At 51.6% G+C, this 283,052-nt stretch overlaps 5 protein-coding genes, 1 long non-coding RNA gene and 2 other non-coding genes across 24 annotated transcripts; 5 read left to right on the top strand and 3 right to left on the bottom strand.

Annotated features, from left to right (window-relative positions):
- The first annotated feature begins 19,424 nt into the window (after positions 1-19,424).
- Positions 19,425-23,719, top strand: TPBGL (trophoblast glycoprotein like). The gene has a single exon (XM_059132423.1). The coding sequence runs from the start codon at positions 19,725-19,727 to the stop codon at positions 20,892-20,894; it is 1,170 nt and encodes a 389-aa protein (XP_058988406.1). The 5' UTR covers positions 19,425-19,724; the 3' UTR covers positions 20,895-23,719.
- Positions 23,720-31,134: 7,415 nt separating this feature from the next.
- Positions 31,135-105,737, bottom strand: ARRB1 (arrestin beta 1). Of its 9 annotated transcripts, XM_059132383.1 has the most exons (18): positions 86,005-86,132; positions 82,362-82,545; positions 81,698-81,877; positions 57,336-57,366; positions 55,472-55,532; positions 52,322-52,366; positions 51,275-51,471; positions 49,988-50,047; positions 49,073-49,140; positions 46,630-46,765; positions 45,730-45,814; positions 45,218-45,290; positions 44,266-44,403; positions 43,041-43,124; positions 41,773-41,796; positions 39,460-39,530; positions 38,539-38,590; positions 31,135-37,155 (listed from the first exon to the last, which is right to left on the bottom strand). In XM_059132383.1, the coding sequence occupies exons 3-18, from the start codon at positions 81,766-81,768 to the stop codon at positions 37,044-37,046; spliced, it is 1,308 nt and encodes a 435-aa protein (XP_058988366.1). In that variant the 5' UTR covers positions 81,769-81,877; positions 82,362-82,545; positions 86,005-86,132; the 3' UTR covers positions 31,135-37,043. The 9 variants fall into 9 exon arrangements, with proteins under 9 accessions (XP_058988366.1, XP_058988358.1, XP_058988399.1 ...); XM_059132375.1 differs by lacking the exons at positions 81,698-81,877; positions 82,362-82,545 and adding an exon at positions 105,449-105,606; XM_059132416.1 differs by lacking the exons at positions 81,698-81,877; positions 82,362-82,545; positions 86,005-86,132 and adding an exon at positions 105,449-105,737.
- A 16,475-nt stretch (positions 105,738-122,212) lies between these two features.
- LOC131840627 (uncharacterized) lies at positions 122,213-136,710 on the top strand. The gene is made up of 3 exons (XR_009357424.1): positions 122,213-122,570; positions 134,152-134,207; positions 135,518-136,710. It is a non-coding gene; the product is annotated as an uncharacterized LOC131840627 (long non-coding RNA).
- A 4,899-nt stretch (positions 136,711-141,609) lies between these two features.
- Positions 141,610-147,068, top strand: RPS3 (ribosomal protein S3). The gene is made up of 7 exons (XM_059188787.1): positions 141,610-141,711; positions 142,901-143,031; positions 143,432-143,525; positions 143,919-144,013; positions 145,692-145,879; positions 146,338-146,534; positions 146,994-147,068. The coding sequence occupies exons 1-6, from the start codon at positions 141,682-141,684 to the stop codon at positions 146,529-146,531; spliced, it is 732 nt and encodes a 243-aa protein (XP_059044770.1). The 5' UTR covers positions 141,610-141,681; the 3' UTR covers positions 146,532-146,534; positions 146,994-147,068.
- LOC131822988 (small nucleolar RNA SNORD15) lies at positions 142,599-142,746 on the top strand. The gene has a single exon (XR_009350440.1). It is a non-coding gene; the product is annotated as a small nucleolar RNA SNORD15 (small nucleolar RNA).
- Positions 146,088-146,232, top strand: LOC131822987 (small nucleolar RNA SNORD15). The gene has a single exon (XR_009350439.1). It is a non-coding gene; the product is annotated as a small nucleolar RNA SNORD15 (small nucleolar RNA).
- Positions 147,069-157,913: 10,845 nt separating the features above from the next.
- On the bottom strand, positions 157,914-168,512 carry KLHL35 (kelch like family member 35). 3 transcript variants are annotated; one of them, XM_059188709.1, is made up of 8 exons: positions 168,337-168,512; positions 164,766-165,650; positions 163,436-163,620; positions 161,717-161,835; positions 160,932-161,120; positions 159,208-159,396; positions 158,985-159,048; positions 158,081-158,241 (listed from the first exon to the last, which is right to left on the bottom strand). In XM_059188709.1, exons 1-8 carry the CDS (start codon positions 168,342-168,344, stop codon positions 158,216-158,218), a joined length of 1,665 nt encoding a protein of 554 aa, XP_059044692.1. In that variant the 5' UTR covers positions 168,345-168,512; the 3' UTR covers positions 158,081-158,215. The 3 variants fall into 3 exon arrangements, with proteins under 3 accessions (XP_059044688.1, XP_059044692.1, XP_059044698.1); XM_059188715.1 differs by having other exon boundaries at positions 158,985-159,033; positions 168,337-168,510; XM_059188705.1 differs by lacking the exon at positions 158,985-159,048 and having other exon boundaries at positions 157,914-158,241; positions 168,337-168,507.
- Positions 168,513-170,889: 2,377 nt separating this feature from the next.
- Positions 170,890-253,981, bottom strand: GDPD5 (glycerophosphodiester phosphodiesterase domain containing 5). 7 transcript variants are annotated; one of them, XM_059188747.1, is made up of 19 exons: positions 253,480-253,981; positions 224,172-224,255; positions 214,632-214,753; positions 213,094-213,270; positions 198,120-198,223; positions 194,276-194,369; positions 193,590-193,649; positions 187,360-187,458; positions 186,937-187,030; positions 186,454-186,599; positions 181,964-182,046; positions 180,558-180,708; positions 179,824-180,042; positions 179,206-179,363; positions 178,825-178,972; positions 177,539-177,621; positions 176,983-176,997; positions 174,691-174,803; positions 170,890-171,891 (listed from the first exon to the last, which is right to left on the bottom strand). In XM_059188747.1, the coding sequence occupies exons 4-19, from the start codon at positions 213,208-213,210 to the stop codon at positions 171,743-171,745; spliced, it is 1,833 nt and encodes a 610-aa protein (XP_059044730.1). In that variant the 5' UTR covers positions 213,211-213,270; positions 214,632-214,753; positions 224,172-224,255; positions 253,480-253,981; the 3' UTR covers positions 170,890-171,742. The 7 variants fall into 7 exon arrangements, with proteins under 7 accessions (XP_059044730.1, XP_059044724.1, XP_059044717.1 ...); XM_059188741.1 differs by having other exon boundaries at positions 253,502-253,981; XM_059188734.1 differs by lacking the exon at positions 214,632-214,753.
- Between the last annotated feature and the right edge of the window lie 29,071 nt (positions 253,982-283,052).

Raw genomic sequence — 283,052 nt, 5'->3', positions numbered from 1 at the left:
CCTACAGCAGGAGGTAGGAATGGGGGAGATGAGGCAGGAGACATAGCCAGGTCCAGGTCTCACTTCTGATGGCATGCCAAGAAAGGACTGAAGCAATAATCCCAGAGTCTCTGACCAATCCACACTTCCCAAGCACTGACATTATGCCAGGCCCTGTTCTAGAACTGGGAGCAGGTGGGGGTGGGGGAAACAGAGATGAATGAGACTTGGGCACTGCCCTTCAGAAGTTCTAGAAGGACACACAGATATCCCCCCTTATATAGTACCAGCTTGGCTCCAGACGGGATTCAGGCCTGAATGGTCTCCCTGGAGTTCCACTTGCTGGCTGATCCTACCTTCAGTCCCCTGCCTGAGACACCCAGGCAAGCAGTCTTACTGGCCAAAATTGAGCTGGCCACTGGGGATCCATTCCTGGACGCCTAACTAGCCTCCTGAAGATCAGTCCTATGATGAGCAAAGTCCCCTAAGCAAATTCAGAAAAAGAGAACCAGTGATGGTCTAAGATGATATTCTGGGGATGGAGGCAAGGTATAGATGAAGAAATGTTTAGGAGGTGGACTGGAGAGACATACCAGGGTTTTTCTCTTGGGCCATGCCATCTTATGGGAAATGCAGATCGGGAGAGGAAGAAAATGAGCTGCCAAGGTCTCAGGCTGCTTAAGTCACAGGATTCACCTGGTGGAGGTCCAAGGAGCCTGAGGAATTCCAGTGAACAACACACAAGTTGCCTAAAGGAAGCAAACATAGAAATCCATCCCTTACACACTATCTCCTTTAATTCTTTCTTTCAGCAGCTCTGAGTAAGTCCTCTCTCCAGGCTGGCTCTGTCTGGGCTGAGCCGGGAGGCAACGATCTAGGATCATCCTGTTCTTTGTCCAAAAGGCCAGCAGTCAGCACAACACATCTAGCACATTCAGGAACTTCTGCATTAAAACTTTGGCTGGTAATTAAAGCGAGAGCCTAAAATTTATTTCACTGTTGAAATATTTAGGATCTAACCTTTGTGGTTGCAAGCAACAGAAACTGACTCAGACTAAGCAAAACAGAAAAGAAATTACTAGCAGTTCCACTGGGCAGCTCAGAATGGAGGATAAAGCTAGAGAATCAGATAAGTGGGCACCTGAATTCACAGCCAAGGTCATACCATAGGGGCTGGTCCTGATGCCTCTAACAGTATGGCCTGTGCATTTCTTCACAGCACTACACACCCAGATACGGCACTGTTGCATGACATAAGTGCAAATAAATTATCTCTTTTAGAGTTTATTTATTTATTTGAGAGACAGAGATTGAGAGAACAGTGGGAGGAGGGGCTGAAGGAGAAGCAAACTCCCTGCAGAGAAGGAGCAGAGAGCCTGACCCGGGACTCCACCCCGATGCTGGGATCATGACCTGAGCCAAAGGCAGATGCATAACCAGCCGAGCCACCCAGGAGCCCCAAGCACAAATACATTCTAATGAATCTTCCTGCAGCTTCACTAACTGTCACATCAAAATCCTGAGCCAGAAACGGCTGGCCAAATTGCTACGGGGTGGCAGTGGGAGAGCATCTGGCCCCCTTTGGGGGCAGAAATAGAAGGTGGGGTCCCACCTTCCATAAGGACTCACCTCCTGGGAGATTCATTCAAAATATAAAAATTTATTTGTTTTAGGCAGCAAAAAAAATGTGACAACAGTCTACTACATGTTCACAGAGGACTAAGTGCTAGATGCATTACTAGATGTTTCATTTACACACATCTGTGAAGCAATTCTCTGAGTGATGGTTGATCTCATTATCTAGTTAAGGAAATTGAGGTTCTAGAGGTGAAAGGAACCTTCCCAAAGTCACTCAGCTACTAAGAGATAGAGCCAGGATTTGAAAACAGGTAGGTCTGTTTGTGTAAGTAGGTTCCACGCCCAGTGTGGAGTCCAAAACTGGGCTTGAACTCATGACCCTGAGATCAAGACCTGAGCTGAGGTCAAGAGTCAGAAGCTTAACTGACTGAGCCACCAGTGCATCCTCAGTGCATCCTTTTGTTGTTACAAATACCTTATGCAGTCTCCCACACTGTAAACAGAGCACTTGTACTTAGGGTTACTAACGTGTTTTAAAAAAAAAAAAAAAGTGGGGCAGAGAAAAATAACTAGATGCAAATATTTCAATGTCTTCACACAACAATGGGAAATTGGGATTATGAGTAATTTTTTCCAGCTTTTTAATGTTCTCCTATACTTTCTTTAAAAAAAAAAAAAAAGGCAAAATAAAACTTAGAGCATGCTTTACCTAAAAAATCCTAAGGGGGAAAGAAAGTAATAAAACAGTTTTAAAGAGGAGAGTGGTGTTAACACAGTGATGGAGAAACTATGCATAGGAAAAAGACTAGAAGGAAATCTGTCCAAAAGTTCTCTCCATAGTGTGATTATGGGGGTGTTTATGTTTCTTTCAACTTCCATTTTCCAAAATTTCTCCAGTGAGCACACTCTAAAAAAAAAGCAAAATGACTTTTTAAAAACAAGCATGAACTGATATTAAGGAGACAGTGCTGCCATGTTTGGGTCCTTTTAAGTTCCCGTAGTCATGTGTAGAGTGGTTTGGAAGTCAAGGCAGTTCCAGGTTTCCCGGGGCAGCTTGGCGGTCCCTGTAGCATCTGGCCCTGTCAACCTGGACTGCGGCCACTGCAGGTTATCTCAGGGGGATGCTCTGAGCCAGGGTGGGAATAACCCAACATTCCCACCTCTTGTAACAATGTGTAAGTGATCAGGCCCTGCTACACTGTGAGGATTTGGCCCCTGAAGCTGGAGTCCTCCTCTCTGTTGGTTTTCTCTCTCACCTCACAGGCTCCAAGGTTCACCTTCCCCTCTGGGAATGAGGCAGGGCTGGTCAGTCATGTCAAAGTTTAGGCCCCTCTGAATGGCAAGTCCCCAGTCCCTTCTCTTCCTTAGCCCCCAAGGCCGTGGATGGACAGAGAATGGAGGTTCAGTCCTGGCCTGGCCTCAGTCTGGTGGGGGAGTCAGTCTTCTAATTTCAGGGAGATTCTAGACTATTCCCTGACTTAGGAACATCTCAATCAGATGGAAGAAGCAGTCCTTATTTTCCAGGAGTTCCAGTGTGATGCAGAGAAGAGATGAGAGAGTGGGGCTGATTCAGTCTCAGCCAACCTTGACTCCAGAACCTTCTGTCCCAGGACTCCCACACCTCTCCAACCCCTCTTCCAGGTGGGATAGTCAACTGCCATGGCCTTCCCTGGCCTCCATGGCCCTCTGGTCCCCCCACCTTCCCCACCTCCCCAATCACATGGAGGTTTCTTATGTCCTGTATATCCTCTGGCAAGTCACACTCCAATCCCCACCCTGGAAGAGTCCCCCCCACCCCACCCTGGCTCCTCAGTTTCTCCCCAGCCAAAGCGAGGGAGCTGGATACTCTCAAAGATCCTCCATCCCAGTGGAGACATTGTTAGCCCCTTCCCAGACCTTCTCTCTCCCTTCTCAGCTTCTTATCTAATCTGCTCCCACTCTTCCTCCTTCCAGGTACGTCCCCTACCGGCAAAGCCCCCAGAACCTCCAGGCTAAGACCCTCTTTGGCTCTTGCAGTGGCCAAGCTGCTGCAGTAAATTTTGCAGTGGGTAGAGCAGAAGTGGCCAGGGAGGGAGTAGGGCTCAGGCCAAGGCCGAGGTCGAGGCGGCTGGGCAGGGCAGGCGGCCAACCCCAACAGCCCCAGCCAAAGCTACCTCAGCAGCTTCTGCAAACCCTAGCAAGGCATCTCCGCTTCGGTGGAGCTCCAGAGTGGAGAGGCTTGAGGGGGAGGGGAGCGCTTGCTGAGGTCAGCACAGCCTCCAGAAATCTCTCCAGAGGAGGAAGAAACCACAGAGAGTCCCAGCCCAAACTGGACTCCCTAGGGGAAATGACTCAGGTCCTGGAAAGCTAGAATCCAGGGTTGAGAGGGTCCCCAGAGGACACCTGCTAGGAACAGGAATCTTCCCTACTCCCCCATGGGCCCACAGAACCCCTGCTCTTGTGCCTTCTGGAATAGGAGGCTCATTCCCTTCTATGGCAGTCCCTTCCTCTGAGAGTCCATTCACGCACCAATTATCAAATTGCACCCCACCCCCAACGCCTCCTCTGTGCCAGGATCCGTGCTGGCCTCTGGGGATGCAGAGATACATGTGGTCCCTGACCTCATGGAGCCTACCATTAAAGGGGGAGGCAGACGCCAACCACCCTCTGCAGTGAAAAAGCTCTAGAAGCCCAGAAGGGGCTTTTGGGGGGTCAGGTACTGCCTCTCAGAGCAGGCAATGGACCCAAGGGGGCCTCGGTAAGCAGGCAGCTTCAACTGTCCCCTAAATACTGTCAACTCCAGTTCTGCATCTCCAGCCCTGACATGGCTGCGAAGTCCAACCTTAAATATCTACCTGCCCATTCAACTTGGATGCCTCTGTGTCTCTAATGCAGCAGCACCAAGGCTGAGTTCACCCTCTCTGCCCAACTTGTTCCTGCCACCATGCACAAACCAGACATCCCAGAGCCATCCCTCCCTTGGCCCCAGCAACAAGCCCCCCACCCCTCCCATCTCCACACCACCACCGGCCCCAGCTCCACTGTCTCCCACCTATACCACAAGCACTTCCTTTGTCTTCTCATACTTGGGCCCACTTCAATCACATAGTGATGCAATCTCTCAGAAAAGCAAAGAAAATTGTCACCTCTCTGCTTAAAAGCCTTCGGTGGCTTCTTCTTGCCTTTGGGATAAAGATTAAAATCTTGAACAAGACCTGCACGGCCTGGCCTTTACAGACCTTTCCAACTGTATCCCAGCAACCCACCCCCCATCTCCAGACCTCTTGTCTCTGGCCCACCAAGCCCGTGCTCTGGGCTCAGACTTCTGCAAGTGATATTCGCACTGATGGCCCATGGCTTCAAAAATTTGGGTTGCCCTCCTTCCCTCTTCCAAATGACTCCCAGGACATCTCTTCTTTGCATGTACCCTGGCCCTGAGCATCAATCTCAGGCCCCTAAAGGAAGAGCTGTGGCCGCAGCCAGTGGTTACAAAGTAACTGGCAGGTTTGGAGCCCAAGGTTCCAGAACCTTCCAGTGTTCCCAAAGGAAAACCCCTGACTCCAGTTCCCAGATGCCTTCCAGATCTCCCACTCCTCTGCTGCTCTCTTCTTCCATTCCTCAGCTGTGAGCTGGGGTGGGTGGGGTGGTGGAGAATGGACAACCTCCCCGTCACCGCGGCCTGGTTTCTCTATGGGCCTTCCAGTGGGGCCCAGAGCTGAAGGGTAAAAGAAACCAAGTGTCCAGGCTGCTGCACCCCACCTGGACTCATGAGCCATGTGCTCTCTGAGCTCCCCAACAAGCCAGCCAGGCTCAGGCCTCAGGCCAGGCACTGGCTCCTCCGTGCAGTGTGCCAGGACTCCCTGAAGAAGGAGGCCCAGTTTTCCCCGGGGCTCCCATGGCATTTGTGTGCCCAGCACTATCAAATTTGCCTGTTGTGTGTGTTTTTCTCCCCAAACAACTCAGCTTGCTTCGGGGCCACATGATTTCATCTCTGTACCCCAAGCCTGGCTCCAGGGTGGTCCCAAAAGAGAGGTTCAAAATACACTTGGCATTATAATTTGGGATTAGCATCACATAAATATATGTTTTCTTGTTTTTTCCCATAACTGCCATTAAACTCTGTCTCCTTTGTCTTGAACATTATGCAAGAAGGTGGACCTACGAGTCTGATCAGCCTCAATTTTGAGCTAAGCTCCCCCTTTACTAGCTGTGACTTCAAACCAATGCTCAGCTTCTCAGGGCCTTGGTGTCTTTCCCTTATAAAATGAGAACAATGTCCTCCTCTGAGGGTTTTCATAACTAAGTGAGTCCTCTTATGCAAAAGTTATAACATACAGTATGTGCTCAATAATCCCTTTCCTTCTCTCCACCCCGGCCTTTGAGCCCCAAAAAGGAAGTTGGCATTTACTTCCATGAACTTGAACCTACGATCGTCACTGATACATCAAGTCAATACAGATCATTTTGAATCCCAGTCCTGCCCCTGACACAGTCTACAGATTCGATATCCATCTTTTATTTGGCTTCATCCAAGCCCTTCAAAAAGACATCAGACCAAGCATATCAGCACGGAAGACTGAGTCCTGAGCAGGGCTGTAGTTTGCTCTCCAGACTGCCATTGATCCACCAATCAATTTTCCTCCACCAGCTGTCCAGGCAGCTAGGGATTCCCCTAGAGTATCACTATTTGATCCTGCCCCTCATCTTGCCATAAAAATACTTTGGGAGGTGTTCCAAATGCCTTTTTGGAATCAAGGTTCTCAGGACTCTGACAGACCCCTAATCCACCACTCAGGTTCTCCCCAAAGAAGAGAGGGGAAATTAGCCTGACTTCCTTTAAGCAAACCAACCTCTGCTGGGTCCTGGGAAGCCCTACATTTTCTTCTACTTTCAAGGACACAGATCATTCTCTTTCTACCATCTTTGCTAGTGCTGTTAAATCTGCAGAATTTTTAGTCTTCAGTGTAAAGTCTCACTTAGAGGTGATCGAATTAACACAGGCGACTTGCCTACAACAAACAGTTCAAAACACTTAAATGAGAACCTCCCGCTCCCACAGGAAATCTGCTTTCCAAATGAATGAAGGTTTTCTATAAGAAGGTAATTGTCCATCCTGTTCTTCTGACTCATTATAAAGGTGGAATGGTTAAATTCAAATAATGGCTGTCTTCTTGTACTATTGAGCTAAACATTCACTTGTTAAAAATATAACAACATTGTATCTTAATAAAAGCTTAGCTGTGTATTTTAAGACCAAGAAAACAAGCTTGGCCAACTGTGATTTTCAAAGTTTTGTAAGATTGAGAACACAAAAAGCCAGACAAGAGGGAGCATAATGAAATCCAACAGGAATAATTTGTAATTAGAAAACCCCATGCAATTCTTCAGCCAAGGATAATGGTGATCCCTCTTAAAAACACATGTGTCCCATGCTGGGCACTGATGAGCCTAATCAGACACACTCCACTGACATTCTTCACAATGCCGAGGGGCCCCTAATTGCTGGTGGGTGCAGACAGGCAAGCTTCTGCTGCTGCTCTCAGGAGATGATGATGACGAAGGGCAGGCCTGGAGCCAAAGAGCCAAGGGTGGGATCCCAGCCCTCCTCCTACGCCTTAAACAAGTTACTTAGCCAATCTGTGCTTCAGTTTCCTCATCTTTAAAATCAGGACTAATGGGCACCGGGGTGGCTCCATCAGTTAAGTGTCTGCCTTTGGCTCAGGTCATGATCTTGGGGTCCTGGGATTGAGTTCCACATCAGGGAGCCCGTTTCTCCCTCTCCCTCTGCTGCTACCCCTCGTGCTTTCTCTCGCTGTCAAGTGAATCAATAAAATCTTTTAAAAGTTCTTAAAAATAAAATAAAATCACGACTGAGAATCACTACCTTTGAGGCTGGCGGTTATAAAGACAGTGGCTACGTGAAGTCTATCTGACCAAAATGTTTTCTCTCCTATTTCCCAGTTGCTACTGGGCTGATCATACGCAGGGCCGGTGGTGGGGGGGGGTCTCCTTCCCTCTCCCATCCTGCTGCCTCTCTCCTCTGTTAGGGATGCTCAGCCTCTTGGCCTGTGTGGGGGAGCGCTGTGCCCACAGCAGCCCTGCCCTGAGGCCCAGTGTATCCTCTCCTCCTCGATGCCCCCCGCCCCGCTCTGGACCACAGCCTGGCCCTGGCCCAGCTGGCCTGCTGGGGATCGGCCCAGGCTAAGCAGAGGTGGCTTGACTCCAGCAAAGGCTAAAGGTTCTTCATTTTGTTTTCTGCTTTGGCTTAACCATCTGGGGTGGGTAGGAGGATAGGAGGAGTGGCAAAAAGGAGAGAAGAAATGCACTGTTCCTGCACGTCTTCCTCCCCTGCCTCCCCCACAGCCGGGCACAAACTGTGTTTTGGCCTGCACTGTCCTCAGAGCCAGCAAAGCTGCCCCAGGGGTCCCCTGCACGACGTCCCAGAGGATAGAAGTGATCTATCTCTGTTGTGCCTCCATCTTCCCTCTGTCCCCCTCTTTCTATGTCCTTCCTTGGATCAGCCTGTCCTGCCTCTTGAGTGGAACAGCTCTTCCCTGCACTAGCTGTACGCCTGCCCCTCCCTGGGCTGTGCACTGGGACACAGGCGATGATGCAGGCCAGGGCTCTGCCCTCTGAGCGCTCATTTTTGAGCACCAAGAGCCCAGGCTGCCAAGCACACAGCCTAAGCTGGACTTTCCACTCAGCCCCTTTTAAGCTGTGTGATCTTGGGTCAACTACTTAACCTGAGTGTCCACTTCTTAATTTAAAAACTGGGGCCAAAGTACCTCCATTTCAGGACCACTGTGAAAATTAAATACAATCATGTATGTAAACCTCTCGACTTAGCACACTGTGTACGGTCGATGCTCACTTGAGTCTGTCTGCCTTCCCTCCCTCCCCCCTACCCTTTCCTCTTTCTCCAGAGCCAGCCGCCTCTTCTGGAGGAGAGAGCCATGACAGGTCTATGGGAAGCTGCAGAGCCCACCCTGAGCTGCGGATCAGATGGGCCATCTGATCCGCAGCTCAGGGTGGGCTCGTGTGGGGCTAAGCCCCATGCTGTGTCATGTGGGGGTGCAGCCATGGCTCTGCCTGCCATGCTGTGTCGTAGGGGGGTGCAGCCATGGCTCTGCCTGCCAGGTGCTTTCTTTCAGAAGTAGACTCAGGCCTCTGACCTCCTTTTCTCTCTCTCAGTGGCTAATTAGGGCCAATTGTGGGCTCCTTTTTAGCCTTTCCTTTTCTGAACCTCCAATTGGCTTCTTTTTTCCTTCCCCAGGGCAGGGCTGGGACACACTGGCAGGCCAAGTTGAAGCCCCTGCCACAGCAGGCAGTGCACTGAGGAGGGGTGAGGGCAGTGTATGCCGGCTGTGCCATGGGAGCTACTGAGGCACAGACTCTGGTTGGCCCAACACAGCACTGCTTAGGCAGCTGTCCACACATCTGTCTTGAGGTTCCTATCCTAAGTCTTGGAATATGTGGGACATCCAATAATCAGTGTTCTGGCTAGCCTTCCAGATCTTCCTACCCACCCAGGGTCTTCCAGAAAGTGATGGACCCCTAGAGATTCCCAGGGAACTCTGCCCTTAGAGTTGGGGGGAGCTACCCCAATGCACCTGAAGCTGAATGTTTTCTGGGACACAGCTGGGGAAATCTAGGAATTCAGAATCTGACCTGCTGGGGGAAGCCAGCACTTGATCATCCTGGCCAGTGTAAGGTGAGAAAGGCAAGAAGTAGCTCCTGGGTAGCAAGAACCTCTAGTTCTTGAGGTCTAGTCTGGTGGCAAAAGATGATCTAAGTACAAAGAGCAGGGCTCTCTGCATGTTCCTTCATAGGATGGGAGCTCCTGCACTCCAGAGATGGGAAATGAGTCAGGTGTGAGTCCCAGGGCCAAGGATTAGCAGCCAAGGGGGCTGAGACCCAAGGTGGGACCCAAACATCTTCAATCACTAAGACCAGACTGAAACCACAGTGAAATAAAGATGCTCTAGGTGCACAGAGAGGAGGACCTCAGTGGCTGAAGCCAGGCAGGGCTGCCCCTTACAAAGAAGCACAGATTCATGGAAAGGGTAGGCATGTCAGGGCGATGTTATATAATATAGGAGCTTTGAGAAGAAGCAGAGAATAAAGCAGAGAGCAAAGGAGTCATCAGGAAGGCTTCCTGGAAGAAAAGTATCACTGTGAAGGTCAAGAAACCTGGCCTCAAAAGTTCAGGAGATGAACTGAAGGTCAACCGTCTTGAGCGCCAAGGTCTGGGTTAACTTTGCATACCAGGTGGGGGCCAGGGCAGTGATGCTGGAAATTACTCAGGCCAAGGTGTCCTCCACCCTCCAGCTCCAGTGGGCGGGAGGCTGCCACATGTTCTCATCACGCCTTCTCACCTGGAGCCAGAGCCTGCTGCCTGATGGCTCCTCTGCTAATGGCTTCCAGGTGTGTCCTTGGGCCCCTGGGGGGAGACATCCTGGAGGACACACCCTGTCCAACCTAAGTCCCACCCTTCTGGTCACCTTCAGCAGCAGAACCTGGGCTGGCCTAGGGCGGGCCACGAAGCACTAGTGCAACCTCACTCCATTGGGGAGGAGTATCAGAGGTCACACTGAGCTCTAAGCCCCCTCAGCAGTGGCATTTCTGGTCCTTGGCACCTTCAGGCCATGGGAGCCAGGACAATATGAAAGTTGTCCTGTGGAATAAGATGGCTGGAAGTCCTGTGTTTCTGGGGAGAAGGGTTGGCCTGGTACCTCCCTATGAGACAAAGTATGTCTATGGGTCTCCATGACTATGGGGCTGTTTCTTTCTTTCTTTTTTTTCTTTTTTTTTTAAAGATTTATTTATTTATTTATTTGACAGAGAGATCACAAGTAGACAGAGAGGCAGGTAGAGACAGAGAGAGAGAGAGAGAGAAGCAGACTCCCTGTGAGCAGAGAGCCTGACGCGGGACTCGATCCCAGGACCCCGAGATCATAACCTGAGCCGAAGGCAGCGGCTTAACCCACTGAGCCACCCAGGTGCCCCGGGCTGTTTCTTTCTTAATATCTCTAACTCTCTCTGTATGTCTGTCTTTGAATCTATTTATCTTTATTTATGAGACTACATGTCCATGTGTTTCTCTGTGTATTTCATAGCAAAGCCCTCCTTGACTGCAACAACAAATTCCCTCACTGTTTACGGCCTAATAAATGGAAGTTCAAGACTTCCCTTGCTGCTTCACCACCCTCAGGCCTTAAGTTTTCATTCCAGAGTGATTTCCAGCCTAAATGGGAGGAATCTGATTCATGCTCTGCTGGGGGTGACTTGGACCCAAGACAGGAAGAGGCTCAAGGCTGATGAACTGCAAAGCATCAGTGCCCCTGTGGCTTGGGGAAGGCCCCAAACTCCAAACACCTTGTGTCACTGAGTCCATCTTCTGGTATTTTGGTCCAGGCTGATGCTGGAGTGAATCTGTGTTCCTGGACAAGCGCTTACATGGACCACCAGTTTTATCATCACCATTCTCACCACCGTCTTCTTGATCACCATCACAGCTACCATCGCCACCACTACTGTTATTATCCCCTCTAATACCACCAACACCACCATTACCATTACTGTTCCATCAACGCCACAGTTAGTACACCACAGTTACCCTCTCCATCAGTGCCATTGTTCTATTACTAATATCAGAGATTTCTAGTTACTTTTCAGTAGCTATTTCTCCTTCTTTCTTAATAATAAGGACTACAACTTTTTGCTGGGCACATCACCTCCCAGTTCAAAGACTATTATTTGCCATGTTCTTTGAAGTTAGTTAGGTGAAAGTACTGAATAAAATTATGGAAAGTAGAACCCTTATTTATCTTTTGTCTCCATCTGCAATCTGATGTGATGGGTGGTGCTCTAGCAGCCATTCTGTATCAAAGAATGAGGACCACACTCCAGAGGCAAGTTTCTAGGGAAGGCAGAGTAGGAGGTGGGAAGGAGTATTGGTTTCTCATGACTGTGGAGAAACCATTCAGATTCTAAACTGCTACATTTCTATTTTTTAATGAAAAAATGAAGTTCTATTTTTTATCATTTAAGAGACTGTTGTTCAAGACATTCTGATGCATACCCCTGAACCTAATCCTAATTAGTGTATATCGCCACATATTAGCTTTCTTTAAATGTACCAGGCTAAAGATCTGTATAAGTGATTAGGGGGGCTGCAGGAAGGTAGAAATGGGAGATGCAGAGAGAGGAAGGAAGGAGAGGAAGACAGAATGAGGAAGAGGAAGGGAAAAGGGAAGGAGAAGTTGAGGCATTGATTGAGAGGTTTAATTCTAGGACATAGAAATGATTCCTACCTTTTGGAAGTAGCCATTCTGAGGCAGACCGTGGCAAGAAGGAAAAAGACATTCAGAACCATGGACAGTTCCAGGAGCCCTGTGGTACCTGCAGGAAAAAATTAGTTGTTTGATGGTGGTGGTAGTTTTCTTCAGTTTATGTTCATTAACCCACACTCTGTGCCAGGTATCGTGCCAGGTATCGTGCCAGGAACTGGGATTAATACCAAGACAAGTTATCCCCACATCAACATTTAGCTCCCAAGACCAAAACAAGCAGATCACCATGGGAAGCCTTCCTAAAGTGGAAGGAAGGGAATGAAAAGCCAGCTGAGGAATGGGGCAAGATGACCTTGTGACAGAATGGACAAAATGCCAAAGAATAAAGGATGCTGTGGGTGGGGGAGGGCTCCAGGTTGGAAGAAGGTGAGTGAATCAATTGGTCTAGCAATCAGTCTGTAAAAGAGCTTGTAGCACTGAGTGGGAGTTTAAAAAGTAAGGGCCCTCTATTCCTCAGGTACTAACTACATCAATGATTCCAGTCTCTGGTCCCAAGAACCAAGATTCATGCTCATAAGGGTATATGGAAACTATGACTAATTAGAACAATTCTAACTCTAAGCCTCTGAGTCTACTGCTGTCTAACAAATCACATCCCCTCCAAACTTAATGACTTAAAACACCAACCATTTTATTCACAATTCTGTGAGTCAGCAATTTTAAGCTTGGGTCAGCTGAATAGTTCTCCTGATCTTTTCTGGGGTCACTCAGGCAGCTGACATCACCTAGAAGTTCCCCTAAGAGTTGGTTGATCTAGAGGGTTTCAGCTGGGATGGCTCACTTCTGGTTTCTTCCTCTAAGAAGCTTGTTTGGGTTTCTACACATGGAGATCTCAGGGGAACAAAAAGAGGGAACCCCCAGTGCACAAGCACTTTTAAATCCTTTGCTTGCATGACATTTGCAGATGTTTCATGAGTCAAAGGAATTCATTTGGCCAAACCAGTCAGTCAGTATGGGAAGGAACAACCCAAAAGTATACATGCAAATACACAGGATTCATTGGGGGAGCTAATATAACAACCTTCCACAAATTCTAAGTGGTTCATTTACCACTCTAAGAGTCTTACGTTCTTATTCAAATAGACCATGGTTTTATGGCCTTCCAACTCTGTGGTTCTTATAATTCAATGTTTAGATTCCAAGATTCTGTAATTCTAGGAGTAGAAGGCTGAGGAGGATCATGAAGACTCAACAAGAGTATACTAAGGAAGTCAAGCAAACTAAGGTTACTCCCAGATCTGGGGCACTTGAGTGGCTCAGTGGGTTAAAGCCTCTGCCTTCAGCTCAGGTCATGATCTCAGGGTCCTGGGATTGAGCCCTGCATCGGGCTCTCTGCTCAGTGTAGAGCCTGCTTCCTCCTCTCTCTCTCTGCCTGCCTCTCTGCCTACTTGTGATCTCTGTCAAATTAAAAAAAAAAAATCTTAAGGTTTCTCCCAGACCTAAGCAAGAACCCACCTGCCTCTCCTGTTCCCATCCCTCAGCCCCCAAATTCCTGCGTGCAGCAGGATGGTGGGATGAGCACCAAATTGGGAATCAGAAAACCTAAAATATAGGCCCTGTTCCATCATGAATTTGGGGTAGCCCCAAGCATCACTCTTAACCTCCCAATGTTCTCTTACAACCAACAGAGATGTCAATTCCTATTTTCTGAAAGACAAGAACAGTGGTAAAGCCAGGAGAATGGGGCCCACCAACGTCCATTATCAGGACCCTGAACCTGGTGCAGCTTAGAGTTTTAATCCCACCTCCTCAAACTGCATCTACAGCTGCAAAGACCCTTTCAAGGAAACCAAAATTTAAATAGGTTATTGCCCTTGATCTGTCCTGACCTCTAATTCTCTACTTGCAGAAGAAAGGACGAAGGAAGGGAAGGAGACTGGAAGGGAGGGAAGGGGAGGAGAGGAAAATTCCCCAATGCTGCTCCTTCCCTTTTCCCCCATCAACTCTTGCCCCAGACTCAACTGAGTTTACACTGGAACCCTGGAGCCAAACCCTGCCTGGCCTTGAGCCTCAGTCTCCTCTACCTTCAGCTTCCCCAAGAAGAGGAATGTGGAGTTGAAAAGTAGCTGCATGAGAGAGGACCTAGATCAGGGCAGCAACCCATGAAAACTTTATAGCTAGAGGAACTAGCCACAACCCGCCAGCTGAACCATCTTGTAGCACAGTTAAGGAATTAGAAGCCCAGACTAGGACATGAACCTGCTCACAGTCACAGAGCCAGCAACTAGTAGACCAAGACCAAAAATGAGATGGGGTCACTTCCCTTCTCTAAACTTCAGGTTTCAATCCTAACCGGGAGATGAGAGACCCAGACTGGGACACCACTTAGAAACCGTAAGGCACAGTGCAAAACTAATAAGCAATCAGGTTTTTCCCAATGGCCTGGGAGTCTGGGTGGGGGAGGGTGGGTTGAAGTGGAGGCAGGAGCACTTACGACTTTCAGAGGACTCATCCAGCTCATTTATTCTAGCCTTTCCCCCAGAGGCCCAGGCTGCAGAGTGGAGGAGGGTATTAAATATCAGAGAGTTATTTAAAAGCCAGTTGCTGGCCCCTCAGAAGCAGAGTGTGGCCTCTGCTGACTCAATGGAGAAAATGAATCTTGGGTCTATGGATTTTCCTGAGTCTCATGTTCGGTGCAGCAGGGGGGAAGGGGAAGTGAGAAATGGGAGCGGCAACACCTGTGGTGGAGTCTTCCCCTCGCTGCCAGTGCAGAAGCTACACTAGAGGAGAGAACCTGGGGCCTCCCCCACTACCTAATGACTGAGCTTCATCATGTCAGCCCTGTCTAGCTGCTCCTCCACTTGCCTCATTGGAAGAGGGGGTCAGAGGGAAAGGGAGTCTGCCAAGATAAAGGGACCCTGGATATCACAGGCTGCTATTGACAGAAGGACCCTCCTCCCCCACCAGACTATGCTACCAACACTTTAGTCGGGGTGGGGGGGGGCAAGTTCAAGGTAATAGTATATTGAGGTGGGGGCACCAATTGGAACAAATCACAGTATTACCTTCCCCTCCATGATTCCCATCCCTAAAACGCCAAGGGGCACAGGACCAAAAGCCTTCCAAGATCACCCTGTCTACACAGTTTAACGTCTTTGCAGACAGGAAACAGATCTGGGAGAGCAGATTTGCTTAAGGACTTGAGGAACACTGAGGCACCTCTGATGGACAAGTTGGAGCTGGAGGCAGATAGGGAAGGGGATCCCTGGTGGGGGGCCCCAGGGAACTTGTCAGACCTCTGCAGGCTCCCTATCAATGCTCAGTGGACCTTATGGAAAGCAGGGCCTTTGTGGAGAGAAAAGGACCCCAATAAAGGAGCTGGAGTTAGGGGAGGGGCAGTACCTTGGAAAGCTCAGAGAGGGGCTCTAGATCCTAGGAAGGGTAATAAATTCAAGAATTGGGCTTCAGGGGCATCTGGGTGTTTCAATCAGTTAAGCTGATTTCAGCTCAGGTCACAATCTAAGGGTCATGACAGAGCCCTGTGTCCACACTGAGGATGAAGCCTGCTTAGGATTCTCTCTCTCTCTCTGCCCTCCCCCACCCAGCTTGTAAGCATGTGCTCTCTCTGAAAAACAAAACAAACCAAACAAACAAATGAAAAACAAGGTCTAGTGTAGTTGACATGGGGGTGATTCTCAACCCAGCAAAGGACAATCACTCTGCTAAGGTGGGCTGGGGTGACTAGTTTGCTGAGTACTAAGGCAGCCCTGAGGCCCTGAGCTCTTTGCGCACAGGGTTCCCTGGGGCCTGACCCAGCCACACTCTCCAGAGAGAGAGAACCTAGAATGGGGAGGGCTCCAGCATAGAAGATGAGCAGGAAACCCGAGCTACTGTCAGGATTGAGTCTCACTCAGTTGTGCAACCTTGAGGAAAGCACTTCACCTTTCTGGGAGCCTGCCTCCTGGTATAAAGTATAGACAGGAGCTCCTCACCTAGTCTGCCTCATAGAGATGAGAGGAGCAAGCCAGAGATTTTTAAAACGTTATCTCATCCAATAAATGTTCCCTGATACCCTCTCCATGCTGAGCTCTGGGCTAACGACACAGGAGAGCAGCCAGCCCTGAGTCCCAGGTGCTGACAGTTAGAGGGGTCAGAGGAGTTCCAGCCCTCTGGTTGCTAAGTGAAATTCAAAGGAGAAAGAAGGAGCCATGAAAGCTTCCTGAAAGGGACAGCCATGAAAGCTTCCTCAAGCCAAGCCCTGAGGATCAGTGGGCTGGGCTGAAGAAATAGTCAAGGGGAGAAAGAACCCCAAGCGGGGCAAACAAACTGAGCAAAGATACTTCCACTGGATGCATCAGAGAATGAACACAGCCCCAGACAGAATTAGATGTACATTTATTGAACATCTACTGCATACAGAATACTGACAAGATTGAGGGAAGTTTCTCCAGAGAACAGAAACCCCTAAATGGCTTGCAGACTTCGTTCCAGGAGAACCTGAACAGATTAGGGGAACAGCTCCATGAAGAGGGGAGGGCAGGGAGGCTGGGAAGAGGCATTCACAGGGAGAGCAAGTAGAGACTCATTCCTTGTACCATCTACCATGAACTTGCTATGCTGGGGGAGGAAGACGGAACAGGGCAAAATGACATGGGAGCTAATTTGTCCCAGAAAAGCTTAATGCCTCATCCAGTCATATGGTAAAGGCCCCCAGACCCTAGATGATATGGCCTTTCTTGTTTCAAAGCACTTTCCATTTACTTTGTCACGATGGCCTTGAGAAGATTAGGAAGGATAGGATTTCAGAAGCCCATCTACTTTCCAGAAGTAGAAGTCGACTTCCCAGAGGTGGAGAGAGGTCCAATGTCACATCACATTCACCCTGGCATCTGTTGCTGGGTTCAGCTTCCTGGGGTCAGGATGAGATTTCCTGGTGCATTGGCCCTTCTCAGATGCAACTACTATCTTGGAAAACGCCTTGGGCAAGGAGCCTGGGGCTAGGCTAAGCCCTGATAGCCGCTGGCTTTGAGGCAATTCCCTGGCCCTCTGGCTTCAGACTCCCCACTTATAAAACACAGTCCCTGCCTTATTCTCTGGTACCTGATGGTTCTAGGTTCTCTCTGCACCTCCTTTCTCCAATTGAGATGTCTAGTACCCCCCAGTCAGTTTATGGCCATACCACCCTGAACATGCCTGATCTCATTTAGTACCCACCAATCAAGGCTGCCTGCTGCCCTGAGGCACTTTCCCAAGGAGGCCATTAGCCCACCAGGAACCAGCCAACAAGTCCCAAGGAGGCCATTAGCCCACCAGGAACCAGCCAACAAGGGGCCCTGGAGAGGGGACTCTGGCCTTGGCAGCTGGTCTGTTGATTCTCCGGAGGCTGAAAGCAGAAGGGGCTCTACGCGGTGGCAGAGGAAAGCAGAGACCTTTCCATTCATTCGTCCGTCCATCCATCCATCCATCTTTCTACAAGAACTTACTGCACACTCGCTCGTGCTAGTCCCTTTGCTGGAACAACAGGGAAAAGGAGCCGTTGCCTCTCACCAGGGAGATGTCAGAGCTGGGGCTTGGAGCTGACTTGGGCCAGGGCTCAGGAGAGCACAATAGCTGAGGGCACAGCCCGAGGGGCTGTCTGAGCACCTGCGTCCATATGAGCAAAGGTAGCTCAGCCTGTTACTTATACAGACCAAGGGCATAGTGGAGGTCAGGAATGGGCTCAGAGTATGTCGTTTAGTCCCTGGATGCACGTGCTTGCATGCATGCATCTGTAAGCTTGCCGCTCTGGGAATGTCCCCAGGAACCTACATGGTCCCAGAAATACAAATGTTCAAGTATTTACATGCTTAAGAGTGTATAGACACATACCAGGATGGACTCGAATCTGTGTTAACATGTGCACCTGTATGAACGAGCCTGCATATACCTGTATGAAGCATATCTGAGCCTGCCTACAACCCTGTGTGGGCCTGTACCCACCGGCCCATGCACGTGTATGCACATCCAAGGAAGCGGGAGTCTGTGTTTCCTCATATATGGATGCATCTTGAACTGTTTATGTGTCACACATGCCTCCACATATACAGGCACGTGTGTGCGTGTACAACCTACATGTACACCTTTGTAGACACATCCAATCCTGCAGAAGCAAATACAGTTTTCATCTGCCAATACCCGGGAGTGATGACAGGGATGGGGAGAGAGAAGGAAGGGGGAGAGGAGCCCCTACCCCTCACCCAGCATCAACAGATCTGGCCTGTGAGGTTGGTCTTTGCCTGGGGCCCAGGCCACCACAGGGTCTGCCTCTTCTCCTTAAGTGGTATTGATCTCTTGGTCAATCTGTTAAATATAACCTCAGGGAAGAAGTCAACCCAACAATTGTCCCTAATTCAGGAGAAAGACTGACTGATGGTTATGGGGGGGGGGCGGTGAGAGGGGGGAGCCTCTATCCCTACCAGCTCTGCTGATAGCAGAATGGCCTGTGGATCAAGTGTCAGCCTCTCCAGCCTGAATAATTCATGCCAAGACCAGGAGTGCTCCCTTCTCAGGAGCATATCTCTTTAAATCAAGTCTGGAGCTTCCCAGTTCTGGAAAAAAAAAAAAATCCAGAACAAAACAAACCTATAAACAGCTCAGGCCCTGGCCCCCTCTGGGAACCCCCCCCCCAACTCAATGCTGCAAAATCTGTTAGCTTCTCCAAATCTCTAGAGCTCCAAACCCTCCCACCCTTTTAGCATTTACAGGTGGGATACCCTGGAGGGGAGGAGGAGCAGTCCAACAACCCCAGGGGCCTGATACCGGGTGGAACAAGCTAATGGGGTGCCCAGGTGCTGGAGTAGGGAGAGGACGGCAAAGAGCTGAATCACCACACCCACCAGGTCCTAGGGCCTAGGAGAGTGCCTGGGGGAGGAGTCCAGCCTGGTGGAGGAAACCAGATGGAAGAACTCCCAGCAGAGCAGCCCGTGAGTTGGAGGGGAGTGGAGGGCGTGGGGAGGGGTTGTTGCTTTCTTCCCTGAGTGGTGGACGGATGGGGTCGAGAAAACGCTGGTCCCACAGGACTTGCAAGAGTGGTGACCCAGCCAGGCCTAATGTAACTGGGGTTGCTGAGGGGGGGACCAGAGCTGGGGATTTTCCAGTCTCTGCTAGCACAGCCCTCTCCTTGGTCACACAGATCAGGAAGAGGCTGAAAGATGAATAACTTTCTTAGCCCACCCCTCATCCTTGCCTGTGCTTGTAGGGGGAACCCTTAGGTCCTCCCCCCAGTTCTTGCTCTGTGGTGCTGACCCACCTGCCAGCTCTCCCCCGCTCGGCCCCGCCCCACACGTGCCGTAGAGGGAGGAGGAAGGAACCAGCTTAAACGATTGGGGGGGGGGGGGCGGAATGGGGGAGATGAGGGTAAAAGCAAGTCAGAGCCTGGGAGCGCCAAACTTCTCAGCAGCCCCGGAGCGGGAGAGGGGGGAAGAGAAAGCGCAGCGGCCGATAGCCCTGATTCTCGGGAGCCTCCCACCCCGCCTCTCGGCGAGGAGGGCTCGGAGACTCCTTTGAGGGGAGGAGGAGGAGGCCGGGAGGCTGGGAGGTTGGGAGGGCGGGGGGGTGGGGGGGAGACAAACCCTGCCCATTCGGCTTGGAGCCCGGAACGGCCGCGGAAGTCGGAGGCCAGCGCGCAGGGCGAGGAGGGCACCGGGGGCGGGGGGCTCCGCTCCCCGACTGACCCCTCTCGCCCCAGCCAGGAAAGTGAAGGCTCCTCGGACTTTAGAGCCAGCGGACGGACCGACCGCGACCGCCAGCCGCTCCGGGTCAAGGACTTGCCCCGCCCGCCCCCCTCCCCGCCCCCAAGGCGCTCCGAACTCACTGGTGAGCGCGGCGGCCCGGGCGCTGGATGCGGGGGCAGCTGCGATGGCCCCGCGCGCGGGACAGCCGGAGCAAAGGGGGCCGCTCCTGCCGGGGCTGCTGCTGGTGGCGGCGGCGCTGAGCCGGCCCGCCGCACCCTGTCCCTTTCAGTGCTACTGCTTCGGCGGCCCCAAGCTGCTGTTGCGCTGCGCGTCGGGCGCGGAGCTCCGGCAGCCGCCGCGGGACGTGCCTCCCGACGCGCGCAACCTCACCATCGTAGGGGCCAACCTGACGGTGCTGCGCGCGGCCGCCTTCGCCGGCGGGGACGCTGACGGGGAGGAGGCGGCGGCGGGCGGTGTGCGCCTGCCGCTCCTGAGCGCGCTGCGCCTCACGCACAACAACATCGAGGTGGTGGAGGACGGCGCCTTCGACGGGCTGCCCAGCCTGACGGCTCTCGATCTGAGCCACAACCCGTTGCGCGCCCTGGGCGGCGGCGCCTTCCGCGGGCTGCCCGCGCTGCGCTCCCTGCAGCTCAACCACGCGCTGTCGCGAGGCGGCCCCACGCTGCTAGCCGCGCTGGACGCCGCGCTCGCCCCACTGGACGAGCTGCGCCTCCTGGGCCTGGCGGGCAACGCGCTGGGCCGCCTGCCGGCCGCCGCGCTGCATCTGCCGCGCCTGGAGCAGCTGGACGCGCGCCTCAACGCCCTGGCGGGCCTGGGCCCCGACGAGCTGCGCGCGCTCGAGCGCGATGGCGGCCTCCCCGCGCCGCGCTTGCTGCTCGCGGACAACCCCTTGCGCTGCGGCTGTGCCGCGCGCCCCCTGCTGGCTTGGCTGCGCAACGCCACGGAGCGCGTACCCGACTCCCGGCGCCTCCGTTGCGCCGCCCCGCGGGCGCTGCAGGACCGGCCTTTCCTGGACCTGGATGAGGCGCGGCTGCGCTGCGCCGACGGCGACGCGGACAGTCGCGGGGAAGAAGTGGACCTCGCCGGCCCGGAGCTTGAAGCCTCCTACGTCTTCTTTGGGCTGGTGCTGGCGCTCATCGGCCTCATCTTCCTCATGGTGCTCTACCTGAACCGCCGCGGCATCCAGCGCTGGATGCGCAACTTGCGCGAGGCCTGCCGGGACCAGATGGAGGGCTACCACTACCGCTATGAGCAGGATGCCGACCCGCGCCGAGCGCCCGCCCCGGCCGCCCCCGCTGGGTCCCGCGCCACCTCGCCGGGCTCGGGCCTCTGAGGGTTGCCCCTCTGGGGTTGACGGCTGTCCCTGCCAGCTGATGACTTTACTGGGATTGCCTGGCCTGAATCATGGGTGAGACGCCCGCGAGTTGGGGGCATTCAGACTTGCTCCTGACCAGCCTGAGACCTTTGGATTATGGCATTCCCCCACCCCACCCCCATCCGGAGGCCCCAAGCTGTATCCCTCCTCCCCAACCTCTGAGAGCTCTCACCATCAAGGATCAAGAGACACCCTTGCTGATTCCAGAAACCCTATCTGCCCATCTCAGGCTCGGACACATCCTTCCCGAACCCTCAGAAGCACCCTCCCCCTCGAGAGACTTGGCCAGGAAACTTTGTCCTACCATCCGAAAGCCCCGGGACTGCCTCCTACCACCCTATGCTTTGAGGCCTGACCTCTCTGGGAAGCATCACCTTAGACATCACTGACACCCATCTCCAGCTTGGAGACCTCAATTCCCTTCCCAGGCCTTGGGGACCCTCTCATCCCATTCTGGTCTTGGAAGCACCCTTCTGAAGGCTTTTGTGGGCTTTGAGCCTTTTTTCTCATCCCGGAGCTCTGAGCCTTCCCATTGTCCAGACACCCACATCCCAGGGTTCTGAGGGTCGGGCACCCTCCCCCAGTCTGGGGTTATATTTCATACTATCCCCAGCACTGCAGCTCTGGCTCAGGCTCTTCCCTTTCTTGACCCAGGCTTGGGGCTCAGCTCCATCTGTCTCCCATCCCAGGGATAGTCACACCCTATTATAGCCTTAGTATGGAACAGATCCTCAGCCTTTCTCACTGGGGCTCTGATCCCCCAATACTCAGTGCTTGTCCCTAATCTCAAGACTCTCAGTTCTTCACCTTGATCAGAGTTTAATCCCCCTGCCCAAGTCTTAGACTCTCTAACCACCCCCCCCCACACACACACACCCATTGCTTGCATTCACTGGGGCAGGGTCCAGTGAGGAATCCATTCCTGGGGTGCCCACCTCCCCTTTCCTCCTGGGAGGAGCTCTCCAGGCCTGCAAGACAGGTCCCGAGGCCAAGCATCCCCCAACCATACTGGCAGATCCCCTTGGAGGAGTTGAGAGTCCTAGGGGTTCAAAGCAGTTGGTTGGGCCTCAGAACCAGGATCACCCATATATCGTGGCCTCAGAGAGGGGTAAGGGTGAAGGCTCTGAAGGGCTGGGTGCTGCTGCCTGCAAGCTCTTTCCCACCCCTGTAATTCTCCTCCTGTGGAGATCCCTTGCTGCCATGCCCCCCCCCCCATGCCTTTTAGAAGAGGTGAGGGGCCTCATCTCTTGTCTCAGGCACAAGCCCTCCTGTTTAAGGTCAGAGCCTCAGTGCCCTGCCTTCTGCATGATCCCAAAGCACAATTGGTGAGTGGGGAGGAGGCTGCCCCCTCCCGACTCCCATTCCCTAGGTCAGGCAGAATGGCTGGCCTGTGCTGCCTCTGCACACAGGAAGTTCCCCCTCCCCAATATACTGGCTTGAGGCCTGCCTTCCCATCCCCTCCCAAGACATCTGGATCTCCCTTGGGCAGTTTTCTATAAAGTCTACAATAATCTCGGATACTCTACCCTTGTAAGTGGTGCCATGTCATTCCTGCTGATCTTGGGGTGTTGAAGGAGGTGGGAGGGGACACTTGGTAGAGCATTTGGGACCTCCCTGAGGTGAGGCAGTCACCTTTTGGTATCTTCTCCTGGCGTATGGGAGAAGAAAAAGGCTCTGACTGCGTGTAGCAGGATTGAGGGGAGACTCACAGAGGGACTTCCCACTGGGATTCCATCGCTCTCCAAACCAGCCTGCCTTTTATCCTCTGAGAGGGGGCTTTCCATAGCCAGGGTGACATCCTGCACTTCCTCTACATCCTTCTACCCTGTCACTCCTCATCACTGCGGTGGGGGTGGAGGAGGTGAGGTTGGACTGGAGGCACGGGCGAGGTGCCATTGGACTGGAAACATTAATTAGTGTCAGATGAGGCCATCAGGGAGGAAATCCAGCTACAGAGAATCAGAGGCAGTTAATTCAGGCAGGAAAGGAGGGATCATTATTTAGTGCTTTGGTGTCATCCCCTCTGATGAATTATCTGACACTCCCTTATAACTTGTGTCATGCTATGCTGTCCTGGGGAGAGGACTACAGACTGCACCTCGGGTATGTGAGAGGCTGAGAGGGGGTGGGTATGGATAAAATGACCCCTTGAGATACGGGGATCGAGGAGACAGGTGAGTTCTGGGCCATCAGGGCCATGGTAAGAGGTTTATTTCCTGCCCCAGGGGCCCCAGACTGGATCATCTCACATTCAGTTTCTCAGACCCCTAGAACCTCATGGCAGAAGGCTAGTATTCTGGCACTTGTGCATCTTAGAGCCACATAATGCTAGAATTTGTGCCTTTTAGACACTGGAAAGGACCTCAGAGATAATGTGGGAAGCCTCCTAGACCCTCTCAACAAGGGGCACCCTCTCTTGATGAGAGGTACACTTCCTCCCCTCCTGGGAACATCCCTTTCATTGCCAGGGGCGTCTGCCTGGAATTCCCTGACAGCCCCAGCTATGCCTTGGGCCCAGAAGTATACCTCACCCAGCACTGCTCCTCACAGAGTTGGAGACTCCCAGTCATTCCTCGTGAGAAGGGCTCAAATTCCCTTGAAGCGATCCCACCTGTGAATGACCTTCGGAATGACCTTCTCCGGGTTCTCCAGGACAAAATGGAAGGCTATCTCTAACACAGGTTAGAGACCTGTGTGTCTAACAGGTTACCTCCCCAGTTCCAAAGACATGCCCTCGTAATGTAGCCTGAGACTACAGTAGGTCTTGGCAAATAAAACATGGTGTTCGCTATGGGTTCGTTGTCAGCAAAAATTTTTGAGGGTTTTATAGGAAAGCTGCTGCTAAGCTAAGTACCAAATCAATAGTTGTCAAAAATCAACTAATTGAGTGCCTAGGATATGCCAGTTGATATTTCACCTTAGTGCCATTCACCAATTCCCATTAAATGTCCTTTTTGGGGTGCCACCCTTTTTGTAAATCCATCAGTGACTTTAGTCTGATGGGACTCAGTAGGGCCCTTGGGCCCCCAGTCTTGCTTCCTTTGCAAATCCAGCCAGCCATTCCTCCTCTACTGACTACAACTTTGTCAGTTCTAGAGAAGCTGATGACCCAGGGAGAATCATATACTTTTATTTACTTTTTAAAAAATTTTCTTAACATATAATGTATTATTTGCCCCAGGGGTACAGGTGTGTGAATTATCAGTCTTACACAATTCACAGCACTCACCATAGCACCTATCCTCCCCAGTGTCCATCACCGAGCCATCCCATCCCTCCCCCCACCCCCCACAACCCTCAGTTTGTTTCCAGAGATTAAGAGTCTCTTATGATTTGTCTCCCTCCCCGGTCCCATCTTATGGGAGAGTCATATTTAATCACAGTCTAGAGAAAAGAAGTCCCGGGAAAAAGAGCTTAGAGTAAGGGCCTCTGACCCAGCCTAGAGAGACTTCTACTTAGAGGAAGCTCCTCGTGAGCAGAGTTTTGAAAGATGAGTAGGATTCTGAACAGAAGGATCAGCGGTATCCACTCTGTGCAAAGCCCTGGAGGCAGGAAGATCTTGGTAGTCTGAGAACAGGGAAGACCACCAGTGGCTGGGGTTCAGTAGGTGGAGGTGTGTGCCTGAGATGGATCTGTGCTCCCCACCTTCACTGGGAGGCTCTAGAGGGACCTCTGCCCTTGGAGGAGAACTCAGGGAAGTGGAGACTTGGAATATGAGAAGCAGGAGAGCTGCCCAGTGCCTCTTACTTTTGCTTCCTTCTGTCCATCCTTTTTATGCCAGACCTCATGCTGGGCACTGAAGACAGAGGAGTCAGACAAAGCCATGCCCATGGGAGCCCAGAAGGGAGGGGGACAAGTGCAGTGGCTATTTTAGGAGCCCAAAAGAGAAAGGAAAGTGTGATATGGAGGGGTCTGGCTGGCCCTGCCCTGATATTCTGATGTCACCCACCACTCCAGCCACTCTCAGCAACACCCAAGCCTCACCGAATGACCAGCCTCCCCATCTACCCCAATGCTGCTAGTGCTGCTGGAAGTCTGATCTCCTCCATCTCCACCCCTCTGTCATTGCCTCCTGCAGCCAGGCCCACACCTGTGGTGGCCAGGAGACAGGGGGCTGTGGGAGGAGGAAGCCAGCTAACAGAGGGCTGTGGAGGACTCTCAGCCTCCATCAGTGGCTCCCAGCAGGCCTAGGAAACCTCCCTCAACCTCTTATGGGCAAAACCCCTGATGGGCATCCTTCCCCAGGGGAGGGGCATCTCTATCCCTCCTTGAGAGGAGAGAGGGCTTTGCTCTGGTACCCCAAGCTCCATGGTCCCCAGATATAAAACTCCTTCTTCCCGAGCCTCTACTTTCTGCTGAGCACCCGATGAGATGGGCCAGATCCTGCAGCTGTCCCCAGTAAAGACGAGGTCACTATAATAATGGAAGCACATGTGGCCCCTAAATAAGGGGACCAAACAGTCCAGGAAACTTCAGAGAGTGAAAGCGGCCACTATTAAGAGTTAAATTGGGACAAGAACAATTCAGGACTGTACGAGGCTGGTGGGCCTGGGACTCCAGTGACTTTTGACAAGACTGGAGGGGAAAAGAGAAAGTGCTAGACTGCTAGACTTGCTAGTCTACCAACACTAATAATAATACACTCCGAATCCTTGATCTTATCCTCCAGCCATGCTGAACACCTTCTTGAATGCCGTTCTCCAGCTACAGCAAATGACTCCGATTTAAGTACCCAAGCCCAGTGATTCCAGGCCCTGTGTGCCTTTGCTCACATAGCACTCTCTGCCTACTATGCCTTCCTTATGCAGAGAGCTTCAGGACAACTTGAGTCCCCTCTGCTGTCCTAACCTCACCTTTCTTCCAATCACTGCCCCCCCCCCAGACCTTTATTTGTATAGATCAGTTTTCTGTCCCATTGTCCACACCAGATGAGAAGTTCCCCTTGGGGGCTGGGCTCCCTTTTGGTGACCCCCAGTCCTGGGGCACAGAAGATTTACCAGCACTGTCCCTGCCCCACAGAGATCCACATCACACAGGGCTTGTGGCCTCCCTCTGCTGCACTCAGATCTGAGCTCACTCCCTTTGACTCTCATAAACTCCCACCTCATCCAACTGAGGTTGTGGTTATATAAGATGCCTGCGTGGTCAGCTCCTTGTCACTATTTGATAAAAGTGAGAAAACAGAAAGAAAATGCAGCTATAGAATATGTTACCGTGTACAACATAATTCAGCCTTAGCTTCTCAACCTTGGCTTTTCAGTGTGGTTACAACTTTGGGGCCCTCCATTTGAAATACTTGTCTGGTATCCTATCCGGGTAACGTATCTCTCAGCCTGTCACAGGTCTTGGTTCCTTTACCCAGAGAGCCGCAGCGACATCTGTTGGCCAATTTGTGTCAGGGCAGAACCAGTTTTAATTTTTCTTGCATACATGCATCATTTGCTGGTGGACGTGGGAAAGTTCCTTCTTTCATTTAGCCACAATCTGTCCAACAAGTATTTTATAAAGTGCCTACTATGTGCTAAGCACTGTACTGGGAAGAAGCTGGGAGTTGTTCTAGGCACTTTAGATATATTAACCCATTTTAGCCTGATGACAATTCTGCGAAGTAGTTATTATTCCTACTTAGAAATGGAGAAGTCAAGGCACATAAATGCGAATGATTTGCACAAGGTCATATTGGATTTAGAACCCAGAGCCCACGTGCTCAGCAAGGGCTTAAGCAAGCAAGACACTTCTTATGAGGGAAATAAACAGAGTGATAGAAGAGCGATGGGGAAGGATAATCAAGGACTACCCTGATACCAGGGTAGTCAGGCAGACCCTTCTGAGAAAGTGGCTTTCCCTGTAAGCTGGGAAGCTCCATAGGAGCTATCAGGCTGTGCAGAAGAAACAGTGGGTACAAAAGTGCTGAGACTGAATATCCAAATATTGGATGGGAGGTCAGTTCTGGCCAATGTCCATAGCCTTCCTTCACCTGCCTAACTCCTTCTCAGCCTTCAAAACTCAGTTGAAGCAATTCCTCCCCTAAGAAGGCTGCCTGATTCCCCATCTCACTCACCCCAGCTAAACATGATGACCCCTCCTTAGTGTTCTCATGGCATGCCGTGAATACATGTCAACCCTATCTCCAGTAACCCTCAGCAGCAATTCCAAACCTTTGTTGTCATGTCTTATCCTCCTGTGAATCCGTGAGCTCCTGAAAGAGATTATCTTATTTATCTTTATGTTTTCAGGGTCCAGCATAAACTGCAGCAAAGGGCACGTGCCTAGTAAATATTGTTTGCATTCTGTGATATAAGCTGTTTACTTTGGGGATGCCTGGGTGGCTCAGTCGGTTAAGCGGCTGACTTTGACTCAGATCATGATCCAGGTGTCCTGGGATCGAGTCCCACATCAGGCTTCTTGTTCAGCGGGGAGCCTGCTTCTTTCTCCCTCTGCCTGCTGTTCCCCCTACTCATGCTATCTCTCTCTATCTCTGCCAAATAACATTTAAAAAATAATAATGATAATAATAAATTGTTTACTTTTTTGTCCTCTCCTCCTTTTTCTTTTTCTTTTTTCTTTTTTCTTTTATTTTATTATTATTTTTTTTTTTTTGCTTTTTGCTTTTTTATTGAGACACATATTTGCATAAAGTAAAATCCACTCTTTTGGGCTTGCAGATGATTTTGACAGTCAAGATACAGAACAGTTCCATTGCCCTCTCCCCCAAAATCCCTCTCATTAGTCCCTTTATAGCTGACCCTCCCTCAAACCCAGCCACTGGCAGCTAGTGGTCTGTTTTCTGTCCTTATCCTTTTGCCTTTTCCAGATGTCATATAAGTAGAATCACACATATGTGTCCTTTCAAGTCTGTCTTTCTTCACTTAGCGCCATGTATTTATGATTCAGATCATTGCAAGCATTGCTAGTTTGCTCACTTTTACTACAGAGCAGGATTCCCTGGTACAGCGGTACAATAGCTCATCCCTCCACTCCAGCTGAAGAACGCTTGGGTTGTTTCCAGTTGTTGACAATAAAGCCATTTTTAAGGTTCACATACAGGTTTTTGTGAGAACATACCTTTTCATTTCTTTGGGGAATAGAACTGCTAAGTCTTATGTAAGTATGTTTAAATCTGCAAGGAACTGGCAGACTGTTCTTCCAAGTGTCCACACACTTCCCATTCCCACCGGTAGTGTGGATTGTTCACTCTCTACGTCCTCCCAGCACTGTTCACTGAAAAGGCAATTGGATTGCCTTTGCACTTTTTTGGAAAAATGATTGGTGGTGTATATACAGGTCTATTTCTTGATTTTGTCCCATCTGATGTCGATCTCTATTCTTTTTTATACTACCACACTATCTTGGCTATTATGGCCTTGTGATAATTCCTGAGATCAGGTAGCAGAGAATCCCACTTTTATTTTTCCTTTTAAAGATTGCTTGGCTAGGGATGCCTGGGTGGCTGTCGGTTAGGTGTCTGTCTCCGGCTCAGGTCATGATCCCTAGGGTCCTGGGATTGAGCCCCGCCTTGGGCTCCCTGCTCAGAGGGGAATCTGCTTCTCCTTCTCTCTCTGCTCCTCCCCCTGCTCATGCTCGCTCGCTCGCTCTCGCTTTCGCTCTCTCTCAAAGTAATTAAAATCTTAAAAAAAAAATTGCTTGGCTATTCTAGTTCCTTTACCTCTCCATATGAATTTTAGAATCAGCTTGTCTCTATCTGAAAAAAAAAAAAATCCTGACGCAATCTTGATTCACATTGCATTGATTCTAAAGTCAGTTCAGAGAGAACCGATATCTTAACGTATTCAATCTTCCGATCCATGAACATGGTAAATGTCTCAATTTGGTGATTTCTTTCACCAGCATTTTGTGCTTTAAAGATGTGTGTAGAGATTATGTGTATATTCTGTCACATTTGTACCTCAGTATTTCCATGTTGGTGCTGTTGTAAATGGTGTTATCTTTTGATTTGGTGTTGTCTTTTTAATTTCAATTTCCAAAGCTTAGATGTTACTATCCAGGAGTACAATTGATTTTTGTGTATTGATCATGTATCCTGTAACCTATGTAGCCTCATTCATTAGTACTAGAACATTTTTGGGGTAGAATTCTTGGGCTTTTCTACATAAATAATCATGTTGTCTGTGAATAGAGAACATTTTGTTTTTTTCTTTATAGTCAGTAGGCCTTTTATATCTTTTTCTTGCCTCCCTGTATTGGCTAGGACCTTTAATAGGATGTTAAATAAGAGGGCTAGGAAAAACCATCTTTGCTTTGTTCCCAGTCTTCAAAGAAAATCATTTGCCACCATCACGACACCGTTTCACCACTAAGTATGGTTATTAGATTGTTATTAGATTAAGGAAGTTCAGTAAGGCTTCAGGTTGTTGTTGCTTTTTTTAATCAAGAGTGGATATTGAATTTTGTCAAAAGCCATTTCTGCATCTATCGAAATAATTTAGCAGCACCTCCCAGATTTGTTTATTTTTGTTTTCATTTTTATTTAATTCAGAATATTTTCTAATTTTCCATGTGATTTTTTTCTTTATTAATGAGATTGCTTAATTTCCAAGTATTTGTAAAATTTCCAGATACTTTTCTATTATTAATTTCTAATTCAATTCTGTTACAGTCTGAAAACCTATTTTCTATTATTTAAATTATTTTAAATTGGTTAAGGTATTTTTAGGCCCACAAAATTATCTTTCTTGGTGAATGTTCCATGTGCACTTGAAAATGATACACATTTTATTATTTTAAGGTGAAATATTTTATTAAGATAAAGTAAGCCATGTTAGTTGATAATGTTCAGGTCTTCTCTATCTTTATTCATTTTCTGTCTTCTTACTCTACTGATCACTGAGAGGGGAGTGTTGTGGATTCGTGTATTTCTCCATTTAGTTCTATCAGGTTTTGGTTCAAAAACAAATACTTCTTCCATATTAATGGTCCTGTGTGGATGTCAGGATACTCCTTCTCAATTGTGGTATCCAGGCCAATATGACTATTTCTACTTTGGGGGTGCGAAGATTGAGGAAGAGCTGGTGATTTGCCTATTAGGTCTCAGATCTAATCTCCTGACTTTTCTGTTCTGTATTGCGAGGCACCCAGATCTGCCAAAAGTAGGCATGGGCCCAAAATCAAGGGGGCAGAAAGAGAGGAGTGATTCTCTCTCTCTCTCTGCTTTGGGTAGCATCCCCAGCGACAGACGTGTTTCTCCTGTGGTCTGAATTCCTCAGATACCTTCCTCAATGATCCTATTTCCTCAGGGCTGTCACTCCTCACCCTGTCCTTCCACTTCACGGGTAGTAGTGGTTTCCGGTTTACACCTAATCTCTGGGTCGCCTCACGTCCCTTGCCTCACTTGCATTTTAACCTTGCAACATTATAGCCAGTGTCATCAGTAAAATCCCTGCTACTGAAATATGGGCGGAGGCTATTTCTCTGGACCTAGACTGATACAGACCATATGGGAAGGCTGAATGAGAGCCCGGAGCTGAAGCCTCCTGATTCAAATATCAGCATCTTCCCACCACCCTCTCTGGTCCAAAGGGAGCATCAGAGGAGAGACTACCTTCTCAACCAGGAGGGCAATCTTTGATCTAAGTCACATATTTTAGAGGAATGTAAAAACAAATTCTTTTTCATACATAATCAGTTTTCCAGGAAAGCCATCTCACATTCATTGGCATCCCCCTTTTGTGTTAACGCAACACATTATCATTTAGAACTTCTAATCTTCCTCACATATATCCCCATACTTCCCATGTGTTCTTTTGGAACAGGCATTGGGTAAGTCATAGGAAAGTAAAGTGACTTTGGGGAGACCTACGGAACAGGAGATAAGTACTGAATAAGACCCAGGGTTGAGACTGGGGCAGGATTCCAGCTGGAGTGGTTGGTGGTGCCAAAGAGAAGATGGGATGGCTTTAACCTGAGCAGCAAATCAGGGGTCATGGGATCCAGTGATGTCTGAGAGTTTTGGCAACATCCCCAGGGCCAGAAGACTGGTAACTGATGGGGAGGGGAGGATCTCTTTGTTAGTTTCCAGAGAGGGTGCAGAGACTAGATTGGAGTTGGGGCCACAGAGAAGGGAAGACAACACCTGACCCAGTCACGGGTGCTGTCCAACATTCCGAGGCAGTAGGGACAGGATTTGCTGATCTAGGTCTTGCCATAAGCTGATGAGACAGAAATGAATGCACGTGGAGCATCTATCACAATAGACCTTTAATGGTCTCCTATTTATGGTTCTCTTGTTCATTTGTCCTGTTAGAGTTGAATAAACTGTAATAACTTATCTGACATAATAAGGAATGCCACAGGTACAACAGATAAACCTGGCAGGTGGCCCAGGAAAGAGGGTGTCACAAAATAATCACTTAACAGAAGGGCTACAGACCTGGAGACCTGTCCCAGCCACCTGTCACTCCCTGCGTCCAGGATCCACATTCAGCCAGGCTGAATGCTGGCTCCCATCCGGTAGGAAGAGGAGGTATCTCCCATAGCATCTGTGGCTGGACCTTAGCGCTGAGCAGAGATGGGAAGCAGAGTAGAGTCTGGGAAGCACAAGAGTATGGGAAGATGGCATTATCCCATACTCATTCCCTCAAGTGCTCTGCTGCTCTGCGGTGCAGGCCATGACCACACCCCGAGTTTGTGCGGCTCCCACCTCTCATAGGACATCACCTATCATACCCCCCATGACCTTCCTTTTCAGTAATCTGCGAGGTGGTCAGAGCCCGGCACAAGCCCCATCTTACATACTGGGGAAACTGAGGTCAGTGGGATACCTAAGAGCATACTCAGACTGAACATAGAACTCTCTTTCTCCCATGCCACATGATCTGCTGGGCCCTGAGACCCGCATTTTCACCTAGAATGCTCTCAGTGAGAGCCCCAGGCAGGATTCTGTGTCAAGGGCTAGTCCGGGTCTCACCAATGTGCCACCCCTCAGCTAGCCCTGGTAGGGGGGCCTGGACAGACGGACAGGTTGGCAGAGACTGTGGGTGGAGGACCAACATCTCTTCCAGAACCTTCCTGTTGCCCACATATTTGCTTGTCCACAGATGTGGAAGTGGAAGCCTAGTAGAATTTCTCAAGGGAAACTGGCTGCTTTAAAGGTCTCTGGAGGGACCCTGTCATGTCCTCATGGAGGGACTTCTGTATAATGTCCTCCCTCAGTTTTCTTATGTGAGAACCCAGACATCCATCCATCTGGATGTATGTAAAGAGGAACCTGAGACTAGTTTCTCCTTCTCCCATCATGTGTCCCATAGGCCAGGCCTGGGCCAGGGAAGTGGGGTGCAGACAGAAGTCGTGAGGTGGGGGCTGGGCCTATTTCCTTGCTCTGTTGTCCCCAACTCTGCATGGCTGATACCAAGGTAAGACCAAACCAAACGCGGGCCAGGGAAGCTTCCATGATGGGTGAGCTACAAAACCATCAAACGAGTACGTGTATTTGTGTAAGCAAATGCTTGGACTTGGGTCTGCAACCCAAGTTCCAGTACAAGCCACTTGTACTGGAATGCTAAAGCCATTCCAACATGAAAAGCAGGAAGAGAACCTGTGCTTGCTGGTTGAAGATCAAACCTCAGAATGGTGGTTTGAAGAAGCTTTTTTTCAAAAGTTTGAAGGTGGAACCTCAAGAGGCAAGACAGATAAAAGCAGAGTTGTCCTGGTAGAAGTGGGGATTGGGGAGAGCTAGAGACTGAGCCTTTGCCTCCACCCCCACTGTCCCACTGTTAGCAGCCCCTGGCGAAGCTCTGTGGAACTCCAGGGGTTCCACAGCACCTGGTTTGAAAAACCACTGCATCAGAGTGTCTATAGGTCATGGGTCCTGGGGACCTGTGCTTTGATTTCCCTTTTGGAGAGAGTGCCGGGGTGGGAGGGTGCTCCCCCTTTGTTGGCCTCTCGTTGAAGCCACTATGTAGAGGAGTGGAAGAGGTGGGGATCCTGCCCCACAGGTAGGCCATTTCAGCCTTGGATGGGGGACAGAAGTGATGGACCTCCCTGGACCAGGATGGCAAAATGCCATCAGACTGCTCGACACAGCCTTATGCATGAGGGTCGGAGGGTCTATTTTGGTCCTTTTTTACTTTAAAAAGAAAAAAAAAAAATTAGAACATAAGCCTGTGCCCATGAGACCCTATAATACAAGATTGGGGCCAATGCCTTCCTCTGGGATGGATGGAGAATGTCCAGTCCCCAGTCACTGGCAGGAAAGGCTGCATTTGTGAGAGGCTGTAACCATGGGGAGTGAATGGGTCCACAGGGACTCAGCTCTCAGGGGAATGGGCCTGGGTTTCCCCTGGACCCGAATCCCTTCCAGGTATCACGAAGGAGCCTCAGCAGCTGTGCTCGATCCTGGATTGCGGGGGGAGGGGTGGGGGAGGGCTTCTACTTTGAAGGGCAATTTCTGTTCCACCTCAGCCTTGGGGTTCTTTGATGGAATGATAGTTCAGCCCTCCCTGGGCCTGGAAGTGGGTGGCTCTCCCTCATCTGGGATCAGAGCCAAGGCTTCCTGTCCTCTGTGGGATCTGAAAGACGGGAGATGGGGGTCCACCAGGCCTGGAAGGGTCCAGGATGCCCCCTGCCCAAGCCCAATCACTTGCAATATCCATGGCTTGTCTCTCTGTCATGATTGCTGGGACCACTATATGTGGGCAAGGCATTCCTGAGCAGTGTCCACATTTCTCTCTCAGCTAGGTCACCAAAGCCAAGCTAACTGCATCTCCTCCGGGTTGATGTCTGCCTAAGGGAGAAGGGGGCAAGAGATGAAGACCGGTGGGAGGAGGACACAGCCCGCAGCGATCTTCCTGTGTGACTCGGAGCTACAGAGCTGACGCTTGTCTCTTCTGGGCTTCAGATCCCTTGCATCAGCTGGGGAAGGGATTACAGTCTCATTTTCTAGTTAGGGAAACTGAGCCCAGGAGGGTGAGAGACTTGCTCAAGGCTACTCAGCTGGTTGGTGACAACTGAGCTGGAGACACCGTGGGCTTCCAGGCCAGCATGCTTTTCACGGCACCATGTGGGAACCAGCTTGTCAGGGACAAGCCAAGCGGCTGAAGCAACCCCACCCCCCACCTGGTATGCCTATGGAGGCTGACCAAATAATTCAGCCCTTCTCTTCACAGGACTTCACCCTTCTCGTGGTCGGAAAGCTGAGGGAGCCCAGCTTGCCTCCGCCTGTAGATTTTCCCCCAGCGCCAGGCCTCTCCTTCCTGCCCAGACTGCTCTCTCTATGCCACCCACAAGGGGCACTGGGAGGTACCAGTGCGGAGCCCTGGGGTCAGCACAGAGCCAACACTGTGGGGTCTGGAGCCAACCAGAAGCTTTGAAAGATGATATGGGTCTTTCTCTCAGGAAGTGACCCAAGGAAACACTCCAGCCTGTGTTGCACCCAGCTGGGGCGAGTGGGGCTGAACTCCAGCCTATGCGCCATTCTCAAAGCTGAGCATTCAAATGGACGGAACCCACCTCGAAGGGGACTGTTTCTACTTCACATCAAGGCACTATATGGACTAGCAGCAGCCAAGGACCCCTGACTCCAATGGCCCCCATTGCTTCCCCCTAGAACTTTCACCTGACCATGAGCTTCCTGAGGACAGGGGCCGCCCTTCTGCAGCCTTGGGCCCAAAGAGTAAAGGTCTAGATGGGAGTATGGTACTTCCTGCAGCTGGGGGAATCAGTCATACATGGACAAATCCGAAAGGGGGAGTGTGGATGTTGAGGTGAAGAAGCTCCAGAAACCAGAGTGACAAATCTGTGAGCACAGCTGAGGGATGGAGGAAGAGGCCAGTCGGTAGGGGAGTGATCCCCTCAAATCCTCGTACCAGCCTCAAAGTTCCCAGAGGAAGACACAGGGGAGCATATGTTTGGCATGGATTCCAGCCCTTCATCAACTCTTCAACTGTCCAAGGAGGTGCGAACTGCCAGCAAGTTCTGGTAGGGGCTGGATGCCTGGGGTACCCACAGCTAGGACCCCAGAACTGGCCAGAAGATTGTGGCCGCTGCAAGCTGACTTGGCCTGCCGTGGGGTAGGGCTCCCTAGAATTGCAACTTCATGAGATTCAGAAGGGTAAGGGCCAGGGTGCTGAGCTGGGCTTGTGAACTGGGCACTCTTGCCGTGGAGAATGGTTACCCAGCCCACCCCACGAGGGGCTGCCCTGAAAAGGGTGGAGTACCCATAATAACATTTTTGTTGTCTCCTTTTCCAGGCAAGCATGGGAACAGATAAAAGGGAGCAGGGATGGAGGAGACATTCCCCTCACCCTGCTAAGAAATATATTTGCTTGTGTATACGGTGAGCCTTAGGGGGTCTGCAGCCACAGGGAGCTGTGAGGTACCCAAGGCCCTATCATAAACAAATCTAAGCTTTGTCTTCTTTAATACTGGGCCTTAGGGCCAAGCAGCTCATGCTAGCTATGGCCACAGCTTAACATCAGACGACCCTCCAGTGGCCCAAGAGGGGCATGGGAATGGATGGGCTAGGAGATCTCCAGGGCCCTGCCAATTCTGGGGCCCTGAATCATCTCTGGAGGCAGAGAGACCAGAGTCAGTGGTCTGGATGGTTCCACCCATCATACCAGAAGCTCTAAGGTTTACAAATTCTTCAAGGCCAGAGTTGGGAGTTCCCACTGACCAGAGTCAGTGGTCTGGATGGTTCCACCCATCATACCAGAAGCTCTGAAGTTTACAAATTCTTGGAGGCCAGAGTTGGGGTCTCCCTTGGAGACCAGAGTCTGGTCAAACCCTTCAGTCTTCTAGGTGAAGAACTGAGGCCCAGAGAGAGAAAGAAACTTGTCCAAGGTCACACAGTAAGTGGGCATCAAAGACCAGACAAGAACGAATACCTTTTATCACTTTCTGCCTCATCATCTGCCTTGCCCTGTCCCAAGTCCCAATCACATCAACCCCAGCCAGTGGGTACCAGGCATCCATGACACCAGGACCTACTGGGGGATCATTAAATCCCCAAGGAAATGAAGGGTTCCTTGCTACCCAGCAGCCCCCTTCCTTCTAGGGGAGGACATCTTGATGGACCACGCCACCTCCTGGGGCAGGAGGCCCTTTGACTGTGGGCGTGATGACCCCCAAGCACACTCTCCCATCCTGCAGGGCCAGCCCAGCTCAGCCCTGGAGGGCTGTGAAGGGAGGTAGTAGGGGACTGGACCAGTGTCCCCAGCCCCATCTGGACCTCCAGCCTTACTTCCTGTGGGATCACTAATTGCTCTTAAGTCTACAAAGGAGGGAATTGAGCAGATACTCATCTTCCTGCCCCTAACCCCCATCTCGCGGAGCCATCCTTCTGGAAAAGCCCCCAGGAGCTTGGCCTCACTATGAGGCCTGTTGGTGCTTTGCGAAGACTCCTCCCTTCTCCCTCTGTGCATGTGTATAGATATGACACACGCATAAGGTACAAGGTAGCTAGGATGTCACATCCTGAGAGGACTGAATTAGACTTGGGCTAGTTCACACAGCTTGCCTTAGACTAGGTAACTGCTGGTAAGAAGGTCAGTCCAGTGGCTTTTCTCTACTTCTGGGGTCTGTGAACCTTCACCAATGTCACTGTGAGACACAGGGGGACACAGGATGAGGACGGAGGGGTGGAAGGGGAGAGGTGTTTGGTGGGTCCGGACTGTAAAAAGTATTGAGAATCAATCCACAGGTGTGCCTCTCATGGCCAGAAGAGGGAGGCCCTCAGCGTGGTCATCTTTTAGCTGCCAGAGCTGCGCCAGCCACCTGGGGCCACAGGCATCCTCTCCCGTGTCTCGAGCTCTCTGCCCCACCCTCCCTGTTCTGCTCCTCATCCCAAGTAAAATCCCAAGGCCAGAGCCCGGATGGCCTTCCTGGGGGTCAGCAGGAAAAGAGAAGAGGCTGGAGGGGTGACCCATGAGTGGGGTGACGGGGGAAGGTGGTCCTCGTGATCCTGTTGGCGTGGGGCCAATCCTGAGGCCAGAGATTCACCACAGTGACCTGGAAGACCGCTGGGCACCCCCGTCCCCCGGAAGGAACTAGAAGGACAAGGGGGAGGGGTAACAAGGACAGGAAGAAGACGAATAAACATCCTAGTGCATGAACGCGGACCTGGAGCTGCCCGGAGGAAGGGCCGGCCCCAGTCTATCTGTCGTTGAGCTGTGGCGAGCCAGTACCATCCTCTTCCTCCTCCTTGTCATCCTTCATGCCTTTCAGTCTCTGGCGGGCAAAGTCCTCAAACACGATGTCGTCATCGCTGGTGGGAAAGACAAGGAAAATGGGGCCTGTTTGCCAGGCAGGGAAGCAGGCAACCCCAGAGGCTCAGAGGGGACTCAGAGGCCGGTCCCTGGGGCAGCCTGTGGACAGAAAGCCCTTCCAGGCTGGCATGTCTAGATGCCCTCTGGAGACAGTGGGACTGGTCGCATCCGGGCTCCAGCTAGTTGTGGAAATCCCAGAGGGATGCATGAGTTCAATTCTCATGCCTAAGGGCTGGAAAGTGACCAGCCTGGAAAGTGACCAGGACTGGACAGTGACCCGGTTCTGAAGGATCTGGGAGTGGGGGAGATATCAAAGAGGGATGAAGGTGCAGTGTAGCTAGGCTGGGGCCAGAGGGAAAACTTAGTCCTACCCGGAGAGACCCGGCCACCAGCATATTTCGAATCCCCCAGAACCGGCCCAAGAAACCATACCACCCACCAAAAGAACTACCCTCAGGAAGAATTCTTGTTTCTGCACAGCACCGTGTGGGCTTGGCTTGGTGGAAGAGAAAGCCACAAAACGCCCTTTCTCCAGGGAGCTGTCAGCCCACTCTACCCTGAGTGATCTTGGATAGGAGGGGGTCTGAGGGTAGCAAATCTAAATTGTGGGGTTAGAAGAAGGGTAGGTGGGGAAAGGGGGCACCTGAGTGGGCTTTGGGGACGAAGGCTGCTTCTAAGAACAGTGAGTTCTGTTCTATCACGTAACATGTAGAGTTAAGCCCACCAAGTCCCCCACCCCACAGAATTCAGCCAGCCCCGTGAGACATCCTCAAGGCATGACTTGAGACCCCACACCCCCAAATATCTCCTGGGAGACAATGAAAGGGTGGATTTGGAGCTGGAGAGAAAGCTGCTTGGCTCTGGAGGTGGTTCAGGAAGTCCGCCCAGGTCCTCCCCCTCTGGCCACTGTCCGGTGAGGCAATGGCCTTTGACAGCAGGAAAATCCACATCTGTCCTCAGGAGTCAGAAGCAACAAGAGCTCCCCAAACCTTCCCCACCCCACAGCCTGATTCCACTGGCTGGGTGCAGGCAAGGCTGGAGAGCCAGACCCAGGGCCCCCGAACCCAATCAGCCCTGTGAGAGCTGAGCAGGCGCTGCGTGCTGACGAACAGGATTGACGGACGGACGTGCAAGGATGAGGGAGGAAGACAGACCCCACCAAGGCAGGAGGAAGAGGAACAGGCACGGAGGGTCCTTCAAGTCACATGCAGGCAAGCGGGTTGCTGAAGAGGCGAGCAGAGGTAGCTCTCAGCACATGGGGTTAGACCGGCTGTTCTTCAGGGGTTAATAAGCATATATGCAAATGACCCCATTGCCCCGCCCCCACCCCAGGCACGCGCCCCCCCCCACCCTGCGACGTCTGCGGGCAGGGTTTGGCTTACTTTGTGTCAAGTTCTATGAGATTGGTATCTACTGGCGCCTCGTTCTCTGGAACTAAACACAGGGTGGGCAGAGGCCCTTGGGTTAGTGGGCAGGGCAGGGGGCACGGGGCAAACAGGCACAGGTCCCCACCCTAAGGCAACCAAGCTAAGGTGGGGAGGGCTCAGAAAGAAGGGAGGTGGGGAAGAAGTGTTGGTCCCTGGTCTGGAAAACACCCCCCAATCATCCTAATGGCAGGAAGGAGAGTCCAGGGAGGGTCCAAGGAGGCCCCAGAGGCCCCTAGCAGCTCCAGGACAGAAAAACCTCTGGACCCTGCACTTTGGCATGTGTTCTGCATGACTTAGATTATTTTCTTAAATACATGACTTGCATTTAGTGTTAAGGCAACCATTACTTTCCCCCCACACCTGCGCATCTGCACATCTCTGAACTCAGGGTGTATTTTACAACCAATGGCATTTCACAGTTTAATTGGGGGAACATTTTTCTTTCTTTGTGGTACAGACTATAGTGTTGCCTCTTTCAACTTAAATAGTCTTAGATTTACAGAAATATGACCAATCTGGTATCACTTCGAAAAATCACTAAGATATGTTCAGGGACCATCTTAATCTGCGCAGCCCCTTCCCAATGCCTGGATGCAAGATAAGAGCTCCAAAAACGGCCTGAAGAGCTCCAAGAAAGCTCCCAGCCTCCCTCCCCATGGAGAAAGGAGTCAGACCTCTGCTTCTTAGGGGAGTCAGATGCAAATAGAGGAGTGTAGGCCTCACAAAAAATCCCGGGGAGGGTGAGGAAAAAGGGTGACCCTGGCCTGCAGGCTAACCCACAGTTAGATGGGGGTGATGGGGAGAGACAGTAGCTGGTGGAGAATGGGTTGGGCAACCAGGAAACCCCCATTCCAGTAATCCGTAGATCCTGCTTACCTTCACGATGTGGGGGTTCCTCTTTGGGCTTGGGGTGCATTAGGGTGAAGGGCAGTTCTACGGCCACGTCACTGAAAGAAGACCCGGACCCAGTGAGCCTCAAGGTCAGTCTCAGGCTAGAAGACTCAATGCCCTACCAGTCTGAGGCCTGGGGAGGGGTTTATGGTTGGAGGAGGTAGCTCTCAGTTGAGGCAGGGAATCCAGACTCAGGCCCCAGTTCTGTCATTCTCTGAAGCTTACTTCCTCTAGAAGTTGAATTAGAAGACCTTTTCTGCTGCCTCCCAAAAGAAATGGAAACCTCCCTTTTCCTGATAAGGATCCCTGGGTTCTCATGAGCTGAGACGAGGCAAGGGGATAGGGAAAGGACTGCCCAGGGCCATGTACACATTGGTCCCTGGGTGACTCCAGAGGTGCCCTAGGACCCCGAAGGCCTCCGATTGCTGCGGCCAGCCCAGCCTTCCCTAACACTGCCCTCCTGCCCTTCCCTCTCCCCCCTACTCAGTCCCACCTCCCAACATCTCCAGGAGGCTCTAGTAAAAGTACTCCGGGGGCCCTAGCCCCCTGCCACCTGGATGACGTACTGCTGAGGTGAGTTTAGTCAAATTCAGGTTGTCTGGGCCCAGGGCTACTGATATCGTGCACTGAGCCTTCCTTGAAGCCCTGTAGGGATGAAGGGTCTGGGTGGGGGGTGGGGGTGGAAGAACGGGGGATGTGCTGACACAGGCCAGTGCTTCTGACCCAGACTTCCCTCTGCTGGGCCCTGACAAGCAAAATAATAACAAGAGCAAACACATGGTACTGACTTTGTGCCAAGGATGTTAAGTAGTTCATTTAATCTCCACAACAGTCCCATTATTGTACCATAGGTACAGAATAGGAAACTGAGGCACAAGGAGGAAAAATATATCACACAAGACCACACAGCTTTTAATGGGAAATGAGAGACAGGATTCCTCTTCTTTCTTTCTTTCTTTCTTTTTTTTTTTTTTTTTTTGGAAGTGAGAGAGAGGAATCTGACCGCATAATTCACATTCTTACCCAACCTCTGCTCTCTACTCCTAGAGAAGCAGCCACAAAAGTGCCTCCTCTCAGCTCAGGCAGGCTGGTGTCACTTGTCAACTGTGACCATGTTCAGGCACAACCTCATCTTACTGACCTTTCTGCCTGGGGCCCAGGTGGCAGGGAGGGAGAGGGGAACAGAGCAGGAAGGGACAGAGGCTGTACAACCAGAAAGGTCCATTCTCAGGCCCCAGCAGTGTCTCGGGGGACACTTTTATATCTTCAGGTCTCACTGAGCTCATCTGGAAAATGGGAATAACAACGCTTAACTTCTAGAACCACGAGAACTTCTAGGAGATGATGTAGGTAAAAGGTTTGATTGAACTGTGAAACTTACACCTGCCTGATTCAAGCTTTACTTCCCCTCCATGGGGCCATAAGGATTCACAGATTATTGAAACAATTTGGCTCCTTTTTTTTCTTTTTGCTTGCCAAGCGGATTGCTTTTCCAGGTTCACTTGGAAGAGTGAACTAACAGAAGGGAGGAATGCTTTTTGCCAACCTTTGTGAAAGCCATACAGTGATTGGATGGAAAAATCTGAACATTAACCTTCCAGCACACCATGAGTAATCAAGGGCGGGATATGTCTGATTCTTCCCTGGGGCCCCAGAATTGTAGCACAAGGCTGGACATAAATCTGGATTCCAGAAGTCTTTACTGAATTATATTGAACTGAACTCAAATGAATTAATTTCACCTCTCCAAAGAGCCTGATTTCTTGGGGGTGAGCACTACTGCCATCTGGTGACAAGATGAGGCAAAACCACTGCATGTGGGGCACATGCCTTTTTTGGAAGGTGTAAGGATCCAGGTGCTACAATGAACCTTGTGTACAAGATCAGGACCGCAGGACCTCTCCCTAGGTCTCCCTCTCCACATGGCCAGCAGTTAATTCTCATTAGGGTACAAGTCTGGAAGCCATAAATCCTGCATTTCTCCAAAACATCAGACTGTGTGATGGGGGCCGGGAGTCTATTGCCCCAGATCCAGGAAGCTGACTTTGCTATCTGCAAAGGTTCCTTTCACTTGGCAGGGATGGAAGAACAGGGCAAGGTTGTTTTAAAGCAGAAACTGAATCTCCCTAGTCCCTCTGGAGAGGATTCTAGTCCTAGCACTTTTGCTCGAGCCTGGCCATCGAAAGTGAGTGCTAAGACTCCTCCCAACCCAGTGCCCTACAGTTCCAGATGGTCAGCCCAGGGGTCTCTGGATCCTCCAGGAAGGTGCGTGGGTCAGGTTGAAGGGAGGGGCTTTACCTGGATGCAAGGTCTCCCAACAGGCTGGGTGGGTCAGAGGAGGCAGGAGAGGTGTTCAGGAGAGAGTTCAGAGAGGAAGAAAACAGAAAGCACGTTCATTCACCACCTTGCTGCCCTCCGGGGTAGGGTAGACCCTGAGATGCACTCCCTCCCACCCACCGCTCTGCAGGTGTGACCTCTCATTCAGAGATACACAGAAATGGCATTAGCCTTGTGGGGTGGGGGTGGGGGGCGGGTGGATGACGGGGGTGGGGGGGGGGCGGTACCGAAATCCCAGGACTCACTGAGTCCCCAGAATCCCCCTCGGCAAAGGAGACATGATAGCCAACCCCTGTGCAGCCTGCCCTACGGAGGCCTCTCTGACAGCAGGAAAAATCAATTTGGGATTCACCGAGGATTCCTCAAGGAAGTTGTGGAGAGTCAAAGAACCCAGGATTTGGGATTTGCAATTCTGAGATGTCCTAGAACATGCAGTCAGTATTAGATAAAGCCATCTACACCGGGCATGACTCTAACGTCTAATGCTATTAGCTTGTAAATCTTTTCATAGAAATTTATGAGTCAGACGAAAAGCCCAGATTCAGAATTCTAGGTTTAGGACAATGCAGGCCCCATCTGTGGGGAAAAGTTGTTCTATCTGAGCTCCCCCCTTTTGAGGTGGGGCACAGACCATGCTCCAGGGCAGGAATATGTCTGGCCCACTGCAGTGACCCCAGTGCCCAGCCTGTGACCTGAAGGTTGGGGAGGACATTTCAGGAAATGTCTGGAGAATGGTTTGGGCCTCTGCTTCCCCATCTGTAAAATGGGAGAGTCCGAACATCCCTAATCCAGCGCTGGGTTCTGAGCCCCTTTAACCATTTCCTTAGCAGATCAGCGTGGACATGAGCAGGGGTGGGTGCTGGGCCCCAAGACATAGTGAGGGAATAGAACCCTCTGGAGACCCCACAGCACAGACTCTGAGGAAGCTTCCCCCACAACAACCCTGTGTGTCCAGACAGGGACAGGGAGGAAGAGGAGGGGGAAGAGGGAGAGAGAGACATGGAAAGGGCAGGGGAAGGGTCAAAAGCCTCTGATGTGGGTGAGGGAAGTGGGGGAGAGGAGGAGGAAAAGGGAGGCATGAAGGAGGAAGAGAAGGAACAGGAAGTCTTCAAGCTTGGTTTACCCTCTCGGTGGATGCAGCTATCAGACAGATGGGGCAGTGAGCTGCGGGTGATCTGGGACACCCCGTTATACACTTAGGGAGTCTTGGGCTGGGCAAGAACACTCACCCGCCCCGTGATACCACGAGCTTCACTTTCACTTTGTAGGAAACAATGATGCCCAGGATTTCCCGGTTGGCTCCTTCCCTCAACCTGCAAGGTGACACAGGGAAACAGGTTCACCAATGATCGCTGGGTAGAAGAGACATGGCAAGAGTGGGGTGCAATGGGGGCAGTTGCCATCTGTCCCTCTCTTGGGTAACTTAGCCACCATGTGCAGAGCCCATTATATAAGAAAGGGAAGCTTTGCCCTGAGTTGGGGGGAACCTGGATCCCTGGGTCCCCTATCTGGCCGTGAAATTCACTCCTCGGGCACACTTGATAAGCCCCATTCCTCCCTCGGTCTGAGTCCCAGCAGCATGCGGAGGCGGGGGGCTCCTATTACCCTTGGGTGGATGGATGTTTCTCTCCCACTACTGAGCAACCCATGGGGCACAAAGGGCTAGACAGGGAGTTCAGAGAGAGGGAGGGAGGTTGGCAAGGCAGGGGAGGAGGTACTGGGGAAGACCCAGCAGGAGGTGGTCCCTCCACCAAGTCTTGATGATTGGTAGGATTTGGGCCAGGGTGGAAGAAGAGGGCAAAGGCTTGGAGGTAAGCGGCTAGCACGCCTGTGACCAGCTGTGTGGCTGGAGCACAGGGTCCACGTTGGGAGTCCAGGTCAGGGGTGCAGCAGAGGCAGGCCAGAGCCCGCAGAAGGGTCAGACCTCAGTGGATAGGGTGAGATGAGTTCCCTATACCCCAGGTCTCCATGAGAGCAGGGCAGCCTCCAAGTCAGTTATGCCCATGAGACAAGAGTGATCACGTGGCCCAGGGATCCCTTAGCCTAGCTCGCTGTCCACATCTCCCCAGACTCCCCACTCACCTCCTGATCCATCCTCTCCCACCGAAGCCACTCCTTTCCTTCCAGCCTTGCTCTGCCTCAGGGACATACCCCACCTGACTCAAGACACTAGGTCAGGAGCTGCTGCCTCCTGCAGGAAGCCTCTCTGGGTTGCCCTCCTTTGGGAAGCCAGCAGATCCCAGCACTGACAGAGGGGCCCATTTGGCTCTCTGGGGCAGCCCTGGATAGGGATGGGAGTAAGGGGACAGTTTCCCCTACAGCTCAAGCTCTTGAGGATGGGGCCAGGGACCATGCTTGGGGAAAGGATGACCACAGCATGGACAGGCACTGGTGGGAAAGAAGGCTGTGGACCCCCGGGGAGGGGGGCAGGGAAGAGGGAAGGTGGGTTCTCACAGAGTGCTGGAGGCCAAGTTCGTGTCTTCATGCTTGAGCTTCCCATCCAGAGCGAGGCCCCGCTTCTCTCGGTTGTTGGCCAGGAATGGGGTCAGTGTGTAGACCTTGCAAAAGGTTGAACTGGGAGCCACGGTGTCACTGGGAAGAAGGGAGGCAGGTATGGAAACACACCCCATCCGTTACCCCCATAGCCCAGTTATAACAACTCAGAGACCACAGAGTAGCATTAAAAACACGTTTGTAACTTTCCAAAATACTGAGGGCTAGATTTGTCCATAAACACACATGTACACGAAAAATTACACTTAATGCACTTGCCTCCCAAAGGGAGGCAGGGCCAGGAAAACCAAAAACCAGGTGTGTCTTCTAATGGGAGCATCTACTTCCTTCAGGTGAGAAAAGACGTTTCACTGGAGAGCTCTCCCCTTGCCTGAGTTGTTAACAAGCTTGAGACAAAACTCCACGCCCAACCATAGTAGCTGCCCCTCACACCTAAATTTTTTATATATAATTATTCTCAACCTTTCCACATACAACCATTTTACCCAATGAGCTGGATTAGTCTTTCATCAGACAAGAAAAGCTATGTACCTAGTGCCTTACCCTCTTTGCCCTGGCTGCCAGGAAGCTCAGAGCAAAGTCTGCCCTTTAATCTAGGTTTCCGGTACAGTGTAATTACAGCCCCGGTCCCCTTCAATTCAATAGCTCTCATTTTGTCATTCTAGTTTGAGCAGATCTTTCCCTTGACTGTAGTATGCATTTTCTTGTAGCTAAAATCAAGTAGGTGTTTTCTAAAAGGCTGTTTGGGATCATGTATCATGAGTGGCTGGGAAGTCCAAGGCCCAGCCCTCTGGCAGGTGGGAAAAAACCATGTGCCCCTGTCCCTGCAGCCAGGACTTCCCACTTCCCTGCCCAGCCCCACACATCCAAGGCTGGGCTTGTGCTCACTTACTCGGCCTCTTCCATGGCCACGGGGCACTTGTACTGGGCTGTGTTAAAAAGGCAGATGTCCGCGTACTGGCGCACTGGGAGGAAGAGGGAGACAAGGTGGTGTGAGCCAGGGCTGCCGCTCCCAGGCATCCCAGGCTCCCTCGACTTGGGGATGTTCATCCCTGGAGTGCACCAGGGGATCCTGCAAGAGACCACCCCGTCTACACCCGAAGCATAGCCCAAAGGCACCCTTCCCTCCCATCATCAAAACCCTCCCTCGGGGACAGCTCTGCTGAGAACCCAGGGAACCTAAGAGTAGGCAGCTTACACAGTAAACTTATTACCTGGCCAATGAGCAGCCTGCATTACTAGCCTCAAAAGCCTTCCCCTTTGGCTTAGAGGAGGCCCTGGGCTTCCCCTCAGGCTGGTAGTTCTCTACAAGGCTGTTAACAAGGGGAGAGCCTTCAGCTACCCCCAACCCTTGGGAGGAATCCCTTTTGCCTGCCCCTTGGGTTGGTCCTCTGCCCTGGATACCCGAGATCTTAATCTTCTTTACTGTCTTGTTGGTGTTGTTGGTGACGTGGACGTTAACGCTGATGGGTTCTCCATGGTAATAGATCTGGGAGGCAGAAGAAGGCAGGAGGGTTGGACCGGGGGGTACTAAAACTCTAGACAGAGGGAGGGAGAAGAGGCCCCACATACAACTCCTGACCACACAGACTCTGGCCACTCTGACATTGGCCTCAAGTTCCTGAGCCACGTCCCACTGATGCTAAGGCACTGGGCAGGTTAGACTAGTGCTTTCATGGGATTTTGAAAGATAACTGGATTAGAAGGTGATATTCCTGAGCTCCAGTCCTGATCTGGTCACCAGAAAGTGAGAACAATAGTAATAACAATGATGAAGAGAATGAGAGCAGCGGGACCTTGGGAAAGTTACCTAAGCCTCAGTTTCCCCCTCTGCTCAGTGGAGGATTTGGACTAGGTGGTGTGTCAAGTCCCTGCTGGCGCTGGAGGCCAGGAATTCTAGACTCAGGGCGGGTCTGGAAGAAGCGGGAGAAAGGCTGGCTCACTGAGGAAACCGGGTCGGAATTCTCACTGAAGGACCTCAGCTCAAATCTTGCCACCAGCACTTGCCCTCAACTGTCCCCACAGAGAGAGGCATGCCCACACTGTAAAAGGGGGCGAGAGGTGCAGGAAAATGGCCAGGATCCATATCCCTTCAGGAGGTACCCTGACTTCAAAGTCGGTCCCATCCTTCAGCTTCATGCTCCACTCTGCCCCTCCTTTCGGCCTCCAAGGCTTCCCTACATCCCCCAAGGGAGGTCTCCGATTCCCTGAACCCAGGAGCTCTAGTGACCAGGAGAGAGCTGAGCTGGAGGTCCCCACCACCACTGAACAGCCCCCACCCCTTGCCAAGTCCAAGCCTCCTACCTCCTTGTCCAGGGAAGCCTCAAGATGCAAGGGCTTGTCCGACATAAGGAACTGTCTGGTGGTCTCAGCTGTGGGCTGGGGGCCAGGCCTCTCGGGGGCATATTGAACCTTCCTGATAACCAGGCGCACAGAATTCCTAATGGACATGGGCAGAGCAGAAGATAGCCAGAGTCACGTGGCTCCATCCCCTTCCCTTGTAATCCTCCCTTCCCTGCTCAGGAGACTGCCATGGCTCCCGTGACCTTTGAATCCAGTCCAAACTGCAGAGGCAGACACAGGGGCCTTGTCACCACCTGGTCCCACTCCATCCTCCTGCCTTGTGTTTGCAGCCATCCCCACTTCCTCTCTGTCATCCTAGTCTATCTAGTCATCCTAGATAGACTAGGATGTAATACCTTCTTCCCACTTCTGCCCTCATTTAGGCAGTTAGCTGGGCCTTCCTTCTTCAAGGCCCAGCTAAATGCCTCCTCTTCTGGGAAGCCTTCCTGGATCAGCTCACTTGATCTTCTCCTGTCTGAACTCCCACCCCATCAGAGCTGAACCCCTGTGGCCAGTCTTCAGGAGGACAAGAAAGGGACTACGTTTCACTTCCAGCCTCTCTTAGGTTACTTAATAGTGGCAAGCTCCTGGAGGAGATAAATTTTTGTCTACATTGTTCACTGCTGGGTTTTCACCACCTCTGACAGTACCTCCCATATAATGAACACCTTCTAAATATCTGTTTGATCAAAATATGCAGAGGGGCCCTGTGAAGAAGTGGGGTATCAGAGAGGTGAAAGTGTTCGGTGAAGGGGTGTGGATTCAGTCAGGGGGATGCAGGTCAGTGAAGAGAACAGAGACCCAGTGAATAGACGGAGGTCGAGATGAGATGGGTCTCAAGGATGGTGACAGGGGCTTAAGGAGGAAATGAGAACACAAGGATTGGGAGGGGAGGGGACCTGGTGAGGGAGTGTCTGTGGTGTGCTAGGGGACCCGGCATCCCTGTTGCTCACCTTCACTCCCTGGAACTGGACAGCTAGGCTTATGGCCTTAGCTCTCCCCTTACTAACTATACCCCCTTGAGTCAATTCACCTCTGGGTCTCAGTTTCCTCATCTGTAAAATGGTAATAATAGCAACACCTCTTTCCCAGGTTTGCTGAAAGGATTAAATTAGTTCGTACATGTTTGTCACTCTGAATAGTGTCTGGTCCTTAATAGGCCCTTGATAAATGATAGTTGCTATATCATCATTAGTATTAACTCTGGTATGGACTTAAAATGTGCCATTACGGTGAGCGGAAGACAGTAGCCCTCAGTGTTGTTCCTCTTCCTTGCTCTAGTCAGGCCCCCTTCAAAAAAACCACACCCTCCCTTCTTTCCCCTGTTTCAGGTCTTAAGAGGAAAAGGAAGACAGAAAAGCAAGGGGGAAAAAGTGCCCCATCTCCCGACACCCCAGAGTTGCCCAGGCTGGAAAGGGAGATGCCTGCAATACACTCTCCAGCCGCCAGGTGGCAAGCTCAGCCCACTTCCTAGGAAGTTGCAGCGCCCACCCTCAGCCAGCCTCCTCCCATAGGGCCACTGACTGCCTGGTGAAGTGGGTTCACCAGAGCTGGGGGCTGAGGCCAGCCTCACCAGGAAGCAGGGCAGAGCCTGCCTTGAGGAGGAGCAGGCCTGAGAGCAGGGCTGGGCAGTCCATCTCAGAAGTCAGGGCCAGCTCTTTCCAGCTGCCAGCCTGGGCTCTCTGCCCAGGGCTGTGCCTCTCCAGGAAAATGCTACCTTCTCGGATATGTGGGCTGACTTTCCCCCCCTCACTCTCCCCAGAGGGGCTTCTCTGACTACAATTCCCTCCCTTACTTAGAAGTTTCCACTGACCCCATAACCAGTCCCCACCACCCCATCAGAGCTGAACCCCTGTGGCCAGTCTTCAGGAGGACAAGAAAGGGACTACGTTTCACTTCCAGCCTCTCTTAGGTTACTTAATAGTGGCAAGCTCCTGAAGGAGATAAATTTTTGTCTACATTGTTCACTGCTGGGTGAACCATCACCTGCTGCTAATGGCTCCCCAGGAGGAGAAGTGAGAAGTGGGGGTCTAGGATGGCTGGGAAAAGTCTTGCTCACTGTTAAAAACAATCTGAATTTTGTTTCTTTATGAAACAAAATAAAGAGCCATGCAGTCTGGTGGGGCAAACCGAGAGGCAGGGAGCTGGAGGAGGGGGTTTCAGCAGTGTAAAGGGAGAAACACTGAGGCCTGAGCCCAAGTCCTTGGATCACCTGCCCCAGGAAATGTTCCATGACTCGCCAGCCTTCCAGAGAACCCATCTTGAGGTTCCTGAGGCTGGAATGCGTGGCCCCTCCTCGCACACTTCCCGGTATTGTTACTTATCTCTTCAGGCTTTGCTGGCCCTGTCTCCTTCCCACTGCCAGCGGGCAGCCCACACCCCACAGAAGCTGCGCCCGTCTCACCGTTTGTGGATCTTCTCCTCCAGGTTCTCGGCACAGAAGGCTTTGACTTCATAGTCCACACCGCAGGCCTGAGGGGAAGCAGCTGTTGACCACAGGGTCTCGGACAGGGCAGGGTCCCCACATCACAGCCAGCTCCCTCTCATTTTACAAACCAGGGCACTGGATAGGAACACCCAACCCCACAGCCTGGTGCGCAGCCTGACTCAGGACCCGGCGTCAGCCCCAGCACTGTGCTTCCTCTGGGGGTGGCTGTCTCCCCCTCTTGACCTATCCACAGGGCTCTCCCAGAACGGCCCATCCCCACCCGCCCCGCCTCTGGACATCCCAAACTGTCCTAACTGGGCTCTACCTTCAGACACCTGACTGGTCTGGGTAGCTGTCCTCACGGAGGCAGCCACCCGGAAATCACAACGGATGCCTCCACAGCCCTCTTGGGGAGGCACATACTGTGTGCAGACCATCGGGCGCTTCAGGGCTTCACTCCACCCTCTCAACCACACAGGGTGGCACATCCTACTGTGCCCATTTTTCAGATGAGGAAACAGGGGCTTAGATCTAGGGCCTACAACACAAGGGGTGTCACCTCTTTTGGAACCTCAGTTTCCCCACTTGTGAAACCAAAATGAATGCACCCCCATGCAAGGTAGTGAGGCCAGGTGGTAGTTCAGAGAACATTTTGGTTTTGCTGCAGCCAAAAAGCAGCCCAGGAGAAACAACACGTAACTGAATGCGGGGGGCAGGGGAGTGACACCCTCTTTTTATGATAAGAGACTGCTTATTTGAGGTGGTACTGAAGTGGCCTAGACACAAAGAGGCTTCCACACAGAGGGGTCCGCGCCTCTCAGAGAGCAAGCCAGGGCCCTGGTGATACAAACGTCCTATGCCCAGAGAGACGCATCCAAAGACATGACCCACCTTCCCTGTGTCTTCAGGCCCTGGCTGCAATGTCACAGAGCACGGGAGGTTCGGAGGGATCTGTTAAGAGGATAGACAGAATGGGTCTCCTGTCATATTGACCCTAACCTCCCCATGTTGCCCACCCACCACCCCCATACATGTTCGTCACACCAGGGGGCCCCTAGCAACAGGCCATGTCTCATCCATCAGACTAGGGGCTCCAGAGGACAGACAATGTCTCCCCTGTCAGATCATCCCAAGGACACCCCACACTGGGCCAGAAGCCCCTTCGGCAAAGCCAAGGATGTCAATGCTTTTCTTTGTCTAACAGGTCACCCCTAGCTTGTGGTAAAGACAGAATAAGATCCACCCCCCTACATCCCCCTGCCCTCTCCAATGATGCCTACGTCTTAATCCCCAGAACCTCTGACTGGCAAAGGGGACTTTACAGGTGTTAAGGATTAAATTAAGGATCTGGGGTTATCCAGGTGTGCCCGATGTAACCACAAGGGACCTTAGCAGGGAAAGCCAGAAACAGAAGTGTCGGTGTCAGAGTGTAGGCTCAGAGATAGACTGGCCAGCCACTGCGGGCTTGGAAGACAGAGGCATAGGCAACGACCAGCCAAGGAACACAAGCAGCCTCTAGAAGTTGGAAAGGGCGGGACCTACAGCCTCCAGAAAGAATACAGCCCGGCTGACACCTGGATTTTAGCCCAGCACGACCTGTGTTTGACGTCTACCCTCTGAAACAGTAAGCTCATCCACGCGTGTTTTCACGGTCATGTTTCATTCCCCCCAGGTTGGCGGTGGCTCGTTACGGCAGCCACAGGAAACCAATACATGCACGCTGGATGGAATGACTGTATTCTCCCTCCCGCTCTAGCTTCCCAGAAAGCCGGCGGATTTCACTGAATCACAGAATCGGAGTCTGAGAAACAGGAAATTTTAAAACCCAGAGTCTGGGAGCCTTTCTATTCGGAAAAGGGGCAGAGCAGGGAACTCACTACGTGCCGTGCCTCGTTTATGAGCCAGGCTGGAGAAGCCAGGCGTGTGGCTGGTCTGAAGGAGGAGGCAGTCCCGTAATGACTCAGGGGCAAGACAGGGCTCCCTTCTGAGCTGTACTCTGGAGGCTCCAAGGAGGAGCTCAGAGGTAAGGTGACACACCCTGGCGGTGGCCAGAGAAGAGACACTTACCAGGCAGGATCAGTGACAGCGCCCCAGGTCCCAATGTACACTGAGAAACTGAGGGCTGCCCTCATGTGCCTGCCCACAGGGCTTCCTAGGGGGGGCGCGGCCGGCCCTAACCTCAAAGGTGAAAGGATAGGCATGTTCGCCCAGCTTCTTGATGAGGCGCTCCTGCAGCCGGGTCAGGGCCTTCTTGTCCTCAGGGGCTGGCGGGAAGGACTGCACGTTGGCCACAAACAGATCCTTGCGAAAGGTCAGGCCCAGGACATCCAGGTCCTCCCGGCCATAGCGAAAGGCGCAGGTCAGTGTCACATAGACTGTGGGAGTAGGGGATGCTGAGGATGGGCCCAGAGGGCAGCAAACAAGCCCCCCCCCCAACCCCCGCACTCCAGAGCACCAGCTGAGCCCTGGGACTGGCCCAGTGGGAGTTCCCAGGTCTGTCCCAGAGCTCCTGTAGGAAAGGCTGTGCTACCCTGGGGATGGGGGAACCAGGTACCCAGGGGAGCCACTCAAGCCTGGTCCCAGGGGTCGGGGAGGTAGGGTCTGACTACTGGATTGGTTCTGTCCTTCCCCACCCCCCACCCCCACCCACTCTGGCCAGTGGAGTGCGCAGGAGCACAGGAGATGGTCTGACAGGATTGGTTAGGGCTGGAGTACGCTGGCAAGATTGGGGTGGGGGTGGCTGGGGAAGAGTTGTGGCTGGAGAGAGCGGGTGGGGGGTAGGGGGAAACAAGTGCCGAGTGGTGTCTGGGAGGCATGGGGTTTTGTCCTAGCTCAACCTCCACCCTGTGTCTTCCTGCAGACCCTGGACAATCCCTTCACCTCCCTGGGATTCAATTTTCTCATCTATAATGAGACCCTTATTCTTGACCTATTGGGCATCCTGGCCTTGCAAAAATCACTATATATTGACGTTAGCATGCTTGGGGCACTGACCAGGTTCTTCTAAAATGGGCAAGGGTGGACTGCCCAGGCCAGAGGAGGCCAGGGCACCTGCTCTGATGTTTGTTGAAGCTGCCAAGGGAAAAGCCAGTGGGGCTGGGCAAGTCAAGGCCGCAGAATTAGTTAATGTCCTGCCTGGACAGGGTCTCAGGGAGGCCCTGGGCTAGAGGTCAGTGGGGAATAGGATGCCCCCTCACAGGCCGGAGGTGGGGCCTACCACCTCACCTCTCCTCTCCTTGAGATACTCAGGATCCACGAGGACCACGCCATCTAGAAGAAGGACAGAGAGTAAGCACACCCTCCCAGCTCGACCTCTCAAATTCCTGAGCCCCAAACACCAAGCCAAACCTGAACCTAACTATCCCTCTATCGGAAAGCCTCAGGAGAGACATGGGGAGGCCATCACCCAAGGGAGGGGTGCTGCCATGCCCCACCCCCTCCCTGCAGGCTGGACTTATAGGCCCAGCAGGTGACTTAGGGCAGGTGACTGCTCTGTTTCTTCCCTGTTCATAAGAACAATACAGGCCCAAAACTGCTATGATCAGGTGTACTTTAGAATTTTGAGGTTCTGAACTGTGGAAAGGCCACAACAGGGTACATCGTCCATATACTCCGTAACACCCTCTGCAGGATCTGGGCTCAAACCCATTAACACCACTGCAGGGAAACGGGAATATTTTCACCGAGAGTCTGAAGTATAAAGACCTTCCTGTTAGTTCAGGTCAGGTTTTGCCACTAAATGAATCCCATGTCAAACTTAGGAACGAGTGCAGACTTCTAGAGATTGTTGGATTTGGGATTTGCCATCAGAAGTTGCAATCCCGTAGAACCAACCTCCCAGGGCTGCTGTGAAGATGGAGTTAATACATCTAAGGCTGAGACGGTATCCCGTTCATGCGATCCCAGAAAATGTCCCCAGGCCTGACCGAGGCCATGTAGACACAAAAGACACAAAAGACATCTTCTCCCCGCAGGACCCCAGGAGACCAGAAACACAGGCTCAGGGGTTGCCTCCTTGCCTGACATCCCCAGTGACCTCTGGCCGAACCTCACCCAGCCATACCCATGCTTATTAAGCAAAATGTTCTCTCCCCAGCTCTCATCCACCGCTACCCTCCCCCTAGCCGCCCACACAGCAATCTCTCAGGGAATCTCAGGGTACCACATTTGGAAAAGAGTGCCGGAGGGCTCCTGGTCCTATCCAGCCCTGGGCGGGACCAAGGGATACCTGATCAGGGGACTGTCCACCCTGTCCCCAAACCTGCCCATCTTCTCTCCTTCTGCCTCTGTCCCCGAGCACCAGGGGCTCTGCACAAAATCTGGGGAGAGGGCACTCCCACCACCAGGGGTGTCAGGGAAGGCTTCCTGAAGGAGGGAAGCAGGAGCCAGGTCTTAAAGGGCAGTATGGGTCACCAGTTAGATGACCATGGGGCATAACAAAGCGGACAGGGGGAAGGGTGTGGCTCTGAGGCTTGGGAGAGAAGATCCTGGGGGTGCTGGAGGAAGCAGGGCCAGGCCTGACCAGCGGCATCCTGTCTATAAGACGGGGGCGGGGGGGGGGGGGCGCATGTGACGGGAGTCTCAGACTTGCGCCGGAGCCTAACAGGGAACTCTAGGGGATAGCTATGCATTGGGAATTCATAATCAGCCAAATGTCATGGCTGATATTTTCTCTCTGTGGATCATTTGATCAACTCTGGACAGTGCCCCCAGAGCTCTCTGGGATCCCCAGGGCCCAGCACAGGGCCTGGCTCAAAGTAGCTGCTCTGCTCTGAGAACACTGACCAAATAGTTCTCGGGGTGCCTGTGTGCACCGGAGAAGCTGGTTCCCTCCTGCTCCTTCCCTGCCCCCCAGCCTCAGTGCCACCCCGCTGCTGTCATTAATAGGTCAATGGGTAGGGACAGCCCTGGCCCCAGGTAGTTTGCCGGAAACTATGCTTTGTAGCAAGCCATAGATAAACACTGGGATGCTTGCTCACTCCCTCCAAGAGGCAGCTTACCGAGGAGATGAAAATGGCAGAGGGGACAGGGTCCCCACAGCACAGGGGAGGAAAAGTGGGGTCATCCTACTCCAGGCCAGGAAGGGAGGGCCTAACGGGGGCTGACCTCCCTGAGCCACAGCCCTGTACACACCCCCTCAGCAGAGAGACCCCAGGGACTCCCCAGTTCTCCTTCCCCCACTGTCACAAAGGGATTCCTCCCAGTGAACCGAAACCTGCCAGCTATGCTCTCTCTGCTCCCACCTCGGCTCTGGAACCGCATGCTCACTTCTGCCCTCTGGCCCCAGGACAACTCCAGGGATATGTAACAGAGGCCACATTCTCTGTGGATGTTCCCCACGTAACACATCTAGTTTCTTCACCTGGACTTGGCCTCAGGCAGTTTCCAGTGTCCATCCTCCCCAGTGGTCACCTCCTTTGGCCTTACTCTGGTTTGGTCTCGTCCCTTTGAAATCAGAGCCGCTTTGGACCTCACCATCCCCCTATGTGAAACAGGGATAATTCTGGGCCTCCCTCCCTCCCTCCTATAGCTGTGGAAAAAAGGCAGTGAGGTCAGGCTCTTCTAACAAGAGCTATGGTTCTTAGAATCCTAACCAGGGTTGACTGTACCTCCTAAGAGGAGATCTGGCCATGTCCAAAAACATTTTTGATTGTCCTCCTGGGATGGAGAGGGTAGTCCTAAGGTCTAATGGCTAGAGCCTCGGGATATTGCTAACCAACCTACAACGCACAGGACAAAGAATCACCCAGCCCAAACTGTCCAGAGTGCCGAGGCTGAGAAAACTTGAGCTAGAGTAATACTTTGAAAGGTAACTTTAGCCCCAATCCGGCGCATGCTGAGACCCCCATGAGTACAGCCCCCATTTCTTAGGCTCCCAGGTTTTCTTCCCACCTTTGCCATCAGGATGCAACAGAACAAAGGTTCTGTGGACCCAGGCTGCCCAGGTTTGAATCCAGGCTCCTCAAACCACTAGCTCTGTGACCTGGAGGAAGTCACTTGACCTCTCTGTGCCTCATTCTCCTCAGCAGCAAAGCAGGGATAATCATGGAGCTACCCCAGTGTCTGTGTGTAATGAGCCTCGCACTGGTGGCTGCTCACCGTCCTCACGATCATCTGGCCACGCTCCAGCCCCCCCCCCCCAATCCACCTGCACTTTCCACTCACATAATCCTCGCTGAGGGACAAGGAGCTGCTCAGTAAACATAGTATATGCTTGCCAATGGTCACAGGAAGACACTCACTTCCTGTTCTTGGTGCCAGGCCCATCTGGAGACCTGAGGGCCACTCCCAGGTGGCTTTAACACTCCCTTCCCTAGAAGGGACCAGGTCAGCTCCACCTTTCCCCACCTTCCTCCACAGCCTACAGACACTCACCCACAGGGTCCACGAGGTCGATGTGGTCCACAAAGTCCCGCTTTCCCAGATAGACAGTGAGCTGGGGAAGAGAGGCACAGGGGACATTAGCAGCTGTGGACCTGGAGGACACATCCCTGAAAAGCCCCCAGCCCTTGCTTGGGAGGAAACCCTGGGAGCTGCTTTCTGCAACCACAAAACCCAACCCAAGTCCACACTAAAGTCCACACTGGACTTAGACCTGAGCTCCAGCCCTAATACGAACCAAACCCTTGTACAATTTTGAAAGTGCCTATTTATCCTAAACCCCTTCGAAGCAGTTGTTACTGTTCCCATTTTACAGATGAGGACACTGAGGCCTGAGATCTTCACACCAAGATTGACTGCCGAGCGTCGAGCAGCAGCAGCAAAGAAGTCTGCGGCCCAGGAGGTGCTGGGCACATCTCCGAGACAGCAAGGGCAACTCAGCATGGGCTCAAAGGCTCACAACCCTGAGCTCTGTGCTCCTCACTGCTCCTTGCCCCTGTTCAGTCTGGCCAGGTTCCACTCATCCTAGGATTGGTTTTTCGAGGCAAATGAGGAACGAGGAGCCAGTGCCCTGCTGGGAAGACCCTCCAGAGCTAGGATCCAGAGTGTCATGCCAGACACTTCGTGTTCCTGCACAGTCCCTGCATCGTGCAGAGTTCCCCCTCACCCCCTCTGTCTCGGTCCAACCCTCCTCCTCCCCACAGCCTCCGTTGCCTGGACAACGCACCAGACACACCAGCCCCCTCCATGGCTCTGGACTGGAGGCCTTTCTCCCCTCCTTAGCCAAACTGGTTCTCCTAAAATGCAAATTCAGTGCTGTCACTCCTGTCTGAAAACCCTCTAATGGTTGCTGTGCCCAGAGGTGATGACAAAAGGGTTTCATTCCAAATGCCAGCTCTGATAGGTCAGGGGGGCTGCCTAGGGACTCTGGGCGGAGAAGGCATCTAAGATGGAATCCTGGCTCAGCAGGAAAGGGCAAACAGGGATGCGTGGTATCTCCTTGGGTGCAACGCAGTGCTATCTGCCAGCCCAGGCCATAAGTCCAAGCTCCTGTACCCGGCAACTGCCTCCCCTCAGCTCCCAATCCCCCAGCCTCCCTCTGGGCATTCCAACTCAACTGCTGTTGATGCCTCCACACTCCCAGTGAGTTATGTTCATGCCTAGAATGCCCTTCTTCACCCTGCCTCGCCTGGATACGCAGCCTCTTTGGAGAGAAGCCATCCCTGACTGCCCAGGCTGGGTCCTGCCATCCCCAGGCATCCCTTGATCTCACCCCTGCTGCCACACATTGAAGTAATGGGTGTCTGTGTCTGCCTCCCCCGTCTGGCTGGGAGTGGCCTGAGCCGTACCTCATTTGTCTCAGTATACCCTATCCCGGGCCCCGCTGGCCAGGCCTGTACCCGACAGGGAATGATGTCAGTAATATCTATTTGCTGAACTGAAAGGAAAGCAGGATGGAGCCTGGGGCCTGTGGAAAGAAAGAAAGCAGGGCAGGTCCTGGGAGCTGCTCCAGAAAACTAGGTGAAGCCATGGTTCAGAGGAGAGGCTCTAGTGGCCTCTCATACCAGGGGACCCAGTGCTTCTGAGGCCCTTGGCACTTAGTCTAATGACCACACTTGCACTGAAGTGTCTCTAAGAGAGGCTGTGCCTCAGCTTGGAATAGGGGCTCCCTGAAGTCCAGAGGAGTCGGACTAACCCCCTCAGACAGAAAGTTCCCTGAGAGTCCCTCCCCTGTGGCAGACAGCTCCTAGGGACTGACGGGGCTGTGCGGGGGTCCTGCATGGGCAATAGAAATGCCCAAGAGAAGACAAGAATGTGGGCCCAGGGAGGAGCTGGGGTGCGGTTGTTATGGACTCACCTTTCCATTCGGGCTTGCCTTCTTGAACACCCTGTGGACAAAAAGAGGAAGCTAGGATTAGTGCATCCTGCCGGGTGGGAGATCTCCACACGCCATCCCTCAGCAGGACAGAGAACAAGCACCTGGAGTGATCTCCAGTCACTGTCAAACCTTGAGAGCCAAAACAGCATCTGCAGTCATCAGATCTTACCATCTCCGGTGCTACCCCACCCAAGCCTCTGTTAACGGCCATTGTAGCTCTCGTGGGATCTGCCGTGGCCCCCTCAGCCTCCTCTTCACACAGCAGGCTGAGGGGCTCTCAAAAGACATGTCAGGCCTTGCCACTCATTTGCTCAAAGTCCTCCCAGCTCATGCAGAAGAAAAGCCCTGTGAGAGTGGTCTTCTCTGCCTCCTTCACCCGTCCGCATCAGCTCCCACTCTCTCGCACCCTGCCAGTCACAGTGCCTCCCTGCTGTTCTTCCAACTCACCAGGGTGAGTTGGCCCTGCCTCAGGGCCTTTGCTCGAGCAGTACCTGCCCCATCACAGATCTGCTGGCCCAGCCCCATGCCTTCTGTGATGGGGCTTCACCATGGCCACGCCCTGCACTCCCTCTCCTCCTCTGGCTCTATTTACTTTCCCACAGCACTCAGCACTTGCTAACCTACTCTCAAGTGACTTGCTAATTTATGCCTGTCTGGTCTGCTAACATGCCAGCTCCACGAGGCAGACAGCCTGAACTTTCTTCTCCACCGATGTGTCCTGAGTTCCTAGAATGGTGTCCCTAGTAGGCGTTTAATAGATCTGTGTTAATGCATGGCAGGTAGCAAGCACTTGACAAATACTAGTTGAGTGGGCGCCAAAGGAATCAGTGAAGGAATCAACTGAGAGACTGAGGCCCAGGAAAGACAGGGGATGTGACCCTGGCCACAGAGCAGGGCACTGGACACCGAGTCAGGCAGACACGCAGCCCCCAACTCCTGCGAAGTGCTCTCTGGGCCTTCTAGAGCACACTGCAGTCTCCACCAGGCCCTGTCCTCTCCCCCAGCTTGGTCTGGGAGCCTGAGACCCCCTCACCTAATCCCATCATCTAGCCCCAGACTTGCTCAAAGTAATGTTGGGAAGAGAGAAGAAAAAGCAAGGAGGCAGAGACCAGAGAATGTACTGGAGGAAGAGGGAAGGAGGGAGAGGAGGGGAGAGGGAAGCTGCCCTGCAGGTGTGAGCATAACAGATGGAATGAGAGATGAAACAAACCAGCCAAAAACCCGGAGCATGGAAGAGGCCCCCAGGAGCAGGAAGTGCAGCAGGCCACCAGGGCAAGGTGGGGTGAGCTCCACAGTGCCATGGGGACAGTCGCTCCTCCTTGAAGGGGTGGGGGGTGGCTCTGCTCTGCCTCCTTGGACCCCACCACCCCACTCCCACCCTAACATCTAGGGCGCAAGGGACCACTGAGAGGGCTGAGCTTGGCTTGCAAAGAAGGCACTGGCACTTCTCTCCCCTCCACCAACCCTAGTTCTGGGCTTTTCTCCTCCTCATAAATATTTATCAGTGTTTGGAGTGTGAAAATGCCACAGTCAGCTGGGGTGTAATAATCACTAACGTGAGAAAAAAAATACAGATCACACAGTTTGAACCAGCAGCTCCCAAGCTAGGGCTGGACCTGTGTCCAGGAGACCAGAGAAGTCACAGGGTTCCCAGCTGCTTCCAGAAACCTCAGCCCACCTCTCGGGAGCCTGGGGCCTGACGGAAAGGAGAGAACACAAATGCCTGAGATCTAAGGGAGTCAGGGAAAGCCACTGAGGTGATCCTGGAAAGGAGCGAGGGGCATCCTTACCACAGGTGGGGGCTGGGATCCAGGCCAGCATAAGCGATAGTCGAGAAGAGAGGGGGGGAAGGAGGAAGGGCAGTAAGACAGACAGAACTAGCATTTGTTGAGCGCCTAATTAGTTCTTTCTCCTAACACACTGTAAAATGTAACTCCCATTTTACACATAATGAACTCAAGTTTCAGAGAGATGGAGCAATTTGTCCAGGAACACAGAGCAAGCCAAGAGTCTAAGTCAGGATTCAGACCCAATTCTGTCTGCCTCCAGAGGCTGAGTACTTTTATATCCAATTCTGCTGCTTTCCTAAAGCAGGTGTTTTTAAAATTTATTTATTTATTTATTTTCTTTTATCAGCTTCGGGGAAACACAGAAAACAGGGGAAATGAGTCTGGGGAGGGGAGGGGAGGGCAAAGGGACGGAAAGGTGCATGTGGGGCGAGAAGGAGAGTGAGGGCGACGAGGGCAGGAAACATGGCCAGTGGTGGGGAACGTCCTGAGCTAACTCAATCAGCCCCCAGGGCCACCTCCTCAGGAAGCCTGGACTCTGACAGCTTCCTCAAACAACAACAGCAGCCTCCCATGCCCCAAGTCCATATTCTGCCCTAGTCCTGCCTCTCGGTAATTTTCCCCGGACACTGCTGATCCTTCAACAACCCCATTTCAGAGATGAGGCAACTGAGGCTCTGGAAGGTGAACTCTGGTTGTGTGTCTCCAGAGCCCATGTCCTATCCGCTTTGTTGCATAGCCAAGGCCTCCCTGAAACAACCCCACTGGCTTCCTGACCCCAACACTGTCAGGAAACCACCCCCCACGCCCCCCGCGGGGGGGGGGGGCGGGTGTTCCAGTTCCCTGGACCCTGAGATTGTGCAGCACCACGCAGATGGCTTCTGCCTGTCCACCGTGAAGGGCAAGGACACACGTGCAAGACTGTGGGCTAGCTGGGTTTGGTCCACCACCCCCTACCCCCTCAGACCCATCCATGCCCCACCAGCCTGATTCTAAGAGTCAAAGCTGAGTCCCGTGTAAGAGAAACACCAGGGGTTGGTTCTAGAAGACTAAAGCTCCCTGGAGACAAGGAACAGAAACCCAGCGAGGGTGGCTAGAGGAAAGGAGGCGGGAGGAGAATAAGGAGACAAAACTCTCACGGGAAGGACGCGCAGGCAGGACGCAGGAGTGCTGGAGCCACGAATGGGGAAGCCATCAGCCTCTTGGGTGGTAGCTCTCTCTCAGCCTCTCCCCCTGGGGCTGCATGTTCTCGGGGCTGTGCTGTTCTCTGATCGGCTGCTCCATTGTCTCTGGGGACCAACTCTCTCTGCTTACTCAGGCCTTTTCTGATCCTCCGTCATTCTGGCTCGCATGCGGCTCACTTCGACCCTGTTTCTACTCAGCCTCTCACTCAGCTTCGCACTGTTAACTGGCTGAATGGCCCAATTCCAAATTCCCAGGAGAGGAATTTGATTGATCGGCTTTGGTCAGGTGCCCCCCTGCCTGAACCAATCAGCTATATCGAGGGCGTGTCATGTGTTCCATGAGGGTTCTCGGAGGAGGGTCTATAGAGCAGTGTTTTACTAATCAGGGCGTCGCAGCCCATTAGTGAATCACAAAATCAACTTAAAAGAGTTGCCACCAGGGGCGCCTGGATGGCTCAGTGGGTTAAGGCCTCTGCCTTCAGCTCATGTCATGATCTCAGGGTCCTGGGATGGAGCCCCATGTCGGGCTCTCTGCTCAGCGGGGAGCCTGCTTCCCCCTCTCTCTCTGCCTACTTGTGATCTCTCTCTCTGTCAAATAAATAAATAAAATCTTTTAAAAAGGGGGGGGGGGTTTGCCACCAGCACTTTGTTGTTTTGTTTTGTTTCCACGGACTAGAATAGAAGACATCAGCAAGACACACAGAGAGCAGGGGTAGAGCAGATATGACTATATTCATCAATGTGCCATTTCCCTGTAAGGCTGGGCATGTTTCTCCAGTCCTATGAAGTTAGGGATGCCCACGTGGCTTGCTCTGGCCAAGAAGAAAGGAGTAGAAGTGTCACATATCACTTCAGGGGAGAAGCACATAAGGGCTACTACACGTTCTGTCTCCTACCAAGCTTGTGACAAATGACTGCAAACTTCGTAGCTTAAAACATTCTGATTTGATTCCCTCAGGGTGGTGCTCCCAAGGTGGACAGACAGGTCAGCTCTCCAGTAACCAGAACGTTGTCTTTTCCAGTGAGCCCCATTCCCCACCTGTAGCAGGGGATACCTTGAATATTCTGCTGGCTTTTTGTGAGCCACCTGGCCTCCCAGTGTCCCCTTGTGCCTGCATCATGAGGGGCCCATGACAGATTAGCCAAAAACCAAAAGTTTATGATTCTGTGTGGTACAGCTAAACAATGGAATATTACGTAGCACTAAAATTATTCTTACATCTTTTAAACACAAGGAAATGCCTATAACAGAATATTAAGCAATGTAAGCAACATATTTGGCATGAGCTCAACTTTATATCCAAAAATACCAAAAGAAAGAATGAGAAGACTTAATGTTAAGATGGCAATACTTCCCAAATTGATCTATAGATTTAGTGTAATCCCTATCAAAATCCCAGCTGGTTGTTGTTGTGGTGGTGGTGGTTGTGGTTGTTGTTTTCCAGAAATGAACAGGCTGGGGCACCTGGGTGGCTCAGTTGGTTAAGTGTCTGCCTTCAGCTCAGGTCATGGTTTTGGGGTCTGGGATAGAGCCGCACTCAGGCGGGTGGGTTCCCTGCTCAGCGGGGAGTCTGCTTCTCCTACTCCCTCTGTCCCTCCCCCTGCTTGTCCATGCTTACTCACTCTCTCTCCCTCAAATATATAAATAAAATAAAAGAAAGAAAGAAAGAAAAAGAAAGGTGGCCCTAAAATTCATATGGAAATGCAAAGGTCCAGAATAGCCAAAACAATCTTGAAAAAATATAAATTTGGAGGATTTATGCCCCCAAGTTCAAAACATACTACAAAGCTACAATAATTAAGACTGTGTGAGGCTGGCATAAAGATAGACACAAAGATCAATGGAACAAAATTGAAAGTCCAGAAATAAACCCATATATTTATGGTCAATTGATTTTTGACAAAGGAGCCAAAGCAAGTCAATGGGGGAACGAAACACAAAACAGTCTTTTCAACAAATGATGTTGGGACAACGGGATATCCACATGCCCCCACCCCCAAAAAAATTAGACTCCCTACTACCTCACACCATATATGAAAACTAACTCAAAATGGATCAAGGAACTTAATCTAAGAGTTATAACTATAAAACTCCTAGAAGAAAGCCTAAGTGTAAATCAACATGACCTTGGATCAGGCAATGGTAACCTTACATATAATACCAAAAGCATAGACAACTTTAAAAAGAGATAAATTGGAGTGCCTGGGTGGCTCAGTGGGTTGGGCCTCTGCCTTCAGCTCAAGTCATGGTCTGAGGGTCTTGGGATCAAGTCCTGAATCGGGCTCTCTGCTCAGGGGGAGCCTAGTTCCCTCTCTCTCTCTGCCAGCTGCTCTGCCTACTTATGATCTCTCTCACTTTCTGTCAAATAAATAAATAAAATCTTTTAAAAAAAGAGAGAGAGAGAAAAATTTGTCTTGTATTAAAATTAAAAACTTTTGAGCTTCAAAGGTCACTATCAAGAAAGTGAAAAGACAACCCACAGAATAGAGAAAATACTCTCAAATCATGTATCTGATAACGGTTTAGTATCCAGGATATATAAAAACCCTATTACAATTCAACAATAAACAGGCAATTAACCCAATTAAAAATGGGCGATGGATTCAAATAGACATTTCTCCAAGAAGATACACAAGTGGCCAATAAGCACATGAAAAGATGTTCAACATTATTAATCATCAGAGAAATTCAAACCAAAGGCATGATGAGATACTTCATGCTCACTAGGATACCTACAATCCAAAAAAAGACAATAACAAGTGTTCTCAAGGATGCATAGATATCAGAACTCACCTCATACATTGTTGGTGGGAATGCAATGCGGTGGGGTCACTTGGAAAAACAGTTTGGCTGTTCCTCTGAAAGTATGACCCAGAAATTCTATCCCTAGGTCCATACCTTAGAGAATGGAAAACAGATCCCCACCAAAAATGTGTACATAAATGTCCACAGCACACATTATTCATAAGTCATAAAGGGTGAAAAAGAAAAACAAATTCCCATCAACTGATGAATGTATTGTTTAAATGTGGTATCTAAAGAAATATTATTTAGTTATAAAAAGAGATGACATACTGATTCCTGTTACCACATGGACGAACCTTGAAAACATGTCATAGAAAAGAAGCCAGACACAAAAGACCACCTACTGTTTGATCCCACTTACATGAAATGTCCAGAATAGGTAAGCACATAGAGACAGAAAGCAGGTTAGTAGCTACCAGGGGCTGGCGTGAATGGGCAATGAGGAGTGACTGCTAACGGGTAGGGGGTTTCTCCTTGGGGAGATGAAAATGTCCTGGAATTAGACAGTGGTGATGGTTATTCAACCTTGAGAATATATTAAAAACCACTACATTTTACAGAAAAATTCTGACTATTACAGCATGTAAATTATATCAATTGAAAAAAAATAAAAGACTAAAAACAAACCCCCAAAAAGTACGTGACAGGAAAGGAAACACGCCCAAATATTACCAGGGCTTGAAGGAGACTCCCTCCACCCACCAACCCACTTCTTTATAGATCTTATTTTTCTGTGTTGTACAATAGGCATAAGTCACTTTGTAAAGATGCCAGGGCTTCCCTAACAAGATATGTCTCAGGTCTTGGTGAAAGAACAGCCTGGAAAAAAAAATATTGTTAGTAGAGAAATATGGAACCTATTACTCTGAATCCTTTGATGTTAGAGTCTCTGATTCTGTGATTTTTACACTGTGGAGTCTGTTTCTCTGTGATTGCTCAGATGCCTCCCGGGCCTGCTGTGCCAGCTATGAGAACTGCTGTCTTCTGCTCAGCTATTTCTTTCTCCAGGAAGCCCTCCCTGACTCTTCCAAGCCCCACACCCGGCAGGGAGTCACAGCATGTCCCACATTTGACAGTGGTTTGTTTACTTACTTTCTGCCTCACTTACATAAGTGAGAGCACAGATCTTACTTGTGTTATCAATCCCTGGGGCATAGCATGGTTCCTGGGGCACAGTAGGGGCTCAGTAAATAACAAGGGGGTGAATGTTGTTGAATGAATGAATGAACTCTTTAAGAGAGAATGGTCAAAAGTGAGGATGGATGAAGTTTAAAAAGATGGTGGGTTGATGATGATCTTCTCTGGCTAGCAGACTCCAGAGATTTCTTCTTGGAGCTATCCTTCTCTTTGGATGTTAGGATCTATGAAAATCAAGCTTAGAAAATGCTTCCTAGGGGCAGGGTCCCGGCCACTATCAGGCTAAGTCAAGAATACAACGGGTGTATCCCAAACAGGTCTCCTCTACTCAGCTTTGATAAAGTTTATCACTCACCTGCCCACCTTCACACAGCCCCTGTCACTGCCAGGCTCTGGGGGTACTAAGGCGAGCAGTTCGTGGTCCCTGCTGACCAATGACCATGGCATAGTCAAATTAGATGAACCAACCACATACGATGGCCACCATGCATTAAGCTCTCCCTAGGAGTCAGGTGCTATGGTGAACACTTTACACACATTAAGATACTATGTCATTCCAGGGCACCTGGGTAACTCAGTCGGTTAAGCGTCTGCCTTCGGCTCAGGTCACGATCCCAGTGTCCTGAGATCGAGCCCCGCATTGGGCTCCCTGCTTCTCCCTCTCCCTCTGCCTGCAGCTCCCCCTGCTTGTGCCCTCTCTGTGTATGTCAATTAAATAAATAAAATCTTTATTTAAAAAAAGATATTTTGTTATTCCATCTAAACATTCCTATTTTTTTCCAGAGGAGAAACCTAAGACTCCAATAAATAACATCCAAAGTCATGACGTCAGTATCAGAAAATTATACCAGAGAGAAACCCCACTTACAGGGAATCATTTAGACAGAACTTGTCTTACTCAATATCAGATAGAACTTGAGGTCCAGGAACCTCATCCTGGACTACCCACGAATGCGGGTTCACTACCAGTGAACTGGAAGAGTGCTGGTTACAATTCACTCCTTTATGAGCAACCGAAAATTCATGGTGGAGAAAAATGCAACAAATACAGTGAATGGGGGAAGACCTTCAAATATTACTCAGTCTTCAATCACCATCGGAAAACTCACCCTGGAGAGAAACCAGGTGCCAGGGACTTCTCTAAGTGCATCATAAATATCAGCTCTTGTGTTCCTCCAACAACATTATAAGGAGGTACGACTCCATCTCCATTTCAGAGATGCAGAAACTGAGACACAGACAGAGGATGTCTCATTTTCCCAAGTTCACACAGCTAGTAAGGGGTGTAGCTACATGCTGGAGCCCAGCATTTAACCATTCACACTCCCTTCTAAGTGGGATCGTGTGTTTCTGTCTAGCGAGTCAGGAAAGGCTTCCAGGGAGGATGGGGCAATGAGGAAGACCTTGAGGAACGATCAGAGATGAAGGCCAAGGTCTGGAGAGGGCGACTGAGTCCACGCCGTGCTCAGGAGGTGGTTGGCAGGCTGGTGTGGCTACTGTTTGTCCTGCAGGTCTGAGAGGAGCACCAGGGAGGAGGACAGACCAGAAAAAGGTCCACTCACAGCCCAGAGAGTCATGGAGCACCTCCATCCATCAGGTCCTGGGCTAGGTGTGAAGGGCCTTGAATGCCAAGCTAAAGAACGTGAACCCTAATCAGAAGGCAATAGGGAGCCTTGGGCCTTTGGGGGAGGGAGAATGATGGGCCAGGACTGTATTTTGGACACAGATGTGCCCCCAACCCCATAAATTTCCTCTATCCCTGGCCTGATAGGCAATCATGGACTCAATTGGGCAGGGTGGGGACAACACAAGGGGGCATTCCTTCTGCCCTACATTCTGACCCACTTTCTGGGTGTGAGAGCAGCCATCAGGGAGCAGGGAGGCATGAAGAGCAGGTGGCTATGGCAGCAAAGAGGTTTCTAGGGCCCTTATCACACGCTCCCTGGTAGCAGAGTTATTTATGTACAAGCTCGTCCGCTCTGGCAAAATTGAACACCCCGCCCTGTGTCAGAACATCGCCTGCCTGTTTACCTACCATTAGTGCACCTGCAGTTCAGGACAGTCCAGGAGGGGGAAAGGGCAGGAAGACAGGAAATGTCACCCTCATTTCACAGATCTGGGGAGCCTGAGGGAGCACACTACAGCCTGCTTCATTCCACAGATGGAGAAATCACAACCCAAGGGAGGGAAGGGTCCCTGCGGAGGCCAGGAAATAGGCTCAGAGAGATTTGTCCATGTGCACAGAGTCCCAGACAGGGAGGGGAGCCCCAGATTCCTGGTGCTCTTGTCCTATCGCAGCAGCTCGACACCTGGCAAGGCTCCTGTGTCCAGAGGGCAGCGTGTCTGGCAGGGCTGCGGGGCAAGGGTGGTAGATGGGGGCTCTGACCAAGTCACGCTCCCAGCCTCTGGACTTCCCATTGGCTTCTGAGCTGACAGCAACCCCTCCCCCTTCTGCTTGGATTCCCAGGTTCCCTTTTCTGGCCTTGAGCCAGATCTTCAGGGTGCAGAGTCAGGAAGGAGGGGGCCCACCAAGTGGCCCTGAAGAGAGAGGAGAGTTTCTTAAAGAAGCGTGGCGCATTTGCTGGTAACCTAAGAAACTGGAGATCTGAACATCAAAGGCTAATAAAAATTTCAACAAGCGGGCTGGCAGCTGGATCCCAAAGAGCCCACAGACCGCACCTGAATACTCTCCAGGCTTCTTTCAGCTTAGGGAAGACTGCTGGCAGAAAAGCAGGCAGACCCGGCCGGAATCCTGTGTGTCCTCGGGTGAGTTTAGCACCTCTCTGAGGCATACTTTCCCCCGTCAGGAATATGGGGCGCTATCTACCACACAGCATGAAGGCACATACGAGGACTTGGTACACAGCAGGGAACTGATAAAAGGAAGCCAACATGATTGGTAATATGATGATTGTTGTTATCATTGTTCCCCTCCCCCTCCAGCACCCAGGGGAGAGTTCTTGCCTAAATGTCCTTTGAGTGAGAAGGCCTTGGGGTGGGAAGAGATAGTTATGTTACCCTTGCTGGGCCAGGCAGGTTTTTTTAGTTGTCTGTCTTCCTCTTGGTCTCAGATGGAAAATAATAGTTTGTAATGTTCTCTTCCCAGTTTAGACCCTCACAGTTCAGAAATCTCTGGGGACATGCCCTATTTCTTCTTTCTGTACTAGCCTTTCCTTCTGTTCTCCCAACTGCAATCCTTTCTTCCCGATGTCACTTCATCCGAGAAGCCTTCCCTGACTGCTCTCATCTCCAGAGGGACTGTGCTGACTGCTCTCATCTCCAGAGGGACTGTGCTGGCTCCTCTCTCCTGCCTCTTTCCCATCTCCCCTCTTTCTATCCATCTTCCTTCCTTCCTTTATTTTCATCCTTTTATTTTCCAATCTCTGGGCCTGCCATGGTTCTTACCTCCAGGAGATCTAGGCCCCTGCGCCCTGTCCCCAGGGTACCTACACTCTGGAGCAGGAAGACAGATGCTCCACAAATAAACAAAGCTTCCCTCAAAAGCACAGTGGGAGGGCGGAATGAGAGGATGTATAATGTCCAGCTCGGTTCCAGGCACAAAAGAGCCACCCACACACATTAGCACCTGTCCCTCCCCTCCCCCATCCAGCACCCATGTCCCCTCGGCATCCGCACTGGCTTGTATCCCACCTCTCCTTGGAGACAGCCATGCAACACTGAGAAACTGCAGAGATCAGAAGCCTTTTCCCTCAATCATTTACTTTCCTCGGTACATGGCTGGTGCTAAATAAATATTCTGTATGAATGAATAAAGGAATTAAAGAGAGCCAACCCCCAAGCATGAAGCTGGGGAGAAACAGACCAGGGCCAAGTGGCAAATCAGAGGTGGGCAGCCTGGCCAGCAGGAGGAGACACGGCACGTGGGCCTCAGCGGGAGCCCAGGACACACAGGGCGGCCCCAGACACAAGGCAGTCAGATGTCCCCAGAGGAAGACTTTATTTGAAGTTTCATTTGTTTGGGTTTGGTTGTTTTGTTGTTTTGCCAATTCGCACATACAAAGTTTTAGGATCATAGAATAACATATCAAAATGAGACAGTAATTCAGAAGCAATACTTTTTTCCTTCTAGTGGGTCATAAAACAGCAGAGCCGATTGCTATAGAGCGCATCTCGGACTCTGTGTTGACCTCCCCAGGAGCGGGTCAGAGGCTGAACGTCTTCTGTGGTCAGGGGCTCTGTCCAGACTGAAAGCTATGGCCTCGGGTGGCAGCTCTTCTCTGAGAAAGAATTCTAAGGGAAAAAAGCCATGTCTCATATTTAGCCAGACAAGGTGCCTGTGACGGGCAGGAGGAGGCTCATATGGGAAGAACAGAGCCACTGCCATGGCTCGCCATGGCGGGGTGAATGCGCCACCCCCCTATCCCCCACCAGGGACATTTGGCAACGTCTGGAGACATTCTGGAGGATGGGTGCTAGCAGCATCCAGTGGATGGAGGTCAGGGATGCCGCCTGCACAAGACATAGGTCAACCCTGTTCCCACCGCCAAGCAAGATTCTGCAGCCCAAAGTACTGATAGTGAGAAATCCTGCTCTAAACTTAGAGTTAAATAAATTGTATTAAAAACAAAGGGAATACATACTCCAAATTTATCATTACTGTAATTTCACTAAATTTCCCTACGATGCTCTTGAGGCTACTTATGCCGCCGTGGGGATGCTGTCGGATGGTGTCCTACTGCGCATCTCTCCCCATCCCCACGTTCAATGACATCACTTTAGTAGTGCGAACTCCTTGGTGGGAGAACTTGGTGGCAAGTACCACCACATCACCTCCGCTGTCTTCTGGACAGCCAGTTGTTGTCAGTACACCACTGGGTGTAACCCTAAGTAAAGAAGGGAATTCACAAGCCTGGGAGATGCTGGTCAGTTTCCAGCCCAGGTAGATGGCTCAGCACCAGCCTGCTTTCTGCAGTGTGGAACCAGGATCCAAATGTGCACGAAGTCTACACCCCTCATACACACAAGTGCCACGCACACCATACACACACATGCTTAGACACACACACCCCACACATACCCACAGAGACCACACAAACACTGCACATCCCTCACCTACACCTACAGACACCACGCACACCACACATACAGAAAGCACCCACATATCACACACACCACAGCACACGCTCACTGTGCACACTTGCCACCTACACCACACACGTCATCATATGTGCGCCACACCTCAGACGCACACGGACTCCACAGACACACACACCACTCACGCCTGCAACACATACCTCACTCTAATATCCCCACACACAAGCCGTACACACACCACACATACACACACATAAGGAGACTTCTGGTCGGCAGAGACCAATAGTATCTGAAATCATGCAAACAGTGAAAGAATGCCAGTCTGACTGACCGCCTTCTTCAGTGTCTCAGTACCTTTACCTTTACTCCTTCTTCATCCTCTGTGGCCTACCCTTCCCCACCAGCCTCTTGGTCACTGGAGCCCTGGCTGCATGGTTCCCCATCCCTGCTCTGTGTCCAGCTCTCTGTACGCTGAGCCCTGAGGGCTGTGGCCTCCGGAGTCTGGCCCTCCACTCCTTCCCAGGGCGCATGACAAGCAGTTCCCTGGGTGACTCCACCCACCCAGCCACTTGGCTGCCACTCAAGGGTGGTGAGTCCAAACCCCATCTCCAGCCAGATCCTCTCTGACCCCACACCCACCAGCTTTGTGACATCTCCACTCAGATGTCCTCCAGCTCCCCAGACAAGTCCCACATGGACTTCCTGTCTGTCCACATCTGTTCCTTACTTCTGTTCCATGCCCCTGCCCAACCCAAAGCTCCTAGGTACTCAATGTCCATCTCAGGAATAAAGGAATAAGTTATGTAAATCCTACACAGAGAGGAAAAAAAACCAAACTTCCATGTGAGGCAGATAGGAAGTCTTACCCCATTTTACAGATGAGAGTCCTGAGTTTTGGTGAAGTGAGGGACCAGCCCAGAAGCAGCAGCCAAGGGGGCGGGTAAGGCTGTGTGTGTAGGACCCAGAGCTGGGGGCTGGAGGCAGCAACAGCCAGGCCAGGGCAGGCCCTTCAGCTCTCCCCAGCCCCGAGTGAGGGGGTTAGTTACAAAGAAAAGGAAAAGGCGTTCCTGATACGCGTCCTGTTTCCTCTCCTCCTCTGGGCTTCTCGGGCCTTGGAGGGCGGATGTCTCTGGGCTGACCGCACTCAGCTGTGTACAGACAGAAGGTGAGGGTCTCCCTGGGGCCCGTCCACTCCAGCAGTCGGGCCTGCATGAACAGGGGCTCCCTGGAGTGACCTCTCAAGTGTTTCTTCCCAGCCCAGGGGAGCCTCTACACATTATCCCCCAGGGGATACTCATCACAGCCAGGCACCTCTTGTGCATCAGACTGTCCCATAAAGACACCTCTACTGGGAAGCCTTCCATGTCACCCTCACTTGCTGTGAAGTCCCTCTGTACCCCAGGGGATACTCATCACAGCCAGGCACCTCTTGTGCATCAGACTGTCCCATAAAGACACCTCTACTGGGAAGCCTTCCATGTCACCCTCACTTGCTGTGAAGTCCCTCTGTACCCCAGGGGATACTCATCACAGCCAGGCACCTCTTGTGCATCAGACTGTCCCATAAAGACACCTCTACTGGGAAGCCTTCCATGTCACCCTCACTTGCTATGAAGTCCCTCTGTAGTCCCTCTTCTTCCCTTCCTCCCTGCCCTATCGCAGCCACCCCCCCTCAACATACATGGCACAGCCTTCTGTGGCTATTGCCTGTAGATCTATGCACCCCATAAATCATGCTGGGGGGGGGGGGCGGGTAAGCAGAGAGGAGGGAGACAAGGGCAGAGGCCATCAATGGGCCTTCCTGAGTGACAAGATGAGCCTCCTGCATCAGACAGGAGACCTTCTTGAGGGCAAAGGGCAGATCTCCTCTATCAAATAAAGATTTCCCCTGAGGGAAGTGGTTGTGACTTTCAATTATTAGAGGTTCTTGCAGGACAAAGATGATGTCTCCTTCCTTAAACAACGAGCTGCCGGTGGACAAGAGAGCTATGTCCCCTCCATTAAATGGGGAGCCCCAGGAAATAGAAGCCACATCCCCCCCACCATCAGACAGGAGTCTCTATCCTGGAAGATGGGGCCATGCCTCCTCCATTAGACTAGGAACTCCCAGAGGACACCCCCCCACCACCTGCTTGCCCCCACAACAGTCCTCGGAACAGACTTCATTCAGTCAAAGAGGAGAAGGGCTTCCCTCTGGGGGCAGAACCAGGGGGAGTTCTGCCCAATCGTCCCTTGTGCAGGGTCTCACGCCACCTCCCATTCATGCCCTCAACCGACCCAAAGCAACCTTGCCGTAATTAAGATAGCCATGTGTCTGGATGGAGGCCAGCGGCCGCCTGTCCTAATCCAGGAATGTTGACTTCTCAAGCGATTTTGAGGGGGTGACGAGGAAAGCCCTGACAGGAGGATGGCCAGGACAAGCTGGGCACCCAGCTCTGGCCTGGATGCCACCAGATGCGTGGGCTCCCTCGGTTTCTGGTCCTGCCTCTGCTGCCAGCGGGCAAACCTCTTCCCCCTGGGGCCACTAATGCCCCCCCCCCAGCCCCCAAATCAGCACCCACTGCCGGCTACAGTGACAGGTGGCACAGGAGAGGAAGGACAGATCCCGCTGTGAGGACATTAATGGCCTCCCCGAGGGCCAGGTGCCATCCCTGAGCCTGGTCCAAGCTGCCTTCACAGTCCTCTTCCCTATATGTGCCAGCTCGGGGAGCTGCTATTAGTTAGCATCGATCCACAAAGTGCTTTGCTGACACTTTTTATGAGCTTAGCCTCACCCGGGGCCCTGGGGGCTAGGAACAAGATGTGGAAATGGAGCCGGGGGGCCCAGGCCACTGCGCAGAGGGAGAGAGCAGTGGAGACCCAAGGCCAAGGCCCAAACAAGTCCAGGGCCGGCACCCAGCAAATGTCAGCTGAATACATATTCGCTGAAAAGCCAACTTAATCTGGTAACTTAACCTGGGTATATTTTGTTATTATTACTATAAGTTCTATTTATTGCATTTAATACAAGCCCACTGCTATTGTAAACACTATATTAACTCATTCAAACCTCACAAGAACCCTGTAAGGTAGATACTCATTATTCCCACTCTACACAGGATGAAAATTAGAGACAAATAGGTTAAGTAACTTGTCCAACATCACAGAGCAGAAGAGAAAAAACAAAAGCAGCTCAAATGATCTGCTTCATCAATTAAGAAGTGAAAATATAATTACAATGCTTCTGAATTTTAAAGGATTTATTTACTTTTGAAAGATATAATTTATCCTGTCTTCCAAACCAAATACATTCATTATTGAACATACTGTGGTATTCTCAAGATGTGAGAGAATATTACAGATTTGTAAAACACAAGCTTCTCAGTCCTCTCAAAATACAGTTCTCCTTTCTTTTTTTTTTAAAGATTTTATTCATTTTGAGAGAGCAAGCAAGAGTGAGCCCGTGTGCCAGGGGAGGGGCAGAAGGAGAGAGAGAGAGACCATTTCAAGCTGACACCGATGCGGGGATTGATCTCACCACAAGATCGTGACCTGAACTGAAATCAGGAGTCAGATGCTTAATGGACACAGCCACCCAGGCACACTTACACACTTCTCCTTCTTTTGAAACTTCTCACTGAGCAATTTTATTAAAATTTAGAAAATAAGAAAAATCCACAATAGCAATCGGTTTAAGATTTCTCATGTATTTGTTATATGCTAGGTACTTTGCGTATTTCTCATGTTTAATCTTGAAGGCAAATTGAGAAGCCATTATTCCCTTAGTCCCTTGAGGGCGCCTATCCCTTGGTGGGCGTGGTGGTGGGCGTGACGAATTAGAACTTTCTAACGAAAGTTCTAACGAATTAGAACTTTCTCATCTAACTACATCTTGAACTCTGCCCTCTGACCTGCTTCTGTTTCTGAGCTGTTTTTGCTCTTGACTTCTTACCTCATCTTTTATCTCCTTCAAGAAAATTTCCTTTTAGAAAAAAAATATTTTCCTTTTAGGAACTCAACAATGCACTAAGCACAGACTTTTGGGTAACATCTTAGCCTGGTCTAGCCTAGTTTCTAGATCCCTACCCTCATTGTGCCCCTTATAAAGATTATTCACACTGAGTTTGCTCTATCCTTGTTGAAGGGAACAGTTCATTCAAGCTGTGCACTCTTCATTCCAGAGGTACTTATATTGATAATAAGGCTGTGAAAATTCCGACAGACACTTTGCTATTACTCCGACCAATTTACCTGACCTTGAGGAACAAGAGTAGAAAATGGTGGTGGTCTTGCCATCTAATTGGCAGAAGACAGGGAGGACTTCATCACTTTATGCTCACAAATCCTGTTCTCAAAGTTCACTCTTCCTTGAAATGTTTTGGAAAATCCTGCCCTGCCCAGAGTGTTTAGACAATCTATCTATTATTTTATCATACCCATTTTTTGATGTCCGCCCCGCCCAGGCTGGGAGCTGCTCAGGGGAAGGGATTGCGCTTGGCCCAGAAAAGGTGCATCAAAGGGGTTAGCGGCTTGAGGTCAGGCAGAAGACGGGTGGCTTCATCAGCCCGGACTTCAGCTATCTGCAGGGTTAGATGAGGCCCTGGCACTCAGCTAGAGCCCTGCAAGTGGTGAAAATACTAACCACCACCACCACCACCATAAACAAACTCGCTGAGTGGCCTTGGGCAGGTTCCTGCCCACGTTGGCCTCAACTGGCTCACCAGCTCTCAATCCAGGTCACGTTACCTTGATGGGCCTCAGTAGCTGAGAGGAGGTAATGGGTATGAGGAGTTCCTAGGAGGCCAGAGACAGAGGCCTATTATGAGAACAAGGCTGAATTAGCAAGCATTTGTAAGAAATCCATTTTCATTACTTTCAAGAACACAGAGGCCTACAGATCAGGTGGGCACAGCAAGGCCAGCTGAGAGCAGCTGTTCTCAGTGAGGCCACAAGCAGGAAGGAGCCCTCAGGGCATCTCCAAACCTCTCCCAGAACCACACCCTGGGGCTTAGTAATCAACACCTCCATACCCAACCCAAACCCTCCACTTGCTCCTTAGGATTCCCTTCTTTGTCCTGGGAAGTGTGAGAAGCCTGCCAGGAGGAACAGTGTGGGGCTCCTTTAGAACCAGCTCTGGCTGCCTAACCCAGATGCTTGTAAATCTAATGGAGCTGGTTGTGGGGACCTGCTCCCTTCTGAGGATCGGACTGCCCCGTGGGGACCTTGCCCCAGCCAGACCCCAGGAAGCCAGCTTGCCCAGGCTTCACCATCCTGCCTCTATTCTACCGCAACTATGGGGACCCTGAGAAGCAGAGGGGGTCTGGGGTGAACACAAGGCCCACATGTGATAGGGGAAGTAGATGCCACAAACCAAAAACAACCCTGCAAAGGGACTGTGAGCGAGAGTTGTAAAGAAGGTGACAGTAATTCCAGGAAGTGGCTCGGAAGTCCCAGAGAACAGGCGACATGTGTGATCGGACTTGGAGAATGATTAAGAGTTTGCCGGGTCATCAAGGTGAAGAGAGAACACTGAAGTGATGTGCGTATGCGTGGAATTACATATCCTTCTAGAGCAGACTTTATGCTTCCAGATCATTCCAAAATCACGATCTCATTCAATTCTCTCAAATCCCATAGTGGTGTTCTTACCTGCCCTCTCTCACTGCCCCTCACGCACATGCAAATAAGGAAAATAAGGTCCCGGGAAGACAGATGATGAGCCCAACGGTAAATGGGGGCCAATTTCCGGGGGAGAGGGAAAGAGAAAAGGAGGGATGCTGGCCGAGATAGCCTCTCCCCATGAAGGGGGTGGTATTCTTATTCCTGTTGGGCAATAGTCCCTCATTCCCCAACCCTGCTGGTCTGTGATGCCCTCCTCCCAGCCCCTACATACGTGCATTCTCCTCCAGAGAGCCCAAGGCCCCTCAGCAGGGTGGCCGGCAGAGGGACAGAGCAGCCTTCAGAGGAGGCCAAGGGAGAGCTGAGCTTCTGGGAGCCCCAGTTTGGAGGCGCCACCCCCCACTCTCGAACGCTGATAACCTCGACCTCTCCTACTGCAAATATCCTATCCTCTCCTCAGCTCCCACAGCTGCCGCCAGCCGCTCCCTCTCCTCCCTCCAGCTCTTGCCCTCCCCAGGGAGCAGTGAGCTCAGCCTTTCCCATCAGCCATCCCTAGGAATGCTGGGAAATGCACAGAAGGCCAGGAACCGGCAGAGGCCTGCCCCAGAGAGGGAGGAGGAGGAGAAGATAGGCTTTGGGCTTTTCCGAGGGCCACTGGGGGCGTCCTGGAGGCAGGGCTCCATTCTGCTTCTGCTGAAGCCCAGGCTAGGCTAAGGGCACAGTCTGCCTGTCCTTACCACTTGCTCTAGATGAAGGTGGGATCTAACTGCTGGGGCTGGAATGGGCCTCTTTTTATGGATGGGGAGACAGAGGCCCAGAGAGAGGAGGTCAAAGAAGCATGTCTGGAGACTGACTGCCATGTCCCAGGCATTGTTGGAAGCTTTCACATTTCTGGTCTCCTTAATCCTCACAACCACCCTGCAAGGTATGTGTGGCAGGCTGACGAATGGCCCCCTGACATGCCCACATCCGAATGCCTGGAACTATGACTAGTGTAGCTTACATGGTAAAAGGGTCCTCGTAGGTGTGATTTAGTTAAGGATCTCAAGATGGGGCCACTCCCTTGCATTATCCAGGTGGCCCCAGTGTCATCAAAAAGCTCCTTATAAGAGGGAGGCAGCAGGGTCAGAGAGAGAAGAGGCAAATTTGTGCAGAGGGAAGCATCGAGAGAGAAATTGGAAGATGCTATGTTGCTGGCTTTACCGGGAGCCAAAGAATGCAGGCAGCTTTGCAAAAGCTAGATAAGGCAAAGGAACGGACTCTGCCCTCGAACCTCCAGAAGGATCGCAACCTTACCAACCTACTTGAGAACTTCTGACCTCCAGAACTGTAAGAGAAGAAATATGTGCTGTTTTAGGCCACTAAATCTCTGGTAATTTGTTATAGAAGCAACAGGAGACTAATCATCCAATTCCCATTTTGCAGATGGGGACACAGCCTCAGGGAAGGCACGTGACTTCCTTGGGTCCTGCATGCTCCCTCCCACAACACACTGGAGGACCCCCTGGGACTCTCCAGGGGCTATGAAGGCTGGGAGCCCCTTGGCCAGGGCTTCAAGGCTAGGGGAAAGTCTGAGAGGGAGGCAGGGGTCTACTACTGCAGGGTCAAGGTTGAGGATAGAGGAAGGATGGGATCTGGGGAGGGTAAAGCCGTGCCTACAAGGAACTGTATTATGGCTGGGGCCTCCTGGAGCCAGTGACTGAGTACTACCTGCCCCAAACCGTGAAGCGGGGGAGGGCTATGGCAGGGAGGAAGGGCCCTGGCTACGCAGCTGGACTGAGTGGGCCACAAATTTGCAGGATTAACCAAGATTAGATGAAATTTCCCCATTATCTCTCTTTGCTCCTGATAAAACCCCTGAGAGGAAGACTCCTTATCCTTCTTCCCACAGGACTGGTGGGGAAAATGAGGCCCTGGAGGTTAGTGGTGGCCTCAAGTTCTCATAGCTGGTAAGAAGAGGAATCTGCGTGTTTGTGACCATCAACGTAAGGAAACCATGACCAATGGCTACTGAACTCTGTGTCTCCTGTTGCTGACATTTTCTGTCAGGCTTGATGCGTACCTGTTGAGTCTCTCCTGGGCCTCAAACCCCTTCACTGCTTCCTGCAAGCCTTTCACAGTCTGAACCCACCCACTCCCGTCCCTCCACCATACACACGCCCTCCAGCCACACTGACCGTGGTTACTTCCCTGAAGACACCAAATTCTGTACAACTCTGTGGACTCTCCCACAGGAGAGAGGCTCCTGCCTCATCAGCCCAGTACACATGCACTCATGGTCCTGGCCACACCCGTTCCTCTTTGAGGGTAAGGGAGAGGGATCAAAGGCAGAGGTCAGCCCTCGGCAGCAGGAGGCCTGGCAGACTGGAGCTGAGAGGGCCCGAGTGAGCCAGTCATTTCCTACACAGTAAAGGAACAGCACCCTGGATGGGGCACAGAGTGTGGTGGGTTATCTTCACGGGGGAGCAGGCCCTCCCAGAAGTGCAGACCCCAGAGCAGTGGAGTTGATGGGGTCTCTAAGAACCTTAGGGCCCACCCCTCAGGACACACGTAGTGGCACAGAGGCCCAGAGAAGGACAGGACTCGCCCCTGGCTCCACACTGTGTCACTATGGGAGTTTGGGTCTGCCACTCACAAGCTGGGTGACCTTGGGCAAGGAACGAGTTATTCTGATCCTCATCGATAGAATGGAAATAACAGTGCCTTTCTTGATGAACGCATGGACAGGACCTGGTGCCGGGAGGCCTGTGTGAAGTGAAAGCCACTCTCGCCATTGAGAGAGCAGGGACTGGACTCAGGACACTGGCTGGGGGAGCTCATCCCTCTCTGTGATATAGCCGGTGGGTTTCATTTAACCCTGGGCTGGGCCCCGAGGTGGGGGACACCCAGACAGAAGGATACTCAGCTGTCTGCAAAGCCGCTACTTCTGGGCCCCCAAAGCTGGTTAGTTCTTAATCCCACCAGATTGTCTCTAGGAAAGGGATTACCAGCCTGATTTTCCTTCCCATTAAAGAAAGGACTACCCCAAGGGAGTCAGCCTGGCTACAGGGGCTCCTGATCCAAATCAGGGCACTGCACTGCCCTCCCAGAGGGAAGAATCCGCTTCCCACAGGCAGCACTGTGCTGGGCTTCTGGGCTGTCACTTTGCTCACACCTCATTCACTACAGCCACCTGACGGGACTAGGAGGTCCATTCTGATGAAGAGGAAGCTGAGGTTTGCGGAGGGTCAATAACATGCCAGCCACGGGAGCTGGCAAGGCCACATTCCTACTGCTCCAGGAGGCCTCTGGGCAAGAGCTGTTCCTATTCTAAAGCCTTGGGTCCAGGGGAGGAAGCCAGAGCCATGATCTGGCCCCAAGGCAGCCAGCCTCCTGACCAGCCTCCTGACCAGCCGCCTGCGGCCCCTGGGGCCCATCACCTCCCTCCAGGCCCTCTCCCCTTACCTCAGCCTCCCCAGAGATCCGCTGTTGGTAACTATGAACACAGCACATGGCGTTTTGTTGCCTCCATCCGGACAAGGCTGTCCACCCTCAACGCCAAGTTCACATCCACTCCATCTCAGATATTCGCTCATTGGGTACATCCTCAGAAAGCCTTTGGTGACCTCCCCCAAATAGGTCAGCACCCCCTCAAGTATTCTCAGGGCACCCCTCACAGTGGGAACTCTTGCCATCTCTCTGCTCCAGACTGAAAGCCCCATGAAGCCAAGGACAGGGATTGTGTGCTACCCTAGTTTCCCCAGGGGTGTGCCTAGAACTGGCACGTGGCCTCGGCAGGCCACTCTACACTGGCCTGGGCCCGGCACGGGGCTGACTGCTGAGCCCAAGCTTCATGCTGAATCCTGCGCTTACTAGGACGTGGGGGTTCTCATCCTCCTGTATAGATGAGCATGTAAGACCAAGAGAGATAGGGACTTCCCTGAGGACACCCAGTTAACCTGGCCCGTGGCTGGGACCAGCTCCTAGAACCAGCTAAGACATCTGTGCACCCAGTGCCAAATGGAAATGCAGGGCCCCTTGTTCAGATGTCAAGACAATAACAGAAAAGCATTTAACCAATCCTGAGCTTGGGGCTCTAGGTGACCGTACAGGTCACCCACCCGGAAGCACTCCCATGTTCTGACTCCTGACCCAAACCCAGGCTCCTCTGGCTGAGAGGCCCTTGGGCATCAGTCTCTTTTGGGAAAGGTTCTCACACCTGAGCATGGGTCAGAATCACGTGGGAGACTTGTTAAAACCCAGCTTGCTGGGCCCTACCTTCTGAGTTCACATTCGGTGGGGAGGGTGAGAGGTGGGCCTGGGAATATGCATTTCCAACTGTTGCCTTTTTAGAGGTACTGCAGACACAGTGGCCCCGAGATGCTGAGAACCGATACCCAGAGGAATGCACACATAGAGGCATGCGGAATCCAGGACGCTGTGGAAGGAGAGATGGGCTATCAGCGCTGAGAATATCCTGCGTCCTTGCCAGCGGACCCAGGCCCCCAGTGCAAAGGGCCAGCCCTGCCAAGAAGGAGTGTGGGAGTGGAAGGAGAGAAACGGAGGAAAAAGAAAAACTTTACACAGGTTACCTTAATTTTTATAACGGTCTCGAGAGGCAGCTTGTGTTATCTCTATTGAAGAGGAAATCTCTCATGCAGAAGTCGGTGATTTGCTCAGGGTCCCGGCCAGGAAATTATGGAGACCGCAGCTCAACCTGGTTCTAACGTAAGTGTTGTCACAAGCCTGCTTCATCCAGCTGGCCCTGACAGGTTCTAATCCCATGACCTGCTCGGCCCAGGGGAACAGAGCTAGTGGCCTTGGGTTCATGCAGTCCCATGCCCCAGCAAGGCCTCGAAAGCCCTGAGGGCCCTCCCCCTCCACCACCTGCCTGCCCCCCGCAAACCCAGGCCTACAGCACAGAGACCTGGGACCCTGCTGAGCGGGCTAAGTGCTGGCACCATTCCAACAGGCTGGGGCACCCATCCCCAGAACAGAGGCTCCACCCACATGCCAGTCCTTCTTTCCAGCCTCCCTTCTTTCCACTTACTCGCATCTACTCTCAGCCCCAGATCACACACCCTCTGTTCCTTCTGTCTGGAATGCCCTCCCTACCCTGCTCTCTGTCCAGCTCTGACCCATTCTGAAACATGTCACCTCTATTAGGAAGTGCCCCTTCAGCACCTTATCCATCCTCACCCCTCTAACATGCCACACTCTGGTTCACTGGCTGCTCCTCCAGAAGTCATTCTACAAATATTTACCAAGTTATCTGCCCTATTCCAGACACGGTGCGATGTGTTGAGGGTACACAGCCCAGGCTGAGCTCCATTGGGCCCGGGTATGGGTCTCCTTCACCCTGTGAACCTCCTCCGGGGGGGCAGATGGAGAAGGGGTCCTTGAGGGTCCTCAGGGAATGATGGGACCTCAGCTGGGAACATGAAAAGGTGGTTGGGGCTGGGGGGTGGGTAGTGCAAATTCTGTACTCCAAGCCACTGCCTAGCTGGAGGGAGCAGCTCCCCAGTGTCCCATGCCTGGAGCACAGATCCTTGCCAAAGCAGCACAAAACTACAATGAAATGAACGCAAGGCACGTTATGCGCCCTGACACCAAGGGGTTGCCTATGCCATGGGCTCCACAGGGAACCAAGGCCTGGAGGGGAAAAGGGACACCTGGAGCAGGAGGCAGCGCTAAAATGGGCCTGCAGCCTCCTCTCCCAGGAGACGTGGGTTTTAAACAGGAGGGGAAGGTGGAGGCAATGGGCCCCACCCTGAAGGATATGTCCTCTGGACCCCTCGTCTGGAGACAGAAGGCATTAAGGGAAAGCCACAGCCCGCAGAAGCCCCAGGCGGGAGAGGACGGCTACTGAGGAGCAGGGAGCTTGGAGTGCGGCCAGACTGGCAGAGGAAACATCTTGAGAGGCAAGAGGGAGGAAGGGAGGAGGAATGAGAAAGGAGGAAAGAGCCAGACACGCAAACACCTCCGCCTCCTCTTTCCAACCAAAACAGAATCTCCAGAAGACAGACCTGTGAGGAAGGAGACAGGGAAAGAAGCCGGGGCCTCAGAGGGGCAGTGTCTGGGCAGGCGCCCAGGGCTGGAGTCTCTGGAATCTTCAGGGACTGGGCAGCCCTGCTAGAGACTGGAGCTGGCATGGGGGGTGGGGGTTGGGCATCAATCACCAGTGCCTGCCCAGCTCTGTACTCACAGGGGCTGGGGCTCAGGGAGGAAGGTGACAAGGACTCTGGTCACTCCTACTGCTCCTTCAAGATCCACTCAGGTACCAACTTTTCCCAAAGCCCCTGAACCAACCTTTGGGCTGGGCTGGGCTCCACACAGGATTGAACACAAACTCAGAAAATACTGGGCAGCAAAACTGACCTGATGGTATAGTCAAGGCTTAGCCCTCAGAAAGCCCACAGGCCGGTGGGAAAGCCAAGGAATTCAACGGATGGAGAGCAGGCACTGAGGCAACTCCGAACTCCCAGACAAACAGGACTGGCAAGCACTGTAGGACAGTCCATAGAGCCTTAATGGGTGCCTTTTCCGCTGGTGGGACAGGCTGCTGGGATAAGGAGTCAGGAGGAACCAGGGGAGAGGAAGGGGGAGTCCTCATCTTTGTCCCCCAGCCCTACTCCACACTCATACTCTCATACACACACACACTCCCACACACTCTCTCTCTTGCAACACAGAGAGAGTCCTGGGGCTGAGGGGCTTCCAGGGATCTGGGTTCTCATCCTGGCTCTAGGACTCAGATCATTCCCTTGACTTTTCTGGGTTATTCCATTCCCTCACCTGTATAATGGAAATTCTCCTATCTGTTTTCCTCTCAGGAGAATCACCAGGTTAAGGACAGGTCTCCACATAAGTAAGAGCTGAGGCCTCTGGTATGACTTGGGCACATAGGAGAGTCCCACCCCATCCCTGTCCTGGCTGGTATCTTCTTTCCTCAGGCCTTCATGTTGGGATAGCGAGCTGGGGAGACAGAGGCTGTGGTCAGGAGAATGTGGCCAGGTCTGGCATCCAAATGGGAGAGTGGCCCCAAAGCAAATTCACTTCCTGTCCAGGGGCCCTTTCTCTCCTTCCTCTCTCCCTACTGGAGGAAAACAACCCTCCCCGCACATACGTCCTCACCACTGTGTGGGAAGCTTTATTGCATTGGGGTGTGTGTGGGCTCTCCCTCATCTGACCAGCTCTAAGCTGCTAGAATTGAGGGATCCTTCTCTTGTTTGTTTATCATAGTGAACCAGTCTGCCTCGAGTGAACCTTCCACTCACTAGAGGACGTAAGTCAAGTGACTCCCCTTCCTCAGCCTGTTTCCTCATCTAATGACAAGGCGAGGCGATGACAAGAGGGCCTACCCTATAAGGTTGTTCTGAGGATTGACCAAATATAATGCCTAATGCTTGGTAACACATATACCTCTTATTATTATGAATAATATTCCACAAATATTTACTTCCATGTCAGACACTGCTGACCACCAGGGACGAATGGTGACTAGGGCAGGTTTGTACAACAGACCCAACGTTTCCCTTCTAGCAGCGAAGACAGCAGGGCTCCACACTGCCCAACACCAGGGGGTTCCGTGGCACAGGCCACAATGCCAACAGCGTCACCCACAAGTGTGCAGCTCCACAGCCCTGCAAGACAGACATCCGAAAATAGTACACGGTGACTCTTACAGTAAGGGCCGCCAAATACAGGGCTCCAAGAGCCCAGGTTAGGTGATCGACCAGCCTGGGAAGTTGAGAAGGCTTCCTCAGGAAAGGAGGTCTGAGTTAGGAGCTAAAGCAGCAGCAGTAAAAACTTGGAAAGGGGCAAGGGGTGGCCCATTACACAGTGGCTCGGAGGCAGGGGCAAGCCTCACTGAAGGTGCTGAAGGAGAAGGGGCATGCGGTGCAGGGGACAAGACCAACAGCACCCAGTCACCAGGAGGCCTTGGTCACCAGTCGGGATTTTAATCGTCAGCCTGATAAGACATTGGCAGGGTTTCAGCAAGGAACGGATGCAAACAACGGAATGACCCTTAAATGTGCTCACTTTGGCCACTAGGCGGAGAATAGAAGGGCAGAGAGGCTGGAGTAGACCCTGGCAGACCAGTTTGGGGGAGGGAGGCAGGCTCAGTAATAAGGCTGCTCTGGGTTCAGATCCCACATGTGCACTTTCTGAGCAGGAAGCAAGATCCCAACAGCACCTGCCTCCTTGGGTTGCTGTGAGGATTCAATGAGCAACTTCACGTACGTCAAGAACTGGCAAGAATCCCAGGCCCGCAGACAGTCCTGTGTGTTCAGCTGGCATGGTTTGTCCAGGGGAGACACGGACATGGAGGCCGCCCTCATGTGAGAGGGAGCCATGAGACAAAGGAAGGCAGGGCCGGACTCCAGCGGTGATAGCAACAAGAGCCCACTTCAAGCACGCAGCTGCTCCAGCCCCAGGGCCAGCTGTGACCGCGCAAGACCCTGTGCCCAGCTGAGCCCTTCCCACATCCTGACCCGCAGAAACCAGGAGAGAAAAAAAAAATGAACGTTGTTATTTCCAGCTACTAAGTTATCAGCTGATTGTTTATGCAGCCAAGGAGAAATGCAACAACTTGTACTAAGACTGACCTGGCGGGCGCCTCCTCTCCCACAGGCAAGGCACTGAGCCTTCACAGCAAGAAAGGCCTGCAGGGGAGAGGGAGGACCGGCAGCTGCAGAACCTGGGACCTTTGCAACTTCCAGGATCCTGCCCTCAGAGGGTCATTGGGTGGTTTCGAAACTAATTGTTTCAGCATTATTTGGAATAGCAAAAAAACTAGAAATAATGTCCATGCCAAAGAAGGGGAGAGTTCGATAAACTGAGGAGCATTTGCATGAGGAGCTCTGTGTGTCATTAATAAATATGGATTTATTAATGCTGGGTTAATGGCAGGGAAATGCTGGAGGAAAAAAGACACTAGTCCAGATGTCACAGACAGCTTAAGCACCATTGTGCCTGAACACACAGGCACCTGCACACATACACGTACACACACATGCATAGCAGAGAGGGCAAACACTGAAAAAAAAATTTTAATGTTCTTCCAAAGTGATGAAATTATGGACAATTGCTATCTTCTCCTTGTCTAAACTGAAGGTTTTGTGTTTTTTTTTTTTTTTTTTAATTTTACTTCATTATTTATTTATCGGATGGAGAGAGACACAGGGAGAGAAGGAACACAAGCAGAGGGAGTGGGAGAGGGCGAAGCAGGCTTCCTGCTGAGCAGGGAGGGACTAGATCCCAGGATGCCAGGCTCGAACCCAGGACCCCCGGATCATGACCTGAGCCAAAGGCAGACATATAATGACTGAGCCACCCAAGCACCCCTGATTTTGTGTTTTTTAAAATAGTTATTGAATGATAAATATTAGTTCTTTTTAAATGTGCCCTCAGAACTCTCGTCACTGTGTCTCTGGGATGGCACAGTCCCAGAAGGCTAGCCTGGTAAAGGTAAGGGTTCTTGCCTTTGTTGTTCTGGGCCGGTGCCCCGGTGCTAGAATGGGGCCTGGTACGCAGCAGGTGCTTAGCAAGCCTTTGTTGAATGAGCAAACGAATGCATGGCACTTATCAGACCGCACTGTGTGCTTCTGAGTGCCCAACAGCCTCCGGAACCAGCCCTCAGACGGGGACCTGGTCTGGCCCCACTCCATATCCCCAGGATTCGGCACAGGGCCTGGCACTGAACAAAGACCCATGGATGAATGAAAGGCTGAATAAATGAGTGTTCTACCCAAGAAAACTTCCCTGAACCCAGTGTGCCAAACCCTTGAGAGCCAGTGTCCACATGTGCAGGAGTGTGCTGTCTGTGTCTGGGAGAGAGGGGAGGGGATATGAATACATCAGGGCTTTCTGAGAAGCCAGAGAACTCTGCCTGGCCTGACTCTGGCTCTGCTTGCTTCCAGAGGCCCTCTAGCACAGCGCCGCTGCCTGTTTTATCCATCCTCCCACCACCAGGGAGGAGTTCTGGAAGCCTGACTCAAGCTACTTAAGACGTAACTTTGTTTTTACAAGAAGAGAGAAAGCAAGCTCCTTCCTGGAATGACTTTTCTGCTCCTTTGCCCTGGGACAACCTCCATGACAAGCAGCTGGCAGGGGAGCCAGCAGGTGGAGCCAGAGCTCTAGGTGGAAGGAGGGCAGGTGGCTGGGGGTGAGCTGAGGGATGCAGGTGGAAGAAGGGGAGTACAGGAGCTGAGCAAGACTCCCCTGGGGGTGAACGGGAGTCACCAGGACCTGGTGATTGTGTGTGTACTGAGTGTCACAGGGAGGGAATGGGGCATATGACCGTGCTGGAGTGACAGGCTGAGAACGGCAGTGGGAGGGGTGCCGACATGGATGGGTTGACAGCAGAGATGGGCGGCAGCCAGAAACAAACTGTTTCAGTCCATGAGACTCTGAGCCTGAATGACTGCTAGAAGAGTCGGGGAGGCCGACAGGGGCTGGCCAGGCCCAAAATGAGGCAAAAGCTTGAAGGCGGGAGCTCAGGAGAGACCCCTGACTCCCTCCTTGACCCCCTACCTCAGTTGTCCAGAACGCAAGCCCTAAAAATACTATCCATTTTTTATAAATTAAATCTCCACAGATGTGACATGTCAGGCCCATCCCACACATGGGCTCAGGTTTGGAGGTTAAAAGACACTGACAGCCCCAGAGCACAGCCTGACCTCTCCCAGGATAAGCAGGGAAACCAAGGCCCAGGGACTTACTAACGTTCCAGAAAGCCCAAGGCACCAGCCCCCAAGACCCAGGTGTTTTCAAAATCCAAGAAAGAGGACTGTCAGGTCCTAAGGGAGACAGTGCCTGCTCAGGAAGCTCCAGAGAACCGGGAGGTGATGCACGATTTTCATTAACAGCTGGAGCTACAGGCTGGGGGGGGGGGGGGAGGAGGTACAGTAGGGCCTGACTCTGCATCCAGATATGAGGGCGCCCCTGAGAACAGGACCCGCCCCCCCCTTCCCACCCCACCTCCCTGCTCTCCCAGTCCCGCTCTCAGGGCACAACCTGGGCCTGGTGCTAAGTGAGCAAATAAATGAAAATACGAACGAGCGACAGTAACAGCAGCTAACACTCAACGCGGTACCCACTTTGTGCCAAGCACCGTTCTCAGCATTTCGCAAATATTAATGCATTTAATCCTCAGGAACATCTTATAATTTCCATAATAAAAGATTACGAGTCCCATAATAAAAACTTCATTACTCCCATCTCACACCTAAGAAAACAGAAACAGAAGGGTTAAATAACCTGCCCAAGGCCACAGAGCTCTGAATCCCCTCAGTCTTATTCTAGAACCCTTGGTCCTACCAGTCTGCCAAACTGCCTTCCACTTGACACCTGCACACTTCACGGCTGTTCAGTCTCACCCCACCTTCCTCCAGGAGGCTCACCCCAACACCCATGTCCCACCTCCAGCATCCTTTCCTTACGGATGTGTCTTTGGGGGGGGGCATTAAAAAAAATAATGTATTGAGGTGAAATTCAAATAACATAAAACTTAGCATTTCAAAGTGAACAATTAGTGGCATTTAGTACATTCAAGATGTGCAAAAAAAAAAAAAAAAAAAACCAACAACAACAAAACAAAAAACCTACCTCCTCCATTTCCAAAACATTTCCATGGCTCCACAGTGAAATGCCTCACCCATAGGAAGTCTCTTCTCCCCATTCTCCCCTTCCCCCAGCCTCTGGCAGCTACAGATGGATCTATTCTAGACATTTCATATAAATGGAATCGTACAATGTGTGACCTGGGCAACTGGCTTCCTTCACTTAGAGCAATGTTTTCAAGGCTCGTCCCTGTCACAGCAGGCACCGTTGTGTCATCCCTTGTTATGACTCAATACTCCTCCATGGTTTGGACCGACCACAATTGGTTTAGACATCCATCCACTGATGCACATTTGGACCATCTGTTTCCACTTTCGGCTGCCTTTTGATCCTCACCATGACCCTGTGAGTGAGGACTATTGTCCTGTCTCCTTTCTGGAAGCAACGCCGATATTCATCTGTGGTCCAGAGGTGACTCGGAGTGGAGCCCCCTGCCTGCCACCCTCGACTGCCACCAGCCAGTCACCCACTCTGCAAGCCACGCCTTCCCTGGACATCAGTTACCACAAGCCAGGCTCTGGGCCAGGTGCTGACAACACAGAGTGGAGGGCTTAGGTGAGGCCCCAGGGTGCCCCAGGGCCTGAAGCTGCAGAGATGTGCTCCTGCCCACCCCCAGAGGTTCCAGAATCCAGGCACACCACATCCAGAATGAGTGGGGCAGGAGGACCCTGCTCCTTTTCCTCCCTAAGCCTTAGCTTTCCTTCCAGCATAGAGGGAAGATGGCGCCAGCAGGAGGCTCTAGAGAGTTACACAGCAAGACTTCGAGTGGAGCAGGAATGTTGAGCCGGAAGGGCCTCCAGAAAACACAGGACTCACAGCCACGGAGTGGAGAGGGGGCATGGGATCAGGACAGCCACGAGAGTTTCCCCTACGATCGATCGGTCATTTCACCCCTAAGACATAAATGCACGAGATAAAGCCCTTTGTCTGGAATGTCCACTAAGCCTTCCTGCTGTGGAACTTTGAGCTAAACTTTCTCTGAACCTTCTCTTTGCCCAAAAGTTGGGGCTCAGGCGGGACTCTAGAATTCTAGATTCTAGGTTGAAAGGAGTGAGCTGCCTTCAGAGGGCCCTTCCTTTTGGTATTTTTTGTTTTGTTTTGGTTTGGTGTTTGGGTTTTTGATAATGAGGGGGAGAAAAAAAGAAAGAGGTATGGGGAGGCGGGCGGCGGAGGTGGGGAGAAAGAATCTTAAGCAGGCCCGTGGCCACCATGGACCCAGACGTGGGGCTCAATCTCACGACCCTGAGATCATGACCTGAGTCCAAATCAAGAGGGAGATGCCTAACTGACTGAGCCATCCAGGGACCCTTCTGGGGTTTTTTGTTTTTTTGTTTTTTGAAGACTACTCCCCTTCAGGCCACCTCTCTGTGTAAGACAGTGGGGCTCTGAGCTCTAGAGATACACAGAGGCCACCTCCTTCCTGTCCTCCAAGTAACTACCTCTGCCACATGTTTGACTGTTAATGGGACCATCCTGAGGGAGTTTCTGGAACTCAGTGTGGAGTTGGTCAGTCTCAGTCGTCACTAACAGTCAGCACTGCCTCCTCAGGCTCCCCTCACAGAGGCCGGACAAACATGTGGCGAATGAACAAGAGAACCAACAAGCAATCCCTCGATGATTTCCCAGCTTCTAGCCTCCCTTTCCCAGTCTATTTTTCCACATTGCTACCACTTGAACCTTCACCTCCTGCCTCTCCTGCAGGTTCTGTGGCTTTAAGCAGGCTGCTTAATTTAGCGGAGCCTCAATTTCCCCATCTGCACACAGGACTCTCCTTGTGGGACAGCGAGGGAGATGAAAAGAGAAAGCAGAGGCCCAGCACCTCAAGGGCTAAGGAGTCCTCCAGGGAAAGCAATTGAAGGAAAGCTGTTTCTCTTTGGCACCCCACCCCATCCTACACCTCTCAACCTGATCCTCTGATCTCCCTCTGTTCCAGAGCCTGGAGGAAAGAGACTAGCCCCTGGGCTGGCCCCTGGCTGGATGTAAATGTTTATGCCAAGCCCAGCCTCCCAGGGACAAGTTATTTGCTCTGCTAGTAATTAATTGCAGTAAGACTGCCTGGGTAATAAACTCTGCTGGGGAAATATAAACAGTTTGCACTGAGCTCCAAATCCATTGTGAGGCCAGCAGAGAGGGTCTGCAGGAATGGAATGTTCCCCCTGCCAGATGACAAAGACCCCTGGAGATCATGCAAAAAACAGCAGCTGACATTATGGGGTGCTTACCTTGTTCTTTGGCACAGTTGGGCCCTTGGACATCTGATACCACTATTTTCCCCGTTTTAAAGAGGAGGAAGCTGAAGCTGAACAAGGCAGGGTGACTTGCCACAGCTGGAAAGTGGCTGGGCTGGGAGGGACACAAAGCCTGACTTCAGAAAGGCGGGGGAGAGAGGGGAGGAAGGCAGCCATTCATTCACCAAAAATGTATGGGTACCCCTTGTGCCGGGTACTGAGACCAGAAGAAAAGAAAAGAAAGTCGCTGGTACAGAGGGTGACAGCAAATTACTACTGACAGTCAGTGGCCATTCAAGTTACTACTGACAGGCAGGGCACAGACCACCCATTAGGCCTCTGGCAGGAGCGCACAGTAGGTGTGCAGTAAGTGAGTTTCTGGCTTAAATGTCCCGCACCTTTCTTTGACCCAGTGCAGCTTCTCGCCAACCAGTTCAAGGTGTCTGGAAGATACTGTGCCAGGGCTGGGGGTGTAGTGATGGATGAATAAAACACAACATTTGCCCTTGGGCATCCCAGTCCAACCAAGGGTATACGCATATGGATAATGGAGTAGAATGCAAGACAGTTGGATGAGGGTCATGGGGGAGGAGTGAGGGATAATCAGTATTTACTGAGCACCTAATGTGTGCCAGTGCTAAGCCCTACACCATCTCATTTAGGCCTTACTACAACCCAGGCAGTGGGGAGAGAATATTATCACCCCCATTTTAAAGATAGGAAATCAGAGGTTCAGAAAGATTAGGTAACTGTTTCAAGGTCAGAGACATAAGCAATAGTGGCTGGATTTGAAAGGTAGCCTCACACCAAAGTTTCTATTCCTTCCTCCCAGTCCCCACCTCACTGCCGTTCCCTCCCCTCCCTGAAGGGGGCGCTGAAGTTGTGAGGGACGGGACCACCGTCATTAAGGTACCTTCCCCTTTCCCCAGCTCAGCGCCGGCATGCACGACGTGGGAAGCAGCGCACCCTGCCGGCCTGGTTTCCCTTCTAAGCAGGAAAGGTCTGGCTTGCCTGCTTGGGCTGCTTCACTCAAACCAAACAGGTCAGGCTGGTGACCTCTCACCCCCAGCAGCAGGAAAGTTCGATCCAGATTTCCACTCTGCCCTCCCCCACCAAAGGGCCACTCAGTTTACAATGGCCCTTTCCCAGGAAACTGTACTCCACAGCTATTAAACCCTTTTCTCCTCTTAGCTCATCTGACCACCGGCACCCCACCCCAGCTGTCTGAATGCTGGCACCAGGCCCAGCACAGTATAGGTGAATCTGACAGAGACCCCAATGGAAGGGGTGCCTCCCACCCCGTTCCCCCAAGCCTCCAAATCTCCCTACCCCAACCCCTCCCCATCTCTATCCAGGTTCCACTCATTTACTGAGCTCCCGCAACAAGCCGGGGGCTGTCCCAGGCGGTTTCACCTGCGGCACATTATTTAGACCTTTCCAGGCCTTTTCACGTAGGGATGATGTCCACGTTACAGATGAGTAAGTCTGAGGGCCGAAGGACTTCTCCAGTCTTTCCTTTACACAGCCAGGGAGCTTGGCAGCTGGGCCTGGCCCGGAAGTGGCTCACCCAGATGGCTTTTGGGTCCTGCCTCAGCAGGGAGGGCCATAACTGATGACCAGGTCCGCGTGTGTGGGGTGAGACCTCCCCGAGCACACGCAGGGACATGGCACTGACATCCTGGCACAAAGGACCACCCGGCCTGAGCCGGGGCGGATTGAGGCTTGAATGAGTTCATAGAGTTTGGAAGCCCTCTTTAAAAAAAGAAAAAAGAAGAGTACAAAAATATCTTCTTTTTGCACCGTTCACAGAACCTCTGAGTCCGTGGACACAGCGCTAGGTCTTGGAAGGGGCCCTGGAGCACAGAGGGCCTGAAGCTGAAGCTGCACCAGCCTCACGGTGAGTCCGCCCCTGGGCTGGAGGAAGGGCCCAGAGGCGATCCGAACACCACCCGCCTTCACAAAGGCCCTGCCCCCAGCCCAACTGACAGAGGAGGCTCCGGAGGACATTCCTTCTTCTGGTCACGCGTCCTGCTGCAACTAAACCCTCTCTGCCACAGAACCAAGTCTGGCTGGCTGGCTGTCTCCCTCTCGCCACGGAAGCAGCAGAGCTCGTCTGAGCTCAGGACCGGCCCACGGAGTGTGCGTGCTCCCATGGACAGCAGCGCTGGACTTCTCTGTGATCCTGGAGCATGCCTCCAGGAGGGTCCTCCATGCCTGGGTGGGCAGGGTCGCCCCCACCTGTGCCTGGACCCCTGGGCCAGCAGAAACAGCCCCACCAAGAACCTCAGCCCCAAATATTTGAAGGCTTTGACACTGTTTACCCAGAGTTCCCACATCCCGCATCCCATCTGGTCCACACATCAGCCCTGGAAGGTAGGCAGAGCTGATTGTATTGTCCCCATTTACAGAAAGGAACAACAGAGGACACGCATTTTATGCCTCCTCTGGGCGAGACATGCCAAGGGACCTTTGCAGGTGATATCTCACAGACACCCTGGCAGGAAGGGCTAGATCCTCAGGGAACAGGAAGGGAACTGAGGCCTTGCTAGGTCTCTGGCCCAGGACCAGGGAATGGGGCTAGAGCCCTGCTCTCCCATCTCCCAGCCTGGACCTCGGCCTAGTCTCTTCATAGTCTGGAGTACACAGCTCCTGAGGAACACCGTGTGTCCCATGAGGAACAATAGGCCTCCAGCTTCTGAAGCAGAGGAGCAGCCAGTGGCTTATTACAGGCCTTCCTAGAAAAAGGGGATCAGACAACGAGTGCATATGCTTTGGAAGCCTGAAGCTTGCTTAAAAGCAACAGCCTCGCAGACTCAGGGCCTGTACCTTTCCCTATGCTGCCAAGCAGCAGAAGGTCCCGAGCCCACCTCCCACCTTCCACCTGCTCCGCTACCCAGACCCTTCACAAGACCACCTCTCCCCTGACAAGCCAGCTGCCCTGTGCTTGCTTTTGCTTGCCCAAGTCCCATCTCTGTCCTTCCCTTATGATTTACCCACTCATATGTCTGTTCTACAAACCCTTATGGAGAATGTAGTCCTGTCCACAGTCACCCAAGACAAAGGAGTATCCCTAGATGGACCAAGATAGTCCCAGGAAAACTGGAATGATTGAGCACGCCGCTGTAATGTGTGCCTGGCCCTGTGCTGGTCAAGGAGGACACACTGGATCTGGCTTCCAGCTGGAGAGTGGCTCTCACTCAGTGAGGAACTACCATCAAAGGCGCCTGCTGGGCACCTCACACATATGATCCACTGGAGTCTCAGGAGGAGGGTATTATCATCTCCATGGTATACACAGGAAACTAAAGCTCAGAGAAGTGACTTGACCGGCCCAGAGCTATCAGGGACATGCCAACACTTGAACTCAGATCCCCTGAGACAGAAAAGGGAAAGGGCAGGTTCCAACATGAATTTTTCTGAAGACAGAAAAATATAAAGATATGTTTTATCTGATCAGTTTTGTGTATCAGCCCCAGATATTGGGCATGTGCTAGAGGTTCAGAAATGTATGTGGAAGGGAGGCAGGGAGGGGAGGGAGCTGGGAGGGAAGGAGGGGGGCAGGAGACAGGGAGGGGAGGCAGGAGAGAGAGAGGTGGGGCAGGAGGCAGGGGGGGAGGAGGGAGGAAAGGAGGGGGCAGGAGGTGGGGGGGGAGGGAAGGAGGGGGCAGGAGAGAGGGAGGGGAGGCAGGAGAGAGAGAGGTGGGGCAGGAGGCAGGGGGGGGGAGGGAAGAGGGAGGGAGGAAGGGAGGAGGAGGAAGGGAGAAGATAAAGGAGACTGGGAAAGGAGGGAGGAAGGAAGGGAAAGGGAGGGACTAGGGAGGGAGGGAGGAAGAGAGAGAGGGAGGGAGGGGATGGAAGGGAGGGAGGGCAAGGGAGGGAGGGAGGGAGGCACGTGCCTAATTTAATCACCTCCAGCCTCAGAGATCCCAACCCCCAACTCACAATACCGACATTTCCCTTTCCACAGCCGGTGTCAGCTGTTTTCTTAAAGCGCTAGCGCCAGGAAGGAAGTGAGAAGAGGGAAAGAGTGCTTCTCCTTTGGGTCAGCAGCTCAGGGCTCGCTTCCTCCAGGGAATCTTCCCTGACTCACACCTCCACCCAGTTCTGGCCCCTACGTATATGAGTACAACAGCCATGGGTGTCAGAAGTGTGTGAGTTTGCACACATGCCCATGGGTGTGTGGGGCTTGTACTCTTGCTTCAGTTCACTTCTGCAAACCTAGACCTCACGGGGCCAGGCCAGCCCTATCAGGAGCTGGGGGGGCCAAGAGGTACCAGACACAGGTCTGCCCGCAAGCACAGGAAACTGATGTGTCAGCAGCCAGCTGTGACTGAACGTGCCATCCCACCCGCAAGACTGTGAGGTGCGAAGGAGCACGAAGGAGGACACTGATGGCCTTGGTGCAGGGCGCCCAGTCAAGGGAAGGTGTTGTACTGAAGTGCTCAGTACAACAGATCAACTATACCACACGGGGGTGAAGTTCAACCTTCAAATAGAAGGGAGCTGTGCCCAGTCAGAGAAAGAAGGCATTCCAGTCGGAGAGGCTGGCTTGAACAAAGGCACAGTGTGGAGAAAATGTGAAGACTGTAGAGGAATATCCAAAGAAATCAGCGCAGCTGGGGTGTGGGCAGGGTGGTGGGGAGAGCTGGGAAAGGAGCACAGGAAGGAAGTTTGACACAGACGGTGGAGGGCCTCCAATGCCCCCTGGAGAATGTGGATGGTCCTACAGGAAATGGGGAGCAACCGGCCAGTTTCTAAGACAGAGGAGAAAAATGGAGTCAGATGTGAATTTCAGAATAAGAGAACGGTGTGGGGGGCATCTAGACTGAGCAGCGGGACCAGGATGGAGCCAGAAGATTCTGGTAACAGTCCAGGCCGGAAGCAGTGCTTAGCCTGAGCCAGCCACAGGAGAATAGGGAGAAGAAAAGCACTTCGGTGATAAGGACATGTATATATCACCATGAGGCTGGGTGCCCCAAAGGTAAGGATCAGGAGCTTGGCACATCCCTGCCCCCATACACTCCAACAGAAGCTGAGGCTGGAGGGAGCCAAGTTGCTGTGTGTGTGGCCTGGGACAGGACTCGATCTGGGACTGGGCCATGGTTCTTTGGTTGAAAGTCCTACTTACCAAAAAAACTTTTACCTTTTGTTTTTTTTTTTTTTTTTTAGCAAAATTGACTGTAAAAAAGTGAACGTCAGACCTGATCAGATTGTCTGAAGTCTGCGCACTGAGACCTTGCTGCTAAAGTCAGCCCTCTAAATGAGAAATGAATACGAGCATATTAACCATTCCATTATCCCATGTGATCATCTTTGTCATTTTTAGGATATTAAAAAAAAAAATCTCTTGCAAAGAAAAAGTTCTCCTTACTGAGTTTTAAAAATGCCTCCTGGTTTCTTCCACTGCCCTGGGGCTATAAAGGTCCATAATAAAATCATCCTGCTGACGTGCTGGGCACTTTCATTAGCACAGATACAACAGAGAAAGAACGGAAAAGCTACCAGGGATACTGGAGATCCTGCTAGAAGGAAGGTGAGAACCCCAACCCATTGCTTCTCTTGGCCACCCAGCCCCTCACCTCCAGAGACGGACCTCAGAGCCACGTGTCCCCCACCTCCACTGCCACGCCACAGCCCCAAAGCTTAGCACTGTTTCTCAAAAGACACTGTTTCCCATTTCATGTCCATTGCTCATCTAGAAGTCATCAGACCTTCTACAGATCTCCTCCACCGGGGAAAGTCTTTGCTCTGATGGCCCTCCACCAGAAGAGACCAGGACAGACCCCCCCCCCCCCCAAACTGCCTCATTTCCGACAGTGGGTTTGCAGGACCTGGTGTCTCCTCCTATATCCGTCCCATTTCTTCCATCCAGGCCCCAACATTCACTGTGAGGCCATGAGGCAGAACCTTGAATTTCACCCTAAATATTGTGCCCCCCAACACTTTGCAGCCTCACCTGGGTGGCTCAGTAAGTTAAACGTCTACTTTCCGCTCAGATCATGATGTCGGGGTCCTGGGATCAAGCCCAGAACTCATTGGGCTCCCAGCTCAAGGGGTAGCCTTCTGTCCCTCTCCCTCTGTGCCACCTCCCATGTACCCTCTGTCTCTTTCTCAAATGAATAATATCTTTAAAAAAATTTTTTTTTTGTTTAAAAACAATCTGCAGCCTCCGCCTACCCCTAATTAACAGCAGCTGAGGGGTTTGACACTGTGCCTGGCACAGACTCACCAGCCAAAGCCTGCTCCAGGGTCTCCCACTTCTAAGGAGCTGCCTCTGACCCTGAGCCACTTGGCGGGCTTTGCCCCCCCTATATAAACGAATCCACCTTACCCCCTTCTTCTAGTGTGTTGTGATGATCTATTTCCTCTCCCTCAAAAGACAGGAGCAGCCCCAGGGCTGAGACTTGCATGTTTCCTCCTCTTCGTGCTTCAGATGCCCAGCCCCGAAGTGTTCATTCACAGGTCCCTTCTTGGGAGGACAGGGGTGGCAGAAGAGAAAGGGATAAGCCAAGCCTGTAAATGCCCAGCCCAGAGGAACCCCCATGGTGTTCTCTATCATGGAAGTCCCCGCTACCCCAGCCCCCGAGGGCTAGGCCTCTGAGAAGGGGTTTCAGGTAGGGGACAGGAGCAGAGCTGCTCCGCAAGTCAGCCAGGCAGCGTGGGGACATGTGTTGAATGGAGGTCTGGGCCTGGCACCCAGCGAGTGCTTGAGAAATGTTTGTGGAACCTAGTGGAACAAACTGAAAAATGCTGGCTATTTGTTCCTCTGGTTGCAAAGAGGCCAGGTCCCCGCTGGGGGTACTTCATGGGCAAATTATCTCAGGACACAGCCTGTTTCCTCTAATGAGGGCTTCTCCCTCTTGCAGCTCTACTCCCAGGAGTGTGGGAGGGGGGCAGTGCCCGGAGCCAACCTCAGCGGCCCTACAGCTCTCCCCCGGAAATGATGTGGGCAGCACATACCACCAGCCCAGGCAGGGGACTGCTCACATTGACATCTCAGGCCCAGAAATCCCCAGCGAAGCAGTTCCGGCCTCCTCCTGGGCCCCTCTGGGGAGGAAGAGAAGAAGGAACCAGGGAGTTGGGCCGAGTTATGTAACCAGCTTCCTTGGAGTCAGAGGCCCTGGCATGTCACAGCCCAGCACTGCAGGGAGAGGCTGGGGGAGGGCGAGGCGGCTTGCTTCCCTCCTTTGCTGCCTCTCCTCCAGACCTCAGCAGACCTCGGAGGCTGGCTCTCCAAGACTCTCAAATCCAAGCAGGCACCCTCCTGCTAGGGGTGGGAACCAGGAAGGGCTGTTGTCATCAGAGTGTGTGAAACAGTGGCCTGCTGGCTTCCCGAGCAAAAAACCTGGCTCTAGTCCCCACCGCAGCACCTGGGGGCATGGGCTACGGGAGAGAAGCCTGGGGCCCTCCACAGTGTCCACCCCTGCCCCAGCTTCTTGCCCCCCAGATTCTCCCCACTGCCTCCTAGACAATCTGTCATAGGTGAGGGGCCATAGGGCTGGGGGCTCAGGCTGCCCCGCACTGCCCCTCCCTGGCCTCTGGGCAATCTCACTTCCCTTTCCTGCCTCCATCTGAACTTCTTCTCTAGCCTGGTGCAACCCCCACCCCCGCATATTCATCTGTGTGCACAGCACCAGACAGGGCGGGAGGGAGGGGATGCAGGAGACAGGGAAGCAGAGAGAAGAGCTAAGACCCACTCCTGGTCTTGAATGACAGTGAAGGCTTCAGCAAATCCTTACCCTCTGGGCCACAGCAACCATATGCACTAGGTGATGTTATCATGCCTACCGCACAAACGAGAAAACTGACACCCAGAGAGCCTTCCCCCGAAGTCATGGAGCTGGTGTGCAATATGCTGGACAGCAGAACTGCCCAAGTCTGCGGGACTCTACCATCCCTGTTCCAGACTTCATGGCTCTAGCTTTGGGGATCCACATACATCCGGGGGTGCTACTATTGGGAAACACCACACAGACACCACACTGGTCCCCACTGAGGAAGCTAGTTTGGGAGCCAGAGGATGGCCATGAAGACAGGGACAGGGCACAACAGAGGCCAAGGTCTTGCCTGCTGCCTGCCACCCAGACTCTTCCCTTCTGATTCAACTCGAGGCATTCCATCTCAGGCGGGATCACACCCACCCACTGCCTGCCCCTTCCAGACACAGGGCTGCTGGCGGCCAAGCTATCCAGCACAGAGCACAGCCTGACAGCCTGCTGTCTCTGCCCTCTCCCCTTCCAGCTGTAGAACTGAGAAGGAAAGAGTACTAAGGCCCTCGTAGGCCAAAGCCCTTTCTCCTTCCTTCTTGACACACAGAGAAACTGAGGCCCAAAGAGGAAAAGCAGCTTATCCAGGGTATCAGAGGGATAGCAAAGAAGTGGGGTCCCTGTTTCCCAGGTCAGCACCCCTCTCCTTGACTTATCTCACTTGGCTCTTGTCCCCAGATAGTACTCTGGCTCATCCGTCTGTCTGTCTGCCTCTCTCCCAGCTCCCTCACTCTCTCTCCCCACCTCCTGCTTTCTTTTCCTAGCTCTGCCTGCAGGCCCCATGTCTGAAGCCTCCTTCACAGCCTTGCTCACCTTCTCACATTCTTCTGAGCCCCACCATCCCCCACGTTCTTCCTTCCCCTCCTCAGAGCCAATGAGCAATTCTTGGGTAGTTTAATTAGCTGATCATGACCGCAGCCTGCTGGATCCAGTGCCCAGAACACTGTCCCCAGTAATTAGGTGGGTCCTGAGTACTTGCCCAGTGGGAAGCCAAGGGGGAGATCTCTCCAGCTGCATAAAGAGCTCCTTGATCGGAAGCCACGGACCCCTCCTCAGGCCAGGTCAAACCACACTGGGTGTACTGGGGCCAGATCCAGATGTCCATTCTAAAGACTCTACAATCACGTACACCACAGTCCAGACCCAGGAAGGCTCAGGAAATGTCTGAGGATGGGGATGAAGAATGGAACCCACACTCTTGGGGCCAGCAAGGGATGGCTCCACGGCTGGGACACTTACTTAGGGAGAAGGATTTGGACAAGCGGTAAGAAGCAAGGATGGTACCCTAAATGGGGGGAGCAGGAGAAGCAAAAGCAAGAAGGCTAGAACGAGCCACCAAACCCCATGCCGGCTAGCTCTGGTTATCAGAAAACACATGCTCCTAGCCAGGTAAAGCCGCTCATCCAATGACCTCCGCCCTTTGGGTGACACACACACACACAAAATCACTTGTAGGTGTCTCAAAGCCGGCAAAGATATCCCATTGTCCTCACCAACCATACTGTCCATCCCCCTCCCCCGCCAAGTATCTCTTCTCCCAGTGAAACACCTACATTCAGCCTCCTTCACTGAACAAATATTTACGTAGTTCAGTGCACCATGCCAGGTCTGCACAGGTACAGGGACAAAAGATTCAGGACAGGTGTCCTTGGTCTCACCCAGGGGACACTACAACTATGTAAATAACCAGGACACATTGGGGGTGTGGGGGAGTGGATCAATGCCAAGACTGAGAGAGAGAGAGACAGAAAGAATGCAAAACAAAACAAAACAAAACACACACACACACACACACACACAAAAGAAACAAAACAAAAACCCCACAAGGTACTTGGTGATCAGGGTGATCAGCGAGGGCTTCCTGAAGAAGGAGCCCATATATGATGCAGGCCTTGAAGGACACACAGGAAGGGCACTGTGTTGGGTCAGGTCACCACCTGTGTACTAAGGGCCAATGATGAAACAGGCTTGTGCCAAGAACTTTGAGGCCTCAGGAGTGAATCAGAGATGGTTACTCTGTGTGGGAGCTCACAGCCTGCTGAGGGAGCTGACCTCAAGTAAATACTGCCCTTTGGCCAGGGACTTGTCCCTGAGCTTTACCTATTTCAGCTCAGTTACTCCTTGAGGCAACCTACTCTTTAGGCACAGTTGCTGGCCCATTTCCCGGATGAGAGTGCTACAGCAGAGGAAGGGTTAAATAATAGAAGTCACAGAGCTGGTAAGTGGCAGAGCTGGCACATGAAACCAGGAAATCTGGTTCTTCGTAAAGCCTACCCACTATACTAATCAGTCTATGCTAATCGGATCACAGAGTGGGCTGAGGGCACAATCCACAGTCATCCACGCCCAGCTCCCCTGCATTCTCGGTCCCACTGGTCTGTGACAGAGGCCTGAACTTTGCCCTATCCCCCACTTCTGGCCACCCTCTGGAAGAAAGATCACCCCCACGCCCACTAGCAGAACACAGGAAAAGAGATATCTCAAGGAGAGTTACCTCCTTGCACAGCATGGAGGATCTGACTTCCACAGGGACACCAAGACCCAGAGAGGGTGTATGTGGTGCCTGGATCACACAGTAATGATTAAGCTTTAGAGCATACCTCTGGGACCCTCCAGTGATGGTACATCCCAGCTGTCCACTCCTCCCCCCGCCCCGCCCCTGCCCTTGGTCAAAACACACCCATGCCCACTAATGGCATGGGAGAAGGCAAGAGGATAGAGCCGCAAAAGAACCAGGAGGACCAGCTGTGGGGCCAGAGGCCCACAACCACTATGGGAGGGCCCTTCGACTTCACCCAGGCCCATACCCATTCCGTTTCCAGACCTGTGGGCGCCTGCCATGTTGCCACTGAATGCTCAGACCTTGAGCGAGGAGTAAGTCTCTAGCCGGCCTGACATTAGCCAGAGTGTCCCCCTTGTTCCAGGCTCTTCAGACCAATAGATGGATTCCTCTCCAAGTACAAGGGGCCCCACGGATTCGGCTGTGGTCCCAGCCAGGCCCAGAGGGAAAACCACTCAGTGGCTGCGGTGACTTCAGCCATACAGAACTCCAGGACCTGTCTGGTCCAGTCCCCGAAGCCCAGCCTCATCTGGCACCAGGTCTCCTGGGAAGGAACAGGCAGTTCCTCTCAAGTGGACTAAAGATGGGGCCCGTCCCAGGAAGGAGGAGGCGTCTCCGGAGAGATGACCCTGCCAGGGCCCCTTGGGGAGGGAGGGCTGGGGCTGGGACAACAGATGCCTTTGTTCCCCTCTCAAAAGCAGCCACCCTGTCCTGCCCCACCCCCTCTGTTGGTTGGACACCCCCCCATTAGGACTCCAGCCACTCCTGGGGCAGGACCCATCCTGCACACAGAAGACAGAGAGGGAGCCTGAAACCATCCCAGATAATACCTACTCATACTGAGACATGCCCCACCCTCAGCAGCCTTCAGTCTGATGGGGCAGACAGACCTTCCTCTTTCGGATGCCTGGCTGATGGGGGAGAAACCGGCTTCACTCTGAGGAACCCCATTCTGATAGGGATGGGACCTCCCTCTCCTTCAAGACTTCACAATCTGATGGAGGAAATGGACTCCCCACTCTCCACCCACCAAACCTAGTCTAATGTGGGAAACATGGCTTTCATCCTTAGAATCCCCTAATGGGAAGGACCTAATATTAGCCCTTAGGATGCCCCTGGGCTGACAGCAGAGGCAAGAGGGGAGGAAGGATTCAGTGCACTCAACTACCCTTCCCAGGCATCTCCAATGAATCAGACCCAGAGGTGGATAAGCGACCAGCAAACAGAAAACAGAAATAGCTCCCAAACCACAAGAAGCTCACCAACTGGGAAATAAAAACACCTGGGGTATGGATAAATGTGTGAGAAATTGCCAGGAAATTCACCCACCCAGTACCCAAGGCCTACTTCCTAGGGCAGCCTCGTCCCTCAGCAGCCACACTCCTGGGCCTGCAGCCGCTGTCCGCAATTTCTGTCTAGACGACTCGGCCTTCCCCTTGCTCCAGAACCCAGCTCAGAAGGCACTTCCTTATGAAAGGCTTCCCAAAACCCCCGGCCACAATCAGAAGCCCCTCTTTCAGGAGACACCCTCTCCTGTGACCAGCTTGCATTTCTACCGTGTCCCTCCCACCCCTAGCTGAGCCTGACCCCCCAGGTTCCCACACCCCCAGTCCCCACCACCTGAGCCCAGGGCCTCACACCCTTCCTCCATGAGACCTACCTGAGCTCCAAGCACAGGGGAAAAGCAGGTCCTCCCCTCTCCCCTGTGACCCAGCTTTGCCCTCACCACCCCATCAAAAGACCTCTCACCAAGTCACCAGCCGCTGCCTTCTGGCCAACTCCCAGGTGCGTAGCTCAAGCTGGTCCCCTCTTCCCCCTCAGGCACCTGAGCTCTCCAAGGCCCCAGCTGCCCCTAGCTCTCCTCTCTGTACACACCATAACTCTTCCCTACGCCACAGTACCCACGCACCCCTGGAGGCAACTGCCACTTCCAAACCTGGGACTTTCCAATCCCTACCTCCCTCCACCATCCCTACCCCCAGGATCCTGACCCATCTATGCAGACAGAAGTCTCCCTACATCTTCCTCAACTTCCAGTCTGGCTCCCTGCCAAGCTGCCCCTTCCCTGCCGGCCTCAGACAGACAGATGGCCAGAATGGTCACTCTGGAAGCAGTGGAGGGTGGCCTGGTTGACGCCAGGGGCCACTTGGGTGGTGTTGACTCTCTGTTGTTTTTCCATTGTCACAGCTCCGAGGTGTGACAAGCCCCCTGAACCCATGCCAATGGAAAACTTCAGCCTCAGGCAAGGATGCCCAAACTTGGAAGGGAAAGAGCTGTGGCCAAGTCTGAAGCCCAGAAGCCAGCCTAGACTGGGGACCAGAGATGGTAAGTCAGGTTCAACACTGCCACTCTCAGCAACTTCAGATGCATCCTTGGACAAAGCCACAAGACTTCTCCCTATTCCACCCAAGATAGGTCACAGAGGGCTTGACTGCTGAGAGAGAGATGACAGCCAAGGTTCGAAGAGCTGGTGATGACATGTCTATCACACCCGCCTTCCTCCCCTTCCAACAAAGAAAACTTCATAACCATCTGTAGGAACAAGAATTCGATTCCTTCCCATTACCTCTCGGGAAGTCCCTCCTGTTATCTCACTTTGATCGTTAGTGTTGGCAGCTGAATTAGGAAGAACAGCAAGAACCAGAAGGGATGCACAGCCCGAGAGAGAGTGGACTGGCCAGGGAGGTGCGGGAGGCTGTGTGGGCCATTCAGCTCTCTCCCTCCGGGTGGAAGCGCGGTGCCGCAGAGGGCTTTGTGAACACACGGGCTGGCTTCTCCGCTGAATGGCAGCGGACAAATTACTTAATCTCTCTTAGTCTGTTTCTTCAGCTGTAAAAGGGAGTAACAATCCCTCCATTAACAGGATCACTGGGAGAACCAAATGAGATCATGCATGTCAGTTTCCTGACACATACCAGACACCGAGCAGTCAGACTAATGGACACCACCTCCTCATTCATATTTCTCAGTTGCGTCCTCTCCCCAAGCCTAGCTTGGACCCTGCTTTCTCCCAGGCTCCTCCTCGGCCTCCTCACCCAGTCTCCCTGCTTCTGCCCTCTGCACCCCTGCCACTGCCAAAGGCGTCCCTCTGCAAGGGAAATCTGCTCTCGTCTCTCCTCTCACACTGCCCCCTGAACCACCGCAGACTCTCTCCTTAGTGACGTTCCAGGCTGTTGCTGACTAGCCTGCGCTTTTCTCTTGAGGCTCACCTATCATCACCAGCCCCACCCGCAGGTCGCACACACAGGGTGCTTCGAGCCTCCCAGACCTTTTCACATTCTGTGCCCTCCGCCAGGAACACCATCCCCAGGGCCACCGCCTTGGCCTCCTTGTCTTTCCAGATGAAGCTCAGGGGCTCCAGAGCCACCTCTGTCCCAGGAAAGCGTCCCTCACCATGTCCCCTGCTGGGACTGGGGTGGGGACTCCTCCCTAGGCCTTCCATGGCACCTGTCACCCTGCAGTGTAGTCACCTGCTCAGCTCTAAATCCTTCGGCGACAGAGTGGGACCCTTCCTCTCAGAAGCCCCAGCCCCGGACACTCTGTCAACATTTGCTGAATGGGTGTACGATTGCTCCCAGAGCACCCTGCTAGAACAGTCATCATAACACCTGCCCCGTAATTAATCCCATCCAGACATTGGTCTCCCCGGCCTTCCCCCTGGACCCCAAGACTTCCTAGAGGACAGTGACAGTTTCTAACTAATTCTCACTATCACTTCCACATGGGGCTGAGTCCAAGTGCTTAGACGGATGCCATGACTCCTGAGACTTACAGTATGAGGTATTTGCAGTTTCCTCTTCCAGGTCAGAGAAAGAAACCCATGGCCTCCGAAGTGAGGCACGGTACAGCCCATTATTGATTTCGTCCTTCTCTTCCAAATGCCTCAGGAAACCTGGCCTCCTGGGGCTATGAGAGAGGGCGGGGGGGAAAGCAGGGCCACCATCCATCCAATGGACTTTAGCCAAGCCTGGGCTCCAGGCTTCAGGCAGCACCTCTTTCCCTGCTCAGCAAATTCAATAAACACAACAGAGCCTTGAAATGCTTAAGTACTGACAGCTCCAATTTACAGACAGGAAAACTAAGGTCCAGAAGGGTAAGGACAAATGTCCAAGGCCCCCTGTGAGTTAGAGGCAAGTGGGGGGGGTGGGTCGTGGGAAAGATCTTGACCCCAAAGACAGGGTCTCCAACAGGTACTGGGCTGCTCACAAGGTCCCCATCCTGCTGGCACTCTATGCCAGCATGGGCAGCAATGACCTACCTCTTCAAGTCACAGAGAGGCAAACCAAGGCCCAAGAGGGGCTGAGTCACCCTGATGGTAGAGCAGCACAGAAGGAACAAATGAGAAGGGCAAAGGCTCCTAATGCTCACGGGGAGAAAAGTCTCATCTCAATGGTCAGGAGGATCTTGGCTTTGAGGGACATTAGCCATAGCAGAAGAGAGAGTCGCACATCCTAGTGAGGACAAAGACATGGTCGCAGTGCCGGTCAGCCAGCTGCAATGAGGACTAGTCATCAAGGTGAATGCAGAAGCTTCAGGATCTTCTGCAGCCTCGCCTCCGAGCCCGGAGCCTCCACACACAGAGCAGGGCACCCTCAGGGCCCATGAAGGGTTTGGCACTGCCCAAGGGCAAGCCCCAGAGAAATGGACTAAGCGGGGCCCAGCCTCTGCCCAGCTTCTGATGTCCCCTGACCTTAAGAAAGTCAGGTAACCTCTAACACTCTGGTTCCTCTTCTGGAAAGCAGAAAAGGAAAATTAGCCTCCTTGAAAAAGATGTCAGGGGGACGGTTGGGAAGCAGTTTCTAAATTATCTTCAAGCCTCAGTTTCTTCTTCTGAGGAGAAGAAAATAGTCTCTAGAGGATCTCACTAACGCTGTTGAGGAAGAGTGTCAGACAGCAGGCTGTGTGTGAAATTGCTTTGTCGTGGTCGCGAAACTTAATGACCACTGGGGTCATGTCTTCCTAGTCTAGCTGCTCCTTTGGGGAAGGAATAGGTCTTACATGTCTTTGATCCCCACGCCATGCCTAGTACACAGCAGGCACTCAATAAATAATTATTGGCAGCAAGAAGAAAGGGAAGAGAGGAGAGAGAAGTGGGGCACAAGGATAGAAGAAGGTAAAGAAAGAAAAAAATGAAAATGAAGGGCTTGTAGAAGTGGTAGGGGGAGGAGAGAGGGAAGCATCTAGTGGCACTTAAAGGAGCAGGCAGAGGGAAGGGGTACAACCAGGGTGACAAACCAGAGTGCCTGATCTGGGCTTGTCTTGTCTACAGAGGCTATCCCCAGGGGCTGCCCTGCCCCAGCTTCCCCCCCCCCCTATTTTGTACCAGTTTTCCATCTCAGAGGCAAAGCCTCTCCCTTTCTGAGCCATGCCAAGCTCCTAAGGAGATAGGAACCCCTCTCCCCACCCCAGCTTCAGACAGATGGTGGCCAGCCACCCTAGGCCTCTGGAGGTCAGAGGGAGGGAAACAGAGTGGATGGGATGCATTTTTCCCAGGCTCTGTGGGGGCCTGCCACCCTGTGTGATGTGTGTCTTTCCACTTCATGCCATGTAGGGACTGGAGTGAGTGTGTCAGCGGTCAGCGGCCCCAGGGTCTGCTGGCTAGTGACCATGGGGCACCAGAGTGTGTGGGCTTTAGTCTGACTGTCTGTGGGGGTCAGTGTTGGTGGGTCTCACAAACAAGGTGTTGGGGAGATAGGTGCCAACATGAGTGTGTGAGGGTATATCCCAGAGTGTTTGTCACAGTGAGTGCAAGTGACAGTGTCTGTGTGTATCTGTGTAGGCCACCATGAGTGTGCCAACATGAAGGTGTGGTAGAACTGATGTGTGTTAGAGTGTGACATGTGTACGACAACATGACTGTCAGCAAGAATGTGTTCATGAATGTGTACCAGTGAGTGTGTGACGGTGTGTCATTGTACACGATAAGCTTGTGGCAGTGAACGTCCGTGTGTATGCCAGCAGGAGTGTGCCCATGGATGAGTGTGCCCGTGTGTCTCCAGGAGCGTGTGTGCCATTGTGTGTTAACCTGCCCCCTTGCGTCTCTGCGTCTGCTGGCCGGTAGATGCTGGGTGTCAGCAGCGAGTGAGTGTGAGTGTGTGTGTCTGTGTGTGTGTGTGGCGGCGGCGGTGGCGGCGAGGAGCTGTGAGCCAGATGGGGCGTCCAAGTCCTCACTCTAGGTACCCCCACCCAGGACCCCCGGGTCTCCTCGGCCCCGCCAGCGACCACACAGAGGAGACCTCTGGCAAAGGAGAGCTGCGTACAGCGGAGCCAGGCGTCGGCGCTCCCGGGGTGACCGACTGGAACCCCCGCCCGAGCCCTCGCCCAGGTCGCCCCCAGGGCACCCGGCTGGGCCGCCGCCGGCACTCACCGCGTCCCTTTGTCGCCCATGGTCCGCCGCGGCCGCAGGAGGTCCGAGGCGACAGCGCCCAGGCTGGAAAATCCCCGGCCGGCAGGAGGAGCGCGGGCCAGCCGGCTCCCGGCTCCCTGCTCCGCCTCCTCCGCTCTCCCGGCCGCCGCCGCCGCCGCCCCCGCCCCGGGCCCGCCCGCCGCGCAGCACAGCGCCCGCCGGGGCCGCGGCCAGGGGCGTGGAGCAGTGCGGGAGGGTGCGTGTGCCTGCGCGTGTGCGCGCCAGGGCAGGACGGCGGGCGCGTCAGGGCCTCAAGGCCAGCATTTGGGGGTCCACACCGCCATGCACCCCGCTGTGTGTCTGTGTACGTGAGGGCGCACGCTGGGGTGTCTATACGTGCGCGTGTGTGCACGCGAGTGTGCCGGTGCGTGAGCACGGCCGTGGCTCCGGCCGAGTCGGGAGTGTGTTCGTGCGGTGGAACGGTATGCACGTCTTTGTGCAGTTGTGCGTGTGTGCAGGAGGGCTCCCCGGTGCTAGCGAGGCAACCTTTTGTGTATGCGGGAGGGTGGAAGCCCAAAGTCGGCCCACCCCAAGGCCTAGCTCCCTCCCAGCGGCGCCCCTGGTAAGGGGCGGGCGGGGGCCTGTAGGAGACCCCGGGTGCCTGGCACCGCCTTAGCCCCATGCCTCACCCTCCCCCACCCCAACTCCCCGCCCTTCTGGAGAGATAACACCCAACAACCCTACCGGGACAGGAAGAAGGGGCGGGGGGGCGGGGGTGGTTGGAGAAGGCAGCCATCAACGCTGGGGAACTGATGAGGGGGCGTGGGCCAGAGACCAGCAGGGGGCGGGTGGAGGTAGCTGCCTAAGAAGAGGAAGCAGTGAGCACAGGAGGTAAGAAGAAGCTTAGAGCTGGTCTCCTGTGGCCTGGGAGTCTGACCTGATGGGGTAGCACCGTGGAAAGGCCCCTACCGAGCTTCATGGCTTTTTACGGGTGACGTTGGACTCCAGCCCTCTCCAAAGGGCTCCAAACACACAAAGTGAGATACTTAATATAGCTTGCAGAATTGTTCACAGGTGTTTGCTGGCCTCCCCGAGTGCCTGGCAGGGGGTAGGAGCCCAGTAGATGTTAGCCCATCTCTCTGCAGACATCTTGGCGTGCTGTAAAACCCTGGCTTGGGACCCTGCTGCCCCTTCCTGCTGTCCATGTAGTAGAACAATATGAGGTCCTTCCCACCCCTTCACTGCTGGGATTTGACTAATTGGACCAGACAGTTCCCTAATATTGGCATATTAATGGGAGGAAAGGAAGCTATCATTTACTCTTATGTGATTGTGGGTCTGTAAACATCTCCTGTAATTATGTTCAGAAGCAGTTACCTATGCTGGTTATATATAGCTGGGTAAGGATATCCCAATAAAATTACTGTAATTATGTCCAGATAGGCAGGTGGTTAAGGAGGGCTGTGCTGATAGGCAGACAGGGTGGTCCAGGGTCTGGGCAATGTTGGGAATTAAGAGAGTGTGGATTAGAGCCCAGGACTTTCATCTTGGCCTTGGCCTCTGGGCTTCACCCTTACTCCTTCAGGGAAAGGAGAGAAGCCACCTGCTGTTTCTGCTGAGCCCAGGGACTTGAGAGGAGTGTACCAGAGTCCTGTGTGATGAGGGGAGGCTCACTGTGTGAGCTTGAGAGGACCCTACCTGGGATGGAGAGACCAGCTTCTGCCACTCTCCGCATCAGTTTCCCCTGGGAGAATGGGGTTAACCCAGCCACATGATCTACAATGGCTCTCCTCATGGTGTTGCCGAAAGCACCTGGATTTTACATCTTAATTCTCCCTTTGACTCAATAAATGCTATGTTTAGTTTGCTACAAGACATAATGTGCATTACTTCCAAGGAAAACGAATGGTCCAGGAAGATGCATCAGATTGTTTCAAGTAACTCTTGCCCCCACACAGCTCTTCCCAGCCCATTTAGTGAAGTATGGCTCTAATGCTCTGGGGACAGTGAACAGATTGGTAGGCTGTGCAGTTAACAGGCACGATGTCAAGTACATCCCCATGAGCCCATAAACTTCATGAGGGAGTTAATGGTGTCCCTGACACTACTTGATATTCAGAATTCTATGAGATAAATTCTCTTCTCCCTGTTTTATAAATAAGCAAGCTGATGCTTGGAGAAGCTATGTAGCTTGCCCACATCCATAGCCTTCCCGGGGACCTTGGCATCTGACCTCCCCTTCTCCAGCTCCCCCAACCCCCACCCACACCACCAAGGGAAGCTAGTATATGGAAGAGCCAGAAACTGGTCTTTGATTTACTCTTCATTCAAAAACTGTTCGTCAAATATGCCATGCGCTGTTCTGGGAACTTACAAATCAGTGATCTGTAGGACAAACAGGGCTGTCATTCCAGTGAGGGATCTAGGGTGGGGGAAGAGGAGTTTAAAAAAGTTAAATAGGTAAAGTTTTTGCTTTACCTATCAGGACCTTCAGACAGTATAAAATATTCTTAGTATCCTTAAAATTAACAAAGATGTAAATGTGGTATGTTGAGGAGAACTCTATAAGTATAAATGATCTAATTTCAAGCAATGCCAAGTATTAGGAAGGAAATAAAACAGTGAAGAAACAAAGAGTGATGGGGCAAGTATACTCAGAAATGGGCTCTTGACCTCTGGGTAAAACCTGCAGGTAAGGACCCAGTGATGGGTGCTGTGCGGTGAAAGCCTGCGGGGAGAACTGCCCAGGCAGAGGGAGGAGCAAATACAGAGCTGGACCCTTCTGAAGCCCAAGAATAAGGTCAGGGTGCCTGGGTTTGGGTGAGCCAGGGAAGCAGAATACAGATCCTATAGCATTTTTTGTTGGGCTGAAGAGTTTGGAGAGTCAGTGGAGGACACAAGAGATGAGAAACAGTACTTGCTTATATTTTGAAAGGTCACTCTGGCTGTTGGCTGGAGAGGTGTTGGACCAAACAAGCAGGGACAGTAGGCAAGAGAGAGCGGATCATGGTTTGGACAATGGTGGTGGCAGCAGAAATGAGAAGTAAAGGGGTTCATGTATATTTGGAGGTAGAGCACCTGCTCGGGGACCAGTTGTGGACAGTAGGAGATCCAAGGTTGCTCTGAGGTTTGGGTCAGTTCTGTTTGTTCCACCCCTCATGCAGGCCACCTCCCCCCCACATTTCTTCAAGGGCACCGAGGGTTGAGAGTCCTGGAGGCTCCCTCCTTCTGGTCTTGACCCATTTGTTATTCAGCCTCCATCTGCAAACCAGATTGGTCTTTCTAAAAGGCAAATAGATTCTACTCCTGAGGTTCGTAGGGGATGGTCATGTCCAGCTCTGACCCAGCCTGGGCCAGTCATAGCTCACAATAATGACCTCTTACCAAAAGAGAAAGAGAGATATGAAGCCTTATTCCTGCTTTATAGATGAGAAAACAAAACCTCTAAGAGGGAACGTGCCTAAGTCAAGGACATAGCAAATAAAAGGTAGTTCAAACCTGTAGTTGAAACCTAAAGTTTGTGCTTAGTTGGTCAGGTAGTTGAATGTCAGATTGAAGAAGGAGTGAGTGGGGGCAGGGAGGGGGGTTGTTTCTAGCTCCTTGTTCAACAAAGGATGTGAGGTTGACTGATGCATGCCTTTGAGATGTTAAAGATTGATAAACTAGGGAGATTCTCTACTTTTGCCCCAACCAGAAATCTAGGTGTCATCTTTGACTTCTCCTTTGCCTTGCTTAATCCCTATCGGGCCATCCTGGGCATCTACCTCCTAAGTGTCTCCCAGTAAAGCTGAAGACATAGGCAGGACCCAGACCAGGCTGGGCCTGGAGGGTCATGTTAAGGAATTTGGTCTTTATCCAAAGATCAATGAAGATTTTTGAGCTTTGAAAGATTTTAAGCAGAGCAGTGACATGCTGGGACCTGTATTTTGAGACAATGGCTCTGGCTGTTGTAAAGAATGGATTAGATGTGGGCTGGAGGGGAGGGGATGCAGAGGGGAGGGACCTTGTTTGCAGTTCAGGGAAAGGACATAACCACATTCCAGGGAGAGGACATTCAATAGCTGCAAAGCCAGGCAGGAAGGAAAAGGGTACAGTACTTTGCAAGAATTCAGATGGATCTGTGGCCAGAGCACAGAGAGGGGAGGAGCAGGACTGGAAAGGAGGATGGGGCCGTTATCTTGAGGAAGCAGGCTCATAGCTGGGTCAGCTCCCCAATTTGTCAGGGTGTAACAAGACCTCCAGCTTGTTGAACAAGATTGCTGTTGGTGGGATTGTTGGTATCTAACTATCACTCAGTGGATGATTCAAGGTTCTCATTTGTAATTGACAAAACCAATTCTGGCTGACTCGAATATCCGAAGAACTTATTGGCAGGATATTCAGATAGCTGCTGCTGCTGAGGATGGAACACCACAACTCATACCCCCAGCTATTGCCAGTCTCAAGCCTAGCCCTAGAAAGTAGGTATGGCCACTGCCACATCTTTGTCCCTGGAAAGGATTCTTCACCGGCTCTACATTCCCTGAGGCAAAGCCCTCTACTCTTCAAAATACCCCATGGTTGGTTGAGCCTGGTCACGTGATCCTAGGTTTGCAGGCAAGGACCCTGAGAAACTGCCTTGTTGGCATTTGTGATTTCCATACTGGGAGGCAGCCTTTGATTTACTCCGAGACTTGTAGGGCAAAGGATTCCCCAAACATAAGATGGGAATTTAGAGGCTGAGCTGCCAAAAAGTACAAATACCCACTCTACTACGAAATGCAGCTGAATGAGTTTTGGTGACAGGAAAGGACAGCTACCCTTGCTAACTGAGAGGTCTTTGCTGGGTCGGCGTGATATTGTTAGCTTTCTAAAGAGAGGCAGCAGATAGGATTCTAGTAATAGTGAAGTATGTTCTAGCTGACTAACCCCTGTAGATAGCAATATAAACTTTGAACAAAATATAAAAACAAGAATTTTAAGGCACTGGAGAACAAACAGAAACAGTCCAAAACTGGAGGGGATTTTGCTCTTGAAAGATGGGAACCGCACTGGGGGAAATCTGCCTTTATATGCTCTTCTACTGAGGGCCCTTCCCTCTAGGGAAGCTGGAACTCAAGCAGAAAGCTTGAGGGAGATGAAAGCTGTTTGAGATATCAGAAGAAGGAATTTGAGAATGCTAGAATGACCAGAAATTGACAGGGGAAGTCCTGGGAGGGAGGGAGCTACAGAGGGGCTAAGACTCCAAATCTTTGTATAGGTTATCCTCAAGTCCTCTCTGAGGCATGGACAAAATCATGTAGTTTCAGCCCCAGAAAAAGAAGTAACATGTCACCAAGGCAAATACGCGGGTGACAAATAAGCAAATGATAAAAGGATCCATGTCTTCTGTCATTAGGGAAATGTAAATTAAAACAGCAATGAGATACTCCTAGGCACCCCTTAGGATGGACAATTTGAAATACAGACGTCAAATGCTGGCAAGGATGCAGGGAAACAGGAACTCTCACCCATTGCTGATAGGAATGCAACTTTGGAAGACAAGTTTGATGGTTTCTTACAAAACCGAACATACCTTTACCATACAATCCAGTAATCAGGCTTCTTGGGATTTACCCAGATTAGCTGAAAACTTATGTCTGCGTGAGAACTGAATAGGTGTTTACAGTGGCTTTATTCATAATTGCCAAAATTTTGAAACAACCAAAATGTCTTTCAGTAGATGGATGGATGGATAAATAAACTGGGGTACAATAAAATATTATTCAATGCTAAAGACAAATGAGCTACCAAGCCATGAAAAGGCCTGGAGAAACCTTAAATGCATATTACTAAGTGAAAGAAGCCAATCTGAAAAGGCTACATGCTACATGATTCCAACTCTATGACATTCTGAAAAAGGCAAAAGTGTGGAGACAATAAAAAGATCAGTGGTTGCCAGGCATTGAGGGGGAAGGGAAGAAAGAATAGGTGAGCACAGATGATTTTTAGGGCAATGAAAATATTCCTGGGGCGCCTGGGTGGCTGAGTGGGTTAAGCCTCTGCCTTCAGCTCAGGTCATGCATGATCCCAGGGTCCTGGGATGGAGCCCCTCATCAGGCTCCCTTCTCCCTCTCCTCCTGCCCCTCCCCCTCCCCCTGCTGGTGCTCTCTCTCCCTCTCTCTCTCAAATAAATAAAAATCTTTAAAAAAAAAAAAAGGAAATAATCTGTATGATACTATAATGGTGGATACATGTTATTACTTATTTGTCCAGATTCTTAGAATGTAAGACACTCCTAGTGAATCCTAATATAAACTGTGGACTTGTGATTATAAGGTGTCAATGTCGGCTCATTAATTGTAACAAATGTACTACTCTGGTGGGGGATGTTGATAGTGGGGGAGGAGATGCATGTTTGGGGGTGGGAGGTATATGGAAAATCGGTACCTTCTCAGTTTTTCTGGGAACCTAAAATTGTTCTAAACAAACTTAAAGACTGATAATTTTTTAAAGGAAGTGAGAATGGGACAGAAAAACCATCTGAATAAATAATAACTGGGAATCTCACAAATTTGATGAAAAAAATCAGCTTGTAGATCCAAGGAGCTTGGCAAAATCCAAGTAAGATCAATACAGAGGATTAACATCTAAGTACATCATAATCAAACTGCAGAAAACCAGAGATAAAGAGAAAATCTTGGAAGTGGCCAGAGGAGAAAAGACACGTTACAAACACGATTATACACAGTGAAGCAGCTACAAATGAGGGCTGACTTCTCATCAGAAACAACAGAGGCCGGGAGACAATGGAGTGACATCTTTAAAGTGCTGGAAGAGGGGGAAAATGGCCAACCCAAATTCTCTATCTGGCAAACACATCCTTCAAGAAATGAAAGTGTGGGTGCCTCGGTGGCTCAGTGGGTTAAGCCGCTGCCTTTGGCTCAGGTCATGATCTCAGGGTCCTGGGATTGAGTCCCACATCAGGCTCTCTGCTCAGCAGGGAGCCTGCTTCCCTCTCTCCCTCTGCCTGCCTCTCTGCCTACTTGTGATCTCTGTCTGTCAAATAAATAAATAAAATCTTTAAAAAAAAAAAAAAGAAATGAAAGTGAAATAACGACATTTTCAGATCGATGACAGGAGAGCGTGTCCAAAACCAGCAGCACGGCAGCGTAAAAAATGCTAAAGAGAGTTCTTTAGGCTGAAGGAAAATGACACCAGATGGAAAGGTAAATCTTTTGAAAGGAATGAAGAACACCAGAAATGGTAACTCTATGGACAAATAAGGGTGTTTTTTCCCTTTACTTTTAACTGACTGTTAAACACCAAAATAAGAACATTTTATTACGGGGTTTTTAATTCATATAGAAGTAAAATATATGACAACATTAGGACCATAGGACATGGAGGATGGAGATAAGTGGAATTATATTGTTGCAGGGTTCATATATTCTATTCTGAGTAGACTATGATGAGTTAAGGATGCCTATTTATAATCCCTAGAGCAACCACTTAAAACTTAAAAAGTAAATAAAGATGAAGTATTAGAAGTATTTGACTAATCCAAAAGAAGACAGGAAGGGAGAAACAGAGGACCAAAAAAGAGACGAGACGAAAGAAGAAAACAAATGGCAAAATGGTAAACCTAATCCTACTATAGAAAGAAAATTACATTAAATAGAAATGGAATCAAAGAAAAGAATAAGGGGCGCCTGGGTGGCTCAGTGGGTTAAAGCCTCTGCCTTCAGCTCAGGTCATGATCCCAGGGTCCTGGGATCGAGCCTGCATCGGGCTCTCTGCTCAGCAGGGAGCCTGCTTCCTCCTCTCTCTGACTCCCTCTCTGCCTGCTTGTAATCTCTGTCTGTCAAATAAATAAATAAATAATAAAAATAAATAAATAAATAAAAAGAATAAAAAAGGTAAGATCTAACTATACACTGCCTTCGAGAGCTACACTTTAAATATAAAGACACAGATGGATAGAATATAAAGGGGTGGTGACAGATATACCACGGAAGCATAAGAAAGCTGTGAACATAAGAAAGCTAATTTAGCTATATCCATGCCAAAGAAAAGAGACTTCAAGATAAGATTATTATCTGAAATTAAAGAGGGATATTTCATAACAATAAAGGCTCAACTGATCAAGAAGACATAATCATAAATGGGTACACACTTAATAAAAGAACTTCAAGATACATAAAGTAAAAATTCACAGAACTAAAAAGAAAAATAGATAAACCTACAATTGTGTTGGTGATTCCCTTTTTTTTTCTTCTTACAATTTTATTTATTTATTTGAAAGTGAGAGCAGGGGCAGAGGGTGGGGGAGGGGGAAAGGCAGGGGGTAAGGGATGAGAGAGAAGCAGACTGAGCAGGGATATTGATAAGGGGAGGGGCTCGATCCCAGGACCCTGGGATCATGACCTGAGCCTAAGGCAGATGCTTAACCAACTGAGCCACCAAGGCACTCTCCTGTGTTGGTGATTCTTAATATTCCCCTCTTGGTAAGTAAGAACATCTAGAGAAGCATAAGTAAAATTCAAAAAGATTTTAACATTAATGTCAACTACCTTCACCTAACTGACATTTGTAGAAGTATACAGCCAACAATTGCAGAAAACGCATTTTTTTTTCAAATGCACATAAAATAGTCACCAAGGTAGACTTTATGCTGGGCCACAAAAAGACCTCCCAAAACAAAACAAAACAAAACAAAACAAAACAAAACTCAGTTTTAAAAGACTGGTATCTTACAGACTATATTCTCTGAACACAACAGAATTAAATTAAAAATTAATAAGATTAAGATACGGGGCTTTATGCATTTAAAGATTAAGTAACAGACTTCTAAATAGCACATGGGTCAAAGAAGAAATCACCAGGAAAATTAGAAATTATTTGGAGCTGAATGGTAAAGAAAATGCAGCATATAAACACTCGGGGGGGCGGTGGGTGGGTTGAGCCGCTGCCTTTGGCTCAGGTCATGATCCCAGGGTCCTGGGATCGAGCCCGCATCAGGCTCTCTGCTCAGCAGGGAGCCTGCTTCCCTCTCTCTCTCTGCCTGCCTCTCCATCTACTTGTGAGAGCCTGCTTCCTCCTCTCTCTCTGCCTGCCTCTCTCTCTCTGCCTGCCTCTCTGCCTGCTTGTCATCTCTCTCTGTCAAATAAATAAATAAAATCTTTAAAAAATAATAAAAATAAACACTCGGGGGAAGCAGTTGAAGTAGTGCTTTGGGGAAATGTCTATTTTATATGCTTATAGTATAAAGGAAGAAACGATTAGAATCAATCACCTAAATTTCTACCTTAGGAATCAAAAAAACAAAGAACAGATTAAACCCAAAGCAAGTGGAAGAAAGGAAATAATAAATATCAGAATATATATCAATGAGATTAGGGGCACCTGTGTGGCTCATTCAGTTAAGTGTCCAATTCTTGATTTTTGCACAGGTCATGATCTCAGAGTTGCAGGACTGAGGCCCATGTTGGGCTCTCTGGGCGTGGAGCCTGCTTAAGATTCTCTCCCTCACCATCTCTGCTCCCCTCCCCTCCACTGTGTGCTTGTGCTCTCTCTCTCAAAAAACAATTTTTTTAATTAAAAAAAATCTGAATTCTAATCAAATCTGGTTTTATTATCAAAAGATTTGTCTGGGGCTAAAGGATTTCAGTGGTGAATTATAAAAAATATTTAAGGAAGAAGTAATACTAATCTTACACAGACAGATTCAGAAAATAAAGGAAGGAACACTTGCCAACTTGTAGTAACCACCTGAATAATCCTGATACCAAAACCTGAAAGACATTGCAAGAAAAAGAAAAACTGTAGGTAAATATTCTGCATAAACCTCACTATTCATGAGTACAATGTAGCTTAATTATCAGAGCATAGTACACGGTAGGTGCCAAAAACAAAAATTCCAATGTATTACCAAATTGAATCCAGGTGCAGAAGAAAAATACAATATATCATGACCAAGTGGATTTATCTCAGGACATAAGACTGGCTTAACATTTTAAAATCAATGTAATTTCCTGTATTAATAGATTAAAGGAGAAAAGCCATATGAATATCTCTATAGATGCAGAAAAAAGCATTTGGCAAGGTTCAACATCCATTCATGATACAAACCCTCACTCAGTAAATTAGCTGTAGAAGGGAACTTCCTCAACTTAATAAAGAGAAACTATGAAAAACCTATAACTAACATGACACCTAAACTCGAAACATTAAATACTTTCCCCTTAAGATCAGGAATAAGGCAAAGATAGTTCTCTCTACTTCCAGTGAATGTGATAGCAGCGATCCTAGCCATTGCAATAAGGAATACAAAGAAATAAAAGGGACGAAGACTGGGAAGTAAGTACAGCTGTCTATATCTGCAAATGACATGATTGTTAATACAGAAAATGCTTAGAAATGTGCAACTGCTGGAATTAATAAATGCAGTCAATACATAAAATCCATTGTGTTTCTGTATACTGGCAGGAAAGAACTGAAAATGAAATTAAAAATTCTATTACAAGAGCATCAAAAAACATAAAATACTTAGGGATAATTTTTTTAAAAGACTTTTTGATTTATTTGACACAGAGAGAAAGAGAGTACAAGCAGGGGGAGCAGCAGGCAGAGGGAGAGGGAGAAGCAGGCTCCCCAGTGAGCAGGGACCTGAGCCAAAGGCAGATGCTCAAGGGACTGAGCTACCCAGGCACTTCACTTAGGAATAAATTTAACAAAAGACATGCAATACTTATCCCTTACACTAAAAATTATAAAACATTGCTGAGAGAAAGCAAAAAGGAGAGCTAAATAAATGAGGAAATATACTAAGTTCATAGTTTTGGGAGACTCAATATTAGTCTATTATTCTCCCAAATCAGTCAATACAACCCCAATAATCTTTTCAATTTTTTTTAGTAGATATGTATATGGAAATAATGAAATCAGCCTAGGGGAGGGGAAGGAAAAGACAAAGTTGGAGGACACACACTACATGATTTCAGATCTTAATGTCAAGCTGCAATCATGAATCCAGAGTGGTACTAGTTTAAAAGATAGATTAACAGGAGGGAAATAAGCTCACAGATCAGTTGTTAACATTCCCTTCTGGCCTGTGAACTCTATACCTGTATCGGAATCTGTCTGGTTCCTTGCTGCATCTCTGGAGTCTAAAACAGGCCTGAATTAATGAATGAGTATAATGCAACTTAATGATCACAGCATGGTACATAGTAGGTGCTCAGTAAATATTGATTAAATAAGTGCATTTTAAGGAGTGGAGTGGGCATTACCACTCAGCCTTCTCCTAAGGTTGAACTATATGTCCCCGTCAGATGTAATTTCTGAAGGTGGAGCAAACACCCCACTTTAACCTACCTCACCCCATGTCTCCTAGTTCTCTTCTTCAGTGTCCTCTCTTCCCTTCTCCTTCATCTTCACCATCCAGAAATCGACATTACCAGCTTTCTGATCCATGTTTCACCCTCTCTCACTGCAGACCCCCTAAAATTCAGAAAGCAGATCATGCTAATGGCTCTAGTGGTGACACCCACAAGCCCACAAGCCACGGGCTTCCCTGGTCTCCTCCAGAACAAAGACGGAGGAAGAGTGAGAGTCAGGGCTAGAGCTGTCCCTTTGGAAAGGGACAACCCACTGCCCAGGTTTGCCCAAGACAGAGGAGTCTCCTGACACAAAGCACTTCCCATTTAAAAACTGGGATGCTGGTAGGCAAACCTGAATGGTTGGTCACCGCACCTCCTGGGAATCCTCCCCACAGTGACCTTCACCCTGGAAAGGAAAGTACGAAGGGACTATCCCCTGGCCATGGTGGGGAGCCCCTCCTCCAGGGTGAGCAGCTTTGTCAAGTTTGGTCAAATGTCAAGAGCCAAGATGCCTCCTATCCTCAGCCCCAAAGCAGGGTCTGGAACTCAGTGAGCGCCGGATAAATTGCTGAATGAAGGAACATATTGAAGGAGCAAAGGGGCCCTGCCTTGCAGAACACCCCTACCCCAGGCGGGCTCTTTCCTGCAGCCACAATCCCACACACACGGCACTTCATCCAACCTCGTCATATCCCTGCCCACCCAACGTGGTCCACCAAGCACCAGCCTGTTTCTGCACTACCATTTACATACATTTAAATTATTTTAATAAAAGTAAAACATTTTTCTTTTTTAAAGAGAGAGACAGATAGTGACAGAGATGTGATGTGAGGGAGAGGAGGAGCCTGGGAGAAGAGCAAGAAGCCTGACGTGGGACTCGATCCCAGGACCCCAGGGTCACAACCTGAGCCAAAGGCAAACGCTTAACCGACTCAGCTACCCCAGGCCCCCAAACGTAGTACGCTTTTTAAGTTTTTCAATATAGAATGCTACTAAAGAAAAACTCGGTTTTTCCCCACCCTACCTCGCCCTGCCCTGTGTCCCCAAGGAAACCAGCAACCTTTTCTGCTTTTAAACGTGGTGACTTTCACCACAAATCTGATTCATAGGCCGATACCTTCATGTCTTGATTTATGAACTAATTAAGAGCTAGTGAGTCCCTTCAGGAAAAAAATGAAGAAACCTGACCCCTTACTCTCCTGCTCATCTTCAGATCCCCCCCACATTGCCCTGGTTGTAATATTAGTTCATCCTTCTACTGAGTGTTTCCTCAAGCTCCATGGTCATTGACAATCTTTATTTCTGGTTCCGTCCATGTTAACTACATTTCATACTTTCTACTATGTAAAATGGAGACTTTGCCTCCCTGCACCGTTTTGCCTGTCCCCCACCCCATTCTGACTCTGACAGACCATTACTTTTACATTGCCAAGAGTTATAGTTATATATGTCCTATAACCATAATTGAATCTTTCATGCTTTATCTAGAGAGTAATTCTGATCATTTAAACCCAGTAAACAGCATCTACAACCTTATGATTAGAAATAGATTCTAATTAAAGATCATCATGGATTCATAAAACAAGAAATACATGTCTTAAAAAACCAGGGAGGAGTTCCGGGAAATGAAAAATCTGATTGCCAAGGTAAAAAAAATATAATTTAAAAGTCTAGAAGCTAGTGCCTTGGGGTGCCTGGGTGGCTCAGTCATTAAGCCTTAAGCATCTGCCTTCAGTTCAGGTCCTGATTCCAGGGTCCTGGAGTCGAGCCCCTTGTGGGGTCATGTAGGGCTTCCTGCTCAGTGGGAAGCCTGCTTCTCCCTCTCCCACTCCCCCTGCTTGTGTTCCTTCTCTCACTGTATCTCTGTCAAATAGATGTAGAAAATTAAAAAAGAAAAGAAAAAAAGCTAGTGCCAGAAAATAAGGAAGGCCTTAAATAAACCAGGAGAGGGCGGGTCAGCAGGACACAGACGCCAACCTGAAAGGGCCGTCAGTGGCCAAAGCTGCCTAAAGTACAAAACAAATATACATGAGTCCAGACTGACCTACAGGACTGAATAAATAAATAATTGCGGGGAAAGGATAAATCTTTCTTACAGAATTGTTCCAAGGAACATATGCAGCTACTCTCTGCTCCAGATGGAGCTTAATTGTCTCTTCTCCCTTGAATGTGGCTGTAACCGAGTGACTCACCTCCAAAGAATAGACTATGGAAAGGGGGAAAAAATGGTAACTATACAGCAGGCTAATCGAACACACAAACAGTGCTTTAATCAAGTGATCAAGGTGACCGTCACCAGCTGATATCACGCGACAGAAGAGGCCCTTCCCCTTCGTGGTATTCTCCCCCAAGCAACCCACCCCACTCTAGTCCTGGGGAAAAGTCCCATTTGAGGGGTGTTCTACAAAATACGTGATACTCTTCAAAACTGTCAAAGTGAATAAAAAAAGAAAAGAAAAAAGGCGAAAAACTAGGAAAGACTGAGAAACTGTCCCGGGGAGACTCAGGAGACAGGACTAAACACAGTGCGCTATACTGGTTTGGGTCCTGAAATGGAAGAAAGATGTTAGTGGAAAACTGTTGAGATTTGAATAAAAAATCTGGACTTTCAGTAATAGTAACGTATGACTGTTCATCTCTTAGTTTTGATGTGCCGTGGGAATGTAAGATGCTAACATTAGAGGAAATTGGGTGAAGGGCATTTGGAACCCCCCTTTATTATCCTGTCAGCTTCTCCATAAATCTACCAAAATAAAAGACTTACTGAAAAAAATATCTAGAAGCAGGGAGAACCTGAGTGGCTCAGTCAGATGACTCTTGATGTTAGCTGAGGCCTTGATCTCAGGATTGTGAGTTCAACACCCATGTTGAGCTTCATGTTGGGCATGGAGCCTGCTTTAAAAAATAAATAGGATGCCTGGGTGGCTCAGTGGGTTAAAGCCTCTGCCTTCGGCTCAGGTCATGATCCCAGAGTCCTGGGATCGAGTCCCGCATTGGGCTCTGGGCTCAGCAGGGAAACTGCTTCTCTCTCTCTCTGCCTGCCTCTCTGCCTACTTGTAATCTGTCTCTCTGTCAAATAAATAAATAAAATATTTTTTAAAAATAAATAAATAAAATAAATCTAGAAGCAAAAGTCATGGAATTCTCCAGGATTATAGAAAAAAAAATTTTTTTACAGAGTGGGGGGAAATTGAATCACAAAGGATTGATTCCAGAGACCTAATGTTTGTGTAATGAAATTTCCAGAGAGAAAAGGGAAAATAGAGGCAGGAAAATAGTTAGAAATAATAGAAGACAATTTCCCCAGAGAAAGAACAAGTCTTTAGATTAAAAGTACACACTGAAGGCAGAGCAGAATAAAAAACAAACCAAAAACCATGCCTAAGGTCTCCTGAGGTCTCAGAAAACCTAACTTTTCCTAGAAATTGAAAACAAATAAACAGATGATCTATAAAGGTGTAAAGATCAAATTAGCATCAGGCTTTTCTGGAGCTAGAAGTTAGGAAACAATGGCCTACAAAATCAGGGCAAATGTTTTTGAACTACCCAAACTAAAAAACAAGCATAGGGTCCAAATAGACTTGTGAGAATAAAGAAGTCTTACTTCCCATGCAATCTTGCTGGAAAAAGTAACCTGAGTTTGTGCTCCTGGAAAACAGAAAAAGGAAGACATGATGTAGTGTTCTCCTTCTCTTCGTTCCAGGAGCTGCACCTCCCAAGGTGTTAGAAATGCAAATTTTCATGCCCTATCCTGACCTATTGAATCAGAAACTTTGGAGGTGGGCTCAGCGATCTGTGTCATTTAACAAGCTGCAGAACCCATGGAGTTGTGGGTTACGCTCTCGAATCTCCTTCAGCTGTCTGATGCACTCACTGCTTGGTTGCTGTGAGTTGCTGCATAAAATGCAGCTGTCCTCTCCTCCTTCCTCTCCCCCCAACCCCAGTCTTAAGGGGAGACAGTCTCCAGAGTCTTCATGGAACCCCTCTAAAACTTTCTTGCTTAGCTTCTGGAATTCCCCTGCTTTATTCTGGTGGTGGTGATCCACTGGAGGAGTGGTCTTATCCCAGAATCCTTGCCTCAGGCTCTGCTTCAGATTAACACGACCTAATAGCCATGAAACAGTAGAATTAACCCCCAATACACATTTAAAAGAACCTCCAGGGTAATAACTGTTTGCCTAGAAGTATTTCATTTAAATTAGAACAGGAAAACGTGGGCTCTGATAACAGTGTCTTAAAAATGTCTTCAAGAATAAATTGACTTCCAGTTAATAGATTGTACAATTAAGAAGTTAGAAGCTCTTAGTCATACGATAAAGAAGGAGCATGTTTCTTCTATCAGGAAGAAATGGGAAAGATGCCAAGAAACTCCAGGAAAAACACAAAACTGTACCAGAAAATTGTGATTCAATATGAAGTAAACAAAAATGTGGCATGATTCTAATGATTGATATGTAAGGCAAGAGAAGTATTTTGTCTTAACATTTGAAATACTCTTTTTGGGAGCCTTATTTTCTTTCACTTATATTATGAAAAAATTCAAACACATGCAGAGGTAGAAGGAATAGCAAATTCAGTTGCATGTACCCATCGCTCAGCTTCAGTGGTTATTAAGGTCTGCTCAATCTCAAAATCTAGTCAGTTTTGTCTTTTATAGTTGATTTGTCTGAATGAGGATCCGAACAAGGTCTGTGTATTGTATTTAGCTGCTGTGTCTTCTGTGCCTCCCATGGGTTACTCCGCTTTGGATAGCACCAGTTAAGGGACTGAAATGACATTTCCTTCTCTACTGATCCATCACCATCTAAAATCTGCAGGGGTTCTTTTGTTCTTCCTTTAAGGCCAAATCCTTTGTCTTAATCAATATCATCTCCTGAAATAACCATGGGGTTAACTTCAAGTTCATGCTGCCTCAAGCTCTCTCAAATCTTCAGTTTCTTTAGAGGTAGAAGAATTTCCAGGTGCTTTATCTTTAGGTTTTAAAGGACCTTTTCTTGGTGACCCAGTCCATGTAGAAATTTGGGATTCCTCATTCCAGCATAAACAGTGAGACAGGTGTCTACTGTCTAGCAGTCTTCTGGACTTTTCTGTTTACCGAAGTTAATATTAAAAGCTCCCCGAATTAAACATGCTATGGATACTTGAGTGCCAGAGGAAATTAAAGAGACCAAACAATGCTCTAATTTATATATGGACTCCTCAGAAAATCAGAAAGTCTAGGTTAGGGGCCAAAAGGTTTTTGGAGCTGTAACCACAGAAGACGCCCCTAGGAATGAACCCAGGGGTCCCAGTTTTTGTCATAAGTTGCTCCCTTGACCTGGAGGATTGCCATCCTGCAACCTTGCACCTCCAGCCCAACCCAGCCTGCCTGGGTGCTGGACTTTACCCCTTCCCTCCCCTTTATTAGGTTGTTGATTCTAGGAAGGGCAGGAGGGATAGGTGGGGCTGGAACACAAGATGAAGGGAGTTTGGATCTCAGTTGCCCAAGACTTCTCAGTTACCAATAGGTTGGGCTAGTTTTGGACCCAGGTCAGTCTGGCTCCATATTTTACCCACTTCTTCTCCTTCCCCAATCCTAAAACACTTGGGAGCCGAAAGGAAAAGTCCTAATGGAACTTGGGTGTTCCCTGAGGGGTCCAAAGGAGATTTCCTGGAGTCAGAATGGCCAAGTTTCCTGAAGTTAAACAGTTGACACAGACAAATAACAGACACTCCCAGAAACATGAAACCAACAGCCAACGAACCGACCAACAGTCAACCAACGGATCTACAGCAGCACCAACAAAAAATGGTCTTTTCAACAGGTGAGGAAAAATTGGAGAATTATTCAAGTCAATTTCTTCACTCTTGGAGGTGGGGCTTAAACATTAACCAGCTAGTGTGTGTGTGTGTGTGTGTGTGCGCGCGCGCGCGCGCGCGCGCGCGCGCACCCGCGCGCACATGGAGGGGGCTGTCTATTTTGAATAACCCAGACACTGAGCCCCCACCCTCAAGGAAACTTCCTGAATATAATCTGCCTGTGAATGATGAAGCCCAGCTGGCAGGCAAGATTTTCATGTTCTCCTTGTCCATTCTCATTGCCAGTGCAAGATCAGGCACAACAGAAACATTCTATGGGTGAATTCCATTTCTGAAAATGAGCCCACTTTCTCTGCCACCTGATCATTCTTCCAGTATTCAGTGATTTTTTTAATTATTAGAAAAGAGAAAACTGTAGTCAGGGAAGGGAATTTACAGGGGAAATTATGCAGGTTGCTTTGTAGAAATATTTTTTAAATGCCTTCCTGGATAAAGTAGGGGAAACAGAGGGAGTAAACAAGCAGCCTTAGAAATCTGCTGAGGAAAAGGCTCTTCATTTCTGAAGGGTGTGTGGGACCCATGCAGACCATGTACTGTATTCAAGGATCTCTAAGGATTCATAGCCCAGAAGTTGGGAAGGGGGGCAGACGTTCACGTGGGTCATCAGGAGCATACCTTCAGGCTTCCAGGAATGGGTTCCTCATCATACATATTGAATAGTCCATTCAATATGTACTAACTGAGCACCTATTATGCACCAGAACTTGTTTAAAGTACTGGGGATACTGGGCTTTACATTCTAGTTGGAAGAGCAGGAAAAAAAAAGTAAGTAAGATAAAATTAGAAATGCATTTACCCCTTGACCCAATAACCCCCCTTCTGGGACTGTAGCCTAGAGTTCTGCTGCACAGTACAATGTAGGCATGAGGTTATCCATTGCAGGACTGGTGGTGCTGGACACAACTTTGAATCTTAAACTGTGGGAACATATTATCCATTCAAACCAAAACAAAATAACTTTTAAATTTTAATGTACGTTTTATTAGATGGTAATAAATGTGTGATGGGGAAAAATAAAGTAGGGAAGGGGATTACAAATAAAAATATAAAAAATAAAAATATAGAAGGGAAGGGTAATGCAGGGAGGGATGCTCCTATTTTAAATTGATTGTCAGGGAAGGTCTAACAAGGAAGATAACATTTGAGTAACCTGCTCTCTCTCTCTCTCTGCCTGCCTCTCTGCCTACTTGTGATTTCTGTCAAATAAATAAATAAAATCTTAAAAAAAAAAATCCTGAAGGAGATGAGGATGTATTAGGGAAGTGTTCCAGACAGAGGGAAGAGCAGGTGCAAAGGCCCTGGGGTGAGAGCCCATTTGGCATATCTGAAGAGCAGTAAGGAGGCCAGCTGGGTTGGAGTAGAGTGAGCAGGGGGCAGAGTGGGTGCCAGTGTTGCCACCCTAGGCACTCTGAGTCTGAGTGGCTGCAGCTGTGGGTCACCCATGACCCTTGGAGGCTCCCTTTTCATGCTGGCCTCCCCAGTTCATTCAAACATTTCCCCAAATGACACCTGGCCCTTCCCCGAATCTTCTCTGCCTGTGAATATTCATCTTGAAATGGAGGCCCAGAACTGTGCTGGCTTGTGTCCTTGGTGACCCCACTGCCACCTCCAGCCCACCTGCCCTCTCCGCAGTGCTACGGGTTGCCCACCGCTTCCTCCTGGGACCTCTCTTCTGTGTTGGCCCTCCAGACTCAAGCCCTATCTAGGCCTCTGACTGTTTCTTCAAAGTCCCCCTCACTGCCCCTGCTTACTGAGGTTCCCAGGCTCTGTCCCCACCCTCTTCTCTCTCTCCTACCAACTCTTGCCATCCTTCCCCAGGGCTTCTGAGTACATTTCTCTCTGGAGCCCAGATCCACAGTCCTCTCACTCCCTGGACCCCAGATGTCTCAGGCACCTTGAATTTTACCTACATCCAGAGTTGGGCTTACCACCCACTGATCACCCGTCTGCCCCCCAGACCAGTTCGAGCTGGTCCTTTGGATGCCCTTCCTCTCCCAGACAGCACCAACCGTCCTCCCTGCCTGCACCTTCCATTTGTGGCCACCTGAGCAAGGACAAGCTCCTCCTGTTTCCCGCTGCCTCCCTAGCACCTTGCACACAGTGAGCTCTCCATAAGTAAACTTTAGTAAATGACCGGACAGTCTCATCCACTGTTTCTGGGTTCTGAATCTGCTCCCCTCTCACAGTGACCCCTCCCAGGCTCAGTGGCCACCCCGCAGACCCCCACCTCTTCAATCCCGGGGCAGTGGGGGAGACCCTGTTTTGTCTGGTGCGCTGAGGCAAGGGCTCTCAGCAGAGGGTGATCCCTCCCTCCCCACCCCCAGGGCGCCTGATCAAATGCATGCCACCAGTTTAGTGTGAGTTCTAGATAAACAAGTAGTTTTTCCGTGTAGCTATGTCCCCTACACTGTGTGTCTTTCTTATATACTTATAATAGAAAGTTATTTCTTGCTTATCTGGAATCCAGCTTCCGTGGGGCAATCCTTTATTTCTGTTAGCTAAATCTGGCAGCCATATCCCTAGGTGACATTTGGCAAAGTCAGAAGACATTTTTGGTTGTCTCAGCTGGAGGGGTGGTACTACTGGTCTTTGGTGGGCAGAGGTCAGGGAGCTGTTAAACACCCTCCAGTGCATAGGAGAGTTCCCCACAACCAAGAATTATCCAGACCAAAGTGCACCTCTCCCTAGGCATACCCAGGGCACACAGAACTCCCGCCCCACCTCCACCCCTAACCACCCGCCTTGCCCCCACATCCCCAGACCATTAAAAGACGTGGAGAGAGACTCATGGTCCTGCCTCACAACCAATGCCAAGTTACAAAGTTAATGGGAAAAACAGGATATGAAATCGTGTTCTCTCTCAGCACTGCGCAGGCGGATCTAGGCACCAAAAAATTCAATGAAGGGAAAATGTAAAATGTCAAGGTGGTTACCTCAGGCCATAGAAATATTTCTTCCTCTCTCCTTTTCTCTTTTTCCTTTCCCACACGTCTCTAGAGAATCATGTTTGTAAAATACTTAACAGTTTTTAAACTTTTCATTCCTTAAATAATGCATGAGAACCTTCTCCTTGTATTAGAAGACACGGGGAAGAGTACAGCAAGGCCAGTGTCCTCGGACCAGCGCCTCCGGTCTGGGCCCAAGGCCTCTGGGGACAACTGTTCCTGCAGGGCTAAGGCGGAGCCTTAGAATCAGGAGGGACCTGATTCTGACTCTGGTCTTGAACTGGCATTGAAAAATACATCCTACTAGGTACTGCCAGATTGTTTTAGAGGTAGCTGTGTCCTTTAACTCTGCCACCAACAGGATCGGACAGAGTCAGTGTGAGCCAGCACTTGACCCCAGACTTGAAAATCCTGGCCAGGGGCGCCTGGGTGACTCAGTCTAAGCGTCTGCCGTAGTCTCAGGTCATGATCCCCAGGGTCCTGGGATGGAGTTCCATGTTGGGCTCTCTGATCAGCGGGGAGCCTGCTTCTCCTGCCTGCCACTCCCCCTGGTTTTACTCACTCTCTGTCTCTGACAAATAAATAAATAAAATCTTAGAAAAAGAAAGAAAGGAAGAAAGAAAGTAAGTAAGTAAGTGCTGGCCAATCTGATGGGTGAAAAGTATAATCTCATTGTTTTACTTTGCACTTCCCTTATTACAACTATTTTTTTCAGTTTTTTTTTTTTTTTAAGATTTTATTTATTTATTTGACAGAGAGAGATCACAAGTAGGCAGAGAGGCAGGCAGAGAGAGAGGAGGAAGCAGGCTCCCTGCTGAGCAGAGAGCCCGATGCGGGACTCGATCCCAGGACCCTGAGATCATGACCTGAGACGAAGGCAGCGGCTTAACCCCCTGAGCCACCCAGGCACCCTATTTTTTTCAGTTTTATCGAGATAAAATCACCATATAACACTGTGTAAATTTAAGGTGTACAGTGTAATGATTTGATACACACATATGTTGGGAAGTGATCACCACTCTAAGGTTAGTTAACAATCCATCACTCACATAGCTACCTACCCTGTGAGTGTGGATGTGTGTGATGAGAACTTCTAAGATCTGTGCTGAGCAATTTGCAAGTGTGCCACACAGTATCGTTAGCTACAGTCACCGCGGTGAACGTGATCATCTTATAACTGAGGGTTTGGCCACCTTCACCCACTTCCTCCACCCCTGAGCTTCTGACAACCACCAATCTACTCTCCACTTCTACGAGTTCGGGGTGCTTTCTTTTTCCTTTTTTTAAAGATCCTACATATAAGATCACACACTAGGGGCACCTGGCTGGCTCATTTAGTAGAGCTTGTGACTCTAGATCTAGGGGTTGTGAGTTCGAGCCCCACGTTGGGTGTAGAGATGACTTAAATATAATATATTTATTTTTTAAAAAGATTTTATTGATTTATTGGACAGAGAGAGCACAAGCAGGGGGAGAGACAGAGGGAGAAGCAGACTTCCCACTGAGCAGGAAACCCAATGCAGGGCTCAATCTCAGGACCCTGGGATCCCAGGATGCTTAACTGACTGAGCCACCCAGGCGCCGCAAAAAATATAATCTTCAGAAGAAAAAAAGATCTAAGATCACACAATATTTTTTCCCTCTGACCTCCTTCACTTAGTATAATGCCTGCAAGTTCGATCCGTGTTGCAAATGGTAGCATTTCCTTCCCTTGGTTGAAATGTATATACATTTCCTTATCCATTCATTCATCAGCCACCACTTGGGTTGGTTCCATGGCTTGGCTATTGTAAATAAAGTTGCAATAAACATGGGCTAAGGATATCTCCTTGAGACAGTGACTTCACTTCCTTTGGATCTATTTCCAGCAGTGGTTCCCTTTTCTCCACATCCTTGCCAGCATGTATTTCTTGTCTTTTTGATAATAGCCATTCTAACAGGTGTGAGGTGATGCTTTTGTCTCGTTGTGGTTTCGATTTGCATTCCTCTGATGATGCACGATGCTGAGCATCTTTTCATGTGTCCATTGGCCATTTGTTTATCACCTTGAAAAAATGTTACAACTGAGATTGGATATCTTCAGGTGTTCCTCTTTATGTTTAAATTAATGAAAAATTTAATCAATATGCATGCACATCTTACGACATTCAGAAAGGGTGGTTCGTGAAAAGCCAACCTCCTTTCCATGTCTGAAGCCCTGCTTTGCAGTCTCCTGTCCAGAGACCACATCCAGAAGCAGTGTCTGGGATTTCCTTCCAGAGATATTCAGTGCAAGTGTAATTGCTCACATATATAACCTTCTTCTCTAGTTTCTGCACAAAACATAACATTTTTCCATACTGTTCTGCACTTGGCTCTTTCCTTTTTTAATCTGGAAAGTGATTCATTCCCCTACACATAGAGCCATTTCATTCTTGTTCATGATTTCATAGTAGCCCATCTGATGGATAGATTACAACTCATTTAAACAATCCCATAGTGCTGGGGGCGCCTGGGTGGCTCAGCCGGTAAGCGTCTACTTTGGGCTTGGGTCCTCAACCTGGAGTTCTGGGATCCAGTCCCGTGTTGGGCTCCGTGCTCAGCAGGGAGTCTGCTTCTCCCTCTGCCTCTACCTGCGCCCCACCCCCACCCCTGCTGCTTGTGCTTATTCTCTTTCTCTCTCAAATAAACAAATAAAATCTTGAAACAGTTTCCTAGTGTTGGACACTTTGGGGGAATCCACTCTTCTGCTACAATGCATGTTCTTGTGCATAGGCAGTTTTTCACTTAGAGGAATATATTTGTAGATAATTTGCCAGAAATGGAATAGTAAGGTCACAGGGCAAGTTTAAAGCATTTATGTTTGTAACCAAATTGTGTGCTGTCTCAGTTTGCTGATTATGTCATTTCTTGATTGTAAAGAAACTTATTTTTTAATTCACAGAAAAAATGTAGCATAATCGTTGTCTCTGATGATAAGAAACCATGATTTATAAAACATAAACTGCATGTCAGGAACTTGACACCTAGTGCTAAAAGCGCTAGAGACCTAGCAAGAACAGTGAGGTAAGCCTTTTGTTTAAGGCACCCATGATGTAAGGAGCAGAGCCAGAAATCAAACCTTGGCCTGTCCTGCTCCCTCCCCCAGGCCTGGACCCTGGAATGAGGAACTACTTTCTAGCATGGCTCACAGTGATGTCATGTGACAGGTGTCCAGCGGGAGGCCTGAACCCTGCGACTGGGAACATAGATCCAGGAACACAGGACAGGTCATGGGGGGTGGGGGTGCAGAAGGAATAAATTTGCTGATGAAAAGTAAAAAGGATGGCCTAAGCTCAGTCTCTGGGGCCACACCATCTGGATTTGAATCTTCTGTCACTTCCTAGCTCTGTGACCTCTCTTTTCATATGCAAAATATAAACTCTGATTCATACTTGTTGTGAAAATTCAATGCCTTAAAGAATGTTAAAAAAAAAAAAAAGAAAGAAAGAAAGGGGGGTGCCTGGGTGGCTCAGTAGGTTAAGCCTCTACCTTTGGCTCAGGTCATGATCTCAAGGTCCTGGGTTTGAGCCCCACATTGGGTTCTCTGCTCAGCAGGGACTCTGCTTCCTCCTCTCTGTCTCTCTGCATACTTCTGATCTCTATCTGTCCAATAAATAAACAAAATCTTTTAAAAAAAAAAAAAGGAAAGAACAAAAACACCTGAAAATTTGCAGGCATTTGAAAGCATTAGCCATGTATTAGCAAAGAACTAAATTGTGTTTAAAGGTATTTTAATTGGTAATCTTTGCCTTTGTGTTGTTTACAAATTTTATTTGGGTCCCACTGGCATTGATGGGATCCATTTAGCCCAAGGGGACGGGAGGTAACGTCATAATGTCCCGGTTTGCAGGGACCACATGTAAGGGTTTGATCAGAGCATTGCCAGGCCCATCTGGCAGCACAGCAGCTGAGAGAGTTCCCAGAAGTTTAAATATTTTGCCAAAAAATAATTGTTTAAAAGTGTTGAAATGCTGTCATGCCAACGGAGTTTTCTCGAAGTTAACACTGATTTAGCTCTTACTATGTGCCAAGCACTGTTAGAAGTCTCTCGTGGAATCCTCACAGCTAGCCTAGTGGGGAAGTATTCTTATTATCCCCGTTTGAAAGGTGAGGAAACCCTGACAGAGCTTTAAGCCATTTGCCCAAGGCCATCCCATCTGATATGTGCACCAGGCTCCAGGAGACCAGAGCCTGTTCTCCTCTCTGAGCATCTGCCTCTCTCAATGGGCAACTGGATCAAGAATCAAGTTGTTGTCCTCTCAATCACAGCGCTCTTTTGAAATGAAATCTATCGAAATCCTCACACCTCCCCAAGCCTGAACAGCTCTGATGTCAGACCAGAGGGGACGGGGAGCCATGGAGGGTTCCTAACTTGGAGCATGACACATTAACTTACATTTTAGGAAGGAGCAAGAATGCCCCTGACAGGTGAGGAGAGAGAGACCACTGTGCCCTAGGGAAAATGTTTGTGGCAGGTGTGTGAGGGGAGGGAGGGGGATGGGGCAGGGGTTCTAGGTCAAAGCTGTGGGCAGAGCCAGGTAAGGTCCTTGGACTGTCCTCTCTGGGACTACTGGAATCCTCCTAAGGCCCTTATCCAGCAAGAGGTACTTCAGTGATGTAAATTAAATGTCTATAGTCACAAGGGGCTATTGAAGCCTTGAAATGCAGCTTTTTGAAATTGACAAGTGCTGCAAATAGAAAATACATGTTGGATTTCAAAGGCTTAATGAAAAAAGCAAAACATCTCGATAACTTTCATATGAATTACATGTTGAAGTGATAACATTTTTGGATAGGTGGGGTAAATTAAATATTAAAATTAACATCAACTGTTTCTCCTCCCTTCTGAGTGGCTACCAGCAAACTTGAAATTATGTCTGCGCTCACATTACATTTCTGCTGGACAGGGCTGTGCATAGCCTTCCTCCAGGCACCTGCCTCTCTTGCCCTTCACGAGAAGTTGTGGAGGTGTCTGGTGAGGACTGGGCAGGCAGAGGCGCACACCACCGCGCTCGTTAATCTGACACGCGGTCAAAGGCTGAGGCCACCCTTGACCTGTCTGGGTCCGCTGTGCTCTGCCGCCCTCTACTGGCTGCTCTTCCAAGCTGTCCTGCTCTTCAATGACCTTTCATAGTTGGAGGTGGGACTGGACTTGGTATCTTGAAATACCTTGTGGTCCCAAACCATTTATCGCATTCACGTACTATCCTGTTTTGATTTTAGTCTTGATTTTAATTCAAAGTCACTTTACCTAAAGAATTTAAGAAATGTCCTGTTCCCCAGTTACAATCTTTTCTACGGGTCTCAATACAATTAAGGTGTCTCAGGTAAGTTCTTCTCCAACTGTGGCTTCTGGATGGGGGAAAATTATTGATATTGTGTAACCCTTTAAATTCCTGGATGTTAATACGTAATTTTCTTGAGGGGGGGTATATTTCCAGGCTGGTCTTAGAAGACCTTGGTTGGTAAAATGGGTTAATATTATAGTAAGCAGGTTAAACTGCATCATGGGAATTATGGGGCAAAAATGTATAATGTATATAAAGTACTTAGCATAGTGCTTGGTACATTATAAGCTCTCAATATGTTCAGCTATTAGTATATAAAATTGCTTGCTGTTTACATAAGCGGAAGTCTTTTACAAGTGTTGTGGCTAGAACCTTGTACCCTGCAGGCTAGGACTTTGGTTCAGACCCTTCTTTTTTTTCTCTTCTTTTTTTTTTTTTTTTGCAGGCCCTTTTTGATGAGTAAACAAGGGGTCATGGGAAGGAAGGATTTCAGCAGATCCCTAAGCTAGGAAAACACCCAGCTGGTATGGGGTCTTCCTGGAAAACCACCTAAATCAAACCCAAGTCAGCTTGCCAACGAGGGCAAGGAGTGTTAGTGGGAAGGGTCATGGATCCAATCCAAGGGAGCTCTGGATTTGTCAGGGGGCATGAAGGCATTCTCGGGGTTATGCACAATAAAAACGTAAGTTTAAGGAGAGACTGAAATAATATAAAAGGTGCAGCTGTTTGAGAAAAGTGTGTTTGTGTATTTTGTTTTAAAGATTTTTTATTTATTTGTTTGACAGAGAGAGACACAGTGAGAGAGGGAACACAAGCGGGAGAGTGGGAGAGGGAGAAGCAGGCTTCCCACCCAGCAGAGAGCCCAACGCAGGGCTCCATCCCAGGACCCCGGGATCACAACACGAGCCGAAGGCAGGTGCCTAACGAGTGAGCTACCCAGGCACCCTGTGTTTGTGTATTTTTAAAGTCGATAATTGTGGGTATCAAATCATTGTGGCATTTATCTTCCTATGGATACATTTAAAACAATGACTGCTATATTTTAAGGTGTTGACATGATGAGAGTGCTGGAAATTATACCAACTTCTGGTGAAAACTTCTACCTATGTTAAAGTTCTACGCAACTCGAAATGTACAAAGGAAAACCGCATCCTTTAAATTCTTGTAGGGAGGATGGGAGCGCACAATTTTGAAGACCGGGTCTAGGCTGCACACTCAGGAGTGGAATGGTTGAGGTTTGTGGATGTACAATCCAGGTTCCTCGAGGGTACTGAACTTTCCAAAGCAGCTGGACTAATTGACATCCCCCACCCCGACCCTCCTCCCCTTTCCCTGGCTGGCCCCTAGCAATGGAGATGAATCCTATTGCTGAGACTCCTCCCCCATGCTCCATGACTGTGTGGAGGTCTGCAACATTCTGGAAGCTGCTATGTCCATGTCTTTCTGGGAAAGTACAAGGCTAAGTGGAGGTGACTTGCTGCCAGAACTCCAGGGCTCCTGAGCCTGTCAGATCAGGGTCTGGAGAACTAGATCAGAAGGTTCTAATGGCTTCTCTCTACAAAAGCCCAGAGTAGGCACCTCATAGAAGGAGTCCTCTCTGCTCACAGCCAGCCGTGTCATACCCTAGGCCTGGCTCCTGCCCCCTGAGCCTTGATGGCTACAAGCCGGCTCCTGGCTCCTGCCTTCCTCCTTTGTCTCCAAGCTAACTAGCCACCTGTTCGCACAGCCTTGGTGTGGGCAGGAAATGGGGCTGTTGGTAGCACTGGCTTGTTACCATCTCATTCCTTTCCTCCCGTCACTCCAAATGGAGTCACAGTAAATTTTGATGTGTGGGTTTCACTAGTCAAATCTGGGGGAGCCAGCCTCCTGCCTCTTGTTTGGGGAGCACGCCCACCTAAAGCTGTGTGCTTTCGTACATTCTCAGCCCCTGGAATTTGACTACCAAAGATGCCCATTTGGTTAGCGTATCAGTTGAAGGGTAAGGAGTACCCGCTGGGAAGAGCAACCGGCCCCACTCCTTTGTGGGAAAGAGGTCTACCAAAGTGATGTAGTTACAGACTGTAGCCGCCAGAGGGCAAAGTAAGCAAAGCTTTGGGAGAGCCAATTTGGGAATGGTGGAATTTCCACTTTCTGAAGTCAGACTAGAGAGGGTCTCTGGGTACTTCGTGTTTCCCCTTCTTGAACTGGATTTGGTAAACCCTCTCAGGAAGGGTTTAGCCGGCCTTCCTTACCTGCCCGCCACGTCCTTCCTGGTCCCTGTTACAGCTGTTCTTGGGCCCCACCTCTCCAGACCTGACACTGGTCCCAGGCCATCAGAGGAAGCCTGATGGGTTGAGGCTCTCGTGGCTTTTTTCTGTCCCATGGCTATATCTTTCTGCTTCAGCAGTTTTTGGTTTCTTTTGTTTAGTTTTTTTTTTTTAAATATTTTATTTATTTATTTGACAGGCAGAGATCACAAGTAGGCAGAGAGGCAGGCAGAGAGAGAGGAGGAAGCAGGCTCCCCGCTGAGCAGAGAGCCCGATGCAGGGCTCGATCCCAGGACCCCGGGATCATGACCTGAGCCGAAGGCAGAGGCTCTAACCCACTGAGCCACCCAGGCACCCCTTTTGTTTTGTTTTTTAATTTAATGCTTCAGTAGTCTTGTCTTTGGCCCAATTATTTCCACACCTTCCCTTTAAGGGACTTTTTTCTCCACCCTATATATTACAGTAGTATGGTCCTTTTACCAGTAGTCAAATTGTGTGAGAAAGAAAAGTACCAGTGTGGGGGCGCCTGGGTGGCCTGGTTTGTTGAGCTCCCAACTCTCGGTTTCAGTTCAGGTGATGATCTCAGGGTCTTGGGATCAAGCCGGCATCTGGCTCCCTTCATAGCGTGGAGCCCTTTTGAGATTCTTTCCCTTTGCCCCCTCCCTCTCTTCCCCAACTTGCGCAAGCACAGACTCTCTTTCTCTCTCTCTATTTCTCTCTCAAATAAATAAGTCTCTAAAAAAAGAAAAGAAAGGTGCTAGTGTGTTCTGGTCTTCCACAAAGATCAGCCGAGTGAGCCCACCTGTTAGTGTTGGGAAGCATTCAGCGAGAGAACTCCCCTTACCCAAAAACATGGAAGATGGAGGCAAACCTAAATGCCAAGTTATCTGTGCTAAAAGCAATGCAACTCTGCCCCACGTAACAGACAGTTTCCATGTGCTGGCAACTATATTGAGTGTTTTAAGCTACCATTTAATGGGATCACAGAAATCCTATGAGGGCAGTGATTGTTTCTCCTCTTTCCAGATGAAGAATCTGAGCTTCAGGAAGGTTAAGCAGGTTTGCCTGAGATCACAAAGCTGGTAAGTGGCAGAATTGGAAAATGAAACCGATGGGGCTGGCTTCATTATTTCCCCAGTGCCCCCTCACCTCCGATCCAGCTTACATTCCCTCCTGATGTGGCACAAGCATCCTTCTTGGCACCTGTGCTTCATGAGGACACCGTGTGTGTGACATTGCAAATGCCCATCTGTCCATCACAATCTATCCCACCGCCTAAGGAAAGATCTGAGGAAATGTGCCCCAATATGTTTATACTGCTTAACTAGAGCACTGTTTTTATATTCTTGATTCTTTTCCAAGTTTTTTACTAATGTATTTTACTTTTTGAATCAGAAAACTATTTTCAGCATGGGGGAGGTCCTTCTTCTGCCCCCAGAGGCTTCAGCCCATTCATTCTGCCTGAGGTGTCTCTTGGTCCAGCAAACACCTGAGTGTCTTGTGAGCCTTAGTGCAAGGACTGGGTCTCTGTGACATCCTTTCAAACACTCTGCCCCCTCAGTACTCTAAGGTCCCCATGATCTGGTATGATGCTTATTATCTGTAACCCCCACCTCACCTACAGATTTGAGCAGGGGTTCAGTTAGATTCATCAGTTTCCCCAGGACTTGGCAAAAGCTGCAGATCCATATACTAGCTAAAGCTAATTGAGCACTTACTATGTTTTAGGTGCTTTATTCTGTGCTAAGCATTTTGCCTCTATTAATTCATTTAATCTCACAACTGTCCCATGAGGTAGGTTTACTACTATTTTCATTCATTTTTTAAAAGATTTTTATTTATTTATTTGGCAGAGAGAGAGCTACAGCAGGAACACAAACAAGGGGAGTGGGAGAGGGAGGAGCAGGCTTCCCGCCAAGCAGGGACCCCAACATGGGGTTCGATCTCAGGACCCTGGGATCATGACCTGAGCTAAAGGCAGATGCTTAATGACTGAGCCACCCAGGCACCCCTATTTTTCATTCATTTTACAGATGAGGAAATTTATGCAGAGCTAACTAGCTGGAGGTCATGGAGCTAGAAAATAACCATACCAGGGATGTGTACCCAGGCTGTCTGGCTCCAATCCATGACCTTAAACATTATGCTATACTGAAAAGATGCTTGGGAAAGTTTTGCTGGATTAGGAAACCTGGAATTTCTCCAAAGTGTCATTCCATGTGAAAAGTGTTTTGACTGACCCCAAAGACAGGGGTTTAACTCCATACCCCAACCTCCCCTGTGGCTCTAGTGACCACACAGGCAGTTTGTTCAGAAAAACGTGAACAAAATAAAATGATTGCTCTCACTGAGCTCACTGAGTTCACCCCTATTCATTCCCTGGACCCCACAGGCCATAGAAGAGGAAGGACGTGTGAATGTGGAAGATGGGTTGTGATGGTCTGACTTTCCTGGCCTGAGGACAGCAGCAACAATCCTGAATTCCTCTGGATGGGTCTCTTCCACCCGTCTGGAGTGGATCTGGGACAGAATGAGGTCCTAGGATCTCAACCGAGCATGATGAAATTTAACTCTGAGTTTCCCAAGGCCCCCAGACAAACAGAGAAACAAGACCAGTATGTAACACTCCACGTGAGCTATCTTCGGTTCATTAAGTCCATGAGCAGTTACTGATTACCATGCTCTGCTGATCTCTGAGCCCAATCCCAAGGAAACAAGAAGTCAGGCACCATGGATCTCTGCAGTCAAAAGGACTTCAGTAGCACTGTCCAGAGGAAATGTAAGAACCACAAATGGAAGCCACATATGGGATTCTAGTTTTTCTAACAGCCACATGAAAAAAAACACCAAAAGAAACAGGTGAACTTATTTTAATAGCCTGTTTTAACTCAATATACATAAAATGTTATTGTCTCAACATGTAATCAATATAAAACTGATTAAGGAAATGTTCTTTTTTTTTTTTTAATACTTTGAAATCTGGTGTTTATTGTATCCTTCCAACACTTTCCACTCTGACCAGTCACAAGTCCAGTGCTCGGTAGCCCTGTGAGGTCCGTGTCTACTGTATGGGACAGTATGGATTTATAATCTAAGAAAATAAACTTTTCTTTTTCTTCAGCTTTCAGAAGAAAGGGTTATGGCGTTTGGTGCTGGAGGCTGGGACATTCACATTGTTTCACAAGTGATCCCTTGCATTTCTTTTTCTTTTCAATTTGTTTTTAAGTTCACAAGTAGTGAATAAATTTTTATTATAAGGGAAGCAATCAAGTAAGTTGCCCCTTAACCCTCCCTCAATACTGTTCCATTCCCAGAAGTAGCTTATCTATCCCTTGGCTATAGATTCTTCTATGTTTTTACATGCATGTATGTCTTATTTTATTGTGCAAAAATATCACACAGTCCATATTGTTCTGCAACTTGGTTTTCTGACATAGCAGTATTTCTCAGTACTCTTTTCACGTTCATATGTTGAATCACCTCATTCTCTTCAATGACTGCATGATATCCCATGGCCATTTCTCTGTTGAATGGCTTTTGGCTGTTTCTAATGTGTTTTTTTCATTATTAGTAATACAGCTATCATGAGCATTCCTGCCCTTTCATCCTTGTACATTGGTGTAGGTGTTTTTCTGGAGGAGATAAAAAGGAGTGTATTTGCTGGGAAATCCACATCTTAAGTGACAGCAGGTACCATCAAGCTGCCCTCCCCAAAGAAGTTCAATTCATACCCCTTCCCCCCCCTCCCCCGCTCAGTCTGAGGTTTTCTTACAACCTTCCGTCATACACCAGATCTGATAGGTATTGTAAGGGGGGGTATCAGATTTAGTAGTGATGCCAAAGCAGCAAAAAAAATTTTTTGAGATTAAACAAAATTTTTTTAGATTTTATTTATTTATTTGACAGAGGAAGACAGTGAGAGTAGGAACACAAGTTGGGGGGGGGGGGGCGGACAGGAGAGGGAAAGCAGGCTTCCCGCGGAGCAAGGAGCCCCATATGGGGCTTGATCCCTGAGATCATGACCTGAGCTGAAGGCAGACGCTTAACAACTGAACCATCCAGGTGCCCCTATTTTGAGATTTTTTTCTACAGTATTCTTCTGTTCATATCCAGAGACTCAATTCCAGGCCCAGAGTGAGTCACTGTTGAATTTGACCGAGAATGTGACAGCATCATCACGTCCTATTGTGGGGCCTTAGAATCTAAAGGGAGTGATAACTAAATATGGTCACTGTCCCCGCCCCCTTCCCCCTACATGATCCCTCAGGAAGTGCCCTAGTGGAGATGGGTGTACCTTCTCTGGGTGAATTCAGCTTTTCCTCCAGGCCTGCAAGGATCGCCAGTTCTTTGGGCAAACACTAGATGGAGTTATAAGCTTATTTGGGGGTCGTGTAGAAAAAAACATGAATCTTTGAACACGGAGCCCACCTAGCTGTTTGCCCCCTGAGGGGTGAGACCATCTGCGAGGGTGGAGATTCCCTCAGTCCATCTCATTTGGAGGATGTGCTCATGGAGCAGGGGGTAGGCACCCCTACACACACACACACACACACACTCACACACACACTTTTATTTATTTGTTTTTTAAAAGATTTTGTTTATTCATTTGGGAGAGGAGAGTGCGCATAGGTGTGAGCAGGCGGGGCAGAGAGAGATTCTCCTGACTGCCTCCCAGCCTGGAGCCGGAGGGCGTGCTGGATCCCTCAACCACAGCCAAAACCAAGAGTTGGCTGCCCAACCAGCTGAGCCACCCAGGTACTCCCGCTTGCACTTTTTTCTTGCTCGACTCCTCCAGTGGGAGCCGGGTAAGTTCAAAGCTTTCTGTGAGATTTCAGTGTTCTGGTCTTCAAGTGACTAAACTGTCTTCAAAACCATGCAACCAGGGCAAATCTCACCTTCCGTTTTCAGGAATTTCAGGGCAGCACCCGTGTGGCACTCACAGAGCCCAGGCATGGCCTGATTAAGTAGATTAAGAGTCTGCTTTCACAAACACACACACACACACACACACACACACACACACACGGCTCCCTCTTCCCGCTTCTGAGGCCACTTCTGTGGCACCCTGGGCTCAACACAGTAAGCCTTGTCTACACTTCAGGTACCAAGGGAGAGATGAAGTCACTCTTACAGTCCCTGCTTGGATTAGAGTTCAATGTATTGTGACCACTATTATTTTTATGGTGTCATTTTGAGTAATACAGTATCTTCTTTCAGCAGTCTTAGATAAAATTTAAGGCATCAGGATAAAGACAAAGGCTTCCTTTGTGTGCTTCCTTCTAGAACCAGAAGGCAATACCCAGGTGGGCAGCCTCCTAGGGTCACTGGGGAAGGGCAGCGGATGGGCAGCCACGGAGCCTCCAGCAGGATTTACCTGCCATGGTCTGATGCTCACCTTGGAGTCTCCAGAGCTTGGTTTAGAAATGGCATTTGCAAGCAAATCATATGAATGATGCTACTAGGAAATGATCTAAAACCAGAATCCATGTGTTGATTTATTTACTCATCAAACTTTTACTGACGCTGAGTTTGAGCCAGGCCATATCCTAGGCTCTAGATATAATGAACGGAGACAAGTTTGGTCTTGGTGGTCTAGTGGGGCACACAAGCAGGCCATTCCAACCCAGTGAGATGAGGTGTTATGGTTATGGGAGCAACAAAGAGGAAGTGACATATCCAGCACTGGGAAGGAACAGTATCACAGGAAAGAGAAGGTATGACAGGAACAAAGAACAGTATCACAGGAAAGAGAAGGTATGACTGCAAGAGCAAGGTCTCCAAAGAAGAGAACTGAACTTGAACCAAAATGCACGGGGGAGGTTGACCTTGGGCAAGAAGAGTCTCTTTCCTAAGCAGGAAGGGGTGGCCAAGAACACACAGAATTATAGGATGGGTGAGAGGCAGTTCTTGCCTGGTTCTATGCCCAGGTAGATTACACAAATATACCCGGTGGCAAAAGCTTAGTAGGCAAGTTCATTGTTGAGAGTGAGGAAGAGATTCTGATTTGGCAAAGATCAGAACAGGAACTGTGGGAGAATGAGGGGCATACCCGAATGAGGAAATATGCTGACCCCAGCATACAAGGCTACTGCTCTCCCACAGCACCCACATCCCTAATGAGGGCATAGAGAAGTCAGATTCACTAGGGTGAATACTTGATCAGCCTGGCACCACTGAATTAATGGAGCACGGAGCTGGATGAGGAATGGAGTGAAGAGCATAGGGAGAGAATACATGGAAGAAAAACCAAATCCTGGGTTCCTCATCTCAGTGAGGGCTGTTACCAAGTGCCCACCGCTGGAGTCAGAAACTGGGGTATTGGGGTACCTGGGTGGCTCAGTTGGTTAAGCATCTGCCTCTGGTTCAGGTCAACCCCTGCATCAGGCTCTCTGCTCAGTGGAGAGCCTGCTCTTACTCTCCCTATGCTGCTCCCCCTGTTTGTTTTCTCTCTCTCTCTGTCAAATTAATTAATTAATTAATTAAAAAAAAAAGAAGAAAGAAACTGGAGTATCCTTCTCAATTCTGCCTCAACTTCAATCCATCACCAAAATACATAGGTCCATAGCCTACTCTCTCTTTGGTCCACCCACTTCTTTTTTTTAATTAAGATTTTATTTATTTATTTATTTGAGAGAGAGAGAGAGAACAAGCACAAGCAGGCAGAGGGGCAGAGGGAGAAGAAGAAGCATGCTCCCCGCTGAGCAGAGAGCCTGACTGGGATCATGACCCGAGCCAAAGGCAGACGCTCAAGTGACTGAACCACTCAGGCATCCCAGTCCATCCATGTCTTTTCATCTTCCCTGGTCCCTCTGTTCTGCTCCCCCCCCAGAACTCTGGTAATTCCATGATTATAGGACAGATCTTTGCATCAGAATCTTTTTACTGTTGGGGAAAAGCTCAAATAGCTTTTAGGGCCAGACAGTAAATGAGTGAAACCACCAGGGACTCTGGCACACTGGAAAGCCCTTTGCTATCTAACAGGGAAGGAGAATGCTGCCATGAGGAAACATGGGCTTGGTATTTTGATAGGTCTTTCTACATTTTTAAGAGAAGCTTAAAATAGTTTTATAACAAAAATTCCTGATTTTTAAATGTAGGCCAACTATTCAAATTTAAAATAAAACTGTTCAGAAAAGCTTTTTTTTCCCCTTTTCTTTTTTATTGTATCTATATGACATGATAGGTGTTAGCTGAAACTATTGTGGTCATCATTTCACAATATTTATAAATCAAACCATCATTCTGTATGCGTTAAACTTATACAGTGATGTATGGCAATTATTTCTCAATAAAACTGTTGTTGAGATGTTTCAGAGTGAAGTGTGCTGATGTCTGCCCCTTACTTTGAAATGCATCAAAAGATTCACCCTTGGGTGAATAGACAGACGGATAGATATATGATAAGGCAATTATGGCAAAAATGTTAATTGGAGCACCTTGGTGATGCATATATACAATTCTTTCAACTTTTCTGTATGTTTGAATTTTTCAAAATGTAAGGAAAAATAATTTTTAAAAATTTTAAAATTTTGTTATAAACATATAATGTATTATTAGCCCCAGGGGTACAGGTCTGTGAATCGCCAGGTTTACACACTTCACAGCACTCACCATAGCACATATCCTCCCCAATGTCCTTAACCCCATCACCCTCTCCCGACCCCCACACCCCAGCAACCCTCAGTTTGTTTTGTGAGATTAAGAGTCTCTTATGGTTTGTCTCCTACTCGATCCCATCTTGTTTCATTTATTATTTTCCTACCCCCCAAACTCCCCACGTTGCATCTCTACTTCCTCATATCAGGGAGATCATATCATAGTTGTCTTTCTCCAATTGACTTAGGAAAAATAATTTTTTTTAAAAAGCTTTTATTTATTTATTTATTTATTTGACAGACAGAGATCACAAGTAGGCAGAGAGGCAGGCAAGAGAGAGGAGGAAGCAGGCTCCCTGCTGAGCAGAGAGCCCGATGCAGGGCTCAATTCCAGGAGGCTGAGACCATGACCTGAGCCAACTGAGCCACCCAGGCGCCCCTAAAAATAATTTTTTAATGGAAAAATAATTGTGAATCCATGAACCACTATTTTGTGACTTCCGTTACATATTTTACTTTATGAAAGGTAGAGATAAATGAGTTCATAATATAAAGGCATAGAACAGTCCCTAGAATATTTAATCAATATTAGATATTAGTATTGCCATCATTTGGAACAGAGGAAATGGATACAGATTAGAAGGGCTGGACCTAAACGAATTTCATTGAGTGCAGAGGGTAGGAACCAGAGTTCCATGCTGTTACTGTGTGAGCTTATACTTGGAATTTCCAGGCTCTCTTGCAGTTCTGAAGTTCCGATTGAGCGTCTCCCTTTCCTATTTCTGCCTATAGGTGTCTCCATTACCCTCCTTTTTTCCTTTAATGCCTTTCTAAAAACTACAATTCCCAGGAGCACGTACAGGCGTCGACGTCGCGCCGTTCTTACTCGTCGCTCGCGCTCTTTATACCTACTTCCGCCCACGAGCTACTTCCTTTTCTTTCCGGGGCGCGCGGCGGCAAGATGGCGGTGCAGATTTCGAAGAAGAGGAAGGTGAGACCCTGGGGCCTTGGTCCGGGGAACTGGCGCCGCGCGGGTCGGGGTTTGTGGAGACGCCGTCGCGAGACTCGCAGCTCCATGCCCTGCTTCGAGAAGCGGCCTCGGCCGCGTGGCATTCCCGCGGGCCGCGGATGGCGGTGGATTGAACGCGGGGCCCGAACCTGGCGACCTCAGTTTGGCGGCGAAAGGGAGTGATTGATCGCTGCCGCTTCTGGGCGAATAGCAGAGATGAACGCCGGGTGTCCCTCCTGCACGGGATGAAGCGCTTGTGAGCATTTCTTGGCCAGCAAATAGCTTCAGTAAACATGTGGTCCTTTGAGAGGTTGAGCCGTTTCCCCTCAGGTCTCACTGTGAGTTTGGGAACGGGAGGTGGCAGCGTACTCATGCTTGCTTCGAGTCGGGTTGCGGCCTTCTGACCCCAGAGAACTCGCTTGGGAAGGCTGCTGACGGTTTCTTGCTCCATCTGTACCCCAAGGAAACTGATGGGCTAATGGAGGGAGGAGACCTGGAACAAGCACTTCATCGAATTTCCACTTTTTGCTTTTCCGTGGGCGAGGACGGTGTAAAATCCATATGCATTAGAAATAGGCACCTAACTTGTCATTTTGTGTGGGCGTGATAACGTGTAAATTCACACTTTTACTCGAATTAGGACTTTCCGGCTTTGTAAGACACGCGCACTTTATTGCAGGATAACCTGGCTGGCAGTCTTCAGGTGGTCCAAGTTGTGTCTACAATTGCGACTGCTTACTTAAGTCTATTTTCGTTAGTTAAAAGGGCAGCATCTCTGCCTTAATGAATGAAGGAGTTGTGGATGTGCCATTTGAGGACCGCTTTTTGTTCAGCATGTGTAGGTACATACAGCAAGTCTTAAAAAAACCCTTCAATGAAGAGAGGATGACGAGTCTGACTGGAGGTATTATCTTTGCCAGGTGGCCCCTACTCCTTGCTGCGTTCTGTGGCGGTTTTAAGGGCCCTTGGGTTAAAGTAACTTCCAGAGGACGACCTAGAGGCATTTGTCTGAGAAGGGTTGCTACATGAGTGGTGGAACAAGGGTAATAGGGTGATGATGGGTGGTTTTTTCAAGGTGTTGAATGTTGATGAGCGTTGCATTGGCAGAAGGACTAGGCAGGAAAATGACCCTGCGTCCAAGTTCTAATTGTGAATTTTCCCTTTCGGTTAGTTTGTTGCTGATGGCATCTTCAAAGCTGAACTGAACGAGTTCCTCACTCGGGAGCTGGCTGAAGATGGCTACTCCGGGGTTGAGGTCCGAGTGACACCAACCAGGACAGAAATCATTATCTTGGCCACCAGGTGAAAACTCATTTTCTTGGCTATCATCTGTAATTGCTGTATAAGGAGGGTGTATTCTGTAAACTTACAGGGACAGTCAGTGCACTGGCAAATGTAAGCTTTCTTTTTTAAGATTTTTATTTGTTTATTAGAGAGAGCACAAGTGAGGGTGAGGGGACTGAAGGAGAAGCGGATGCCCCATGGAGCAGGGAGTCTGATGCTGGGCTCTATCCCAGGGCCCTGGGATCATGACCTGAGTCTTAACTATTTTAAATCGAACTTTAGTTCTTGTCATCCAAAATTTATAGTTCGTATGTTAGGTAAATGGTACTTTACTACATATATGTAAAAATTTAAAGCCATGTTTGGAATTTTGTAAGAGCTATAAATTGTCTGTGTTTTTTTTTTTTTTTTTCCCCAGGACACAGAATGTTCTTGGTGAGAAGGGCCGGCGGATCCGAGAATTAACTGCTGTGGTTCAGAAGAGGTTTGGTTTCCCCGAGGGCAGTGTAGAGGTGAATGATTGTGCCTTGTGCCAGAGATTACTGTGGATTGGTATTTTGTTCAAGTTCTCTTAATAAGCAGTGGGCTTCCTTTGATAGTCCTTTTCTGCTCATTTCTGGTGGTGAAGGGATTTTTTGCTTTCAACTTGGGAATAGTAATGGTACATATGGTGCATTGGCTGCCTCATCAGTTGGTGTTGCTGTAGAAGGAGCTAGGGGTGGAAGGACAATATGGAAAGATTTGGACTATGTCACAAAGTGTAGGCTACATGTGGCTAGTGGAAGTGTTCTAGTACTTGAGGGATGCCACAGTGGTACATGCTTGTATGATGAATGAAGTTTTTTTTATTGAAAACTGTGGGGAAAATTACAGGTTTAAGGGTATGCTTTGTTTCTTTCTTACAGCTTTATGCTGAAAAGGTGGCTACAAGAGGTTTGTGTGCTATTGCCCAGGCAGAGTCTCTGCGTTACAAACTCCTAGGAGGCCTTGCTGTGCGGAGGTGAGTGGCCTGAAACTTCTGATGATTGTTTTAAAGAGGGGTCAGTGCTGTAAAGGGAGTACTGCCTTGGTGCTTTGGGAATAGAACAAAACTCCAGGACTAGAAAGGGCATGAGGTAGCTAGATGGGGTCTGGAGCTGGGCCTACTGATGAGATCTCCGTAGGAATTCTTTGTGGAATTTCACTGTTGTGAAGAAATGGAATGCTTTGTCTTAGTGTATGAAATTTAGTTGGCACTTCCTGCAGAGCCCTGGAAGGTTTTTCAGCAGGGGAAGGACATGAGAGCTATGTTTTAGGAAGGTTGACCTGGTGGGGAGGTGGGTAGCAGGAAAGGCTATAGGTAGGGACATACAAGAAAGACTGCTTGTCTGCCTTGAATGCCTACTACACCACTTAGACCATGGTCCTCAAAAGCTTGGTTCCTGAGCCAGCATCACTGCCATCATCAGAGGACTTGTTAGAAATAAAAATTCGCAGTCTCTACCCACTAAAATGGAAAGTGGAGGTGCGGCCCAACCACTTGATCCAGGTTGTTTTTGTACGCACTGAAGTTTATTTTTTAAGATATTATTTATTTATTTGACAGCACAAGTAGGCAGAGTGGCCGGGAGAGGGAGAAGCAGGCTCGCTGTTCAGCAGGGCTCGAACGCAAGACCCTGGGACCATGACCTGAGCTTACTGAGCTACCCAGGCGCTTTTTTTAAGGTTTTTATTTATGTGTGCATTGTCAATTCTATAGGCCTTAGAAATACCTTTTTCCAGTGCTCAGTCAAGAGAGCTAGGAGCCTACTGTAGTAGAGTTTCTAATGAATGTGAATTCTAGAGGTTGAGGAATATATTATAAACCATAAAGGGGCCCCTCAGTGGCTCGGGTACTTCTGGGTTCTTATTGATTGCCATCCTGATTGTGAAATGTTGTGCTTGCAAAGAAGGAGTGGACAATCTATGCTTGAGTTTTACCACCCCCAGCATTTAATTGCCAGTTTAGGGGCACATAGGTGACTCGATCGGTTAAGTGTCCGACTTTTGGGTTTGGTTTAGGTTATGATCTAAGGGTCATGAGGTTGAGACCCATGTCCAGTTCTGTGCTAAGTGTGGGGCCTGCTTAAGTCAATTTTTTTTTTTAAGATTTTATGTATTTATTTGACAGAGAGAGATCACAAGTAGGCAGAGAAGCAGGCAGAGAGAGAGAGAGGAGGAAGCAGGCTCCCCGCTGAGCAGACAGCCCAATGTGGGGCTTGATCCCAGGACCCTGAGATCCTGACCTGAGCCGAAGGCAGAGGCTTCGACCCACTGAGCCACCCAGGTGCCCCAAAAAGAGTCAATTCTTGAGTCTATAGTTGCCTGTTTATTGGCCTGCTGTTAGGACTCGACTTCATAGGTGTTTTTGTTTTATTTTAATCTTGTTGAGGTGACTCTAATGTGGATCCAAGGCTGGGAAACACTTGGTTAGAAGGAATTGGCTTATATTCCCTAAGGAATCTGCTTAAGATGTGCGATAGGACTGAAAGAGAATTGACAGGCTCTGGTCAAATTCATTCCGTATTAAAGGAACATGGAAAATAGTGCATACTAGTGAGTCTCGTGTTCATGCTCTTTTTAACATGGTGGTGTGGGATAGAATCGAACAGTCTTGTCTTCTGTGATAACATGTGGATATCTGTCTTGTTCTCCCAAAGGGCCTGCTATGGTGTGCTGCGGTTCATCATGGAGAGTGGGGCCAAAGGCTGTGAGGTCGTGGTATCTGGAAAACTCAGAGGACAGAGGGCTAAATCCATGAAGTTTGTGGATGGCCTGATGATTCACAGTGGGGACCCTGTTAACTACTACGTTGACACGGCTGTGCGCCATGTGCTGCTCAGACAGGGTGAGCAGCTGGGAGTGCTGCAGGCAAAGAGCCTTCAGCATATGGTTGTGATTTTTTGTGCATACTTCAGTGCTGGGAAATTCATTTTGGAGAAGTGGAGCATGTTTATACTCCACTTGGGTTTATTGATGAGCTGTGTAAGAACTGTATTGCTGAGATAGGTCAGATCTGAGAGTTGGTTTGCTCTTGTCTCAGCCACCTGTGTACCCTTCAGTGATGACACGATGACGAGTCAGAAAGGTCACATCCTGCTCTTGGTCCTTGTCAGTGCCACGTTCTGTGGTGCCGTGCATGTGTTCCTTTTGCAAAAGTGTCCTGTTCATTGATTGATTAGAGGCATTTGTCTGAGAAGGGACCAGACTCGGGTGCTTGAAGAACCTACTCCTGTCTTCTTTCTGCCTTGTCTTACGGTGGGACTGGGGCAACCACAGCTAGATACTAATTTTGGCATCTTCTAGGTGTGCTGGGCATCAAAGTGAAGATCATGCTTCCTTGGGACCCAAGTGGTAAGATTGGCCCTAAGAAGCCCCTGCCAGATCATGTGAGCATTGTGGAACCCAAAGATGAGATACTGCCCACCACCCCCATCTCGGAACAGAAAGGTGGGAAGCCAGAGCCTCCTGCAATGCCACAGCCAGTACCCACAGCATAACAGGTGTGTCACTAGGGGCCTTTTGGTGTGGAGTAGGACCCTCTTGTCTTCCTGCTACTAGTGTGTCCCAACCTGCGCTAAGCACTAATACATAAACTCGGACTGTACTTTCTTGACGCTTCACAATGCAGGCTGGAGTGGAGGTCCCATTTAACCACGGATTCTGTAGGGGAGGGGTATACCTTGGTCTCCTAAGAAGTTCCTGTGTTTATCACTGAGTTTGAAACAAGGTGTTTCCTCTTACTTGCTTAAAATAAAGCACTCTTGTTAGTTACCTGTTCTTCAGCAGCCTCTTAAGCAGTTGAAACAGTAACACCAAGCCTCTTCTAAGCCTAGTACCTTTTGTTTGTTTCTGGGTGTTTTGTGTGTGTGTATTCTTCATGCACATCCTAAGTGGGACATGGAAGAACCAGTATTCAGGTGAAAATTCTGTTTTTACTGTTGTGCTTTATTTGGTTTCAGGGTCTCTCCGGCAGCTGGATCTGGAGACTGGATTTCAGTCCGCAAAGACCTTTAATAAAATCTTTGAGAAAGATACATGGCGTGAATAGACTGTATGTCCTCTTTTTGGTCTGAGAAATTTTTTGCCCGAAGGGAACATTACTTGATTGATTTTTCAGGGCTCTCTGGCTCACTTTCCCTGCAATTCTTGGTTTCAGCTGTGCTTGTGAGGCAGGAGCTGCAACAGGAGGACCCAAACAGAGCTAACCAGAGTAATATCCTATAAATCTGATGAAAGTGAAGGCTGATTGCTAAGAGGACAGCACCGATGAGTTGACCTTCAGTTTGGCATTATAGGTTTAGAAGAGGGGTGTGTGTGTATATATATATATATTTTTAAGATTTTATCCATTTATTTGACAGATCACAAGTAGGCAGACAGAGTGGGGGCAGCAGGCTCCCTGCTGAACAGAGATGGGATCGTGACCTGAGTTGAAGGCAGAGGCTTTAACCCGCTGAGCCACCCAGGTGCCCCAAGAGGGATATATTTGTGTGTGTATTTTTCAAGATTGATTTTATTTATTTATTTATTTATTTATTTATTTGACAGAAGTGGGGAACACAAGCAGGGGGAGTGGGAGAGGGAAAAGCAGGCTTCCTGCTGAGCAGGGAGTGTGATTCCATCCCAGGACCCTGGGATTAGGACCTGAGCTGAAGGCCGATGGTTAACTGACTGAGCCACCCAGGTTCCCCAGGGATATATTTAAGATGGTTTTCTTTTGGGGACCTGGGTGGCTCAGTGGGTTGAAGCCTCTGCCTTCGGCTCAGGTCATGATCCCAGGGTCCTGGGATCAAGCCCCACATTGGGCTCTCTGCTCATCAGGGAGCCTGCTTCCTCCTGCCTCTCTGCCTATTTGTGATCTCTGTCAAATAAATAAAATCTTTTTTTTTTTTTTTTTAAGATGGTTTTCTTTTCCTGATGCGTAAGGAGATTTTAAGATTCATTTGTCAGAGCATGGACAAGGAGCAACAGGCTGAAGGAGAAGCAGGCTCCATGCCAAGCAAGGAGCCCAAGGTGGTACTCTCCCCCCCACCCTAGCATTACGACCTGAGCTGAAGGCAGGCACTTAACTGAGCCACCCAGGTGCCCATAAGGAAATCTTAACTGCACATAGAAAATAAATACAGTGTCCATTATATTTTAGGTCATTCTATACTATAGGTAGATTTTACATAATTCTCCATTTCAACCTGAGCATCTTTGAAGTGTAAAGGGGATTTGCTTTTGCTTCTGAAGAGCCTGAAATAAGTAGATTTTCCTAAGCAGTGTATAGCTCTTCTGTCCTCTTAGCCATTATACTCCAGGAAAGTGTAAAGAACATTTACATTGTGTATAGTTTGTCATATTTGAAGTGTTCTATATTGATAGCTATAAGAAATTGGAGTGCCTGGGGGGCTCAGTTGTTAAGCCTCTGTCTTCGGCCTGAAGCATCGGGGTCCCTGCTCAGCAGGAAGCCTACTTCTTCTCTCATTCCCCCTGCTTGTATTCCCTCTCTTGCTGTATCTCTGTCAAATAAAATCTTAAAAAAAAAAAAAAAAAGAAAAGAAAAGAAATTGGGTCCTCCTGGTTTCTTCAGGTGAAACTAGTGTGGAACAAAGCGGCATGAAAATCCTATATGACTATATAGGGATTAAGTTCCATTAGGAGCACAATGACATGTATCTCTGCCCCCACTCCTATAAGAACCTTTGATGTTTATACTGTCTGGACCGTAACCTCTTAATTTTTTGTCAATGGTAATGGAACTGAAACCACATACCTACCATTAGTAGAGACACTTCCCAACCCTTTAGAAGTCTCTAGCCTCTGGCATAGCTGATGTGTTAACCATTTACAGTGGTCTAGGGAGTGTGGACTGTGTATTATAGTTACTGTATTAGGAAGTAGAGCCAAGTATACAAAAATGTAAATGTTCCTTATTTCCCCATGCTTCCTTTCACCTTGAGGTGACAGTTTTTCAGGCTAATGAAGGTTTTCTTGGAAGGGCTGAGGGTGAAGTTTTGAGTAGAGAAGTTGGTGTTAGTTCCTCAGTACTACACATGCATAAAGTGAGATTCGAGTGCCTTGAGTAAATGATTCTCTACCCACCCCAAACCTAATGTAATATAGGCAGCTATAAGGTTTTATATATCCCTTCTGGGTAAAATGAATGGCATTTTGTAATTTTACTGGAAAAGTGTTTGAACTAGGCTGCTTAATTCTTATTTCTGGACTTCTGTAGTTCAGTTGTGAGGGGATTTTCTGTTGGGAAAGTAGTTTAGCTAGTATAAGCATCCAGAATACTGGGTGTTGGAAATCGGTGAAGGCAGTTCTCGTCATGTAAGACCTCAATTTCTGGTACTAGCACAGGTGTTTGTGTATCAGGTTATAAGATTGTTTAAATTCCTAACTCAATCAACTTAAAAACTGGAAGTTTGTTGGGATTCAGAAGTGCTGTTAATGTCCCCACCAGGGGGTGCTGTAGCAGGACGGAAACACCAAAGTACGAGCTTGGGGAAGGAAAGTAAAACTAACTGAATTGCATGGACCTGCAGAATACTATGCCAGTTAGTGTGCACATGTAAAGTTCAAGTTTTCAACATGAACACCCCTGGATAGCCATTACTCAGGTAAAGAAAGGAGAGGCTTTGAGGTATTTTTTTTTTTAACCATTTCAAGAAACCATGTGAAATAAGTGCATAACTTAGGTAAGCACTGACTACAGCCCATGAAGAAATGCAGGTTACCTTAAAGGATGTTACCACCCCCCCTTGAGCTTAAGTGAGTTTTTCCACTGCCTCCTATCCTTTTAAAGTTCAAAATTCCAGGTGTGAATATCTGACTGGCTAGCCCTGTGTACTACCCAGCTGCCTGAGGTGGGCCCAGACTTGCACATTGCACCGAACCCCCTGGTGGGAATCTGGCTGATGGCAACATGGAAGCAAATGACATCCTTTCATGGACTTGTCACCAAAAGTTTGCTGTCAAGCTCTTAAGAGTTAAGTTTAGTCATTAGGATTCCTGGCACCAGGACAGGGGCTTCAAGCAGAAACTGGTAGATTAACTTGTCCATCAGGCAAAGAGAGAATAGCTGCTGGAATGAGAGAATTTGGAAATAGGCCCACGGGGCAAGCAAGGGTCCAGAACCAATGGTTAGCACTGTTAAGATGGAGAACCAGGAGAAGTACAGAAACTGGCGGCATCAGAGGACAATGGGCGGAGGGTGTCTTGGACATGGTCTGCCTCTAGACAGAATCTTCCTTCTGGAGTCCACAGCAGGGTGATCATGTGGGATCTGCTCCTCACCTCCAAGTCAGCCAACCCTCTAGCTGGGAAATTAGCCAAAGACTATGGGAATGTTCAAGCTTGGTAGGATGGAGGATGCTTTTCTCTGCAGAGTGCTTTGAAAAGGAGACTTCAGAGGTGGTGGGGAGAAGCAAGGCTTTGCATTCAGGCCTGGGTTCAAATGTGACAGCAGCACTGATCTACTGAGGGTGAATCTTTCCAGTCCTCAGTATCTCACAGGGCTGTTGGAAGAAGACCTAACCATCAATACCTGTCTGTAGTGTTTATCATCTAGTGTGTTATCTCTGGAGACAGTTAAGAGCCCAGGCTTTCCAGCCAGACTCTGGGCTCAAAACCAGGTTCACAACTTAGCAGTATGAGCATGGGGACATGAGAGAGTTAACATCTCTGAGCCTTTGCTCATCTGCCTCTGATTTCATAGCACAGTGCCTGACCTATTAGAGGTCCTCAGTAAATGTGGGATGTTGTTACCGTTGAGTACTTAAGCATATTCTCTTGGGAATGAATAGCTTAACTTCATGGTATTGGGTTCTACCCATCCTAATTGTAAGGGCTCTGACCATAGAAACTGTGCTTTCTACTTCTGGGGTTAAGTCGGCATTGCTGGTCAGGTCTCACTGCCACATACATAGGTGGTGAATTTGGCCTTTTACCATGCCATATTCCACCTAGTGAATGTTTGTGAGCTCCAGTGTTGGCTATGTATAGATATAGCTGCTTCATGTTAGGGCTTGCCAACACCAGGGCAGGAAAGCATTCAGGTATCTTTGAAGGTCAACATTTTCAACCTCTAAAGACAGTTTTTCTTACTATTTTTTTTTTCTTCTTCAGGAACATGAGATTTTGATGTTATTTTATCTATGAAACAAACCATTTTCCTATTGTTATTGATCAAAACTACATGGTTTTTTGTGTTTTTTTTAAGCTTTTATCTATGTATTTGACAGATCACAAGTAGGCAGAGAGGCAGGCAGAGAGGAGGAGCAGGCTCCCCACCCAGCAGAGAGCCCCATGTGGGGCTCAATCCCAGGACCCTGACATCATGACCTGAGCTGAAGGCGGAGGCTTAACCCACTGAGCCACCCAGGTGCCCCAGCTCTGAAATTCAAATGAGACCACGCCTTTGCTGCTCATTCCTGTGTTGTACTAGCAGTGCAGCCATACAAGTACAGCTGGGACTTTGTCTACTGATTGGGGAGTGCTGCTGCTATGGGTTCATCCCCCTGGCCAGGGACTGCCCTCATGATTGGCCTGCTCCTGCTGGTCCTTTGTGAGGTGAGCCAGAGGAGCTGGACCTTTTGAATCCCAAACTGCCAAGAGAGGATAGGGCTCCACTGGCCTTTAATTAAGAATATTTTTGCTTTTTAGGGGGAGGAGAGAGAGAGCACAGACCCAGCAAGAGGGCCTCTTTCCCTTCAGGGATCAGAGACCAGAGGTAATGGGTCTTTGCTCAATGGTTTTCCCTTAGGACAACAGGAAAAATAGCCATTGCTATTTACCATTTGAGTCTAACAGACACCCTACCTTTTTTTTTTTTTAAGATTTTATTTATTTATTTGACAGACGCAGCAAGAGAGGGAACACAAACGAGGAGAAGGAGACGGAGAAGCAGGCTTCCTGCCGAGCAGGTAGCCTGATGTGGGCCATGATCCCAGGACCCTGGGATCGTGACCTGAGCCAAAGGTAGACGCTTAACGACAGCCACCCAGGTGTCCCAAGACACCCTACCTTTTAAGTCACTTTACAGATAATTTACATAAGGAAGAATAAAGGGAAAGTGGAAAACCATTTTATAAATTTTTACAAGTATTCAAACAAGTATTTAAAATTACTAAAATTTGGGAACACCTGGGAGGCTCAGTCTGTTAAGCAACTGCCTTCAACTCAGGTCATGATCCCAGTGTCCTGGGATCGAGGCCAACATCAGGCTACCTGCTCGGCAGTGAGCCTGCTTCTCCCTCTCCTGCTCCCCCTGCTTGTGGCACTTTCTCTGTGTCAGATAAATACATAAAATCTTAAAAAATACTAAAATTTCAGCAAGAAATAACAGCACCATTCTGAATATATTAAAAAACATTGAATTATCCCCTCCAAATGGGTGGGTTTTATGGGATATTAGTTATATTTCAATAGAACTGTGATTCATATAGTCATGAAAATAAGTACTTGTGTATATAATTCATATATATATGAATTAAAGCAGCAAGCATTTTCATATTTTCCTTGCCTGGAAGACATATATGCCCCCAAAGCACACCATTCCTTGAATGCTGTTAAATGCTCATCAGCCAACATGTGTGAAGCTGGCATGTATGCATCTTATAACTACTGATCCCAGATTCCAAATATATCTCTAGTAGGCTCTAGCTTACTGCTTCTGGGTTTTTGGTTTTGTTTAGTTTTGCACTTGTATTGTCAACATGGAATACTTCAAAAATTTTTGATGGCTCATAATATTGAAGAGGGGACAGTCATTTTCTTTGCTCCATAATTTTAAAATATTTTTAATTTTCGGTGTATAAGGATCAATTTGACCAATCTAATGAATTTTTTAAAATATCTACAGTATCTGTTTCCCTACAGTCACCTTCGTACACAACTGCCTCAGCATGTAACAAACTATATCAAGTAAATTTGGGGGCATAGGCATCCTAAAAGATGAATACTGAATACTATACAAAACAGAATGGTACAGGTCTTTGTCAAAAGATATGTGGGGGGCACCTGGGTGGCTCAGTGGGTTAAGCCGCTGCCTTTGGCTCAGGTCATGATCTCAGGGTCCTGGGATGGAGCCCTGCATTGTGCTCTCTGCTCCGCAGGGAGCCTGCTTCCTTCTCTCTCTCTGTCTGCTTCTCTGCCTACTTGTGATCTCCATTTGTCAAATAAATAAATAAAATCTTTAAAAAAAAATTCACGTAGGAAAGATTTTGTTTATATGAGCAATTTCCCCATTCTCAGAGACTAGAGTACTACCATGTGTCTCTGCATTCATTTTCTGATTTTCATTTTCTGATTTCATTCATTTTCTGATTAAGTGTGAAAGAACTTCTGCTTCTCTTCTGTCATTATGGGTGGAAATGAAAAACCCTGAATTCTTAGCCAACATCTCTGGACTTCTTGTACCTTTTTGAAAGATGATCTGTAGTACTTAAGGGAAGTTCGGTATGGAAACTGAAGGACGATGTGATGGCAATACCATCCTTCCATTTTATCATCGTGATCTTCTTTGGTAATCACTGATGAGTAACATGAAATAATTTGTAGGATGATGAAATAGCAAAGCTTTTCAAGATACAGGAAAAATAAATTCATCATGATCTCATAATGTATTTTAGATTTATAAAAGAATCTAATGAATCCATAAGAGTTTTATGTCTTTGGAAGGTAAATAAATTTCTCATTGTTTTTTAGAAGACTGCTAAGAATAACAGTCATAAAACATCAATCCTTACAAATAGAACTTCTTAAAAATGAAACTCAAAAACTAAATTTGGGGGGCGCCTGGGTGGCTCAGTGGGTTAAAGCCTCTGCCTTCAGCTCAGGTCATGATCCCAGGGTCCTGGGATCGAGCCCCGCATCGGGTTCTCTGCTTGGCAGGGAGCCTGCTTCCTCCTCTCCCTCTGCCTGCTTCTCTGCCTACTTGTGATCTCTGTCTGTCAAATAAATAAAATCTTAAAAAAAAAAAAAAAAACTAAACTAAATTTGGGTCCAGTGGCTTCTGATGGCATACAGAGAGTTAAGGGTGTTCTCAGCTGGGGAGGGTATAGCAAACCCCTGTAGCTAAGGAGTCATATACTCAGAACTTGTGGTCTGGTTTCCTGTTGTGTAGTGACGTCCCTCTTGTTCAGCAGGCAGCCCAGTTGTGGGGAGGAGCAGTGGGCTAGAAGCCAGGGAGGCCCTCCATATATGGTCTTGGTCAAACCCACCATCCTAGGAAATTAGGACACATGGGTGTGTATCTTTGTATTGTGTTCTGTGAGCCTCACTCACGAGGGAGATGAACGATGGTTCCCCCTCATCCAGCTGGAGGCCCCTAAGGGCAGGGACCAAATCACATGAGGCTGGGATTTCCCAGGGTGGAAATGATGTACAGTAGTCCCCCGACCCCTTTACCCGTGGCTTCACTTTCTGCAATTTCAGTTATCTGACATCAACCTCATTCTGCAAGCAGACGATCCTCCTTGTGACTTGGTTCAGATCAGTAGCAGCCTAATGCTACATCATGATGTCTGTGTCATTCACCTCATTTCATCTCATCCTGTAGGCATTTTATCAACTCACATCATTGCAAGAAGGGTAAGTATAGTACAAAAAGGTATTTTGAGGGAGCCCACATTCACATAACTTTTATTATAGTATGTTATAATTTTTGTAATTATTTTAATCTATTATTACTGTGCCTAATTTATAAATTAAACTTTATCCTATGGATGTATGTATATGTAGGAAAAACAGTGTGTGTGCAGGGTTTGCTACCGTCTGTGATTTCAGGCATATGCTGGGGTTCTTGGGATGTATCCCCCACAGATAAGGGAGGACTGCCATATTTTCTATTTCTAAATAACTCATGTGCCACCCTCAAGACTGTTTTCTCAGATTAGCTTTCTCAGATCAGCAGAGCCTTGGTGAGGCCACATGGAGAGAGCAGGCTTTGGAGGTAGCTGGACCCAGGGTGGAATCCTGGCTCTGCCACCACTCACCAGACCAGTGACATTAGTAGGCAAATCACTTCACAGCTCTGAGTCTCTGTTTCCTCATTGGTAAGTGGGGCAATAGTATCTACCTTACCTTCTATAAAATAGAAATCCAGGAAACTGGTATAGCATACTGAGGTGGGAGTAAGGTGGGCTCCTGTTCTGGGCATTGGGGGATAGAAAAATCAAGCTGACACCTTTCCTGCCTCAAGAAGCATTCTATGGGTATGTCAGGAAGACTAGAGATGTCATATATAAAGGCCTGGCCATATGTCTGGTGGGAAAAGGGGCAGACAGATAAGGAAGGGCTTAAGGAGAGAGTAGTCAGCTCTGGAGTGGAGGGTGTTGGATCTGCCCAGGCAGAGAGAATAGGAAAGGGCATTGGTACTTGGATGGGATAGCATGAATGGTCATTGTTGGGGAAATGGGGTGGTCTACTTGGCATACAGGAAGTGCCCAGTCCAGGTGAGGTGCCCATGTTCTCAAATCTTACCCTGAATTTGCCCCTGCCTTTTCCATTCAGGCTTTTGTTTAGGTGGTCAAACAATACAGCACCTTTTTTGCTTTGTCTTGGGCGTTATCCCTGCGGTGGGGATAGGCAGGCTCTGAGGGTCTGGGCCTCCCCACCACACCCCTCCTCTCCACTCCCCTCCCCTCTGCCATTATCAGCTGTGTCCAGATGGTCACAGGCTCCCTAATCTGAGATAATCAGAGGGTAGCAGCTCAGCTGGGACCCAGGCCTTTGTCCTGGGCTGTGATGGGCCAGCCCCAGCTGGAGAGACCCCACAGATAGGGCCCTGGGGCTTCTGAAGACAGGGAGGGGCATGGGGCTGGCCCTGTCCTGGAGGGGATGCAAGGAGCAGATGATAGCTCTTCAAAAGGCAGTCTGAGTGCACATGATGGCGAGCTGCCGATGGGACCTGGCCAGCTCCTCTGGGCCTCAGAAACACAGGCATAGGACCTGAACCGGCTGGGTCTCTGCCTCACAGAATATGTCACATCTTTTGTCCCCTCTTTCCTCTGAGCTTATCCTTCCTCCTCTAGCAGTTTTATGTTGCTGCCCATGGAGCCTCAGGTCACCCAGGTGCTTATGATGGCATGAGAGGTGCACCCATGGTAATGTTGGGGCTCATCCAGGTGCAGAGCTGGGATGACTGGGTTCTCAGGCCTGGGGCTCTGATTCCTACTACCCTAGGCCTGCAGTTGCTGCGAGCCTTGGCCTCAGGGCAGCTCAGTGTCCCACAACAGTTTTCTGTTTTGTTTCTCCTTCTTTGAGGAGGTGGGGAGCCCTACATTGGCCCTGTCTTCTAGCAGTGAGACTGGCTTGTAATCCCTTTTTTTAAAGCTTTGTCCTAGAGTCTGAAACCCAGAGCTGAAGCTTCTCCCTTCCTCATGGCTTTATAATTCCATTGTTTCTGGTTCTTGACATGTTTGTTCACATATAAGCCCAAGCCTCTGTCTTTTCAGTTGTTTGACCTTTAATTTTATCTAACTAAGTTATCACTTAATGTTTGAATTGGAGAGGATGGAGAGGGTGGTTTAGAAAGAGAAACATCCTGACTAGAAGTGCTTCATGGATTCTGAAGCTTCATGAAATCTTATGAGTTATGGACTCTGCCAGTTACTAAGTATTATGATCTTGGGCAAGTCTCCTCATCTTTTAAGGCAGTTAGTTCCTTTTCTGTAAAATACAAATCTTAATAACTAGCTCGTTAAAAGTTTAAAAAAATGCCAGTAACTTAATTTAAGTATAGTGATTACCTCTGGGAGGAATGTGGGAAGGAGTGGGTTTGGGAATGGAGGTATCTACAAAGGCATTTGTAACAATCTCTTTTTTTCTTTCTTTTTAAAAAAGATTTTATTTATTTGACAGAGAGAGAGATCACAAGTGGGCAGAGCAACAGGCAGAGAGAAAGGGGGAAGCAGGCTCCATGCTGAGCAGAGAGCCCAATGCAGGGCTCGATCCCAGGACCCTGAGACCATGACCCGAGCCAAAGGCAGAGGCTTAACCCACTGAGCCACCCAGGCACCTTTTTTTTTTTTTTTTTTGTAAACTTTCTTTCAACCAGCCACCCCATCCCCCCCCACCTTCCTCCTCTCTAGCAATCCTCAGGTTTGTTTCCTGAGATTAAGAGTCTCTTAAAGTTTATCTCCCTCTCCGGTTTCGTTTTTTCATTTCTCCCTCCTTACCCTTATGATCCTCTGTCTTGTTTCTCAAATTCCTCTTATCAGTGGGATCATCTGATAATTGTCTTTCTCTGATTAACTTATTTTGCTTAGCATAACACCCTCTAGTTCAATCCACATCGTTGCAAATGTCAAGATTTCAATTCTTTTTTAAGATTTTATTTATTTGACAGACAGGGATCACAAGTAAGCAGAGAGGCAGGCAGAGAGAGAGGAAGGGAAGCAGACTCCCTGCTTTGCAGAGCGCCCAATGCGGGGCTCGATCCCAGGACCCTGGGATCATGACCTGAGCTGAAGGTAGAGGCTTTAACCCACTAAGCCACCCAGGTGCCCCAAGATTTCAATTTTTTGATGGTTGCATACTACATTGTATGTACATTGTATAGACCCTGCATATATATATATACTACATCTTCTTTATTCATTCGTCTGTTGATGGACATCTAGGCTCTTTCCATAGTTTGGCTATTGTGGACTATAATAATCTATTTCTTAAGCTGGATGGTAGAAACACAGATATTTATTTTATTGTAATTCTTAAACTGTACAAAAATATATATATACTTTTTATGCATGAAATATTTCATAATTTTAAAAACATGTCCACACTGCCATTTTGAAGGTAAATGAGGTAACATATGAAGGTGATTTGTAAAGAGTCAAAGTAGGGAGCAGATACTGGGCATTACTTTTCCACACAAAGCAGGCTTGAGCTGGAACATAGGCCCAACCTTTGAAGGAGGTTTTATTTCTACAAGAAAGGGGGGCAATAAATTAAGGGTTATTTACATGGAGGTGCCATGAGGGGAGCAGTGGTGAGCCTGCTTCCTGGCTCAGGCTTTTCAAGTCTGAGTTACCTGCCCAGGCTCTGAATGATGGTGATACAGCCATGGGAGCTGGTACAGCGTTGTAGAGATGGCTGGGCTTCTACCTGCCCATTGCTGGGGTCAAAGGTGAAGACCTTGTCGGTGCTCTCCCCGAGATCATCCCGCCCACCAAGGATGTGGACCTTCCCGTCACACACAGTCACACCACAGCTCTCCTGGATAGACAAACAGAAAGGTAATCAGCTATGGGGTCCAGTGTGGGGCTCTCTCTATCCCTAACAGGCCAGGCCAGACAATAAAACCTTGACCCACAGAATACGAGCAGGCAGTCTGCATGGCAGAAAGGCAGGAACTAGGTGGATCTGAGTTCAATCTCTGGCATAACCCTTACTAAATGGCATTAGACAAGTCACTTAAGCTCTCTGGGCCTCAGTTTCGTCCCCTGCAAAGAAGAATAATCGTACCTTCTTCATAAGGTTGCCATGACAGTTAATGATATTAAGCATGTGAAGCATTTTACATAGTGCCAGGAAGACAGTAAGCACTCTAGGAGCAGTGACAGCCATCACCATCACTGCCACCACTACTGCCCTGAGATCTCAGACTCAGAGAAACCAGAAATCTCAAGCTCTTAGAATCACTGAAGGTCAGAACTGGCAGGGAACACCAATCCAACCACACCCCTATATAGTTTCTTTGGAGTTTCGGGGAAGGGTACAAGAGATAGGGGAGGCCAGGAATGCATGGACCAGAGCCTCCAGGGCCAGGACCTCCCTACTCTGATATAACTAGGGCAGGGGAACTTACCAAGTCTCCTCTCTACCTTGACCTCCCTGCAACAGGCTCCCAGCTGGTGGCCTTCAGGACAAGAGACTACAGGGTCATTTAGACCAAGACCCTCATCCAAGGCTAAAGCACTTGGAACTGGGGTTCCATGCTCTACCTTAGCATAGCTTACCTGGCAGCCTTGGGCAAGGCCTCAGTCTCTCCAAGGCTGGTCTCTTCATCTGTGGAACACAAGGCTGATCATCCTAATGAGGACAAAGCTAAGAAACTATGTCTAATTGCCTAGCATGGAGTCAGACAGACTCACAACCTCGGAGTTCCACATTCTTAGACCCAGGACTTTGCTCTCCTGAATGGAACCAATACTAAGGCTGTGCCTGGGAGCCTCTACTTACCACAGGGCTGGGGAGGACAGCTGCCTCTCCCCAGACATCTGTGCCAGGGTCATAGGTGAAGATTTTGCTCATGAGGCCCCCCACCACATAGATGGTGCCCTCAAGGGAGACAGCCTCGAGACACCGCTGTGAGAAAGGTGCTGGAGATCGCAAGCTCCATCGGTCCTCCTTGGGGTCAAAGCACTGCACCTGAGGGGCAGGAGAGGCTGTAGTGAACCCTCACCACCTCCCCCACAACACCTGCCCTGCTGTGCAATCCTCCCACCTCCCCAGCAGGGGGACTCATTCAGCATGTTTGCTTCTGTCTACCAGATCTGAGCTAGCATATGGGGGTGGAGGGGAGTGCAGAGGAGGCCCACCATCCCTGCCCTCAAGTGTGCTCAGTCTGGTTCTACATTCTGGCCCCCGCCCTGGACTGCTTTTGTCCAAAGCCTCTTCATCTTTCGGGGTCCAGAAAAGGTCTGCATCCCAGGAGGTGGGAGTACCATCTGCACTAGTGCTATAGAAGGTCCTCAGAGAGCAGGCCCAGCCTAGAGAGATGCATTTCTTATTGCGTACACTGTCAGCCCTCTTCTCTCCCCCTGGTGCTCTGAGCTCATGACAAGATTCCAGCTGGGATGTCTTGCAGTCCCCATTCCTACAGCTGTCCACAGGCTTCCCAGGCCCACCACTGTTCACACCTTCCAGAGTTTCTGAGGGCTTCTACTACCTGCATGTTCACCTTTATTCTGTTAACTCACCTGTTTTCTCGGAGACACCTGTAATGGCCTATCAGTGCTGCAGCAAAGGGCAGTTCCCCCAGCCAGCCCCAGGAAGGGGTGTGTGTGTCGGGGGGCAGTGGGAGGGGTGTGGGATAAGGAGGGAAAGGGATCCTATTTAGGGAAAGATTCAAATCCCAGGACCACAGACTTGTGAGGCCATCAGGGGAGGGAGGAAGTTGCTATGAAGATTAATTTTCATTAGCAGAAAGCCTAAATATCCAAGAACAGAAAATTTGGTTGCTAGACTATGGTTCATCCACTCCATAGTCTATTACACATTGAAATAATGGCTGTGAAGAGTTTCTAAGCATGTGGAAAATGCTTACTTTTAAATGAGAATAAAAAGAAGAATGCAAAATTTACTAACAGTAAGAACACACAACTAGCAGAAAGCCTAAATATCCAAGAACAGAAAATTTGGTTGCTAGACTATGGTTCATCCACTCCATAGTCTATTACACATTGAAATAATGGCTGTGAAGAGTTTCTAAGCATGTGGAAAATGCTTACTTTTAAATGAGAATAAAAAGAAGAATGCAAAATTTACTAACAGTAAGAACACACAACTAAAACAAACACAGAAGTAGATTCAGAAGAAGCCTGAAAGGAAGTGCACCAAAATATTAATAGTAGTTATCCTTTGGTGGTGGGATCTGTGCTTTCTAAGTTTTCAATAGTGTGGGGGGCTTTTTGAATGTTTTTGAATGAAGGAAAAACATTTCAATTGATCCCACCCTTGCCCTAACTTAATTTTTAAAATCTATGAAACCCATATGGCACCAGCTCAAATATTCGGGTCTGGACCCACTGTGTGACCTTGGGGTCATGTCTCTGAACTCACTTCCTTGCTGAAACCCAGGGTGTCAACTCCTCAGGGCTGTTGGGAGAAAACAGACAAGGACATGAAAGTGCCAACACTGTGCCCAGCACACAGCAGGCTTCCGGCAACCTGTCCATGCCCACCTTGTTGGTGCTGACACCGTCCTGGCCAGCACCCCCGATCACGTAGATCCTGCCCTCGCAGGACACCACTGCCGCCGAGCTCACGGCCTCGGGGAGCGGCGCCGCAGCCGCCCAGCTGTTGGAGAAGGGGTCGTAGCGTTCTACACTGCGCAGGCGCCGCAGACCATCGAAGCCGCCTACCACGAACAGCTGCAGATGAGGACAAGCAAGGGTAGGATGCTGAAGGCTCTAGGCCTTCTCTGTGTCTCAGCCCGCTGCCTCCGATATGCACGGAGAAACTATCACCGGACCCACAGGAGGTACATCCCAGCACTGCCAGCTCCTGGGCAGCCTCACTTAGCGGGCTTCTTCTATTAACTGGGAGTAATGATATCCACCTCCGGGATGGGTATTAGACCTGTCAAATATCCGACACCAAGCTGATGCTTAATAATAGCTAATAATTTATTGAGAGTGTATCACCTTACTTAAGTGATCCTAAGAAGCATTTTTATTTTCTGAATTCAAGATGTAGCTTACAAAGATAGATTTTTTTTTTTTAAGTGGCTGGTCAAAATTCACACCTAGTCTGGTCCCACAGCCCACACTTTGACCCCTGACTACTAGGCTGTGCTGTTAGCATAATTAGTATTATTAGTAGCATTATCATGTAACTTCGGACAAGTATCTTTTCTTTTTGGTGCTTGAGATCCCATCTTTCAGGGAGACTGTCTTATAGGATCTTGCCCAAGGAAGTCCATTGATCTGTGCCTTGAGCCACAGGGCAGTAGCTGCTGTGTCCCTACCTGCCCCTGCATGACTGCCATCTTGTGCCTCCACCTGCCCTTGACCAGCGAGGCCACCTTGATCCAGGTGTGCAGAGGGGTGCTAAACATCCACACATCACGGCTGTTGATGTGGCCTCCTGGGGAAAGAGAAGCAGCTGTTGACTCCAGACCCTCTTGGGGTCAACAGGACCTCTAAAGACCTAGAAACAAGGGCCCCCAGATCCAAAGGAAGAGTTAAGGGTAGACAATGTACTTTGAACAAATGGTGGGAAGGTGTGAATTAGAACAAGGGGTGGGGAGTTTTAAAGGGAAAGGCCTGAGAGATTTAGGGAGAAGGAGATGATCTTTACTGGGTGCCTTATGGTGGTATGCCAGGCTCTGTACTCTGGGAAGCAAAGAGGGGGCCACTTAGAATTCAGCTGGAGAGAAAAGTAAACAGTGTGCCCAAAACAAGCATCAGCAATGGCCTGGGGGCAGAGGGAAAGCAGAGCCACCTGCACTGGATGAGAAAAGGTAGAGAGTGATTGATTCAGTAACCCTGCCTCATTTCTGCCCTTACCTTCATGATTTCATGTCTGTTCTCACCCCTTCAGGTGTTAAGATTATTGTACCCAGTTTACAGACAGGAAACTCAGATATGGCTTAGAGACCAGGAAGGCCCTGTGAAGGCCCCATAGCCTTTCACTCTAGTCCTTCCAATAACCAGAACCAGAACTTCTAGTCTCCCAAGTTGAGCACTGTGGGGTTAGGCCTTGGAATGCAGACTGTGGACTCTTCTCTATTCCTCCTGGAGTTACTGACCAGCGACTCACCTCTCAGAAGCAGCCTTCCCGGGACAACCCTGACTGCATCCCTCAGCCTGAGCCCATGACTCAAGCCCCAGCTCTGTTTTTAGCCCTTGCCTCTGTGTATTCCCACCAGCACCCAGCAGAGGCCCTACATGGTGTTCATGCAGCCTTGGATAAGCTGTCCAGTAATAAGTGTGGCCTGGATGGTCCCTGAATCCCTGGCTCATTCTGCTGCTCCTTATCCTTCCCAGACACTGATAGCTCCCCACAACAAGCGTAGTCTACCTGGGCCGGGAGTCAAAGCCTCCCTGATCCCACTTGACTCCCTTTCCTGCCTCATCTACAATACCTCCCCTCCTCTCCCAGACGCATTCAACCTGCACTTTGGAGACCTGAGCACCTGGGGTTCCTTTCTTCACATTCCTGTCTTCATGCCTTTGCCTATGCTGTTTCCTCCAGATTTTCAAGGTCCAGCTGAAAAGTCTGGTGGTAAAGTGAAGTCTCTGTCTACCCATCTCCAGGGGGGCAGGGCCCGTTTTATTCTCTCTCTAGGGCCTGACTCTCAGGGAGGGCACAATCCACTGGTATCAAACCAATCCGTGTTCTTCCCTTTAACCATTTTTGAGATAATGGGAAAATTCTTAACCTCCCTGTAAAATGGGATTGTAGCAGAAATTGAGTAACTTATGTAAGCTGTGTAGCATAATGTTCTGTACATAGTTGGCTAGAGAAAGAGAAGTAATTAATAGTAATACGAATCAAAGTGGACATTGCTGACAGTCGGGGTCCTACCAATGACTGGCCCTGCAGGACTACATACCAGCTCAGCCAATAGCTGTAGGTTATCAGGGAAAATCCCACCCCCACCTCGCAGTTGGAGAAAAAGGGAGTGGCGTGAATGAGGCAAAGAGCCAATCCTGCGGGGCTCCCGCTGCGGCCCTGCCCTCACCGGAAACATAGACGTCATTGCGGAGAGCACAGGTAGCGAACTCTGAGCGTGTGTAGCCTGGGAGGCTGGGCAGTGGGGTCCAGCGCCGGCTCTCTGGATGGTAGGCGTCGGTGAAGGGCAGCTTCAGGAGCCCCTTGCGGTCGCAACCGCCGATGACCACGATCACTTCAGCTAGGTCCATGAATCTGGTGTGGGGATAAGCCCAATGCCCGTTGACCCACACCCAAGTTTTGGCCCTCTCTCATCTCTTTGACCACACTGTACCATCCTGCTGCTCTTCTGTGCTCTTATGCCCTTTTGCACTCCCTGCCCGCCTGTCTCATGCTGGACTCTGCCACTTCTAACCTCCTTCCCTAGTATCGATGGGAAGACAAGTCACCAATCCTTAACCCCAATCTACCGACATCTAAATTACAGGGAAAGGATCATTACAGAGTCCTTACCTAGAGAAGTCACCTCGTTTAATCCTTACGATAGTTTTATTAGGCAGGGGTTTTCCTCCTTTTGCAGAATGGGAAACTGATGCTCATAGACTTTGGCTTGTCATGAATCATGGAGCCAATAAGTGAGAGAGCTGGAATTCAAGCCCAGGTTGGCTGCCACTAACCCATTCTCTTTACCCTTTTCTGCCCTTCATCCCCGACTGCTAATTCTGCTGCCTCCCTCCTACTATAACCATTTCCTAAACCCATTCCCTAATCACTAATTCCATTGGACTAGCATACACACCCCTTCAGTAAAACATTCTTCCCTCCCACTAACCAACCTCTCAGGCTTCTGACTCCACCAGAATTTCCAAGCCACGCCACCAGCTTCCTATCTTATTCCTTTGACAAATACTGAGCACTTTCTTTGTAGCAGGCCCTGAGCTTAAGTGTTGGAGACAGTGTGTTAAGACAGAGGCTTCTACCCCCTGGAAGATGACAGCTTGTCTTGGACTACTTCAACCAAAGTCTGGCCTGACATTCCAGGGGTAGGAGAGTAAGTCTCTTTCATTTTTTACCAGGCCCTATTTTTAGGATAAAGGGTATTTCCAATTGCGGGACACCCAGCACAAGATCTGCACAGGAGCAGCACTCAGAATTATGGATGTATGGGAAAAAGGAGAGATGTGTGCAAGGTGTGAGATCCCTGCCTCTCCCCCACTGGGCTGTGAATTCTCCAAGGGCAGAATTCCTAATACCAAGCCCATGAAATTTGTACTGAATGAATGAGCAAAGCCCATTCCAGAAGCACGATTAAGTGATTGAATTAAAGGATGCCACAAGTATGAATGGTTGCAGAATTGGGGATGAGGACGGGTGGAAGGCAAGGGGACAAGGAGCCGTACCTCCGCGGCCGGGCCCGCAGCGTCCCGGCGTCGTGGCCCAGGATGAAGCAGGCGCGGGCCTCGAGCAGCAGCGGGCGACACTCGCGGCTGGCCTGCAGCAGCTCGTCCGCCTCCACCTTCTCCAGGAAGTAGGCGGGCGCCAGCAGGGGCAGACGCACGTGCTCCAGCAGGCGCCGCAGCTGCCCACGGCGGGCCGGCGCGTCGTGGCGCACCCAGCGCATGGCCGCCTCGAACACGGCCTCCTCCCGCGCCACGCCCAGGGCCGGGTCGGCCAGCAGCGCCGCCACTTCGTCAGGCGCCAGCTCCAAGAAGTCGGCGTGGCGCGCCACTTCGACAAAAGCCTGGCGCAGCACGCGGCCACAGCGCTCGGCCAGCGAGGCAAGCGAGAAGGCGGCGGCCACGCGACGTAGTGCCAGACTATTGGTGACGCGCAGACGGCCCTCCAGGAAGCTGGCGCAGGCCTCGCGCAGGCCCGCCACGCCCAGCCGCTCGGCCAGCGCCAGCACAGCCGCCGCCTCGTCCTCAGCGCGCAGCTGCACGCCCGCGCCATACACGTAGTCGAGCACCACTGCCAGCGCCGCCGCCGCGTCCGGCCCCGCCTCCGAGGCCAAGGGCGCCAGGGGCACCACGGGCAGGCCGCGCTCCGGTTGCCCGCGCTCCGGTTGCCCGGCTGCAAACAGGCTGCGAAAGTAGGCGCTGCCCGCGCTGAGCGCCGCGCGGTGGCACGGGAAATCGCGGCCACCGGCGCGCAGCACCACGTCTGTGAGGGTGCCGCTCCGCCGGTACGCGTTGAGAGTCTGTAGAACGCGCTGTGCGTGGCAGGACCCCGCGCACGGCGCCACGGAGCCGGGCTCCGACTCCTCCAGCAATGGGCCCTCCAGCATCCTGCCAAGTAAAGAACACCAAACAGCGTCGGAAATCCGCCTGGTGGGTTGGGAGAGAGAGCAGGAGGCCCTTCATCCGTTGGTTCCGTCGTTTGTTCCCTGGTTTACCCAAGCCGGCATGTGTGAATGTGATGCACGTGCTTTCATTTACGCAGCTGCTCTTCCTTCCATCCCTTGATCTGAGTCCTAATGACTGCAGTGATCTAGTCCCTGCCTACTAGAGGACTAGGCCCTGCCTTAGCTATATCACCTCCTTCCTCACACACTTCAGCCATATTATTCTTTCTGTTCTTCAGACTCGTTAAATTGTCGTCACTATCAGCAGGAGACAGATGGCAAGCTCTCAAATGGGATAATTTGAGGGTAGTCTAATAAGGGAACGATTTACAAACACGTAGACAGTGTTTAGGACCTCCCACAAGGGGTAAAGCAATGCCCATGGCCGCCAACAGCAGGGACACTTTAGCTCTCTAAGGTCCGGAACAGAAGGACTGGGAGCTTACAGGAACCTGCACAAAATACCTGTATAGGAAGGGTCCCCTGACAGGAGCTGCAGAAGGGATTCAGGCTACCCCACAGAGACCTAGTGTGGTGTGGGGAGGAATAACTGTGCTCCTCGTCACCCTGTTCTGTCTCCTGATCCCCTTAGGTGTTCCGCGCTGACCAAACCCTGATTTTTAATATATATATATATAATATATATATATATTAGAGAGTGTGTGTCATGAAGGAGCTGGGGGAGGGACAGAGGGAGAGGGATGAGCAGACTCCCCGCTGAGTGTGGAGCCCAACACTGGGCAGGATCCCAGGACCCCAAGATCATGACCTGAGCTGAAGTCAGACGATTAACGACCAAGCCACCCAAGTGCTCCCAATTATTCTATTTAATATCAGCTTCTCCTACAGCAAGTGCTCAGTTAATATCTGTTTAAGCAGAGTGAATATCTGACATATATTTAGAGCCTTTTCTGTGCCAGGTAATGAGCAGAACAGGCATAGACCCTGCTCTCCTGGATCTCACAGCTTGGTGTGGGTCTCATGGGGTACTGTGGGAGCCGATAGAAGGGGCACTAGTCCCTGTTGGAGGGGTCAGGGAAAGTAGTCCTGAGGAGGAATCTTCAGACTGAGAAGCATAGGGAGAATAAGCCTGGAGAAGGGAAGTGAGTGCAGGGAGGACGTCTCCATTTAGAGAACAATCTTTGCTAAGGCCCAGAGGGAAGGAGGGCGAGAGACTAGAACCCAGTCTGAGAGCAAAGTTAGCCCTCTCTCTAGTGAGTTCTCTCTGTGTTCTCAAGGAAGCACTGGGCCAGGGGGATAGAAGGAGCTGGCTCTAAGGACTAATCCAGGTTCTATACCTGCCTCTGTCACTGACTCACTGGGCAAGTCACTCTCCTTCAGTTTTCTCCTCTGAAATGGGATCGTGATGCCCACCTCACAGCATTGTTGCAACACTTGCTTATGAAGTGGAATATGAAGAGTGCTAGGTACATAGCACAGACTCAGCTAACACAAGAGGAAGGGAGCACTTCAGGTGTGCTGGCTTTTATGTACATAATTTCGTTTGATCCTCACAACCTTTAGATGCCCCCGTCCTTTGTTAAGTTTGTCCTAAGGAAAGAAGCACACAGGAAACTGGCCCTTCAGAGGTTGCTCTGAAGATCAAAGGAGGGGTGTTTGTGAAAGCACTCTACAGACTGGGACACGGTACTGGGCTGGTTATTATTTGATAATTATGAATACGCAGTCTCTGCTTGCACACCTCCCTGGGCAGGGAGCTCACTTCTTTATGTGGCAACTTACTCTAGGGGAGCAGAGCTCGGCCCTCTACCTCTTGCCTCTCCCTCCATCTCCTGGTCCCAAGTGTTCTGCTGCCTCTGAGACTGCTTTGCCCTGGAGGTCAGATCTGGCTTTCACTGTTCATGCCCCAGTCATCCTGGGTGGTGTATCCCCATGTCAGGACTATAGAAATGAGCTCCCTCGTGGGCAGGGTCCCGGGAAGCTAACTATGCCCAAGTAGAGGGGCTGGGCCCTGAACCCACCTGGCACCAGACTCTGCATGTCTAGGTACTCAGCCATACTTGCTAGGGTGAGGGCATCTCCTAAGCAGCAGCCCAGGACCAGCTGAGGGAGGTGAGAGAGGTCACCTAGAGCATGCTGCCCCCAGTCCATTCTGTGCTGGCTGCTTGCCAAGAAAGCAGCCAGCCCCTGAGCTGAGATCCAGGAGGGTAGGTTTCTTTGGGGGTGAAGAGGGCCCTCTTCCTGCAGCACAAGGGGCTGGCTGCGGAGGGACAGGGAGTCGTCTGGGAAGTGCACCAGTACTTTTTCATTCTTTCTACTGCTATCTACTGTGCCAGGCACTGTGGTCACACTGGGACCTTGGACAGTTTCCAATCCTGGGGATTCCCAGTCTGGGGGCTGGAGGACCCAGTTGCAATGTGGATAGTAGGGGTTCCCAGCCCGGGCTCCACTGCACATTCTCCAGTCCTAGCTAAGAATCTAGGTACCTCCAGCCAAGAGTCCTGATGCAAACTAAGAGGTTCTGCCCCTAGAAGTTGGCATGCCCCCTTGTAGCTTGTTCACACCCACACCCAGTCACACGCACACAAACACACACATACTCAGCATTGTAGACACCACACAGCCCTGCCTGTTCAGGGGCCAAGTCCCCAGATGTACCTGGCACTTACCTGGCCATGGCCTCACCCAGGTGCTCTGCAGCTGCTGCTGCTCCTGACCACTCCTGTACGTCCTGCTGCTGCACCCTGGCAGTCTGGGCTCCGGTGTCCTTGCCGCTCTGCCTGGACTCCTGCTCCAGCTCAGCTGCAGGAGGACAAAGGGGCTGGACGCCAGGGGGGAGGGGGGAAAGAGGAGGGGGAGGAGGGGACGCTGGGCTTTTGTTCCATTCTTGGGCCAGCCCCAGGAGGGAGGGAGGGAGGGAAGGAAGGAGGCGGAAAGTAAGCATGGCATTGACTGTGCATGCATCTCGGGGATCCTTGTACCTGTTTGGAGGTGATCTGGCCCTGGCCCTGCCCCTGAATAAAAGCATGGATGTGAAGGTGTGTGGGGGGCCTGCCCTAAGCAGTCAGAGTATTTCTGTGAGGGTGGCGGTGTTCCAGGGCCCCTGTATGTGAGTGTGGGAGCACGCAGGGACGTGGCGGGTGTGACTGTGTGGTTGCAGGTGTGACTCACACCATGGCTGGGTAGCTTAGGGGTCTCAGATTCCCTCCTGCCTCTGTGAGACTCTGCCTGTGTTCCTGTTTGACAGCAGACATTGTCATAGTAGGACTTCATGTGTCTGGTTGTCTGTCCGGTGTGTCCATCTTTGTGTCTGTGTGATCCTGTGTGTGATCATATAGGTCTGTCCGTGCAGGAAAGGGGGCTGTGTCTTGTGGCCCGTGCGTGTCCTACGTCCGTGGCATGGTATGAGTTGAGGTGGTTTTCAGCAATGGACCCGTATTGGAGGGGACTCAGTGAGGGGGCCATGGTGATATGGAGCAGGCCTGGTTGGTGTAGATGAGAGGAGGCAGCTCTGGGCCGGCCTGGCCTCCAGGAGCCAGAGGAGGTCACCCCATATGATGGTCCCAGATCATTTACTGCCTCCACAAAGGGCCACAGGGCCTGGTGTTTGAGAGGCCGGTAAGATTTGCCTTCATGGAGGAGGTTACTCTGATGAGAGCCTAGACAGGCCCGGGACACTTGGGGTCTGGTCCAGGAACTGCTGTGCCCCGTCACGTAGCCCTAGGCAGATCACTGCCCATCCCTTGGCCCAGCTCTTCATCTAGGCAGGAGGGAGGCGCACAGTTCCTGCCCTGCCGTATCTTATTGAGTTGTTGTGACCCTCAAGGGGAGGTTTTTCAGTGAAAGCTGTGTGCTGTGTGGAGTCCGTGAGGCCTGGGTGCTGCAGGAATGTGGCCTGGCCAGCTTGGATGGGCTGAGTTTATGGAAGGAGCTGTGGTGCAGTCACTGTGATGCTGGCCAACTGTGTGTCCTGAGGCGTAGGGGCAGTGTCTGTTTCGTGTACCCCATGCCAGGGAATGGTATATCTGCTTTCTCCCTAAAGAAGGAGTGTGTGTTGCTGGGCGTCAAAGGACAAGAGAGATTTGGGCCCTTTTATATCTGTACCTGGGAAGGAGGGCCGTGGAGCAGGTGGAGGGCAGGCTCTGCCTGATAGGGGCCACACCCCTGAGGTCCAAGGCAGGAGGGAAGAAATGGGAAGGGAAGGGGTCCCATCTCTGGTTTTCCTGCAAACAAGGCAGTCAGTCTGTCCTTTGTAGACAAGTGGAGAATGTGGGGGATGGCATCAGGAAGGTGGGGTTCTCAGTAACTCTTTAGGTCAAGCGGTATTGATCCCTGAAGGATCAGGGATGTCTCAGATAGCCCAAGTGTGGCCATGAGCCTGGGATAGCCTGGCCGGGAGCACTGATAGGACAGGCAAAGGCTGGAATGAAAGGTCAAATCCATTTTCCTGGGTGCGTTACTGAGGCTGGAGCAGTTACTGAGGCATTGTGGGTGGAGCAGTGTGCCCCATCCCTGATCCAGCCATTCAGGATTCCCCTTATACTTCATGCCCAGGGAGAGGGGGTAGTTGACCTCTGTCCCAGGAAGGGAGGCACTTGGCAGATGTTCAGTAGGAGGAAAGGAGGGTGAATCCCCTCACGCAGTCCTAGAGGTTAATGCGGGGTCCCAGTCTGAATTCCAGCATTTGGGAGGGTTTTCTTTTCCTTTCCTCCAAGAAGGTGCCAGAATTGCTCAGACCCCAAGAATTCTATCCAGAAGACCCCTATTTGGAGAAGAGATAAATTTCTTGGAAGCACCTCAGGAAGCCTCCATGTGGCTGTGAGGGGACCTGCTAGTTCTGCCACCCAGCCCTATATCAGACCCAGGAAACTTCCCCATCTGCCTTGCCATTCTGGCTGGTTACAGAGGCCATGCATCCACTCTGGGGCCAGAGCTTGGGTGGGCTTCTGGCTTTGCCCATACTAAGCTGTGTGACTTTGGATGGTCACTTTACCACTCCAGGACCGTCTCCCCCCCACCACAATATGGGGATTCTAGAACCCAACCCCAAGGCTGTTCATGAAGTCGCAGTGTCCTGGTGATGCTGGGTAGGGGTCCAAACACCCTGCGCTCTTCCATTCATTTCTGAGAATGCTTCCTCCTCAAATCATTGGCCTCAAACTGAATCCCAAACCCAGCAAACCCTATCCCTTCCCTCCCACAGACCATTCAGAGACGACACATGTTAAGATGGCAGCTTTAATCATATTGGCCGAGGCCCTCAGGCTCGCTCCACTGTAGACCTCCTTGGGCACATGCCCACTGTTGGCCATGCCTAGAACGCTCTTCCCAAGTACCACTGCCCTGTGGCCACTGATGCGGAAACCTGAGGTTGTGTCAGTCTGTGGATCTCTTGGGTCTCTGTGCCTGTCTGCCTTAGAGACCTGCTGGAAACTTAGGTCAGGGTTTGTAAAAGTAGCCTTAAGCCTACCCTTCTGGCCATTTCTAGCTGCTCCTGGGGACTTGGCTCGGTCCTTCTCCCAGGGCAGGGCCAGTCGTGGTATGAGGCTGGTTGGGGAGGAGTGTCTCCACCACTGCAGCAGGCTCTCCTCCTGGGCTGAAAATCCTTGTGCTTTTGAGACCGACATGAAGAACTGAGCTGCTGGGGGCAGAGGCCTAGCCCAGGCCCTCAAGGCAGGAGACATGCAGAAGTCAGTTGCCTCTGAGCATAGACATGTGGACATCCAAATTCTCAGCTGCCACAGGGGCCAGGGCATAGTCCAGTGACTCAGCAACCTTCCAGATCAGGATATAAGGGAAGGCCTCCAGGGGAGGGCCAGGCCCCAGGCCCCAAACTTTCCAGAAGGAGCCCCAGGCCTGCAGGGACATCTGCAAGGTTGGAGTTCTGACCCAAGCGGGCCTCAGGAGAGAGGAGAGCCCCCTCCAGGGGAGGCCATGGCTGACAGAGGGCTGGAGCCAACGAGGAGGCGGTGGAGCCAGCTCCCAGTGCACTCCCCATGCAGACATGCTTCTGCCAGCTCTTATGGGTTCCCTGATCTCCATGTTAGGTTCAGGCTGAGACAGACAAGGTTTCAGCTAACGCCCATTCCGGTCCGTGAGAGTCTTGGTGCGGCTGCCACTCCTTCGGTGATCCGCAGGGGTGGAAGCACTGGTGGTGTACGTGTCGTAACTGTGGTCTGAGCATCCAGAGAGCTCATCGGAGACCTCCATGCCGTCGCTGATCTCTGTGGGGCCAAAGGATGGCAGAATGGGAGTGGGGAGAGTGGGGTCAGTGAGGATGGCTGGCAGATGCAGTGGCAAGAGTACCCTGCAGCAAGCCCTGGTCAGGCACTTGGAGGCTGATGAGATCACTGGACTTGGGTCTGCTGCTGAGTTGGCTTTCAAGGCCCTCCTTGGACTCTGCAGACGCTCAGTCTCCTCTCCTCTGCTGTTCCGCCTTCCAGCCCCAGACAATCATCTGTCCCCTCCTGACCTTTGTGCCCGTGTGTTTATTCTACTCAGGGCCTTTGTACACATTGTCCCCTCTCCTGAGAGTGACCTCCCTGTCAACACCTCCTTTTCTTAAAATCTGGCTCAGTTGTTCTCTTCTCTGTTATTACCACCTCCTAAAAGCCTCCCCGGAGCCCCCTCAAGCTGGAATGGGGCCTCCTCATGGCCCCCCGAGCTCCTGTTTCCCCCTGCCCCATCACCTCTTCTATCGTCCCTACCTGTGACCCCACTAGCCGGAGTACATGCAGCACAGTGGGGAGGTCTGGGCATCTGTGTCTTGCTGTCTGGTACAGCACTGGGCATAGAACAGAGGTTCAGAAAAGGTCTGCTGAGTGGAGCTGAGCCCACCCTGAGGGGAGGGGAGGCTGAGGGGCTCTGTAAAGGACTTTTCAGCCTGGAGTGGGCAGGGTGGGGGAGGGCTGTGGCTGGCCTGAGCCTGCCCTCAGAAGGTGCTCAATGAATGGCCTTTGGCACTGAAGGATGGGGGGCCTGGAGGTACAGAACCTGCCAGGTCTAGGGGCTGGCCTGTTTTTTCTGCTCATTCTCCCTGCTCCTTCTGACTTCTCTGGGCCAGGCTGTAGGAGCCTGGGCATCCCAGGTGGGTGCCTTTGGCCCCTCGTCCCAGGAGCTCCCCAGTGTGGCTAGAGGGCTGCGGGTCACCAGGGGAGGCACTCCAACCCACCCTTAGTGCTCAGGGAAGCTCCTTTTGAGCCAAGGCAGGAGAATACAAGTGCCCCATAGGCAAGAATCTGGGACTCCTAGGCACCTAACACAGTAACGAGTTCATCTGTTGAAGGAATGAATAAATAAAGGGGTGAATGAATGAGTGGGTGTTCACACAGTCCCAGGAACCAGACCCCAAATCAGTCGCCCCCACTGGGGTGTCATTCATTCAGACAGTGGTTCCTGAGCATACCTCTGGGCCAGGTGTGGTTCTGTCAAGCACGCTGTGAAGGAGTGCCAGTCCCTTTTACAGAGGAGTCTGATGCCAACATGCTCTCGTTCACCTGTCTAGTTGGGGACAGAGCTGGGATTTGAACCCCAGCCCATCTGGCTTCTAAATATCCCTCAAATCTCTCCTCTCCTCTGTGTTCCCACGTTCAGTCTCTCCCGAGTTACTGGTTTCTTTGCCTCCAGCTTCCCCCTCTTGTCCACCATCCATACTTGTTATAGGTGGAATTGTGCTCTCCCCCAAAATCATAGGCTGAAGTCCTAACCCCCAGTACTGCCAGAATGTGACTTTGAGAATAAGGGTGTTGCAGATGGTAATTGGTTAAGATGAAGTCATTAAGGTGGGCCCCAGTCCAGTCTGCCTGGTGTCCTTATGAAGAGGGGAGATTTGGACACATAGATGCATACTGGGAGATCACCATGTCAACACAAAGAGGACCACCCACAAGTCAAGGAGAGAAGGACCAGATCCTTCTCCCATGGCCCTCAGAATTAAGCGACCCTGCCAATACCTTGATTTTGGACTTCCAGCCTCCAGAACAGAGACAATAAATTTCTGTTGGTTAAGCCCCCCAGCTTGTGGTGCTTGTTATGGTCCTACTGTAACAAGGACAGACCTGCCCATGACCTCGCTCTGCTTTCAGGGTGAGGCCTGAGTGTCTCCCTAGTGCCTTGCTGGGGTAAGTGAACATGAGGCCACCCCTCATGCCATATGGAATGGTGGATAGTTCTTGGTACCCCAGTAAGCCATAGCCCCTCACTACCTCTGAACATTGGCTTTTCCTGCCTGGGTACCCTTCCTTTCCTCTGCTCAGTCAGCCTTCATCTCCAACCCACTACCCAGGCTCCTCCTGTGCGACCTTCCTATTCCAGCTAGATCACCCTGCAAAGTGGGCCCCGAGACCCTCACTGCCCCAGAGAGCTCTGATCACTCTCTTCTGTTACCCCACTCTGGCTCAGCATGCCCGTTAGAGCTCTAGTGGCACCCAGTTTTCTTTTCTTTCTTTTTTTTTTTTAAAGGTTTTATTTATTTATTTATTTATTTGACAGACAAAGATCACAAGTAGGCAGAGAGGCAGGCAGAGAGAGAGGGGGAAGCAGGCTGCCCGCCGAGCAGAGAGCCCGATGCGGGGCCCGATCCCAGGACCCTGGGATCATGACCTGAGCCGAAGGCAGAGGCCCAACCCACTGAGCCACCCAGGTGCCCTGAGCTCTAGTGGCACCCAGTTTTCTATGTATTTATTTATACAGCTCCCTCTTCCATCAGACTGGAATGTCAATGGGGGCTGGCAGCCAGCAAGAGTGAAAAATTAATACTTACGGTGTATAAACCAGCAGAGAGAGGTGAGACATAAAAGCAGCCCCTGCCCACCACCCTTGGGGCTGACAGCCACGGGGTCTGGAGCTGATGACCGCGTGAGGAGGGGTGTGAGTTTCTCTCTGTGTCTGTGAAGCCAGGGGCACAGATGTTTGTCCATGCTGTCTGTGTTCCTGCCTATTTGTGTCACCTGCAGGTGTGTGTGCATGTGGGGGGCTGGAGGTAACCAAGCCCATGGCCTGCCTCAACTTGCAGGGCTGCCTACCTGAGAAGATGAGCTTCTCCTTCATGATGCTGACGTCCCGGCTGGTCCGACGTACTGCAGCACTCAGCATGATCTGCTCAGGGTTGTAGCTCCGTATGCCGCCCAGGCGCCACCTGCAGAGATGGCCCACGGGCACAGGTCCTTTCCCACCCTTCCCTGGAGCAGGGTCTTGTCCAGTCCCAGAGCCTATCTGGATTTGGCCTGAGAGACCGGCAAGACTCTTGTCTGACTACAGATGGGGAAACAGAGGCCCAGATGAGGGCAGAGCTATAGGGCTTGAATCGGAGTCTACTGACTCTCAGCCAGGGCTCTCCGGCCTCCCCCTTGTCCCCGGAACTCAAGATCAGGTCCCCTTGCCCCGAAGATGGTTTGTTTGGGGCTGGGGAGTTGTGTGTCAGGTGCCCACAGTTGCACACAGACTCTGAATGGGACAAATTGGGGGAGAGCTTGGCAGGCATGACTCTGACACCCATCTGTGGGGTACACACCAATCTCAGGGAGTCCCAGCTGCTGGATCCTCCAGCTTCCTCATCAGGGCCAGGCTAGTGAAGCCAGAGGGGAAGTGAGGGAGGGAGAGGAGGCTGTGGGGGCCTTGTCTTCACAGGTTCAGAGGCAAGGGTGTCTGGGCCATAGGCTGCTCTGCTCCAGCAGCCCTGGAGGAGGAGCCTCTTCCCTCGTGGGGAGGCGGGAATAAAAGGAGGCTGGCGGGCAAGAGATGGGACTGTGCGGGACATGCAGGGGCCAGGCCGAGCCGGGGACGTGGATTCCTGTGCCCAGCCCAGGGCAGGTATTGCCTCAACAGGTCTTGCCCTGCAGTTCTTCTCAACCAGCCCCAAATCCCTGGTGTCCAAACTTAAGACTTTTCCTGCAGACTAGACCGAAAGATTCACTGGACCCCCACCCCCACTCCCACCAAGAGAAGCAGGGGTCAGCTTGGAAATAAGAACCCAACCCCCCAGGCACTGAGTCCTGCTGGGGTGGAAGGGGGAGCCCAGACTCCATGAGAAATCAGGTGTTTCCAGATGGGGTCAGCACAGCAGAAATGGACAGACAGATGGACAGGCAGGTGGGTGAATTAAAAGAGCAGACAGACAGGGGAAAGCAAGAAGCAGAGGGGAAGGCAGCCTGTGGTCTGGCTGGGCTGGCTGCCCTACATGTCCTTGAGGGCAGCGACTGGGTCTCTCATTTGTCACAGTGTCCCTGGCGCCAACCTTAGTACCTGCTGTGTGACAGGTGCCCAGGGTATCTGTTGACTGTATGGGTGGAGGAAGGGGGCCTGCAGGGAATGGCCTCCCTCAGGGTCCCCTCCTCTGTCAGTCCTCTCCTGACCCCCATGAAGACCGTGTCATGGCCCTGGCTGGACACTGAGAGGGCCTGGCCTGTCCATTCCAGCACTTGGGCCACCTCGGCTGCCCCCTAGCACCCTGGGGCTCCGACAGTGAAGGCCTGGCTCCTTGCTAGAGGCCCAGCACAGCAGCAGCACATGGGGGCGTCTGCTGATAGAGAGGATGAAGGAAGGACCAGTACGTGTCCCTTCGCTGAGCAATGTCCCTCAGCCAGGGAGCAGTTTGGGAAGCTGTCACCAGGAGGGCCAAGGCTTTGGACCAAGGTGGGGGCTTGGATCCCCCGGACCTAGGACTCATGTTGGAAATTCATAGTAAGCCCAGGAGGAAGGAGTCATGCCAGGGTCTCTGCAGCCAGGTACATCTAGGACAGGAAGCTCAACCACTGGGGGGTTCCCCCAGGGGAAAGCAGGGAGGCTGTGTGTATAAGGTGGGAGGAGTCGGGTAGGAGGCAGAAATGGGGAGTGAGAGAGATTAGAGACACACAGAAAGATAAGCAATGATTCAAGAGGCAAAGCCCAAGGGGAGACACCGAGAGATGGGAAGGGAGAGACAGAACTTGGTAGGGTTTGCTCGGGGCAGTAGTGAAGGCCCCTGCAAGTGCCAGCCTTGGGAGGGGTGGCCAGGCACAGTCCCTCCCTGGAGGGCGCTGCTTTGGTGCTGAGAGAGGCCAGGTCAGCCACCTGCTAGGAAGCACTGGCTTCCTTTCATCCACAGAAACAGCAAGGGGAACCGGAGGGAGGCCACACATGGTGAGATGGGGAGAGGAGTACAGGGGACAGCAGGAGGCATCAGGCTACCAGGGGAGGATTCTGGGAGGGTGGCCCACCAGGGACCCTGACCCAGGCATAGGCTTGGTGCACAGCAGGTTTTCGGGTGGAACTGGAGAACGGGATGGTGAGGAGGAGGGAGAAAGAGGAGCAGGAGAGGAAGACCACACCAGAATTACCTGATCAAGTGATAGCTGTGAGAGGCCAGAGTGCAGCAGAGAGGGGGGTGGGGAGAGAGAGGAGGGACATGCGCCGGATCAGAGCGGTGAGTGACAGAGAAAGAACGTCAGTCAGGAATAAAACAGCCAGTTGTTTGTGGCCGGATTGGGGGCCCCTGCCTGGCCCTAAGCCCTCCCCCAGACAAACCCCCCACTTCCCCGCTGCCACCCTGACAGGCAGGAGGTCTCCAGCATGGCACACCTGAGTGCTGAGTGTTGGTGACAGCCCAGACCCTGGGGAACAGGTGAGGACACAGCCGGAGAGAAGCCCAACCCGCCTGAGTCCACAGAGCAGGTCATGGCCGAGGCTGGCTCTGGGCTCCCAGCTGGGTGCTCATTCCAGAAGCCACCCGTGCTGGCTGAGGAGGAGGGGCTGGGGGGCCCCCCGCTGGGCAGTCCTACCCTGAACAGGCTGCCCAGGCAGGGCTTCTCCTGGCCACGGGCTCAGGAGGAGGGTTACCTGGCTGGGGCAGGGGCTGGGTCTGTGGGGCACGCAAGGGGGTCAGAGCCCACTCACTTCTGGAGCACGAAGATGCCGATGATGAGCGTGAAGGAGATCAGGTCCGCGGTCACCCACATGAGACAGTACTCATCAGGGGGCTGTGGACAGATGACCCATGGCCAGTTTTCAGTTCTGGCTGGTTCATACCAGACCTCCAGACTGAGGTTCCGTGGGGAGGACGACCCCACGTCACCATTAGGGAAGGGCTACGGAGGATCTAGAGGGGACTTTGGGGCTTGGGGCCTTGAGATAGTATTTTGTAGGTGTGGGCTCTGAGCACTGTGGGCCTGTGTGTGTAGCATAAGAGACACAGTGGTCAGGGTGAAGGGGGCATGTGTTAATAAGCTTTGAGAATTTGTGTGTTTAATGGGGCTCTGAGTGGAAGGGGAGTAAATGGAAGGTAGACAGCTGAATGTGGAGGTGTAAATGCAGGCGCATGTGTGGAGAGGCGTAGGGCATCTGTGCGGGTGTAAGAGTACGGGTGTCACCGTAGGGTGTGGAGTGCAGGGGCTCCCCCTCCGGGGGCCAGGGAGGGCAAAGCCTCCAGTGCGGCCAGGCCTCCCGGGCCCTTGAGCTCAGGTAAACTGGAGGAGGGACGCCTGGAGTCCTTGCTGTTGGTCAGCTCCTGTGACCTGAAAATGCGAGTGTCCTCATTGCTGCTGCTGCTGTTAGTAAGTCACTTCACCTTGTCCTGAGCAGAGCCCTTGGAGGTTTGTAAGGACAGTGGGCAGGTGGATGGACACATCGTCCATAACCTAGATTTGGTTCAGTGAGCCTGACACTGTCTCAGCCATAACGAGACCCTTGGACTGGCTATCACGTCCTCAGGGAGGTGGCAGTGGAGCACAGCGGGGAGGTCAGGGGTGCCCCGAGCGACTGGAGCTCAGGCTGTCAGGAGAGCTTCGCTCAGCCAGGTAAAAATTGGTTTTATTTGCTGTACTCTCAGAATAGCATATAATGTCCCCTATCCTTGTTCTGTTGTTACTCTTTTTCTAAGGCCTTCCCTTCCTTTAAAACACAACATAATCAATCCCCAAAACCCAAGCCCCAAGTAGTAGTTTACTTCTCTAGGGCCGTTGAATGATGTTGTTCTCCCCATGGGCTGGGCCCAGGTTCTCCCCACCCGCTAGCGCCTCAGTGCAGACCGCAGAGGTCATGAAAATCCTCCTCCCATGCTGCTCCCCACTTGAGATCTCACCAGAGAGCCCCACGCGTGGAGCCGGCCCCCACCTCATGCCCCAGGTTCTCTCGACACACCCCCAGGGACCCGCTGCCCCCCCCCCCCCCATTCCCCAACTCACCATGATCCAGAGCGGGGAAGGCACCTGGGACAGGGTGTGGGAGTTGTCGGACGTGACGGAGGGGACCCCCGCGCACCACAGCAGGGAGAAGAGCCAGGGCGCGTTGACCGTGTAGAGGTTCACACTCAGGTTCCAGGACGCATAGTCCCTGTGGGGCAGGCAGACAGAGGCGGTCAGCCCTCTGAGGGGGGCTTCTGGGCCCAGCGTGGGACCCCTTTATGAACCCACTGTCCTCATAGCTGTCCCCGAGAAAGGAGTCTCCATCCCCAGAGGACCAAGCTCAGACAACACCTAGACCTGATACTCTCGAGCTCTACTCTCTGAACCACGAGCCCCAGAGCATCCGACCCCCACCCCCACCGCATGAGCTGGGGTGGGTACCTGAGCTCCTGGCGGGACACCTGAGTGTAGCGCAGGTTCAGCCTCTGGATGTGGCCTCTCCGCAGGCTGGCGGCTGCCTCCTTGGAGCCTGAAGTCTGCTGGAAACCAGGAGCCACCTTCCGCACGAAGGGCCTCTGCCAGTTGGGCAGCCACATGACCTGCAGGCGGGAGCAGGCAGCCTCACCTGGGGTTACAGCGTCTACCCCTCCTAAAGCTCCTGGGAGGGTTCAAGGCGATGGGATGCGGCCCACGGTGAGGCTTACATGTAATAAGCATCTACAGGGGACAACGTGGTCCAGCCGAGCCTGTGAAACTGCTCTCCCCTCCGGACCCCTGTCCCAAGACTGATAACCCACGTCACTCTGCAGCTTGCCACCAGTCCCTTGTGCTGCCACGAAGTGGTTTCTGATTTCTCTGATCTCCGAGTGTGAGTCCGCAAGGATGCGGAAATAGCAGTGTTCCAGAGAGCCTGCTCCTGCCCACTGTCCACTCTGAAGGCCTTCCTTTTTTCCCTCTGGACCCTCGGCTAACCTGTCAGGAGGGCAAGGGGTGTGCTCCCCCTTTTTGCCCTGGTGGAAGTGGAGGTCTGGGCGGGCGGTGTGGAGGCGGGGGCCTCACCTGGTGCTGGGGGAAGCCAGAGTGCAGCAGGGCGTCCAGCGTGGCATTGAGGAAGCTGCTGCGGTAGGGGTGTTCACGAGGTGGTTCTCGCAGGTTGAGCAGCAGGGTGGCGTTGCCCTTGGCCAGCTCCAGGAGCTCTGCCAAGCTGCAGATGGACTGGTTCTGTGCCTCCCTGTGGTCGGAGGGCGAGAGGGAGCTGGCCGTCCAGAAGGGGTCCGTCTGGCAGAGACAGGGGTACACACGGCTACATCACCAGCACCCCCAACACTGAGGGGCTGCTGGGGCACAGGGTCAGGTGACCTTCTGGCTGGGGCCCTGTGGGGGGTGTCTAGAAGACCCCAACCCTAGCTTACCCACGCCACCCCGGTTTTCTGGAAGTCATTTGCTTGGGACTTCTCCCAGACGCCTGCACATTCTCCTTTAGTAGCATTTCATAGGAATCAGTCTCCCTCTGGAGTTTCACAAAGTCACAGTTTTTACCTGTTAACTCTCATCATTGCTGTCAACTTTTTCTGACGGGGAAGATAGAACCAGAACAAGCAGTGACGACCACGCCACATGGCACTCGGGCTCCAGCGGCGGGAGCTCAAGCAGGCCTCTAACTGGCCTGGCTGCAAGTCCCTGCTGCTAGGGTACTAGCGGTCCTCTGAGCTGCTGGCCACCCCTGGCCCCCTCATTCCGTGGGGTCCTGCCTGTGTGGTCCATGCCTAGGGCTGGGACAGGTAGAGCCACACCTTCAGGAACCACTGGCCAGCATTGAGCCTCTGCAGGATGGTCCAGTTGAGCATGGAGGCGGGTCTGCGGGCGAGCTCTGGGAACTCCTGCTCCACGTTGGTGGTTCGACGTAGGGTGTTGTCGTGCATGAGGAAGGGCACGCCGTCCAGGCTGCGGGAAGGTGGGACCCCCACGTCACTGTCCACCCAGGTCCCTCACCTGCCTGCCAGTGATCCGTCCCCAACCCCCCCACACTCCTTCCCACCCACGTACACCAGCCCCCATGGGACCCAAGCGGGCTTTGCTTCTTTCTGGGCCTCAGGCTCCCTCTGTGCACAAGGTGGATGGGGTGAGTCCCTCTGGCTTTTTGTGAGGGTTAGAGTGGGATAGCAGAAAGGTGCTACCTCATTTGACAATGGGAAAGGCAATTATCTAGCTTAAGCCCACTAGCGCGGGAAGTGGTAGAACTTGATGAGAACCCAATCCATGTGATGCCATAATAGGACAGGACAAATGCAGGCCCTCTGGACACATTCCCCTCTACCGCCCTCCTCCTCTACCCCACTGGGGCTGCCAGTAGCCCATGTGGTTTCTTTCTTTTTTTTTTTTAAAGATTTTATTTATTTACTTGAGAGAGAGACAGTGAGAGAGAGCATGAGTGAGAAGAAGGTCAGAGAGAGAAGCAGACTCCCCATGGAGCTGGGAGCCCGATGTGGGACTTGATCCTGGGACTCCAGGATCATGACCTGAGCCGAAGGCAGTCGTCCAACCAACTGAGCCACCCAGGCGTCCCTAGCCCATGTGGTTTCTTAGAAGAGGTATGCATGGCCCCCTTCCTCAGGGCATCTTACCACCACCTGCTGGAAGGTGATGAACACACAGTTCTGTGGTGTCTGCACTCAGAGCCTCACACGCGTGGTGCCCTCACTCACTCCACCACCTGTGTAAACTGTAGGTGGTAGTCCCCACTTTCCCATTCTCAGAGCTCCTCTGTTGTGAGATGGCTATGAATTCTCAATCTTTGTACTAATAGGTGCTTTTGCAATCTCTATGTTGAGAACACAGAAGTCATTTTATGTGGTCTTTGAACATCACAGTGACTATCTCGTTCTGCGTGTGCTTATCTCCCTTACCTGTGTTTGAGCAGCGTCTTGCTGAGCCACATACAGCTGGCCTCTCCTTTGACTGCATCTGTGGCAGGACTCTAGATCCCACTCCCCTACCTCTGCTTGAACCATGAGCACCCATCTGTCTCCCTATTTTGTATCCTGGCATTTGGCACAAACAAGGTGTGGGCCCTCAGTGGCTTATCCAAGCCTCTGCCCTCCCATCTCTGAAGCTCTGGGACCTGAGGTTCAGCAGAGTCCCAAATGTGGATGCAGCAGGGATGATGGGGGACTGTGGTCCTCCCAACAGCCACACCTACCTGATGGTGACATCAGCCTGTAACCCATACAGCTTCTGCTCCAGGGCCTTCCGGAAGGACATCAGCGTGTGCTCTGGGGCCAGCTGGGCAGGAGAGGAGAGCCAAAATTTTAGCTGATACACATCTCCCCCGCTGACACAGAAGCTTGTGTGTCAGGAGGCTGGAGTAAGCCTGCTTCTAGTTCCCGCTCATCCAGGCAGTAGCTGTGGGACCCTGGGCACCCATGCAGCTTCTCTGAGGCTCCATTTCCTCATCTGTTAAATTGTGCCTGCCTTACAGGTTTTGTTGGTGAGGGAGGAGGCAGAGCTGGTTAGTGTTGATGTACATAAATGTGGGGGTGTGAAGGCTCTTATACAGCTCTCTGCCTTGTGGCAGTCTTGGACTGGAGCTGCAAGCCATGTTTCCTCCTGGTTACCCCCGGGGTCTGGGTGGAGATCCTAGAGGGAGAGGAGGGGGTACTCAGGATGGCAGTTTCCATGGGGCGCCCAGTTTTTGCATCTGTACAGACATGACAAGACCATCTCCTAGATGGCTCCATGGATTATAAGCCCCCAACATGTTGCCTGATATGCAGTAAGTGCTTGATAAGGGACTACTATTAATCCTATAGCATATAAATCAGAAGATTCTGGTTCTAGCCCTGGCCCTGCCATAGCTTTGTGACCATTGGTGCATCTTTTTCTCCTATGGACCTCAGTTTCCCTGTTTTCCCCTTGGGGGTGATATTCAGTGTTCTCTGAATTCACTTGTCCTTCAAATTGGGAGTCAGAGTTCCAAGTGTCCCTCCCTAGTCTGTTCGGTCTGAAGGCCCTGTCATACCCTGTGTCACCACTGGGGGTCACGACCATACCAAGGATTGGACTAGGAGCCAGAGCAGTACAGGCTAGGCTGGAAGGGGAAGGGAGGTCTGGCAGTAAGGGATGGGCCGATCTCATTCCCACCAAGACACACTTGTGCCCTTCTTCTCTCCCTCTGGCCGTGCTGCTCCCACACGTAACACATCCCCTTCCTCTGGGAGGTAGCCTGGTACAGCAAGGGCTGTGGGGCTGAGAAGGAATGATTCCACTTCCCTCTCACCTCACCTCTGCACCTTGGCTTCTCTGCTGTAATATTTTAAAGCAAATCTCAGCTATCCAGACATCATATTGTTTTGCCTATACATACTTCAGGATGGATCTGTAAAACAGGCTAATGTTATTGAGCTCATAGGAGAGAAGAGAGACAGCAGCAGTCTCTATAACTGAGCTCCTTTCTTCCTCTTTCCTTGGGGCAGAGCAGCTCTGGAGGACAGGGCTCCCTTCTCCCATTCAGGTGGGCTGTGTGAGGCCCCACTCGGAGGCAGAGGTGGCACAGGGCCTCAGAGACATCAGAGACAGGCATGGACTTGGTGGAGTTCCTGCCCCTCCTGCCTCTAAATGCCCTGCAGCCAGGCCTCCCCCTGAGGGGTGCCAGTGCTCCCCTGTGGGCTGCAGCTGCAGAAGGTAGATGGGGAGACACAAAGGAGCACAGCAGGGGCAATAAATACTCCCAGGGAGCAGAGGCAGTGAGGGGGAAGGGCAGAGGCTTTGTAAACTCAGGTCTCCTGGGGTAGGGGTTGGCCCCTGGAGAAAGAGCTGTGGAAACTTAGCCCTCCCTGGCCAGCCTGGGGACCCCAAAAGGGCTCCAAGGAGCACACCTGTGTGTGATTTCAGGGTGAATCTTCATCCCTACATGCCTCAGACCTAAGCCCAGCTGGAATTCTGCTGTCAGGAATGTATATGTGGGGGTGGCTGTCACAAACGGGTCCATACACCCAAGGGCACACAGATGCCCTCTCAGAGACAGCAGTGTGCACTCAGGCTTCTCACACCCAGATGCATGGGTCCAGAAGCAGTGACACACTCAGGTATAGACCCCAACACACATGCAGGCACAGTGACACATGGGGCCGTGTCAGACACGTGTGCCAGCCATTCTGCAGCCGCCTTGGGGACGTGATCAGCCAGAGGCACAACGTGGGAAATTCTACAGGAGAAATGACTTCTTTGACATATAAACAGCATATGGAAAAAAGGGAGGGGGATCACCATATACTAGAAGATGCTGGGAGATGTGTCAGCCAGATGCGCCATGTGGTCCCCGTTTGCATCCTGATTGTTAACAACTCCGCTGTAAAAAGGAGCTTTTGAGTCAACAAAGGAAAGCTAGACATGGGTGCAGTATAAGATAATATTAAAGAATTACTATTAATTTGGTTGGATGTAACAGCAGCATTGTAGTTGTCATTATATTAAAACAACAACAAAAAAAGTCCTTATGGATTAGAGATCCATCCTGAAGTATGTATAGGCAAAACAATATGATGTCTGGATAGCTGAGATTTGCTTTAAAATATTACAGCAGAGGGGTGCCTGGCTGGCTCAGTCTGTGGAGCATGAAGCTTTCTTTTTAAAAAGATTTTATTTATTTATTTCTGAGAGACAGAGCGAGAACACGGGGTGTGGGGTGGGAGGAGCAGAGGGAGAGGTGGAGGGAGAGAATCCCAAGCAGACTCCATGCCGAGGGAAGAGCATAGCCTGACCTGGGGCTTGATCCCACAACCCATGAGATCATGACCTGACCCAAAACCAAGAATCCGATGCTCAACTGACTGAGCCACCCGGGTGTCCTGAGCATGCAGCTCAGGGTCATGAGTTCAAAACCAGCATTGGGTATAGAGATTGCTTAAATAAATATACTTTTTAAAAAATCTTAAAATAGGGGTGCCTGGGTGGTGCAGTCAGTTGAGTATCCAATTCTTGGTTTCAGCCCAAGTGGTGATCTTGGGGTCGTGGGATCGAGCCCTGCATCTGGTCAGTGCTCAGGGTGGCGTCTGCTTGGGATTGTCTCTCCCTCTCCCTCTGTTCCTCCTACTTGTGTTCTCTAAAATAAATAAATCTTTTTAAAAATCTTAAAAATAAAATATTGTGGAAAAGAAAAAAGGGAGATAGAGGAAACGAGAGTGGCAAGAGAACTGATAAGTGTTGAATGTGGTCTTGGAGTCATTATACTATTCTTCTTTCTAGGATTCCTTATACCATTCTTGCAACTTCTATAAATAATAGAAAATTTTCCCATTAAAAAAAATAATCCATGCTGGGGCCACCGGCTCCTTCCCTTTGGCTGAGCACCACCCCTTCAGGGCATGAGCTTGGGTGATCTGGGTCCTGAATGGAGGAGGGCCTGTAATCTTGGGCTCCACCCACCTGAGGGGGCTGTGCTTCTAAGCTCTGCTCATGATCCTTTGTAGCATAAATCTCAGAGGGGACTGGTGAGACACACAGGCAACATGGGGCAAAACTGGACCCCAACCCCAGATCCCTCTGACTCCACAGCCATGGCCTTTCTAGCTAGTTTCCTCCAGGTATTGGGACCAGCAAGGGATATATGTTGGGAGGACTCCAGGGTCCAGTTTGGGCACAGGTGTCTGAATCTTACCTAGAAAATGGGCACAGTAACACTCACCACAGGTAGTGAGGAAGAACCTAAGGGTGATTCACAGCCCCACTGGACTCAACACCTCCTTTTTAAAAGTTACTTTGTGAGGCCACCTTGACTACCCTGAAATTCAGTAACATCATGGAACTCTGAATCACTGCAAAAACCAAGAAAAAGCTCTCACGAAGTCCTTGAGCGCTCCCTGGGGGTGGGAAGTGGTACTGCTTCTGTTAAGAACCACAAGTTCAGGGTGTCCTTGAAGGAACCCCTGGTCCAGAGAAGGGAGAGGGCCTGCCCCAGAAAGCAGGAATGTCTCCCTCTTACTGTCTGTGCACCAGGATCATAGCCGGGCCCTTCACGTGTGCTAAGTCCTACTTCACATGGCCCAGACACTTTCCATTAGCCCAGGATACAAGATGAGGAAATGGGCACAGAGCAGATAGGGATTGATCCAGGCTCCCACAGCTGCCAAAAGACCAAGGGAGCATGCCTCTGAACCCGTCCTCTCAAGTGGAAGGTCTGCTGTGGGGTCACAGGGCTCGGACTTTGACTTCTTCCTCTCTCTATTTCAACCCTGTTCAGCTACATTCCGATTAACAATGGGCTCTGAGCTGCACCCATCCCCTCCGGCCCCCACAGCCTGGAAGGTGTTCCTTTTGGCTCTTGTAACCCAGGGTCCTGCTGTTCTCCCCACACCCGGCACTCTCTCCTGGGCCTTCCCAACCCACAACCTGGCCCGGTCTGTCCCTGGCCTGAAGCCTTCCCGTGTCTCCCCAGGGCCCTCAGGATAAAAGTTAAATATTTTTAGCAAGATGCCTTCAGGATGCTTCAGGATTCAGTCCCATCTAAGCTCCCTAGCTTTTCCACCAGTTCTCCCACATACCCTCTGGAAGGGATTACTACGGTTGCTACACTATGCTTATTCTGTCCTTTTCCCTACAAGGTCCTCCTTACAAGGAGCTAGTCTTGGCCTGTCTCCCCCAGAATGGCAGCTCCTCCCCCCAACTCTGTTAGGACCCTCAGGTGGCACTCACCATGGGGGCGCCGCGGTGGCCGATGAGGGCAGGCTTGGGGCCCAGGTCCTTTTTCTCCATGATGCAGGGAGAGGAGATGGTGAGAGGTGCCAGGTACAAGGCAAACACAATGGCGAAGAAGGTACAGAGAATGGCCATCTGGGAGGCTGCAGACACAGGCTGTGAGTGAGGCTGTCTGGTGAGCCGTGTGGCTCCCAGGAGGCCCACCCACGAACTGTGGGGAATGCTGGACCTTTCTTCCCTCCACCTGTCAGGACCCAGACACTCTCTGGGGACCCTGCACCATGGGCAGCTGCCATTGGGAAGGTGAGCTTGACTTCTAACTCCCACATAGACAGGCATGCAGATGAGGAGTCCTAAAGGGCCTACTGGGGCTGCAGCCTTCGGTGGAATGTGCAGGCCACTCTGAACCAGAACCCCCCCACGCCGAGAGCGACACCTTGTCCCCAGGCCACCTAGGTGAGGGCAGGTAGTCATACTTACAGGTCCGTTCTGCCCGGGCGAACTGTCCTGCCACAATCCAGGAGAGTGCAGTGATGGCGGCCAGGGCCCCGATGTGCAGGAATGGTGCTGTGCCCTTGTGTATGGGAAGGGGCAAGAGGGACCATTGGCTCGCAGCCATGTCCATTTCCTCTGGTCACCAGAATCCTGATAGCCTGTCTCTATCCATGGGGCAGGCAACTCTGTCTCCATTTTTCAGTGGAGGACACTCAGGGTGCAGAAACCCCAAGCTGTAGCCTCCTTCCTGCTCTGACTTACTCTGTGACCCAGACAGCTCCCTACTCCCTCTGGGCCTTTGGAGAGAGCCATGAAAAGGCATGAAAAAAAAAAAAAAAAGCCATGAAAAGGCCTTGTTTGGAAGGTTCTGAGGAAGCGGCTGCCCAGCACCCCCCCCCCCCCACTCACCTGCAGGGAGATGAGCAGCACCTCCCATTCGTCCTCCCACAGCTGGGCCACGGCTGACATGGCTACCACTGTGGACACCAGGATGACCACCAGCCCTATCTGGAAGGGGAAGAGTCACCAGACAAGAGGATCAGAACAGGTGTGCCTAGACAGCCAGAGTGTCCCCAAGTGTGTCTGAGAGGGGAGCAGAGGCGGTGGGAGAGGCTGAGAGACACAGACACAGGGAGGAATGGAGAGTGCAAGAGAGACCCACAAAGCAGGGAGGCGGGGAAGTGGAGAAGAGGCATGACTGTAAGAGAGCCAGAGCCGGCCAGCCAGAAGCGACAGTGAGGGACAGAGGCAGGAGGAGGCTAGCGGACCTCAAGCGAACAGGAGGGAGGCTGGAGAGAAGAGAAGGTGAGAGGAAGCTGGGGGGAGGCAGAGGCGCAGCCCAGTGTTCAGCCCCACTGAGGGTGTGATGAGGGAAGATATTCGGCCAGTGGGGACATCTGGACTCAGCCGGTCACTCTCCTAGCCCAGCCAGCAGCTCTTGGGGTGAAGGGTGACTTGTCCAGGCCATGCGGCCAGAGGTGGAAGAGCTGGGTCCCCAGCAGGAGCTGAGAGCCCCGGAGGTTGGAGCAAGCTGGAGTGAGTCGGGGTGCAGCCCCACCGGCCCCACTGCCAAGGCTTGCTCTTAGCCCCCACCTCTGAGCTTTGGCTTGGGTGGGGGTGCTGCCCTCTGAGCTGCCTCCTGGAGGAAGCAAGAAGTGTGACTCCAAGGGAAGACAACACAGGACCTCCACAGGACAGAGAGCTCCGGGGACAGATGAGTATGGAACATCTCATGCAAAGCCAGATGCTCCCCAAAACTAAGCGCAGCCCAGTATCTAACTACCCCACCCCCCGCACAGCCACCTTTGCCTCACTGCCAAGCCTGGCACCTTAAAGCTCAAGTCACACCTCTTCCCCAAATCCCCCAACCCCCTGCTCCATAATGCGCCAGTCAAGGCCCCACCCTGCCCTACAGCTGCTGTCTCCCCACTGTCCCCCTTCCTGTAGCACCTTCCTCAAGGCAGCAGCCTTCTGAGAGCCCTCCACCAACTGAACAAGCCCGGATGGTGAGGGCACAGACAGCGGTGGATCCATCTCTGTCCCCTGCCAGGCAGGGAAGATTCATTTCTCCTGGGATTAAGTTTTCCTTTGGAGGTTTGGCACTATAGCCCATCAGCCCGGAGATGAACATTCCCATAAGCAGCAGTGATGAGGCTGAGGTGGGTGGGGGTCTTTATGGCTGTAACGTACTGGCCTGGGGGACATGGGAAGAGGGGAGGCACAGGTAGTCAGAGGGCCTGTGTGCCCGGGGCCAGGGAAGGGATGTCCTGCTTTCCTTGTGTTTATTCTTCTAATGTCCCAGGTGAGGTCATGATCACCCTGATTTTATGCGCAGGGAAACCGCTCAGCAGAAGAGCTGGCATGTGTGTAGTTCTGAGGGGGCAGATCCAGAAGCAGACCCCATCCTGCCTGTCCCAGAGGTTGTGCTCTTTCTGGAGTGTCACACTGCTGTGGAGGGAGGCCAGGGGTGTGCTCGCCATCCCTGAGAATCCCTCCTCCACACACAGGCTCTCTGCCCCCCGCCCCGCTGCCCCCTCCAGGCCAGGCCTGCACACCGCAAAGGTCTCTGGAGGGTTGCTTCTGACAGTCTTACTACATTTAACTGCTAGTGGAAAGGCTTGCAGTAATGCTGATTTCCCATAATCCTAGCACAATTAAAATTGTTATTCTCTCCGAGTCTTGCCATTGCTGTCGTGGCAACCATTATGCTTAGAGGCGTTACTGCGGCGTTCAGTGTCTGTGGGGTCCCCCCCACCCCTCTGTCTCCTGAAGCTACAATAATAGCACTGACGCCCAACATGACCATTGTTCCTCACATCTGACTGCAAAGGATAGAGTTCATGCAGAAGGCCCAGGGATGGCCCGCTCGGCTCCTGTGAAAGCGGTCTTTGGTCTTCTGCACAAGTAGGACTGTGGTTTGAGAGGACAGAGGAAGGGACAGGGACACAGGCAGCCTGTCCATGCAGCAAAGGGCTGGAAGCCAGGCTTGCAGAGGGGTCATAGGGCGGCTTCCCAGGGGCAGCTAGATGCTGGGCTCTGTGGTCCTCATGGCAGGCTGGGGTTTGGGGCTCTGCACGTCCCATCCTTCAGTCAGACCCCAACTCTGCAGCCCTACGGGGAGAGGCTAGCCTCTCGAAGCACATCTTCTGAGCTGTGCAATGGGAAGAGAGAGTGTCCACCTGAAAGGGGTATGGGGACAAGGGACAGAAAGCAGGTAGCGTGCCAGTAAGCACAGTGGTCAGCGCCCAGAGAGTAATTGCTTGCTAAGTGTTAGTGGTAGCATTTGAAAAAGCGGGCATTATACCAAATGAGCAAGATTATTACCGAGAGTAACCGACATACTGTGTGGAAAGTGTCAGACACACAGAATGAGCGCCGAGGACACAAGGCCATGGCTACCGTGAGGAGTAGCACCTAGCGCAAGTGTGCCTTCCTGAACAGCAGCTGGACAGGGAGGGGGCCGGACACCAGGAAGAATTGGGGACCCCGGCCTGGTTGGTCAGGAGGTGTGGGGGAGGCTGGGCCCAGCTCCCTTGGTAATTGGCGGTGTGGCTGCATGGTGCCCCACCCTCTTTTCTGGGCTAACAGCTTGAGTCACTGGCAGACACCTCCTCCAGGCAGCCCCTAGACTGGGGGCTGCTGCCACTGTGGTAGAGGAGTCAGACAAGGCCACAGATGGGGGCATGGCAGTGTCGGGACGGGGAACAGCCTGGGAAGGTGGGAGCTGTGGTCAAAGCCCCTCGCAGCAGTGGCCTCAGAGCCAATTCTGGAGTGGAGGGTGGGGTGGAAATGGGGCATCTCAGGGAAAGGACCTCCTGTTTACTGGAAAGCCCCAAGCACACTTCGACCTTCTTACCTTCTGGGCCCCTGGACTTGGCTCCTATTTCTGGGAAACAGAAGCCTTGGGAGGACTGGGGAGGAAAGGGGAAGGTCCCCAAGTGGACACCCAGATCTGCTTGCGGTACCCTGCCTGCCCCAAATGGCTCCCTCTCTGCACCATCCTGGGCCCTCTGCTCTGCAGCCAGCCCTACTCACGGCCTGGGGAACCAGAGAGGCTCAAAATAAAGCTAATGATTAAAACATCAAACTGTCAGAGGTAAAGCAAGACGATATTGGCATGAGACCAGAGAGAGAAGTGGAAGTAAATAAAAAGCTCAGAAAGATCTTTTCTTTTCTTTCTTTCTTCCTTCCTTTCCTTCCATCCTTCCTTCTTTCTTTCTTTCTTTTCTTTTCTTTTTCTTTTTTTAAGTAGGCTCTATGCCCAGTGTGGGACCCAGCGCAGGCCCTGAACTCATGACCCTGAGATCAAGACCTGAGTTGAGATCAAGAGTCAGATGCTTTACTGACTGAGCCACGCAGGCGCCCCCAGATCTAAATACATTTAAATAATTAGTCTAATATAAAAGTGTCATCTCCAATTAGAAGGAAGGAATGGATTACTGAACAGAGAGGACCTGGGAAGCCATCTAAAAAGGAACAAAGATCATACTATATCCCTAAATAACTTCCAGAAAGATAAAATAGGTAAATGTTAAAAAAAAAAAAAAAAAGGTAGAAACCTACAGTTACCAACTGATACCAGCAGAGACATTTTTTTCTGGAAAGACTTTTCTAACTCTGACACAAAACCCGGGAGACATCAAACAGATGATATATTCACACACTGAAGAATAAAAAAGTTCTTATGGCAATAATACAAGCCCAGTGAAAAGATGAATCAGGAAGAATTATTTGCAGTTCATCAGCCAAAGGGCTAATTTTCTGGACCTATAAAGCAGTCCTACAAATCAAAAAGCAAAAAGCAAAAAGCAAATCCCATCGCTAAAAGGACAAAAGAGAGGAAGAGCCAGTTCATGGAAAAGGAAAGGGAAGTGACTCCAAATGCATGTTCAAATGAGCGGCATCTTCACCCGTCGGGTTGGCCAAAGCCAAGAAAGAAATTGGTGAACGCTTTATGGCGAGGGTGTTTTCTAAGCCCCGACTGTGGGGCGTGGATCTGTGGCACAGGGCAACGAGGCTCCGTCGCAAGAACTCTCTGCCCAGCTCACTGCCACACCATGCGGGTGAGGAAAGGAGGGTGTGGGAAACCAGGGAGGAGCTGGTGGGCAGGCGCGAGGGCTGGACACTGATGGCACCACTCTCGGTGCCCGAAGGGCAAGGAGCTCTGGTTTGGCCAAGGTGCAGGAGAGAGGGAGCAGACTGCTTAGGGGAAAGGAGGAGAACAGGAAATACACATGTATATTTGCACATTTAAAGTATCTCTGGGGAGATAGGGAGATCTGCATTGCACACTTACTAGCTCCTTTTTAATTTTGAACCATGTCAGTGTATTAGGTGGTCAAACATTGGTTAAAACAAAAAAGGAAAGGATTCTTTAGAATTTTAGAATCAAGTGACAGAATCTTTGAAGCAGAACAGGAGAATTTCTGACCCCTGCTTGAATACTCCCAGCCCCCCAGGGACCCCTCCCTCCTGGTGCGTCAGGTTCAGCTGTGGATCAGTTCTGCCTAGAAAGACCTTGCTCACGCTGAGACCTCATGGGAGGGGACTGAGGGGAGAGGAAGGCAGGACTGGCATCCCAGGAGCTGGCCGTTGTGCTCAAGAAGGATCTGATCCTTCCAGCCCCAGGGGACGACTCCCTGTACTGATCTGCTCCCCAGGGCTGGCTCCGGGCCTCCACCAGGATCAAGCAGGTGTGACCTGGCCTGCTGAGAAGCAGTCTTGAGCTAGAGGAGGTGACCCCAGTGGATGCCGCCCCCCCACCCCTGGCGTGCCAGTTGGAGCAGTTCTTTCAAGTGTCAGCTGCCCAGCCGGAAGAAGAAAGTGCCCCATGAGGGGACTTCAGAAGCCCAGAGGAGACCTTAGGAGAGAGTGACAGGTGGGAGGAAGCAGGAAGGGCTGCCGGCCAGTCTTCAGGCCTCTCAGAGTTCAGTTGCCAGGTCTGACTCCCCAGCGCCTGACCTTGGAGTCCCCCTGGATGGCCACTGGCACCTTCCCCTCCGCCCAGTCCAGCTTCTGGCTCTGTCCTCTTGTTCTTGTTCCGTGTCCCCCTTCTAGCAGGAAGTGAGCCCCTCCCCTGGTCACTCTGCACCCCTCTCATGGACTCATGGTTACCTCTGTACATTTCTGCCCCGTCTTAAATGGCATGCTCACTCTGAACCAGGCTCTGGGAAAAAAGACGTGTCCAGCCTCCCTCTAAGGCCCATGTGCTCTGGGGAAGGAGAGGCTCTCTTGCTCGGCTTTTACCACACCCCATGCCCACTGAGGTCCCAGGAAGGGCAGACCTCAGCCACATACCTTCAGCACCAGGCATGCAATGAACGGCCTGAGGGCTGAGGCTTGGAATGTATGTATGGGCCCAGGCCTCAGTGGGGCTTGGAGGCCACAGAGAATGGCAAATTCTGTCTGGCCTGCAGGGGGCTCCCAGACTGGGGAGGGTTGGGGTGGGGAAGGCAGGCAAAAGTGGACAGCACAGATGCTCAGGACTGTGGCAGGGGGGCCTGCCAATGCTGGGGGATCTTAAGCAGCCTGTACATGGGGGAGGCAAACCAAGGAAGGAAAGAGAAAGGGAGGCAAGAGCAGAAAGGTAAGTAGAGAAGAGGCTGTCGTGCTGGGAAGGCCTGGGCTGTCTCATGCAGCACAAGCTGAGGTGACTGTCCCACACAGCAGCTGGGAGGTGTGAGCAGGGCCCACGTCCTGCAGGGCCTTAGTGCTAGTTGGGGCAGTGGGATCACCCAGGGAGCAAGGGGAGTGGTGGGAAGGGCTCTGAGGGGGGAGTCCCATCACCAGGCCGAGTTTTACACTGGGGGCTCAGTGAAGAATGAGAGGGATGTGACCTGTGCTGGCCAGTCCACAGCTACTGGGCTAGGATTTTAAGTAGGAGACCCTGGGCAAGTTTCTTAACCTCGCTGTACCTCAGTTTTCCCAACTGCAAGATGGGATGATAACATTACCTATATCATAGGGCTACTGGGAGGGTGAAGTGAGTTAACAGAGTCCAGCCTGTGGGAACTCTAGTAGCCACTAGAACAAGTATCAAGTCCGAGGAGCAAGGATGGCGCGTCCAAGCTCTTCCTCTTCTGCGGCAGCCGTTAGCCAGGTCTCCCTTCCCCCGGCCCCCCAACAGAGGCAGCCCTTACCTTGTGCAGCCAATGGAGGTTCATCTGCTGCCCCACAGCGATGTGACATAGTGCCAGGACCTGAAGAGGGGGCCCCGAGGGGGACAGTCAGGGCCCATGTGTGACCCAAAGGTTTCTATGAGTTCCCAGACACCCTGCCGCCTGCTGCCACTCAGCCTGGCTCGGAACCATCTACCGACCCTCCCTGTAGGCTTGGGAGTGCCCAGCTTAGCCCAAGCCTGGCCACCTCCCAGATTATTCTAGGTCTCTAGGCTCTTCCTCCTCTACAATTTCTCCCTTGAGAGTTCACTGGGCCCTGCTGCCTTTGGGGTCCCCAGTGAATGTTTTGGAAGTTCAAGGCCCCAGGATTCTGAAGCAGACTTGAGCCTAGTCCCCTGAGAGCTTCTAGTTCAGCCTGGGGACTGACCTGAGTCTGAGGGAGTAGACAATTGGGAGCAGGAACCAAAGCAGAAGCTTCTGGAAGAGACAGTCTGCAGTGGGCCCTAGCAGCAAGATGGCTCTCACTGGGTCAGGAGGGAAACATTCCAGGATGGGGCAAAAGCCAGATGACCTCCCACCTTGAGACCGAGCCCCAGCGGTGCAGGAGACTACAAGGCCCTGGGAAAATCCAGCTCCCCCCTTAGACCAGGGTGGCTCACCCTCCCCCTGGGAGCAGGCCTGCCTGCCTTCTGGGCAGCTGCACGTACCAGGAGGCCCGCGATGTAGGTGAAGGCGGCAGCGGTGGTCACGAGGATGGGCACCGACCAGTCGCTCCAGTAGCCCATGCGGTTGTAGAGGTACCTGCCGGGAGGGGGAGGGGTCAGACTTGCACCAGGGAGCTAGGAGGTTCCCGGAGGTCCAGCGGGCCATCCACTCTCATGGCCAGGGTCAGCGACCAGGCTGGGACCGCTCCGTGACACCATCACAGTTTCTGTGCTCACCGGTCAGGCCAGTGAACACCCAGGCAGGCCCAGAGGCATAAAGAAGAAAACAACAATTCACCATCATTCTACTGCCCAGAAGGAACCATCACCAAGACTCTGTAGACTTCTCTTCCATGGGTTTCCCCTGATTTTATATATTTGTAAAACAGCAAAGCCAGGACCCTGTCATGCCTAGCACATATGCTCAGCTTGGGTTTTGGAGGGAGGTGCGAGGGTTCCAATCCCCCCTCTGCCTCTCACTGCAGGACTCTGCAGGGTTCCTTGGGGACAGGCTTCCCCAAGGTGAAGATGCCACTGACTGTGACACTGATCTCAATTTCAATGTGAGAATATTAAAATTTGGAGGTCCTAGGATTGCTCAGATACCATCATCCCTGACTTCTTGGAGCCTTTGTTTCTTCTTCTATAGGATGTAGAGAACAAAGTGCCCTTCACCAGGCTTCCTGAGCACGAAGTGAGGCAAGGCACGTGGTACGTACTCAATCAATTCTCTTCTCATTATTCACCCAAGAATTTACTGATGTCAGTAAAAACCCCGAGGAAGCGTGACTTTCGAACAGCCATGTGGTCTGCTGAATTAATGTGCCATATGTAGCCAACTTTCTACTAATGAAAACAGTTTCCAATGATTCAGTCTTATAAATGAACACACACACACAATTTTTTTTTTGCACTGTATTTTTTTTTTTAAAGATTTTTTTATTTTTATTTATTTGTCAGAGAGAGAGTGAGCGAGAGCGAGCATAGGCAGACAGAGTGGAAGGCAGAGTCAGAGGGAGAAGCAGGCTCCCTGCGGAGGGCAAGGAGCCCGATGTGGGACTCGATCCCAGGACGCTGGGATCATGACCTGAGCCGAAGGCAGCTGCTTAACCAACTGAGCCACCCAGGCGTCCCTTTTTTGCACTGTATTATTATGTTCTTACGATAGGCTCCTACAAATAGAATTATAGGGTCAAATGGAATTTCCTTTTTAAAGCTCCTGGTAGGTGCTGCTTAGTTGCTCTCCAGAAAGACTGAACCACCCGCATCCTCCCTGGAGCTGGGGACACTGAGGCTCAGAGAAGGCGCGATTCACTGAGGGTAATCAGAGAACGTGAGCCGGCACCAGTCAGTCTCTGGCTTGCTGCCATCTTGGGCCTGGGAGGGGACACCAGGAGGACACGCTGGGGGCACCTGCCTTCCCCGCCACCCCCCCCCCCCCATCTTCAGATTCCAGAGGAAAACCTACTGCTTACACCACTGAGTGTACTCTTCTCACCATACAGCTGGAGAAACCGAGGCCCAAAGACGGGCAGGACCTGCTCCTTGGGAAGGACTCCTGAAAGAGGTTTTGGCGGCACTTGTCTCTTACTTTTGGCAGGGAGCCCTCCTGGAGAGCAACAGCCCACAGGGTCGCTCCCCGGCTCTCGACATCCCACCCTGACCACCTGCTTCTTGTTCACATCCTCTCACTGTGTGAATGATCCCCAGATACCGTCAAGACCTGGAGGGCCAGGCCAGGGTCTCCTGGATCCCAGCACTGACTCTAAGAAACCACAGTGGCATGTGAGGGAGCTGTGGGTCTCCAGGCCTTCCCTAAGTCCCAGGCAGGCCTTCCCCCTACAGTCTCCCCCTACACCCATCCTTTGCTTGAACTGCTCTGTAACAGGGCACTTACTTCCTGGGCAGAGTGAGGAACTTCTGTGGACAGTGTGACGTAAGTCCCTGTCCCAGATCTGCCCACATCTTGCTGTGGGACTCTGGAAAGTTTACTTAACCTCTCTAAGCTTCAGTCCCCTCAGACAGTTCCCAAACTGTTTTGGCACGAACTGGCTTTGCAGCTGCGGGTGAGTGCTGCCCTCTCAGGGCCTCAGTTTCCCCATCCATACATGACGGGGGTGGACCCAATGATCTCCCAGGCAGCAACCCTCCAGTTCAGAACTGTCCAGGGTCTGCCGTGGAGGGCCAGCAGGCAACGTTTCCAGCCATGCACTACACGGCCTATGCTCTGGATACCTGGGAGGATGAATAATTGATTGATGGCATTTAATAAAGGCCAGAGGCCACCTCTGGGACCCAGGCTTATCTTGCCAGGCTGCAGGGGGACAGCAGCACATCCTTTATTGTACTCATTAATGATAGGGCCACAGCCTCATGCCGTGCAGAGGAGAGTCAATCCCCAGACTCCATTAATGGCTCATTAATAGGATCAGCCCAGAATCCTAGCACCACAGACCATCAGAAGCTCAGAGCCCTAGAAATCCCACATTCTAACCTCATGGCCGCCTTCCAGCTGGAGCTCCGGCCTCCCAGGAAGCGGCCCTGAGGGTGACATGGATCTCTGAGCCCTCCCATGGCCATGGTCTCGTTCCAGCCTCAGAAAGACCTGATGAGGGACACCCGGGTGGCTCAGTGGGTTAAAGCCTCTGCCTTCGGCTCAGGTCATGATCCCAGGGTCCTGGGATCGAGCCCCGCATCGGGCTCTCTGCTCAGCCGGGAGCCTGCTTCCTCCTCTCTCTCTCTCTCTCTCTGCCTGCCTCTCTGCCTACTTGAGATCTCTGTCTGTCAAATAAATAAATAAATAATCTTTAAAAAAAAAAAAAAAAGAAAGACCTGATGAGGGGGTAGTTAATCCATCTCACGGAAGAAGAAACTGAGCTTAAGAGGGCCTTGGCTGGGCACCTGGGTGGCTCAGTGGGTTAAGCCGCTGCCTTCGGCTCAGGTCATGATCTCAGGGTCCTGGGATCGAGTCCCGCATCGGGCTCTCTGCTCATCGGGGAGCCTGCTTCCCTCTCTCTCTCTGCCTGCCTCTCTGTCTACTTGTGATTTCTGTCAAATAAATAACTAAAATCTTTAAAAATAAATAAATAAAATAAAAATAAAAGAGGGCCTCGGCTGAGTGTGCTCATGGTCACAATGAACGGAGTTTGAGCTGAATATCCAGCAGGAAGGTAAAGACAGCAGGGGATGGCAAGCAAGGAGGCCTGGCTTCTAAGCCCCATCTCTGCTCCCAGTACCTGCGTGACCTGGGGCCTTGGTTTCCACACCTATCTATGGGGGAGTGCCCCGCTAGAACCCAGGGAAACTGCTCCCCTGCTTGTGCCTTCCACTGTCTGACAAAGGTAGGCCATGGAAGGGGTGAGGAAGAAGCAGGTGCCCTTATGTATCTAGGTACGAGCCTCAGAAGGCCCTGCCCTTGGACCTGAGGCTCATGCCCATAAAGGACACTGAGCTATCCTGGAACCATAGCATCTGCCTGCCCAGCCCAAGGTCCTGCACAGGGATTTCAGATGCCTGGGATCTGGGATCATTTCCCCTGCTGAGGCCCTGGTCTTTTTCTGGGCCTTGGTGTTCTTATCTACAATGAGGTCCAGAGGCCCCAGACCCCAGCTGAGCCCTGCCCTAGTCTTCCGTTCTTATTTCCCATGAAAGCACACAAGGGAGGAAGCCGTGTTCTCCCCAGCTGGTCTCCGCTCCTGTAGACCTTTGTGCCTTCCAGAGGACTCTGTCCCCAAAAGCCACACAGAGAGCTCTGAGGGCCAGCCTGGGAGACAGGTTCAAACCAGAGCCCCCCAGTTCCAGCCCAAGGCCCTGGCACTGTGTCCCTGTCCTCCCTGTCCCCACTCACCAGTTGAATTCATCGTAGTCGTTGTGGGCCTCCCACCAGAAGTACAGCCAGGTGAGTGTGAGGCCAAAGGTGAAGGTGAGAAGCAGGAACCAGAGGCGCTCCCACTGGAAGACAGAGCAAGGAGAGGGTCAAATGAGGTCAGGGGCTGACCACCTAGAATGTTCCTCCTGGCTCCCCCTTTATGGCTACACTTGCCAGGCAGAGATTACTAGCCTCTTTGTCCTCATGGGGACCCGAGGCTCAGAGCAGGAAGCAACCTGCCCAATACCACAGCGCCCAAAGCCATAAAATGGTAGGGAGCTAGGATCAGAGTCAGGGGTCTGCCCCAGGAATCTTCTCTGCCCCTTCGGTTGAGGCTTTTCCAGGGAGCATTTCTGCCCATTCTGCCCATTTCCAGGAGCAGTATGCGCATTCTGGTGATGGCCCCCAGGAGCAAAGGCCATGTCTGCCCTAAGCCTTTGCACTGGCGTGGTCCTCTGCAGTCTGTGAGGTCACATCCCTCACCTTTCCTTCCCACATACACCTGCAGTGCAAGTGTTCCTTCCCACCTCTGTTCCATGCTCCCCATTGACGCACGGAGGCCCAGAGAAGTAAAGTGACTTGTCCTAGTCACACAGCAAGCCAGCAGAGACATAAAGACCAGTGCCCCGGTCTCTGGACTTGAAGCACAGGGTTCTGCCCCCCGTACCAGGTGCCGGCCCCTCGGACCTGGGCCATGTAGCCCCCCGTCTCCTGCAGGGATGGGGGTGGGGCCCCGACACTGCTGCTTCCGGAGAGGTCTGTAGGCACTTCCAGCTGGGCCCTCAGGTATACGCCTGCTTTCGTCTGTCCCCTTATCTCAGAAGCACAACCAGCTGGGAACATCCTGCTCTCCGGGAAACTGCTGAGGTCATCAGAACAATCCAGTAGCGGGTGACAGGAAGTCAGTGCAGAAGAGAAAGAACCAAGACCACCCCCACCTTGAGGGGCTGCAGGGCTCTGGTAGCCGAGGCGTCTCTTGCCTGGCCACCACCCGGAACTCCTGTGGGCTCCTAGCGGCTCCTCTAGGCTTTTTTAACCCTTCTAGCCCAGAGGCATGGCTCTAGCCCTGGTATGACCTCTTGATGGCTCCTCATTGCTTAGCCAAACAGGGAGGCCCCTCTGGGGGGTGTTCCACCTACCTCCCTAGCTGCATCCCCTTCCTCTACCGGTTCTCTCACCCTGGTTTACTAGCCTGACATTCCCATTCACCTTTCAAGTCAGCGCACATGTCAGTTCCTCTGTGAAGTCTTCCTGGATTCCACCTCCACCACCACACTGCTCCCTCCCGCGGCATCAGAGCCCCTGTCTTTAAACTCATGCCCTGTGCCCCGCAATCTGCTTCTGGGACCAGATCTCCTGATCAACTGCAGGGTCTGCAAGGATACATGCCCTTATAATTTATGACTGCAGTAGGAACACGTACAAGAGGAGGGAAAGATCATTCACTGGCTAGGACACCTCCATCTTGTGCCACTAAGAGACACCACCATGGAGAGGCTGTGTGTACAGTGTCTGGAGCCAGACTTCTTGTCTCCCAAGCTGTATCAGCACAGGCATAACCTCTCCGTGCCTCAGTTTATTCGCGTGTGTGGCGAGGACAGTGAGAGTACATACACCATGGGTCGATAGAGGATTAAATGAGATAATAGGAGCCAAGTGCTCAGAACCAGGCCCACAAGCCGTCAGTGCTCCAGCAGCATCTTCAAGCACGCTCTACCTCCCAGGCATACAGGAAAGGCCCTGGAACCCAGAGGCGCTGTGACGCTCCACTCCCAGAACCCACTCCACGTCTCGCCCTGGGCAAGAGGGTCTGAGTTTGGGTGACAGTGAAAGCAGCTTCCTCCACTCACTGTCACATGCAGAGCTCAGGCTGCCTTGCTTTGCCCCACTTTACACATAAACAGAGCCGTGGAGGTCATAGCTCCCTGAAAGTGGGGAGGTGGTGGCTTCTCAGACGGGTGAGAACTTGTGTCTGTCCCGCCCAGACAGAGAGCAGCACGAGCCCTGGCTCCAGGCCCATGAGGCTCAGCTTTGCTTAGGAAAGGAGAAACCCCAGATGGGAGCAGGGCAAGCCGTGGGTCTTCCTGGAGCACCGGAACCCTGACAGCTACCCATGAACGGCTGGCATGCTTCCAGGGAACAGAGAAGGGCCAGGCTTCAGCCATGGGGGCTGAGGGCTATGGAGTGTCCCATCAGAGCCAGCACCCCAGCCTGGCAGGCCTAGCATCCCCTGGGCCTCGACTTCCTCAGAGTTCTTCTTGCTGCCTCCAGTCCTCATTTGCTCACAAATATGAATTCATTCGCCGCCGCCTACCCGCCCCCCCCCCCCCCCAATTTCCTGCAGAGTGCAGTTGGCTGGTCCCAGGCCAGCTTAAACATTGGTCTTCTAAGACTGAGCCACCTCTGGTCATGCCCCAGCTCAAGAGTCTCACGGACTTCAGCTGTCCTCTGTGCCCGACCTGGGCCTTAGAGGCCACGCACCGAATAGCCCCCAGTTCCTCACACAGGCTCTCACAGGCATCATTCATGCTTCTGCACAAGCCATATCCTCCATTTAGAAGGCAAGCCCTCTCTGGTTCACATGGCGACCTTCCTCCTCCCTGTAGCCTTCCCTGTCCCAGCAGGGAGAACCTCCTCTCCACAGAGTTTCCAGAACCGTGGCCCCCATGTCTGTTTGGGCAGAGACCCTGCAGCTCTGTAGTTGCCTCTGTGGGTCTTCTCTGCTCCACCGTAAGTGCCTTCGAGATCTGGGTGGTCTTCACATTTCCAGGGTGGGGTGGGAGCGTAAGAAAGATTTGATAAGGAAACGATAGCTGAGAAAGACCCTTTCTCCCACTCCGGCATGAGGACTCCCATCCAGGAGAGGTTTCACGGGGGGCTAACCACCCATCCCCCACAGAGGGGCCCGTGGGCTTCTGTGCAGCCCCAGCCACCAGCGGTGGGGGGGGACATCTGTCCACAGAGATCGTCCACCTCAGCAAGGGCAAGGCTGCTGTACCTGTGGTCCATAGACAAGGTTCTGAGGGGGCTCTGGGTGAGGGGTGAACCTCAGCCGATGATGGGTCCTATCCCAGGCAAGCAACCTGAATTCAGGGACCATGGCAGGTTAGAGAACCCACTCCAGGGGCTGGGAAGGGGGCCTAGGGTGAGGTTCGATGCAGGACCCGGGGGCAATTCCAACAGATGGCCAGGGAGACCACAGAGGTTGGGGGGCCCACAGCAGACAGGAGCCCTCTGCACTCAGGACCACTGTCCCACTTGGCCATATCCTGACAGCAGGGCAGGGAGGACGGAGCAAGACTGAGGAACTGCCCTGCCCTGGGCCTGGACAGGGTCCCGGATGAGAAAACTTGAGATGGCAGGTGGGTGAGACACCCAGGGTACGGAGGAGATGGGGGCCAGGCCTAAGCAACAAGGAGCTAGGAACCCCATTACCAGAACCAGGCATGAGCTGGGGGTGGGGGCCACCTAGAGATGAAAATCTTGGGAGCTGGGAGGTGGGGGCTCCAAGGCCACAAGGAGCCCATAGATGGGGATGGAGAGGCCCAATCCCAGTGGGGAGGTAGCAGGTCACTGTAAGAACAATCAGAGGAAAAATCTGGATGGTAGGGGCTGGAAGAAAGGGGAAGGGAAGGCCAGGAACTGGCGGAGGAAGAGGCGGGCAGCAGCTCCACCAACAAAGGGGCTCCAGACAGCAGCACAGATCCCTTGTTGGGGCTACGACAGGAGAGAGGCCTGGGCCTCCTCCCGGGAGGAGCGCGCTCCGGGGTCACGGCCAGCTGTGAGGGATGGTGGACCTGCTGGCCCTCCCTCACCTCTCCCAGTCTGCACAGGGCTTAGGGGTCTCTATCTGTGGGTTTTTATCCCCATCCAAGAGCAAATGAAGACCCCAAGCCTTGGAGAAGGGCCAGTACATACAGCTGAGCGAGCAGTGGACCCCATCACTAAGAAGGGGCACTCATGATGCTTACCATCAGTATGTATTTTTATCATGGCCCTTTCCCAGCAGACCCTGGACATGGCCCTGCAGGAGGGCAGCCGTTTGCTAATTTCACCAAGGCTCAAATACGCATGAGTAGAGGGGAGTCAGAGGTTGAGCGACATACCCAAGGTCACCTAGTAGGGGAAGCTGGAGGTGGGATTGAACCCAGGCATCCTGATGGAGGCAGTCCTCTGCGGGTCCCCTTTGAGAGCCAGCCCTGCACAGCTCTCCCCCCAAACCCACCCTTGCCAGCTGGGACTGTTGCCTGGTATAGTTGCCCAGTGTGGGTCACTGCGATTCCTCGCTCCTCTCTCCCTGGGCTCCACACTGGGCCAAAATTCCTTCTCCTTCAGGGAGCGCCCCCATCCCTCCAGCCCTTGAAGACCTTTTCCTGAGCAATTCTGCACAGGCTCTCGGTACCCACCAACTTGGCCTTCAATCCTATTCTGAAATCTGGAGATGAAAAGAGCCTGGGCTCGGGAGGCAGATGGACCAGTCTCTGCCTCTTGGGCAAGTGAACCCCTCTGGGCCTCAGTTTCTTCATCTGCAAAATGGGAAAATAACCCCCTACCTTGCAGGACTGATATTGAGTATATGTCAGTGGCACAGGGGAGGTACATAAAAGGGCACCATTCCTGGGCTGTGGACTCCTTTAGGGCAGGGATGGCTGAACTAGGTCTGTGTGACCTGGGCCCACAGAGCACAGGTGGCATTCGGACCTTGTGTAAAGAACAGAAGAGGGTGCCAGCATGACTGACCCAGAGAGGCTTTGGGCCAGTAGCGGACAAGGTCATCACCAACCCAGACGTAGCCTCAGGCTGAGGCCGCGGGCCTCCAGGAACCAAGGGAAGGAGGTCCTGTGATACGCAGCCGCCTTCCTTCAGAACCTTCTAGCCGCCGGAGCAGAACAAAGGTCAGGTAGTCCCTGAACTGACCGGGCACAAGGGGAAGAGGAGAGCAGCTGGGAAGGGGCCAGGCCCTGGCTGTGAGCTCACTAGGCTGCTCTATCCCTGAGCCAGCAGCAATGGGAGAGAGAACCACAGAGGCCCCAGCCCCAGAGGCCAGGGCATCCAGCCCCATGCCCCCTGCCTCATCTCCTCCCATGCTTGTCCCCCGCTCCCCTCCAAGAAGGCCAGTCCCTCTATCTCGCACCAAGCCACAGTGTGCCAATTTCCCAGAGGCCCCTTCTCCTCCTCGCTGTCTCCTGCTGATGGTCACGTCTTCTCCTCACCCCTCTCCGTGTCTGTCCCGCCCACCCCAGAGCCTTCTGCCTTCAGAGAAAAACGTGCCATGCTGAAAGAGCTTGTAAGCAGCAGGGTCTCACGTAGCCACAAAGCCTGGGCTGCAGCCACATCCCCTGCACAGGAAGTGTGGGCCCAGGCCCTGCAGCTTGCTGCTCACCTCAGGCCCCTGCTGGCCCCACGCTGCAGCCCCAAGCCAGGATGCACCCCCTCAACCACCCCCAACTCCCCACCACCCAGGGTCCAGAAGCCAGCCTTGGCTTGCCCACAGACTTCAGTGTCACAGGACGGCAGAGCCAGCACTGGGTGCTGGCCTCTTGTTTCCCAGCTGTCACCACCCACCCCCCTTTCCCTGGGCAGAGACTGCCTCTGAGCCTCCAGGAGAGGTGCCCGCCCTGTGTCTCTTCCTGCAGCTCCAAGGGTGGGTGCTCTCCCTCTGAACTGAACGTCCTTCCTTCAGAGACAGCAGCCGGATAGGGACACGCTGCCGCTGGGAGCCCAGCAACACTGGTTTCGGACCCCAGACTGGCCACCAGGAGAAGACATGTGTTTATTCTCTTGAGCACCAGCTGCCTGCACCGTAAAATGAGGACAGCAGGTTGGCAAGGTAGCACAGACCCGCAAGGACCTGCATGTCCCTGTGTCCCTCCCTGAGGTGCCACTGACCTCTGCCCCCTCCACGGCCTCCCTGAAGCTGGCTCTCCGATACCACACAGAACAAGTCCAGCCAAGGGGCAAGAAATATTGGGGTCAGATGACCAGGGGGTGGGGGGAATGCAAGCAAGAGCCACTGGACTGTACTTCTCAGCCCTCCTCCCCACAAGCCTCGGGGCTGTGTGCCACCAGCTTAGGATCAAGCCTCAGCTTCCTCCTCTGTTCATGGGGATGACATCACCTCCACGTCATGGGAGGGCTGCCAGGCCCGCATGTGATTACAGATGTAAGCTGTAAGTTGCCAAATCCATGGTTGTTCCTTTAATTATCATTTCACATCTGACAGCCCTTTAATTACGTGAAGACAGTGATCAAGACTACCACCCCCCCGCTACCCCCCCTGCCCTACACCAGATTTTTTCCAGCTGCTGAGGATAGCCAGTAGCTCACCTGCCCCCAGCCTAGGATGGGTGCCAGGGTCGGCGGGGTGCACGGATGCCCCGTGCCCACTCCCAGCCCCACAGTGCCAGCTGTGGGAGGACAGAGCCCTGCGTGAGCTCTTCACAGGGTGGGGGCAGGGTGCTCCTGAGACACCCCCGCCTGCTCCATCTCCTTTCATCCTCTCTTCTCTCAGCTCTGCAAAGCAGGCGCTAGAGCTGGAGGAAAGCAGGGCTTGGAGAGGGGAGGTGACTTGCCCAAGGCCACAAAGGGCAACCCTAAGAGTGAAGCCAGAATTCACACCCAGGTCTGAGTGCCTTCAGCATCTCCAACTATCCCAGAGCAATGGTAAGTAGGACAGGTAATTATCCTGTCTGACCAAGGAGGAAGTTGGCTCAGAGGGGTAAGGCCTGGCCCAAGTTCACCAAGTGAGTCATAGGCCAGGAACCCTGGAATTTCAGTTAGAAAAGTGTTCAGAGACCATTTCGCCTCATCCTCTACAGACCCCATTCTGAAATGGAGAAACTGAGACCTGAAGAAGGGGAATAGCCTGGAAGCAAGGACACAAGATCAAGACATGGTAAATCAGTACGGAAAGGATGGCGCATTTAACAGATGGTGTTGGGACCTCTGGACATCCATTTGTTAAAAATTTAGACCCCTACCTCACACTCCATACTAAACCAAATCCCAGCATCTGTGTCCTTGCCACCACTCTCTTCTAGTCACCCTAGACACACGTGCTGAGCCCTGCCTGCGCAGTGGGAGGTGAATGAGGTCTGGAATCCCATTGGAGCAACCCCCACAGATGACCGAGCAGACAGCAGGCAGCTCCAGTCCTAGGAACTGGTGTGGAGAATAGGACTGCTCAGGAGACAGCCAATTACAGGAGGGGGTACAGTCTGGAGGGCTTCCTGGAGGAGGAGATGCCTGCAATAAATTTGGACGGAAAGGGCTTGCTGAGATGACAGGTCAGGGGGCCTGGATTGGGGCAGAGGGAGGGAGTAGAAGTATGATGGCGCAGAGCTCAGCAGCTTTTATTTGGGGGAACTGGCTTCCTTTCCTATGGGCATATAAAAGCTTTCTCTATGTCAGAGTATTTGCTTGCATCTATACTGTATATTTTCTCTTATTTGATCATTTTACTTTATTATTTAAAAAAAAAAAGATTTTATTTATTTATTTGACACAGAGAGACAGCGAGAGAGGGAACACAAGCAGGGAGAGTGGGAGAAGGAGAAGCAAGCTTCTCACTGAGCAGGGAGCCCAATGCAGGGCTTGATCCCAGGACCCTGGGATCATGACCTGAATCAAAGGCACACACTTAACGACTGAGTCATCCAGGCGCCCTGACTTTATTATGACTTTTGCATAAAAATTTAAATTTTGGGGGTGCCTGGGTGGCTCAGTCAGTTAAGTGTCTAACTTCAGCTCAGATCATGATCTCAGGGTCCGGGGATTGATCCCTGCATGGGGCTCCATGCTCAGTGGAGTCTGCTTGTCCCTCTGCCCCTCCTCCCCCACTTGTGCTCTCTCACAACACATGCACAACACATTAAATAAATAAAATTTATTATAGGTTTTGTCTTTGGTATTGTGTTTAAGAAAGGTAGCTCTGGGGTGCCTGGGTGGCTCAGTGGGTTAAGCCTCTGCCTTTAGCTCAGGTCATAGCCTCAGGGTCCTGGGATCCAGGCCCGCATCAGGCTCTCTGCTCAGCAGGGAGCCTACTTCCTCCTCTATCTCTGCTTGCTGCTCTGCCTCTCTCTCTGTGTCAAATAAATAAATAAAATCTTAAAAAAGAAAGAAAGAAAGAAAGGTAGCTTAAGTCTATATATCTGACTTGTATTTTATACTGGTAATTTCTTGGCTTCGTTGTTTACATTCAAATCTGTAATCTGCCCAGCTCTCTGTCCGCCTCTGTCTACGGCTCCACGTGGACGTATGCGTGCACACACAGAGAGAGGCTGGAAAGCCATTTCTCTCAAGTGTTAAGATTAGAATTCCTTCTACTTTACATCTTTCCAAGTCGTTTGAATTTCTTCAACAAATGTGTACTTCCTAAATAGAAAAGAGGAGTTTAAAAATAGAAAAAAAAAAAAAAACAATTTAATCCATCTGGAATGTATTTGGGTGTGAGGTAAGAGGCAGGGATCTAATTTTACTTCCACCAAATGGATGCCTCAGCTGTCCCTGCACGGTCTGTGAAGTCTGGCATCATTTCCGTGCTCATGATGTGCGCGCGCTGCTTCTAGGCTTTCTAGTCTGTCCCAGAGCAGCCCGTTCCCCATGGGTGGGTGCTGCCTGGCTGAGCTCTGCACCCTGTGCCTCCGCTGGGGTCCCCACTCTGATTTCAGGTCCTCGGCACCACATGGCCCTGCAGAGCCAAGAGAGAGGTTGAGGGGTGCCTACCCATGGAGTCTGCCCTCTTGCAGGCTAGGTCTCGGGCATGCCAGCTCTTCCAGTCATCCTCCTGTTTCACCCATGCCACGTGCCAAATAGGAGGACTGATGTACCAGAAAAGCCTGGGAGATGTCAGGTGGGAAGGGTGTGGAAGGCCCTGGCAGGATTACTCTGGCCCTGACCCAGGAGATCTGGGGGGGAGTGGGTGGCCTGGGGAGGTTTATAGCATTAGGGCCAAAGCAGGGAAAGGGATTAGAGTCCCCACCCACAGCCAGCTCCTGACAGCCTAAGAGGCCGGATTGATTTTTCTGGGCTACCGAGAGCCAGGCAATTAGGCCTCTGACTGCCCTTGCTTCTGCTGGGGACTGCTGAGAGCGGCTCATTAGGCGGGACGATGGAACCAGGCCTGGCCTGCAGCATCCCGCCTCCCCGCACACACCAGCCCACAGGGAGATGGGAGTGGGAGGGCTGGGGGACCTGAGGAGGGGTTACCCCAGGCTCTTAGAGGGCCCTGCTAGGGTGGCAGAGTGCCGGGTGCCAGCGCCCCCTATCATCTCCCACCCTGCTTGGGCTCCCTAAGCAGACACTCAAGATGGTCACAGAATGTTAGCCGCTTCCCCTGGAGTGCACACGGCCATGCCGCCACACTGCCGGGCACCCCGGGCACTGGCCGGGGAGGAGCTGGGTGGAGTGTCGGGGTTCCTGAAGGCCAAGACGGGTGTGGCTTTATTGCTGCAATAAGGAGGATGACACAAGGTCTTATCCCCACTCTATTTGTTTTATTATATTATTATTATTATTTTTTAAAGATTTTATTTATTTATTTGACAGACAGAGATCACAAGTAGGCAGAGATGCAGTCAGAGAAAGGAGGAAGCAGGCTCCCTGCAGAGAGCCTGATGTGGGGCTCGATCCCAGGACCCTGGGATCATGACCTGAGCTGAAGGCAGAGGCTTTAACCCACTGAGCCACCCAGGTGCCCCTATTTTATTTTTTTAAATCCCCATTTTAGGGATTTAGGGATCAGAAGGCACCCCTCTGACCTGCTGGGCACCTTTTCGCCAAAGCACCAGAAAAGGGAACAGGGAAGTTTATAGGGTGAACACGCTTTCACCAAGGTTGGGACAGCGGTCTCCCTTGTACAAGATGTGAGGGAGCACTGGTACCCCCTTGGGGCATATGACTCTGCACCTCCATCTAACCCATAAGAAAGCTGAGGCCCAGAGAGGGTCTGACCTGGCCTAGAGTCCCACACTAAGTCGCTGATGGAAGCAGGGTGGAGTTCAGGCCACAGGTCCCTGGCCAGGGATGCCCAAGTACTTTCAGCTGACTGCAGTGACACCCTGGAGCCTATGGCAAAGGCGGCTTTATCCAGGGAGCCCACCTTGTATTCCCGAGTAGGACACACTCTCCCCTGGAGGTCCACCTGGTAGGGCTAGGACAAAGAGGTGGGGACCCAGCTGGGGAAGTCTCCACCCCGGGGGCTCCTGCACACTGCCAGCAGGGTCCAGTCTCTGCTCCCAGGGTGGCCTGGGAGGTCCCACAGTGAAACCCACACCCTCATCTGCCAACCACAGCCAGGAGCACCAGAAGGCAGTATGCACCTGTCTACAAGTGTATGCTCGTCCCCTCCCAGACCACCCAATCCCCAAGAGCTCATCAGAGGCCTTGTCCTGGGTGCAGTCAGCAGGACGGCAGGCCTGGTCCCTAACTGGCTTCCTCACTACTCTTCCACTCCCCAGCTCCGTCATCCTGAGGCTCTGCCCCAAGACCTGGGCCCTGCTCCCACAACACTGAGTCCTTTAGGACACACAGAAAGTCACAGTCTATGGGGGCAGCCCAGGCCGGAGGTGCTACAAGAGCTCAGGGAAGTGGGCCTGGTTCTTTTTATGTTTAAGGAGATAACTCTTAGAGGAGTAGACATTTGCCACGAGCCACGCAAGGTAAAGAGAGAAGGGGCACTGCAAGCGACAGGGCAGCCTGAGTACAGGCCCAGTGCCATGAAGAGGTGAGGCCATCCTGGGAGGGGTTGGGTATGGGGGGGAAATGATGGACTTCCCCCAGCAGGGGTCTTCCTGAGTGGCTGCAGGGGCTCTGGTCAAAGGAGCTAGGCCACTGGGGGTGGGGAGACTTTGTTGTGTCCTGGACTCTGTTTCTGGACTCTGTGGGGACCACTCTCCCCTCCTGCCTCCCCCCACCTGCCCCGGGGAAACAGCATGCTTTCCCATTTCCATCTCTGGTCTCTGGAATAGCCTCACCCGGCTAGACTAGAAATCAGGCGATGGGAGGCATCACACAGGACTCCCTCAATCTCTTCCACAGATAGCTTTTTGATTACACCTTCCAAGCATCTCTAAAATCCCTCCCTTTGCCAGGAGCATGCTGCATATGCCTCCCCCAGGTGAGGCCTCAGCCCCGCTGTCTGGCTCCCTGCTCCTTTACCTCCCCTCCAGCGTCTCCGCGCACTCGCCACAACAGAACCAGACTGGTCCTCGCCCAGCCTGAGTCTAGCTGTGATCCCTCTGCCTGGGATGGGGAGCAGGCTCCCCAGCACAGCCTCAGGCTGCCACCACCTAGTGCCTAGCAACGACCTCCCTCCTCAGACAGAGCCACACGGAGGCCAGATTGCTCTCAGTTCCCAAGCACAAGAAGCTCTGGCACCCACAGCACCCCGTGCCTCGAACACTTCCCCATCTGGCTAGACAGGACTAACTCTCAGACAGCAGCTCAGGCCAGCTCTCCTGTCTGGGGTTTTCCTGGGCCTCAGCCGTGAGCACGCTGGGTGGCCTGGCTGTGTTGGTTCTTGTTGAGGAAATAGGAATTGGAATTGGTGCGTCCCAGACAAGATTGCTGGTGTGGAGCCCAAGGTGGGGGAGCACAGGCCTGGGGAGGCAAGCAGAGGGCCACACATGCCTGGCCTCCAACCCTGTGGCTTGAACAGATCACTTGTTCTTCCTGGAGCCCTCTCTGGGAGACAGAGGGGTCAAACGAGCTTAAAACAGCCTTCGAAAGGCAAATGCACTACAGAAATACAAGAGAGATGACAGCTGATGTCCGTCTCCTTCCTCATCTTGGGCTGGGAAGCTTCCCCAGGTGATTGACCTGAATGCCCCTCACTACATGAGAAGCTGGTTTGGACACTGTGCTGTCTCCCCGAGACACGCAGTCTTCACGGAGCCCTGGGGGACAGCCTGAGAACTGTCTTCTGTCCTACCCGGTCCTTAATTGGCAGTATTAGAGTAATGAGTCACAGACAACAACCAATTAATTATCTCCAGTTATAAAAAGCTTCACTTCCCCTTCCTAGCTGTCGAGTGAGCCAGCCTCCTGCTGCCGGCTCCTCCGCTCCCTAGGGGCTGGGGGCAGAAGAGGGCATTTCACCTCTCCCATTGGGTCCTCAGTTTCCTGTTCCCTTATGTGTCCAGTGTGTGTCCTGGGGCTGGGGGACAGTGAGAGCAAAGGCTCGGGAGAGGTGGGACTGCATAGGGCTGGGGGGACAGGAAGGAGACTGCCCCCATGGTCCATTCCAGTAGGGAGGGGCCCCTGTTCATCCCAGAACCTTGGAGGGCTCCCAGTCTGGCATTCAAGCCATGCCCACTCTTGCCCCACTTGTAGGGCTCCTGGTCCCATGCTCTTCCTCCCTTTGGCAACTTCCCAAATCCTCCTCCTGCCCCTCCTTTTTCCCCTTCTGGAAAGTTCTCACTTAATCACATACGCAAAACCTGCGTGTCCTCCCCTCCAGACTTCATCTTCCTGTGGTTCCTCTCATAAATCTATCCTGGACTCCAGGTGTGACGTGGCTTGAAGCCTCAAATTCTCCATCAGCATCACAGTAAAACCCACCCTACAGCAGAGAACAAACAGGGCAACTCATGTAAGCTCTTGCACCCCTGCATACAATAGGTACTCAATAAATGTTAACTGTTACTCTTGGGCTTTATTTCCCAGCCTGAGCAGGGCCATGATGAAAGGCTCCTGTGACTCACCACCAGTCTGTCGCCCCATTTCACAGATGGGGATCAGAGAGGTCTGGCTTCACAGAATAAATTGATTCAGGGCTTGTCTGAGTTGGGAGGTGCTAGGGAGGCTCCCTCAAGAGGACTTGAGGGGAGGCAGTGCCTGGGCAGGGGGAGGAGAGGGGTCAGCAAGGTCTTCACCAAGGGAAGGGGGGGATGAGAAGAGGCATAGGCAAAGGTGGAGCCCCTGCCCCTTCTGGGGGCCTTTCCTCCACTGCCTTGGCAATGCCCCTTCACACCCAGCCTGTGCCCCCAGAGCTCACTCCCGGGCCTGTCAGTTCAGCAAAGCTTACGGAACACCTGCTCAGCCCCAGCCCCGACTCTGAAACACCGGGTCACTATTCCCCTCCCTGTGTCGGGCCAGAGAGCCCAGCCCCCATCATGGTCTCCACCCGGGCATCTAAGGAGGGACTGGGAAGAAAGAGGATGGGAGAGAGAGAGAGAGAGAGGATGAGCAGCCTGAAGCTGGAACCCAGGAAGTGGGCGGGGAAGCGGAATGAGGTGGATGACAGGGAAGGAGGAGGAGGCTCATCTCAGCTGGGAGCTTCGGAGGGTCGCCTGAGGGGAGCTCACCCCAGTCGGCAGAGGCCCTGACCCCCAGAGCTGCCACAAAACCTCCTCGCAGCCAAGCTGGCCTGGGGCCTCCTGTAGCCCCTCCCACACTTGCTCCATCCCTGGCACCCCAGGTGCTGGCATTTGCAGACACAGCCCTGCTTGGGCTCCCAGTCAGCTCAAAACCGGCCTCAGCCAACCACTTCCTCCACCCTGGGCCCCGTGCAGGCCGCAGCAAGGACCTATCACTTCCTGACTCTGAAGCCTGGATAGGCCTGCCCTGGGCCCACAGAGGGCTGCGAGATGTCCTGGGGGCTCTGCCTTCCCCCAGCAGCTACTCTGATGAGGACGACAGCCAAGTTGCTCACTGCTGGGGAGCTCAGCCGTCCTCCTCCCTACGCGTCACTGCCCCAGGTCCAGATCACAGCTCTGCCCCCTCACTGGCATCCCTGGCTTCTGCTTCCCTGTGCACAACGGTGGCGATGACACCTAGCTCCAGGGCTTGGTGGGAGAAGCGAGAGGGGCTGCATCAGAGCTCAGCACTGTACCCAGCACAGACACCTGGGGCCAGCCGCCCACTGAACTCCTGCCTTTCCTGACTCAGGGAGGACCTCCTGCTGGCCCCTGTCCCTGGGACCTCTCCAGTGGCCTGGAGCAGGCCCTTGCCTCTGTTTGGCATGTCCTCTTCTCTGGGCTGGGAGTGGGGACGTGGTAATGTCAGACTGTGTGCTCACCAGGTAGCACTTGCTTCTTACCCTTTGGGGACTGTGAACCCAGGCTCCTGACTCAGGCCAGGGCTCTGTTGGTCCCCAGCACAGGCAGAAAAGGAAGGCAGGAAGGTAGACTAGCTTCCCCATGCTCCCCCAATCCAGAGAGCCCCCCTCCCCAGTGATTCTTGGCTGCTGACCTCAGCTGGGTCACCCACACCGTTGGCCACTCCAGCCTGTTTTAAGGCTGGCTAAATTTGGACCCTGGGTTCTTTGTTTAGACAAGCAGCAGAGAGGAGGAGAGCTGTTTTCCAGGCAGCAAATCTTTTAGATAAATACTATTTATCTCCCTCCCTTCCCTCTTGAAGGAGTTGGGTTCCTTCAGGGAAGAAACTAGATCCCGCGGCTAACAGTGCCCCAGGGACGGAAGCGTCAGCTCAGCTGAGGGTCTGGCCTGGGGTGCCGGCTGCCAGCTCGGACAGGCCTGTGGCTCAGGTGACGGTGCCCTGGTGCCAGCCCATGGCCCCGCCAGCTCCCAGGTTCCAGGATGGCCTGGCCTACCTCCTCACCCTCCCCTCCAGCCACCCGCCTGCCCACCTGCCTAGCTGCCAGGAAGCTGAAAACTTCTGCTCACCTTGGCAGGGGGCTGGTGGGGGCGAGAGCCCTTCCTCTTGGAGTGTCCCTCCTAGGTGCACCCCTTTCTGCCCAGACCTCAGGAGCAGCCCAGGTCCTGGGTGTCAGGGGAGAGTTCACTGGCTCCATCTGGGACAGGATGGCCTACTTCCCTGCCTGCCTAGTCAGGTAGATTCTGAAATGACCATGGGCCTATTTTAAAGAAGGAAAGATTGAAACCCAGAGAGGCATTGACTTGTCCGGAGTCCCATGGCAGAGTGACAGAGCTGAGAGCCTTCCCCCAGGCACTGCGGTGCCCCAGGTCCCCTGCCTGATCCCAGGGCAGCTTACCGGCGTGGTGTCATCGTGGGACCGCTGGTAGCGCTTCCAGCGGCAGCCGTAGATGCCCGTGAGGCAGGAGAGGCACAGCTGGGGCTCATAGTACTGGAGCGGCTGGTGTCTCACCATGCTCTTGCCTGCCGCCCCGGCGCCCGGCCCTCAGGCGCCCATGGAGGCCCCTGGCGGCTCCTGTGGGAGGAAGCACAGGCCTGTGAGGAAGGGGAGGTGCAGGGTCTTGGCACCAGACAGCCCAAATCGCTGCCACGCGGTTAGGTACCAGTCCCCGCCCAGGGCCCTGCCGTGAGGCCTATACAGCTGGAGGCCCGCACACTGGCAGCACCCCTGGGCTGGTCTCCCGCCCCTCACCCCAGACCCAGTCACTCCCAGCTGCACCTGCCCCGCACCTGTCTCTCCTTCCTGCGCCCAGAATGCCTTTCCCTTCGAGCTCCACAGGGCGCCATCATTCCCCTCCTCTCCTTAGGTCTTTGCTCAAATGTTCTTTCCTCAATCACGCTTTCCCAGGCCCCCTTCCTCGACCCCTTCCCAAAGCCCTCAGCCATCCTCAGCTTTATTTTCTCAGTCACGACCTCCGATGTACTTGGTCGAAAATAGGCCAGGCATGGAGTGACCCCGGTATGCCTCCTGTGGCAGGTGTTGTGTCCCGGAGCCGATGGATAACTGGACAAACTGAGGCTCGGGGAGAGAAAGGGACGGTGCCCGGCAAGCAGGCCAGTACCGGGCTGGGGCCAGTCCGAGAATCTGCTCTGGTCCACAGTGCTCACGGCTTTGGGTTCAGAGAATCCTGTTGTGGTTGCGGGAACAAGGAGAGTTGTCTTGAGGTTTGAGTCGCTGCCACCAGCAGCAACTGGCCCGGCCCTGCTTGGCACCCTGGAGATGCCTGCTGGGGGCTCTGCCACTCGAGGCTAGCCTCGGCCACATGGCCTCTGGCTCTGGTGCCTCACACACCCTGACGAGGGGCCTGGGGCTCAGAGAAGCCCAGTGATTTTCCCAAGGAGCCAGGACTCAACCCTGGGTCCGTGGGACTCCAGAGACTAGAGCCACATGGTATGTATGGGGTCCTGTCCTCGGTCTTGGGGACTATGTGAACAATGTGAACGCAACAGGCACACTGATGCCTTCAGGGCCCCACAGGGCCAGTGAGGGACAGACAAAGCCTCTCACTTGCACTAACTCTTCTAGTGACCTTGGGAAGAATTAGCTTTTTATCAAGATCAAATTCAGAAGCCAAAAAATTCACCCTTTTAAAGGGTACAATTCAGTATTTAGCATATTGTTTTTTGTGTAGTCACAAAGTTATACAACCATCACCACCAATTCCAAAGCATCTTCCTCATCCCAACAAAACAGCCAGACCCACTAGCACTCACCGCCCCTCCCCCTCTCCATAGCCCCTCTTCTTTTCCCCCAGACCATTAATGTACTTTCCGCATCTATGGATTTGCCATTTCTGGACTCCTCCTGTCATTGCAGTCATACAGTAGCAGCCCTTTGTGTCTGGCTTCGTTCATTTAATGGTTCTCGAGGCTCACCCTGTCGTAGCGGGAGTCAGTGCTGCCTTCCTCCTCAGGGGCTGCAGGACACTCAGTTGAACGGACAGACCATTTTACCCATTCATCGGCTGTGAGACCTCTAGGCTGTTACCACTTTCAAGCTGTCAGGAATAACACCGCTAATGAACAAGTTATCGTGTGAGCATGCTTTCCTCTCTTGCGTGCACATGCTTTGGAACAGAAGTGCCAGGTCATACGGCAACTTCATGTTTAACCTTCTGAAGAACGGCCAAGAGTCGTTTTCATAAAAACAGCAAAGCAGCGCACCATTTTACGTTCCCCACATATCGTCATTATCATCCCCATTCTCCAGATGGGAAATCTGAAGTGCAGAGAGGTTTAGCCATTTGCCAAAGGTCACACAGTAGAGCCTGTCAGTCTGGCTCCAGGGGCCTTGCTCTAACCTGGGAGTTGGTAAAATGTAACTCAGGCACCAGATCTGAGCGGCGGACTGTTTTTGTATAGCCTACATTCTAAGAGTGACTTTTCTCTATTTCTATAGTTCAGGGGCAAAAAAATAAAAAATAAAAAAAGAATCAAAACAAGAATATTTTGTGACACATGAAAATTATGGGAGAGTCAAGTTTCAGTGTCCATAAATAAAGCTTTATTGGCTGCGCCACATCATTCGTTTACATATTGTCTATGGCTGCTGCAACAGAAACTCTAGAGGGCAGTGGTTGTGACAGAGACTGAAGGGCCCACAAAGCCTAGAACTTACTGCCCAGCCCTTGATGGGGGCAGTCCGCTGACCCTGGCAGCCTCCGGGCTGGCCACAGCGGCTCATGAGCTGGTATTCTGGAGAGAAGAAAGGCAGGTTGTAGGCACTTAGCATTTTGCACGGAGGATCAGGATACACTTCCAGGAGGCAGCCAGCGGCTGAGGCCTGTCTCTAAGTGCCCCAGGGGCCTCACCAGAGGGGCAGGCTGGGCCTCAGGCCCACCCACTACTTCCACCTTGGCCTCACTCAGGGCCTCTACCTACCCTCATCCCCCCAACCCGCCCTCCACCAAATGCTCACCTCAGCACTGGGATTACAGCCTCAGCTTGGCAAAGGGGGTGGGGAATGCATTAGGGCTTTGCTGGGAATATCGACTGACTGACTCGGAGCCTCCTTATTGCTGGGAATTGTGTGATGTAGCCTCTGGGCCCGTGGCTCCCGGGGGAGGCCTGTGGACCACAGTGCAGCGGCCTGGGGCTCTGGGAGCCAAGACCAGCCCAGCACATAAGGGCAGTATGGATGGTGTGCGGCTGCAGTTTGGGGACTTAGGTCCCATGGGGTTGGGGACGGGGAGGGGCCATGGGGGGGTTGCTCTCAGCTCCGGAAGGAGTGTGTGTTCACAAATGTACTCCCACATTTGCAGCCTTGCAGAAGGGGTAGAAGGCCAAATCTTACCCCAAGACGAGGCCTCTACCGGTCAGATCAATCACATCTATCTCACCTTTGCTCTGTGGCTGGGGCCTCCGGGATTCTTCCCTGATGCTTGGTTTCTCAATCTGTAAAATGGTTAATGGCCTTTGCCAGGACTCCTACAGGAGACCAGATTACAGGGGGGGGGAGTGCCAGGAGGGCAAATGGCTGCAGGGACCAAGGTACAGCAGGTACCATGATCAGGGCATTCCGTGAACAGGAGCCCACACCTAAGCTCCCCTGTTCTCAACTGCCTCTCCCAGGACTACCAGAGCCCAGCAATGATTCCCACATGTCCTCGGCCCTCCCCTGCCCCACCCACCACACTGAGCCTTACAAGGCACAGGAATGGAAATTCCACTTCAGGTTAGGGAAGCAGAACTGCCTGCACTAGGCCTCAGCCCAGGGCTCAGCTGATCGTGGCTCTCAGAATCGCCTCCCCTCCCCGGCCCTGTAAGTGTTCACACTGTTCTTCATGGCTGGGGCATTCTGGGGAGGCAAGCCTCCTCTCTCTCCTCTGCATGTTCTCCTGGGACCTTTTCGTCCACTCCCGGGGCTTCAGTTACCAGGTGTGGACAAGCCAACTCAATCGTTCCCTCCTGACTGGGATAGCCAGTGACTCCTAGCTGCCTCCAGGGGTGTCCCCCAGGCCCTATAGACCCAGCACAGGCCACACTGACCTCCTTACCACCTCGACCTTTTTCTAACATCCCTCATAGTCTCTTCTCATGAGCCCCTTGGCCACTGGTCCGGCCCGAGTCTCATACCTCCGCTCGATAGGAAATCCTCTGGCCTCCTACGGGGGCCACACCCTACCAGTCTAAGGCCTGCCCTGTGGCCAGAGTGAGCTCTTTCACAGGCAAATGGCCAGGACCTGCCTCTGACTCTCCTAGCTTCACCTTCCAGAACTAGCTGTTCCTTCTGCTAATGAACACCTCCCCACACTTTGAGTCTCAGCTCAGATGTTAACCTTCTCCAGGGAGTCTGCCCTGAGCTCCAGGTTTGGTTAGAGGGCTTCCCAGCTTCCCATAGTCCTGAGTATCCCTCAGTCTTCCCCAGGCACCCTGGGCAAACACGGCTGACAGGCCTGCCTTCCCCATGGAATGGCCTGAGTTATGTCCATGTCCCCAGTGACCAGCCACAAGAGGGGGGGGGGCACTGGGGACCTTCCGGACTGGATTCCTGTGGGGGCCTGGAAGTTCTGCAAACAGAGGTGTGCTGTTCAGTCACTGAGCAGTCAGACATGCTCCCAGAGACCAGACTCTCCCCAGCCTCCCTAGGATACCTCCCCTTCCTGCCAGGGCTAATGACATTACTTAGGATTGATCGATTTCTCCAAGCAACCTCCAGGGCTGCTAATACCAGCCAAGTTCCTAAGAAATCCCTAGCTGGGACCTCCTCCTGGCTCTAGGATAAGAGAAAGCCCTCACCTCTAAGCCTGTTGTTCAAGGGCACCCCTCGGTCCAAAGTTCCATTTTCTGTCCAAATTCCTGGCCCCTGCCCTGAACTTTTATAGCCCCCTATTTTATACATGGAAGGGCCTGCAAGGGGTTGGGCCTGGGATGCAGTGAGCCCTTGCTAATGGAGCAGGAGCATGATACTGACACCTCCAGGCTCCTCTCTCATTGTGACATCTCGGGCACAGAACTGACCCTCGTTCCTATACTTCCCTCACATGACCACCACCCTCACTGTCCAGGACCATGCTGCCTGCAGCCCCCAAGCCTGTTCTCTCTCCTGAGAGTAGAAAGAATTTCAGGCCAGCTGTCGGTACCCTGGTTCCACCTTGGTCTTCAACTGACTTGCTGTGCAAGCATGGATGGCTCACTAGCTCTCTCTGAGCCTTACTTTACTTGCCTAAGAAATGGGGGACTAGATTGAATGACACCAAAAAGGACCCAGGGGCACCTGGGTGGCTCAGTCAGCTAAGTGTACGGTTCTTGATGTCAGCTCAGGTCATGATCTCAGGGTCATGAGATTGAGCTCTGCAGCGATCATCACGCTTGGCACGGAGTCGGCTTGAGATTCTCTCTCTGTCTCACTCTGCCCATCCCCCTGCACTCTTTCTAAGTACATCTTTTTTTTTTTTTTTTTTTAAAGATTTCATTTATTTATTTGACAGAGAGAAAGAGAAGGCACAAGCAGGGGGAGCAGCAGGCAGAAGAAGCAGCAGGCTCCGCTGAGCAGAGAGCCTGATATAGGGCTCTGTCCCAGGACCCTGGGATGATGGCCAGAGCTGAAGTTAGCCACTTAACCAATTGAGCCACCCAGGCGTCCCTCTAAATAAATCTTTAAATTTTTTTTTAAATGGGGCACCTGTGTGGCTCAGTGGTTTGAACCTCTGCCTTCGGCTTGGGTCATGATCTCACGGTCCTGGGATCGAGCCCCGCTTCGGGCTCTCTGCTCAGTAGGGAGCCTGCTTCCCCCTCTCTCTCTGCCTGCCTTTCTGCCTACTTGTGATCTCTCTCTGTCAAATAAATAAATAAAATCTTAAAAAAATTTTTTTTAATTCTTTTTAAAAAGGACCTAAGGCTGCAATAAAAAGGAACAAAACCTGGATATATGCTACAACAAGAATACATCTTGAAAACAGGGCTGAGTGAAAGAAGCTAGTCACAGAAAGTGACATGGATTATACCTGTGTCATCTCCTGATGACAATCTTCCCAAGTCAAGCTCCATGGCCTTCTTTTATGCATTGGAAACATGGGCCCTAGATGAATGGATGAACAAACCGCCCCCCCCCCGAGAACAGAATCAGTCTCAGTGACAGAGAGAAATGCACAATCGAGCCACATACATGCATGAAGAGATCTTAACAGCGTGTTATTCCGTGACAGAGGCCAGTCTGAGAAAAGACTACACAACTGCACGATTCCAACTCTGTGACACGCTGGAAAAGACAAAGCCATGGGAGCAGTAAAGAGAGCAGAGGTTGCCAGGGGTTGAGGGCGAGAGAAAGATTTTTAGGGCAATGACACGACTCCATACGATGCGTTAATAATGGGTGCATGTCATCAGACATTTGTCAAACCCCATAGAATGTCCCACAGCACAAGTGAACCCTGGTGGAAACTAGGACTTTGGTTAATGATACTGTGTCAGCATTGTCTCAGCAGTTGGAACGAACATACCACCCCAGCATAGGATGTCAATAAGGAGGGCATCTGCGGGGGGAGGGGAGAGTATAGAGCAGTTCTTTACTTTGTGATCGATTCTTCCGTAAACCTAAAAATGTTTCCCAAAGGCTATTAATTAAGTACCTGTGCATTCAATTTGATACCTATATCAGTCGGTTGATGAATAGACAGATAGGTAGGAGGGAGAGACTAAGTGACTCACTCAAGGCCAAACTGCTAACTGGGGAGGAGAGAAGATGTGAACCTATGACTGTCAAGTCTTTCCGTGGCCCCAGCCCCGGGTAGGAAGGTCTGCCCACATTCCTGCTGCCTTCCATGTCTGTGCCGGCCACGACGCCCAGCAAACTGCACATCAAAGGGCCAAGCCCAATATTTTGGTTGGCACCAGGGGAGCAGGGGCAGGGAATAGGGCTGAGAACCCAGGGGAGGAAAAGGGAAACCCCTGATGAGGAGGAGGAGACCTGAGCTTCTCCAGCGGCCTGCCAGGGCCTCGGGGAGGGAGGCGGGGCACATGAGTGCACAAGAAACAGCCCCCTTTCTCCTTGGCCACAGCTGCCCTCACTGGCCTCAACCCCAACCCAGCCTTGGGTGACCAGCAAGCTGGGTGGACCCCACAAGCCTCTGGCCTCAGCTTTCCTGTCTCGGGATACATGACACCAGATGACAGCCTTTTAACCACTTGTTTTCTCTTCAGCCTCCGGAGAAAACCAGAGACAGGGCAAGACAGGAAGGAGGGAAAGACAAACCCCATGGTCCTTGCCCAGTCTGAGAAGAGGCCCCTCCCTTCCCAAGAGTAACGCTGGGAGCCCTGACTAGAACAGTCAAAACAACGATGACAGCTGCAGGAAGGCCTGTGACATGGTTAGAGCCCCAGGCCAGGGCTGCCCCCGCCAACATGCCTCCACCATCTTTGACGAGGACCACGGTATAGGTAGTCACAGGCTTGGTAACTCACAGTGATTACCCCAACATTCTCCTAGAGTAAAACCTCAGGCATAAAAGGCACAGGGTTATGAGGACACCTCCCCATAGTGCTCAGGGAACACAGCCTCCCTGTGGTCCTTCCTCACTGCCTCTCGTCCATCGCCTGTGCCCAGCACAGGTGTACCTATCATGGCCTTTGCTCTGGGCCCCTCTGCCCATCTTCAAGGCCTGGAAAACTCCTACTGAGCTCAGCTCAAAAACCCCTCTTCCAGGAAACCTTCCCTGCCCACGTCAGGGTCTCTTCTGGGTCTCACTAACTCCTGTGCCTCCTTGGATCCCGGCACTTAATCATTGCAGGGTGACTTCTAGGACAAGGCAGACTTATGCGGAATTCAGAAATAAGGAAGGATCTGTGGCAAAGTGGGGGGACACAGGGGCTCTAGGTAGGGGGATAGCACAAGGAAAGCCTGGTGGCTGAGAGGCATGAGCAGGGCTGAGGGCGGCCCCAGGCTCCAGCCAGCAAGTGAAGCCCCATGTGGGCACCATCTGGGGGAGGGGGTCTGTTGCCAACAGGAGACTCCTTGCCCTCTGGGAGACCAGGGGTAGCAGGGCACCTCCAGGTCACCCATCAAGATACCAAACCCAAACCCACTGAGACAAATCCCTGGCTTTGGCTCAGTGGCTAAAGCTTGGGCTCTGCAGGAGGCTCAAAGAATCAATCAGGCTGTAATTAGGGTCATTATTCGTCTCTTTCCACAGTGGTGCCAGGGCTGCCTGTTTATCCAACACTTCCGTGCCAGGAGACCTCTGATTTCCCTTCCCCTCCAAGCAGGCCAAGCCAGACTGATATTCCAGGCTGGCTCCAGACCCCGGCGAAGGGCTCCCCAGTTCTTCCGCCCCTCTTGGCTGTCCTCCTGCAGAAAGGGCTCTCTGCTTCTCCCTCGGGATGGGATGGCTTCCTTGGAACTGTGGCCTCAGGGACGATTTATCCCCTACCTAAAGCTCTTGAGCTCCCTCAGTCTATGTTTAAGAAGCCTCCTCTCTGTGGCAGGCCCTGCTGGGAGCCAAGAATGATTCACAGAGAATGAGACACGAACCTTCCTCTCGAGGAGACAAGCACGCTGCCCAAATGGCAGCTACAGCTACAGCCCGCGCCCGGTGCTTTCCAGGGCATGAGGGCCTCCACACACCCGCTCAACAGAGCATCTGGCCAGCTCCACAGGGCAGGAGCAGATCTGCAATTTATAGACGGACAGGGAGGAGAGGCTGGTGGAGGCCTGGATAGGTGTGCCGAGCTTCAGTGAAGGCCCTACAGGGACAGACACGGGGGTCTCGGGCGTGTTTGCGGCTGCAGGCTGGACAGGAGCCAGGAATGGACCCTGCCCGGGGGACCTGGCTTCTCTTGACATAGGTGGGACCACTGTTTCCCAAGTCAGGACTATGTGTATAGGCTGAGTAGTTCACGGGAATGACCTGGCCTTGCTCTGAATGTGGAGCTTAGCATCTCAGAACTTAAAATCTAGCTCCAAGCTCTCAAAACCAGGGTCTTAGAATCGACTCACTCAAGACTCATACAATCACGAAATCCTGATGCAGTCCAACAGGGATCCAAGAACTATCCTTGGATTTTCAGACTATCTTTGGATTTCAGACCATTTCAAATGTCAGCAGAGAAAGATCTGGAACATTCCATCCAGCCACCCTTCTCATGTAGAAATCCCCAGTACAGCTCCTAGGGGTGGTTCCCCAGCACAGGGGCCTGCGTGGGCTTGCATACATCCTGTGATAGGCCCCTCCCTCCCTGGAAGGCTGACTTCTTCCCCCCTGAAGCTGCCAGGACCCCTACTGCTGCTACCCACTGGCACTGACAGGTTCTCCCCTGAGCAGGCAGAGTGAGCAAATATTCTCAGGGCTTCTGGCAGGGCCTCAAGAATCAGCCTGGGGGCTTGGTGAGGGGGAGCCTTCCATCAACCTCTTGTCTAGGCTGACACCCCAGTCCCTCCCAGGAACATGGTGATTCAATCACAGGGACTAGGCTGACTTTTTCCGAGGCCTCTCCCTGGGTCCTCATGAAGGAGGAAAAGGAGAAAGCTGAGTATGGCAGAGACTTGCACTAAGCAAACCTGTCCCTGCCCAGTTTTTACTCCCGGAGGGAATGGAGAGCATTGATTTATTTTATTTATTTATGTAAAATAGCAGTTATCATACAAATGGGCTTCCCAAGCAGGCCCTTGGGGTTGGGGAGAGAAGCAAGGCCTATCACTTAAGGAATCTTTCTCTTGCTTCCTTCCCCTTATATCTACCTGCATAGCCTCACCTCCCCCTTACCCCTCTTCACAGCTCTCTGCTCTAAGCGCACCACATTATCCCGTCTCCCCACCTCCACACCTTTTGCTCAGGCTGGGCCCTCTGCCAAGAAAGCCCTCCCCACCACCCCAGTTCAAGTCCTGTCCATCTTAACAAATGGACCCTGTGCAAAGCTCAGTCCGATCCGCGCCCCCCCCCCCAGATGCCCACTGCCTCCTATCTCTGTGTTCCCGTCATCTGGCAGAACTCTCCAGACATGATCGCAGGCCTCTGTGCCCAGTAATTATCTGCTTCCCTAGCTGCCTTGCCTACCAGGCAGGATTTCAGAACCATTTAGCCAAGCTTTTCTGAGGAACCCAGTGTCTGTGACCCTGCACAGGGCGACGGGGACACAAGATACCCCAGTCCCCATCCCCAAGAGGGGAGTCACTGTGCAGGGGGCCTGTGTCTCTGCACTGGGCCTGGCACCAAGGAGGCCGCAGGGTTATCTGTCAGTCGGAAAAGCTGGTTGAATATGCAGCGGAAGGAAAGGAGATCAGAGCCTCTTAAACCACGCTACTGTGCAGCCGTTTCTGAGCCCTTTCCACTTCTGCTCCTGAAGAATAATTAGCTTCTCCCAATTGACAGGAAAAAAGGTTACTAAAAAAAGTCTCAATTAAGTATTTTCTCCCACAATTTTTGCTTAACCCCCTGAGATCTGTTTACACACATCTGCTCTGGGTCTAGAACAAGATGGCCTCAGCCTTAGCACAGAATACTGGACTTCCTGTTACTCTCTCTTCATCGTGGTGTCCTGTGAAGGACAGGGGCCCCTCTACTTCCAGGATGTCTGAGAACTGGGGCCTAACCTTTTCTTCCCTCCTTTCAAATATCTAGGTCTCCCTTCTGTAACCAAAGAAAACTGGACTTACTCGAATGCTGAGGAAGAAAGCTGCAGGAATTTGCTGGCCCAGCATGCCTTGAAGGTTCATGCCAGTTCCATGATTCAAGACCTCCAATTCCATCATTTGCTATTCATTCCTTTGGCTGAAGCATAACTTTCTCTAGGATTATCTTTTAAAATACCAATCTCTCCTGGAAATGGGAGCCCTTTAAACTCCCAAATTGAAAGTCAAGGAAACTTAGTTTAATATATGGCTCTAAAGGCAGGAAATCACAGGGACTAAGAATGTGCATTGAGAGCCAATCTGCCTGGGTTTGAGACCCAGTTCTACCACCTACTGATTGGTATAATACAACCAGACCTCAGCCTCCTTATCTATAAAGTGGGGATAATAATAGCACCTCCTGGGGCACCTGGGTGGCTCAGTGGGTTAAAGCCTCTGCTTTCGGCTCAGGACATGATCCCAGGGTCCTGGGATCGAGCCCCACATCAGGCTCTCTGCTCAGCAGGGAGCCTGCTTCCCCCTCTCCCTCTGCCTGCCTCTCTGCCTACTTGTGATCTCTGTCTGTCAAATAAATAAATAAAATCTTTTTAGAAAAATAATAGCACCTCATGGGTTGTCGTGGGGATGAAACAAGCTAATATGTGTCAGGGGCTTAGGCAAGTCCCTGGTACAAAGGAAGGAATGGTCTACCAGACAGCTCTACTGAGGGCTTCTGATTATTATTACTCTGTTTTTTTTTTTGTAAACTGCACGATGCTGTCCCCATTAGCAGCCAGTGTGCTGCCCTCTGTAGCTTGTCTCTAACCTCCCCTTCCCCCCCGCCACCAACACTTCCCTTTGCTTTTCTTTACCTTGAAGAAGGTATCAGTGGTTGTGACCGGGGCTCCTTAGGATGTCCTGTCCACAGAGGCGGTGATGTCACTTCCCTGGGACAGCTGAGGGGACAAGGGGACAAACCCAGTCATATCACTCATCAGTCCACCCTGCCTTCTCTCCCACCTGACCCTTTGCAAGTCCCCACATGCGTCCACCTTGTGCTGAGTGTGGGCCCCAGGGATGGGCCACACCTTGTCGCTGCCCAGGGAAGCTGCCGAGCTGACGGGGGGATCCAGCTGTGAGCAACCAGACCCCACACAAGCAATCCTACCTCCACGTATGCTGCCCACAAACGAGCCCTAACCCTAAACCCAGGGCAACCAGTACCCTGAGCCACTCCCACAACCTCTGGAACTCACAGAAACGCAATTCAAGTCCCAGCTGCCTTGGAGAGAGACTGGGGCTACTTGTGGCTCCTGGGGTGAGGAGGCTGAGGTCCTTTCATGCAGCCCAGAGACCTGCTTTTCTGGAGGTAGCCACCGAACCAGCTGCTCTTCTAACCCAGCTACCAAGGAGGGCCGGGGGGCTGGAGGCGGGATCCAGGGCACCACAATTATGTGGCTAACTTCTGACTCATGCGCTGCCTCCCCCATCCCCAGCTCCTACAGCTAGAGGGGCAGCCCTCCTGTCTAGGAACTGGGTGGAGAGACGGTACCCATAGGCCATGGCAAGAAAAGGAGAGAGGAGGCAACCCTGGGACAGTGCTGCAGGCTCGCGAGGATGCGGCCACATCGCCCACAAGGGCTGGCGTGACTGGGAGCCTCCCTGGGCCTCTCAGAGAGTCAGAGGCAGAGCTAGGCCTGGGACCTTGGCCTCCTGCTGCTGTGCAGACCCACAACAGGGGTGGTGGCTCAGGCCCATTGCCCAAGCCCATACCAACATGAGAACTTTCTGATGCCATCGGGCCCTGAAGTCATACACTGGCAAGAAACACACGGCCAAGGCTCAGCCTCAGATTGGAGCAGGACGGAGCTTAGAAGTGACATCGAGCTCCTCAGACACAGACCCCCATGGCACCTGAACCCTGCCTCCCTCTACCTGCAGTCCCCAGCTTTCTCCTAGTGCTACTGTCTACAAAGCTTTCTTATTTCTCGTGTCTCCCGTTAGGACGTAAGTGACAGATGGACTATAAATAGAGCAGGGTTTCTCAAACTTCAGCGTGCAAACAAATCACCTGGAGACCTTGTTAAAACACAGTCTGACACAGTGTTTTCTAGGAGGTCTAGACCGGGACCTGAGATTCTCCATTTTTTTTTTAAGGTTTTATTTATTTATTTGATATATAGAGAGAGACGGCAAGAGAGGGAACATAAGCATGGGGAGTGGGAGAGGGAGAAGCAGGCTTCCTGCCGAGCAGGGAGCCTGATGCAGGGCTTGATTCCAGGACTCTGGGATCATGACCAAAGCTAAAGGCAGATGTTTAACAACTGAGTCACCCAGGCACCCCCAAAACACAGTTGTTACTGCATGCACACTGGGGTCAAACTGTTCAAGTTAGGATCTTGACTCTTACTGTGTCACCTTGGGCAAGTTATCTAACCTCTCTATTCCTCTATCTCCTTATCATAAAATAGCAACAATGACAACAGTATTAAACCTGACTCATAGGGTTGATGTGAAGATTACATTATGTAAAATGCTTAAAGTGATTCTTCTTTCAAATTTAAAAATGGAGACTCTGAGAGACGGACACAGCCAGCAAGGTGGCAGAGCCGAAATTCAACCCCAAATCTCTTCACACACATCCTGAGACACCAAGCCATCACAGAACACCACAGCCAGCAATTCTTCCTCCACACGTGGAGACTGAGACCCAGAGAAGGGTGGGGGGCAAATTCATGAGAAAGTTGGTGTCACAAATCCAGGTTGATGACTCCCAGCCTCCTGCACTTTCCACCTCACCATCCTTCTGCACTGAAGAGAAAGTGACACAGATTCTCTCTGAGGGGTCCCAGCCTCTGCTGTCAGCCTGCACATGGCCGGTAGCTAGCCTGGAAGGCAGATGTGGGAATGACGCGATGTGGAGGTTGCCCGCCTGCCCGCCATGGCCTGGGTTTCCCTGTACTCTCAGAGCCCTGCCCAGCAGGCTGGGTGAGAACAGTCCAGTGGTCTCCTTCCATCTCCAGCTCCTCCTACCTCCAGTCTCTGGCACTGTGTGGTCTCGGGGTCCCCCAGCTAGGGTGGCAGGCAGAAAGAAGGGGACATGGCTTGAGCCTGGCTCCACCCCCACCTTGGTTTCCCAGCACGGGGCCAGTGGGAGCCTGTGAGTCACTTCAAGGAAGTGCTTGGCCCCAAACAGGAAGTGGCTCTTCTAGCTGAAAACCCCTTCAGGATCCCCCAGGGCCCTGAGCAGCAGGTGGCTGGGGGAGCAGAGCCTGAAGAAGCTGCCTGGGATACAGTAACACCTATTTGGATTTTACCTGAAACTCAAACATGGCGTCCATCCCTGGACTGTGAAACATGGCCAGGGACTTTTTCGCTATGTGATCTTAGGTACATCAGTACCCTTCTCTGAGCCTTTATTCCTTCATCTGCAGGATGTGGGGCAGCATTACAAGACTGCCTAAAGGGATGCCTGGGTGACTCAGTTGGTTTAACATCTGCCTTCAGGTCAGGTCATGATCCCAGGGCTCTGGGGTTGAGTCCCACGTTGGACTCCTTGTAGGAAGCCTGCTTATGCATGTGTGCATTCTCCCTCTCTCTGACAAATAAATAAAATCTTTAAAAGAAAACAAAAAAACAAGACTACCTATGGCCTGGCATTCCATGATGAAATGAAGGGCTGGAAAAAGCAAATTCAAGTTTTAAATAAATGAGAAAATGCATATATATGAATGAAAGGCATTGAGTAATGCGGACACATAGATTGAAACACCCGCCAAAGGACAAGCTCCATCATTTATCTGCTCTGAGCTGTCCGATAGAGATCTCACCGATGAGATCTCCTCCCACCCCCTGAATCACCCTGAGGCACAAGGAAGAAAGGCCACTGCCCAGAGCCCACACATCACAGAAACACGCTCACAAATGAACACAGTAGAGAACATACAGGAGCCACGGGATATTCGTGGGACACGCAGGTGTAATCTGCTCCCCTCACGCCACTCAGGCCCCCCTAAAACCCTTCTCCATTCCTTGGGCATGAAGAACAAAAGGTGATTCTGTTCAGATGAAGAACTGTGGGTCACTTTGTTACTGATGGGGGAGAGGGACACTAGGTGGTGGTGGCCCAGGTTGGGGGGAATGGGAGGGGACCAAGAGGCAGGAAGATTTAGGGGGGGGGAATTCAACTTGTCTAATCCTTTCTCTCAGACTGCAAGAGCAATGGCTTCTTGCATAACAGAGTATCTGTTTCCCAGGAATGCCGAGCAACTTTATTATTTATTTATTTTTGGCTTTTCTCCCTGTTCCACTTTGTGGTTCTAAGAGGGTGGTGCCCACAATAAATGCACAAAGTGGCTGAAGAATGCTACGGTATCTTAGAATTCACATCACTCTGATTAACGTGACATGAAAAGGGACACAAACTCTTTACATTGACATGAAAGGCTGGGACTGAATGGTTTCAATTCTATAAATGTTCAAAAAGTTGAATATTTCATCTCTATTCAAATGATTTTATTTTAAAATCTGATATTCATTGATTATAATATGTATAGTTTTGATTTCCATACATAATTTCAAGGCATAAAAATTATTTTTGAAGAGACAGGTTCTCCTTTCTTTGCATTTAATTTACATTTTTGATGGAAATATACTCAAATTCCATGCACCTTAAATATAACTGCATTTTGTTTTGATCCTTCAGACTGTTACTATCAGTACCTAATTTTCAAATGATGTGCAAATCCTGATTATAACACCATAACTGTGGCAATCTCGCTAAAATGAACAAATATATTTTATGAAATGAATAAGGAGTAATGTCTTACCTCTCATCGAAACATCACTGGCCTACCAACGAAACACCCAGATGTGTACTTGTAATTATGTTCGGTCTTCTTTGCTATTTTGTCAATTTCAGTTGTATAAAATCCTTACTTTACATGTATATTTCAATTTCTATCATGAAGATATAATTGTCAAGGTGAGAAAATCAAATTAATTGTCTGGGCTTATTTTATAACCTTCAAATACCCAACAGAGATCTACGGGCCTCTATTTGTATTTCTGCCCTGGGCCCTGCACACTTCGTACAGGGCCTGCCCGTCAACCCTCTGCTCCTTGGGGCGGTGGCAGGGAGGGTGGGGTGGCGAGCAGGCAGGGAGGAGCCTGGGCCTCAGGATAGGTCTTGCAGTACCCTAGTTGTTAAGCCTGGTGAGAATAACACCCTGCACATCTGAGCAGAGTATGAGCACCACAGACGCCTGTCAGATGTGCTAGTGATTAACAGCGGTGACGGAGCACTCAGCTACCCAGCTCAGTCCATCCTGATCTGGTGAACTTAGTTCAGGTTCCAAGTTAGACAGGGCTGGAGGCTGGAGCCAGGTCTCCCAGCTGGGGAGCTCTGTGGGATTCTGCTTCTGGAAGTGGAAAGAGAGCACATGGGCCTGAGGGAGCAGTGGAAGCACAAGGAAGCTTTCAGAAGGCCCCATGTCGTGTGGACCATGCTGTCGTGCGGCACCTCTCCCACACCCCCCTTTCTAACAGGCAAGAAGAGCTGTCCCTTATTGGAACTTCCTCTGGGCCAGACTCCAGGTGATCAGCTCCATATACGCTCTATTGGAATATAATCCACAGACGAATTCTCAGGAGAGGCCTCTGTCATGCTTCACACATGCTCCCTGGATCCCTTTACCATACAGGGACACACCAGCTTGCACGATCCCTCCTAGCCGCCAACATGTATGGAAGTGTGTGGGCAGACGACCCAGAGCCTGCCGGAATCCCTTCACTTGCAGTCATGGTCATTCCCTGGGGCCCCCTTTACCACGACCACCTGGGTAAAGGTCTGAGTTCTCTAGCATCCTTGCTCTGGCAGTCAGCTCTGGTCCCCTGTCCCCAGAGCTCCCGTGCAGACTGAGCCAAGCACCCTTCCACTCTTACTTTTCCTCCTCTTTCTGGTTCTACTTTCCCTATGCCCTTAGCAGCTTCTTTTCTGGGAAAACTTCTTAATACATCACTCTCACCTGAATCCTTGCCTCACAGTCTGGTTCTAGATCACCCAACCCAAGACAGCTAGGTGAGCGGTACCATTAATTTTCCCATTTCAGAGACAAGGAAACTGAGGCTCAGACTTTGAGTTGTTAAAGCTTCCCCATATGGCAAGCAGCAAAATGGACTTGAGGTGGGCAAAGCCTAAGCCCTGACCCCTCTACCGGCCAGCATGGTCTGATCTGCTTACAGCCCTGAACGCTGTCCCCTCCTGGCCATCTGAGCTAACTTTCATTTTTTTTTATTAGAAGGAAAGCAGAAGGATCTGTAGATGATCCAAGGAGAATGACTAAGTCCTCAGATTCTTCTGGTTGGCTCAGATCCTGTTTTGGTCAATCCTTGTGAATCAGGGCGGGTCTGACATTCTGGGAATGCAGGGAGACTTCAAACCAACTTTATGAAAACAAGTTGTAAAAACACTGGCCGCCACTCAAAGAGGCCGGCTGATCAGCTTGGCTCCACAGAGCAGGGTTGAACAAGTTCACCAGAAGGGAACAGGCAGCAGGACAGACTTCGGCTAGACCCAGAGAAAGAACGTCCTGGTCACTGGGAAGAAAGGGAGTGTTCACTGGAAAGGGGTGGAGGGGGACAAACTGGGTGAGACTCGTCGGTTGATTGCCCCTGGAAAGAGCCAGCCCCAAGGTGGTGTACAGGGAGGACGAGGAGGGGGACTCGGGCTGTGAACACCTGCTCCAGTTCCCTGCAGGCCAACCCTGCCCCGGCTCCCCCAGGGAGCCGGGTGTGTCCTCCTTGGAAGCCCGAGGATCCCTGCCCTGACCTTCCCAGGCTTTTCTTGTTTGCAGCAGCTCCAAAGTAACCCTAGAGTCCTGGGACAGAAAAACATGGGAGCACAACTCCGCCCAGCCCTGAGCATCATCGTTGACTTGGAACCTGCTTTATGAGGATGCTCAGTTTGTGGGGTTCCTGCCTCCTAGGACGCCAAAAGTCTCCACAGGAAAGGGTTCCCTGATCCTCCCACCCCCAAGATGGATGGAGGTCCTGGAGCCTGGCAGAGCTCAGGGCAGGACTAAGGGCTGCCACCTCCTTCTCCCCCGCTCCATATAACCATCCTTCCAGGAAAATCTCCTGGCCCCTGCAGAGGACTAAAGAAGGTGCTCCTAGCCCGTCTCACCCACTCCTCCCTCCAACCTCCGCTGGGCTGGCTCCTTCCAGGTGGCAATGAACAGGTGTGAGTCTCACCCAGTTGGTTCCCCTCCACCCCCTTCTAGCCTGCACTCTCCTTCCTTCCTTCCCTCTCATCCAAACCTCTGAAAAAGATGTCTACACTCGTGTCCCCTCTCCCTCCCTCCCACCTGCTGCTAAACCCACAGCTCTCTGTTCCTGCCAGGTTCAGCCATGACCTCCATGTGAGTGAGGCCACTGGGCAGCTCTCAGTTCTCCCTGACACGGTGGGCTTCACCCTCCTTCTGGAAACATCCTTCATTCCTGGCATACAGCACATCACTTGCTCTGGCTTCCCTCCTTGTCTCCAGGCCCCTCCCTCTCCCAGGCCTCATGCAGCATTTCTTCCCGAGCCCTTTGTCCTCCCTTGCCCTTCACCTTCTCCTAGATCATCCAGCAGTGCCATCTCTGGACCAAGCTCAAAGCCCAAGTATTCAGTGACCCCTGGTCATCCTGGCTTGGGAACCTCATACCTGTGGTGGCCCAATAGGAATTCATCACATTCCCCTAAGTGCCCTCCACCCCTGTCCCTATCTCAAGAAACCTCCATTCTTCAGTCTTCCAGACCTGGCAGATGAGAATCACCCTTCCCACCCACCTTCCTCAAGCCCCTAGGCCTACCTGAGACCTGTTACCCAACCTTTTCCCCTCAGCTCCCACCAAAAAGCCCTCAAGTCTCAGTTCAAACCCCTCCTGCAGGAAGCCTTCCTTGACTCTCCTGGTAGATCGGGCATGCCTCTTCCTGTTTTCATGAGCCCTGCACAGCCTGCTTCAGGAGCCACGCTGTGTCCAGCTGCGTCCTGACGCCCCCGTATGGCTCTGGAAGGGCTGAGGCACTGCCTGATCTGACTGAGTCCTAGCATCCTGCCCAAGTTCTACACACAAGAGCCCCTGGGAGAAAGTCCCCACACCTGGGGAACTCATCTTTCTGCTGAATTTGCCCCATCGGTGAGCTCTGGATCACCCCTCTACCCGCACACCTACCAGGGTAAAGGTTGTCTCTGCTCCGCCCCTCCCCTCCCCCTGGGGCTTAAAACCAGGAGCTCTAACAGCCCCTTGTAGACACAGGCTAACCTGTCTGCCGTGTTAAGGCGAGACCCCCGGGGCCTGCAGGAAAGCAAGGGGCCCCTCTCATTCTCCACCCCTGTCCCTATCTCTATCCCTATGTGTGCGAGCAAGCACATGCACAAACACACAGAGGAAGGCACACACAAATACAGAGCGCATGTTCACAGGCAGCCCGGGCAAATACACACGGACGCACAAACACAGGCTCGTGGAGGTGTAGACAGGCCCACAGATGCAGCATCCTGGAAGCAGCATGGACTTGGGCTTCTGCTTCCCCCATGGGCACCATGGGTGCCAAGAGTCAAGGTTGGCTTGGCTGGGGCTCAGGGCTGGCTCTCACCTCTGCACACCAGGGGCCTGGGGCAGAGGGCGGCAGCAATAGCTCACAGTTCTGCAGCTTCTGCCCTTCTTTCCCCCTCAGTTTCCATAACCTCTTCCTCTAGGAAGCCCGCCCTTTCAGTGCTAGGTGGGGAGTTGGCCCCCAGAGGAGCTCCTGCTCAGATCCCACCCCGATCTTTCCCTTGGGCCCCCTCTCCCATGTAAGGGAAGGGCTGGCCCAGCTTGGTCACAGCTCAGAGCTTTTAGGATCAAGACTAAGTCCCCTTCCCCAGCCCTGGTTCTGCCTTGCCTCCCCATGGTGGCCCACATGCCCCACCGAGTAATCCTTGGCTGTTCCCTTCCCCAGAGTCAGCACCAACATCAGAGGCAGAAGCCAGCCTTGGCAAGTCCATCTGATTGTCAGGACAGAAGGGTCTGGGGGGCTGCTGGGGGGCTGCTCCTTTACAGGTGAGAGACAGGTGAATTTCCCAGGACCACATGACTGCTAAGCCCTTCTTCTCTTTCACTGAAATCCTGTGCCCAGCCAAGGCCATGGAGAATGGATGGGAGGAGTCTGCAGGAGCAGAGCAGGGGCTGGAGGGGCTCGCAGGGAGGAACCCAGGCCTACAGAGCTCTTATTCCTGCTGAACAGAATCAGAGGCACCCTGAGTGCGGCAGCCACATGGAGCATCTGGGGCTGGCTCCTTCACTAACTTGCCGTGGGATGTGGAGCAAGTCCCCAGGCCTCAGTTTCCCCATCTGTGATGTGAGTGGGAGGAGGACACCACAACCTTCAGGATCTGTTCCACTCAGACCCTGCAAGTCTACAGAGTAGGAAGGGGTGCTGGAAGGAGAGGCCAGGAGAGGTGCAGGGCTGAGGCCACTGGGTGTTCTCTGGCCCTGCCGGCTTCCTTAGGGTTAGCTTCTAGGTTCCCCCAGACCCCTCTGCCAAGGCAGGCACACTCCCACCCTTTTATCTCCCCTTGCAGCAGAGGAAAACTGCAAAGTATCCAATATACCAGAAGGGGAGAAAAAGGCAAGTGAGGGTGGGTACGTATATCACATGCAAAATGGATGCAAATGCTCTGGGCAAACACCTGGGCATGCGCCCCAACATCCCTGTCCTCTCCCTGTACCCCCTAAGCCCAGCACCTTCCCAAATCCTGCTGACTACACCTCAGAAGTGGCTCCCTCATTAGCCAGGCCCCTTCTCCAGCCTTTCATATCTCTGCCTGAGAAACAGCCAAGAACCCCTTGGGAGAAGCCCTACATGCAAAGCTTTTCTCACCTTCCCAGCCCCCCCACCTCATCTCAGGGGAGTCCCAGCCACCTGGAGCTAACTCCCTGCCCCAGGAACACCACACTCCACACCGTTACACAGCTATCTCCCTCTGTGCATCAAACTCCTGTAGATCCCTCAATACCCAAGTGGGAAATGCTGCAGTTCGGTGAACTGGCTTCTGTATTGGGCATCAGGTCTTAAAGTCAGCACTCCATGAGTAAATTGCATATGGTTAAAATCACCCTTGATTATCTATAGCTATCACTTATTTACAATGCCTAGTCACTGTTCTAGATGACTCCTATGTTTTGACTCACCTAACTCTCACAACCATGGCAGACTGTATTTTCAGAGACATCTGCAGCAGTATCTGTCATCCCACATGCTCTTTCTACAATGTTCCCAGGGAAAGGTAGGGTCTATGCTACCCCCACTTCAATCTGGGCGGGGAGTTTGGACTAATGGCTGAAGATACACCATGAGGCTCCCCAGGCCAGCTCATCGAATGTGATGCAGCTTCTGCCACCCTCACCGGGATACTCCTGCTGGAGCGCTGGGCCGCTGTGGGGACTACCTGACAGCTCCGAGGCTGCTATTTCATGGGGAAGCCCACGTGAGCCCACAGCTAGGAACAGAGCCCTGCGACGAGAGGCCCAGCCAACCACTGCTGCCCCAGCTCCTCGCTGCCCTAGTTGCCATCTGACTATATTGGTGCCAGAAACCCTCAGCTGAGCCCACCTTAAGATTCCTGACCTATACATGCTGAGATAACAAAATGGTTGTTCTTTTATAAAGTCACAAAATTTTGAGGTGGTTTTGATTTGTAATAATAGTAACCGGAACATCACTATCCCTGCTTCAGGGAATTAGAATTTGAGGCACAGAGAGGCTAAGCAGTTTGGCAAAGATCACAGAGCTGGTAATGGTCAGGGTCCAGATTTGAACCCAGGCAGTTCAGCCCCAGAAAGCACGATATTCACTGCTATGCCATACTAACTGCCTTCAAGGTCTGCTTGGTACCCCGGCAGGCCTCAGGGAGCTGCTGCTGAATAAATGACCGAGTGAAGGAGTAAGCAAATGAACAGGTGAGTGAAATCAGAGTGTGAGCTCCCAGGTGCAAGGCAGGACCTCAGGCAAGCCTGAGCCATGCGCAGGAATCAGACACGAGCCCCTCATCGCTGGGGCAGCACTGCCGTCTGCAGCCCTGGGAGAAGGTGGCCATCAGAGGAGCCTGGCAGATGCGACCTGCCTCAGGCCCCACACAGAGGAGCCTGAGATGCTCATCTCCCTGCTCCCGGTCTTCCCCAGCCCTGCATGCTGCAGGATTATACATGGGCCCCTGGAGAGCCAGGCCTACCTGAGGACAAGGCTCCTGGAGCCCGGCTACCGCAGCAGGAAGTTCCCTGAGCGGGAAGGGTGGAGACAGTGTAATCCTGGCATGGCCACTGACCCACTGTGTGAACTTGGGTGAGTCTCTGTCCCTCTCTGGGCCCGGGAGCTCTCCAGCTGCTCATTCACCAAATTCGGAGCTGGCCTTGTGGAGGAGGGTTAAGGTGAGTTTGGGTATGTGGGTCCCCAAAATACCAAAAGGGATCCATCCAGAGATGGAAAGTGCATAATGAGGATGAATACCACCCCAACTGGGAACCTGCTTTGCTGGGCATTTTTACATGCACAATTTCTAATCCTTGCAACCCCACCAGGCTCAGCAGTAAGTGACGAAGGACTGAGACTCACAGCTCAAACGATGCCAGAAGACAGGGTTCGAACCAGGCCCATTCATCTTCAAAACTCCCACTCTTCACAATCCAAGTGTTCAGGAACAGACAAACGGATAAACATGTGGTATGCACCTATGGCAATATATTATTCAGCCATGAAAAAGGAAGGAAATCTTGTCACACACTACAACCTGGACAGATCATGAGGACATTATACCAAGTGAAATAAGCCAGTCACAAAAAGATGAATACAGTAGGCTTCCACAGATATGAAGCACCTAGAATAGTCAGATTCATAATGGAATGGAGGTTGCCAGGGGCTGGAAGGTGAGGGAAATGGGTGTTGTAGTTTAGTGGGTTTTTTTTTTTTTAAGGATTTTATTCTATTTATTTGAGAGAGAGAGAGCATGAGCAGGGTGAGGGGCAGAAGGAGAGGGAGAAGCAGACTCCCCACTAAGCAGGGAACCCAATGCAGGGCTGGATCCCAGGACCCTGGGATCATGACCTGAGCCGAAGGCAGATGCTTAATGACTGAGCCAGCTGGATGCCCTGGGTATTTCAGTTTTGTCAGCCGAAAACTTCTGGAGATATGTTGTGCAATAATGTGAATAAAGTTAACACTACTGAATGATACACTTAAAAATGATTAAGTTGCGGGATACCTGGGTGGCTCAGTCAGTTAAGCATCTGCCTTCAGCTCAGGTCATGATCCCAGGGTCCTGGGATCAAGTACCACATTGGGCTCCTTGCTTAGCAGGGAGTCTGCTTCTCCCTCTGCCTGCCATTCCCCTGCTTGTGCTTGCTCTCTCTCTCTGAAAAATAAATAATATCAGTAGAAAAAATTATAAAGATGGTAAATTTTAAGTTATATGTTTTTTTACCACAGCTTAAAAAAATTCCCACTCTCAGGGTAGAGAGGGAGGTTATAAGGGCAGTTAGGGAAGGGAGTCCAGGCAGGCTTCACAGAAGAGGGGGCTTTGAGTTAGACAAGGTTTGGGCAAACACAGATGGGACTGGGGGATTATAGGCTTGCAGCACTGGCCCCTGCCTTCCTCCCTCCTTCCCTCCCTCCTAGGATCAGGCTAACTCTATCCCCTGTTCCACTCTAGCCCTTCAGCCCAAGGGAAGCAACATTGGAAGAAAGAAGGGATTTCTTAAACACCTACTATGTGTTCCCACCACATTTACTTCATGACCTCAGCCCAGCCTCTATTCTCCTGGGACTCAGGCTTCCCACCTGTATAACCAGAGCATGACCTAAGACTCCTTCCAGTTTTCATACTGGGAGTAATCACTAAGGGGTAAGGGAGCTGGGAGGTGCCAGGGCCCTGCAGAGAATGGGGGACCCGGACACTCACTGTTCAAAACACCAGGAATATGGAGCTATGGCCTCATGACCCTGCCCCAAGCAGCTTCAGTCCACTTCCCAGAAGGGGAGCCTGAGATGCACAGGATTTGGTTTCGTTCCAACTCAACAAACAGGTGCCTACATCTATTCTGTTGTCCTCCCCATCCAGTCCTGGGGTAACGTAAAGTAAAGCACAAGTCATTGCTCTGAGATGAAGTCCTCCCTGCCCAGGGCTCTTTCCAGGAACCAGGACTCTCACATTTTCCCCAACTCATGAGGAAGGACACATCTTGGTTCTGATCTCAGCTCTGCCAAGTAGTAACTGGGTCTTGGTGTCCTCGTGCACATGGTGGGCATGAGGACACCTTCCCGCAGTGCCCCTGTGAGGGTTAGATGAGCCAAGGACCCCAGTGTGGAGCCCAGGTTCTGGCATACAGTAGGCCCTCAATAAATGACCGCCGTCATCAGCTCTCCTTGAAGACAAAGCCATTTTCATCGATCCGTTTGTTCCTCTCAGAGGCCAGCTTGTTTGTTTGAACACATCTCAGAGAGATTTTCCCCCAGGAACCCTGGGTAATGCTCCCCAGCCAGCCCCAGGGACGAGAAGGGAGGAGCAGTGAGCCTTACTTATGGAAAAAAAATAAAATCATCCTCACGTGGAAACATGAGAGAAGTCCTGAGGAAGCCTGTGGTAGCCCAAGCACCCTTCACCCACCCTCTCCCTCCTCCACCCGGGAGGACCCACAATGGCCCCAGATCCTGCTTAATAAAGCCCTGTGGGCCAGGCTAGGAGGACTGAGATGATCCGGCTGCTGCTTAATTCACACAAAGCCTTCTATTCTTAGCTGAGCAGGGGCCTAGTGCCTTGCCAGCTGCCAGCAGTGCGGCTAGCCCTGGGATGCTGGCCTGGGGGTCAGCCGTGACCATGAGGTAGCCAGCAGTCCCTGACCCGGCCAGAGCCTGAGACCAAGGGAGGGCTGCAGAGCATAGCCATGACACCAGGAAGGAAGCAGAGGCTGGGTTCTCTGCCCCAAGCCGCTGGCCAGCACCTGGGGCCACCTTCCTGCAGAAAGCCCCCAAGCACCCACTATGTGTCCATTGTGTTTTTTTCCCAGTAGAGTTTTACCGATCATTTCTCACATGAACCTCACCATTCAAGAGAGTTAGGTGCCCATTCCCCTCCTTCCATGGGGATGGGGAGACTAGGGACTCACCCTGGGCCACTGGCAACATGCCGAGTCATGCCTCACACCCTGGGTGACCTGGCCACAGAGGCTTGCCTGGTCCCAGAAGGAAGTTCCCCAACACCTGGCGACTTAGAAGCGCCTCTGCTGGGGTCATAGGTTTGAGAACACATCTAAGCTGTGCTGACCTTTCCAAGGATATTTAAAGAAATGTTCTCTCTCCAGCTTAAACACCACATCGACTAAAAAATCCGATTTCTTTGCTCTGGGCCATAATTAGATCCTCCCTGTGAATTGGTGGCCTACTATGTGCCCAGTACCTTACTGAATGTCCCACCTGCTGGGGCCTTTCATCTGACCTTACAGTAGCCTTGTGAGGCTGGCCTTGTCATCAGCATTTTCCAGCTGAGCCTGCATCACATATCCAAGGTTGCAGAGGCACTGGATAGAGCTGGACAGGAACTGGGGTGTGTCAGGCCTTTTTAGGATGAGGGACAATTGATGCTTATGCTTCCTGGCTCTTCTTTCAATAAACTGCTTAAAATGACTTTCCTGTTCCATTATATCCTTCTGCCTGCCTGTTCCTGCTCCCCTGCCCCCACGCCAACCTAAGAGGAGGGAGCGTCTGTGACACCCCTGGTTGCTGGCTGAGTCCAGCTGTCTCTGGAGACCCCAGCCCTACTTGAGCCAGGACACCATCTGGGAGCCTCTCAGGAACCAGGGCATTGAGAAGGCCCCTCAAAACGCTGAGGGAAGGGAAGCTGGGCACAGCCCACTCCTCTCCCCCTGTGCCTCCTCACGGGCAGAGTGGCTTTGACCGAGCACTCTGTGACAAGCTGCAGGCTGCTCCCAGAGTGGGCACCTAGCCCCCAGAAATAAAGTAGCATCCACATCAGAGATCAGAACCACCTTGACTGACATCTCCTGGTACCCTCTGGGAAGTGGAAGGGGGGATGACTGTGTCCTTCTGCCCATGGACCCCAACCACTCCCCTCCCCCTCACCTACCCAGGGACACAGGCCAGAGTCTCCTGTAGGACCTGTGGGACCCAGCCTCCTGAATAGGACAGCTGAGCTGGGGAGAAGGACTTCCTTATGTGTGCTCCCCATCCTTCCCCGGGGCTCAGGATCCAACACTCTGCAGACCTCTGGGAGACAGCCGGACAGGGGACTGTATCTGGTCCAGGGCCTAGCACACAGGAAGGGCAGGGCTGTCTCTCCTGTTGGAATGCATGCCAGAAAAGGAGTGCAAACACAGCCCAGGCCTGCATGTGCTGCTTGTACATAATTCATGGGCTCCTATCGCTTTGGCCTGGATAAAATGTACTCAGCAGGAGAAACCGCATGGTAAATAGTAAGCAGGTACGGGTGGGGTGGGGAGGCTTCCAGAAAGAAGTGAGTGGGCCAGAGGCCCTGGGGGATCATGGAAATAGGACAAATACATGTTATTGACAAAATGGTTTATACTTATGTGGGGTAAGTGAGTTTACTATGCATTTCCATAAACTTTATCTCATGGAATCTTCAGAAAAGGCCAGAATGGGAATTACAACTTTCCCATTTTACAGATGAGGAAACAGGCTCAGAGGTTAAGTAACTTAGCCATTTTTCCAAAGAGGGAAGGAGGAGAATTTCCTACCCTGCACCAAACTGCTTCATGTGCACAACCCTCAACCCGGGGCTGGCTCAACTCCCCCTCCCCCCAGAGCACAGCCTGGGGACTGAGAAGATCTAGTAGGGAGGGCACGAAGGCACTTTGTCCTGAGCCCACTGCCCAACTGCTGAAGGGGGAGAGAGGAGCGAATTCCACCAGGAGAGCCAGCCTGACCCCAGCCCCAGCAAATGGGCTGCCCCACACCCAGGGAGCCTCTGGCCTGTGCCCAACTGGGGCAGCCCAGTGGATCTCAGGGGGTGGGGAGAAACACTCTCGCCTTGCCCTGCACACACATCAAGAATTCCTGAGAGTCCTTCAGAGCTGGAGGGGAAGTGCTAGGTGACTTTGCCTGACATGAACATGAGTGACTCAAGGTCCAGAGAGGAGGACTTGTTCAAGGTTCCACAGCGGAAGGGTCCAGTCAGTCTGCAAACGGGGCACCGCCAGGTGCAGGGGACACTGGGATGAACATGACATGGTCTGGCCCTTCCAGATGCTTCCCCTCAGCTGGTGTTCAGACCCTCCTGATCTGCCCCGGGCAGCTTCTTCACCCCCATCTCCAGCAAACCCCCTTTTCTTCCTCTTCCCCCATCACCCTGGCTCCTTCCAGCTTCCTGAAGACGTACGTAACCCACTTGTTGCCACCTTTCTACCTTTGCTCAGGCTCTTGTCTTCCAAGAATGCTCTTCCCAGCTGGCTAGAGCCTGCCACCCTGACAACTCCCAGGATAACCTCTGTGCTTCTTTGCGGGGAGATCCCCCCACAGAACCCCCCTTGCCCCTCCCCAGCTCAATCCCAGGGGAAGTATTCCTCCCTCTTTCCTTCCCCCTTCTGGACCTCCCACACTCCTGCCCTCCCTGATGACCTCTGTGCCCTCTGCCCAGGGTAACTGCTCTTGGAAGCGGCTCCCTCATGCCCTTCAGAACCCAGGACTAAAGCCCAGATGAAGAAAGCGTCAACCCACACTCACCACAAAGACCCCTGAAAAACGAGAAGAATTACTTATTCCTTTTAGGGCTTGAATTTGGCTTTCTTTAAAAACCCTTGGCGGGCATGGGGAAATGAAATGGAAGCTTCTTAGTCAGATTCATCTTGGCATTTCCAGATGCTGGCTCTGTGCCTGGCGCGCAGTAGATGTCTTGAGATACGTTTTGTGGAGGATGAAAGAATAAGAATGAGAGGGTCTCCACCTTGCACTTCCTCTCGCCCAAACTCTGCCGTTATTACTGATTCCTTCCTGGGGCTAAACCATGCTCCCTGTGATCCTCTGTCAAAATGCAAACAGCCTCAGGCAAGGAAGCTACTCTAGCTGGAGGCAAGATGGGAAAGCGAGGGTTTGTAGATCAGCGGTTCCCCAAGTGTCCCCTCCAGGCGATGAGTCCCAGAGTCTGCTCTGTGACAAAGGAGTTGCAGGCTGGGGAAGGCTGGCTGCCTACTGTACCGCCTATTGGGATCCCTAATTGACATCAACACATTTCAACCGATGTGATCCAGCATTTCCCGAATTTGTGCACGCATGCCTCCTAGGACCCTGACCATCACAGGGAAGCAGGGCTCCTGAGAGCACAAGTGTGGCCTGGAGGATGTGCGCTGATCTACTGCAGAACAAGGTATGGGCACTACAGGGCACTCTTCTTCGCACTGGCCTTTTTACAGAGGCATGGGTCTGACCTAAGCCACCACCAACCATCTTTCGGGACAGAAGCAGAAAATGAAAGGGACATCATCCGGCTGACAAACGGAACACAGAGGAAAAGGAACAGGGGACGGGACAAGCTAGAGACCTGAGCTCCCCTTGCAATTCCATGCTCACTGCTGGCCACTGGGCGGGAGACCTCATCTTGCTGAGCTTTGCTTTAATCATGCACAAAACGGGGCGAATGCTATTCTCAGAGCTGTTGCAAAAACTCAGTGTGCTGATGCATGCAGAGACAGGGTATAAACCGGAGGTCCTGTACCGGCACGTGTGAGGTACATCACTCTCACCCCGCATATACTGCCTGGAGGCTGTGGTCACGTCTGGACTGATTACAAGCCACTGCAGAAGTCCTTGACCAGGGAGGGAAGGTGGGAGGGTGGGTGGATGGATAGACGGATGGATGATTTCCTAGCAGGACCCAGAATGGGTCTATTTGAATAGGTATGAACACACAAATGAATGAACAAATCCAATAAATTCAATTGTCGCATCTCTTCGTCCCTGACTGGTAGAAATAGTAAATCAGAAAGGAAACACACATGCACATGCAAGAGGGAAGAAAGGTACTGGATAGCTGGAGGCTGGTCTGTGGGCAGCAGAAAGAAGGTCAGGGTGAGAAGAACCAGAAGCCTGCCAAGGCCGACAATCTCATGGAGCAGGTGCAGTAGCCCCGGCTGCTGGGTACAGGGGTTGGCGGGGCTTGGCGCTCCCAGCAACGCAGTCTGTGCCCCAGGCCCATCTCTGAGAGGTTAACCATGTCGGCATTGTGCATGGAAAGGAAGTGATCTATCCTTTTCACAAAGGTTTCCAACCCAAACTGTTAAAAAGGTTGTTTTTAAAGGGGATAAGGGAGCAGAAGGAAACTTTAGGGACACAAGCTTAGCCGCCTGGAAAAATACTTCTTACATTTTCCTACCAAGTTACCAACATGTTTGTGCACGGGAGAAACATCTTAAAAGTGCCTACTGCGTGCCAGGCAAGCACTGTTAGGTATGTGGGTGGGGGAGGGCAGACTAAGGGCCTCATCAGATAGCATCGTGCTGAAGACTGGATAAATGAGGTGTGAGGTCACTTGAAGACAGAAAGGGAAGAGCTGGAGGAAAAAGCCACAGACAGGAAGTCTGGAGGACCAAGCTAAATGACCTCGTGACCTCAGGCAAGTCACCTTCCTTCCCTGAGCCTCCATCTTCTCGTCTATAAAGTGGGGAGATACTAAAGACCATGAAAACTGTGATGTTGCCCCAGGCGCTGGGCCAGTGGTTACAGACGTGTTATCCTGCCCTGGCCAGCACAGCCAGCCAGACAGCTGTTGCTATTTGTTGCTGGGAATGATTGTCCCTTTCACAGATAAACAAACTGAGACTCAGCTGCTCACTCACTTGCTCGAGGGCACTCGAGTTGGTGGGAGCTGGAATTTAAGCCCCTGTTTGTCAGATTCCAGAGCTCACCTTCTCTGGACCTCCCGGAGGAGTCCCAGGCTGCCTCTCACTGATTGCTGAGGATTCGGTAACACCATGGATATCAAAGTGCTTTAGGTATCCCAAGCCAACAAGAAACAAATCTTGATTTCTCCATGAAACCAAATACTGAAGTTCACAGGGCATTCAGAATAGGCCGCAGCTCAGGACTCCTGGGCTCTTGACCCCTCTGCCTCCTCCATTCCTTGGCCAACTTTTTCCCAGATCCCCCATCCCAGACCAGAAACAGCCTTGTTCATGACCACCTGGCTCCCTTATGCTCTACCCGACCAAGGACCTAGAGGACTCAGAGTGGCCCAGGTGCCATGGGGGACGCCAGGGCAGAATTAGGAGTTCTGGGCACCCTCACCACTCCCCACAGAGAGGCTGTGGGGTCCAGGCCAGTCTTCTCATCTCTCTAAGCCTCGGGCTCCCCCCACAACATGAGGGGTTAAAGCAGACTTCATAAGGGAAAGATACTCTCCAAGGAGGGACTCAAGAAATGTGACTGACCTTTAGCTGAGTGAGTTTAGCTGGGTGGGTAGGAGGAGATCCAGGCTCTCAAAATCCTTGGTTTGAAGAGGAGGGTGCTACCCCACCCACCAGGAATCCCCCATCTAAACTTGAACTCCCTAGCTGCCCTTGGGAGCCCTGGTCTGAGAGTGGACTCAGCCTTTACCAGCACTAGCAGGACCCTAACCTGCTGGTTTCCCCAGGTGTCTGGGGCCCAGGTCGGGGGAGAGTTAAGAAAACAGTCTTTAGGCAGAACTGCATACATCTTCGCGGGTGAGAGTTGAACCCCAGGCACAGACATCCTCACCATGGCCCAGAGAGGTCGCTAACTGGCTCCAGGCCATACAGCAAGACAGGTCAAGTGGGCACCAGGATCCAGGTCTCTAGGCCCAGCTCAGTCCACCTCTGTGGAGCCCTCAGCAAGAGGGAGGAGGTTCCAGTTACAGCACAATGGCTCTGAGTCAAACACAAGAAAGAACTTCCTGAGGCGGCATTAAAAATGGACCGGGGGAGGGAGAGAAGCATGAGGAGGACTGTGGAGTTCCATCTAACATAAGAGGCCTGAGCTCACCCACTAGGGTCATTTCAGCAGTGAAACAGGCCTGCAAGGTAAGAGCTGCTGCCCTTGTTTCATTGGTGAGTAACCAAGGCTCTGGGAGGTGGAGTGACCCGCCTGGTGTCTTCTAAGTCCTGATCAAAAGAGGCAGAGCTGGGCCTTGCAGCCAGGACAGGCTCAGAAGCCACACACCTCCCTTCTCAGGAAGGCCTCTGAGGATCAAGGCCCTACCACACCCGCTCTGGGCATCTCAGCGCCCCTCCTCAGACGCCCAGGGCAAGTTGTGGCAGAAGCACCCGTTCTGTCAGGGAGGAGGGAGGGTTCAGGGGAGGCTGGATGCAAAGAAGGGCTCTGCGTCCCAGGCCTGTGCAGCCACCCCCAAAATGCCACGCACCAGGGGCCTCACAGGTGTCTTCCACTCTTCCATGTCATGTACCCCAACACATCTTCCTTCTGACTATGCCTCCAGCTCTCTGCTTGACAGGAAGCCCACATTACCCGCAAATGGAGGGTCAGAGAGGCCAAACTACCTGTCCACCATCAAAGAACCAACACGAAACTAAGCCAGGACTCAAACCCAGGTTGGCCTAAATCCAGAAGCCTGATTTCCCACCACACCACTCTCTCTTTGGGTGCCTGCTGTGAGCTCTGGTACTGCACGCCCCACTCACTGCTCCCCTAGGGCCATGCATCCTCTCCCTTCCAAGATGGCCCAACAGAGGGCCTAGCCTACCTTTACGACTCATTTCATACACCCACTTTGCCATGAAGCCCCCCTAATTTCTCTCATTCTCTTCTAGCTCCTGTTTTCTCCTCTGCCTCCTGCTCATGGCTGCCCAGCCCACCTGTGACGAACAGAACTGGCCCGTGTCCTGACCACTTGCCTTCACCCCATCCCCTGCCCCCCATCAAGAGATCCTCCATGGGAGGGACAACCTGATTCCTCTTCTGGCACAGATGGACTCGGGGGCACAACTTGGCAACACCCAGTCCAGCTGCTCTGTCACAGATGGGGAAACTGAGGCTTGACAGAATGAGAAGCCATTTCTCACAGGACATGGTTTGCAGCTGAGGACTGGGGGGAGGGGTGGATAGCTGACACATGGGTGTCCACAGTATTGCCAGGCTGCATGACCCTATGAGAGCCTTGTCACTAGAGCAGAGTCTAGACTGAGAGCGGTGACGGTCCCCGTCCTCTCACTGATGGTCCAGCCACAGCGTGAGCTCTGGGCTCCCGCTGTATTTTTTGTGATCGCGGCAAAGGCTGTCATTTCCTGGGCACTCCCTGCTCGCCAGGCACCATCCTGAGTACTCACACTTCCTCACTCTTCTATTCTTCACAGTGACCCTGCGTACCCTCTGTTACCCCCATTTCACAGCTGAGAAAACCAAAGCATAAGAGATTAAGGGGCACAATGTGTCATTCTCCAGGCTTTTATGGTGGAGTCAGGATTTCAGGAAAGTCTGGTTTCGGAGCCTGTGTTTTAACCACGACTCCACACTGCCTGACAAGGAGGGACAGAGCCACAGGCTGTTCAGGTGATCAGGCTGGACAAAACTCAGAGCCAGGTCCTCCTGGGACCAGTGGGGGTGGAGCCCAACAGAGCAGCAGGCACGGTAGGCAGAGGCCCAGGCGCCAATCTCAAAGGCAGGCTAAGGCACCACTGGTAAGCCAGGGATGGAGAGATGGGCTCCCCCCAGAGCTCCCTCTCTGGGAAGATTGCGGCAGGTGGAACGCTTTAGTTCATTTTGGGTGGGGGGCTGAGATCCCCGTCAGAAGGGGGATGCTCAAGTAACAACACATTATCCTTAAACTGCTTCCTGAGGAGGGTGGGCCCACGGGACTCCATGGCTTTTGAGTGAGCAAGTGAGGAGTACCTTTCATTTGCCACTCCAGGCCCCTCCCCACAATGCCCAGGGCCGGGGAGCCTGATCCCCATGGGTTGGGCTGCACTGGGTTCCGTGCCATCAGCTTCTGGGTAAGTTTACCCATGGGGGAGCCCCAGTGGGAGATTAGAGGAAGGAAGAGAGATAGTTGAGGCTTTCCATCCCACCACCATGGGTCTCCGGGGTTGACTCCCTCTACTGCGGGCCACAGCCCCAGTCCCTATCACTGGCCACTTCCTCCCTTGGCCACGTCGGCCCACTTCAGCCCTGGGCGGTGACTGCTCCCGGGGGACTGTGAACTCTGAGTGCTGCCCACCACTTTACGGGTCTGCCTGAGCAGCTCACCCTGGGCTGAGACACCCCCTCTGGCAGGGCCAGAGCAGAGGAGACCAAACACCACCCCAAACACCACCCCTGACAACCCTCTTTCTGCAGCCTTCTCCCTGAACAGACCTTGAAAGTTGCTTGTAAATACACAAGGGGTGAACGAGGGGAGCGGGGCAGCTACAGGGGACTCGTCACTATTACTGAGCACACAGGCCTCTGCTGTCCCAGCACAGGGAGCAAGCAGGAGGCAGGGGTGGGGCCAGGCCCAGGGAGGGAGGCCTAGGAGGCAGCGTTGGGCTCCGAAGGAGGACAATCAATCGAGGACAGTTTCTGAGTGCTCACTCTGCAGGAGGCACCAAGCAATTCATTCACGTCTCACTACAGCCCAAGAAGGACATCCTATTTAGGCATTTTCCAGAAAAGAAAACCGGGGTTTAAAAAGTTGAAACGACGCACCCAAGGTCACGCTATCAGTGACCAACAAAGAGCACAAATGCAAGTTCTTCGGCTTACAAAACTTATCCTGGTGACTCCGTTGAAATAATTTCACTGAACTGGCTTCCAACAGAGACAGCTGACTTAAATGGGGTCAGTTATTGGTGAGGGCCAGACAGAGGCCTCCAATGTCTCCCCGTGACCCTCCCCTAAATGAAAAACAAAAAAACAAAAAAACAAAAAAACAACCTTCTAACATTCTTCAGTTCTCCCAGGTGGGACAGGGCCTCAAGCGGGTGGTGCAGCTGGGTGTCCAGGTTGGAAAAACAAGCAGACTCAGACAAGGCTTCATTGTTACAGAGGGTCTGACGCTTTGGCCATTAAAACAAACCCCAGCAAAACAAAATGCCTGCCGCCTCGTCTTATCTCTTAGAGAAGGGGGAGTAGGCAAGGGCTCCAAGACAGGGTGTGGGTCCCTCCTCACACCTCCAAGAGACCCAGCCTCAGGTGGCTAGGGCAGGAGGAAGAGCACTAGTCAGGGCAGGGCGGACACAGAGGCTCAGAGAAGATGCCAAGCAGGGAGCAGAGGAGGGTTGGAACCCAGACTTATCAGACTGCAAAGTCTTCCCACTCCTCCATTTCTCCAGGCAGGGAGCTCCCGGGGAGGGCTGGGCCCCAAAGGAGGATACAGAGTGGAAGCCATGAGCTCCATTTCACGGGGGCGTGTGGGTATCCCTCTGAGGACTCCGAAGAACGCAGGCCCCAGAGGGTGGTGGCTGGTTGTCAAGCCTGGGGAGCAGACATCACCCGGGAAGCTTTAAAAACTCCTCATGCCTCGGTCTTTGGCCCAGGCAGGACTTTTTAAAGTTTCCTAAAGGATTCTGGCGTGCAGCAAAATTTGAGAGTCATGGGCCCAGATGCCCAGAGCCCATTTCACAGCAAGGGTGAGGTCTTGTCCTCAAGACACCACAGCCAACCAGGAGCTCAGACAGCTCCAGGGACCCCTGACTTCAGGACTTCTCAGGGGCGAACTCCTTTACAATACTTGGGGATCCCAGCTCCTGTCAGTGTCTTTGAGCCTCTTGCATGGGAGGGTGAGAAAAATTCTTCACGGTATTTTTTCCTTTAGAAGCGTCCACTTATTTAAAAACTAAACAGCCACCAGAGTGATAATGCTGCAAGACCACCTCTAGAGGTGGGATTCTGAGCAAAACCTGTTTATCCTTTTCCATGGGAGATTGGTCCCAGGCCTGGGAAGAGCTGAGACTCTCAGGTAGCCCACACATCCTCCGCACCTGCCTTCCTCATGCCCTCAAAGCAGGATATCACAGGTGGTGAGACAGCGTGTAATCCTGGGAAGAGGGAAGCCTGTGGGGTTTTCTGCCTAAGTTAGGCTCCCCACCAGCTCCCCTGGGACAGGAGTCTCTCCTCTCTGAAGGAAGTGCATGGCGCCGTGGTCCTTCTGTGTGTTAAAGGATATGCTCACACTCAGCTCTAGGGACACCACCTCCAGGAAGCCTTTCCTGATACCCTCCCCACCCAACACTGGACAACCCCAGCCCCTGGCCTTCCTTGCCTCATTCTATCCCATCCTATGTTGTCACTGCTCCTGTGTCCTACCCTCCTTCCCAGGCCATTCATTCATTCATTCCACAGAGCCCTTTGCCTGGGATTCCTTCCACAGGCTGTTCCTGATCTCTGTCAAACTCCCTGCTGTGTGCTGGGGATAGAGCTAACAATAGCAGGTCTTGAGTGCTTGTTGCGTGCTCAGTAATTTTCTGAGTGCATTATACATATAATTTCTTTACTCCTCACCCCAACCTTATGCACCAGGTGCTATAATTGTCCCCATTTTACAGACGGGGACACTGTGACCCAGAGAGGGTAAATCACTTCCCCAAGTCACATGGTTAATGAGTATGTGCACTCAGGCTGTGGTTTGAGCATGACTATGACCATCCACAAACACAGATGGGACGGGCCCTGCCCCAGGAGCTCACCCTTCACTCTATGTGCCCACTTGTTTAGTATCTGTGTCTCTCCTCGCCGCGCCCCCCGCCACACACACAACACCGCCCGCAGATGAAAATCCCCAACAATCAAACCACATTTTGGATGTGCATGTGTGCCAGGAAACAGACCAAATGAACACTGCTTCCGTTTAAGGAAGGATTCGCTCTCTGCCCAGCCTCTGCTACTTGTAGGGCCCAGTTTGTAGGACCCAGACGGCTCCTGCCAGCTGGGATCCTGCTGCTCCTAAGGCCTGAGAAGAACCAGGTCGCTGGCCACCCCGGTGCTGCCACCTGTCCTGAACTTAGCTCTGGGCCCTCTGTGTATGACAGCTGCCTGCCCCCAGGGGAAGGTACACGAACCCCAGCTCTCTGACGGAGTCCTCCCCCCAGGCAGCAGAGTGTCCTCCTCTGGAAGTCCTCCACCCTCCCTCCTGGTATCACTGGCCAGACTCTTCAATCAGCTTCTTTCTGACTCACTCCCACACAGGGCTACCCAGGGACAGGGGAGGGGACTCAGGTTGACCAAGCACTGGCCCACGTGCCAGACCTGGCCGGGTCCCTCCCTTCTGTCATCTCATTTAGCGCCCCGCCCCCCCTCTATTATCATTAGCCCCATTTTACAGGTAAGGGACCAGAGGTAATAGGGGTTGAGCAGGCTGTCCAAGGGGCTGCCTCCCCTGACTAGGGGGTCACTACTTTGTGCCAGGAGCTCAGTCAGCAGGGGAGAATTGGAGAGGTGGAGAATCTAGTTCTGACAAGCCAGCAAGGGAAGCAGACATGCACAGCCCCCTTCCGCAGACCACAGTTCGAGTGAGGGGCGTGGGTCTGCAGAAAAGGCAGCTCAGAGTCCCCACTTCAGGGAAGTTGTGGAACCTTCTAGGAGGAGGCATCTTTGGGCGTGGCTGGAATCCTCACTGCTCTACTCCCATGACCACCACAACAGGAAGAAGGGCAAGCTTTGGCCTCCAAAGTTCTGGTGCCCAGTGAGTACTTGTTACCACCTTGGAGGCTGCGAAGGAAGAAGAAGGAGCTGCCCAGCCAGCTGCCCTGCCTCTGACCCTGCTGTGGCCCCGCCAGCCTGGCATGGCTCCGTCAGCTCCCAATCACAGGGTCTTCTCCGTCCGGCTAATGACTGTGCTGCCAGTAGCCCAGGCCTCCACCCTCCTTCAGGGGAGGCAGCAGCTAACTACAGAGCCTGCTGGCCCAGACAGTGGCCAGGCCAAAAATCACAGCTGCCTGTCACACCACATCCTCTGGCCCTGGTTGCTGTGGTCTCTTCCTCTACCTTCCAGAGTCACAGAGGATACTACAGAAGGCTGTAGCGCTGGGGGCTCAGAATCCCCCACCCCACAGACATGGGCAAACAGGACCCCAGAGGAGGCCCGACTCACACCCAGTCACACGCCCGGGCCTGGACACCTGGCCCTTCCTTATCCTTGAGAATAAGGCTCATTTCCAGGCATTTTACATGTGAGGTATGTTCTCGAGGTACTTGGAGAAAGTTGAGGGGACAGGACGTTTGTTCAGTGCCAAATAGGGGGCTGATTATTCATTCCCTGCTGTCTAGCTGTGTGACCTTGAACAAGACAGGGTACCTCTCAGAACCCAGTTTCTGGGTGATAACAGTAGCTACCTCCCAGAGCTGTGAATGAGAGTGTCTATAGAGTGCTTATCACAGAGGCGCCTGGGTGGCTCAGTGGGTTAAAGCCTCTGCCTTCAGCACAGGTCATGTTTCCAGGGTCCTGGGATCGAGCCCCACACTGGGCTCCTTGCTCAGCAGGAAGCCTGCTTCTCCCTCCACCAGCCGATCCCCCTGCTTGTGCGCTTGTGCTCACTCTCTTGCTCTCTGAAAAATAAATAAATAAAATCTTTACAAAGTGTTTAGCACAGTGGCTCATGGAGAGTACTCAAGGGCATTGGCTACTGTCAATAGCATCAGTATAGTGCTATGAGTACGGAGAGACACCCTACACACTGCAAAATGTGATGCAGGGGTAGGTATTATTTATGACTATTCCCGGGAAGTGTTAAAAATTCAGAGGAGATGTGACCAGAGGCTTAGGTAATCCAGGAATGTTTCTGGGGGAAATCATGACTGGAGCTGGGCCTTGAGTGACAGGGAGGTGAGCAAAGCAGCAGCAAAGGGGCCGTGATAGGCCTCCATGGGACAGGTCCAGGAGCCGGTGATGAGCACTAAGCCAGAGGTCCCTGCAGCGGCTGTGCCAGCCAAGGGCTTAAACGCACAACAAAGGGGCCTTCATCTTACAGACAAGATGAAGACGGGGGCAGCATAGTGCTTTCTGAAAGGTGAATTCTGTCTTACATTCAAGGCCCTGGTCACCTGCTCCTCGTCTCCACACCCCTCGCTGAGCCCACGAACCCCTGGATGATGACCCCAGAGTTCTCCCTGCCTCTCTGCTCACTACACCATCTTGTCTGCCCTTCTGCAAGCCCACCCCATGTTTCAAGTTAACAGTGAAGCACCCTTTCACCAAGTACCCATCACGCCATGTACTTTATGGATAAGACCCATAACTACGCTTATTTCACAGAGGAGAAAACGGAGGTATGGTGGGGTCGGTGTCCTGTTCACCATCTCACACAGCCAGGTTTCAACCTTGAACTAATGTCGGGACCCCTACTGGCCATAACAAGTTGCCTCTTGTCCTAGCCTAGACATCTTCCTCCTTGATGAAGCCTTCTGGGTTACTCCAGTCCTCAAGGGCCTCTCCCTGCCAGCCACCACCACCCACTTGGTATCAGAGGCCCACAGCTCGATCCTAGCTCTTCTAGCTTGGTTTCTCTTTCTTCCTATGGGTCCACCTTGCCCCCGCCTCCAATAAGAGAAGAGCCAGGGTTGAAGATAGGTCACATTTTTGGGGTCCTGTCCCCCCTCCCCCCATACCCAAGACTTCTTCCACCACTGATAAGAACCACCCACCTGCTCTGGAGGGGTTCAGAAGCTCCACTGAGCACAATTTCCTAAAGCCTGCCTCCCAGCTCCGTAAATTATTCACCACACCTTTGTGCCCTGGAGGCCAGACAATGGGCCACAGACACAATGAGTACCAGCATCCCCCAATCCCAGGAGCCAACAGCCCTGGGGTGAGGGGCTCAGAATCTAGAGGCCCCTTGCCGGGTCCCCAAGCAGATTATAGAGGGCTGCAGAACAGAGGAGCATGACCCATTCAGGAGTCCCAGCTGAGCAAACCCAAGTCTGTGAGCCTGCAACAGAGCCTTCTAATCTAAGGCAAGCCTGAGGATTTCCTGGTCAAAATTCAAGCTTCCTTCCTTTAGGAAGGAAATAGGTATTCAGCCAAGCGCTATACATTTATATCTCATTTCACCCTCAGGACAGCCTTGGAAAGGAGAAATTCTAATTTACAGAGAAGCCAGGGGCTCTGAGGAGTGAAGAGCTCTGCCCAGCGCCACATGGTGAGTGGGAAGAAGCGCGGACTCACGCCCACCCAGTCTGTCTGACTTAGCGCGTCTGTTGGCGCTGTTTAGTCCACCCAATTGGGAGCTAGTCGCCCCACTGCCTTTTCCATCTGGGTAGCTTCCAGAGCACCTGGCATGAGTCAACTCTCAGTTCCTGAAGCAAACTCAAAGGTCCCAGGCAAGTGGCTTCATCACTCTGAGCCTCAGTTTCCCACACGTGGTAGCCGTTGGTAACAAGCCCAGTCTTGGCAGAAATGAAAATCTCCTGAGCACTTGACAGTTTGCCAGATGTGATGGCCCCATTATCTGAGCACGTAACAAACAGCCTGCCTTGACCCCATTTTACAGGTGAAGCTTGGAGCCATGGATGCATCAGAGAGGTCTCAGGTGCCTCCCTAACCCCCATTCTGCCTCACTCCAGGTTCCAGGTTCTTCCCACCATGCCATGAAATGAGATCACAGGTGTGAAATTATCTCACCAAAAAAGAGCTTTGTTTAGATGCAGGGATTATTATGAGAATTTGAATCCTCACCGATGGGAGTGGGGGTAATCCTAAGCCCCTCAGTTACCTTCTCTTCTGGTGTCCCCAACCCCTCCAGCCCCTCGACCGAGACTCCAGCCTTCAGCCGATCTCCCCACCTTCCTCCACCTCCCAGGGGCTTTCCAGGGTGGTTCCCCTAGACTCCGGATAGCTGGGCACAGCAGGGGTTAACTAGTCCCAGCCAAGGCCACAGGGCTTAGACCAAGGCCACATTCCCTCCCCATCTCGATTCAGAACAAGAACCCACAGAGTTCATGCCAAGCTATCTTTCACAACACCCCTCTTTCGGCACAGCCCCAAGGGGCAACAGAAGGAGCCCTTGCCTGGGAATCCAGACTCATGGGACTGTGCCCCCAGACTGGCAGTCCCAGCCCTGAGACCTTGAGCGAGCCCCTCTCCTCCAGGGCCAGAGGTGTCTGGCAGGTTCCCCTGCCCAGGAGTAGTTGAGGTCAGACCTCCAGTCTCGGCCAAAGGCAATGAGGCTGCTTGCTTGTCTTGGACCCCAGCAACAACCACACAAGACTCTCAAAGCAGCCTCAGAAGTGGCCACCCTGACCTCACATGAGGGCTGGGAAAACCCCAGCTACCCACCCAGAAGATGCTAGCTGGGAGTAGATACCTTGAAGGATGTCTGGGAAGGCTTCCTAACGTGTACTTCTGCCTCAAACACTAACTTGCTCTAGGCCCCAAGGCAGTTGAGATCCTCCACCCCACCAGCCTCCCATGTCCCATGGACAATGTGAAGGATGGGAGTTGGAGAGTGCTGGGAGACCTCACCTCCCCAGCTCTGATGGGCTCTGACTTGGGGACCTTTAGAGTGAGTTTTCCCAACATGTAAGCAGCATCTCAGTGGCATCTCAGATGCCACCATGTCATAAGGACCGTAGAGTCTGGCACACAGGGGCAAGGAGTCATGGCTCCCTGGTCTGGGGCCCACAAGGAGGGAAGCTGTGGAACTGGGAAGCCTCCTACCTCTGCCCTCAACTCTGGATCACCTTTCCCCGGACGTGACTTGGCCAGGGAGTGGGAGGGAAGGAGGTCAGAGGAAGCCACCTCCCGGGCCTCAGGTTCAGTTCTGGATGCCCCAGTGGCCCTACCTTGACCCCTCCCCATCGCCTCCTGCTCGGCAGCTATCCACTTCCTTTCTCTCTCCCTTCCCTGCTTCTTTCCCTCTCCACCCTAACCCTCCTACCCACTCTCATCCCCAGAGTGAAAGAGCAGGGTCACTCAACCCCGCTGAGCCTCAGCTTCCCCATCTGTAAGAGCCGGCTACAATACACAACACCTTTTTATCTCGAGGAATAGTAGTGAGCCGCACAAGAGGGACCGTTTGCGCAAGGGTGGGGCGCGGACCCGCACACAATGGGCGCTCAATAAGTGCCTGTTTTCTCCCTTCCTCCGTCCTCTCCCGCGCCCTCTCCTACCCAGCTGCAGCCCCAGCTAGTGACCGGCACACGCCCGCTGCTGGCCCCGGCGCTGTCCCGCTGGGGTCGAAGGCCGCCCTTACCCGGCATCCGGGACTCTCTCACCTGCAGCTCTCGGCTCTCGCCGGCGCCGCGCCAGGGGGTAGCCCGGTGCTCCCCTCTTCCGGGCAAGCGCTGAGCCCCTCGTCCGAGGCGGCAGAAAAGGTGGCAGCTTCGGCTCGCAGCACCAGCTCGGTCTGGCTCAGTCCGACTGCCCAGCCCGCCTGGAACTCCTCACGGGGCTCTGGAGCCGGGCCGGGGCTTCCTGGGCGTTCAAACAGTCCCAAGTCCGAAGCACCGGGGCGAAGGCAGCTGAAGGTTCAGGTCTCGGGAGCCCGACGCTGGGGACTTCTGGGCCCCTTTGCACTCAGCCGGGGGGCTGCTGGGCACCTGCCTTAACCCGAGTGTCGGGCGGAGGGCTCCGACACACACTATAGAAAGGCTGGGAACGAGCCCGCAACCGTGGACCCGTATGGTGGGCCAGGAGCGTCCCGCCCAGGTGCACTTGAATCGGGTCGGGGGCTCAGGGCGTCCCGGCCACAAAGTCCCGGCGCAGAACCTCTGGCTGGGGCAGGCGGGGCAGGGCAAAGCGCAGGCGAGGACGCTCGCAGCCGCCGCGGCCGGAGCCCCGCGGGGAAGTCTTCCCAGGTCCGGACTCGGCTCGCTCTGCAAAATGGGGCGGACTTCGGCGCGGCGGCTGACTCCGAAGCTCCTGGCTCCGGCTCCACTTCCTCCTCTTCCCCCCCACCCCAGCTCGTTCGCCGCTCGCTCAGCCCCGAGCGGCAGCCGCTGCCACCCCCGCTGCTGTCATCCCCGCGGCCCACCCCCACAGGAGCTGCAGCCGGAGCCGGAGCCCAGCCCAACCGTGGCAGCGCCGCCCAGCGCCTGAGCGCCAGTCGGCGCTGCCCCATCCGAAAGGGGTGGGGTCAGCGGTGGCCCCGCCCCCCCGGCCCACGGGCAGGGGGCGGGCACGCCCCAGAACCCCTCCTTCGGCCCCGGCGTAGTCCCGCAGCAGGAGCCAATGGGAGAGTGGGAAAAGAGCGGCGCTCTGCGGAATGTGTACTCTACCCCAGAGAGGGCGGGGCAGACAGGGACGAGGTTGCGGCTGGGGAGAGGACAATGGAGGGGTGGGGGGGTTTTAAAGAGTGGAACAGTGTACTGGGTCACCTGGGGACCCGGATGGTGGCAGAGGCGATGACGGCTGGTTTGTGTGGGATGGGGGCGTGGGGGCTGCCGTGTACTGAGTGGGGAGTCAGGAGGTAAGAACAGGGGTTGGGGTCGGAAAAGAAGCTGGATGGAGGTCAGGTGGGTTATTGGCGGGTAGTGGAGTCTCCCAGAGATAGGGGAGCTCTCCGGGGTGGTTGGGACAGCGCCCTCACAGTACTCTTCCTTCTCAGCTTCTAGGGCTCAGGGCGCGGAGGTGAACCTTGGAAGCTGTGAAATTCTCAGATTTCAGGAAGCGATGAAAAACAAGTTTTTTAAAATAAAGAGCGGATCTTTTCTTTCTTTCTTTCTTTTTTTTTTTTTCAAGATTTTATTTATTTATTTGACAGAGATCACAAGTAGGCAGAGAGAGAGGAAGGGAAGCCGACTCACTGCTGAGCAGAGAGCCCAATGGGGGGGGCTCAATCCCAGGACCCTGAGATCATGACCTGAGCCTAAGGCAGAGGCTTTAACCCACTGAGCCACCCAGGCGCCCCTTTTCTTTCTTTCTTAAGAGCGGATCTTTCATCAACATTACCCCCTTAAGCGCTCATCCGCGGGAAGGAGAGTCATTGTCAGTTTTAGAAATACAAAGTCAAGAGGATGCCTGGGTGGTTCTTTTGGTTGAACATTTGCCTTTGGGTGGGGTCATGATCCCAGGTCCTGGGATCAAGTCCCACGTCAGGCTCCTCACTCAGTGGGGAGCCTGCTTCTCCCTCTGCCTGCTGCTCCCCCTGCTTTTGCTCTCTCTAGCAAATGAATAAATAAAATCTTTTAAAAAAAAGAAATATCAAGTCACTAGTAGTGTGTGAGGATAACACACATACATACACACACTCTCCTTGAGTAGTGACAGAGCTGCCGTCTGCTCCAGCCCTTCTCCTCCCCTCCCTTTCCTTCCCCCGCACAATGGGCAGGAGCTGTGTCTGATTATCTCCAAGAGTCCCCAGTCAACTGGGCAGGGCACAGGGCAGGGGTTGGAGATTATTGATGTACAAATGAATGAGTCTGGGGCCATGTGAGAGTCACTAACTGGTGTGGGGAGCCAAGGAATGGAGGCTGCACAGGACAGCTTTTCTGTAAGCCCCGTCAACCTTGCACAGTATGGTACCCCATTGCACTGATGAGGACACCAAAGTACTGAGAGGCCAAGTGATGTTCCCAAGACCATATACCTGGCACAGGATTCTAGCCACTCATCACTATCACTTTCCAGGGCAGAGCTGTGTGGCTTTGACCAGGTTACTTGACCTTTCTGAGCCTCTGGTTCCTCATCTGTAAAAGGGATCTAAAGATGCGGCTACTTGGCAGGGACTGGGCAGACAGGCACCAGACTTTTAAGAGGTGGAGGGAAAGGTATTCCTAGCAGAGGACACAGCATATGCAAAGGCAGGAGTCCAAGAACTCTGTTGGGATCTTGCTCATGATCCCGAGCCCAGCAGGCTTATTCTGAGGCCATAGCCTGGACTTACTGGTTGTCAGAGGGGTGTCCTGGAAATTTTTAAGCCAGACATTGATATGGGAAAGACTTTGTAGGGAAACCAGGTAGCATGAAAACATTTAACAACCCCAGAAGGCAAATCCTCTGGCGCCTACACAGTGAAGGGTTGGAGTCCTCAATGAGGTCTGGACCCAGAGGCTCTGCCTCATCCCCTCTTGAGAGTACCCCATCCTTTGAGTCTGGCTGGAACAACAAGGAAGAGGGTAAGCTGAAAGCTGAAGTCCAGGCTGGGGAGAGGGGGCACCCTCTCTTAGCGAAGTCCAGGGGTTGGGGTGGGGTGTCTGGCCCCAGGAAGCTCACACTGGTGGCTGTGGCAGGAGGACTGCGAGGAGGCTATTTTGCTAAGAAACCTTTGCCTTCTGCCTTTGTTCAGAACCTTCTATGGTTGCCAGCATGATCAAATCCTAAATCCCTAGTCTGGTGTTAGAGGCCCTCCATGATTGCTCTCTGCCAACCTCACCAGCTACATCTCCCAATATACTAAACTCTCAGCTCTGTGCACAGGCAGGATACAGTTTGTTCCTTCGATGGGGTTGCTCTTACTGTTCTCCTTGCCTGGGATCCCATACCTCTTTTCACTCCTGAGTAATTTCTACTTCTTTGCTGGACCAAAGAGAAAGAACTTTAGGGAAAATGCCCACGTGGCCTCTTTCCTTTATCCTTAGAGCCTAGCCCAGAGCCTGCCACATAGTAGGTGCTCAGGAAGTAATGGTTGAGTGAATGTTCCATCTCTCAAATCAAGTGTCACCTTGCTGAGAAGCCTTCCTGGACTCCTCCAGGAAGTCTGCCTTTGGTATAAGATCTCTTGGCTGGAAGTCGTGGTAATGACGTATTTTTTGTCTAGTTGGCCCCATGGGGGTTGGGAGCACCTCCGTGGCTGTGTGGCCCCACCCACCAGCAGCCAGCAGAGTCTGGAGCAGGCCCCTGGAAGACCTCAGCCCTGGGGAATGAATGAGGCTCTCAGAGCTCCGTTCTCTGGCTGCCCCTGCTGGGAGAGCTTCCCAGGCGGGTCAGATGAACAGAATGCCAGAATGAAAAGGAGGCTTTCAGAACAGCCCTGCCATCACCCCTGAGGCCCAGGAGAAGAGTGCCCAAGATCACCAGGAGGGGACCAGCAAAGAGTTCTCAGACACCCACATTCGTCCTCTGGCTACCCTCCCAGGGGGGAGGAAATCTCCTGAGCTGGGAGAATCTGGGCCTTTTTGCCACCAGAGAGGCCCACAAAGGGTGACAGAGTCACGGTCATGGTTGCTTGGCTGGGAGGGTGATTGAGGGCTCAGAGGCGGGCTCTGAACCTGGGGCGTCTCTGGCACTGACAGGAGAGGCTAACCTTGTCAGTCTCGTGCCCCCGAACTCCCTGATCCCCCCATCCTCCTCATAGCCTTCTGACCAGAGGATGGTGACAGTGAAGCCGCCATAGCCACCACTCTATTGCACAGATCCTTTGTATTTTCATCACAAATAAATACTCACTTTCATGCCTACATTTTTAGTAGGAATCTTGCGTTCTTTTTCTTGAACCCAGGGCCACCAAATTATGTGACTTCACACCTCATGAGCTCTGCTTCTCACAAATCCTTGTGGGGCACCCACCACATACAGGCGCTGTCCCCGGATTTGGGGGACTCCTGCTGGTAGGTCCTGGAGGCTCAGCTGAACTCCCCATACGTGCTGCTTTTGGACCTCTCTGCCTCTGCCAGCCTGGAATCCTTGGCCGTGGAATTTCCTCCGTCCTTCAGGATGGGCGTGGAGGGTCAAGAACATTTAGTGGGGAAGGGGCAAGCTACTGGTGGTGTCTATGTGAGATAAGGGAGATAGAGAATCTGTGGGGTCTGGGCCTATCTTTGAGGTAAGAGGGGACCAGCCCCAGGGAGGGAATGTGGTTCACAAGGATGCCACAGGAAACCCCACAGGGGATGGAGGCCAGGACAGAGTCAGGGAAAAACTGGTCAGAGAAGGGGAGAAGGGCACAGGCTAGGAGCATCTGGGCTGAATCGTTATGGTCAGCATCTGGGGACTGAGGGTGGTTTCCGGGAGAGGTAGAGGCAGGAACACGTGGACACGGTGTGGGCAGCCTTTTCCAGGGTTGCTGGCAAAGGGGGGGGGGTCACACTTGGGTGGCAGCTGGGGCAGGAGGTAGAGTTGGAGGCTTTGGGTTTTTGTTTTTGGAGGAGGACTTAAAGCCTAAAGCCACGTGAGGAGAGGGAGTAGCAGTGTTGGAGAGAGACACGGCACTGACCAGAGACTCAGGAGAGACAGCACTTCCCAGCTTCCAGGTGGCGGTGGTGGTGGCTAAAGCTGCTCAGGCAGGTGAGGAAGATCAGACCTGAAGCCTCACGGAAGCAGGAGCCAAAGCGGGAGGCTGGGAGGTGTGCCCATGGAAAGTGGAAGGGAGAGGTGAGAGGCATAGATCTGTGCGGGCCTTTTTCACATGGTGAAGGGACTGGGGATGGCTCTGGGCAGTATCTCTTTCGGGTAAGTAAAAACTTATACCTGACTTGCTTCTCCTTCTGCTGGATCCTTGGCTCCAGCCCTGAAAGGATGGGGAGCTTCAGGGTCCTTTCTGACCCCAGATCCTGTGGGCTCCCTCCCTCTGGCAGGCCTTGCCACACGTCAGTGGGAATAACCAGGATCAATTTGACTTTACCGGCACCTCCTGATGTTCACAAGAGGGGGGATCATGGCTCTCCCATTGTCGACTGCATTATCACTGGACCATTGAACTCCATGTTGGATTTCTTCTGTGTCTTCAGCAGCAAACAGCACGGGTCACACCCAAAAAAGTGCCTAATAGCTTTAAAGACAGACAAGGGGGATAACTTTTTCGGGCTGTCTCTGCTGCCCCCTGGTGTCTGATATGGGTTGGTGCAGCATAATTGTTCAAAGGGCTGACGCTTGAGCTCTCCCTCTCCAACTGGTGGATCTCAGGGACAGTTTCACACCTAAAAATTATTGAGGACTCCACGGAACTTCTCTTTATGTGGCTTATATTGGTATTTAGAGTGTTCTAAATTAAAATACATTTAAAAATATTTATGTAATTAACTTAAGATAACAATCATATTAAATTTTAACATATTTTTATGAAAAATATTTTTTCCTAAACAACAACAAAAACTAGTCACAGGAATGGCGTTTCATAGGTTTACAAATTTCTTTAATGCTTTCCTAATAGATGACAGCTGGATTCTCCTGTTTCTGCCTTCAAGCAGGCACAATATGTTGTTTTGTTTGAAGCTTATAAAGAAAATACAGGCTTCTACTGATTTGTAGCTAGAAAAGGAGAGGTATTTTCATTGTCTTTCAAATAATTGTGCATATTCTTCTTTGGTACTAACCCAAACTCCAGAAATTTCTTGACAGTTAGTTGCTATTAGAATCTGAAATCATAGCAATGAATTTTTCTTCCTCAGTTACATTAATATTCATTGTTCTCTTTTGCATTTTTGGTTAAGTGAGCTCTCTGTTCAACATGGGGCTCAAGCTCCTGACCCCAAGATCGATGCTTTACCAACTGAGCCTGCCACATGCCCTTCTTTTGCACTTTGAATGTATCTTTTGCCCATGCATGATTTTGTAAGAGTATGCATTGGCCGTTAGGGGAGAAAATAGTTCATCAATTTATCTTTCAAATACTGACAAATTTTAGCATGTAATGTAAAAAAAAAATCATATTCATGAATATCACTGCAGATCTCATCAGAGAAACCTTTACAGATTGAGAAACTGTCAGGCTTACACTGGTGAACACAGTTTTCCAGAATTCTAATTTTCACTTGAAAGGTTGAATTTTATCATTAGCAGCAAATACTGTCAGTCTACCTCAAACTGTCAGGCTCATTTATTCATTTTTGAGAACTGCCTGCCAGATACTCAAGTCAGCATAACCATAATTTGCCTGTCAATTTTTCTTCCAAGTCAAAATGCTGTTCCATGAAAAAAGTGGCTAGTTTAGCTCACAATTCAAACAATGGCCATGATGCTTCTGTCTACAGCTTTTGTCTACAGCGAAAGTGTTTTATGATACTTTCCTCTTGGCCACACAGAATTTTTTTTAAAGGTTTTATTTATTTATTTGACAGATATCACAAGTAGGCAGAGAGGCAGGCAGAGACAAAGAGAGGGGGAAGCAGGCTCCCCGTTGAGCAGAGAGCCAGATGTGGGGCTCGATCCCAGGACCCCGGGATCATGACCTGAGCTGAAGGCAGAGACTTTAAACCACTGAGCCACCCAGACGCCCCTGCCACATGGAATATTAAAAAGGTGTATATTCAAGGTTCAACATATAATGAATTGGATACATTTTATTGTTTCATCAATAAAATAATGTTATTGCTTTCTTGAGTGATGTTGGCAGTGTTTTACTGTGAGGGCAAGGCAGCAAAGAATATGGCTATTTCTAGGACAGTTTGGCACTCTGATGGGTGTGGGGGCAGCCCTGGTCACACCCCCCTTGTTTGGCCCCATCTGTGAAACATCACCCCAGTGAAAAAGGCAAAAAACGAAAGAAGTTTGGATCCGAAAGTGTTCCCCCATCTGCTTTGGAGTGTGTATTGTGTACTAGGCACTGGCCTAAGCATTTTATTCCTTTTTTTAAAAATTGTAGTACAATATACATAAAATAAAATTTGTGTTTCACTGTCAGTGTCCAGTTCAGTGGCATGAGGTCCATTCACAGCGTTGTGCAACCATCACCACCATCCGTCTCCAGAACTTTCTTTGTCTTACCAAACTGAAAGTCAGTACCCATTAAACAATGACACCCCATTCCCTCAACCCCCCAGCTCCTACCAACCACCATTCTCCGTTCTGTCTTTATGAATGTGACTACTTTAGTTACCTCATATTAGTTGAGTCGTACAGACTTATTCACTTAGCATGACGGCTTCAAGGCTTATCCGTGTTGTAGCATGGATCAGATTGTCTTCCCTTTTGAGGGCTGAATAATACTCCACTGCATGTATTTTCTCCATTCATCTGTTGCTTTCACCTTTTGGCTGCTGGGTATAACGCTATGAACATGGGAATAAAAGTATCCTTCAGCCAGCCAACACCACAGGAAAGGTGATATTAGCTGTGGCTTCCTGTAATGACTCAATTCAATGAAACTTTGCTGAGCACCCAGACCACACCAGACCTGAAGCTGGCACAGGAACATGCAGAATGGAACCAGGCCCCATCTTCCACCCTGTAGGAGTGTCCGGTTTAGTGGGGATAAACAGACGAACCACATCACAGTAATAACTATACCAAAGAAAATTTCATGAACTAAAATGCCTCCTATTGCTTCCCACAGAGTTTTCTTCTGATTCAGTTTCTGTAATAGAACAAGTTTCAGCCCAAAGGGGAATTCAGTGGAAGATTATTGGGGAGTCCCCCAAGCTCGAAGGGCAGAGGTGCCATCAGGTCTCAGGATGAGGCAAAAACAGGGCCATCAAACAGGTCCTAAATTAATATTATGGTCCACCCCCCTCCAAAGAGAAACTGAGTTTTCTATCTCTGTCCTAGTTCCAAAATTCTTGGAAAGAAGGCATGTGGCCTCCATTGACTATGCCCTTATTTCTCATCATGGAGGTTGAGAGCAAGGAACTGTGGTATCTTTGTCTGCAAATGGGGACGGAGGAGCGGAGGCAAATCTCAGAAACAAGGTGCTTGACAGACCCTCTGCCCAGTTGGTCCCATACTCACCAGGACACAAACAGGTGTTTTGTTCAGTCACAATGAAGTTTGTTGATAATACTCTGAACTTTTCTTTTACTAAACAATTCTATATGCATAGCGTTGATCAAATTTACATGCTGTGACTTCTAGTGTGGCCTTTTGTAATAAGACTTCTCTTACCTTGGGGCCTCGGTCAGCTATTGCTATGATAAAGCCGCATAACAGAAAACTAAATCTCTGAGTGGCTTATAAGCAATATTCCTCTGTCCTGCTGGCTTATAAGCAATATTCCTCTGTCCTGCTCACAGTCTGCAGGTGGGCTGGGATGGCAGGGAAGTCTTCTGGCTGTCTTTCAGGCTCAGGTCTGCCCCACGTGCCTTTCATTCGGGGATCGCTGGCTCCCCAGAGCCTGCTTTCCTCAAGGTGGATGACAGAAACTCCCAGGGTGCAAGTGAAAACACGTGATGCCTCTTAAGGCCTGGGCTCTAGAACAATTGCCCAGTCCTTTCTGGCCCCATTCCACTGACGGAAGCAAGTCACATGACCAAGCCAAGGTCAGCGGAGCAAGGAAGTACCTCTACTCTCGGTGGACCATGGCAACGGTAGAAGGAAGAATGGAGAACAAATGACATAGTTTACTCTGCTTGGTCTCTGTTTCTTCAACTGTAAACACTATAGTTTGCGAATGGTCCGTCAGTCTTACGGTGCTGTTGTCCCTGGCCAAGAGGCCCCGGGCTTCCTTCCACTGCCGTACTCTCTTTTTTTTTTTTTTTTTTTAATTTATTTATTTATCAGAGAGAGGGAGAGAGAGCAAGCACAGGCAGACAGAATGGCAGGCAGAGGCAGAGGAAGAAGCAGGCTCCCTGCCAAGCAAGGAGCCGGATGTGGGACTCGATCCCAGGAGGCTGGGATCATGTGACCTGAGCTGAAGGCAGCTGCTTAACCAACTGAGCCACCCAGGCGTCCCTGCTGTGGGCTCTCTTGAACAGAGATCTGAGTGGTCAGCTTCCACGACCTGACTGAGGTCTGCCGTCTGGAGGAATTTAGGAGAAGCTCCGGTCAGCAGCTGGCACGCTTTCCATAGGAGAAAACTGAGACTTGGTGAGGGAAAATGCTTTGCCCAAAGCCACCCGGCCGGGAACCCAACATGGAAACCCCGGTAGTTCTGACACCACAGCGGGGCAGCTTTATCTCACTGCTCCCTCAGAGTCTCCGGGAGGCTTAGAGGAGAGCTGAGCAAAGAGTGGCTAGGTAGGACTCAGGCAGGGCTCAGGGGTCCCCTCCTCACAGGAGTCTTTCATGGGTAAGCTCTCCTGTGGGTTGCCACAGGCCTCCTCTGGGGGTTCCCTCTGTCTCCTCATTTATCACTTGTCTATCACTTGTCAGCATCTGTATCTGCCACACCCTGCCTCTAGCCCCCACATGGGACCTGGTACATCTTGGGATTCTCAACAATAGTCATTGTCACCCCCGTTCTAGTGCCCTCTTTGGGAGCCCAGCCCCCTTGGGCAGGGAGAGCAACTCCTTCACATATTCACTGCTCCTTGCTTTTCTTCATTCTTTAAATACATTCACGCTGAGTGACTATTTTGTGCTTAGCATTGTTTGAATGCTGGGGGTACAGCAGGGAAAGATCTCTACCTTCATGAAATTTACTTTCTAGTGGAAGGAGGTAGACGATAAGCAAGAAAAAGAAAAAAAAAATGGGATATGTGCTATGGAGAAAAGAAAGAACACCACAGACAGGAGAACATGAAAGATGAACAGGGGATTTACCATTTTAAATGGAGTGGTCAGGAAAGATGTCATTTGAGTAAAAAAAAACCCCAAAACTGGGGTGCCTGGGCAGCTCAGTGGGTTGAAGCCTCTGCCTTTGGCTTGGGTCATGATCCCAGGGTCCTGGGATCGAACCCCACATCTGGCTCTCTGCTCAGCAGGGAGCCTGCTTCCTCCTCTCTCTCTCTGCCTACTTATGATCTCTGTCTGTCAAATAAATAAAATCTTTAAAAAAAAAAACCAAAAAATCCAAAGCTGACCACAGGTGCAAAGGCCCTAAGGTGGGGCACAGCTAGTACGTTCAAGCTAGGAGGCCAGTGTGGCTTGAAAGAAGGAGGTGATGGAGGGGGTAGTGTGAGGCAGGGAGGGAAAATATGGATCCATGAGGTCATGGAGATCAGAGCACAGAGGGACTAGAACCCACAATAAGAATTTAAGTCTCCATCCAGTTGAACTGGGAAGGCACTGCAGAGTTCAAAGCAGGAGGCCGTCAGTGTTTTTGCCTCATGAGTGAAACACACCAAGGTGGATAGTAGGGATGAAGCAGATGTGACAGTTAAAGGACAGGTTGCTGAGGGGAGGGCCCCAGCAGGGAGTGGGAGAGGGAGTCACATTCTGGAACGTCAGATCAGAATTTGGATCCAGATGTGCTAATTCTCAGACGTCTCTGAGAAACCCAAGAGGAGATGGTGGGTGCACAGTTGAGAGATACATGTCTGGAGTCTGGGAGAGGTCCAGAAACATGGCAGTTGGGGAAAAGAAAAGGTATTTAAAACCTCGAGGTAGGATAAGACCAACAAGGAAATGGTGGCTGCTGGAGAGAAGGTTGGGGACCAGCCCCAGCCACCCATGTCAGGGGAAGAGGAGGAACGGATGACAAGAGAGACGGAGAGAAGAGGAGGAGGGAACCATAGGGTGTGTGGAGTCCTGGAACTTAAGAGAGGAACGGCTCCCAACGAGGGACAGGCAGCAGCGTCGAACTAGTCACTTACTGGGTCCACAGTACAGAGCGACCTTGGAAGGACCTTCAGTGGACAGGAGAAACGCTGGTTAGGGTGGGCATAAGAACGAAGAGGAGGCTGGAACTGGAGACAGAGGTCCGCACCGTTCCTCTGAGGGGTTCTGCTGTGGGAGAAAGGGAAGACTGGGGGAAGGAGGGAACCAGAGAGGGCCTTCATGAGCTAGAACTAGAACATGTGCACGCCCAAGGGAAGGATCTAGAGGAGAGAAGAGCTGAAGGGGTGGGAGAGAGCGAAATGTCCATTTACTTTCCTTTTCCCAGTGACTCAGGAGGCAAGACCATAAGTGGGGAGGTGGAGTGGGAGAAGGGGTCTTGGAGAATGGAGGGCAGAAGATGTTGCCTGGGAGGGCAGGCCCTGGTATGCGTGCATGGAAATTTGCGGGGTCCTGGGATCAGCGGACATGCACTAAAGACCAGGCAGTCTTGGAGGACCCCAAGCCCAGGCACCTGCCCGGAAGCACCAGCTCTGCCAGCCCGGGTCGGCGGGCCAGGCAACACGGTGTGGACGGACGTGCAGCTCGGGGAATAAATGACATGCTGCCGATCGGGGTCCAGGAGAAGGAATGTGCCCAGCATACCTCAAGCTTCCAAGACTGGACTGACATCTTTAGGCAAAACTCCCCTGCCTCCATTTCCAAACTGCTTGTGTGGCAAGTGGGGCACTCAGCGGCCTCTCTTTGGGAAGGTCTTACCAACCCTACTATACCCATAAATACTACAGATAGTATCCCTGTCATGACTGCCTTTTGCCAGGTTATCTCATTTACATCTTCCTAAGGAAGGAGACCCCCATCTCCAGGGCAAGAGCCAGTGTGGGGCTTCCCTGACTGGTTTCACTGTCCTTGTATTTTGGGCAGATGCTGCTTTTCCTAGATGACTTAACATCTGTTAGCTTGCTTCTAAAATAAAACCGGACAAATGTGACTCCCCGGTGTTCTCCTCCTCTATGGCAACCATCAGTAAAGGCCTGGCTCTTAGGGAACCCCTGCCTGCTGCCTTTCTGCCCTGATCTCAGGCCACATGGGTGGACTCTGGTGTCCTGCCTGGCATTGGTCAAGCCCTTTCCCCTTACTGGACCATCTCCTGCCTCCAGCTTCTGGCCTGGCTATGAGGGCTCCTTGCCCCCCAGAACCCCACTGCTGAGCTCCTAGGGGGCTGGCCTTCAGTTGTGGGGGGGCACAGGTTGAGCCATGTGATACCTGGGGATGTCCCTGCCTCTTACTTCCAGTCAGTCCCAGCTCTGCTCTTCTCCTTCTGTGTCCCAGGAGGCTCTGTGGTGGTTCGGGAGCTGGAGCCCTAAGCTTTCTCAGGCTGCAGAGAAGGAGCTCACATTTGCTGAACCCTTCTGATGTAGGTCAGGCCCTGTACCAGGTGCATGCGGCCAGCCCTTCTGCTATTTCCCCAAAATCTGTACCCTCCTTCTTTTTTTTTTTTTTAAAGATTTATTTATTTGACAGAGAGAGATTACAAGTAGGCAGAGAGGCAGGCAGAGAGAGAGAGGAGGAAGCAGGCTCCCTGCTGAGCAGAGAGCCCGATGCGGGACTCGATCCCAGGACCCTGAGATCATGACCTGAGCCGAAGGCAGCGGCTTAACCCACTGAGCCACCCAGGCGCCCCTGTACCCTCCTTCTTCCATAAGAATAGCACTCCTGGGGCACCTGAGAAGCTCAGGTGGTTAAGCGTCTGCCTTTGGCTCAGGTCATGATCTCAGGTCCTGGGATCGAGCCCACATTGGGCTCTCTGCTTAGCGGAGAGCTTGCTTCCCCCTCCCCCTCTGCCTACTTGTGATCTCTCTCTCTGTCAAATAAATAAAATCTTAAACAAACAAACAAAAAGAATAGCACTCCTGATTTTACCAGGCCCCTTGGAATGAAAGTACATCTCACAGGCTCTCTTGCCGTGACCTTGGGACTCAAGTTAGGACCAGTGGAATGTAAGCGGAATTGCTGTGGCCAACTTGTGGGAAGTACCCTTAAAGGGAGTGGGATGTGCCCTTCTTTGGTCCGTCTCTCATCTGCCGCCTGAAACATGGATGTGATGCCTGGGGCTCTAGCTGCCATCTTTGCCTTTGAAGACAAGGGACATACCCTAGTGTTGGAGGAGCCATGAGCTAGAAGGAGCCTGAATGCCCAAGGACTTAATGAAGTAGAGCCTCCCCTCGACCCTGGAACCATCTATTCCAGACTTGCATCTGAGAGAGAAATGAACTCTTGTTTAAGCCAGAACAATTCTGGGGATCTGTTTTTCTCAGTTGAACCTGATCTCTCAACGATGCCTGGTTATCTCATTTACATCCTCCTAAGAGTCCCACCAAGGGATGTTACCCACCTCATTGGAGAGAAAAGGAAAAAAGGCTCAGGGGTGTCATTTACACAAGTGGCCTAAGGCCCTTGACCAGGGTAAGGCTGAAATGGGTATCAGCCCCCAATGTTCTGACAGCTGGTCCTGCTCTTTCCACGAGCCCCGGGGGCCACAGCCAGGCCGACCAACCTGCGTGCACTGACACCTGGTCTTCCCAAGAGTGTTTCCTCCAGGGCCCACAAGCATCTAGTGAGCAGAAACATCTAAAGTTGCAGGATGACAACTGCTTCCTGGACAGTTCTAGTCCTAGAAGCCCCATACCTCTCAGTCACGGGCAAACCCGGACAGGTGGTCACCCAGAATTGCGGCCCAGCCAACCCCTATCGCTGCATTGTGACACCCAGACCCTGTGCCATTACAAGCTGTCCGTTTCCAGGGATGTGTTTTCTCCCTCCCAGGATCCCTGACTTGACCTTGCACTGGCCTCAAAGTCAGCAGCTCCCATGCCCATCTTGACCCTTCTGTATCCACTGATTTCTCTGCATGTCCTGCGACCCCCAAGAAAGCACAGAGTCCTGGCGTGGCAGGCTCTGAGGCCATCAGGCTGACCTAAGGGGGCCCAGCCATCCCTGCCCCCATCCCGGTGCCTATCAAGCATGACTGAGCCCAACTCAGTATAGCACAAGGGGCCCCGCACCCAGGAGGACTTGTGTCTACTCCTACTCTCCTGCCTTCAAGCTGTGTAACCTTGGCCAGTGACTTCTCCTTCTGAGCCTCAGTTTCCTTCTCTGTAAAACAGGGATAATAGTACCTACTACTTAAGGATTAAGGTGATAATTCACCACGAAGCTTGGCACAGGGCCTGGTATGCAATTTTTTTAAAAATTTTTATTTATTTATTTGACAGACAGAGCTCACAAGTAGGCAGAGAGGCAGGTGGGGGGCGGTGGGGCAGGGGGAAGCTGGATCCCCGCTGAGCAGAGATCCGGATGAGGGAGTTGATCCCAGGACCCTGGGATCATGACCTGAGCCGAAGGCAGAGGTTTAAACCCACTGAGCCATCCAGGCGCCCAGGACCTGGCACGCAATTAACCCTCAGTGGAGGTTGTCATCATTGCTGTTCGTGCATTACTACTCCTTGGTCTCTGGCAGCCTCTGTGCTGGATAACAGGGACCCAGAGACAAACCAGAAGCCATCCAGAGATATTCTTCAAGAAACTCACAATCTGATGAGGAAAGATGACACCAGACATTTCAAAAGTACAGGAACTAGAACAGTTTTTATAGGAGGAGAGAACAAGGTAGGGTGAGAGCCCCAGGGAGGAGGAGTCTCAGTGTGCTCCATGGGACAATCAAGGAGGTCATCCTGGAGGAGGCAGAGCTTGACTGGAGGCTTGCGGAGGAGCAAGTTTTTGCCAGGCAAACCCAGGTGATGGAGGAGCCTCTGGCAACTAAGTTGGGGGTTCTCTTATCACCTGATAGACTCGGGTGGGAATGCAGCTCGTACTATGGCTGGTGTCTTGCCAAGGGCTCCAGCTGAGGACAAGAGGTCCCCAGCACCCAGAGTCCTAAATGGAGTGCCAGCCCATCCTGCAGGAGCAACAGAGGGAAGGCTCCCAGACCGGTCCTGCCAGCCTCAAGCCATCACCCAGCTATGGTACAGGGGCTGTTTAAAAGACAATTGTCTTTCTGCTCTGCTTCCCTTCCCTCCTTGAAGCCAAATGAGGGGTCTTCCAGAGCACTGTTTAGAGAGCTTCACCTAGGTGCCTCGAGTCTGGGAGACATTGGAACCAGAAGTGCTCTCACATGCCGCGCCATCTAACAGGAAGGGGCTGTGTGCGACGGCAGAGTGGAGAGAGCCACAGCCCCACTGGGAATGGCCCACAACCCGGGTAGACCAGGCAGAGGACGCCTGATTTTCCAGGGGACCAGATGAGGGCCTGCCCACCTAAGCTGGTGTCCCGCTGCCTGAGGACCAGTTTGGGGGTGGTAGTATCCCGACAGAGTGGGGACAGCTGGAAACCAACAGGGAAGTGCCAAATTGGTGGAGGCCCTACTTTATCAGGGGAAATCTAAGTGAGAGGGCCCCAGAGGAGGAGTTTTCCTGAAAAATCTCCAGGAGAATCCCATGAGTTAAGATCAACTTGGGACATCCACCATGGCCAGAGGGTTCCCAGGCCAGGTTACAACATGTCAGGCGAGGAGGGCCTCTTCTGCCCTCTCTCCCACCTGCACTCCACTCTGCAGGGACCATGGGTAGCTAGAGATGGTCATGGTAGGAGAGCAGCATTCTCTTCAGGTTTCCAACCTCTGAGGCAAGCCTAGCCTGAAGGAAGGGTCTGATTCTAGACTAGAAAGATTTTGGAGTCTTAATATTACTTTGAAAAAGTAAACGTGTGCAGGACACCTGGGTGGCTCAGTCAGCTGGGTGCCTGACTCTTGATTTGGGCTCAGATCACAGTCTTGGCGTTGTGGGATCCAGCCCCATGACAGACTCTGCACTGGTTCTGGAGCCTGCTTAAGATTATCTCTCTCCCTCTCTCTCCCAATACCCAGGACAATGCTAGGCACAAAGGAGGTGCTCGATAAGTCATTCTGGAGCCTCTCTACCTCTTCTTGCTGTCCCAGACAACAACTTTCCTGCTATGCTGGAGATGAAACTCAGCCTTCCAGTCAAGGCTGCAGCAGGGCTCTGCCCACAGTGCTCCCACGTAGAGACCTGGGCCAGAGGCAGATTCCTGCCCTGAACATGGGAAATGAGGCCACAATGTGCCCAGCTCAGTGCTCTTAATGGCAGGTGGCCGGTATAACAAAGAAAGCAGTTAGAAGACACCCCGAGAAAAGTTCTGAGCAGGAGGGTGGCATGGCAAACATTTGGGGGAGTTCGCTGAGTGGAACCAGGAAGAGAAGGGGTAAGGATGGGGACAGCTAGACAATGAGGAGACACATAGTACACACTGGGGAGAGGAGATGAAAGTTTGACCCATCCGGCCAGGGAGCAAAGGGGGATGTGGGAGACAGGGTGTCTGGGAAAACTCAGAGGTATGGCTCAACGGCTGGAGGGCAGAACCCTCCTGTCTCTCTAAGCTCTTGGTTCTGAATATTCCGGATAAGGCTTTGCAAAGGTCCTTACTATGACTCAATACTTGTGCAAAATGAAAATGCAGGGCTCCATGTCCAAAAATTATTAAGAATTGGAAGATGGATGGGGCGCCTGGGTGGCTCAGTTGGTTAAGTGGCTGCCTTTGGCTCCAGACATCAAGGGTTCTGCGATTGAATGCTACATGGGGCTCCCTGTTCAGTGGCGAGCCTGCTTCTCCCTCTCCTTCTGCCCCTCTCATACTTTGTCTCATGTGCTCTCTCAAATAAATAAATAAAATCTTTAAAAAAAAAAAAAAAAAAAGAATTTCAAGATGATGACACCAGAGCATTAAACCAAGAGAAGAGTTCTTTGCTTAAGACCGACAGATTTAGGTGTGCCTGTGTGGCTCAGTGGGCTAAAGCCTCTGCCTTCCACTCGGGTCATGATCCCAGGGTCCTGGGATCGAGCCCCAAGTTGGGCTCTCTGCTCTGGAGGGAGCTTGCTTCCTCCTCTCTCCTCTACCTGCCTCTCTGCCTACTTGTGATCTCTGTCTGTCAAATAAATAAATAAATTCTTAAAAAATACAAAAACCTACAGATTTAGAAGGGGGAGAAACAAAGGAAACCCAGTTAAAGGTGAATTTCAGATGAACAACAAACAATGTTTCAATATAAATGTATCTGGTGTGGGGCACCTGGGTGGCTCAGTCATTAAGCATCTGCCTGCAGCTCAGATCATGATCCCAGGTCCTCGAATCTAGACCCACATTGGGCTCCCTGCTCATCCAGGAGTCTGCTTCTCCCTCTCCCTCTGCCACTCCCCTTGCTTGTGTTCCCTCTCTCGCTGTGTCTCTCTGTCAAATGAACAAATAAATCTTTAAAATAAAAAAATAAAAATAAAAAATAAATGTCTGGTGCAATCATTGCAATAAAAATCTTTCATGGTTTATTTGAAATTCACCTTTAAGCAGGAGTCCTGTGTTTTAACTGCCAGCCCCACGAGGTAGGTCCCCTTGTCTCCTCCACCGCTTGGGGCTCCTGGGAGATGACTTGTCAAACTAGCTTTCATCAGAAGCCCCTGGAGGGCTGGTTAAAACAGATTTCTAGGCCCCACCCCTAGGGTTTCTGATTCTTAGGTCTGGGGTGGAGTCCAAGAATTTGCATTCCCCCCCCCCTTTTTAAAGTATGCTTTATGCCCCACATAGGGTTTGAACTCAAGACCCTGATATCAAGAGTCACATGCTCCACGGAGTGAGCCAGTCAGGTGCCCCAGAATTTTCATTTCTAACAACTTCCAATGTGATGCTGGTGCTGTGGTCCTGAGGCCATATTCTTCTTCCTATTTTTTTTTAAAGGTTTTATTTGTTTATTAGAGAGACACAGAGAGAGCAAGAGCAGCAGGGGGAGGGGCAGAGGCAGAGGAAGAAGCAGACTTCCCGATGGGCTAGCCGCTGGGCTGGATCCCGGGATCCCAGGATCCCAGGATCCCAAGATCATCCCGAGATCATGATGTGAGCCCAAGGCAGACGCCCAACAGACTGAACCACCCAAGCGCCCCCTGGCGGCACATTTCGAAAACCACTGTTCTAGGAGCCAGTCCATTAACCTCGTGAGGTACATAAATAGGACACAGAAAAGCGCAGTGATCCAAAAGGGCCACCAGAGGGCAGAAGTGCCCACTAGTCAGGCCTCAGGCCTCCCGCTCTCTGGAGGCGGAGCTTTTACAGCTTTGTTGAACACTTCTAAAATAAAACCGGACAAATGTGACTCCCCGGTGTTCTCCTCCTCTATGGCAACCATCAGTAAAGGCCTGGCTCTTAGGGAACCCCTGCCTGCTGCCTTTCTGCCCTGATCTCAGGCCACATGGGTGGACTCTGGTGTCCTGCCTGGCATTGGTCAAGCCCTTTCCCCTTACTGGACCATCTCCTGCCTCCAGCTTCTGGCCTGGCTATGGGGGCTCCTTGCCCCCCAGAACCCCACTGCTGAGCTCCTAGGGGGCTGGCCTTCAGTTGTGGGGGGGCACAGGTTGAGCCATGTGATACCTGGGGATGTCCCTGCCTCTTACTTCCAGTCAGTCCCAGCTCTGCTCTTCTCCTTCTGTGTCCCAGGAGGCTCTGTGGTGGTTCGGGAGCTGGAGCCCTAAGCTTTCTCAGGCTGCAGAGAAGGAGCTCACATTTGCTGAACCCTTCTGATGTAGGTCAGGCCCTGTACCAGGTGCATGCGGCCAGCCCTTCTGCTATTTCCCCAAAATCTGTACCCTCCTTCTTTTTTTTTTTTTTTAAAGATTTATTTATTTGACAGAGAGAGATTACAAGTAGGCAGAGAGGCAGGCAGAGAGAGAGAGGAGGAAGCAGGCTCCCTGCTGAGCAGAGAGCCCGATGCGGGACTCGATCCCAGGACCCTGAGATCATGACCTGAGCCGAAGGCAGCGGCTTAACCCACTGAGCCACCCAGGCGCCCCTGTGCCCTCCTTCTTCCATAAGAATAGCACTCCTGGGGCACCTGAGAAGCTCAGGTGGTTAAGCGTCTGCCTTTGGCTCAGGTCATGATCTCAGGTCCTGGGATCGAGCCCACATTGGGCTCTCTGCTTAGCGGAGAGCTTGCTTCCCCCTCCCCCTCTGCCTACTTGTGATCTCTCTCTCTGTCAAATAAATAAAATCTTAAACAAACAAACAAAAAGAATAGCACTCCTGATTTTACCAGGCCCCTTGGAATGAAAGTACATCTCACAGGCTCTCTTGCCGTGACCTTGGGACTCAAGTTAGGACCAGTGGAATGTAAGCGGAATTGCTGTGGCCAACTTGTGGGAAGTACCCTTAAAGGGAGTGGGATGTGCCCTTCTTTGGTCCGTCTCTCATCTGCCGCCTGAAACATGGATGTGATGCCTGGGGCTCTAGCTGCCATCTTTGCCTTTGAAGACAAGGGACATACCCTAGTGTTGGAGGAGCCATGAGCTAGAAGGAGCCTGAATGCCCAAGGACTTAATGAAGTAGAGCCTCCCCTCGACCCTGGAACCATCTATTCCAGACTTGCATCTGAGAGAGAAATGAACTCTTGTTTAAGCCAGAACAATTCTGGGGATCTGTTTTTCTCAGTTGAACCTGATCTCTCAACGATGCCTGGTTATCTCATTTACATCCTCCTAAGAGTCCCACCAAGGGATGTTACCCACCTCATTGGAGAGAAAAGGAAAAAAGGCTCAGGGGTGTCATTTACACAAGTGGCCTAAGGCCCTTGACCAGGGTAAGGCTGAAATGGGTATCAGCCCCCAATGTTCTGACAGCTGGTCCTGCTCTTTCCACGAGCCCCGGGGGCCACAGCCAGGCCGACCAACCTGCGTGCACTGACACCTGGTCTTCCCAAGAGTGTTTCCTCCAGGGCCCACAAGCATCTAGTGAGCAGAAACATCTAAAGTTGCAGGATGACAACTGCTTCCTGGACAGTTCTAGTCCTAGAAGCCCCATACCTCTCAGTCACGGGCAAACCCGGACAGGTGGTCACCCAGAATTGCGGCCCAGCCAACCCCTATCGCTGCATTGTGACACCCAGACCCTGTGCCATTACAAGCTGTCCGTTTCCAGGGATGTGTTTTCTCCCTCCCAGGATCCCTGACTTGACCTTGCACTGGCCTCAAAGTCAGCAGCTCCCATGCCCATCTTGACCCTTCTGTATCCACTGATTTCTCTGCATGTCCTGCGACCCCCAAGAAAGCACAGAGTCCTGGCGTGGCAGGCTCTGAGGCCATCAGGCTGACCTAAGGGGGCCCAGCCATCCCTGCCCCCATCCCGGTGCCTATCAAGCATGACTGAGCCCAACTCAGTATAGCACAAGGGGCCCCGCACCCAGGAGGACTTGTGTCTACTCCTACTCTCCTGCCTTCAAGCTGTGTAACCTTGGCCAGTGACTTCTCCTTCTGAGCCTCAGTTTCCTTCTCTGTAAAACAGGGATAATAGTACCTACTACTTAAGGATTAAGGTGATAATTCACCACGAAGCTTGGCACAGGGCCTGGTATGCAATTTTTTTAAAAATTTTTATTTATTTATTTGACAGACAGAGCTCACAAGTAGGCAGAGAGGCAGGTGGGGGGCGGTGGGGCAGGGGGAAGCTGGATCCCCGCTGAGCAGAGATCCGGATGAGGGAGTTGATCCCAGGACCCTGGGATCATGACCTGAGCCGAAGGCAGAGGTTTAAACCCACTGAGCCATCCAGGCGCCCAGGACCTGGCACGCAATTAACCCTCAGTGGAGGTTGTCATCATTGCTGTTCGTGCATTACTACTCCTTGGTCTCTGGCAGCCTCTGTGCTGGATAACAGGGACCCAGAGACAAACCAGAAGCCATCCAGAGATATTCTTCAAGAAACTCACAATCTGATGAGGAAAGATGACACCAGACATTTCAAAAGTACAGGAACTAGAACAGTTTTTATAGGAGGAGAGAACAAGGTAGGGTGAGAGCCCCAGGGAGGAGGAGTCTCAGTGTGCTCCATGGGACAATCAAGGAGGTCATCCTGGAGGAGGCAGAGCTTGACTGGAGGCTTGCGGAGGAGCAAGTTTTTGCCAGGCAAACCCAGGTGATGGAGGAGCCTCTGGCAACTAAGTTGGGGGTTCTCTTATCACCTGATAGACTCGGGTGGGAATGCAGCTCGTACTATGGCTGGTGTCTTGCCAAGGGCTCCAGCTGAGGACAAGAGGTCCCCAGCACCCAGAGTCCTAAATGGAGTGCCAGCCCATCCTGCAGGAGCAACAGAGGGAAGGCTCCCAGACCGGTCCTGCCAGCCTCAAGCCATCACCCAGCTATGGTACAGGGGCTGTTTAAAAGACAATTGTCTTTCTGCTCTGCTTCCCTTCCCTCCTTGAAGCCAAATGAGGGGTCTTCCAGAGCACTGTTTAGAGAGCTTCACCTAGGTGCCTCGAGTCTGGGAGACATTGGAACCAGAAGTGCTCTCACATGCCGCGCCATCTAACAGGAAGGGGCTGTGTGCGACGGCAGAGTGGAGAGAGCCACAGCCCCACTGGGAATGGCCCACAACCCGGGTAGACCAGGCAGAGGACGCCTGATTTTCCAGGGGACCAGATGAGGGCCTGCCCACCTAAGCTGGTGTCCCGCTGCCTGAGGACCAGTTTGGGGGTGGTAGTATCCCGACAGAGTGGGGACAGCTGGAAACCAACAGGGAAGTGCCAAATTGGTGGAGGCCCTACTTTATCAGGGGAAATCTAAGTGAGAGGGCCCCAGAGGAGGAGTTTTCCTGAAAAATCTCCAGGAGAATCCCATGAGTTAAGATCAACTTGGGACATCCACCATGGCCAGAGGGTTCCCAGGCCAGGTTACAACATGTCAGGCGAGGAGGGCCTCTTCTGCCCTCTCTCCCACCTGCACTCCACTCTGCAGGGACCATGGGTAGCTAGAGATGGTCATGGTAGGAGAGCAGCATTCTCTTCAGGTTTCCAACCTCTGAGGCAAGCCTAGCCTGAAGGAAGGGTCTGATTCTAGACTAGAAAGATTTTGGAGTCTTAATATTACTTTGAAAAAGTAAACGTGTGCAGGACACCTGGGTGGCTCAGTCAGCTGGGTGCCTGACTCTTGATTTGGGCTCAGATCACAGTCTTGGCGTTGTGGGATCCAGCCCCATGACAGACTCTGCACTGGTTCTGGAGCCTGCTTAAGATTATCTCTCTCCCTCTCTCTCCCAATACCCAGGACAATGCCAGGCACAAAGGAGGTGCTCGATAAGTCATTCTGGAGCCTCTCTACCTCTTCTTGCTGTCCCAGACAACAACTTTCCTGCTATGCTGGAGATGAAACTCAGCCTTCCAGTCAAGGCTGCAGCAGGGCTCTGCCCACAGTGCTCCCACGTAGAGACCTGGGCCAGAGGCAGATTCCTGCCCTGAACATGGGAAATGAGGCCACAATGTGCCCAGCTCAGTGCTCTTAATGGCAGGTGGCCGGTATAACAAAGAAAGCAGTTAGAAGACACCCCGAGAAAAGTTCTGAGCAGGAGGGTGGCATGGCAAACATTTGGGGGAGTTCGCTGAGTGGAACCAGGAAGAGAAGGGGTAAGGATGGGGACAGCTAGACAATGAGGAGACACATAGTACACACTGGGGAGAGGAGATGAAAGTTTGACCCATCCGGCCAGGGAGCAAAGGGGGATGTGGGAGACAGGGTGTCTGGGAAAACTCAGAGGTATGGCTCAACGGCTGGAGGGCAGAACCCTCCTGTCTCTCTAAGCTCTTGGTTCTGAATATTCCGGATAAGGCTTTGCAAAGGTCCTTACTATGACTCAATACTTGTGCAAAATGAAAATGCAGGGCTCCATGTCCAAAAATTATTAAGAATTGGAAGATGGATGGGGCGCCTGGGTGGCTCAGTTGGTTAAGTGGCTGCCTTTGGCTCCAGACATCAAGGGTTCTGCGATTGAATGCTACATGGGGCTCCCTGTTCAGTGGCGAGCCTGCTTCTCCCTCTCCTTCTGCCCCTCTCATACTTTGTCTCATGTGCTCTCTCAAATAAATAAATAAAATCTTTAAAAAAAAAAAAAAAAAAAGAATTTCAAGATGATGACACCAGAGCATTAAACCAAGAGAAGAGTTCTTTGCTTAAGACCGACAGATTTAGGTGTGCCTGTGTGGCTCAGTGGGCTAAAGCCTCTGCCTTCCACTCGGGTCATGATCCCAGGGTCCTGGGATCGAGCCCCAAGTTGGGCTCTCTGCTCTGGAGGGAGCTTGCTTCCTCCTCTCTCCTCTACCTGCCTCTCTGCCTACTTGTGATCTCTGTCTGTCAAATAAATAAATAAATTCTTAAAAAATACAAAAACCTACAGATTTAGAAGGGGGAGAAACAAAGGAAACCCAGTTAAAGGTGAATTTCAGATGAACAACAAACAATGTTTCAATATAAATGTATCTGGTGTGGGGCACCTGGGTGGCTCAGTCATTAAGCATCTGCCTGCAGCTCAGATCATGATCCCAGGTCCTCGAATCTAGACCCACATTGGGCTCCCTGCTCATCCAGGAGTCTGCTTCTCCCTCTCCCTCTGCCACTCCCCTTGCTTGTGTTCCCTCTCTCGCTGTGTCTCTCTGTCAAATGAACAAATAAATCTTTAAAATAAAAAAATAAAAATAAAAAATAAATGTCTGGTGCAATCATTGCAATAAAAATCTTTCATGGTTTATTTGAAATTCACCTTTAAGCAGGAGTCCTGTGTTTTAACTGCCAGCCCCACGAGGTAGGTCCCCTTGTCTCCTCCACCGCTTGGGGCTCCTGGGAGATGACTTGTCAAACTAGCTTTCATCAGAAGCCCCTGGAGGGCTGGTTAAAACAGATTTCTAGGCCCCACCCCTAGGGTTTCTGATTCTTAGGTCTGGGGTGGAGTCCAAGAATTTGCATTCCCCCCCCCCCTTTTTAAAGTATGCTTTATGCCCCACATAGGGTTTGAACTCAAGACCCTGATATCAAGAGTCACATGCTCCACGGAGTGAGCCAGTCAGGTGCCCCAGAATTTTCATTTCTAACAACTTCCAATGTGATGCTGGTGCTGTGGTCCTGAGGCCATATTCTTCTTCCTATTTTTTTTTAAAGGTTTTATTTGTTTATTAGAGAGACACAGAGAGAGCAAGAGCAGCAGGGGGAGGGGCAGAGGCAGAGGAAGAAGCAGACTTCCCGATGGGCTAGCCGCTGGGCTGGATCCCGGGATCCCAGGATCCCAGGATCCCAAGATCATCCCGAGATCATGATGTGAGCCCAAGGCAGACGCCCAACAGACTGAACCACCCAAGCGCCCCCTGGCGGCACATTTCGAAAACCACTGTTCTAGGAGCCAGTCCATTAACCTCGTGAGGTACATAAATAGGACACAGAAAAGCGCAGTGATCCAAAAGGGCCACCAGAGGGCAGAAGTGCCCACTAGTCAGGCCTCAGGCCTCCCGCTCTCTGGAGGCGGAGCTTTTACAGCTTTGTTGAACACTTCTAAAATAAAACCGGACAAATGTGACTCCCCGGTGTTCTCCTCCTCTATGGCAACCATCAGTAAAGGCCTGGCTCTTAGGGAACCCCTGCCTGCTGCCTTTCTGCCCTGATCTCAGGCCACATGGGTGGACTCTGGTGTCCTGCCTGGCATTGGTCAAGCCCTTTCCCCTTACTGGACCATCTCCTGCCTCCAGCTTCTGGCCTGGCTATGGGGGCTCCTTGCCCCCCAGAACCCCACTGCTGAGCTCCTAGGGGGCTGGCCTTCAGTTGTGGGGGGGCACAGGTTGAGCCATGTGATACCTGGGGATGTCCCTGCCTCTTACTTCCAGTCAGTCCCAGCTCTGCTCTTCTCCTTCTGTGTCCCAGGAGGCTCTGTGGTGGTTCGGGAGCTGGAGCCCTAAGCTTTCTCAGGCTGCAGAGAAGGAGCTCACATTTGCTGAACCCTTCTGATGTAGGTCAGGCCCTGTACCAGGTGCATGCGGCCAGCCCTTCTGCTATTTCCCCAAAATCTGTACCCTCCTTCTTTTTTTTTTTTTTTAAAGATTTATTTATTTGACAGAGAGAGATTACAAGTAGGCAGAGAGGCAGGCAGAGAGAGAGAGGAGGAAGCAGGCTCCCTGCTGAGCAGAGAGCCCGATGCGGGACTCGATCCCAGGACCCTGAGATCATGACCTGAGCCGAAGGCAGCGGCTTAACCCACTGAGCCACCCAGGCGCCCCTGTGCCCTCCTTCTTCCATAAGAATAGCACTCCTGGGGCACCTGAGAAGCTCAGGTGGTTAAGCGTCTGCCTTTGGCTCAGGTCATGATCTCAGGTCCTGGGATCGAGCCCACATTGGGCTCTCTGCTTAGCGGAGAGCTTGCTTCCCCCTCCCCCTCTGCCTACTTGTGATCTCTCTCTCTGTCAAATAAATAAAATCTTAAACAAACAAACAAAAAGAATAGCACTCCTGATTTTACCAGGCCCCTTGGAATGAAAGTACATCTCACAGGCTCTCTTGCCGTGACCTTGGGACTCAAGTTAGGACCAGTGGAATGTAAGCGGAATTGCTGTGGCCAACTTGTGGGAAGTACCCTTAAAGGGAGTGGGATGTGCCCTTCTTTGGTCCGTCTCTCATCTGCCGCCTGAAACATGGATGTGATGCCTGGGGCTCTAGCTGCCATCTTTGCCTTTGAAGACAAGGGACATACCCTAGTGTTGGAGGAGCCATGAGCTAGAAGGAGCCTGAATGCCCAAGGACTTAATGAAGTAGAGCCTCCCCTCGACCCTGGAACCATCTATTCCAGACTTGCATCTGAGAGAGAAATGAACTCTTGTTTAAGCCAGAACAATTCTGGGGATCTGTTTTTCTCAGTTGAACCTGATCTCTCAACGATGCCTGGTTATCTCATTTACATCCTCCTAAGAGTCCCACCAAGGGATGTTACCCACCTCATTGGAGAGAAAAGGAAAAAAGGCTCAGGGGTGTCATTTACACAAGTGGCCTAAGGCCCTTGACCAGGGTAAGGCTGAAATGGGTATCAGCCCCCAATGTTCTGACAGCTGGTCCTGCTCTTTCCACGAGCCCCGGGGGCCACAGCCAGGCCGACCAACCTGCGTGCACTGACACCTGGTCTTCCCAAGAGTGTTTCCTCCAGGGCCCACAAGCATCTAGTGAGCAGAAACATCTAAAGTTGCAGGATGACAACTGCTTCCTGGACAGTTCTAGTCCTAGAAGCCCCATACCTCTCAGTCACGGGCAAACCCGGACAGGTGGTCACCCAGAATTGCGGCCCAGCCAACCCCTATCGCTGCATTGTGACACCCAGACCCTGTGCCATTACAAGCTGTCCGTTTCCAGGGATGTGTTTTCTCCCTCCCAGGATCCCTGACTTGACCTTGCACTGGCCTCAAAGTCAGCAGCTCCCATGCCCATCTTGACCCTTCTGTATCCACTGATTTCTCTGCATGTCCTGCGACCCCCAAGAAAGCACAGAGTCCTGGCGTGGCAGGCTCTGAGGCCATCAGGCTGACCTAAGGGGGCCCAGCCATCCCTGCCCCCATCCCGGTGCCTATCAAGCATGACTGAGCCCAACTCAGTATAGCACAAGGGGCCCCGCACCCAGGAGGACTTGTGTCTACTCCTACTCTCCTGCCTTCAAGCTGTGTAACCTTGGCCAGTGACTTCTCCTTCTGAGCCTCAGTTTCCTTCTCTGTAAAACAGGGATAATAGTACCTACTACTTAAGGATTAAGGTGATAATTCACCACGAAGCTTGGCACAGGGCCTGGTATGCAATTTTTTTAAAAATTTTTATTTATTTATTTGACAGACAGAGCTCACAAGTAGGCAGAGAGGCAGGTGGGGGGCGGTGGGGCAGGGGGAAGCTGGATCCCCGCTGAGCAGAGATCCGGATGAGGGAGTTGATCCCAGGACCCTGGGATCATGACCTGAGCCGAAGGCAGAGGTTTAAACCCACTGAGCCATCCAGGCGCCCAGGACCTGGCACGCAATTAACCCTCAGTGGAGGTTGTCATCATTGCTGTTCGTGCATTACTACTCCTTGGTCTCTGGCAGCCTCTGTGCTGGATAACAGGGACCCAGAGACAAACCAGAAGCCATCCAGAGATATTCTTCAAGAAACTCACAATCTGATGAGGAAAGATGACACCAGACATTTCAAAAGTACAGGAACTAGAACAGTTTTTATAGGAGGAGAGAACAAGGTAGGGTGAGAGCCCCAGGGAGGAGGAGTCTCAGTGTGCTCCATGGGACAATCAAGGAGGTCATCCTGGAGGAGGCAGAGCTTGACTGGAGGCTTGCGGAGGAGCAAGTTTTTGCCAGGCAAACCCAGGTGATGGAGGAGCCTCTGGCAACTAAGTTGGGGGTTCTCTTATCACCTGATAGACTCGGGTGGGAATGCAGCTCGTACTATGGCTGGTGTCTTGCCAAGGGCTCCAGCTGAGGACAAGAGGTCCCCAGCACCCAGAGTCCTAAATGGAGTGCCAGCCCATCCTGCAGGAGCAACAGAGGGAAGGCTCCCAGACCGGTCCTGCCAGCCTCAAGCCATCACCCAGCTATGGTACAGGGGCTGTTTAAAAGACAATTGTCTTTCTGCTCTGCTTCCCTTCCCTCCTTGAAGCCAAATGAGGGGTCTTCCAGAGCACTGTTTAGAGAGCTTCACCTAGGTGCCTCGAGTCTGGGAGACATTGGAACCAGAAGTGCTCTCACATGCCGCGCCATCTAACAGGAAGGGGCTGTGTGCGACGGCAGAGTGGAGAGAGCCACAGCCCCACTGGGAATGGCCCACAACCCGGGTAGACCAGGCAGAGGACGCCTGATTTTCCAGGGGACCAGATGAGGGCCTGCCCACCTAAGCTGGTGTCCCGCTGCCTGAGGACCAGTTTGGGGGTGGTAGTATCCCGACAGAGTGGGGACAGCTGGAAACCAACAGGGAAGTGCCAAATTGGTGGAGGCCCTACTTTATCAGGGGAAATCTAAGTGAGAGGGCCCCAGAGGAGGAGTTTTCCTGAAAAATCTCCAGGAGAATCCCATGAGTTAAGATCAACTTGGGACATCCACCATGGCCAGAGGGTTCCCAGGCCAGGTTACAACATGTCAGGCGAGGAGGGCCTCTTCTGCCCTCTCTCCCACCTGCACTCCACTCTGCAGGGACCATGGGTAGCTAGAGATGGTCATGGTAGGAGAGCAGCATTCTCTTCAGGTTTCCAACCTCTGAGGCAAGCCTAGCCTGAAGGAAGGGTCTGATTCTAGACTAGAAAGATTTTGGAGTCTTAATATTACTTTGAAAAAGTAAACGTGTGCAGGACACCTGGGTGGCTCAGTCAGCTGGGTGCCTGACTCTTGATTTGGGCTCAGATCACAGTCTTGGCGTTGTGGGATCCAGCCCCATGACAGACTCTGCACTGGTTCTGGAGCCTGCTTAAGATTATCTCTCTCCCTCTCTCTCCCAATACCCAGGACAATGCCAGGCACAAAGGAGGTGCTCGATAAGTCATTCTGGAGCCTCTCTACCTCTTCTTGCTGTCCCAGACAACAACTTTCCTGCTATGCTGGAGATGAAACTCAGCCTTCCAGTCAAGGCTGCAGCAGGGCTCTGCCCACAGTGCTCCCACGTAGAGACCTGGGCCAGAGGCAGATTCCTGCCCTGAACATGGGAAATGAGGCCACAATGTGCCCAGCTCAGTGCTCTTAATGGCAGGTGGCCGGTATAACAAAGAAAGCAGTTAGAAGACACCCCGAGAAAAGTTCTGAGCAGGAGGGTGGCATGGCAAACATTTGGGGGAGTTCGCTGAGTGGAACCAGGAAGAGAAGGGGTAAGGATGGGGACAGCTAGACAATGAGGAGACACATAGTACACACTGGGGAGAGGAGATGAAAGTTTGACCCATCCGGCCAGGGAGCAAAGGGGGATGTGGGAGACAGGGTGTCTGGGAAAACTCAGAGGTATGGCTCAACGGCTGGAGGGCAGAACCCTCCTGTCTCTCTAAGCTCTTGGTTCTGAATATTCCGGATAAGGCTTTGCAAAGGTCCTTACTATGACTCAATACTTGTGCAAAATGAAAATGCAGGGCTCCATGTCCAAAAATTATTAAGAATTGGAAGATGGATGGGGCGCCTGGGTGGCTCAGTTGGTTAAGTGGCTGCCTTTGGCTCCAGACATCAAGGGTTCTGCGATTGAATGCTACATGGGGCTCCCTGTTCAGTGGCGAGCCTGCTTCTCCCTCTCCTTCTGCCCCTCTCATACTTTGTCTCATGTGCTCTCTCAAATAAATAAATAAAATCTTTAAAAAAAAAAAAAAAAAAGAATTTCAAGATGATGACACCAGAGCATTAAACCAAGAGAAGAGTTCTTTGCTTAAGACCGACAGATTTAGGTGTGCCTGTGTGGCTCAGTGGGCTAAAGCCTCTGCCTTCCACTCGGGTCATGATCCCAGGGTCCTGGGATCGAGCCCCAAGTTGGGCTCTCTGCTCTGGAGGGAGCTTGCTTCCTCCTCTCTCCTCTACCTGCCTCTCTGCCTACTTGTGATCTCTGTCTGTCAAATAAATAAATAAATTCTTAAAAAATACAAAAACCTACAGATTTAGAAGGGGGAGAAACAAAG

The sequence above is a fragment of the Mustela lutreola genome, chromosome 1 (assembly GCF_030435805.1).
Source record: "Mustela lutreola isolate mMusLut2 chromosome 1, mMusLut2.pri, whole genome shotgun sequence".
Lineage (NCBI taxonomy): Eukaryota > Metazoa > Chordata > Mammalia > Carnivora > Mustelidae > Mustela > Mustela lutreola.
Note: the sequence above shows the minus strand (reverse complement) of the source record. Positions and strands in the feature narration are given on the sequence as shown.

Coding starts and splice junctions, on each gene's coding strand:
- GDPD5 (XM_059188747.1), bottom strand. CDS start 213,210: ATGGTGAGACACCAGCCGCTCCAGTACTATGAGCCCCAGCTGTGCCTC. Junction 198,224..213,093: donor CCCACGATGACACCACGCCG/GTAAGCTGCCCT, acceptor TCTGTCTTCCAG/TGGGAGCGCCTCTGGTTCCT. Junction 194,370..198,119: donor GACTACGATGAATTCAACTG/GTGAGTGGGGAC, acceptor CCCTCCCGGCAG/GTACCTCTACAACCGCATGG.
- KLHL35 (XM_059188705.1), bottom strand. Junction 163,621..164,765: donor CTGCGGGCCCGGCCGCGGAG/GTACGGCTCCTT, acceptor TCCCCACACCAG/ATTCATGGACCTAGCTGAAG. Junction 159,397..160,931: donor ACGGTGTCAGCACCAACAAG/GTGGGCATGGAC, acceptor CCTGCCCCTCAG/GTGCAGTGCTTTGACCCCAA.
- RPS3 (XM_059188787.1), top strand. CDS start 141,682: ATGGCGGTGCAGATTTCGAAGAAGAGGAAG. Junction 141,712..142,900: donor AGATTTCGAAGAAGAGGAAG/GTGAGACCCTGG, acceptor CCTTTCGGTTAG/TTTGTTGCTGATGGCATCTT. Junction 143,526..143,918: donor TCCCCGAGGGCAGTGTAGAG/GTGAATGATTGT, acceptor TCTTTCTTACAG/CTTTATGCTGAAAAGGTGGC.
- ARRB1 (XM_059132366.1), bottom strand. CDS start 67,062: ATGCCTCAGAGAGGTGCTAAACTCACCCGAGGACACACAGGATTCCGG. Junction 52,367..55,471: donor CGACCTCGTGGACCCTGTGG/GTGAGTGTCTGT, acceptor TCCTTCTTCTAG/ATGGCGTGGTCCTCGTGGAT. Junction 50,048..51,274: donor CCTATCCTTTCACCTTTGAG/GTTAGGGCCGGC, acceptor TCCTCTTAACAG/ATCCCTCCGAACCTCCCGTG.
- TPBGL (XM_059132423.1), top strand. CDS start 19,725: ATGGCCCCGCGCGCGGGACAGCCGGAGCAAAGGGGGCCGCTCCTGCCG.